The 279,483-nt window shown below is 34.8% G+C and overlaps 9 protein-coding genes, 7 long non-coding RNA genes and 1 other non-coding gene across 24 annotated transcripts; 7 read left to right on the top strand and 10 right to left on the bottom strand.

The window, feature by feature from the left end:
• Window positions 1-30,683: 30,683 nt before the first annotated feature.
• Window positions 30,684-62,072, bottom strand: CoRest (REST corepressor). Of its 6 annotated transcripts, XM_073971968.1 has the most exons (12): window positions 61,899-62,020; window positions 61,572-61,835; window positions 60,706-61,021; window positions 60,594-60,641; window positions 59,841-59,975; window positions 54,991-55,205; window positions 54,330-54,500; window positions 47,576-47,907; window positions 47,300-47,501; window positions 35,794-35,958; window positions 35,203-35,700; window positions 30,684-31,532 (listed from the first exon to the last, which is right to left on the bottom strand). In XM_073971968.1, exons 3-12 carry the CDS (start codon window positions 60,860-60,862, stop codon window positions 31,425-31,427), a joined length of 2,031 nt encoding a protein of 676 aa, XP_073828069.1. In that variant the 5' UTR covers window positions 60,863-61,021; window positions 61,572-61,835; window positions 61,899-62,020; the 3' UTR covers window positions 30,684-31,424. The 6 variants fall into 6 exon arrangements, with proteins under 6 accessions (XP_073828069.1, XP_073828068.1, XP_073828072.1 ...); XM_073971967.1 differs by lacking the exon at window positions 61,572-61,835 and having other exon boundaries at window positions 61,899-62,072; XM_073971971.1 differs by lacking the exons at window positions 47,300-47,501; window positions 47,576-47,907.
• Window positions 62,073-75,108: 13,036 nt separating this feature from the next.
• Window positions 75,109-75,945, top strand: LOC141399118 (uncharacterized). Its single transcript, XR_012411774.1, has 3 exons — window positions 75,109-75,232; window positions 75,553-75,644; window positions 75,704-75,945. It is a non-coding gene; the product is annotated as an uncharacterized lncRNA (long non-coding RNA).
• A 19,701-nt stretch (window positions 75,946-95,646) lies between these two features.
• LOC141396482 (uncharacterized) lies at window positions 95,647-99,563 on the bottom strand. The gene is made up of 3 exons (XM_073971965.1): window positions 99,362-99,563; window positions 99,091-99,302; window positions 95,647-95,762 (listed from the first exon to the last, which is right to left on the bottom strand). Exons 1-3 carry the CDS (start codon window positions 99,400-99,402, stop codon window positions 95,656-95,658), a joined length of 360 nt encoding a protein of 119 aa, XP_073828066.1. The 5' UTR covers window positions 99,403-99,563; the 3' UTR covers window positions 95,647-95,655.
• Window positions 99,564-102,424: 2,861 nt separating this feature from the next.
• LOC141396496 (mitotic checkpoint serine/threonine-protein kinase BUB1 beta-like) lies at window positions 102,425-105,151 on the top strand. Its single transcript, XM_073971993.1, has 5 exons — window positions 102,425-102,653; window positions 102,757-103,106; window positions 103,181-104,153; window positions 104,801-104,950; window positions 105,011-105,151. Exons 2-3 carry the CDS (start codon window positions 103,083-103,085, stop codon window positions 103,664-103,666), a joined length of 510 nt encoding a protein of 169 aa, XP_073828094.1. The 5' UTR covers window positions 102,425-102,653; window positions 102,757-103,082; the 3' UTR covers window positions 103,667-104,153; window positions 104,801-104,950; window positions 105,011-105,151.
• A 106-nt stretch (window positions 105,152-105,257) lies between these two features.
• On the bottom strand, window positions 105,258-107,339 carry LOC141396498 (uncharacterized). 2 transcript variants are annotated; one of them, XR_012411175.1, is made up of 3 exons: window positions 106,138-107,324; window positions 105,743-105,822; window positions 105,258-105,672 (listed from the first exon to the last, which is right to left on the bottom strand). It is a non-coding gene; the product is annotated as an uncharacterized lncRNA (long non-coding RNA). The 2 variants fall into 2 exon arrangements; XR_012411174.1 differs by having other exon boundaries at window positions 105,743-107,339.
• A 1,300-nt stretch (window positions 107,340-108,639) lies between these two features.
• Window positions 108,640-126,472, top strand: BubR1 (Bub1-related kinase). The gene is made up of 6 exons (XM_073971994.1): window positions 108,640-109,077; window positions 109,149-109,535; window positions 109,596-114,391; window positions 124,295-124,409; window positions 124,481-124,728; window positions 124,796-126,472. Exons 1-6 carry the CDS (start codon window positions 108,757-108,759, stop codon window positions 125,238-125,240), a joined length of 6,312 nt encoding a protein of 2,103 aa, XP_073828095.1. The 5' UTR covers window positions 108,640-108,756; the 3' UTR covers window positions 125,241-126,472.
• On the top strand, window positions 116,900-117,651 carry LOC141396499 (uncharacterized). Its single transcript, XR_012411176.1, has 3 exons — window positions 116,900-117,020; window positions 117,072-117,324; window positions 117,380-117,651. It is a non-coding gene; the product is annotated as an uncharacterized lncRNA (long non-coding RNA).
• Window positions 117,496-120,015, bottom strand: LOC141396500 (uncharacterized). Its single transcript, XR_012411177.1, has 3 exons — window positions 119,398-120,015; window positions 117,653-118,750; window positions 117,496-117,585 (listed from the first exon to the last, which is right to left on the bottom strand). It is a non-coding gene; the product is annotated as an uncharacterized lncRNA (long non-coding RNA).
• Window positions 126,473-128,081: 1,609 nt separating the features above from the next.
• LOC141396495 (uncharacterized) lies at window positions 128,082-129,056 on the bottom strand. The gene is made up of 2 exons (XM_073971991.1): window positions 128,752-129,056; window positions 128,082-128,692 (listed from the first exon to the last, which is right to left on the bottom strand). Exons 1-2 carry the CDS (start codon window positions 129,054-129,056, stop codon window positions 128,104-128,106), a joined length of 894 nt encoding a protein of 297 aa, XP_073828092.1. The 3' UTR covers window positions 128,082-128,103.
• Window positions 129,057-129,116: 60 nt separating this feature from the next.
• On the bottom strand, window positions 129,117-131,397 carry mldr (mitochondrial ribonuclease P catalytic subunit). Its single transcript, XM_073971990.1, has 3 exons — window positions 130,156-131,397; window positions 129,704-129,840; window positions 129,117-129,510 (listed from the first exon to the last, which is right to left on the bottom strand). Exons 1-3 carry the CDS (start codon window positions 131,278-131,280, stop codon window positions 129,180-129,182), a joined length of 1,593 nt encoding a protein of 530 aa, XP_073828091.1. The 5' UTR covers window positions 131,281-131,397; the 3' UTR covers window positions 129,117-129,179.
• Window positions 131,398-142,466: 11,069 nt separating this feature from the next.
• LOC141396493 (uncharacterized) lies at window positions 142,467-226,689 on the top strand. Its single transcript, XR_012411173.1, has 4 exons — window positions 142,467-142,552; window positions 143,799-143,845; window positions 143,909-144,231; window positions 226,525-226,689. It is a non-coding gene; the product is annotated as an uncharacterized lncRNA (long non-coding RNA).
• LOC141396491 (uncharacterized) lies at window positions 152,347-153,304 on the top strand. The gene has a single exon (XM_073971989.1). It carries the CDS (start codon window positions 152,545-152,547, stop codon window positions 153,073-153,075), a length of 531 nt encoding a protein of 176 aa, XP_073828090.1. The 5' UTR covers window positions 152,347-152,544; the 3' UTR covers window positions 153,076-153,304.
• LOC141396485 (uncharacterized) lies at window positions 156,349-228,661 on the bottom strand. 2 transcript variants are annotated; one of them, XM_073971974.1, is made up of 7 exons: window positions 226,824-228,640; window positions 188,163-188,754; window positions 187,856-188,103; window positions 185,760-187,692; window positions 158,540-158,687; window positions 156,675-158,357; window positions 156,349-156,594 (listed from the first exon to the last, which is right to left on the bottom strand). In XM_073971974.1, the coding sequence occupies exons 1-6, from the start codon at window positions 228,360-228,362 to the stop codon at window positions 156,755-156,757; spliced, it is 6,063 nt and encodes a 2,020-aa protein (XP_073828075.1). In that variant the 5' UTR covers window positions 228,363-228,640; the 3' UTR covers window positions 156,349-156,594; window positions 156,675-156,754. The 2 variants fall into 2 exon arrangements, with proteins under 2 accessions (XP_073828075.1, XP_073828076.1); XM_073971975.1 differs by lacking the exon at window positions 156,349-156,594 and having other exon boundaries at window positions 157,869-158,193; window positions 158,255-158,357; window positions 226,824-228,661.
• Window positions 189,761-189,977, bottom strand: LOC141400221 (U11 spliceosomal RNA). Its single transcript, XR_012412112.1, has one exon. It is a non-coding gene; the product is annotated as a U11 spliceosomal RNA (small nuclear RNA).
• An 11,646-nt stretch (window positions 228,662-240,307) lies between the features above and the next one.
• Window positions 240,308-263,294, bottom strand: LOC141396473 (CD109 antigen-like). Its single transcript, XM_073971956.1, has 8 exons — window positions 263,134-263,294; window positions 245,579-246,952; window positions 245,249-245,516; window positions 244,915-245,191; window positions 242,846-243,059; window positions 241,635-242,691; window positions 241,058-241,576; window positions 240,308-240,982 (listed from the first exon to the last, which is right to left on the bottom strand). Exons 1-8 carry the CDS (start codon window positions 263,148-263,150, stop codon window positions 240,479-240,481), a joined length of 4,230 nt encoding a protein of 1,409 aa, XP_073828057.1. The 5' UTR covers window positions 263,151-263,294; the 3' UTR covers window positions 240,308-240,478.
• A 95-nt stretch (window positions 263,295-263,389) lies between these two features.
• Window positions 263,390-264,591, top strand: LOC141396474 (uncharacterized). The gene is made up of 2 exons (XR_012411170.1): window positions 263,390-264,179; window positions 264,238-264,591. It is a non-coding gene; the product is annotated as an uncharacterized lncRNA (long non-coding RNA).
• A 5,374-nt stretch (window positions 264,592-269,965) lies between these two features.
• Window positions 269,966-278,406, bottom strand: LOC141399100 (uncharacterized). Its single transcript, XR_012411766.1, has 3 exons — window positions 278,257-278,406; window positions 270,414-271,334; window positions 269,966-270,339 (listed from the first exon to the last, which is right to left on the bottom strand). It is a non-coding gene; the product is annotated as an uncharacterized lncRNA (long non-coding RNA).
• Between the last annotated feature and the right edge of the window lie 1,077 nt (window positions 278,407-279,483).

Genomic DNA, 279,483 nt, shown 5'->3' with positions numbered 1-279,483 from the left:
ATAATTAATTAATAATAATTTTTTCTTTAAAGAACACATAGGTTTTCATAGTTCGATATTTTCATTCATTGGCAAATACTCGATCGAATCGAATGCCGTAATTAGGTCCCAGCACTTCATTTTCTTCACATAAAATGTAATTAAGAGTTTTATTAAATGCTGGTTGTTGTGAAGCTAGCAGAAGTTTAAAAATGTATAATTCAATAAAGTTGATAATACCCGAGTAAAATATTTAAGAGATTTAGTAACACTGTAATTAGTTTAAAATTTGGTTAAGTTGTATCAAATAAATATGTATGATATGAAAACGTTTGTAATAACATGTTTACATTAAAGCTTTTTACCAGGTTGACCTCCTTTATGAGGATCTATTTGCAATGGAATTAATAGCATGTTTATATTTAAATGTGAATTTAAAGTGAATTTAGGTATTTCAATATGGCAATACCGTAAAAGAGAACGCATATTCATGTAGGAGAAATAACATATTCATGCTCTGAGACACAAGGAAAACAACAAATTGCAGGACAAACAACAACAAAACAGTTGTCACTATATAGTTCAGTGGACACCGGTCGTTTGTACGAACGAACTGCGTATGAGTAATATTATTTATTTGGTTTTTATAAAAATAACTCATACGCAAATGAACTATGGTACTGAACAAGGTCACTAGATTTAACAACTCTACTAGCAATCAGCAGTTTCGTAAATGCAGAAACTGTCGTCTGTCAGGCAAAAATTAAATGCAGATCCCAGCAAAAAGTTTGCATCCGCGGATGCAGTTGAATCACTACAAGTGTACAGTACAAGTGCCGTTGGAGTACATCTTTTTCTATGAATTTTACAAGAGAGCGCGCAGCTAGGATGCACTCCATTTTGCTTATACAGGACACAGCTAGGATGTAGTGTTTTGGATTGAATTTAAAGGCACTCTTCGGTTTGTGTTTTTAATCAATCTAAAGATGCACTAAAAATGCAAGCTATTACGATATATCCCAGAATAAATAATACATACTACGATTTCATTTACGAAATCCACTCGATTTCAACTGTCGATTCCATTGCTCAAACGTCAACTGAAACCCAGCAAAAAGTTTGCATCCGCGGATGCAGTTAAATCACTAGAACAATTGCCGCTGGAGTACATCTTTTCCTATGAATTCACCTATGAATTTTACAAGAGAGCGCGCAGCTAGGATGCACTCCATTTTGCTTCCACGGCACACAGCTAGGATGCACTCCATTTTCGATCCAAATCACAGCCTTTGATGTAGTGTTTTGGATTGAATTTAAATGCAGTCTAAAGATGCTATAAAATGCAAGCCATTGCAAACATCCCAAAATAAATAAAATACATTGCTTATTCGTGTAAAACAAGAATATTAACTTTATTACATTAACACAAATTATAAAAAAAAATCTCCATTAAATTTGATCGTAACTAAGTTTACTTCCTCTACTCTGCTTTTTAATACATCGAAATTGATATTGCTTCATCATCCAAATGGTTTTTCATTTTTCCTCCTACTTCAGTTCAGATTTCCAAAAAACTCCAACTCCACTTCAAAAATAATTTGAGTCTCGTGAATTACAGCAATGTTCATAAATTTAGTTTGTATTTCTTTATTTTTTATAAACCAAATTCTTAAGGCCTGCGTACATAAGCCGCTCGGCTTTCTTGCTTAATTCATTTCTGGTAAAAGACCAAAGACAAAGTTCGACCTAATTGAAATGTGGTTCTGACATTTCTTTATTGCTTTACCGGAAATGAATTAAGTAAGAAAGCCGAGCGGCTTATGTACGCAGGCCTTTAGAATTTTAACACTCTTTCTTGTGTTCAGAAAAAAAATACTGCGACTGTAGGGATCAAAAAATTGGCTTGCTTGGCTAGGGATCTTTAAGCGAGTGCTTCCAAAATGTATCGAGCGCAGTGCATTTTCATAACTCCGTGTGGACTGCATCGAAAGATGTATTGAAATCATAACTCTGCATTGCACTACTTCCAACCTTTATTCTGGGAATCCAATCGATTTCAGATGAGTTTTCATTTGACGTATACACAATGGAATTGACAGATGAAATCGAGTGGATTTCATAAATGTAAACATAGTATAAAATTCATTTTTTATTTGTTTAAAACGAGAATATTAAGAACTTTATTACATTAGCACAAATTAAAAAAATCGTCATAAGATTTAATCACAACTGTAGATTCAGTTCCTCCTACTCTGCATTTTATACAACCCCAACTGAATTTGCTTCATCATCCAAAAGGTTTTTTATGTTGCCTTCCCATCACTAGTAGAGCTTTCCAACTCCACTCCATTAAGAATTTCCGTCTCGTGAATTACCGCAAAAATGTTCGTTGTTAGCTTGTATTTCTTTATTTTATAACACATTCTTAAGGTAAGGTTACATTAGGCAAATATTTGCTCCAGCGACTGGCAGTGTGCGCTTACTGAGAGCAAGTGAGCATAATTTTCAATGCATTGTTTAAGCTCACTTCCTCTTAGTAAGCGCACACTGCCGGTGATTAGGCCCTAATCATTAGTGCTCAAAATAGAAAAGAGAGTAAAGTAGTGAGAGAAGCACAAGAAAGTTTGTATCAGCATCAGGGATGCCAGATAAGTTTGGTCGAAAATCGGCACTTTTCGGGTGCCAAAATCGGCAAAATCGGCAAAAAATTTTCAAAATCGGCAAAAAATCGGCAAATTAAAAAACATTTATTTCAGTTCAAATTATCGCTTTTTTAATAAGCATAAGTTCAAAAAATAACATTTTAAGTACAACAAAACAATTAACAATTCATAAACCAAGGCAATAATTAAAAATATGTATACATATAAATTGTTTTACGTGTATATATGAGATCAATATATTTTCAATTCAGTCAAGCTAAAAAACGTATACAAATATTGTCTTGAGGGTTTAATTAATAAGGTGATTGTTTTTATACCATCAGCATTTATGCTAACGAGGGTATATACACTTTCATACGAGCAAAATGTGCCTCATCGAAATAATGGTTTTAGACCCCAAGTATGTTTGGACGAAATGTGTTTCAGACAATTTGGAGTCGATTTACCAATGTCCGCTCGTCTGTCTGTCTGGCTGACTGGTGCGCACGATAACTCTCGAATGGATGAGCCGATTTTTTCCAAAGTTTGGCTTCCGTAATATTTTGTCCAAACTTAGTTTATCTCGAAGATGGGCAATATCGGTCCACTCCTTATGTTTACCAGACTTAGATGAGGTTCCAATACGTACTCAATCGGTCCACTCCTTCGGGAACCTCCCAAACAAAATTTTGGATAAGTTCAGTTTAGGGCCTGCTCCCGAACCACTTCGATTTTGGTTGAAACAATTTGTATACTCTGCCTCCATTACGATGGTAAAAGCTTTTTCAGGCTGTAGAGCACGATAATTCTCGAACTGATCAACCGATTCCAAAAGTTATACGATGACCCACTGAAATGACTAGTGGGCGCGATATCTATCGAAAAGATATTACTCTCAATATAAAATCCACTTCCTAATGTCTGTCCATTCCTTTAATTTCCACCTCCACAACACTTTTGAATTTAAATTTTAATCCACTTTTTTCTGAAAACACCTTAAAAACATTCGATCTGTCCATAGAAGAAAGTTTCAATTTATATAGGCTGAGGGTATACCTCTGTCAGCAAAGCCGACTGACACTGTCTTACTTGTTGTATTGAAATTTTGAAATGTTTGAATTAAAGTTTTGTAACAACTCATTTTAATGACAACATTATAACAGTTACCCCCATTATTATAAGTCTTCTTTTGTTATAGTTTGGATTTACCGAACAGATTTATAGCGTTCCGGTTAACTTAAAGTTAAAAGTGATGATGGAATTTCAAGGAGGAGCTTATTTTCATTAACTTTCAATATGAAAATGATATTTTTAATGTCTCCAAATTAGTTTATTTTACATTTTCAGATCCATCAGATAGTAAAAGAATACATGTAATAATGGCCCTTAGACTTATTTAATTTTAAGTAGTCTTTAGTAAAGAGAATACTTCCATCGAGTCCCTAACTAATCGATTTCGGCACTTGTTTTTATTTAAATTTACTTGGCTAGAAACTCCTTCCACATTTGCTGAAGAATGTGGCAAGACTAAAATATGTTGAATAAATTTGGACAAAATAGGAAATAATGGTTCAGAATTTGCACATATTAATTCACACACTGTTTTCCAAAATTCTAGCAACTCTACGTTTTTTACTTTAACAAATTTCTGAAATTTAAACGTGAAAGTTCGCGTGATTCTTGCTTTTCGTTTATGTTTATAAAGCATTCGTATTCTTTTATAATGTCGAAAAATGAATCTTCTGCGCCACTTATTATAAAACTTTGATTTATTGACTTAAATTTATTTTCACTTAAATTTATTTTCAAAATTAAACCGCTTCAAAATCTGATCAGAAAGTTCAATGTAAAAGTTTGTGCAGTTTTTAATTATTTCCACTAACCCACTTTTCGACTATTTCGTTTTTTGAACAATTTCCTTGACGTATATACTGAAGTACACGTTTCGTTAATCAAGAAAATTCATACTGTTTTTTTAACATGTTAAAAAAATGTTATTATTATTAATCAAACTACTCTTGACGATATAGTTGTCTTTGCTATTGTATCAAATTATTGCTAGCAACCACAATTTTCATACAACACGGAAATTTTATGTGAACAAGTTGCCTTAACTAAAAATCGGCATTTTAGGGGTAAAAATCGGCAAATCGGCATTTCTATTTTTTTGGACTAAAAATCGGCAAAATGCCGATAAATCGGCAAATCTGGCATCACTGAAGAGCATTCAGTGGTTGTTAGAACTGCGACCAGTAAACATGTGGCGGGTGTGTGCGGTTTTGTTCAGTGTCTCCATTAAAATTATTCGTACATCCATGAACATGTTACTTGTCGGCTGCTCAACGACGACTGATTGTTATTCTCATTGTGAGTACACGTATCATGTAGTCACGTTAACGTATATGGATGATTTTGGCTGGCCTAATGTGACCTTACCTTTAGAAATTTAAACGCTGAATAGGGATCAGCCAACTGTTTTTCTTTTTTTTTTTTTGTAGGGATCTCGAAAGCTACTGCTTATAAAATGTATCGAATGGAGTGCATTTTTCATAACTCTGTTGGACTACATCGAAAGATGTTGTGAAATCATAACTCCAATTGCACAACTTCCAATTTTTTTGCTGGGATCTTAATGCAAATTAACGCTGCATCCTGTCTAGGGTATAACCTTCTTCATGAGGATTTATTTGAAGATGTAGAAGGTGTTACATCAAATCATACCAAACGTCAAAATTGTTCACAATAGGTTAGGTTAGGTTTGAATTGACATTTGAAATCCAGCAAAAAGTTTGTATACAGTTTAATCAGTAAAAGAACTTTATTACATTAACTCTCCATTAAAATTAATCGTGACTGAGTTTACTTCTCTGCTCTGCATTTTATGCCACCGCAATTGATTTTGCTTCACCATCCAAAGAGTTTTTTATATTGTCTTTCCACACCTGTTCAGATTTCGAAATGAACTCAAGCTCCACTCCAAAAATAATTTCCCCCCCGTGAATTTCCGCAATGTTCCCAACTTTAGTTTGTATTTCTTTATTTTTTAACTAATTCTTAGAATTTTATACACTCTTTTTTGTATTTGAAAAAAAAAATACTGCGACATCTTTTGTAGGGATCAACAAATTGGCTTGTTTGTAGTGAACTTACATCTAGTGCTTCTAAAATGTATGGAACGGAGTGCATTTTTCATAGCTCCGTGTGGACTGCATCGATGGATGTATTGAAATCATAACTCTTCATTGCACTACTTCCAAACTTTTTGTTGGAAACCCATTGGGTTTATTAAATCCGATTATATGTAAACGTACTATAACAACTTAAATTCACTGGATTTACTGTCTTTTTTATGTACAGTGAAAGGGGACATAGAAAAATTGTTCTCGAACAATTTCAAGAAGTTCTGTAGTCAACTTGTTGATTGTTATGCTATGTTTACATTTACGAAATCCACTCGATTTCAAGTGTCAATTCCATTGCTTAAACGTCAAATGGATTTTAGATGAGATTTCATTTGACGTATACACAAAGGAATTGACAGTTGAAATACACTCGATTTCGTAAATGTAAACGTACTGTTACCTTCGTAGAATTCATTTGGAAGTTGCAACAGACCAGGGTGGATGATCTTGTGGGATAGCAAATCCACACTGCTTTAAAATTCCGATGTCATCCTAAACCATACCATTAAATTTATGATGGTGTTAGCTTCTGTAATGCTGCAGTAGACTTGTCGAAAAGACTCGATTTAAATAGATTGACAACTTTACCAAAATTCACTTTTAACAGTTTGAAGGTCAAGTTTTTAGTTGGAAATTCAATTTGGAGCGGGAGGTTCAGATATTAATGGGAAGCAAGTCTTTGGGATGAGCTGAGCATAAGAAAAAATTCACTGTGTCGTGTGGTCTTTGCCTGCATAATGAGTGTTTTCAGCGATGCAATCATTGGCAATCGATCAGACGGAATGCCAGCATTGTAACGCCTTCCGGGTGCAATGATGGAATGGATGCATAATTTTTGGTCTGTTCCAAAACCTGCAAGAAGCTACTATTTTTTACTACGATAACATTTTTCCCTTTATGTTATCGGAATTAGTAGATTCTTGCAGTTCTGGAACAGACCAATTGTGTTTGGAATCCGTTGGTCGATGGTCAGACTAGCACGATTTCAACATGGCGACTTCAAGTTTATAGGCGAGGGGTATGAAGTAGTGAAACCCGTGTACATGGTTTTCTGTGTTTGTGGTGTTGCCTCTTCTTGTTATTCGTTGCAAGTTTTTTCCTTCCATTTTCTTTCATTTTTATTTTCTCAAGCAAACGTTAACAACAAACAAACATAAAAAGATTTAATAAAAACATTTGATTAATGAAAGAGTCAACATTTAACTATTAATATTAATTTAATTACACTGTGCAACACTGAAAATGCAAACAACTTCTAGTGGGCATTTTCTGAAAGTACATATTAAGACTACAAACCCCCTAGTTTGGTATTTTATGGCCACATCTATACCGGGCTAAAATGACCCTTTTTTCAATTGATCCGTGTTTTATCTCAGAAACTAATAAGAATTTTGCTTTGCAGTCTTCAGTATTGTAGTCCTAAAGTAGTAGTCGAACAGACGAACTACGAAAAACCACATATAGCGCATCAAAATTGATAAAATATAGGAAAGATTACATAATTTCTGGAATTATGGTCAGTAACAGCCAAACTATTTTGAAAGCTGATCCAAGTAACCTTTCGCAAAAAATTTCCAAATAATGTGATCAACAATTCTTCAGAACATTCTGAAACTGAAAAACACTTATTTCATGTTGTTTAGGCAGTATTTTATATCATACTTTCTACAAAACATATTTCAAACAACGTTCACGCAGGCTGAATATTCTCATATTTGAAATTTCAATGTATTGTTGATATATTTATCAAATTGTCGTCGAAAAATATGATAGAAACAACGCGATAGAGGAATTTTACAATGATATGATCTGAAGAGTTGTGTATTACATTCCAGCGAATATTTTTCCCAAAGATAACATTAAGAAAAATTTTACGGTTGTGGAGATACGCTGCTAAATTTATACATATCACGAAAATTTTAGATATATTATAAAAATTGAGGCAATAAATGAGGTTATTCGTGTTCATTATGTTTCCAAATACATTATTCTTGTTCTTATCTACAAGTTTGCTGCGGATGTCATGGAAAGATTCGTAGTGGTTTCGAAGTTATAGCCCCGATTTTCTTTAAAAAGTCAATATTTAGCCATGTTTAGATAGGGCCATAAAATCCGAACCCGATCTAACAAAACTAAACCCAAAGAGGGTTTTTGTCTATTGCGTCTGTACTTTCATAAAAACCGCATTTGAAATTGTTTGCACAAAATTACCTTGAAAATGTTGCACAGTGTTATTGATGTTAATTATTTTGTGTTGTTTTTTAGTTCATTTATGTTTGTTTGCTTTTTATTGGTATGAGAAACATAACAAACGCGAAGGGTAAAATAAAGAGGAGACGCAAAAATCTGAAATTTCACGTTAACGTGTGGACACTAACGAAACTTGAAAAGAAACTTTAACGAAATTGGTTTCAAGAAACCTTGCTAGTCTGACCATCGACTTGGCTGATGATATACCAGTAGGAACTGTTGCTTGCTTCTGATAAAAGAATAAAAAAGAAAAGTGCAACCTAGTTCCAACTTTGCTCGGCCTTCTTTGTTCTTTTATTTTTGTTATTTCGAACTAGGTTGCCCTTTTCTTCTTTATTCCAAAGATTTAAGCTGTGTTCCTTTACTTACCTACGGTTACCATTTTTACCATTTTTAACCTGCAAAGCGTTCCTTAACCCCGAAAAGTGGCAAAACTGGAAGCAATTTTTAAGAGAGTGGAGACAGAGCGAAAATTGCCTTCTCTTCTACCACAGGCTACCAGCAAAATTTTTGCAGGTAAAAATGGCAGAACTGATTTGTCGACTTTTGTTTGACGATTATTATTTCGCAATGAAAAAGAAAATGGACGAAAAACAGAAGGAAAAGTCGAACGCCGACAAAACTAAATTAAAAACTGTGAAATAAAAGACGAAAATTGATTTTTTTTTTTGTGTTTCTTTTTGACATTGCTGCCAGATCTACCATTTTTCCGTTCCTTTACTTTTCTGGTAAAAATGTTCATGAGAGAGCAATTTTGGCACTTTTCTCTTTTACCAACCTTACCATTAAAAAAGTAAAGGATCAAAGCTTTAAATACATAAAGATTGGAAAACTCAATTGTTAACTTTCTTCAATAGATGGACTTATGTTTGGTTTACATTCGGCGTCTTTTCGTGATTTCGAAGGCGTTTCGTGATTTCGCGCGGAATCAAGCAAAAATTATCATGATTTCGCATACAAAAATGAAATCATCTCATTTCGTGATTTCAGCGAACAACCCTACTTTTGCCTGAAAAAGTACCAAAAGTTGCAACACTTTTCACGTATCACAATAAACAAGGTAGATGGTCAGTTGCTGCAACAAAAAATTTTATTATCAACATTTGTAAGCAATGTGAAAAAATATGAAATTACTTTGTTAAAATGCTGTTTTTCATTGTGTTCCCGTACTTTTTAGTGGTTATGTTAGAAAAAAGAGCGAATTTTCATAAATTGCTTCCCCATACAAATTTCTTAAAAAAGACGGGAACGGAAAAATGACGGAAATTGCAAAAACTCCAGCAGAAATGTCAAAATCAACGTATCAGCTATCGTAGTTAGATGCCAACGAACATGCTGCTAGTTTCTAATAGGCCAAAATTGTATGGCAGAAAATAGGAGAAGAGAGTGTTATTCGGCGCTGTTATTGTTTAAAGAGAAGTGCAAGTCTTGCTAGATTTCGGAGTACGGGAAATCATTTTTAGCACTGAACGGGCAAACTACTTCAAGTAATAATATTTTGCAGGTTCTGAGCACAAATTTTATCTATCAAAATTTATTATTATGATGTCTCAACGATAAAATATTTCTTTTATTTTTTATTTGTTAGTACTATACACAATTAATACAATATATAAATCATTTTACGGTAATTTTCGAAATAAAGTTGTAAAGTTCTATATTGTCGTATATTTTTGATGACTAATTAAATATACAACAACTTGTTTTGAAAATTCATGTTCGATCAGCTGCGCATATGCATCTACCTTGATAATTGTGATATGTTTGAAATCAACAAAAAAATAAGTATAAACACCGGGGTGTATTTCAGGATTTCGTAAAATCCAGTGGATTTTGGAGCGCAAGTTTAAACATGGCATTAAGCTCTGTTGTTACGATATCATGACAACATTCTGTTAAGTAGTTAACAATTTCAGGCGTTTTTACAGTACGTTTAGACTATGGTGGATTTAGCAAATCCAGTCGATTTAACTTATCATTTTCATACAATATCTGTCTAATAAATCGAGATAATGCACTTAAACATGTTATAGGTGTATAGTCTAACAGGCGTTTAAGTCGCTTATACCCCGGTTACACTATTGAAGGTTAACCCACTGGGTTTAATAGATCCAGTGGGTTAATCTTTGCTGGTTACACTTAGCTTTTCGAGGGTATAAACTGTCAGCTGATGTTTTGTTTACGTATACATACAAAATAACTAATAAAGTCGTGTGTTACACTTTTACAATTTCTCGTAAGAGATATCGTCCCCTCTTTGCTCATATTGGTATATTTTACACACAGGGATACATTTTTGTATCATGGTATAAATCGTACTTTTTGTTAAAAAAGTGTCTAATGAAAAAAAAAAATAAATAATTTTATGATTTCCAAATAACTTTAGATTTATTAACTCCATAAAATCTCGTGCGACCAATCGTAAACATGTAAAACACGACAAACTCTGTTGCAAAAACAGTTGCAACTTTTGGTACTTTTTGAGTAGAGTTGGATTTTTTTGCACAAATACCGAATACAACACTGTATTTTTTGGTGGATTTGTGCCGGATTTAAAATAAACCCAGCCATGAGATGATTTAATTTTTGTGTGGCAAATCTGGTCAGATTTGAGCAGATTAAGCAAATAAATCCTCATGAAGTGGGTTAACCCGGCAAAAAGATGTAGTGTAACCGTGCTATTATTTTTGTATGGTAAATCTTTTAGATTTGGCCGGATTTAGCAAATAAAACCTGATAATGAGCTAAATCCAGCTAATGATGTCATATCTAAATGGCCTATAAATCTGGTAGATTTTGGCCGGATTTAGGACATAAAACCTGATAATGCGCTAAATCCGGCTAATGATGTCATATCTAAATGGCCTATAAGCACATTATTTGTATATGCGTTGCCGTTGTTCTGTCGTTATGCTGTTTCTGTTCTGTCGTTCTGTCTGCTGAATCGCAGCTTGTGTGTGAACAGGTAGAGTTAGATGTTATGTTTTAAGCGCCTGTTAAGACCTGCGTACATAAGCTGCTCTGCCTGATTGCCTTGCTTTCCTGCTTCATTTTTGACATAATAAAAATAAAAGAATAAAGAAGGCCGAGGAAATTTCAAACTGGGTTGCCCTTTTCTTTTTTATTCTTTTATCAGAAGTAAGCAAGGTAAGCAGACAAGGCAGCTTATGTACGCAGGCCTTTAGACTGTACACTTATAACATGTTTAAGTACATTATCTCGATTTATTTGACATATATTGTATGAAAATGACAACTTAAATCGACTGGATGTGCTAAATCCAGCATAGTCTACGTTCACAATTATGCTTGCACAGCAGCTCGCGTAGTGTTTGGTTGCATATTTGCAACCAAACTGTGGGAATATAACATATTTCGTGTTTCTCACGATATCTTACTAAGTCGATGGTCAGACTAGCACGATTTCAACATGGCGACGTCAAGTTTATAGGCGAGGGGTATGAAGTAGTGAAACCCATGTACATGGTTTTCTGTGTTTGTTATGTTGCCTCTTCTTGTTTTTCGTTGCAAGATTTTTTTGTTCCATTTTCTTTCATTTTTATTTTCTCAAGCAAACGTTAACATCAAAACAAACATAAAAAGATTTAATAAAAACATTTAATTAATGAAATAGTGAAAATTTAACTATTAATATTAATTTAATTATTAATGTTAATTATTTTATGTTGTTTTTTTGGTTTATTTATGTCTTTTTTTTTTTTTTGTTTTTATTGGTATGAGAAACACAACAAACGCGAATGGTAAAATAAAGAGGACACGCAAAAATCTTAAATTTCACGTTAACGTGTGTGGACACTAACGAAACTTGAAAATAAACTTTACCGAAATTGGTTTCCAGAAACCTTGCTAGTCTGACCATCGACATATACATAATTGTATTACTTAGCAGTTCGAGCTATTGCTCAGTTCCAGAACCTGCAAAGGTCTACTATGTTTAAAATTTGGACAATTTGTTCCTTTATAAATCTCATATGTGTCTCGACCGTTCTTTATTCTTTTACAAGAAATGAAAAGCCAAGAAAGCGAAGCAAGCAAGAAAAATCTATTAAGATTTTGGGCGGGTGATAAAGCTAAAGTGTACAACAAGCTAATGTTGAAAACAGAATAAACATTTTATTTGTGTTTAAAATTTGGACAATTTGTTCCTTTATAAATCTCAAATTTGTCTCGGCCGTTCTTTATTCTTTTACAAGAAATGAAAAGCCATGAAAGCGAAGCAAGCAAGAAAAATCCATTAAATGTTTGGATGGGTGATACAGATCCAGTGTACAACAAGCTAATGTTGAAAACAGAATAAACATTTTTGGTCTGTTCCAGTACTGCAAGAATCTACTAATTTTTACTATTTTTTCCGATAACATAAAGGAAAAAATGTTATCGTAGTAAAAAATAGTAGCTTCTTGCAGGTTCTGGAACAGAGCATTTATTTAAGTTAACTTTAAAATAATCAGAAATAACTTAAGCTGCTTATGTAACGAGGCCTTTAAGGGCGAAGCTCAATCAGATCGTCACTTGCTTTGCTTGGGTCCATTCTAGTAAAGGAATGAATGACAAAGGACAGCCTAGTTCGAATTTGTATATTTACATATTGTTTTACTAGAAATGAAGCGGAGCAGGCAAAAAAATCCATTGAGTTTTGGACATTAGAGCGTCAACGCAAATCTTGAAACAATATCCAAACCAAATTATTATTTTTTTAGCTCAACCATGGCACATCGTTGACATAATTTCTGGATGCATAACGCCTATACTAATTCCAATTTTATCTAAATGTGAATATTTTGAACTTTGTCATATAAAAAACAACCATTACTACTGCTAACAACTTCTAGAAATACATATGTAAATATCTTAGAAATATAAGTGACAACTTGTGTAAATAGTATTAAAAGTATAGTTTAAATAAGTATGAACAGTCGAACTTTTCTATAATGTGACAACTGGGGAAGATGAATTAAGCCGAAAACACATCTAAAGTTTCAGTAAAGTTGGGCGCCATTTCTGATAAAAGAATAATGACAAATTTCATCTACATATGTTACCCTCGCTCTATTGTTCTTTTATCAAAAGTAACGCCCAACTTTACTGAAACGTTGGACGTGTTTTCGGCTTTACTACGTTATAAGGAAAATTTGTTATAGCGAACGTATTTTTTGTGAGAACTCGTATTTGTACTTCGTTGTTTAGAAAGAATTATTCGTTATAGAGTTGTTCTTTATAGGTACATTATAGAGAAGTTCGACTAAATTTGTACTAAATTCCTACATGTTTCCAAATTATGTTTTTATTTCATGGCTGTAGATAAGAAATTCAAAGTTGTTATAGCTCACCTTTGCCAATAAACTGAACATTTCTATTTGGACAAATAAATAACCAATCAATCAGTCTGTCAATAAATCCATTAACGAATCTTGTATCCTTCTACTTTTATAGCAAATCAAACGTTTTTAACTTCACTAAACCACTAAATAAATGAAATTACACACCAACCGAACTCAAAACACAATCAAAACCTCCAACATATTCAAAAGTTCTCGCATCCCTCTGCCACTAAATCTGTTCACCGAATGAAATATGTATAGAAAAGAAAATTACATTTACACAACTGTGCCATAATGAAAAAATTAGTCTAATTTAATTCTTGTTTACTTTAAAGTGGAGATAAATGGGTCCTCAGTCCATAAGCAGCTTGGCATTCTTGTTTAAAACCTAAGCTGAAAGCACATCCAACGTTTCAGTAAATTTGGACGTGATTTCTGATAAAAGAATAAAGAAAAACTCGACCTAAGTTACTCTTGTTCTTTTTTTTTTTTTTTTTGAAAACTTGGAAACTTTACTTGATTATTGCAGGCTCAATTTATGTAAAAGAGTAAATAAATGCAAGATTGCATTTGCATTAGGTGGGACAGGCCCTTTATTCTTTTACGTGAAATTGAGCGTGAAATAAGCAACAATTTTGTGTTATTTACCTTTAAGAAAAAAAACAGCCGCTTATGTATCTCCCGCCTTTAAACTGTAAACACATCAACGTTTGGGTAAACGTTTGATTGGTTTCTGATAGAAGAATAAAAGAAAAAGGGCAACTAATGCTATGTTTACATTTACGAAATCCACTCGATTTTAACTGTCAATTCCATAGCTCAAACGTCAAATGAAATCTCATCTGAAATCCATTGGATTTCATTTGACGTTTAACCTATGGATTTGACAGTTGAAATCGAGTGTATTTCTTTTAAAGAAATGACCAAAACTTTACTGAAACGTTGGATGTGTTTTCGGCTTTACTTGTCGTTTTAATCTAAATATAAAAATTTATTATTATAATTTTTCAAACAACACTACTTTGATAATGTAAACAATAAAAGAAAAAGTATACACATCATATTCCTTATATTTTAAAATTAAGATTTTGAATATAATATATAAGCACAAAAGCTAGAAAATAAGTTTAAAAAGATAAAGAAAAACCACAAGTTATTCTTAAATAAGTATGTGTTGTAATATAGGATAATAATTAAAAACAAATTATAAAGATTATTAAATCAAAAAAATAAAAACAGAAAATCATTTAATTATTAACAAAACTACATTTTGTTTTATTTGCGGGTTTAACTAAATATTAGCTCTGTTCCAGAACTAAAAAGTTTTTACAATTTTTACCTCTTTTGCACACAATTTGTATGAAAGTCGTTCACTACTCTTACAACTTTTTAACTTTTGCCAGATAATAAAGTACGGGAACAGGCCAATTGTGTAAAGCCATGTTTATATTAGAACTTTTGTCGGCTTAACGTCCTTTATGAGAATGTATTAGACGTATATGCCACAGCGTGGTAAAATTATAAGGTGGTGAAATTATATTATAGACTTTTACAAAATTGTCCAACTTTGTCTGAAATTCTGATACCGGGAATATCTTCAGAAAAGGGCTCTGAATCAAATACATAATATGCCACGGTGCGATTTTTTGAGTTATATGAAGGTGCCCTCCTTGCAGAAAAAATATTAAACACTAAAAAGCATCCGATTTGAACTAAAAAGACATGTTCTTTAAAGTAATACTCGCCATGTGTACCAAAAATGTAAAGATGTGTCGTGTAGAGTTGGGTAATCTAGTTCCTTGTACTAGTTCCAAAACGTATGAGTAACATCATGAAATATAACGTGTGATAGTAAGTATACGCAGTTTGTTCAAAGAAAAAATGTGGGCCATTGGAACTGCGAAGTGAACTAGATAGTTCCATATAGTTCCTTTGGCACAACTCTAGTGTCGTGGTCAACATTTTTGTTAATTATATCTGCAATACGGTCTAACTAGGGATTATGGTTGCGCGGTTTATTTGGTCTTTTTTAAAAAATAATATTTATAATATCGCGAATCAATATTTTAAACATATCAATGTTTATACAAATCTTTTGGCGGATCAATATTTTAGGTCATTATAACCATTTTTGGGTTGGATTGAATAAAATAGGTAAAATAAGAATAGAGGGTAGGAACAACAACATTTGTTCGTTATATCCGCCGTTCGTTAAAACCGTGTTCGTCTGTAATATTGTTATTAACGCTTACTTTTAAATATTATATATTAAAATATTTAAAATTGTTCTTAAATTCGTCGCTATCCGCTTGTGCGTAAAATCGGACCTGTAAATCCTAACAAATTGTCGGTGAAAATTTTTATTCATTACACTGTGCGACAACAAAAAAAAAATGACAAGGCAAATCGAGTAGATTATGAAAGTAGAGCTAAAAATATGAGACACGCGTATCGGCGTTTTTAAAGTTTACGTCGGAAAGTAACCAAAATAGGCGGGGCAAGTTCCGCCCATTTTTAAATTTTTCGAAATATTTGAGTTTAGATATCTTGGAACCCTTGCATTTTAGGTATATAGTGTCTTTGGCAACTTTACTAAGGAGGGTTTGGGAAATATTTTTGTTAAAAACTTGTCCTTTTTTCGAAAATCTTTCAAAAACTCATTAAAAATGTGATCGTATCAAAATCCGAATATTCTACAAAATTGTTCGCCATAAAATTTTACTATAGGTCTCAGAATACACCAAATCTGTAACTCTTGTCTAATCGCCAGGAATCTCTAAAAATGAAAAACACGTTTTAGGGTTAAAGTCGGACGTTATCTGAGTTTATTCAAAATTGTCCCACAAAACATAATTTTAAAGAGATGATGTCAGAGACAAGAATATTCTTCGTCAAATTTTACTATAGGTCACTAAAGAAATGAAATGTCCATTTACATTCTATAGCATGAAAATATCAGTATCAATTTTGCTAAAAAAACATGAAAGTATTTCCCAATTTTTTTGATGAAAATTTCTTCCTTCTTTTTTCTAGTTGATACATGGAAGTAATATAAAACTTGGTTATAGGTGAAAAGTGTCAAAGGATGAAAAATTCTACACAAAATTTCACTATAAGTTTCAAAATAAACCATAAATCTATGTACACTATTTCCTTAAAAAAATAGATTACAAATTTATATATATTAGGATGAAATTATATGTTTTAATTTTGGACTGTTAATTTTACATAATTCCATACTGCATCAAAATCTAGGAAAATCCTTTACTTTTTGGGAATATTGTTAAAGAAAGAAATGTTCCAAATGAAATTTCATAATGAGTCTCTGAATAAAAGAAATCTGTAACCATAACATATAACATTCTTAGCAGCACTTGTTTGTGATATATAGGTTTTAGGGCCATATTTTCCAATTTTCATACAGATTGTCGTTGTGATTGAAAAATATAAATATCTTATTGATGGTTTTTCGTTATAAATTCATACAGAATATGTTGTGCGTTCAATTTAAACAGCTTTAAAAACATTTGTGGTGAATATATATTTGAAAAATATAAAAAACCTAGATCGGACCTGCCAAAATTGCGTATTTTTAATAATTTCAACTTAAATTCCGTAGTTAGGATAAGCCACTGGTTACTTATATTGCATGCGAAAATACAGTATAGGTCTACGGCTATGGTCCAGTGAAAATATAGGTGTCATATGGGCTCTCACATACACAATTTGGTGTGGTCCAAAAAAACTACAATGATGGGACTCACTCCTACTTTGGTGGCATTTACGGAATTAACACTAGCAATTGACATAAATAAGCTCTGTTCCTTTACGTGCAAGAATCTTCAAGTTTTACAACTTTTTACTCGAAAAGCGTTCCTTTACTTCAGACACCATACAATTCATATGGAAGCAGATTACAACTTTTGCTACTTTTGCCGGTTTTACCACTTTCAAAAGTAAAGGAACAGATCAATAGCTGTATCATGAATGACCATAACGAACCCAGTTATGATATAGTCATTTATGTCAATGTCTAAGGTTTATTCCGTAAATGCCACCAAAGTAGGTGGAGTCCCTAAAACGTGTTTTTCATTTTTAGAGATTCCTGGCGATTAGACAAGAGTTACAGATTTGGTGTATTCTGAGACCTATAGTAAAATTTTATGGCGAACAATTTTGTAGAATATTCGGATTTGATACGATCACATTTTTAATGAGTTTTTGAAAGATTTTCGAAAAAAGGACAAAAAAGACCCATTTGATGAACCGCAAGGAGGTTGAAGTTTTTAACAAACATATTTCCCAAACCCTCCTAAGTAAAGTTGCCAAAGACACTATATACCTGAAATGCAAGGGTTCCAAGATATCTAAACTCGAATATTTCGAAAAATTTAAAAATGGGCGGAACTTGCCCCGCCTATTTTGGTTACTTTCCGACGTAAACTTTAAAAACGCCGATACACGTGTCTCATATTTTTAGCTCTACTTTCATAATCTACTCGGTTTTTTCCATCATTTTGAAAAAAATTGAATTTTGTTGCACAGTGTTATAATAGTGGTAATTTTAAGAAGTTGAATGTGTATACAAATATTAAGAAAAATTCTTTGGGAACACAAAATTTTGTTCGTTATAAACGTAGTTTCTTATAACCGATAATTCTTTGTTTTAGGTTACTTTTGCTTAAAAAGCATTAAAAATTTATAAAAAGCCCATAAGTCCAACGCTATTAATTTTTGCCTCAAATTACCTATAGTGCACTGCAACTTAAAGTCCTGGGTGCATAAGCTCCCTCGCCTGCTTGCCTTGCTTCCCTGCTTCATTTCTGACATAATAAAAATAAAAGAATAAAGAAGGCCGAGCCAATTTCGAAGGTTTCCAAACAGATACATATAAATTTGCTATTGGGGAATTGAAGATTTCCACCAATTTGGTCAATGGGAGAAAAAAAGAAAGGTAACCTGTATATTCCAACAACTAAATGTATCAAGGCGGTTATCTGTAAAAATAATGTTACGAATGTAACTGATAGGTTTAAGTTAATTTAGTTTAATTTCCGTTAATTTAAAAATTTGAATTGTAACGTAAAGTTTTTATTACGCAGTTACTTTATTTAAGCAACAACAACTACCATGTAGAACTCTCTTCATCATTCTAGTTGTCACTTTACCTTTTATTAATGTGCTTTTATTTGTCTTGCCATAATCATGTAATTATCGTTTAGTTTCTACTTCTTGTATTTCGTGTATTTGTTTGTTGTTGTAATTATGTACGTCATTACTGTGCTTGTACTTGTACTTGTATGTATGTGAGTATGGTTGTTCGCTTAGTGCGAATGTGCGTCTGTGTGTTCGCTGCACAGATTCGAGATGTTGCCAGATTACTGGATAATTCTAGACCAATGAGATTTTGGGTATAAATAGCGTCAGGAACGGCAACATTGAGTAGTTGTGTTTTAAGCGTTGAACTGAACAGATCGGTTAAAGAATAGCTGCGTGCTAACTAGAGACTTGCTGTGTGCTTAGTAATTAAAGTCGGTTCTGAATAAGTGTAATAAAGTAAATAAAGCATTGTAGAAACGTAATCTAAAACGAACCCTGTTTTATTTGGTACAAATCGTACTGGGGAATAAAACAACGTCTACACGGAGATTAGTTAAATCTAATTCCGTAACAATAAAATAAAGGAATAAAGGCATAAGTAAAATTTACCAAATTTATGAAAATCTAAGAAAAAATCAACAATTCCTCTCTATTTGTTGCTTCACACTCTGGAATACCGCGCCTTTTCATCTCATCATCTAATTGTTTGCGCCATCTATTCCTTGGCCTGCCAATTCTGCGTGCACCGCCCGTATTTATACGCCTTTTTAGCGGGTTCATCATCGCTCATTCTTATGATATGGCCTAGCCAACGCAATCGCTGCATCTCGATACGTTTAACAATATTGATGTCGTTGTATAGCAGATACAGCTTATGGTTCATGCGACGTCGATATTCACCGTCAACGCAGATTGGTCCGCAGATCTTTCAAAGAATTTTTCTCTCAAACACACCAAGCACTGCCATGTTTGCTTGCGCAAGTACCTAGGCTTCGGAGCCATACAGCACGGGTAGTATCAGTGTTTTGTAGAGCGTTATTTTTGTTTAACGAGATGTGGCTTTGTTTTTAAACTGCTTACTTAAACGAAAGTAGCATCTGTTGGCCAATAAAATTCTTCTTTTTATTTCACAACTCATGTCGTTTGTTGTGTTTACGGAGGTGCCGAGGTAGACGAAGTCTTTTACTACCTCACCTCTCGTATAAACTTTTCTAGCAGTATGTTGACGAGGTCACACGAAAGGCTGTCTCCTTGTCTGAAACCTCTTTTGGTACCAAACTCTTCGGAGAGGTTCTTTCCTATTTTAACTGAGGACCTCGTGTCAGTTAAAGTCATTTTACAAAGCCGGATAAGCTTTGCGGGAATACCAAATTCAGATATGGCTTGGAATACCTTTGAACGCAGCGGGCTGTCGAAGGCTGCTTTATAATCGACAAAAAGGTGGTAGGTGTCGATCCGCATCTCTTGGGCCTTCTTCAGGATTTGCCGCAGGGTAAATATCTGGTCAATGGTGGACTTGTCAGGTCTAAAGCCGCATTGGTATGGTCCAATTATCTCGTTGACCATAGGCTTTAGTCGTTCGCACAATATCCCTGACACGATCTTGTAGGCAATAGGGAGGACTTATGCCCCTATAGTTAGAGCATACAGTCTTATCTCCCTTCTTGTGGACGGGGCACAGGATACTCAGGTTCCAATCGTCGGGTACTCGTTCTTCCTGCCAGATGGTGCTAACTAGCTGATGAATACACCTTATTAGCGTGTCGCCTCCGGTTTTGAACAGCTCGGCTGGTAAGCCATCGGCCCCTGCTGCCTTATTATTCTTCAGCCGATTTATTGCTGTCTTTACCTCATCTTGGCTGGGCGGTATACATTCTATACCATCTTCTGGGATTGGGACTGTGGTATCTTCGTCGTCTTCGCTGCTATTGGATACCAACAGATTTGAAAAATGTTCTTTCCATATCCTGAGTACACTATCTGTATCAGTTACCAAATTACCTTGCTGGTCTCTACAGGAGGATGTGCCTGTACCAAAGCCATCAGTTTGATGCTTGACTCTTTGGTAGAATTTTCGGACTTCATTCTGGCTCCTGTACATCTCGATTTTTTCACACTCCCGCTTTTCCATCTCTCTCTTTTTCCTGCGGAAAAGACGTTTCTCCTCTCTCCTTTTCTCCCTGAATCTCTCTCGTGCGCTACACGTTGCTACGGATTGTAAAGTAGTCCTATATGCCGCATTTTTTCTTCGGTGGCAGCACGACACTCCTGATCATACCATGGATTCCTTGGTGGAGGTCTCTGGTATCCAAGTATGGATTTTGCGGCTGTTTGCATGGAGTGGGCAATGCTTTGCCATTGCGCTGATATGTTATCGGGATGAGGAGTGCTTTGATTAAGCAATTGGGCTAGTTGAGTGGAATATGCTGTGGCTATCTGTTGTGATTGCAGCTTACCGATGTCTAACTTTTGTGTTGTGTCTGTTCGTACTTTGTTTGCTACGTTTAAGCGGGTGCGTACCTTTGCTGCAACAAGGTAGTGGTCGGAATCAATGTTAGCGCCTCGGAACGATCGTACATCCAACACGCTCGATGAATGTCTTCCATCTATCACAGCATGATCAATTTGGTTTCTTGTTTTCTGATCTGGAGACAGCCAGGTGCCCTTATGAATATCGAGATGATTAAATCTGGTACTGCTAACTACCATGTTTTTTGCAGCTGCAAAGTCAATCAGCCTCATACCATTGTCAGATGTTTCACTGTGGAGACTCAATTTCCCGACTGTTGGGCCAAAGATATTCTCCTTTCCAATTTTGGCATTAAAATCGCCTAGAATGATTTTAATGTCATGGGCAGGGCAACGGTCATATGTTTCTTCTAAGCGCTCGTAAAATATATCTTTGGTCTGTTCGTCCTTTTCTTCAGTGGGAGAATGAGCGCAAATAAAGCTGATGTTGAAGAATTTAGCTTTTATTCGAATTGCAGCAAGTCTTTCATTCACTGGGGTGAAGCTGGATACCAGATGTTTTAGTCTCTGACTTACTCCGACCACAACCAAACTCATGCTTTACGTCATGGCAGCTATAATAAGTGCGTCACCTTTAGGTGTTGTTTCCCAATCCATCGTATTTCCTGTATGGCAGTAATATCGGTCTTGTACTTTTCAAGTACGTCTGCCAATGCGAAGACTGCACCTTCTCTATAAAGAGTGCGAACATTCCAGGTGCAGATTCGCAGATCATGGTCCTTAAAACGTTTGCGGGGTTCGTCAACTTTAGAGGGGTTTGTTTTTCTTTTCTTTCGTTTTTTCATAGCAGGCTGTTTTTCTAGGGGAGGGTTGCTAACCCGACGCCCAAACCCAAGATTTTAACGTTCTTATGGGTGAACGCGCGGCACATGTTAGCTCACTACCTTTAACGGGTGTTAAAGGCAGTTCCCTAGGTGACACCACGGGGAGGTCAGTGTCCACTTGGGATGAAAGAGGGACCAAGATAAATTCTGGGCTTTGCCATTTTAAAACCGGTCAGGACCGTTGCTTGGTACCTTCCATCCCCTACGTCACCGTCAACAAACAATACATATTAAAATTGACATAAGTTTTTAAGCCAGAGCATTTAAGCCTTGGAGCGTGTTGCATTTCTTATAACTATGAAATAACTACAAAAACATAAATTCAACTAGCCTATGTTGTGTTGTCTATGTGTGCGTTTTATGTTTTGAATCAATAATCTTGTTGTTGTTGTTGTAGCAACGCATTTATGTTTGTTCGTGTATTATTTCAGTTATCAAGTTCCTCTGTATCCAGACTCAAGAATTTTGCAACCTGGACTGGTTGCGTCCATAAAGAATGAGGAGACAGGTGAGTGGGGTTAGCTGGGCAGTTGAATAAATGCAGAGTATCGTGTGGTCCCAATCCACATGCTGGGCATATGTTGGGTATCGTGGCGTCAATTCTGGCCCAATACGAATTGAGGCGGCTGCATCGTCCGGAACTTAACTGAGCTAAAACCACTCGTGTTTGCCTTGGCAGCTGTCGTTCTTCTGCTGCGATGGATGGGGGATGGTTTCCAAGTACGGCATTCACACTGTATCTTCGTACTGCTTGCGCCACCATGTTGGTGTGAATGCGATTCAAGCCTGCCTGATAGGCTCGTTGATCTAGCGGTTCTCTTTTATACCTTTGGACCTCTCTCTCTAGATCATGAAGGTCTCTCCTGACGTGCCTGGGTGGGGGGCGCCTGTCCATTAAATCGTGACAGGGATGCTCACTGCGGTAACACCCAAGCAGGTACTGCATCGACAAAATCTTATTGTGCTGACGCACCGGTAAAACCTTCGCCTCCTCATGAAGATGGTCCACTGGTGTCATGAGGAGGCACCCTGTTGCAGTCCTCAGGGCGGCATTCTGGCAGGTTTGAATCTTCTTCCACTGCGATGCGCTAACCTTTGCGGACCACGCTGGCGCCGCATAGCTTACCACAGACCGGCCTATTGCATTGTAGGTGGTCAACAAGGTTTCTTTATCAGCACCCCAAGTGCTGCCGGCCAGCGACTTGAGAACCTTGTTCCTACTTCTGATCTTATTGCAAATAGCTGTGGCATGCGCGGACGACTTGAACATGCTATCGAACGTTACACCCAAGATCGTACAATCATCCGCATACATCACGATCTCTATGCCGTCTGGAGGGTGTGGAATTTCAGAAAGGTAGAGGTTAAACAGTTCCGGAGATATCACCCCTCCTTGGGGAACTCCCTGTTTCACTCTACGGGTTTTGGACTTCTTGTTTCTGAATTCTACAAACGACTGGCGTCCACACATATAGTTGATTACCCAACGTTTCAAACATGGCTGGAGATGGAGATTACTACAACAGCATTAGACGCCAATAATCTTGTGAGAGTTTTTAATGCCAAGCATAATTTAAATAAGCCTTTTTATAGTGTCCAAGAGAATACTAGAGACTTTTTCTGTGGAGTTTGTTGCAGCGGCTTGATGTTAGCCTAATAAACCATTATAAGTGAGCTCATTTATATTAGGTTATTAAATATAATAGGAAAAGGCTAGAAAAGCGTAAACTAATATCTCTAGGTTTCTTAGCGGCACACAAAGATAACCATTTTCTAATTTCATAAATTTATTTTGTTTGCTGGTATTATAAATTCATTAAAATCAAGTAGGACTCATAAAATATCAAACTCATTTAAATTTAATTATTTTTCATATAAAAATAAATTTAATGTGTATTGAATGCGATTGTATATTTAATGTTTTAATTGTGTTTGAACAGGGGTAGTGTGTGTGTTCGTGGGGTTTCCAATAAAATGTATTTGTTGTGGACAGTTGGAAACCATGGAAGGGAGGGCAGAATGTGTGTGTAATTGTAGTATTTTGTGAAAAATTAGAGTTCAAATTCGTGTTCGCCCTGCGGGCTAGAGATGTGGACGGGTTGAGGACCATAGACCCGAGACCGCTAGCAGCCGGAAGGTCCCCTCTAGCGCCGCCTAACAGGGAGTCGTAACAAATTAGAGGAGTTGTGCGTTTGCTTAGCTAATTCAAAAACCGTGAATTCAATGCAAATATGCATTTTGTATTATAAAACAAAATTACAGCCCCAAAAGTATGCTATAATAATTTGGTGTAACTAATTTCGAAATGTTTTCTCCCATGTTTTGCTGCTCCCACGTCGTTGAGAATATGAAAACTGTGGGAATGGGAAATTTTGATCCCATGGGAAAGTTCAGAATAGGACAGTTTATTAAGAGGTAGTTTACACTATCTATCAATGACATATGACAAGAAAAAAACATTCTATATCTACCCACGGAGGCAATGTGGAGACGTAGTGTTTTTACATTTTTGCTGGTGTGGGCCCACAGAGTAAATGGCGTAAGGAAAATCTCCAATATTGCAAATATTAGCGAATATATAACGATGGAAAATTTCATGTTGTTGTATCTTAAAAGATGTCTATTTAATGCTGAGTTCGTTAAGAGACTGTTTATTTAATACAATAATAGAGATTACAATTTATGGCACTCAATATTACATTTCTTATCGATAACATAACATCACTCGATTACAATAACATAATATTATACCATGTTTAGATTATGACATTTCTCCCCCCCTTAATTTAATCAAATTCAAGGTAGGAATCTTGGAACCGTTTCGGTAATTTCTTCTCTCTCGTCGACCGTCGCAATCCGCTTGGCATCGTCGTAGCTTCACTCACTTCCACCGTGTCGGCTAGTTCCTCTTCATGTACTTCCTCATGTTGATCAGAACTAGTTGCAGCTGTTGATTCTTGAATGAACGGCAGAGGTATGGTTGCAGGTTGTAGGTTGCACTCGTGCGTTTTGTGGTATGTCAATTTGTGTAGGGTGACTAACAGCTTCTACTGCCGATGTTCTCATCTGATCTACATGTCTACGCCACACTCGACCATCATCTAATTTTATTTCATAGTGCAGATCTCCAACTTTATTTTGAACTACTCCATATCGCCATTTTTCCTGCTTTGACAAATAATCTCGCACTGCGACTCTCTCCCCACGGCCAAAATGTTTCACCTGTGCCGGTCGCATCTGATCTGCCACGTTTTCTTTACTAATTAATAATTCTAAACGTGATTGAATTTGCCTACCCATCATCAAGATAGCTGGTGACTTCTTTGTTTCTGGATGTATGGCTCTCCTATACGCTATCAGTATCTTTGACAATTCCGCATGTATTGTGTTAGCATTGCACTTGGATGCCATCAACTTGTTTTTGATTGTTTGAACATATCGTTCCGCCTGCCCATTTGTTGCAGGATGATATGGGGCTCCTTGCTTATGAACGATACCATTGCCTTTTAAAAACTCTTGAAATTCTTTGGAGTCAAATTGCCTCCCGTGATCACTCACTAAAATGTTTGGAATTCCAAATTGAGCAAAAATTTCACGACACATCTGGATCGTAATATTTGAATCCATACTGGAACAAATACGCACCTCCGGCCACTTCGTGTATGCATCAACCAATACGAATAAATATTTCCCAAATACTGGACCAGCATAATCAACATGTATTCTTTCGAAAGGTTTGCTGGGTTTCATCCATACGTGTGTAACTACCTTTTTAGGATCTGGCCTTGTGTTTTGACATGCCGCACAACGATTGACTATGTTTTCTATGTCTTTATCCATTGAACTCCACCATACATATCCTCTGGCCAAACTTTTCATTCGTGACATGCCAAAATGCCCCATGTGTAGTTCTTTCAAAACACGTTCTCTAAGTTTTTCGGGTATGTAGACTCTTATTCCACGAAAAATACAACCATTTTGCACACTAAACTCAGATTGCTCCACTCCAAAACGGTCTTTTGGATCACATTCACGACCATACTGCAAACACTTCAACAATTTTAATATTTCCTTCTCTTTCGAAGTTTCCTCTCTGAGCTCTGATGCCGTCACTGGCAAATTTTCTATAAATTGTTCTTGTATTACAAAAACTTCTTCCACCTTAGAAGACATCGTATTACTCGGCAATCTCGACAGTGCATCAGCATTCGCGTTATCTTTAGACTTTTTGCATCTTATTTCATACTCGAATTGCTGTAGAAAAACTGCATAATGTTGCATTCTCGTAGCTGAATACACCGGAATACCTTTTTGCGGTGCGAAAATTTGTGATACCGCTCGATTATCCGTAATCAAATAAAATTTCCTTCCATATAGATAATCGTAAAACTTGCGTACTCCATAAATTATTGCATATGCCTCCTTATCTACTTGTGAATATTTTTGTTGTGTTTCCGTCAAAGTTTGCGATGCGAATTGAACAGGCCTTTCAATATTATCATCACCAATTTGACTTAATACTGCACCCACCCCTGTGGGACTTGCGTCGACTGCCAACACCAATTTCATCTTAGGGTCGTAATGAGCCAATACCGTATCTGACTGCATTTGATTTTTAATTTCCTCAAAAGCGCGCTTGCAACGTTCATCAAACACAAATTTCTCGTCCTTGCATAACAACTTGTTCAAAGGGTAAACGACGCTGCTCAAATTTTTAATAAATCTTCCATAATAGTTCACCATACCTAGGAATACACGTAATTCTTCCACACTGCTAGGCTCCTTCATATTCATTATTGCTTCCACTTTGTTTTTCATTCGTTGAATTCCTCTTTTATTTAGCACATAACCGCAATATTCAATATGATCCTTCATAAACTCGGATTTCTCAATATTTACCCTCATGTTGTACTTGTCAAGCCGCCGTAACACCGTATGTAATCTTTCCATATGTATTTTATCATTCGGAGCTGTAATCTTTATATCATCAATAAAAACTGTGACTCCATCAATGTCACCTAATATTTGCTCCATCAACCGTTGAAATTTGGCAGGTGCACTAGCAACTCCATACATTAACCTCGTTGGTTGGTAAAGCCCCTTATGCGTGCTGAGCGTTAACAAATGTCGATCACTAGGATGCACCTCCAGTTGCAAATAAGCCTTTGTTAAATCAATTTTTGAAAATTTCTCTCCCCCTGCCATCTTACAAAACAATTCGTCGATAGTGGGAAGAGGATGCTCATCTACAATGAGCGATGTATTTAATGTAATTTTGTAGTCACCACATATACGTACCGCTCCATCCTTTTTCGGCACGACCACAATAGGTGTCGCCCACTCGCTTTTATCTACTTTCTCCAACAACCCCTGTTCCACATGTTCCTTCAGCTGTTTCTCCACTGCTTCCATCAAAGAAAAAGGAACCCTCCTCGCCTTTACAAATTTCGGTGTAACTTCCGATTTTAAATACAGCCGGGCTTGTAGATTTTCTATTTTCCCCAAAGATTTAGAAAATAGCTTTGGATACATTTCCAATAATTTTTCTTTATTACATATGGTTTTAGCATCAATTTCATTTACACGGTCGTTCACTAATTCATCCCAATTTAATTTTATCTTCCGCAGCCAATCTCTTCCCATAATCGGATTTTGGTCGGAACGTACAATGTATAATTTTGCCTCCGTACTTTCGCCACCATTTGACACTGCTACAAATATGTATCCAAGACACTCTAATTTTGTACCGCAGTAACTCACCAATTCCACATCAGCTGCTTGCACCTTTATTTTTGGGAAATACTTCTTGGCATCGGCCAGATTTATAATTGTTACTGGTGAACCCGTATCCAACTCAAATTTAATCTGTTGGCCATTCACATAAATTTCTTGCATTATTTTGTTGTTTATTTTGTTTACATTGCCTTTAAAATTCACAGAAAACAACTCTTCAACATTTCTTTCCTCTCCTTCAATTTTCTTCATTCGCTTCTCGCTGTTCTTTTCTTTAAAACACATCTTCCTTAGATGCCCTTTCGTTTGGCAGAAATAACAAGTGGCGCTCTTATATTTGCATTGGTTTGCTAAATGTTGTGCACTACCACATCTAAAACACTTTTTATTAGTGGATGTTCTCCTCTCTCTGCCTTTCTGATCTCCATTCTCCTTGATTTTATTCACACGCGTCTTCTCTCCGCCATTTTGCAATTCCATTCCTTCTTTTTCTGCTATCTCACTTGCCGTAACCACACTTATTGCCTCATCCAATGTCAACGTCTTCTTCTCCAGCAACCGACTTTGCAGCTTTTTGTTCCATAATCCAACCACAAATTGATTCCGCACAGCCATATACTCACCAAACTGACAACCAACCGCCAACTTTTTTAATGCAACCACAAACTCACTTGCCGACTCGCCGTCCATTTGCTTGCGCATGTTAAATCTATAACATTCCACCAACTCACTAGGCTTCGGTTCAAAATGTTCTTCCAGAACATTTACAATCTCCTTGAAACTTTTGTCTTCAGGTTGCTGTGGAGTCAATAAATCACATAAAATGTTGTAAGCGCTTGCTCCAATAAAATGCAACAACAACGCCTGCTTTTTCTCCTCTTTGCATTCGTACAAATTTAATGCCGTCTCAAATCGCTTTACCCAACGCGACCAAGAACCTTTTTCCGCATCAAATGCTTCAAAACTCCAATTACTTGCCATTGTAATTTTTCCTTTGCATTTGTACTGTATAAAATGCTTGTTTTTGATTCGGTCTCCAATTTACTCGAATCCTCGTCGCCAAAATCTGTTGTATCTTAAAAGATGTCTATTTAATGCTGAGTTCGTTAAGAGACTGTTTATTTAATACAATAATAGAGATTACAATTTATGGCACTCAATATTACATTTCTTATCGATAACATAACATCACTCGATTACAATAACATAATCACCCTTATTACGGTTGGCGTAGTCGTAGACGTTCAAGTGGCGTAGACGTTGTCGTAGGCGTAGTCGTAAGATACATTTTTAAATGATGAAAAATTATATACAACGAAATTATCTGTCTTTTACAGCATTTTTATATCCTTAAAAAACCGAAAGAAATACATTTGCAATTCCCAGAACGCATTTCTTGGTTTAAATACAACATTTATTTTTTTTTGATACGACAAATCGGTATTACGTATGACGTAATACGACAAATTGGTATTACGTATGACGTTGAAATACGAGGAAAGAGTCGTGACCGATTTTGTAAACGACAGTATATAAAAGTAAAAACAAATTAATTTTAAAAGATTTTTTTGGCAATGATTATTAAAATATATTGGAAAATAACTATAATAAATACAAATTTTACTACTTTGATTCATTTGCATGAGATAAATTTCGTGTCTTTATCAAATGACAAACTTTCTATTGAAAATCTGTTAGAGTCCTCATATAACGATTGATGCAATGTAAATTTCTTAGTTCTTGCTCAAAAGATGATTTCAAACGAATTGTTTTACAATTAAAAAAAATATATTTTTTAAATTTAGTATGAGAAAAAATTGTCGTTGTCGTAAATGTTACGTGGTACCAAAAAATATCCCTACGACAACGACTACGCCAACGACCACAAAAACGTCTACGCCAAACACTTATTTTAATTGTAAAAACTGTAGGGTTAGTTTTTCTTCTGAATTAAAAGTTTAAAAATGATCTACTAATAATTCTAATAATGTTTGTTGCCAAAAGAATTATTTAAAAGTTGAAATTTTTGCTTTTTTGTACAAAAACATACATAATACCAATTAGACGTTACGACACGTCAGCTTGCAATTTTGGATACGACAACGCCAACCGTAATAAGGGTGAATATTATACCATGTTTAGATTCTGACACATGTCATATGACATTTACATATAGTGTAAACTACTCCTAAGCAAACACATGTCGTTTATAAATGTTTGCATTAATTTTGTCTTGTAGATGTCTCAAAATATGAAATTTCATAAAAATATGAAATTTCTACATCTTTGTGTTTATTTCAGCTCGAGTCCATATTTTGTTGTATTCAAATATTTGAATAACAACAAAATGTTTTACAGTGGATATGAAATTGATTAGTTGCGGGCGGAATTTTTACATCTTTGTGTTTATTTCAGCTTAAGTCCATATTTTGTTGTACTCAAGTATTTGAATAACAACAAAATGTTTTACAGTGGATATGAAATTGATTAGTTGCGGGCGGAGGGTAGGAAATGCTATAGTTTCAGTTGTCACCAAACAACTTCATCAGTTCACTTTTCCGCCGACTCTGTATCGATAAACAGGTCAATAATAAAAAACGCCAACAATAATATGTGGGAATGGGAAAAAATTCCCAACTCCCATGCGTTCAGAATAGGGCTGATTGGCTGACTTCCGTATCGTCAGTTGCTTGGCAAATGGCTGCAAATGTGCATTATGTTTCATAACGCCGAAGTACCTAACAACTGCGAAGCTACGTGATTCAAAACGTCAAAAATACGCATTTTTAACGCGGGTAAAAATCAGACATATATAATTTTTTATTTCTGATGCATTTTCGAGGAACAATGCACGAAATATTTTGACGAAGTTTAAACAACACAAAGCAACTGCCATTGGTTGTTGGGATGTTTTGGAATGTGTTGTAATTGAGCAGGTGATGGGTTATTGCTAGGAAGTGATGTCTCAATGCTTAGACGTTTAAAATATTTCATTTGGGATACAAACTTTCTTTTAGGTCTGTCCCTCTCTAGGGGACAGCAGCAATATACTCACCTGTTGTAGTCTCAAAACTAACCCTTAAAAATAAAAACTGTCAGTTACTTATAATTATCATTTGGTGCTATTAATGTTCCACCGTTATTTTTATTTTTTAATATAATGAACTCAATGCATAAGTATTTTTTGTATTGAATATCTTTCTATTTTTGGAGAGTATAATTAATATTATTATTTCATATTAAATAAATGATAGAGTACGAATAATTGTTTATAAAATAACAGAATAAAATTCATATTTCTGATCTTGGACAGAGTGTGAAAGAGGAAATAATAATAATAATAATTGTTGCTCCCTTTTAAAGTATTCGTACGTTATTAAAATATTTCGTATTTAAGACAAACAAAAAATTAAATTAAAAAAATTTATATAAAAGAGTATATATTTAAATATTAATTTTTAATAAAAAACCATTCAAAATCAAATTAAGTTTTTCAATTAACACCCAATTTAAATGAAGATCTACTTACAATGATCTGAATTTGAATTCTTGTATATTTTCAAACAAAATACCATATTGTTTTAGTTCTGCTTCAAGATTTAGAGACATGAATCTATACCAACCAATATCCAATGAACAGATCAATATTTTGAGTCATTGTTGCCAAAAATTTAGTTTTTGTTTTATGTTGAGTTTAAAGGTTATGGTTTTTATTTTGATCCAGCAATTTATATTTCTTTAAGTATTAATTTATATATTTATGTAGACCGAGTAATTAATTATTTTTGTATATTTAATGAAAGTTAATTTTGAAGGAAAAATTAAATAATTTTATTTAGCAAGTTTATACAGGACTTGATTTGGGAAATTCCTGATTTGAAACACTCAAAGCCATCTTCTTGGATGGTGGTGGTTGTGGCACTACCTCTGGTTGATCAGCGTCTAAATCAATCTAAAAATTTAAAGAAAAAAACAAAACATTGTTTTAAAAATCATTTTATAACAGGATGACGTAGGGAATAACGTGGGAATAACGGGAAAACGTTTTGGAAATATGTATATTGATCCATCCTTCATATCATAGATATCGATCTCAACTTTGTCACTTGGGAATTTGACTCTAATACCCTTTAAACGGAATGAACTAAGATAAGCCGGGTAAACTTTCACCCACAACATAGGCTGACTTCCGTATCGTCAGATGCTTTGCAAATGTCCGAAAATGTCTTAAGTATTGTATTTCATAGCGCAACAGTACTTAAAAAATGCTAATCTACATATGTACTTCAAAACGTCACATTTTAAACGCAGATAAAAAGCAAACTTGTATAAGTGTGCAACTTATGCGGGGGCTTAGATCTACAATGTCCTTTACTCAATATTCTGGAAATGTTGAGCGGGGCAAATTGTGACCGACCAAAGTTTATCCACGTTGTAATATCTACGAATTAGAGACCGTCCAATGTCATGGATTCAGGCGAACGTGTGTTTATCGAGGTTGCAAGGTTTTGAGTTAGGGACCAAATGTATTAGAACGGAGTCTCGTTGATATCTAGGAGCCTCAACGTAGTATAGACTTAGGTGTCAAGTCCACCCCATGGTACTCAAGGGTAGACGACGTCCATTCCCCGCATGGATCTTGCTAATGAAAACTTAAATACAACGAAAATCCCAAAACCCAGTGATGACATTTATGCAACGTCAAAGAATAACCAACTTAGAAGTTGTGAAAAACAGTCTAGCTGAACAAAGCAGACGGCCTCTAGCCCTTCTGGAGTAAACGGTGGACCTGAGTCTCAGGGTAGTGATTCTGCTGGGACCGAGGCCAGTTTATCCGTCCGATAAACTGACCTTGGCCTCACTGGAAACAACTAATCCCCTGAAACCAGGACCGTCGAATACACAAAAAAGCCGTCACTTCCGAGGCAAAACGCGACCAAAGTTTTTGCCGATCCAGTTTCCAGCTCTGTATATCGCTTTGCCCAGGGGAAGAGAGCGTATCGTAGGTCGATGCACTACCTCTGGAAGTACATCGGCAGGGAATCCTCATCTTGATGGAGTCACCCTAGAGCTCTTTTTAGAAGCCAAGTACCCCGGCATTGTCCTGGACCACCACTTAACGTGGATAAGGAATGTCGAAGTACGTGCCAAAAGAGGTCAAATAGCTCTTTATTATGTAAGAACTCAATTGGTAAGAGTTGGGGTCTGAAATCGCAGGATCTTCACGATAGTACGGCCAATTCTTACTGATGGTTCTCTGGTATGGTGGAAAGCTTTGAGTAAGAAATCGTTGCCATGAAAAGCACTCCACAGTCTGCCCTCAATGTACTGCATGACCTTCACCCGTTGAATCTTGTAGTGTAAGATCTGGACGCCAAGAGTGCTCTCCGATCAAAGGAGATAAACTCAGGGCGCAAATACGAGTATGGTCACCGCGCAATTTTACAACCATCAGGAACACCACTGGGATCGGAGGTAATCAGCGATTACATATCACCACAACTACACTTCGGCGACTTTAACATACAAACACCCCACAGAGAGGCGGTATAAAGGTATATACCGATGTCACCAAGATGGAAACGGGAATAGGAGCAGGCAGCGATACTTTCAACTTTCGGCTCTCATGCAGGTTGAACGAAAATTGTAGCGTCTACCAAGTTGAGATTTTTGCAGTGCGACAAGCAGCAGAACTGATAAGTAACATGAAAAGGGACATAGTTGGACCGGCGACTATCTATGTATGATGATAGTCAAGCGGCCCTCAATTCACTTAGATCCCACTCTATCAGGTCTGCGGAGGTTTTGGACTGTAGGAACATTTTGGAGGAGCTAAAATCAATCATTACCTTGTGTTTGGTCCCGGGTCATCGCAACATTGAAGGAAATAAGAAAGCGGATGAAATGGCGCGTTGCGAATCGGAGTCAACCGATATAGAAGTCGACAACTCGATCAAGCCACCTTCATGCGGCAGTTGGAACAAAGATATCGGGACAATGCTAGCCAAATTTGGCACAACGAACCTAGCTGTAAGGTATCCAAGGCAATCTGACCCAGCCATGCGAAGAACTACATCCCTACTCTTCATCAAAAAAATCCGACCTGAAATTAAGGGCAGGAATAAGATCAATGCCCTGGAAATCAGAAAGAGACGATATTGCAGGTTGTGGAAGATGCTCACGACGCTAAGACTGTGAATCATGGGTGAACACACGATCCAATCTCTGACTACCTTCTTCCAAACCGAGCCAACAAGTCTGCTTCGTTTTGTCAAGGGTCTAAAATGGCTGCAGCGACAACAAAATATTGTGCCATAAAATTACAAACTCTCTCTCTCTCTTCTCTACACATATATTATACATTTTTTCCTTCTTGCCACAACACTTATTTATCTCTATAACTTTATTTTTCAAAACGTTATCAGGATGAACACAATGGACCACAACGTCTCCGAGTAAAGTAGCTGTCAACCATGAAAACATCACGTCCTTTAACCTAACCCTCATCCATCTCGATTAGAGAAAGTGTAAGTTAATCAGGATCAGCATTTAATCAGCTTGTATGCTAGTTCGAAAGAATATACCCTCACTAGCCCAAGAGAAATCCTGACCTTAATAAACATCTTCTCATCCCTATGACCGAAGAGGGAAGAGTTGACTTCAATGCCAACATCGACCCCTATAGCCCCCTAAAGGCCAAACCAGGTACGATGTTGACTTGACTCAACGCCCCCTTAGAGTCGAACTATGGTATATGGATCAAAAAGCCGATGCTATAGATTAATCAAACATATTAAAGTATGAGTATTAGGGTTATGACTTTTTTACAACCTCATATCCCTGTATCATAGCGTGATGAGTTTTGCCATATAAAGTTTTGCCACATAAAATCATAATTATAAGGTGATTCGGTGAAAAAAACCTCACGCACAAAATGATTTTAAAATTTGAATTTATCAAAATTATGGACTTTTTTGAAGTCACTGTAAGCAGATATACAATTGAAATTAAACTTTAGAGTCACATGAGATAATTAAACTGGCATAACATTTATTTCTCACTAATTTTCTTCAATTCTGAGAATCTTAAAAATGTCGTAAACGCTTTTATTTAAAGATATAATTTTTTAACAAATAAGAAAAAATTTTAAATTTTTTCAAAGTGGTTTGTGCATGACCTTTTTCAATATTTGAATGAAATAAACATCATCATAGTTATTAGAAGGCTTATATTTATTCATTTGTGCAACAAAAAATAATTTTTTAAAAAAAATTTTTTCATTTCATACATCTTTTCAAAAAATTATATTTTTAAAATCAATTTGTGCGTGAACTGTTTTTATATTTCAATGGAATAAACGATAGCGTAGTGATTATTAGGCAAAAGTTCATACATCCCTGCTACAAGAAATCATTTTTGAGAAAAAATGTCAAAAAGTCATAACCCTAATGAGTATAGATAAAAGTGATCCAACTGAAGTCATTTCAAGTCATTAACTGATACCAAGTTTCGACATGTTCTTCCTCAAATATGTCGAAATTTGTTGTCATTTGGAAAGAGTAGTCCAAATAACTGAAATCTGTTCTAAGTTCGGCTACATAGCCAAAAAAAAGCATGCTTACCTCCATTATAACATTATCCTTTGGCATATTGCTGCCACTAATGCTTAGACTGCTGTCACATTTACGCTCATCCGATGTGGTAATTGTGGAAATAGTCGATTTCGATATGGCCGTCTCACTTGAGGTAGTATTATCCGATTCCTCATTAACACTTTGTGGTAAATTAGTGGATTTATTTGCTGAGGTTATTTGAGACACTTCATCTTTTATGGTTGTTGTAGACAAACCAACAATATCTGCCCCAGCAGCACTTCCGGTAAGATTAGAAGAACCAGAAGATGTAGTAATTGTAGAACTAGCAGATGAAGAAACGGCATTAGCTGGTGTTGTTGTTGTGCCGACACTGCTACCGCCGCCTACACTTCCTGTTGCAGCATTAAGTTCTTTTTCAGCATCATGTTTCTTAATCAGCTGATCCAAATTGTAACGACGACGATTATTTGTATAAAATATACGAACATGAGCTTCGGTTTTGGTGCCCAATGTTTCAGCAATAGCCTAGAATGGCATAATGACAATATTTACATACATACATAGGTGGTATTGCAACTGTTCTTGTTCATGTTAAAGTCTTCGGCCAATAACACTTACCTGAAAATCTTTACCATATTTACGTATACCGCTTATCGCCAATAGAATTTCATCATTTGTCCAACGTGCATTAATACGATTGGCATTTTCTGTTGGACGTATATCATCCAAATTATCTGAATTTTTACGTTTTAAAGCTGAGATATTCTGCTTATTCAATTGAACCTAAAAACAATAGTTTTCATATTTGTTTGCATTATATATGTATGTGATTTTCTTTTTGGCGTAGGAAGACCCCAAACTAACTTATTATTGTATACTCTTGTGGGGGGTTATGATTAGATGCTTGATGAATGATGATGAACATGAATGAAAATGGATTTTGTGTACGTTCCCTAATGAAATACGAATCGAGCATATTTCTTAAAGCAAATTAATATTAAATATCTCCCACTTACAAAAAAACTTGTTTTAGAGAGTTGAATTATGACGTTTACCTGTGTCGTTGAACCTTCTTGCCCAATAGAGTTATAGGTCTATTTCGGACAACATCTTTGGGTACCTCCCTCACAAAAGTTGACAAATTTCCCTTAAGTGCGCCAAAAAGGGCTGTTCGGAATCGTTCGGAAGTTTTTACCGAATGTACTCCTTGACATAATGGTCCAAAAGCTCTAAAAATATCCTAAGGTGATCCAAACTTGGCAGATCGCAGTATTTCTCTCAAACTTTAATCAAGTTCGAATATGGAGAAAACCGGTCCACTCCAATGGGTACCTCGCAAACAAAATGTATTTTTTCGAAAGTGCAGTTTGAGGACATTTCTCTGAGTTTTTACAGCAGGTAACTATCGTGGCTTATATTATTACCACAATATAACTTTTTCGGTAGGAGAAGTCAATAATAATAATTACTCCAAACCTGTAAAAACCTAACGCCACCAACAAGAATATCTAATGGGCAAGATATCTCTTGAAAGGAGTCCTTACTTTCCGAGATTATAACACGATTGTTCCAACATAATGGCAACTTCTGATTTCAGAATTTGTTTTATATCATTAAATATCATTAATAAATTAGCTACATATATATCCAATTAGCAATACAGAATAAATAAAACTGTTCGAGTATTTTACAGATTCGAACCAAATTTTTCACTTCGTAATAGTTTGCCCAAACTTAAAGTTCGAAGATGGGCCATATGGGTCCACTCCTTCGGGTACCTCCCCCACAAAAGTTTAGAATCTATAAAATGGTGTGAAGCATAGCTCTCGAAGGGAGCAATCAATTTGCACAAATAAATCAATTTGCGCATCGTAAAATTTCTACCATATATAGATTAGGTTCCAATATGGACTCTATCGGTCGAATCCTTCGGGCACCTCCCACACAAAATCTTGGAAAGTGCAGTTTAAGACCTTCTCTCGCTGCCCCCATTACGACGGTACAAATTTTTTCGAAGCAAGTCCATACTTCCATATTGGAAATGGCCCGGAAGGCGCAAAAACCCCATATGGGATAACTTTCCAATGGATCAGCCGATTCGGTCCATCGTAATATTTGTCCAAATTTAGTTTAACTTCAAAAATGGTCCATATCGGTCTTTTCCTTAGAGTACCTCCCCCACAAAAGTTCTAAATTTTTGTTAAAGTGCAGTTTAGGATATGATGGAAGATCCTATGGAAATATAGACCAAATCCACTCCTTGTGGTCATGTTTATGTTTTTCGTACCCTAGGCCATGCACCTTAACGTAGTGGTCCAAAAGCTCTAAATTATAAGGTGACCAACTGACACGACTGGTGGGCGCGATATCTATCGAAAAGAAATGACTCCAAAAAATAAGATCCACTTTATAAATGATACCTCCTCCGCAACAATTTTGAGTTTTAATTCAAATCCATATTCTTGTCGGCAAGTTCATACGTCCACACAGTTTTGGCCTTGTGAAAATATTGATAAATTACCAAAATTTGCGCTTTTACAAGGTTAAACTGTCTGAAAGAGCCTTCCAATGCTTTTGCGATGTACTAGAGAGTCCCCTTAACTGTTGTCTTGACTACAATTTTTGTCTTAGTATTTGATCGAAAATCTCAATGGTTTGGCGGTTATAGGCCAAATAGTCAGCGATTGATTTCATCTCTTTCATTTTCATTTGCAAGACATTGGTCTTATTCTAGGTTCAAGTCGGATTTCTTCATGCAATGTAGAGATGCGGTTTTCACTTGGAGAGGATTGGTCAGATTACCTTGGATACCTACTTCTTCGTTCTAGCTGCCGCATGAAGTGGAGCAGGGGTGACTTGATCGAGATATTGATATTAATATCTGTTGAATCCGCGCGACAAATACAAATACAATGTGAATGAGTTACAGATTGTTGCTGATATCAGCATGTATACTTTTCCGACTGAGTAAATGCTCTATACTACGTCAATTGTTGTTGTAGCGCAAATATGCTCGTGTATTATCTGTTATCTGGTTCCGGTTCCTCTGTATCCAGATTCAAAAACTCTGCCACCAGGACTGGCTGCGTCCGTACAGAATCGTGAGACAGGTGAGTGGGCAGCTAAAAAAATGCAGCAATGCAATGGTCTTAATCCACATAGAGGGCATGTGTGGGGCAGCCTCGTCCGGATCTTAACTAGGATAAAACCACTAGTGTTTGTCATGGCAGCTGGCGCTCTTTTGCTGTGCTGGGGGTGGTCTCTAAGTACGGGATTTACTCTATATCTCCATACTGTCAAGGCATACCTGATAGGCTCGTTGGTCTAGAGGCTCTCGTTCGTACCTTTGGAACTCTCACTCTCTCTAGATCATGAAGATCTCTTCTGACGTGCCTGGCTGGGGGAAGTTTGCCTTCTAGATCGTGGCAGAGTTGTTCGCGGTAACACCCAAGTACCGCATCTACAATATTTTCTTGTGTTAATGTACCGGTAAAATCTTCGTCTCCTTATGAAGATAGTCCACTGGTGTCATGACGAGGCGCCCTGTTGCAGTGCTCAGGGCGGCATTCCGGCAGGTTTTAATATTTTTTCACTGCGTATCCTCGGCATAATGGCTCCGTTGAGTGTGGTTTTGTGTTAAAACAAAAACCACATAAAAATTTAAAAGAAAACTTTGCATCCGTTACACGTTGTTTATTGCTGACTTCAACTGACGATTGCTTTGTGCTGTTTAAACTTCGTCGAAATATTTCTGTTGCACACTCATACATTGTTCCTCGAAAATGCAACTAAATGTATCAGAAAAAATTATACATGTTTGCTTTATACCTGCGTTAAAAATGTGTATTTTTGGCACGTCGATTCGCATTTGTTAAGAACAACGGCGATAAGAAACATACACAGTTATTTGTAAAGCAACTGACGATACGGAAGTCAGCCTATATGATTGTTGTAACGCGTCACTCGAAGCCATTGTGCCGAGGCCGTGACATTTGCATACCACGCTGGAGTCGCATAGCTTACCACAGACCGGCCCATTGCTTTGTAAGAGGTCAGCAAGATTTTTTTTATGCACCCTAAGTGTTTCCGGCCAGCCACTTGAGAACCCTCTTTCTAATTCTGATCTTGTTTCTGTTCGTGTATACTACGTTCATCGGATATTTTGTTTACCTTCGAAGGTCTCGTGTCGTTTCGGTCCATTCCTGGAGATTTTTGAAAGCCATGCCCGTTATCGGATAACTTATGAATTAAGTATCTTATTTGGCTGAAGCTTTGTACACCGTGAAATTTCTAACAAAGTGCCGGTCTAAACTAGAGTAATTTCAAGGGAATTTTGACATTAAATTTTGCATTTTTTGGGGAAAAGCACATAATTTCAAGAAAACTAGTGTACACGCTTTCATTTGTTCTGCAATTTTGCTTTGTTGCAATATTCGTATGAAACAAACATACCATTTTATTATACATTTTCTTTTACTTTCAATTCAACATTTCACTGAAATTACTCTTAGTGTGGACCTGGACATCGGTCCCCTACGTAAATAATGCATTGAAATTTATGCTCACTTGCTCTCAGTAACCGCACAGTCGCTGGAGCAAATATTTGCCTAATGTGACTTTACGTTGAGGATCGTGTGGGTAAGGATATGTATATCCGTAGTGGAATTCTGTAACTCATTTTTTGAGTTACCAACAAAAATCGGTAAAATTAAAATGCTTATAACAGTGTTGTCAACTTTTATTGATATTTTTCATTCATAATTTTGCGTTTTAATTATACCGATTTTTGTCAGTAACTCAAAAAATGAGTTACAGAATTCCACTACTGTTCTGTTGTTCTATTTTAGTGTTATTTTCTTCGCGTTAATATTCATATGCTGTGCCCTTTCTTCGCATTTATGTTTGTAACTGTTTGTTGTATTTCGAAATTGAGATATGTACATACAGTTAGGCAAGAAATGTATTGCAAAAACTAAAATTTTAGAAAATTTCATATTAATTGTTCGTTTATGGCAACAAATTGGGTAAAAACTATACGGTTTTTTTGTGCAAATCTCTTGCTATAGGTCCTTACAACAATATTCCGTCAAAATATGCAAAGGTTGTTTGCGATTTATAACAAATACGGTCAAAAATAAAAATTAACTACTATTTGGGGGTGACAATAAAAGTATTGCAAAAATTACCAAATCGATGGTTTCTTCGAGAATTACCAAAGGTGTGTTCCTTAATGAGTTGTGTATCCACTTTGGACATTCATTGGAGCATTAATGAGTTTAGTTAAACCAAAAATAAATGCTCGGTATGTTCCACTCTAAGGATACTGGTTCCCCAATTTTTAGTAAATCTTGATCCTACGTTGGAGGATGTTTTTGGAGTTTTTTGTTAAATTGAACCCAAACATTTTATGAGGGTTGATATCAGGATGTAGGCCCGATGTATTTAAGAGTTTTGTGTTGTTATATTACATCGGCAATTTACACAAATAAGATTAACATGTCATTATCTGGTCTTTGGAATGGTGGTAGTTGACTTTGTTTGAGCTTTCGGGATCGATTTTTCTGACTTTCAGACTAATGACTATTAAATATTTCTTAATGATGTCAGTGGGTATGTCTTCCCAATCATTATTATATCCGTGAACCCAATTTTGCATACTATTTTCCATGGTAAAGAATATAGTACCCAAATATTCGGTATTCCAGCTTCTCCAGTAGCGGTTTAATTTCCATATTTGATGGGTTTTATTGGATTTGGCGCAATTTTTGGATTTATTATGATAGCAGAGGATAATATCTATCCAGTTGGTAAAAAAATCATATCAATACCATTGAGAGACGAAATAGTGCTCCGTCGTAGGTCGTTCCAAAATACTACGCTGGTGTAAATTTTTTCCATATACTTTCCAGAGGTATTTCGATGTTCTCAAAGCCAAAATCGGACTGTTTTGCATTGTTGCATTACCCTACAACACATATTGTGTCAAATATTCATTATTTGCCTACTTGCCTTTGGCCTATTCGTCATTGTTTATTGTTAATATGGTCCCATGCGTTTTTTACCTGTCTGAAGACCCTCCATGACGGCATTTTTTATCACTGAACTTTGTTACATTCAATACTGTTAGTGTTTTATTAGCCGCAAAAGTCATAAAAATGCATAATGACCACAAAAACTTGCTAAAATTTTATAGTTTTATAGTACTGATTTTCCCGTTGCAATACTTTTATTGTCACCCCCAAGTAGTAGTTAATTCATATTTTTGACCGTATTTCTTATAAATCGCAAATAACCTTTGCATATTTTGACGGAATATTGTTGTAAGGACCTATAGCAAGAGATTTGCAGAAAAAACCGTATAGTTTTTACATAATTTGTTGCCATAAACGAACAATTAATATGACATTTTCTACAATTTTGGTTTTTGCAATACATTTCTTGCCTAACTGTATATCATCTGGAGATAATGTACCAAAAGAAATATCCGAACCCCTGAATATTAACCAAATTTGTCTCACAGTGTTAACTTTCAAACTTAGTCCAGGTTTACATTCGGCAATTTTCCTTGCGGCGTATTCTTCGTTCGCGTTTAAAATCGCCTCCCTCTTCTATAAAAGTCCATATTTATATTAGGCAATTTTCCTTACGGCAATTGTCATTTTAAAGGAGAGAGAGGTGAGGCATATGGTAACCCTTTGCCCCTCAACACCCTCTCTTACCCACAAACTGACAATTGCCACAAGGAAAATTGCCTAATGTAACTATGGGCCAAGCAATTATGTTCAAGCAAGTCTTGTTTTCAAAACATTGAAAATAATGTCAATTACAATAAATAACAAGTAAGAAAAGCGTTAAGTTCGGTCGGGCCGAACTTTTTATACCCTCCACCACAAATTTCAGCCATTTCGGTGGATTAATGTGGCCACTACCTTCAAAATACCTACGCCTAAAGAAGACTAAATACCAAATTTCAGCCATATCGGTGTGATAATGAGGCTAAAACGTTCTAAATATCGAAAATCGGGAGATATTGTATTATGGGGGCTATATCAACACGTGGACCTATATAAACATTTTATGGTAGAAATGTTTCTTAGCCTCTGGAAACACAAAATACAAAGTTACAACCGATTCTTTGGTCAAATGGGTCTAATACATTCAAAATATATTAAAATGACGCGTCCTTTATAAGGGGTCTTATGTAGGGACTATACCAAAACGTGGACCTATATAACCCAACTTTAGTAGGAATGTTTTCTGGCCTCTGAAGACACAAAATACCAAATTACTACCAATTCTGTGGTCAAATGGGTCTAATACATTCAAAATATAATAAAATGACGCGTACTTTATATGGGGCCTTATATGGGGGCTATACCAAAACATGGACCTATATAACCCAACTTTGGTAGGAATATTTTTTGGCCTCTGGAGACACAAAGTACCAAATTACAACCAATTCGGTGGTAAAATGGGCCAAATATCTTAAAAATTCCTTAAAACGACGACGCGCCACGCGTCATTTTGTATGGGGGCTATACGAAAGCGTGGACCTACATAGCCCGCTTTCAATACCAAAAGTCCTACGTAAATATAACATATTTTCCCAAAATTTCATCAACCTACGTCAATCCGTTCAGACGCTAGAGTGATTTCCACAGACGGACAGACAGACAGACGGACGGATATGGCTATATCGATGTACAATTGCACGCTGATCAAGAATATATGAAGAAAAGACAAAATTTTTTAGTTTTCCATAAAAAAAAAATTAAAAAAAAAAATTTTAAGCTACATGAAAGATTTTTGGTACATAGATTGGGAAAAAAATCCCATTCTTAAATCTGTTCGAGATACTAATTTTGGTTGTTGCGCGCAAAAGTTATGGCGGTTTCAATTCTGATAAAAAGAAAAAAATCTTTAAAAGACTCTAATCATTATATTGAGAAACTCTCTTAATTAGGGGCTCCCTACATACTATATGTTTACTGAGGTCCCATAACTTTAGTGAAAAAGTTGTAAATTTTCGCGGAAATTAGGAAAGCATTCAAAACAATTGCTAGTTTACAACTTGTTCTAATAAAATTCAAGCTGTTTATGCATCTGAAAAATATATAAAAAATATGTACGTAATCTAAACATCGCGAAGATTCAAATAAAACCAAAACTATACAAATCCGTTTAGCGGTTTGCATATTATAGCAAAAAACAGAAAATATATTGAGGAAATTAATAACATTTTTGTAAGAGAAAATATTTATTAAAATTTATTTTGTGAGTTAGTTGAACAAAATGTAAGAAAAATAGGTCGGAGTTTTTCTTCTATTTTAGATAAATTTCACGCAATAAATCACATGTTTTATTCTAATCACTTCTCGAAAACACGCCAACATCTAGCAGAAGATATGGATATCTTTCAAATAAATGTTAGGTTCCTTTAAATGGGGTATAATCTTGAAATAAAATTGTATCGGGTAATGTTCATTTTGAAATGCGTATAAATTGCGAAATCCTCAAAATCACTTGATGCGCATGCGGTTTACCAATACAGCGAATTCTTCTCTTTTAATTTGTACACATTTGCCAGGATTTACTTTGGCCGCTAAGATGTAGCATCGTCTGCAGTTTAGTGTGCAACAAACTGTATAACGCTTATATTATGCACAAAGTGCATACACTTTTTATGCGCATCCGATTTCACTATCAACCGTGAAAAAATACATCGATCTAAACATATTTCAATAAAATCCATCAAGAACCTACGTAAATATAACATATTTTCCCAAAATTTCATCAACCTACGTCAATCCGTTCGGACGCTAGAGTGATTTCCACAGACGGACAGACAGACAGACGGACGGATATGGCTATATCGATGTACAATTGCACGCTGATCAAGAATATATGAAGAAAAGACAAAATTTTTTAGTTTTCCATAAAAAAAAATTAAAAAAAAAAATTTTAAGCTACATGAAAGATTTTTGGTACATAGATTGGGAAAAAAATCCCATTCTTAAATCTGTTCGAGATACTAATTTTGGTTGTTGCGCGCAAAAGTTATGGCGGTTTCAATTCTGATAAAAAGAAAAAAATCTTTAAAAGACTCTAATCATTATATTGAGAAACTCTCTTAATTAGGGGCTCCCTACATACTATATGTTTACTGAGGTCCCATAACTTTAGTGAAAAAGTTGTAAATTTTCGCGGAAATTAGGAAAGCATTCAAAACAATTGCTAGTTTACAACTTGTTCTAATAAAATTCAAGCTGTTTATGCATCTGAAAAATATATAAAAAATATGTACGTAATCTAAACATCGCGAAGATTCAAATAAAACCAAAACTATACAAATCCGTTTAGCGGTTTGCATATTATAGCAAAAAACAGAAAATATATTGAGGAAATTAATAACATTTTTGTAAGAGAAAATATTTATTAAAATTTATTTTGTGAGTTAGTTGAACAAAATGTAAGAAAAATAGGTCGGAGTTTTTCTTCTATTTTAGATAAATTTCACGCAATAAATCACATGTTTTATTCTAATCACTTCTCGAAAACACGCCAACATCTAGCAGAAGATATGGATATCTTTCAAATAAATGTTAGGTTCCTTTAAATGGGGTATAATCTTGAAATAAAATTGTATCGGGTAATGTTCATTTTGAAATGCGTATAAATTGCGAAATCCTCAAAATCACTTGATGCGCATGCGGTTTACCAATACAGCGAATTCTTCTCTTTTAATTTGTACACATTTGCCAGGATTTACTTTGGCCGCTAAGATGTAGCATCGTCTGCAGTTTAGTGTGCAACAAACTGTATAACGCTTATATTATGCACAAAGTGCATACACTTTTTATGCGCATCCGATTTCACTATCAACCGTGAAAAAATACATCGATCTAAACATATTTCAATAAAATCCATCAAGAACCGTGGATGTAGCATCACACAGTATTTTTTGGATAAATCGGATACAGCTCCCATGCCACTAAATTTTTCAAAACGCTGTTTTCGCACAAACGCGAGTGATGATTCACTTTCTTCATTGAAATGGAAACGATCCACATAAAACGCGAATTAGTCAGCGATATTTTGAAAAGCATTTTTCGCAAATTTTTCATTTTTTGCAGTAGCCATTTCCGCCGTTCTAGTAGATGGATTTTTACGATCTATGATTCATATGATCCGGATCGTCGAAAAACTAAAATATCGCGGGGTACCAGCACACTCAAAACGATATTGTAAATACTGTACCCAAAAAATAGGTTTTTAAGAAAAAATATCACACTAAATTTTGGCCTTTGGCAGTAGATTACTCTGCTGCTGTGTGGGCTACATACTCAATATACATATCAGATTATGCGAAATCGCGAGTTCTTTAATCTTATAATTGGTTTTTCGAAATATCCGAATGCGCGTCCCAGTTACATAAAAAATACAAAAAACACCTGAAATCCGGCTTCAAAATGTCAGCATCCATAAAAGGTGGATGCAGTGGAAATTTTGGAAAGTGATACATTAGAAGTGTAATCTTCATTTTGTATTCTCCTACTTTTACCTTGGACAGATGTCCGTCATTTGAATGGTTTGATCAGAAATCGAATAGCAATGTAAAAAACCTGTTTAGCTTCAACGTGTTTTTACCTATGTTTTTTCCTTTACGCGGTCGTAACTACCACGTAAATTAATTTTTTTTGCTAAATTTTTGAGCTTTGTACAAAAACATCTAAATTAATCGACCAATATTCATAGTTACTGGTAAACTACAATAGTTCGCGTATTATAATAGTGCAAACCTTGGCTTCATGGAAACTAAAAAATTTTGACTTTTCCTCATATATACTTTGTGGGGTCTACAATGATTATTTCGAGTAGTTACAAACGTAGTGACAAACTTAATATACCCCCATCCATCCTATGGTGGAGGGTATAAAAAAGGAATTCCCTTGCATCCCTCTCCTACAAACAAAAACTTCCCTAATGTAGATTGGGACCATGGTGTAATAATCAAAGACATAAAATATGTATATATTCTATGTCTTTGTAATAATATAAAGCGGCCCATACACTATCAAATTGGCTTGTCCATCCGATGAACTCCTTCTGTACGTGTGTGCTTGATAAGTGTGTAGCAAAGTATTCAATCAGCCTTCAATCTGCAACCGAAATCGTCAAATTTTCCTCTAAAAAACGAATGAACTTAAAATTTTTTTATTTCCTTCCAAACACAATCTTTTCTTTTTTCAAAATTTCTTTTTGACAATTTTGAAAATAAACCATATTCTGACAATTCATTTATAAAATTCAGTTTATAAAAAAAGTTCAAAACCGTATGATTGTCACTTACGCCTTATATTATTACACCATGATTGGGACTTATAGTACGTTTATATATAACCGGATTTAACCAAACCACTGGGCTTCAAATGCCAATTCCTTTGCGTATACGTCAAATAAATCTTCATTAAGAAGGTTAACCCTGCAAAAGGCTATAATATAAACATGGCCTTAGATTGGAAAGTTTGGCCGACTTCCGTATTGTCAGTTGCTTTGTATTCGTGCATGAAAACTAGGGGTTCTTAAATCGAGTTCCTTACTAGAGTAATTTTATGCAATTGTAGTAGTGGGGCAATCGATTTAAGAAACCCTAGTGTCATGCACGAATACAAAGCAACTGACAATACGGAAGTCGGCCTTTGATGTAAACGTTTATAATATACCAGCAGTAGTGGAATTCTGTAACTTTTTTTTTTTTTTGTTACCGACCAAAATCAGTCAAATAACAACGCGAAACTGTGTATGAGTAGACCAATTAAAGTTGACAACACGTTTGTTACTAGTAGAACTTAGCGACTCTATTTTCTTCGCCAACTTACCGGCAAATTTCGTTAGTCTCCGAAATTATAAGCATTTTAATTCTACAGATTTTAGTTGGTAATCAAAAAATGAGTTGGAACCCGTTAAACAAAGAGTTCGACATTCTTTGATATGAAAATTTATAGGCAAATGTTTGTTAGTAGTAGATATGTTGTATGTATGTATAGGATAGCTTTTAGTTCTAGAAAATAAATTGATACTGAACCCAAAAAAATAGAAATATTGCAAAATAACAAATTCTTACTTGACTTAGAAGGGAAACAATTTCACGATCTATATTTGCCAATAGCTCGTCTTGGTTATCATTTGCACTGGCCAATGCAACAATATCATCATGATTTATATACATGCCTCGAGGGGGTTTGCGTTTGTGACGATCTGCATTGCGATCACGAGATCTTTTGCCAAAAAATGGTCCAGATGTGGGACGTTTGTTACCAGTGCGTCTATAAAAACGTTAAGGGGATATTGGTTGGATGTAGTTGGGTCATATAAAGGATAAAATTGCATTTGGTTATACCTCCAATGATGATGACAACTAAAACACATTTTGCCATGTGGTGAATTGTGCAAAACATTACAGGCTACACCACAGTTGGAACAATAACCACCGCCGCCTATTGCCGAAGAAGTGGCATTTGTTGTTGAAATACCATTTGAATAAATTGAATCGGAATTTAGGATGGACGGAGTATTTGATTGATGTTTATTGTTGTTGCTGCTATTGTTGTTGTTGGCGTTATTTGAAAAATGATTTTCTATATCAATCCCACCACCAACACCATCATGTAATAAACTCGAATCATTTGTTTGATCATATAAAATTCCTGCATGGCTTGATAATGTTTGATCCTACAGAGTAGAGTTCAGCCAGTTACAGCGCAAAACACAGATTGAGAGAGTAGGTGAGTAGTGGTACACATACAAAGCGGAAAAGAGACAAGAGAATAAGAAAGAAAAAAACATAAGATGTTGCTTTTTTTGTATAACAACCAAAAAAACTTTACAATTATTTTGTTCTACTACAACATTTTGGAAAGAAGTTTTAACAAATCTTATGAATAACAACAACATTTATGAACAGGTTTTGAATTTAAAAAAAGAAACAATTTTCACAAAACTAGTCTAGGTAGGGAGTGGTGTGGTGGTGATCAAACAAAATTTATGTAATTTCTTTTTTATATTACACACAACAACAACATATTTGTAAAAATAATGTTATTCAATTTTCATTGAAAAAATAGGGCGCTAACAACTTTCAACGGACTTTTTTCTGTCCCTAAAAACAAAATGACCCTAAACTATTTTTTGCATTCGAGGGGCCTTGAATTTTCATTTCAAATTTTAGGAAGACGTGTTTTATTCAAGTAAAATTGTATTTTGCAATATATGGATGAATAGAAAGTAGATGTAAACAAAGTTAGGTGATTCCAAACAAAATATAAAAAAGCGATGAACACAATGAGAAGTGAGAGACGATGAAAGAACGTAAGTAACAATTTTATTTTTTAAGAATAATTAAAAACGATGTTTATTGTATGAGTCTGTGTATGTAAAATGCAAGTTTTTAGGTTGTATCCTCCCCCAATGACGCCACCATGGATAATAACAACTTTAACAAATGGTAGTTTACAGCTTTTTTTCTTTTTCACTGGGGGTAAAATTCCGTTTTTGTAGAAAAATTATTCGTTTTTAGCGAATTGTCAAATTTTGAAGTTCAACTTTCTCGCCTATTATAAAATAAAGATCGCTGATATTTAAACAAGTTATTCTTAGCAATATATGGAACGTGTCTGCGAAGAAATAGGTCTCTACGTTATGTACAGGTTGAGCCATCGATACCGAAATTATTACGGATATAAACGAACGAACAAAATTTGCTTGCAAAAATAAGGGTAAGGGACTTGGAAATTAAAAATATTTTATTTTAAAACTATTTTTATATTTTTCACAAGAAAATTTTCTATCAAGATTTATAACAATACGAGTTGTCTTCACAAATTCCAGTAGGAATGTTTGCTACCCACAAAGAAAGCAGTCTTGCACATATAAAAATACGCGATTTGTCTAAATAACGCTTGGGCATATGTACTTAATTTTTTGTAAGGATTTTTGTGGCTAAAACACATTCTAAATACCTAATACAGGAAGTTACCAAGTTGACAAATTGTTGAAGGAAAGTTTCCGACCAAGTCGAAATACAAAATTCCTACATTCCTGAAGCCACTTCAACAAATTTAAACTTGGATTTTTAAAGCATTTTCCAAGATTCCTTCAGCCACTTACAACACGGATTTTTTAACTCTCCACTAAATCCTTCTTTCTTATACTTTTTGGCTGACCACAATGCTTTAATTTTCCAAGCCTGCTTCAACGACAAAAATCGAATTTTTAAAGAACTTTTCAAGCCTCCTTTAACAACCAAAAACGTGAATTTTTCAAAGAATTATCCAAACCTCCTTTAACAATTAAAGCGTGGATTTTTTAAGGAATTTTCCAAGCCTCCTTTTTTTATAGAATTTTCTAAGACTCCTTTCACAACAAAAGAATTTGAAAGAATTTTTCAAGCCTCCTTTCGCAACCGAAAACGTGGCTTTTTTTAAGAATTTTCTAAGCCTCCTTTCACAACCAAAAATTTCGATTTTTTAAAGAATTGTCTAAGAAAAAATTCACAACAAAAAACGTGGATTTTTTAAAGAATTTTCTATGAGACTCTCACAAAAAACGTGGACTTCTCAAGGAATTTTCCAATCCTACTTTCAGAATCAAAATGTGGATTTTAAGGGTATTTTCATAACCAAAAACATGGATTTTTTAAAGAATTTTCCAAGCCTCCTTTCACAACCAAAAACGTTGATCTTTTAAAGAATTTTCCAAGCTTCCTTTAACAACCAAAAACTTGTAGTTTTTAAAGAATTTTTCAAGCCTCTTTAGCGAGGATTTTTAAAGAATTTTCCAAGCCTCCCTTCACAACCAAAAAACGTGGATTCTTTTAAAGAATTTCCAAGCCTCCAAACGTGGTTTTTTTAAAGAATTTTCCAAGTCTCCTTCAACAGCGCTCCTTCGTGCAATTTTTTGACCATGAAAACGAAATTTCTTCTTAGTAATATGTTCAGAGAAATTAATGAGCTCAAGAAAAGCTGCAAATTTTCTAAAAAATCATGGATAAGTTCTTTGAAAGGTCCTTTAAAGTAAAAATTCATACATTCTCATCAAAATCTTCTCTACACAACAATCTTCCCCTATGCACGAAAAATGTATACAGAAATCTAAAGTTTCATATATGTATGTATGTATGTTTTTCTATTAAATACATTTACCCCATGGTTTTTCTCAAAAACTTCAAGACGTAAACAAGAGAAGTATTCTACCGTTTGTTTAAAAGTATCGAAATTAAACATGGCGGTTTCATGTTTCACAATTAAATACATTGCATTAATATACATATACGACTCATTCAAAACCTATGATACAACAAAAACAATTGTTTTTTTTTTTTAATTTAATAAATGTTTCTTTTTTCGAGGACTCCATCCTTTTTGCTGCTGTTGTTCTTCCAATATTTTTTCTTACCCAAAGATTTTGTGATTTCTCTTAATTTTATCGTGGAAGAATAAATGCGGTGGTGTATTTTTTGAAAAGAAACACATGAATTTTGTTTAATCTTCACGCAGACAAAACATATTTTTTGTTGTTTTATTATTTTTTTCTTCTTCTTATGGTTTTGGTTGATATGAATTTAAATAAATTTAAATATGTAAAATTACTTTTTGTTCTTCTTTTCTTTAATATTTTTGAGACTTTTTTGTTTTGCAAATATTGTTAGTTAAAAAAAAAAAAAAACATTTATATAAACAGTCTTGTACTAAAAACTAGTTGAATTTAAAATATAACTTATAATTAATTTCAAAAAATGGTTCGTATTTAAGCTTAGTCAAAAGTAAAAAAATAAGAAGGTGAGTGTATATAGAACAATATTTTAGCTATAAATAAATGAATGGTGACTTTTGTTTAAACAAAATAAAAAAATTACGTCATTTATTTGTTATTCTCCAACCACACATTGTGGTGAAGTTAAAAATTTTAATTAAAATAATATACAGAAAATTAAATAAAATATTAGATGAATAGTAATATTAGGAACACTCAGCAAAAAGTTGGATTTAACGTACATTTGTATGTATGTCGAATTTAGCCAAATTATCTAATAAAATATTGAATTTTCTCTTAATATAAGCAAAATTGTTTTTTGTTTTTTAAGAAAATAGCCAAGTCAGGTATTTTGAACATAAAAATATTTCTGAAACCATTTCAGACTATAATAAAAAATAGAAAAATAAAAGCTGGCTATGCTTAAAAGTTTTGTACTAGACATTTTATAGAATGAAGTCGTAATAGGGGTTGTTCTTCATTATTTAATTTTAAATAAAGGCTGGCTTCATAACTGCATCATTGCATTGTCTACACAATATTTAACATTTCTCTAATAGATCGTTAAAGCATTGGAACGCTCTTTCAGGCAGTTTTGGCCTTGTGAAAGTGCAAATTTTTCGTGAACATTTTTCTAAATTACCAAAAATTGCACTTTCACAACGCCAAACTGTCTGAAAAAGCGTTCCAATGCTTTTGCGATGTACTAGAGTGTCCTTAACTATTGTCTTGGCTACAATATTTGTCTTAGTATTGGGTCGAAAATCTCATTGGTTTGGCTGTTATAGGCCAAAATATCTCAAATAAACTTTACAAAAAATGACGAATTTTCTACATTTTCGACTTTTTTGCAAAATTTGCAGATTTTCCAAAAAAAAAACAAAAGAAAAAAAACTGCAAGTGAAAATGTGGAAGCTCGATTTTTACCATAGACGTATGGCCTAGTGGACTTTTTTGCTCACTACCAAGAATCAGAAACTCGAAGCGCCACTTAAGATATTCAAATCGCCCCACCCTATTGTATATGCATATGGTCGTTCAAAATAACCACCAGTATCGCAAACGCATCGCTAACTAAAATGTTAAGTCACATTTTCCGAGTATGTAAAACTCCCTAAGGTGTTGTCCTATTATAATCGAAGAGCAGCTCGGTCTCGGCGATATGGAGACACCACCATTTGATATGATAGACATATCCACTTATCCCATGTGGTGTGTCCGAAAGAAATAGTTTTTAGTTAATCATGTGTCATTGGAAGTTGTCATTGTCTCGACATTTTGCGTCATTTATTTATTGTATAAAAAATCATTCAAATTGGTTTATTTTGCGATTTCAAATCCATCCAACAGTAAAAGGAAACATATAATAATGACCCTTAATAAGTTCAACTAATCCCTTATTTTAATCTTCCTGTATGTTTTGTCCACTCTCCTACTCCTTTTTCCTGCCCCTTTTTTCTGAACAAATTTTCTTTAACGGCAACTGACGGAAAAATACCTTAAAGTGAAGTCTACAGTAAGAAATATTTATAATATAATTTCAGCTAATCCCTCCTGTCCTTCGGCTCTGTTTTATCCACTCTCCTCCTCAATCTTCCTGTCGCCCCTCCTATTGGCTTAAGCAATACCTGACGGAAAAAATCCTTAAACAACGAAATCATCGATGCAAATGAATCGATATGTTGCCGAGTATGTGATGCAATAACTTTGTGATGTACTAATGAAGATTACACTGAAAACAATTACAACTTTTTTCACATCAATTTAATATTTATTATATTAAAATGCCTTAAGATGACTATTTCGGTTAAAAGTTATTTGGGTTATATATGTACAATACAATCTAGTTTTAAAAGAAATCAAATTTAGGTTCAAAATTGATTAGCTATTTTCTAGAAAACAAAAATTACATTAAAATTAAGCATATCATTTTGTAAATAATAAAATAAATAAATAAAAATGTATCTAACAAAGAAACTGTATTTTCTTCTTTGCTATAAAAATAAAATAAAAAAACTAAAAAACATGTTTGGACTTGTTAATATAATTAATTATAGAGAATTTTTATATGTATAAGGGTATTTTTTTACAACTTTTTTCATGTTAAACATTTTCTTCTGATTTAAGACGTATTTCTTGTTTGTAAATGTATTTATATTTTGTATATTGTACATTAAAATGGTAAAGCGCAGAAACACAATTTTACAATTCAATAAAACATTTTTTTGAAATAAAAAAAACTAACTTAATTTCATGAACCATTTCAATGTACGGTATTGTTATTGTTATTGAAGAAATATAATCTAATTGCGCAGTAAAATTCTAATTTTCATACTCAATTAGTTTAATTTTTTTTTTTGGATTAGGTTTTACTATATAATAGCCACAAAATATATAATACAAATAGAACACATTGTTATATATAATTTATTAAATGTTTTTGTTTCATATATTTTTTGTTATTATAATTTGTTTCAAAATGAATGAAAAAATGTGAAATAATTTGTCTAAATAAAAAGAATAAAATGAATAAGAAATATATCGTATGGGTTTGTGATGGTTTGTTTTATGTTACTTAGCTTTCTCTCTTTCACTCAAAACACTACACCTAAATTTAAGCCACAACGTAACTATTTTTCGAAAAAAGCCAGTAAATGGAGTTTGTATTTTTTGTTTGTTTTGTAGTTGTTAATTTGTGTAAAATAAAAGAAATAAAATTAAAGTTTATTTAATAATTAAATTCTGCAATGTGCTTTTTCTGTATAATCATTAGAAGAAAAACAAACAGAAAAAGGAAAGGACGTGTTTGTTCAAATGTAAACGAAATCGAAATTGGGAAAATAAGCATGTGAATGAAATTACGTACTTACTTACTTACTACTACAATTATGTTTTATTAAATACATATCGTCACCGTAAATGCCCGAAGACGTAACCTACACGCAAATCGAAATTCTTTTTTTGATGGAATCTGATACATAAAGCTAAAATACATGCTCTGGCAAAATTTCATGCTTCTACGTTACAAAATAACGATCCTATTCAAGAAATGGCATTTCGGAAAATGTGATAATATTGCAGATTTTGTTGTAATGACGGATCCCAAAACCAAGTGTTTCCGTGTTTTTGGTTTCATTAATTACTCCCATTCGTATAGTATTGATAATATCCCAAATACTCGATCTCATAAGATAATTATTCCATAAAACAGTTTTTCATTTCATAACGTTTTTTGCTTCTCCTGTAAAGTTTTGATTTTGTGGGTTACGTCTTCGGGCATTTATGGTGACGATATACATATATACTATATTATAATATAATACCTAATTCTAACTAATAATTACCTTGTCATCATTGTCGGATTCTTCATTACTGCCATTGTCACTACCATTCTCTGAAGAACCTTCTTTGCTAGCCTTTACTTTTTCCTGGCGATCCATGACACTTTGACGATGTCGTGTCTTTTTCCAGGAATAATAATATTTCACCAGGCTAGCAATTGATTTGTCTGGTAACTATTTGAGAATATATTAAAGAAAACACATTAAATAAATTTATTATAAACCAAAAATGTATAGACTAATGAAATATAGACATCGGAATGTTCTCAACTATTATGTTTTTTTCCAAGAGAGGTCGTATGATGTGTTTTTGCGGTTTGAGTAACAATATTAAAGTCATTCAAATCTGAATGGCCTAAAAACTAAGAAATTATTCAGAATTTGTTGAGTTTTCTTGTAAAAAGTACGACGATGCAAAAAATATACAAAATATCAATTAATTTGTTAGAAAACTGGATATATTATTTTCGATGTCGAGTATGATTTTTCCGTGATTTTTCTCGCTTTCTCCTTTATGTTGAAACGGCAGAAAGACAAAACCGACGGGGAGTTTTCATTGAGAGTAACCCATGCTAGCTTCCTTTATCTACATTATTTCATTAGTCTTTGCAAAATGCCATGTAGAGAATACAACTGTGGTATATAGAGAATTTATTCGACTTACCATTTGACGTATACGATGAAAACTTTTGCCATGAAATTGAAAAGCTTGTTCAAATAACACTTTATCTTCGACCGTCCATTCATCGGGAAATGGTGTGAAATTTGCCAAATCCATAACTGCTCTTTCAAGATCATGTTTATGCCAGAAGAGCATACCCAATGCCTGTTCTCCATTATAACCATATTTTTCTTTGGCAACTGATATATATTCTTCAACTATAAACAACAACAAAAATGCAGTGTGTAAATGCTATATGAATTTTATGAATGAATGTTCAGTTCGATAACACTAATTTCAAAGACTAATAATACGTTTATATATGTATAACCAGATTTAACAAACCCACTGGGTTTCAAATGTCAATTCAAATAAATCCTCATAAAGAAGGTTATCCCTGCAAAATGCTATAATATAAACATGGCCTTATGAATTAATTTGTATTTTTACAGTGTTTTATTTAACTTGCTTTGGTGTGTGTTTAGTTCAAATCTGGTAACTCATTTTTAACACGGTTGCAGTTGACCAATCGAACTAAAACTTTGCACACTTTTCAGATTTGGATGACAATACACGAATATGAAATCAAAACCAATATTGGTCCATTTTTACACTGTTTTACAGTGTTTTATCTAATTTGCTTTTCAAATCTGGTAACTAATTTTTGCAGTTGACCAATCGAACTTAAAATTTGCACACATTTCAGATTTGGATGACAATACATGAATATGAAATCAAAACCATTCTTACAGTGTTTTTACGGTGTCTAACTTAACCCCCTTTTCAAATCTGGTAACTGATTTTTAAAACGGTTGCAGTTGACCAATCGATGTAAAACTTTGCACACATTTCAGATTTAGATGACAATACGTGAATATGAAACCAAAATCAATATGGGTCCATTTTTTCCTATAGCCCCCATATAACCGTACCACCCGATTTCTGGTATTTTGCTTTTCAAATCTGGTAACTCATTTTTCACACAGTTGCAGTTGACCAATCGAACTAAAACTTTACAAACTTTTCAGATTTGGATGACAATACATGAATATGAAATCAAAACCAATATTGGTCCATTTTTACAGTGTTGTACAGTGTTCAATTTTACATGCTTTTCAAATCTGGTAACTCATTTTTAACACAGTTGTAATTGACCAAGCGAACTAAAACTTTGCACACTTTTCAGATATGGATGACAATACATGAATATGAAATCAAAACCAATATTGGTCCATTTTTACACTGTTTTACTCGTACAGTTTTTTATCTAATTTGCTTTTCAAATCTGGTAACTCATTTTTCGCACAGTTGTTGTTGACCAATCGAACTAAAACTTTGTACACTTTTCAGATTTGGATGACAATACATGAATATGAAACCAAAACCAATATGGGTCCATTTTTTCCTGTAACTCCCATCCAGCGGTACCACTCGATTTAAGGTATTTTATCGTCATTTTAAGCCCGTATTGGCTGCTTTTTGACAGCTAGGGTTTCCAATGGTACAGGAACGTACCCATTAAAAATTATGGACATAGGTCCAGGTTTTGGTATGGCCCCTCATATAGCGGTACCGCCCGATTTGAAGTGTTTTAAGGATTTTTATTTTTTTATTTGGAGAACCCAGTGGTACAGAAATTTCTCCACCAAAAATTGTGACATAGGTCCAGGTGTTGGTATAGCCCCCATATTACGGCTCCACCCGATTTCAAGTGTTTTTTGTCTTAATTTCTGGGCCGAAATGGCTGTAACTTTGATTTCGAGTTCTCAACTTCTCCACCAAAAATTGTGGACATAGGTCCAGGTTTTGATATAGCCCCTATAAATGGTACCACCCAATTTCAGGCATTTTAAAGTTTGTATCTACATTTTCGGCCTAAATTGGTTATGGGGTTCCGTTGAAAATGGAAAGAGCATATTGAGAGGGGAAAGTTCGGAGGAGGTTGTTCGGCGATGGTTTTTCGGAGGTTCGGTGGAAGTTGTTCGGAGTTAAAGTGAATGTTGTTCGGAAGTTCCGAGGAGTTTGTTTGAAAGTTCGGATGAGGTTGTCCGGAGGAGATTTTTCGGAAGTTTGGAAGATCGGTGGAGGTTGTTCGAAGGGATGGTGTTATGAAGGTGGAAGTTAGGAACTTCCACCCCCTCTGAACTTCCAAACAACCTTCTCCGAACATCCCCTTCTCAACTTGCCTTTTCCACATTCAGTCTAACCTGTTCACTACTACACACATCCACAATCACAAATAAAATTGAAAATCTTAAAAATGTATTTACAAAAAAATTAAAAGTATTTATAAAATTAATAAGTTTCAGTGTTCTATTTTTAAATGCACTAAAAACTAGAAAATAAGTATATAATTAAAAAAATTAAGTAACAGTGTTTTATTTATAAATGCACTTAAAAGTAGAAAATAATTTTTCATGATGGAATCTCTCAAATAAAACGCTTGCCGTTCAATATTGTCACAATTTTTTATTCAAATGCAAGCGTTTTATTTGAGAGATTCCATCATGAAAAATTATTTTCTACTTTTAAGTGCATTTATAAATAAAACACTGTTTCTTAATTTTTTTAATTATATACTTATTTATTATTTTTTTTTAATTTATTAATAGATGATATTACGGTTTACATATTCTTTCAAAATACTAAAACATACATGCTTAATCGTAATTTGCATCTATATTTGGCATAGCTAAATAGCTGTTAGCCATACAAAGCTTTAATATATTGTCTTGTACACAATTTGATATATAAATTACATAAGTTCACAGATTAATTAAATACATTAAGTATTAGGTTTCCGCATTCAACACATGTGCTGACTTCCGTATCGTTAATTGCTTTGTGTTGTTTAAACTTCGTCAAAATATTTCAATTGCACACTCGAAAATGTATCAGAAATAAAAATGATACATGTTTGCTTTCAACCTGTGTTAAAAATTCGTATTTTTGACGTTTTGAAACACGTAGCATCGCAGTTGCTAAACAACGGCGTTAAGAAGCATAATACTTCGCAGATTTTAAGTCGTTTGTAAAGCATCTGACGATACGGAAATCAGCCATGTTGTAATGTACTTATATAACAAATGAAAATTCGCAATGCCTCATTTTCTTCGAGAATAATTGAGCCAAAAAATTGTCTTCTATATACAGAATATATAGGGCATACACCAATAAAGTGATATGTGCTTTCGGATACATTCATATTACAAATTGTACAAAGATCTTTTGTGTTATTATTTCTTGTAAATAGTTTGCAGTTTAAGTCGAGCAATCCACCTATGGCTTATATATTTCAACTTGTTATATGTGCAGATAAGTCTTTGGTAAGGGTTGGTATTTCTTTATATTGTAAGTGAGAATAGAGATCGCGGGATTGTGAGTCTCTCACACTATTAGAAAAATCATAATCGTTGACAGATAATACTTCAACAATCACCTTCAATAAATATTGAAATTTTTCACATATATTTGACCATTCATTTGTCCAATATATATTAACTTCAATAACTTGCTCTGCAAGTATCCGTGGGAGTCTTTGTGGGTTCAATCATAATAAATACCCTGTTCATATATAGCAAAAAATGCGTTTTTAAAGTATGCGTAGATATAGTTTGGGGTATTGTTTGGAAGGTATAACATTCTTTTAACAAAAGATTTCAATAACTTTTCAACGTTTTTGTTTCTTTCAAAGCCCCGCATTTGCCGCATTTGTGCACCATAAAACATAATTGAACAAGCATTAACAAGCATTTTCAATTTATTGATTTAGGTTATTTTAGGATGACATATATTTAGACCATGTTGAATTGATGGCCATCTTTGATGATGTGATCTTTGCTTGCAAATGTGAATTAAAGGATATGTTATGCGTTAATTCAATACCAACATATTTATATCTGTTAACAATTTCTATATTTTGTTCTGCGTAGTGCCACTTTACATTTGAAGACCTTCCGTTTCCTTTACGAAAAGCTAGTATCTTTTATTTTAACAAATTAACCTTTAACCTCCACTTAAAACAATATTTTTCTAGGTCATCTATCATTTTTTGTAAGCCGTTGGGTGAGTCAGACAGAATGACAATGTCGTCTGCATAGAGTAAAACTTTAATAATACAATCTGCGACTTCAATCCCACCAGGTAATGCATCAGGCAAATTGTTGTTATATAGTGAAAAGAGTGTTGGTCTGAGTATGCAGCCCTGGATTAATTTGTATTCTAGGGATCAAAAATTGCCCTGGTGTTAGAAGAATCTTGGTACAATCAAAAGAATGCCAGTTTACGCAAGAGTTATTAGGCATATTAGAATTTACAGGATGTAGTTATTGAGCCTGAGGCTACGTTTTTGGGCATTTCAGGGGACGATATGTATGTTCACACTCCTCCCAAAGAAGAGGCCTACTACATCTTGTTATCAAAATCCGTTGATACAGTCAGGCGCTCCACGCTGTTTGAGGACATTGAGCAGACAATCCTCCAGGCAAGTTTGAAACGTTGGATAATAAATTACAATTGCGTGGACTTCAGGAATAAGAAGTGAAACATGCAGTTTCCCAAGGTGGGTGTTACCTCCGGAACTGTTTAATCTCTACCTCTCATGTATTTGGCTCTTCAAGAGGGCCTTGAAATCGCAACGTATGCAGATGATTGTACGATCTTATCGTCAGGTACCTTCTCTAATGTCATTTGTGAAAAGCTGAAATCCTACGTGACCGATCTTACCACCGGATGTTCATGTCGTCCGCGCATGCCACAGCTATCTGTGACAAACTGTTCTTCTTTCTCTATATATATATATATATATATATATATATATATATATATTAGAGTTATCAAATTAAGTTACTCACGCTTTGTGTCTGGAATCTCTTTTGTAGGTGACCACACTAACAAAGCACGATCATTAAGGCATTCGGGTTTACGCTCTTGTTCAGGTATTAAAGGTGGACATACCGCTTGATAATCACGGCCAACTCGAATTTTTTCTACAAAAATATAAAGATATATTTACTCAGGAACATCATTAACAAAATAAAGAACAAATTTACTATTGTCCCAGCTGGCGGAAAAATGTGAAATTTTCTTAAAGCTGTAAATTTTTTCTAAATTGCCGGCCTTTGGTCCGGGATTTAAGACTTTGGCGTAAGATAAATGTAGTGGCTGGACTCTGAAATTTTGCCCATAGGTAGATCTTGCTGATTACGATAATATACATATAACATGTTTGGGATGTCCGTATTTCCCGAGATATAGGCTTCGAAAGTTCCGAAACCCCGTATGAATTTGTACAAAAAAAATAATTTTGAAAAAATTATGATCGCGTTAGCCTTGTTTAGCATCTGTACTTAGGAGAAATTCTTAAATCCCGTCCGAAAGCGTATTTTCGACAAAAATTTAATTTTTGAAAATTTTCTATGGAAAAAGTTTCAAATTCAGCCACTACATTCAACTTGCTCCAAGACTTTGTCCCATACCTCGGTAAGTATGGACTTCCTCCCAACGAACTTTATATTTTTATAATCAGAACGAAAACTTCAGATTTTTCCGCAAGTTGGGAGAATAGTAAATGTATGCCCAAAATAATAGTAATCTCCACCACCTACCTTCATATTCACTTTGTTTGGTTTTGGACTTTCCATTACGTTTGATAGCTAAAATAGGCATTCGTAAATTATTAAAAATCTACTAAAACTCACATAATTGCCAATTACTTACAATTGTCATCATCGGATGATGTCTCGGGAGTGCCAGTTCCACCAGGAGCTGCTGTACCGCTTGCACTACCCGAACTGGCACCATGACCATTTGGGCTTGGACCACGCGATCTTCTGCCGTTGCGTACTAACTCTGAATTTCGTTCGGCCAGTACCATTTTTGTTTTGTTAATTTTGTTGCCACTTTCTCCTCCTCCCGTCGTAGAATAAAGTGAATTATAACTTAGCAATTGTTTGTTTTACCACAAAGAATCCAAAGGATGTGTGAGATGCAATCAATGAGTTCCCACACACAATACTCCCTTGGAATTATTTAACTGAAAATAATACACACATAAACGTATTTATTGCAATGACATTTTAAAATGCACATGTATTATTTTAATTTAGCTTTATTTTCATAAAACTATGTCCTATTCCCAGTCCCACAAATGATAACCGAAAATCAAACAAATAACAGTCATCTGAACTCGGCGCTACTCTACCAGACGACTTGAATGAAAATGAAGAAATTCAGCATTTGCAACGCAGCAAGCCAAAGTCTCCTGAACAAACTGGCACAGAACACTTTTGTGCAAACGACCATAGACCTTAAAAACGTTGCCGTGTGTTGGTCAGATCAAACAAAAAATTAAAAGAAAAAAATGTCCTCTTGCTTGAACTATAAACAAAAGGTTTGCACATTTGTAGCTAATATGCTTTTCTACAATAATTATTTTAGTAATCACATAATTCACAACAAATTTTATGAAATGTTTTTTTTTTATTTCTGTTTTAACTTTGACGGAGGACCATTGAGTAATTTTCATTCACTTGTGCATTTCTCTTACATTTCAATTGGCCATCATATTTCTTTCAATTATTCACCTTAAATGCTTTTATTAATATTCCTCAAGTTTTAATTGTAAATGCGCTATTCCTGATTTTTACTCCTCAATTGGCAACTAGCCTTTCGAGAGTTACACTTCAACAAGAGCAGAATAATGCTGGGCAATGAATGGGCAGGTAACAACTAAATGAAACACAATAAATCCCCAGAGTTGATTTCGAATTTTTCTCTGCTGAATAGCTTGTACAGCACACTTTTTGTGCTAACGACCATACTTTTCTGCAACCTACATCTTCAGTCGCCTTAAAACGATAATATTCCAAATAAATATAAATTATCTAAATAAAATAAGCACAATAACTTACTCAATATGAGTATTTTATACTTTTTCCGAAAATGTTATTGCAAATTATTTAATAAATTCACGACTTTCCCCCCAAACACATTCGTACTGATTCAATTCTATTGCGTTCAATTCACAGTGATTTGTTGACACATTTATTTTCAAACTACGATACATGAATGACGGTGATGTGTTCACTAAGCATTCGAATGTCACGTATTCAGCTGTTTCAGTGTTCAGTAGTCCAAGTAATCGAGTAATCGCTTTGTAAATACGGTTACTTGGTGGTGTGGCGTACGTTATTTTGTTTTATTTTCCCAGCAAAAAGTTTGTATCCGCGGATGCAGTTAAATCACTAGAACCCAGCAAAAAGTTTGCATCCGCGGATGCAGTTGAATCACTACATCTGTACAGTACATTTGCCGTTGGAGTACATCTTTTTCTATGAATTCACCTATGAATATTACAAGAGAGCGCGCAGCTAGGATGTACTCCATTTTCGATCCAAATCACAGCTTTTGATGTAGTGTTTTGGATTGAATGTAAAGGCACTCTTCAGATTGCATTTGTAGTCAGTCTAAAAATGCAAGCCATTGCGAAATATCCCAGAATAAATAAAATGCATTTATTATTTGTGTAAAATAATAATACAGATAACTTTATTATATAAACACAAATTAAAAAAAGTGTCCATTAAATTCAATCACATTTAAGTTTACTTTCTCCGTTCTCCATTTAATCCAAGCGCATCTGATTTTGCTTCATCATCCTAAAGGGTTTTTATGTTGCCTTCCCATTACTAGTTCAGCTTTCGACATGGACTCCAACTGGACTCCACTCCATTAAAAATTTCCGTCTCGTGAATTACCGCAAAAAAGTTCGCAACTTAAGTTTTTATTTCTTTATTTTATAAAAAATTCTTTGAAATATGTGTATACACTCTCTCTTATTTTTATAAATAATGATTTCGCTAGCGGTGGGTAGGGATCAACCAACTGTTTTTGTTGTTTGTTTTTTAGGGATCTCTAAAGCAACTGCTTATAAATTGTATCCAACGGAGTGCATTTTTCATAACTCCGTGTGGACTGCATCGGAGGATTTTGTCAAATCATAACTCCACATGCACAACTTCCAAAATTTTTTGCTGGGAACAATTGCTGCTGGAGTCCATCTTTTCCTATTCACCAACAATTCATATGGGAGCAGAATTTTACAAGAGAGCGCGCAGCTAGGATGCACTCCATTTCGCTTCCACGGCACACAGCTAGGATGCACTACAAATCACAGGGTTACCATATGCCTCACCTCTCTCTCCTACAAAATGACAATTGCCGCAAGTAAACTCGCCCAATGTAAATTGGGACATATTTTCTAAACTCTTATCCTATGAAAATTCTATTATTACTGGTAAGTCTCGTCTCCCCTAACACAGGAATACAAATATATGGGGGAAGTCCACACTTCCGAAAAATAGGTCACTGAATTTTTTTAAAGACTCCCTCCTATGGACAGGTGCAAATCTCGGGAACAAAATTTTCTCCTAAATTTTCAATTTTTTCTCTAAATAGCAGGACTTCGGCCGGCGATTTAAGACTTCCTCCTATGGACAGATGCAAATTTTGGAAACAAAATTTCTTTTAAATTTACCTCGGGTAGTATGGACTTCCACTGTAATAACAAAATATTAACACAAATTGAGTTTAATAAATGTGTTTAACTTTAAAAATTTCCATCTCGTGAATCACCGCAAAATTTTTCGCAACTTACAGCTGGTTTACATTACGAAATCGAGTCGATTTCAAACTGTCAATTCCTTTGCTCAAACGTCAAATGAAGTCGAATTCATTTCATTTGAGTTTTCATTTGACGTATACGCAAAGGAATTGACAGTTTGAAATCGACTCGATTTCGTAATGTAAACCAGCTATTAAGTTGTTATTTCTTTATTTTATAACAAATTCTTCGAAATGTATACACTTTTGTTTATCTTTTGAAGAAATGTGTAGGGATCAACCAACTGTTTTTTTTTTCTGTAGGGATCTCTGCAGCAACTGCTTATAAAATGTATCGAACGGTGTTGGACTACATCGAAAGATGTTGTTAAATCATAACTCCAATTGCACAACTTCCAAAAATTTTTGCTGGGTTTAGTCTGGGATATTTCGCAATGGCTTGCATTTTTATTGCATCTTTAGACTGACTAAAAATGCAATCCGAAGAGTGCCTTTAAATTCAATCCAAAACACTACAGCAAAAGCTGTGATTTGGATCAAAATGGAGTGCATCCTGTGTGCTGTGGAAGCAAAATGGAGTACATCCTAGCTGCGCGCTCCCTTGTAAAATTCAACTGTCAATCCAGATGAGATTTCATTTGACGTTTGAGCTATGGAATTGACAGTTGAAATCGAGTGGATTTCGTAAATGTAAACTTATGCTTGGTTTACATTTACGAAATCCACTTGATTTCAACTGTCAAATCCATAGGTTTAACGTCAAATGAATTCCAGATGAGATTTCATTTGACGTTTGAGCTATGGAATTGACAGTTGAAATCGGGTGGATTTCGTAAATGTAAACCTAGCATTAGCATAAGTGAATTCATAGAAAAAGATGTACTCCAACGGCACTTGTACTGTACACTAATGATTCAACTGCATCCGCGGACACGGCTGCCAGATTTGACGATTTATCGTCATTTTGACCATTTATCGTCATTTTGACGATTTTTGGTCAAAAATTGATAAATGACGATTTGAAGATTTTTACCCAAAAAATGAAGATTTTTGGATATTTTGCTAATAAAGTAATTTTTATGACTTGTAAAATATGAATTTGTAAGAACTGATCAAATATTTGTAGTTAATTTTATAAATTAATTGTATAACAATAATCACATACATATGTTTGGGTGTATATGCAAAGGAACCAAACTGAATTCTATGGAAACAAGCAATATACATCTCCTCTTTTTTGCCAAATTTATAAAGGAACAAAAAGCCAAAATTTCAACATTAGTAGATTCTGTTCTGTGTCAACTTTTATATTGAGCTTAGTGCAGAAATTTTAAAAGTTTAATAGATTTGATTTTTAGAACAGTTTTATTGATTTTATTTTTATTTATTTATTTATTTAAATATTTATTACAATTAAAAATTATAATAAACTTATAGCTAAAAGTGAGTTTTATTGATTTGTTGACATCCTTAACGAATTTTCACATTTTGTCAACAAGAAGGAAAAGTAAAAATTGAATTCAGAATTTCGTGAACTAAAGCTATTGGATACTGAGGATTTGTAATATTTGATTTGAAACGTATTGATGGTTCATATATTTTTCCAATAAAACCAAAAGTTTAAAGAAGATAAAGTTAGGTATTACCACATTCGTCAGCAAATGTTAAACGTGTTTTCAGCCAAGTAAATCTTCACAAAAGGAAATATGTATCGAAATTCTCTTCATAAGGATTCAATGTTGGGTATACTTAACAAAACAAATTGACACATTGTAAACACGACATGTTAAGAATGTTAACTCAAATATTTATTTACAAAATCGTTTAATTAATCATTTAATTTAATATTGATTTGAAGTAAAAACATGTTTACTAACATGAATAACCAATTTATGTTAATTTTAATTAAAAATACATATATTTAAATATAACTAAAAGTTCCCATTTTAATTTTTGACGATTTTATAAAATAGATTTGACGATTTTCCAGCCCTGTCCGCGGATGCAAACTTTTTGCTGGGTGATTGCATATACGTAAAATAAATCCTCATAAAGAAAGTAAACCCGGAAAAAAAGGCCTAGGTACATAAGCTGCCTCGCCTGCTTGCCTTGCTTCATTTCTGACATAACAAAAATAAAAGAATAAAGAGAGCGGAGCCAATTTCTAACTAAGTTGCCCTTTTCTTTTTTTATTCTTTTATCAGAAGCAAGCAAGGGAAGCATGCGAGGCAGCGTATGTGCTCAGACCTTAATGCGGGCCATACACTGTGGGCATGCAGGACAGCATTTGTAATAGTATTAGTAAATTTTTAAGTTTTTGTCATTGTATGTGTGAGTATTTTATGCAGTATAGAAATCAAAACTGTTTTGGTTTTGGAAATGAAAATCTTTTAATCCGATGAAATTTGTTTATTTTCGAAGTAATCAAGAAACAGTTTTTGAAAATAACAAATATTTGCTCTGTTCCAGAACCTGCAAGAAGGTACTATATTTTACTACGATAACATTTTTTCCTTTAAGCGGGGTACACACGATCAGTTTTGACCCCCCGCTTTATGTTATCGAAAAAATAGTATAAATTAGTATATTCTTTCAGTACTGGAACAGACGAATTGTTTGTGACGAAATTAACAGCCTGTTCATGTATGCCGATCGAAAGGTTTTTTGCGCTTCGGAAGTGGAAAAAAAATCATTTTCTGTTCATGTAAACGCCTTCGGAACGAAAATCTATGCGACCGACAAGCGAAATAACACGTAAACGTACACTTTTACACTGAGACTCTTGATCTCCTTGCGGAGACCCACTTCCCAGGCTGCAAGGATGAGGATACTGTCAACAATGAGCGTGACGACTTCCGAGTTCAGGAGCCTTTGGATTTGGTACTCATTGACAGGGTGGTCAACAGAAGTAAAATTAAGTGGGCGGTCAGCACTTTCAAGCCTTACAAGTCTCCTGGGCCGGATGGCATAACGCCGGCGATGCTACAATTTGCATCACCGATCTTATACCAAATCCTGGAGGAGATTTTTAGGGCGTGTTTGACTTTCTCATTTATACCGGGGCTGTGGAAGGAGGTAAAGGTAACTTACATTCCCAAAGCGGGAAAACCTAGTCACTCTGCACCTAAAGACTACAGACCCATAAGTTTATCATCCTTTCTCCTTAAGACACTCGAAAGACTGATCGACCTGGAGATAAGGAGTCATGTAGACACCTTCTCTATAAGCAACTCACAGCACGCCTATGTTAAAGGTAAATCTGTTGAGTCTGCCTTGCATGAGGTGGTCGGCTTCATTGAGAAAAACATGGAAGACTCAAACTTTACCTTGGCTGCCTTTCTAGACATAGAAGGAGCTTTTAACAATGTAAAACTTGAGTCCATCAATCTCTCACTGAAGAAAGTTAATGCACCTGAACCCCTAACGTGCTGGATTAATAATATGCTTCAAAGCAGAATTATAAATTCTAGCATTGGGGAGGTAAAAATAAGGAAAACAGTGACTAGAGGCACCCCTCAAGGAGGTGTGCTCTCGCCATTACTGTGGCTCCTTGTTATAAACAATATTTTGATGGAGCTGGACAATCAAGGTATCAAAGTTGTTGCTTATGCTGATGACGTGGTACTGCTGATTTCCGGTAAATTTCCGTCAACCATTTCGGAGCTTATGCAGGGAGCATTATCGACTCTATCACGCTGGGCCAAGGCTAATGGTCTTGGGGTTAACCCAACGAAGACGGAACTGGTAATGTTCACAAGAAAGCGTAAGCTCGGCGCCTTTGTTCCACCAACACTGGATGGGGTGCAGCTCCAACTCTCCCCCGAAGCAAAGTACCTTGGCACAATCCTTGACTGTCAATTGCGATGGAATAGGAATGCTGAGGAGCGGGCGACGAAGGGAATGATTGCACTTTATTCATGTAAGAATTCCATTGAGAAAAGCTGGGGACTAACTCCTTCGATTATACGCTGGCTGTATAATACAGTGGTTAGACCCATCCTATCCTATGGTTCTCTCGTTTGGTGGCACTCATTGCGTCAAAAGTCAACATCCACTAAGCTCGATAAGGTACAAAGAGCCGCCGCAACTCTTATTACTGGAACTACCAGGAGCACGCCACAGGCTGCACTGAACGCAATGCTGAACATAAGACCACTGAGTATCAGCATTAAGTGTCAGGCAACCAGGAGTGCCCTGCGGCTTCATGAACAGGGTCTTTGGCGGGGTCGTACCTATGGGCATGGGTGTATCCTGAATGAATCAGGTATTTTTGTGAACTATTGTGGCAAAATAAGTGGCTATATATCACCAGTCTTGAGATTTGACGATATAGAAGTCATTATACCTAGTAGAGACGACTGGAACCGCAGTAACCCCCCTCTGGGCGGTCTGGCTATATATACAGACGGCTCCAAGATGGAGGAAGGTACCGGTGCCGGTGTCTACTGTGAAAGTTTATCAATTGAACGCACATACAGGCTAGACAGCAACTGTAGTGTGTTCCAGGCTGAAATCTTCGCGATTTGGAAGGCGGCGGAATTGATTAAAAATCTGGATGCAGAAATCTTTGAACCGGTGACTATCTATGTGGATAGTCAAGCGGCTCTTAAAGCCATCAAATCCTGCAACATCAAATCCGACGTCGTCCTCAAGTGTAGAACAGCTCTGGATGCGCTAACTAACGGCTTTCGGCTATGTTGGGTACCTGGACATCGTGACTACCAGGGTAATGAAAAACCAGATGAATTAGCTAGACGAGGATCACAGTCCGCTGATCTAGCTATCACTGACTCTATCAAACCACCCATCTGTCACTTTTTCCAAAAAGTCGAAGCGTTCTCTGACGAAAGAGCCAGTGAATTGTGGCACAATGAACCTAGGTGCATTGTGGCAAGATCCATATGGCCGTCTCTGTCAGCCAAAAGAACGAATTCGCTGTTGAACCTGAGCAAAGCGGAAGTGAAGGTAACGACGGGAGTCATCACTGGACACTGCTATGTCAGGGCCTTTACCATTAAATGGGATAGGGATGTTAATGACTACTGCAGACTCTGTGAGGATGAGGAGGAGTCGGAGTCGATCGAACACCTCCTGTGTCGCTGTCCAGCCCTGGCTCGTAGACGACACAGACTAGTGGGTGTTCGTTTTCAGCCGTCTCTAACCTTCTACTCAACTGTGGAACCTGCTGTAATCTGCAACATCGTTAAAAATCTAAAGTGGCTGGGACAGCGCAACCTAAACGCGTAACGCTTTGTTTTTTCGATTATTCTGCCTACCTTGTTTCTTATTTGTCTCTTAATTCTTTTAATTCTTTTTTATTCCTATTTATCTATTTATTCTACTATTTCTATTTATCTCTCTTATCTATCTTTATCTCTCTCTCCACTAGAAAAATTTTTTCACTTTTTCACTTTTCTAAGGGATGATCACAATGGACCGTAAGGTCTCCGAGTGGCGCAGTCACAATTAGTGGCTGCACATCCTCTAACCTAACCTAACCTACACTTTTCCATTAAATTTGGGTTTATGTATTTCGAAAGGACTGTCTCTTATAGCATGATGAAATTATAAGGTGGCGTAAAATGAGCAGCTGATTGGTTTCAATCTGTCAATTTTTATGTTATTGTGAATCATTTGTATGAAAACGTAAACAACCATTTTGACATATTGAAGAATTTTCGGGCAAAATAGAGTTGTTGTTGTGCTACTTACGTGACCTTATAAATAGATCTTGTCTTATAGAAAGAGAATGTCAAAATCACTCACTTTCTTTGTAGCTGCCGAGTAGAACGTAAACTCGCGAATACCACCGAAAATCTTAAAACAAATTTATGCAACACATTCTTGAAACAAAATAAAAATTTTATAGACACGTTATAAAGGTGGTTTCATTCATTATTTTGAAGAAATCAATAAAATAAAATAATTCAAAATACCGACACATTTTATTTTTAAACAAAACAAATCACACATATTCCAATGCTTGTATGTACATGTGGATTTTATTTTCATTTCTCATTTGGCACTCATTTATAAACATATGGTCTGTTCCTTTACTTTTGAAAGTGGTAAAACCGGCAAAAGTTGTAAACTGCACCCATATGAATTGTATGGTGTCTGAAGGAAAGGAACGCTTTTCGAGTAAAAAGTGGTAAAACTTGAAGATTCTTGCACGTAAAGGAACAGAGCTATAATTGTACAAATGTACATTCAAATTAGTAGTATTTCGCATAGGATACGTAACGGCAGTCGCACGATAGTTTGCGAAATACATGAACGCCTTTTTAGACGGAAGTGAGTGACGGCTTTCCTTTCGTGCAGGTTTCCGTGCGACATACATGAACAGGCGGTAAAAAATTCTCGCATATCAATTGGTATGTTCCAGAACTGCAAGAACCTACTAATTTTGACTATTTTTTGATAACATAAAGGAAAAAATGTTATCGTAGTAAAAAATAGTAACTTCTTGCAGGTTCGGGAACAGACCAAATGAGTGCACCCCGATTCATATTAGCTCAATGATATGGGACCTACTGTTTATAGCCGAGTCCGAAAGGCGTGTCTTACGACACCACTCTATAGAGAAGTTTTATATGGCTGAAATACTCGGGAAATGTCGTCTACATTACTGAGGGGTATTTTTCCACCGTTGAAAATTTAGATGTTGCCTGGCCGGGGAATCGGACCCACGACCATCTGCGTGCAAGGCGGGTGTACATACCATTGCACCACGGTGGCACCCAAGAGGATATGGAACAGGCATTAAGTTGCACATTTTTGCTCGTCCAAAAACTGTTTAGTTGTGGAACACAACTTTAATGTAAAACCTACATATAACGATTGTTTTTCTAGTTCATTTATACCCTAGACAGACGGCAGAGTTAATTTGCATTAAAAATTCCTTAATATGAGCTCTGTTCCTTTACGTGCAAGAATCTTCAACTTTTACAACTTTTTACTCGAAAAGCGTTCCTTTACTTCAGACACCATACAATTCATATGGAACCATATTACAACTTTTGCTACTTTTGCCGGTTTTACCACTTTCAAAAGTAAAGGAACAGACCAATGAATAAACTTTTTACCCTGACAGACGATATTTTCTGCTTTTATGAAACAGCTTATTGTTGGTCTGTTCCAGTACTGCAAGAATCTACTAATTTTGACTATTTTTTCCGATAACATAAAGGAAAAAATGTTATCGTAGTAAAAAATAGTAGCTTCTTGCAGGTTCTGGAACACAGCATGTGTTGTTTGTTTGTACCCAGCATACCATTTCATAAAGTTTTACAAAAGTTCGCCAATATATGCGAAACAAATATACTTTCTACCATTGGATTTTTCACCACGATAATGCAAAAATAAATTTAATTTATTCGCGATATTTTTGAGACTTTTTAATATTATAAAAATATTGCAAAACTTTAAAAAACATTTGTTGAAGATATAATTTTCGATAGAATTGGTATGGTGGGTAATGAAAATTGTTGTGAAAATAAAAATTTTAAAAAAAGATTTGTTAGAAGGCGTGAAAAACGATTAGCTGCTATTCTATTCGAGAAACACGACTACTTATTTGAAAGAAACGCGAAAATTTCTGATATGTTTTCCTTTTTTATTTTCTTAAACATGGAAATTTGACAAAAGACAATTGATTTTCAATGCAAATTGTGCCTCAGAGCCAGGGATGGAAAATTCAGTACAATAGTACTTTTTTCAGTACCATTTCACTATAAAAAGTACCGAAGTACCCCCGCGGCCAATTCAGTACCATTTCCATGCTCTAGTCTAGAAAAATTTTATTTGGAACTAAAAATGCAAAATTAAAGATTAAAGTTACTAGAAATTATTGGTCTGTTCCAGTACTGCAAGAATCTACTAATTTTTACTATTTTGTCCGATAACATAAAGGAAAAATGTTACCGTAGTATAAAATAGTAACTTCTTGCAGGTTCTGGAACAGAGCATTTATAAATCTGCATATATGGGTATATACCAAAATATGAGCCTATGTTGATCATTTTCTTCGTGGAGCTCTTCCACCCTTTGAGAATCCGAAATATAAAGTTACAGTCACTACGGTAGACTAATCATTTGTTCTAATATGTCCCAATTTACATTGGGCGAGTTTACTTGCGGCAATTGTCATTTTGTTGGAGAGAGAGGTGAGGCATATGGCAACCCTTTGCCTCTCAGCACCCTCTCTCACCTACAAACTGACAATTGCCGCAAGTAAACTCGCCTAATGTAAATTGGGACTATGAGAATCTGCAATACATCTTTTATGGGGGCTATATTAGTGCTGGAAAACTATCGACAGTCTAACTATCGTTTTGATTACTGACGAAAAACAAAGTTTACATTGGCCACCAAAACATTTTTTTGGACTCTATGTCACGAATTATTTAAAAAGAACATCATTTGTCCAGAGTTCAATATAAATAAGGCCTTACGACAGCGATCAAAACGATAGTCGGACTATCGATAGTTTGCCAGCTCCAGGCTATTTAAAACGAAAACAAAGTATCTAATTTCAGTAATTTCGATGGGAACTGAGGCTAAATCTTTTAAAATACCGTTCTATTAGGGCTATATCAGAACGTTTAAACGCACTGACAAATTTCTGGGGGATAGTTTTGTGGCCCCAACGAAGCATGGTAGAATAAGAAAAGGTAGCAGCAATACACAGCTGACCGAACTGGGTTGTAACGTTAGTGCCAAATTTCATATGACATTTTATACATTTATTTCTATTTCGATGTACATTAGGGACACATATTTTTTGAGAAAAAAAATATATCATTCGGAAAAAAACATTTCCCAGAAAGACTTCTTCATATCAATGATATGTAACCTCCTCCAAGTTTGAACGATAATCCGCGCAGTAAATCCCCGCTGGTAGAGGCGATACAACGCTTGTTAATATGTGAGGTATTTTGTTAAAATTTAAAAAAATAAAGCCCTAACCCTGCGTTTACAAATGACAGGACAGTTGACTTCATGTATTGATTGTCAAAATCGCACAACTTGCCTGGGTGACGTGGGCGTCCCGACAACTGCAAAAACAGTTGTAAAATTTTGAATGAAAATCATCGACATCGTTTTGTTTTCCATTCACATATTTTGTTCTTGTTCATGTTCTTTTGTTTTCAACACATTTCAATTATTATCTCACTTATTTTTACAAAAATGCCAAAAATTTGTCTTCCTTACTGTCTTTGAAAAAATGATGGACAGCTGGGAGACAAACGACAAATGTATGTATGTGTTAGTAAATCAGGGTTGTATTTGAAGACAAACTGTCTGGTGTAAACGCCTAGTAATAAACATGTGCTTCTTTGATTTCTAAAACAAAACATTGAAACAGCTTCTTCTTTTTCTATGAATTTCCAGCGACCCCAAACTTTTCTGCAAGAATTCTACTTTCTGCAAGAATTTATGCATTTAGTGGAATGATGTGGAAACATAAAAATTGAAAATGTAACGAATTTTCATTCATGTTTTCCAAAATATTCAACCAAATGTGAAAAATTATTAATTTTTTAAATTCCAATAATTTATAGACATTTCCTTGTTTTGTTTACAAATACAACTAGCAGTAACGTTACGAACAAAAACAAATTCCTTTGTGGTTGTTGTTCGAGTTGTATTTGTTGTAGTATTAACTTTACCTTATATTTGTTCTACCATGCCAACGAAGACTAAATACCAAATTTCAACAATTTTTGTATGATAATGTGGCTCAAACCTTCAAAATACCGAAAATCGGGAGGTTGTATGGGAGCTATATCAAAACGTGAACCTATAGAGCCAATTTGCAATACCAAACTTCCTAGGAGAAATTAAAACTTCTGTACCAAATAAAAAAGCTCCATATTAAATATTGAGAGCTGTATATAGAATTCAACAGACGGATGGATCTGGTTGTATACTTTATAGGGTCTCCCACGAATGTTTCGATGTGTTACAAACAGAATGACAAAGTTAATTATACCTCCAGTATGGTATAAAAATATACCATTTAGGAACATTCTTCAGATTTCATAGATTTAAGCCTTTGTTGTTGTTTTTTACTAAATAACATTTTTTTATTTTTGTTTTCTTAAAAAATAATAAAAAGTACATTTTCATTGAAAAAGTACCATTTTAGTACTTTTTGAAATTTTCAATTTTCCATCCCTGCTCAGAGCATGAATATGCTCTTTTCCTACATGAATATGGGCTCTCTTTTACAGCATTGCCATATTGAAATACCTAAATACAGTTTAAATTTCCTTTGATTTTGTGCATTAAGAATGTGGATAATGCACGAATTAATTTGAACTAAGGCAGTTAATGCAAATTAACGCTGCCGTCTGTCTAGGGTATTAGGTGTTCAAATTTCCATGAAACGAGGAAAGTCTATGTTTAGACACACAAATTTCTCGGGAAAGTGAATTGAGTTTTTTTTTTTTTTTTTGGGAGAGAGCGGAGAAGAAACTGCTCCTCAATACTCTTTCCTAATGCACGAATTAATTTGAATTAAGGCAGTTAATGCAAATTAACGCTGCCGTCTGTCTAGGGTATTAGGTGTTCAAATTTCCATGAAACGAGGAAAGTCTATGTTTAGACACACAAATTTCTCGGGAAAGTGAATTGAGTTTTTTTTTTTTTGGGAGAGAGCGGAGAAGAAACTGCTCCTCAATACTCTTTCCTACCCCCTATGGCCTAAAAACTGAATTTACTTTCCCGAGAAATTTGTGTGTCTAAACACGGACAAACAAAAAGAATGAAAATTAAAACTTATCTTACTGGTAATTACGAATAGTGTTGTGGGAACGGCTTAATGAGTGTACGTAATCCGATCTGGGTACATAAGCAGCTTTGTTGTCTGGCTTCAAAGCATTTCCTTATTTCTGACATAATAAAAAATAAAGAAGATCGAGCCAATTTCGAACTAGGTTGCCTTTTCTTCTTTATACCATGTTCAAACCAGCATTTGAATCTCGTCGTTCGTTCTCATAATTACGTACACGAATTAACCCGTTCATACGACATGGTACACAATTCATAGCAACATGATTCATATTTTCATAGTTTTTGTTTAGTCCCGGTCCACACTAGCGTGAATTTTTTTTTTTTTTTTTTTGTACTTCATACATCTATCGTCAAGTCTGTTGGTGTTAACACAGTGTTATGCCACCAGGACTGGGTAATGGTTACTTTAACCATATGAAGTACTCATTTATTTAATTCTTTCTTAGTCCCGGTCCACATTAGCGTGAATTTCATTAAAAAATTTCATGAAACTAGGTGTTCTTAAATCGAATTCCCCACTACAGCAATATTATGATTTTACTCTACCATGGACGTCCATCTAGAGACGCATAATTTCATATCAAAATTTCAGTGAAATTACTGTAGTGTGGCCCGGGACTTATGTTACAATGAAGCATTTGTATGTATGTGTATGTATGTGTAAGTGTTTACAAAGTTAATACAAAGAAAGATGAGAAATAAAAAATAATCAAAACAAAAGAGAATTAACTATGGGAAATGTAAATGACTTATGATAAGTTATAAATCAATTTTATATTTTAATATAAATTTGATGAGTTCGCCCCAATGTTGTGGATTCTTCGAGGCAAGGACATCAGTAGTGGGATTCTGTAACTCATTTTCGCTGTTATCGATAATTGTCGGTAAAATTAAAATGCTTATAATTTCGATAATTAACGAAATTTTTCGGTAAGTTAACGATGAATAAAAAGTAGTCGCTAGCCTCTACCGACACAAACAGTGATGCAAACTTTTCTTTATGTTTTTAGTCATAATTTTGCGATTTAATTTTACCGATTTTTGTCGGTAACAGCAAAAATGAGTTACAGAATCCCACTACAGGTAAGTTGCTGAAGTTATTGAAGATGTTGTAGTTTTTGCGTTCATTTTGTATATTTTTTGCAGTGAAATATGATGTGTTTTTCATCTTCCACTACGTTGCAGCAATCACACAGATTTGTATCCGACATACCAATTAGATGGAAGTACTTTTTTGTGTATGTATGACCTGTTAGCAGTCTATTCATAATTTTTATAGCTTCTGGTTTCATTTTAGAGGATTTGTGCCACGGCAAAATATCTTCCTTTGGTTTGACACGTTTCTTTGTAGAAAGTAACGAATTCATCCCATAGCGTTGCTTCTATACGTTTGTAAGCATCCGTAACAGATAGTTGGAGTGGAATAGTGCATCCAGCCTCAGCAGCATGCTTTGCAAAGAAATCAGCTTTTTCATTCGGTGCAAAACCAATATGTGATGCAGTCCAAATAAATGACACCTTATTAATGTTTGAATTAATGACTTTGTGTATGATGTTGTATGCCGTGAAGTTGCTGCTTGTGTTATTTTGTAGCAATAGGATTGCATTTTTGCTATCAGTAAAAATCGCTGCACTGCTTACTCCATCTTCAATTATGATAACGATCGCTTTATCAATGGCATGAAGTTCACCTGTGAGTGAAGACACCTTGTTTTGAATTTTAAAAAGAAAATTTTGGTTGGATGAAATGTTGCAGACCGCACAGCCGGCACTGTTATCACTTATGGAAGCATCTGTAGCCCAAATCGAAACACCTTCAGATTTGAGTTCATTTAGAATTTGAGAATAGTGTGCCTTAAAACATTCTGCCGATATATTTCTTTTGGAGAAGTTGAATGTATTTAGTTGGAATTCAATCTTTTCAGCGCAATTTAGATTATATCCAATTTGTAGATGTTCAAAAATAGTTTTGAATTGTGTGTACACAAAGCCAATGCTGGTTTTTTTTGATGGGTGAGATATGAATTGTTGATACAAGTCAGGATTATATATTTTTAGTCTGATAAGCTCCTTCGAAGCCAGTTGTTGGGCTCTTAGGTCCGTTGGGAGAATACCAGCTAGAGCACAAACAACGTGATTGGGGGTGGATGGCACCAGGCCAAGGTTCCTTCGTAGTATTTGGCTTTGAAAGCTTGTTATTTTTTTATTTATATAGGAAGGTCTGTGCGCCATGGACGATATGGCATATTCAGTTTTGGAAAACACAAGAGATTTGTTTTGGGCCGGAGATTAATTTTAAAGCATTTAGAGTATTTTTGCAAGAAGAGATGACATCTTCGTAATGTTCTTTAAGAGAAAAGCTGTTTTTGATACGCCTTCCTAAGAACTTTATTGAGTTCACCGGATTCACTCGGCTTCCATTCAGAAGAATATGTGGTATTTTACGGCCACCTTTAGCAACATACATGACTGAGGTTTTTTCTACATTCACATCCAGGTTTAATTTACTTAGTAAAGATACAAAGATTGATGCTTTTTGTTGCAAGATATGGTTCGCACTTTCAAAATCTTAACTTTTAACAAGAAGAATAAAGTCATCAGCATATTGAAACAAATGGGTGTTATTATCTGAGATTCCATGTAAGCCCAAGGTATATAGGTTGAACAACGTTGGACTTAGGCAACTGCCTTGAGGAATGCCATTATATATTTCCAGAGAGGAAGTTCCCATAATTAGAGATCTTTTACATAAGAAGTTAGTGATCCACAGCCTAATTTGTGTTGGGGTCTCGAGCTCTTCTAAAATTTTGCAAACATGCCTTTGAAACATCCATTGATAGTAAAATAACCTTTTCATTGTTTTCTTTATGTATTAGAGTTGTACAATCTAGTTCATTTGAAAGATCTAGTTCAATAGTTCAGCTCTTTTAACTAAACTAGTTCAGTAATCTAGTTCATAGTTCACTATCCAGTTCAATCATTCGGATCATAATCGTTCTATCAAACGCATACATACACCAAAGAGAAACAAACAATAGCAAAAATCTTATGTTGTGTGTGTGTAGAAACTGTCAACTCGAAAAAGCTTTGTGCGTGTGTGTTTATTTTTTTTCTATCCAGAACAAGGCACATTCAATATGGGAATATGTGGAATTTGTTGTGTTTTTGAAGAAATCTTCACTTTCCAACATCTATTCATTGTACCTTGATCCAAAACGTAAACAAACTTATCACATTACGAAGGCATCACTTAACACTGACGACGGCGTAACTTTATGCATATGTGAACGACATGTTGAACTAGATTGTGAATCGTTCGTTCGTTGATCGTACGGTCGCCGACTGATTATAGTTCAGTGAACTATTGAACTATATCAACAGATCTAGTTCATACGCTCTATTCAATGAATCGTTCAATTGAACTAGTTCGTTCATGAACTATACAACTCTATTATGAATGCTTACTGTGTTTAAGATATCATTGATGCATGTTGATGTGGAAACATGTTTCCTATAGGCGTATGATTTTGGAGGAAGTATATTGTTGTCCTCAATAAATTGGTTGAGTCTTTGTTTGACCATTAAGTTAATTATTATTGCAAAAACTGAAATCAGTGCTATCGGTCTAAAGTTTGTAGGTCGATGCTTAAAGAGTTCAGGTTTTCACTAAAAAAAAAATCATCATTTCAAAAACTGAAAAGCCAATTGATAATTCCCTTCGCCGGGATGAAATCATGATATTGGTAGCGATCAGTAAATTTTGCAAGCTGTCAGTGCGTTTTGTAAACATTTTTCTCTGCAAAGAGGAAAGTGATGAAGTTAAGCCAATGGGGGAAACTCCAGACTTAGCAATCATATGATTGAATCTTCAACTAAAACAAAACAAACAAAAAACAGCGAAGGCACGCGCAAAACGGAATTTTGTAAATAAAATTCCAACGACATACTCACAGGTAACTGTGTTGATGTTATTTCAACTTAACAGAAATCGATGATTTCTTAGTTGAATCGTGCTGTCAGCTTGCAAATATTTTGTTCTGGTGTTTTTTTGGGAAAGCCGAAAAGTGAGCATCATTCTCATTAACATGAGAATACTCGATGCTTAAAGAGTTCAGGTTTTCACTAAAAAAAAAATCATCATTTCAAAAACTGAAAAGCCAATTGATAATTCCCTTCGCCGGGATGAAATCATGATATTGGTAGCGATCAGTAAATTTTGCAAGCTGTCAGTGCGTTTTGTAAACATTTTTCTCTGCAAAGAGGAAAGTGATGAAGTTAAGCCAATGGGGGAAACTCCAGACTTAGCAATCATTAATTTGTTTCCATAAATACTCTCATTTGTTAGAGATGGGACATATTTTATCGTTGTTCTGAGAGTAGTTTAAATTAAACAATGTACAAAAATCCCCAGCAAAAAGTTTGCATCCGCGGATGCAGTTAAATCACTAGAACAATTGCCGCTGGAGTACATCTTTTCCTATGAATTCACCTATGAATTTTACAAGAGAGCGCGCAGCTAGGATGCACTCCATTTTGCTTTCACGGCACGCTGCTAGGATGCACTCCAATTTCGATCCAAATCACAGCCTTTTATGTAGTGTTTTGGATTGAATTTAAATGCAGTCTAAAGATGTTATAAAATGCAAGCAATTGCAAATATCCCAAAATAAATAATATACATTGCTTATGTGTACCTCGCTTTACTTAGAACTCAAAAATCGATTTTTCGATTCTTACGTAGGAGTCAAAAATCGATCTTTCGATCCTTTGATTCTTACTTAGAACTCACTTGGATAAAAGAATCGTTCGATCGAGATGACTCCTTAGTTGAAAATCTGAACGTTTTAGTGTACAATGCTTCGCGTTTAACACTGCCGTACCGTTAGATTAACTTTGTTCATCAGTACAACAAATAATATAATATTGTTGTCTTGCTCTTACCAATGTTATCTGTATATTTCATTTTCGTGGTACATCAGATTTACTGATTTTTCGGTAAAATAAAATGTATTTTGTTACATTTTTATAAAATAAAAGCAGCTGTTTATTCTCCTTTACACTTCTGTGCACTACTTTTGCATAATTTCAAGAAAATCATTGACATTTCCGCTATTTTCATCTCCAAATTAATGGCGAATACAACTTAACGATAATATCGTAGCAATCGATATTTTAAAACATTATATCGAAAATATCTAATGTTGAGAATATCGATGGTTTGCCACATGGTACAATCATTAAAAGGTAGGGCACAGCAAACATCTGATTACAATTTTTTCCTGAGGTCCTCCTATTGTGTCAAAACAGTTTTGACAAAGTTGACAAACGCAAAATAAATTTATTCAAAATCAAATTTGACACATACAAAAACAAATATAGAAGATGTACAATTTTGAAATCAGAAATGACTTCAACATTGTCGACGTGTTCTTGATTAAACAATGGGTTCAGATGAGTGGAATATGCTGTGGATATGTGTTGTGATTGCAGCTTACCGATGTCCAACTTCCGTGTTGTGTCTGTTCGTAACAATAAATCTAATATTGCTAACTGCCATGCTTTTGTCGGTGCGAAGTCTATCAACCTGATTCCTTTGGCAGAAGTTTCACTGGGAAGACTGAATTTTCGGACTGTTGGACCAAAGTCATTCTCCTTTCCAATTTCGGCATTAAAATCGCATAAAATGAATGTAATGTCATGGGCAGGACAACAATCATGCGTTTCTTCTAAGCGCTCGTAAAATATATCTTTGGTCTGTTCGGACCGTATGAGCCGGGGCCATTAGGTGTTGTTGTGGCGCCTTTCCCAATGCATCGTATTTCCTGTATGGCAATAATATCGGTCTCGTATTTTTCAAGTACATATTCCAAAGCATAAACTGCATCCTCTGTGAAGATTCCGAACATTCCAGGTGCAGATTCGCTGTTTGTAATCCATAAAACTTGTGCGAGATCGTCAACTTAAGATGGGGGTTGTTTTCTGTTTCTTTGTTTTTCATAATACGATCTTTTGGAGCGATGGGTTACTAGCCCAATGCCCAACTCAAGTTTTTAACGTTCTTATGAGTAAACATGTTAGCTCCCTAACCTTAACAGATGGTAAAAGTAGCTTGGAAGATGGCACCACGGTGAGCTTAGTGTCCACTGGGCCGGGCGAACGTTTTATATCCTCCACCGTTAAGTTTTCTGAACTAACATCTGCAGGTTCCCTTATATGGGGGCTATACCATAACGTGGACTTTATAAAAATGTTTTTGTGGAAATGTGTTTTAACCTCTGCAGATACAAAATCTTAAATTACATGGGCAAATTGGGCTAATACATTTAAAATTCCTGAAAGCGACAATTCGCGTTATATGGGTCTATACCAAAACGTGGGCATACATATATAAAATGTTTCAATTTAAATATTTGAAAATATTTCAAATAAACAAAACCTGTTGCATTTGTTATTAGTCATTTGAAGTTATAAGCAAACCGGCATCAGAGTTGTTTTTTTATAATTTCATGAACCTGCCCAACCTTCTAATAATTGAACCATGGTTTGCCAGCTCTAAAGGCCTGCGTACATAAGCTGCCTCGCCTGCTTACCTTGCTTGCTTCTGATAAAAGAATAAAAAAGAAAAGGGCAACCCAGTTCGAAATTAGCTCGGCCTTCTTTATTCTTTTATTTTTATTATGTCAGAAATGAAGCAGAAAAGCAAGGCAACCAGGCAAGGCAGCTTATGTACGCAGGCCTTAATCCCTACCCCAGAACTGCAAGAAACTACCATGGTACAATAATACAGGTAGCATTATCAAGCCAGCTGATGGTAACATAATGTGTCAATTGCATTGAATTGATGTCAAATTTTGACATCTTATGTTACCAACAATTGCCGATGCGGCTACCTGTGTATTTGTACCATGGAAACTACTAATTGTTAAGTGGGGTACACACGATCAGTTTTGACTGTCAGTTTTGTCAAATACTCGGTTGCTTGCCAGTGTGGCCGTTTATTTTTGTCAGTCATCAGGCAACCACAAAATATTTTGTGGTTGCTGGACAGTTTGACATTTATCGATATTACCGAAACATCGACAGTCAACTGATCGTGTGTACCACTAGAGCTGGCAATCCATCGATATTCCCAACATTAGATATTTTCGATATAATGTTTTAAAATATCGATTGCTATCGATATTATCGTTAAGTTGTCATCGCCATTAATTTGGAGATGAAAATTGCGGAAATGTCAATGATTTTCTTGAAATTATGCAAAAGTAGTTCAGAGAAATGTAAAGGAGAATAAACAACTGCTTTTATTTTATAAAAATGTAAACTACATGTTATTTTACCGAAAAATGTGTACGTGTGACTACGGACTTACTTTCTTATACACACATAACCGAAAAGCAGCGAAATTTCTATTTATTTCAATGGATTTCAGGTTAGGGGTTTTTATTCCGATAATATCGATAGGCAAAACTATCTATCGATATTGAATTTATAAATAATAATCGATATTATCGATAGTGCCAGCTCTATGTACCACGCTTTACTACTTTTCCGATAACGTAAAGGAAAAATTGTTATCGTAGTAAAAATTTGTAGATTCTTGCAAGTTCTGGAACAAAAATGAAAACAAGGCAATGAAGCCAGGCAACGAGGCTGCTTATGTGCCCAGGAGCTCAATTCTATTTCTATAAATATGTGAAATGAAAACTTTTATAGAGGAAATAAATGTCAAATAAAAACAATTATAAAGAAATTATTTTTCATTTAAAATTTCCATAAAATATGAATCCAGCCCTAAAGCTGGCAAAAAATCGATGGCGCTATCTATAATATCGATTATTATTTAAAAATTCAGTATCGATAGATAGTTTTGCCTATCGATATTATCGGAATAAAAACCCCTAACCTAAAATCCATTGAAATAAATAGAAATTTCGCTTATTTTCGGTTGTGTGTTTGTAAAGCTGAGTACACATTGCCAGTTTTGAATGACAGCTTTGTTGTTGCTTGCTAGTGTGGCCGTTCAGTTTTGTCATTCATCATGCAACCACCAAATATTTTGTGGTTGCTGGACGATTGGACAGTTATCGATAATTTCGAAATATCGACATTCAAAACTGACAATGTGTACGGCACTTAAAGTGGGGTTCAGACGATCAGTTTTGACTGACAGCTTTTGGTCAAATATCGATTGCTTCAGTTTTGTTGTGCTGTTCGTAGCGGCCAAACAGTCATTCAAGTTGGATGACAAACCAACAGTCAAGTTGAAAAATTACTGTGTTCACATAGCTATAAAATCATATAAATAACAACTTTTATTAATAAATATGGATGACAAAAAGATTGGATGTGCATTTTTGATCATTTCGCTTTTAGAGGAAGAAAATAAAGTGACAAGAAGAGCGAAATGGGTAAAAGAATGGATAGCCTCCCGAAAACAATATTCACATGTGAACATTTTAAAGAAATTCGAGATTCTGAGCCAAACGCTGTTCACTCCAGCTCCAGAAGATTCAGATTGCTTTATTTTTTCAATTGCCTTCTGTACGATGAGCGGATTACGTTTATTTTCTTCTTGACGTCGTCAATAGAACAATCCTTCTTGTATTTCTTCATAACATTTAGTAGTTCTCCATATGTTTTTGTTTTAATGTCGCGCATCATCTATTCTGGACTGGTTATGTCCCAGAGGCATCTTTGCATTTCGTAGCAACATAAAAATTCCTTTAAAAATTCATTTTCGTTGTCCATGTTTGTCGTTTTGTTTGCAAGTTTTTGCTTGGCCGATATTAAAATGAAGGAAACGATTTTTGTCTGCTATTTTCATCTCTTATTTGCAATAATAATCAATCAAATTAATAAAAACACACGACTTTTTTAACTTTTATTTGATATTTACTCTGCTAATTTATTCCTTGACTGACGTTGTTTCGTTCACACGGTCAAGCAAACAAACAACCAACAGCTGACTGTCCAACATCCACAAAAAATTTTGTGGTTGCCTGATGACTGACAAAAATGAACGACCACACTGGCAAGCAACCGATTATTTGAGCAAAGCTGTCAGTCAAAACTGATCGTCTGAACCCCACTTAAGAAAGTAAAGTTGTGAACAGAATGAAATACACCGCCTTTTTCACGCTCAGTTTCATGTAAAAGATTAAAGGCCAAGTACTACCTAATTCAAATGCTGCCTCATTCATTTGAATTAGGTAGTAAGTTAAGTTAAGTTTTCTTTATTGAGACTTCATCTTATAGCGATAACATATTGGTATGTACAGTAAAGTGTTAACATGAGAACTATTATTGTCTTGTTCTAAAAACATTATGGCAACAATGAATGAAAATTTGAGTATGTATGTTAATACGATGTAAATGGGATTGCAAGGCTTGCTCTCGGCCTTATCCAGTAGCTAACAGAGCTTATTTGTCTGTTTATAATAAATAACAAATAAATAACTAAGAACTAAATAACAATAAAACGAACAACAGGGTACTGTTAGTATATGGTCTGTTCCTTTACTTTTAAAAATGGTAAAAGTGGTGAACTGGTCTCATATAAATTGTATGCTTTTTAAAGTAAAGGAACACTTTGCAGGTTAAAAATGGTAACCTCAGGCACGTAAAGGAACAGAGCTATAAATGTCAAACAGTGCGTATGTATAAAAACAGATGATTTGTACTAAACAATGTAAATATCACAGAAGGAGTGTTAAAAAGAATGTTTAGAATATACGTGTATAAATAACATATAAGCTCTGTTCCAGAACTAAAAAGTTTTTACAATTTTTACCACTTTTACACATTTTGCGTTCCCGTACACAACATTTATATGAAAATCGTTATGACTTTTACAACTTTTACGACTTTTACCACTTTATAAAGTACGGGAACAGGCCAATAATTAAGTCGAATGAGCGAAGCTCGTGAAATAAATTATGTTTGTAATTATTATCTTAATTAAGTTATTAATATTAGTCCCGGTCCACACTAGCGTGAATTTCATTAAAAAATTTCATGAAATTAGGTGTTCTTAAATCGAATTCCCCACTACAGCAATTTTATGATTTTACTCTACTATGGAGGTCGATCTAGAGACGCATAATTTCTTGAAATTTTTGCAATGAAATCACTCTAGTGTGGACCGGGACTTATTGGTGCTTTTCAGCCCCTATGAGAACCCGGTGTCGATTTTAGGTAAAATGCAGGTGTATTTGTAGTGTCAGAATCAATGTCGGTGACCTCGTTAATAATTCCAATTGGAGAAAGGTGGACTGAAGCAGACCAAAGTACATTATTTTCCCTGCGCAAACTACGTGCATCCAGTTTCGTCTGTGACCGCATATTTAAGATAAAAAAAAACTATATAAAACAGCATATTGTTATATTTATCTACCGGATTGTAAATTAATACTTCCAAAAAACCTATCTCAAAATGTCGGATATCGAGAATCAATCAAATAATATTTGTGGGCAATGTTCATTAGAAATTAAATCATTTCTTTATGTTCGTTGTCATCATTGCAATCGTCAATTCCATTTCTCCCCGTGCTGCTCACTCTCCGAGAGCTCATATAAAGGCATGGGCCAACCAAAGAGAGCTTTATGGAAATGCAAATACTGTTCGCAAAAATCTCCCAATATTGGATACTTAGTTTTACCTCCGGAGAACGAAAAGCAACAACAACAAGGCAAGCAACAACGATGTGAGAGTGATGAGGCTAGCAGTAGCAGCAAAAGGTTTAGAAACGCGTTCACACCAACATCATCACTAAACAACAACAATGAAAACAACGATATCGAAGAATTGAAGTCTGGTTTGTCTAGCCTAGAGATATGCATAAAGCAATTAACGACGAGTATCACTGCTATGAGTGCGAAACTCGAACAAAACAGTGAAAAAATCGAACAACACACAACGGAGATGAATAAAAACATAGCAACACTCACAACACAAATTAGAGACCTACAAACAAGAGATAATGAAAAAAGGGAACAGATAGAAAAGCTAAATCAAAAAATTGAGAGACTTGAGCAAAAGGTAATAGATAGAAATATCGAAATAAGCAACATACCCAACATGAATATCGATGCGAACGATGTTGTGAGCAAGATAAGTGCGAAAATAGGAGTACCAATAAACAACAATGACATTGAAAGAGTGTATAAGGTACACAAAAAGAAAAAAATTATTATTGAATTCTCAACACTCAATAAAAAACGTGAAGTAATGGGCAAAATAAAGAGACACTCATTGCAAATTGGTATTGGAAATGGAGAAATTAATGAGAACGGAGAATCTGAGAGCAATACAATATATTTGAACGATGAACTCACTCCGCACAATCGTCGTTTGCTTTGGTTAACCAAAACAAAAGCCAGGGAATGCGGTTGGAAATTTGTTTGGGTCAAAAATGGGTCTATTTATGCCCGCAAAATCGAAAATTCCCCTTTCATACTAATAAACAACTCTACTGATATTGAAAATATTACTTCAGCAAATTAAAACAAGCATCTTATTTTGCACTCCATTCCACATTGAACACAAATTATAAAAAACAACAATTAAAAGATACTGTCATTCAATTTGAACCGAGCTCAATAAAAATAAATAAACAAAATAATATATCGTTAACAATTTTTCCGTTTTTATTATAAAAGAAATCGTGAAAAATGAATTATACTGAAGAAGTAGTTAGTAATTTCAATGAAATTAATGAAAATTATATGAATTACTATTTAAATATTATACCCTTAAATATCAGATCAATGAGAAAGAACTTTTTAACATTCATTGCGAATACCTCAAAGATAATAGAAAAAGTACATTTATTAGTTCTTTGCGAAACGAACATAACTGATGAGGAGAATTCTTTTTACTCGATTAATGGATTTAACTCTATTTTTGTAAACAGAGAAGGAAAAGGAGGTGGAATCGCTATATTCGTCAAAGAAACAATGCAATTCAAAAACATAAATATAATAATGAACTCAGCAGAAACCATAGGACTTGAATTATCAATTTCAGGAGATACAAGTGCAATAGTTTTTGCAATATATCGCCCGCCAAACCAAAGTATATCACATTTCTTGAATGAATTAGATCACAACTTGGGTACCATTAACAAAAAGAGCAAACTAATCCTCATAGGTGATATAAACATTGATATCATAAAGGAAAACCCCAAAACATCAAACTACTTGAACATCCTTTCTTCAAATGGATTAAAATGTATGATATCCAAACCAACTAGAGAAGATGGTAACAGGTTGACAAAAACTTGTATTGACCATTTATGTATCAGATGGGATAAACACTTGAAAGAAGTCTACTCTGCAATAGTAACCACGCCAATATCGGATCACCATGCGTTATTTGGATCCATAGAACAATCAAGATGTAAAACAAAGCAAAATATTCAATCCACAAAACACGCAATCAATATCAATAAAGTGAATAACCAAATAAAAAACATAAATTGGGATGATATTGTTAACAGATCCCATAACACAACCGATCTTTTTAACAATATACATAGTGCGTTCGACAAAATATACGAGAGCTCTAAAAAAGAAAACACAAAATTTAAAAAACGCAATCCTCACCCATGGTTAACTGAATCATTATTGAAATCGTGCAACATAAGAGACAGGCTATATAAAAAATATTGCCAAAACAAAAATAACAAAACAAACGAATTTATATATAAAAACTTTAATAATAAACTAAATAAAGAAATTTTCAATGCTAAAAATAACCACCTACACAATCAGTTCGTCAAGAATAAGAATAATCCCCGTGAAACGTGGAAAATAATAAACGAAGTTATCGGAAAAAGGTCAAATAATATTGATGATCATATTAAACTCAACTTCGCCGGTGAAAGCTTAAAGGAAATTGCCGACAATTTCGCTACAAAATTCAACCAAAATGTCTTAAAAATAGTTCATTCCTGCAATATTGTTACGTTGAGGTCCAGAGTTGACAGAAGCTTGTCAAACTCAATGTTTATGGAATATGCAACTGAATCTGAAATATATACGATACTAAGTACATTAAACACGAGTAAAAGCGCAGGGATGGACAATATAAGAGCTATTGATCTCAAAAATAACGATACTGCGCTTACACCAATAATCACAACCCTTATAAATGGTAGTATACGAGAACCGGTGATACCACACATATTAAAAGAATCTATAATCAGACCCATATATAAAGGAGGTAATAAATCAAGCTATGATAACTATAGACCTATATCTATACTACCAATACTGGAAAAGGTTTTAGAAGAGATAATTGTACGAAGACTAAACGGTTTTCTAACAAAATATAAAATAATAAACAAAAATCAATATGGTTTCCAGAAGGGTAAAAATATTAACCAACTTCTTGGGCACTTCAGCAATCATATCAATAAAAAACTCAGCCAACAAAACAATTGCATTGTGCTCTTTATTGATTTCAGCAAAGCCTTTGATACACTCTCGCACGAAAAAATAATGTATGTATTAGAGAACATCGGAATAAGAGGTCATTGCTTAAGATGGTTCCAAGAGTATCTCTCATCGAGAACATTTAACGTCAAAATTGGAAATACTAACAGCATCAAATTAGCTACATCTTACGGAGTCCCACAAGGATCAAAACTAGGTCCAATTTTGTACTTAATATACACCAATGAAATGACGCAATACCTACAACAAAGCACGTCCTTTACATACGCCGATGATACAGCCATAATAGTTTCACACAAAGAAATCGACGAAGCAACACACATAATGCAAAATGAATTCAATATCATCACGAAATGGTGTCACGACAATGGTCTTGTAATCAATCCAAATAAAACGAAAGTAATGCACATCCGGCCTAGAAGTGTACCAAAAACCAACATTCACATTGTTTTCCATAATAATGACTGCCTACACGCACAAATCCGAGAAACTGAAGATGAACGAGAGGAAAAGTGCACTACCCAATTAGAACTGGTCGAAAATTACAAATATTTAGGAGTTCATCTCGATCAAAACTTCAAGTGGAAAACACACATTCAAAATATACAGAAAAAATTAAGAAAAACGTCTTTTGCCCTCTACCATCTTAGTAACTGTGCTCCATACTACGTCCTAAAACAGGTTTACTATTCACTAGTGGAATCACAGTTAAGACACGGCATTTCAGCGTGGGGAAACGCACGATGCTGTAGATATCTACAGGACACGCAAGACCGTATTGTGAAGTCATTGTTCACAAAATATAATCATGCATCCAACAACTTATCTCACGAACGAGGGACACAAGATAGTAAAAAAGCGATGTACAAAAACCAACATCTACTAAAAATAAAGGAACTATATGCCATAACAATAGCATGTGAATTCTCAGGAGATCCAAATCTTGCCAAAAAAATAAATCACCAACAAAACACTAGAAGAAGAACAGAAGGTCGTTACAACATACCAAGCTTTAAGAATGAATATGGAAAGTTTTCTCTAGATGTCGCCCTGCCAACTATTCTCAACGAATTTCCAAAAGAGATCTTAGATATAAGAAACAAACTCACTAAAATTAAACATATGAAAAATTATTTTTTAAATATGTAAGTGAATATAAAATGTAAAAAATTTAAGAAAGAGGCTATATCTGAAGTCTGCAGCCTAGTTTTTGTAATATAATAATTGTTGAATATTTAAACTTTATATCCTACAGACAAGCCAATTTGGCTTCGTAGGACAATATAATGTCAAATATTTTTATCAATAAAGAAGTCCCAAGGGACAGAGAGAAATAAAAAAAAAAATATTCATTAATGAGTTGTCGTGTGATGGCAGCCTATCCACAAACTTTCTCAGATATTTAAGGGCGTAATTGCAGAAGGGCAGAACTCCAGCAGTATTATAGACGTAAGTGTTTGAGAATCTTTTTGTTATATTTTGATAATTTTTGTTGATGCATTTTCTTAAGATCTTCCTCTCAAATATCTCCAACTCTTTGGCTACTATCGGTGATATAGTAAACCAGATTGGGAAACCATATGTTAAGATCGATCTTATGGCCACTTTGTAAAGGAGTAGTTTTGTGCTCTGTGGCAAGTATTTGCTGTTGAAAAGAAGTGAAAACCGCCCAGCAATACGTTTCGCTTTTTGAAGATTCAATCGGGCATGTGTATTGAACTCCATCAAGTTGTTAAAGTTAATACCCAAATATTTTAATGATGAAGCAAATGGGATTTCAACTCCATCCAAAGACAAATGTAGAAGTTTACTTAGCGGAACCACTGTTTTGGGACATTTTCCTGATGCGTTGCGGATACAGATAGCAGTACTTTTGTCGATATTGATTTTTATGCCCCACGTTTTGTAATAGCTATCAATACGTGCTAGATGTGTTGCGGCTTTCGCTAAGGCAGTGGCGGGTGATAAGTCATGTGCATAGATTAAGCAGTCGTCTGCGTAAAGAATGGCTAGCAAATCATCATTTATATGCGGAAAATCATTGAGGAAAAGATTGAATAAAAATGGAGCCAGCACACTTCCCTGAGGGACTCCACTGCAAATTTCACCTGGGAACGAAATAGCATCTTGCACTTGGACGCAAAATCTGCGATTACGGAAAAAGCTTTGCAGCTTATGCAGTGCGGTAAACATATTGTTAAAAGAATAAATGCATCGTGGGACCGATTCCATGCAGTTTGAGATCTTAGATTCGAGATCTGCCACTGGGCGTTCAGGAGATCTGTGTATGAAAACTGAGGAATAGTAGTCTTGGAAATGTTGTGCTATCTCAGATGTATTTGTGATAGAATTGTTGCTGTGGACTATACGTTGGCAAAACGGAACTTTGTTTTTACCAACAATATTGAAGACTTCTTTAAAGGCAGCGGGACCAGGTTTAATATTTTGTAGTTTACTATTAAACTTATGTGCTTCTTCTATATTTACAGATTCCTTAATGATTACTTTTAAGAATTGGATTTGCTTAGATATCAGTCTATACTCACTGCTTAGTCTGTTTCCGGTACGATGAAAGATGCGCTTTAATTCCTTTTGCCATCGATGTTTGATTGAGTACAATTTTTTTGTTCTTTCAGATAATGGAAATTTCTCGTCCTTGATGGTGAGTTTTTGTGAGTGGGAATCGTGAATAGATTTGAATGTGCTATTGAAGTTTCTTACGACTTCATCGATTTCTTCGTTTTCCAGATTCCTGTTCAACGGGGGCATCAGGCATCTAGAAGCAAAATCCATATCATCCTGAAATCTGGACCATTCAGTATTTCTGTATGAAATAATAGTTCTAGGAGATTTCGTGACTATTTCGGAACTATTTATATCCAGGCGAAGTTTTAATGGATAATGATCAGAGAAAGATGGCAAAGTATCAATGAAGAAGTTTTGGTTGATGCTATTGAGAGCATCCGGACTGGCAAGAAAATGGACGAGAAAGGATGGACCATTAGGAAAGATAGGCGATGAAGCACAATGTCGAGTTACGTCTAAGGAGTTGTCATCTAGCCAACTTGAGAGAACTCTCCCTGAACAATTGCGGAAATTGTCTTCGAGTGGACTGTAGAAGTTTGAGCGGATTCTGCGGTGGCAATTTCCCAATTGATAAGCGGTTATTTTTATGAAGAATAAAAAGGCAGCAATGTCTTCGGATTTCAAACAAATTGATGTTGCGGTTTATTAACAAAAGGTACTGATTCTATTGGCTTTCGTACAAGTAAAGTTTCTTCTGTTGGACATTTTGTCTTAACATTAGAAAAGGAGGAACGGTTGTAAATTAGAAAAGAAATGGCAGCCTTTATTCCAATGAGTTAAAGCTCATTTGGATGTAAAGTTGACATGTTATTAAATGTTTATGTTAAATTTCAGTTAAATTTTAAATTCAAACTTATAAAGTAATAATTCATTTTCTTATGTTTAGTTTGTTGAACAGAGTTCAACATGGCGCCCCCTTTGCATGAATGCAACTCAATATAGACATCCGCCTGATATTATCCAACCAAAAGTGGAGCTTTGGGCGATGGGCATGTTGGATGCTGTTTGTATGAGGCCAGCCTTATAATTTTCGGTATCTGATCATTCGCTATAATGATTTCTACGTTGATAGGATTAAAAAAATGCGGATCGGCTAGGTCGTTCAAATGATTATAGATAGATTGAAGATGTTTCTCTTTGGTCGGTTCTGGTGATGTAAAGTACTGATGGTTTTTGACTTCTCCAAGTATTTGTATTTTGACGGAATGGTCGTAGAAAGACTGCAAGTTGACAGTTGTGTAGGTTTTTCCAGCCCTCTGGGTAATTTTAAGTTGCAAACGGTCCACGAGTTTAACCGAGATGATCGTATGGGCTTTTCCAGAGTTTAATAGAAGCCGAACCTTGTCGCATCCATCGGTGGTGATGACTTTGGCTAAAGCGGTTGGCAGAAATATATGGGTTTTGGTGCGACAACTCAATCTCTCGCTGACCTTTGATCGATGTCGTTGTGTTGTTGTTGAGGATGATTGCTTGGGCTTAGGATCGCCGTTGATTGGCCGATTGTTTCTGCTGTTGTTTGGCCTGCGCTCAGGGCTACAACTGGTTGATGGTGATCGTTGGTTTCGGGTGGACTTGGTCGTGGGCTTCGCGTCGACATGCAACATCGTGAGATGTCCTTTGTGACATACCATGCATGTTTTTCTACTGGGACACCATTCGCGCTTGTGAGCGGTGCACAGGCAGTTAAAACAGAAGCCCTTCTCCCGGGCCACGTTTCGTCGCTTATTTACATCCATGTCATGGAAAGTAGGGCAAGATTTCAAAAAGTGTCGCTCATGACAAATACGACATTTTGGCAATGAAGAAGTGCTGAAATGTAAGAGGTTACTAAAGTGTGAGCATAAGTGGAAAATCTAACAATTCGGGAGAATGCATAGTTTGACTAGCGGGCGAACAATGATTCCGTGTTGCGTGCGAATTTCGGCTACGCGAACCTTGGAATCTTTACCCATAAACACATTAGATACTCTCCCTAGTCGCCATTCAGTTGGAGGAAGGTTGTCCTCTTTTATTACAACGAAATCATTAGGCTTTAAATCTCTTTGGGTGGTTTTCCATTTATATCTCCGCTGTAGTCCTGTTATATACTCATTTTTCCAGCGTTTGGCAAAGTGTAATTGAAGGGTTTTTAGTTTTTGCCAGCGATTCATTAATGCCAAGTTATCCGAGAAGTTTTCAGTTGCTGCAATTAAGGGAGTTCCTCTCAATAAATGACCAGGAGTAAGTGGTGTTAGCTCATTAGGTTCTTCGCTCAACGGTGAGAGCGGTCTCGAATTTAGAATGCTTTCGATTCTAACTAGTAGAGTCGAAAACTCTTCATATGTATACTTTAGCTTTCCGGCAATCTTTTTCAGATGGGTCTTCATGCTTTTTACGGCTGCTTCCCATGGTAGAACAAATATAAGGTAAAGTTAATACTACAACAAATACAACTCGAACAACAACCACAAAGGAATTTGTTTTTGTTTGTAACGTTACTGCCAGTTGTATTTGTAAACAAAACAAGGAAATGTCTATAAATTATTGGAATTTAAAAAACTAATAATTTTTCACATTTGGTTGAATATTTTGGAAAACATGAATGAAAATTCGTTACATTTTCAATTTTTATGTTTCCACATCATTCCACTAAATGCATAAATTCTCGCAGAAAGTAGAATTCTTGCAGAAAAGTTTGGGGTCGGTGGAAATTCATAGAAAAAGGAGAAGCTGTTTCAATGTTTTGTTTTATGTTTGTTTTTTGTCATGTTTATTAGGGCTTTATTTTTTTAAATTTTAACAAAATACCTCACATATTAACAAACGTTGTATCGCCTCTACAAGCGGGGATTTACTGCGCGGCTTATCGTTCGAACTTGGAGGAGGTTACATATCATTGATATGAAGAAGTCTTTCTGGGAAATGGTTTTTTCCGAATGATATATTTTTTTCTCAAAAAATATATGTCCCTCATGTACATCGAAATAGTTAAAATGTATAAAATGTCATATGAAATTTGACACTAACGTTACAACCCAGTTTAGTCAGCTGTGTATTGCTGCTACCTTTTCTTATTCTACGATGGCTGCTTCCCAAATCCCCCCCATGTGGGGAGCATGAGGTGGAATAAAATGCCATGTGAAGTTATGCAAATTGTATTTGGAAACTATGTGCTGTTCTGCGGTTCGAATAAATATTTTGTATTGTTGGTTTAGGGATCGACTGGCTCCAACAAAGTTGGATCCATTATCAGAAAATACTTTGTTTGGTAAGCCTCATGGTACAATCATTAAAAGGTAGGGCACAGCAAACATCTGATTACAATTTTTTCCTGAGGTCCTCCTATTGTGTCAAAACAGTTTTGACAAAGTTGACAAACGCAAAATAAATTTATTCAAAATCAAATTTGACACATACAAAAACAAATATAGAAGATGTACAATTTTGAAATCAGAAATGACTTCAACATTGTCGACGTGTTCTTGATTAAACAATGGGTTCAGATGAGTGGAATATGCTGTGGATATGTGTTGTGATTGCAGCTTACCGATGTCCAACTTCCGTGTTGTGTCTGTTCGTAACAATAAATCTAATATTGCTAACTGCCATGCTTTTGTCGGTGCGAAGTCTATCAACCTGATTCCTTTGGCAGAAGTTTCACTGGGAAGACTGAATTTTCGGACTGTTGGACCAAAGTCATTCTCCTTTCCAATTTCGGCATTAAAATCGCATAAAATGAATGTAATGTCATGGGCAGGACAACAATCATGCGTTTCTTCTAAGCGCTCGTAAAATATATCTTTGGTCTGTTCGGACCGTATGAGCCGGGGCTATTAGGTGTTGTTGTGGCGCCTTTCCCAATGCATCGTATTTCCTGTATGGCAATAATATCGGTCTTGTATTTTTCAAGTACATATTCCAAAGCATAAACTGCATCCTCTGTGAAGATTCCGAACATTCCAGGTGCAGATTCGCTGTTTGTAATCCATAAAACTTTTGCGAGATCGTCAACTTAAGATGGGGGTTGTTTTCTGTTTCTTTGTTTTTCATAATACGATCTTTTGGAGCGATGGGTTACTAGCCCAATGCCCAACTCAAGTTCTTAACGTTCTTATGAGTAAACATGTTAGCTCCCTAACCTTAACAGATGGTAAAAGTAGCTTGGAAGATGGCACCACGGTGAGCTTAGTGTCCACTGGGCCGGGCGAACGTTTTATATCCTCCACCGTTAAGTTTTCTGAACTAACATCTGCAGGTTCCCTTATATGGGGGCTATACCATAACGTGGACTTTATAAAAATGTTTTTGTGGAAATGTGTTTTAACCTCTGCAGATACAAAATCTTAAATTACATGGGCAAATTGGGCTAATACATTTAAAATTCCTGAAAGCGACAATTCGCGTTATATGGGTCTATACCAAAACGTGGGCATACATATATAAAATGTTTCAATTTAAATATTTGACAATATTTCAAATAAACAAAACCTGTTGCATTTGTTATTAGTCATTTGAAGTTATAAGCAAAGCGGCATCAGAGTTGTTTTTTTATAATTTCATGAACCTGCCCAACCTTCTAATAATTGAACCATGGGTAAGCCTCTTCTTCCAATAAAACGGCTGAAGGTGGCAAGAAAAGAATCGGAGGTTAATTCAGAACAAACTTCTAAGTGGACAGCTCGAGTGGAGAGGCAAACGAAAATGGCGGCATAGCCCTTTTCCAATTTTGCATTTCTGAGTCGAGAGGTTTTAATATCAAAAGGACTCGCAAAATCAAGTCCGGTATTGGTGAATGGTAGTGAGAATGTGCATCTTTCAGGTGGTAAAGCAGCCATAATTTGATTTTGTATGCGATGTTTGTAAATAGTGCATGTTCGACAATTGCGCATACAAAAACGAACAGCACTTTTTAAACGGATAACAAAGAACTCTTGTCGAATTGCTCGCAGCATGGCTTGATGTTCAGCGTGTAGTAGAAATTGATGAGTAAACTCAATAAGTAGTTTACAGAATCGAGACTTTTCAGGCAAAATGATGGGATATTTTTCATTATTATTCATCTCAGCGTTGATTAGACGACCGTTAACACGAAGTAATTTGTTGTCGTCAAGAAACGGATTTAGCGTCAGCAGTTTGCTTTTGGTAGAGATAGGCTGGTCTGCTTCAAGGGCTTGATATTCCCATGGATAATGCGACTTTTGCGCCATTCGTATCAAGTGATAGGTTAGGTTAGGTTTGGGGATGTGTAGTCAATATATATGTATATTGACTACGCCACTCGGAGACCTTTCGGTCCATTGTGATCATCCATAAAGAAAAAGGAGGTTCAGAATTACCTGAAAAGAGAAGAGAAAAGAGAGAAGAATAAAGAAAAAATGGGGGTGTGGTTTGGAGAATAATAATAAAAGAATTAATTATAAGAAATAATGAAGATGCAATAAAGACAGAGAGGGTGGTTTTTTGGCGATGGTGGAAAAAACTGTCAGAGAAGTAGTTACGCTTATGGGTCGCGCCGTCCCAGCCACTTCAGATTTTTAATGATGTTGTTTATGATTGTTGGTTCCATGTTTGAGTAGAAGGTTAGGCTTGGAGGAAAGCGTACTCCTGTTAGTCTATACCGCTTTCGAGTTAACATCGGGCAACGACATAGAATATGCTCGATCGTCTCCGTTTCCTCCTCATCTTCACAGAGCCTGCAATAGTCCACTCCATCATCCTGCCATTTGCCGATAAAAGCTCGGATGTAGCAATGGCCGGTAATGACTCCCGTCAATACCCTGATTTCTGATTTACTCAGACTTAAAAGCGAAGTTGTTCTCTTTGTTGAAAGATTCGGCCAAATGGCCCTTGACACGTTGCACCTTGGTTCATTATGCCATAGTTCCTTGGCCTGTTCTTCAAAGAACGTCTCCACCTTCCGAAAAACGTGACATATGGGTGGTTTAATAGAAACAGTGATAGCTTGACTTGTTGATTGAGATCCGTGTCTTGCCAATTCATCTGCCTTCTCGTTTCCCACAATGTCACAGTGACCCGGTACCCAGCAGAGTCGGACCGCGTTAGTTAGGTTCGCCAAAGCAGTTCTACACTCAAGAACGGCCTCAGACTTGATATTGGGGGATTTGATGGCTTTAAGAGCCGGCTGACTATCAACGAAGATAGTCACCGGTTCAAAGATTTCAGCATCCAGACTTTTTATCAACTCTGCGGCCATTTTGATCGCGAAGATTTCTGCTTGGAAAACGCTACAGTCGCTGTTCAACCTATAGGAGTACTCGAGGCAAAGCTTTTCGCAGTAGACGCCAGCTCCGGTACCTTCTTCCATCTTGGAACCGTCTGTATAGAAAGCCAGACCGTCCAGAGGAGGGTTACCACGGATCCAGTCATCTCTACTAGGGATAACGACCTCAAAATCATCAAATCTATGGATTGGTGATAAGTAGTCGCTGAACTTCCCCTGCTGATTTAAGCCAAGGTTTGGCCCTAGCTCTCGAAGAATGCATGCATGACCATAGGTGCTGTCACGCCAACGATTCAATTCATGTAGCCTTAGAGCACTACGTGCTGCTTGACCTTTGATGCTAATTCTCGTGGGCAAGAGGTTTAGCATCGCGTTCAGAGCTGCTTGTGGTGTACTTCTAAAAGCTCCAGTTATCAGGATCGAGGCTGCCCTTTGCACCTTGTCTATGCTGCCCGAGTTCGACTTGTGTCGAAGCGCATGCCACCAGACAAGACATCCGTAGGATAGGATGGGTCTCACCACAGTATTATACAACCAGTGTATAATAGCTGGATTTAGACCCCAACTTTTCCCAATCGAATTCTTACATGAATAGAGTGCGATCATACCTCTCTTCGTCCGTTCCTCGACGTTCCTTTTCCATCTCAGTTGAGAATCCAGGATTGTACCTAGGTATTTGGCCTCAGGAGATAGATGCAACTGCACTCCATCCAATGTTGGTGGTATGAAGTCGCCAAGCTTACGCTTTCTGGTGAACAATACCAGTTCTGTTTTCGTTGGATTTACACCAAGGCCATTTGTGGTGGCCCAACGAGACAGCTTTGATAAGGCTCCTTGCATAAGCTCCGAAATAGTGGACAAGAATTTGCCAGTTATTAGTAAAACTACATCATCCGCGTATGCGACAACCTTGATGCCCTGATTGTCGAATTCCGCCAAAATATTGTTTATCACAAGTAGCCACAGCAGCGGTGAGAGTACACCTCCCTGGGGAGTACCTCGTGTTACTGTCTTCCTTGTTGTCAACTCCCCGATACTGGAATTTATGATCCTGCTCTCCAGCATTCTCTTTATCCAGCAGATCAGGGTTTCCGGGGTGTTGACCGATCTAAGCGAGAGATGAATGGATTCAAGTTTTACGTTGTTAAAGGCTCCTTCTATATCCAGGAAAGCCGCCAAGGTAAAGTTTGAGTTCTCCATATTTCTCTCAATGAAACCCACGACCTCATGAAGAGCAGTTTCGACAGATTTACCTTTCATGTAGGCATGCTGCGAGTCGCTCAGCGAGGCAGTGTCTACAAAGCTCCTAATCTCCAGATCGATCAGTCGTTCGAGTGTCTTGAGGAGAAAGGAGGATAGACTAATAGGTCTGTAGTCTTTCGGTGCAGAGTGACTGACTTTCCCCGCTTTGGGGATGTAAGTTACCTTTACCTCTTTCCACAGATCTGGTACGCAGGAAAGAAACAAACAGGCCCTAAAGATCTCCTCCAGAATTTGGTATATCTGCGGTGCAGCAAATTGAAGCATCGCAGGAATTACTCCATCTGGACCAGGTGACTTATAGGGTTTGAATGTACTTACTGCCCACTTTATTTTGTTTCTGCTTACAACCTTATCGATGAGGCTCTCGTCCACTGACTCTTGGACTTGGAAGTTGTCACATTCAATGTGAAGGTTACTGGCATCCGTGCAGTCAGGGAAGTGGGTCTCAGCTAGAAGGTTTAGAGTCTCAAGACCTGAGTCTGTCCACGTGCCGTCCGGTTTTCTGACACTACCGATGGATTTGGGGTCCTTCGAGAGTATCTTACGGAATCTGGCAGCGTCGTTTACCCCTTCTACAGACTCACAGAAACAAACCCATGACTTCTTTTTGGCGCGCTTGATTTCACTCTTGTATTTGGTGAAACTCGCTTTATACGATTCCCAGTCACTGTCAAGTTTCGTCGAGTGCGCCTTGTTGTACAACTTTTTGGTGTTTTTCCGTAGTTCGCCAAGATCCTTGTTCCACCACACCGGTTGGGATTTCTTCCCAGGATAAGTTAATGGACAGGCATCCTTATGGCAGCGAAGAAGGATTTCTGTTAGGTTGGACACCTTACTGTTAAGCTCAGCAACTGTTTCTATCCTTCCGGGAAGTGTCAGTTGATGGTTCGTCAGATCAGTGAACCTTCCCCAGTCCGTCCTTCTCGGGTTCCTATAAGGATTTTGGCGGACTCCGTCGAAAGAGATTTCAAAGTATATCCTCATATGATCCGAAAAGGAGCATTTGTTGGATACCCTCCAGTTCCTGACGACAGAATCATCTAAATTAGACAGGGTTAGATCAATGACCTCCTCCCTGCCTCTAATTTTAAAGGTGGGATCGTTTCCTATATTACATATTCTTAGATTGTAAGATAATATAAAATTGAAAATCGACTCACCTCTAGTGTTTGTGTCTTTGCTGCCCCAGTGAAAATGGTGGGCGTTGGCGTCACATCCAAGGATAACGTTACAAACGCCCAGGTTCTCCTTCAGCAGCCTGTGTACCCCCTGATTTGGTGGATCAGGGTCCTCATACGGCATGTAGATTGAGGACAGGAGAGTGGCCTTCTCCCTGCCGTTCTCCAGTCGCACCGTGCACATGTCTCCATTACTGTAATTAGATAGAAAGATTAGATTGAGGTTCTTCCTACCTACCACACAGGTCCTCACCTTGTCCCCTTCGGACGATGCAAAGACCTCGAAGTTGGCATTGTTCAGTCCAGAGACCTTATTTTTATATATATAAGGTTCCTGGACTAGAACAATGTCTACCTCTGAGTTCGTGAGGGACAGGAGTAGTTCGGCGGCAGCTGCTTTACAATGATGCAGATTAATCTGCAAAATGCGTAGCACCTGCCGCCTGCCTACTCCTACTGACTTCCGCGAGGTGGACTCAGTCGGAACCGAACCCATCCTGAACCGAAGTTCAGTTTTCCCTCACGAATCTTAAGGTACTCCTCTCCTGAGGAGTCTACCGCCATCTTAATGTCCATCCCTCCATTCTCCTTACAAGGGGTGAGACTCATTACAGTCCAGTCCTTAGTAAGGAGACCGGGGTTCTGGAGCTCCAGCATCCTCAGCAGAAGTTCCTTATCCACGGTAGGTGGGGGAACCCATGCTGGGAATACCTTCCTGGACGGAATCTCCGTTATAGACACCGCAGCAATTTTTGCCCCCTCCCAAAGTTCATCAAAGCCATTAACTGTCTTCTTAAGGTACTCTTGCGAGCTCCTGTTGAGACATTTAATGACTTTAACTCCCTTGTGAAGGAAGGCGCCACCAAACTGACGGTCACCCTGGTTCGCCTCAGTGGACACAATGGCTAAACGAAGCCGAGTCTCGAAGAGCAACCAGTGACTTTCGCTGATTTTCCCGAAGGGGTCAGCTCGGTCGATGATTGCTACTAGGAGCTCATCATCGTTTGCCACCGTGGCCGTTTTGGCGTAGGGTTTCCTACGTCCTCGCTCACGTGCCTTGGTAACAGCTTTTCCTGAGGAGGTGGACGCCTTCTCAGTACTGGTGCTGCTTCCCTTGGCATTGTGAGCAAGGACACCAGCATAGGAGTTCGCCGTGTTGACCGTCTGAGAGATCATCGTCTTCTTTGGCGAAGGCTGAGGGCCTTCTGAAGAGCGAACTCGCTTCACAGTCTTTGACTGCGAGGACTTGTTCGTCTTCTCCGAAGTCGATGGTGTCCCAGTCGATCCACCCGTCGTTACTCCCGAGTGGCTTGCGCAGGTCTTAGGCACCTTCTGTTCGTCCGCTTTACCCTCATTAGTTGGGGTAGGAGCCGGATTTGGGACAGTCACCTTCTCCAGTTGACTACTCTTACGAGAATCATTTGGAGTCGGATTATGCCCCTTATCCTTTTCCAGTCCCTTCTGGCTCGGGTTCGGCTTCGGAACAGCTTTAGGTTCCACCTTGCTGTCAGAAGCAGCAGGCTTCACCTCCACCTTTTTGCTTGTCGCCGCAGTCTCTACTGAGTCTTTGGCTGAAGCTGAAGCAGGGTTCGGGAGAAAGATTTTGTCCACCAGGAGCTCGCATCTGGGTGCATTTGGATAAATTCTTTCGAATTTCCGCATGTACTTCAGCTTGCTCTTGATGAACATGATCTCTCTCCTAGTATGCGAGCTCGCGTCCCTTCCCACGAACTTGCGCAGATACGAAGCTGCACGCTTGTAGTGCCTCGTATCTGAAGCCTCTTTGGCGGAAATTGCGTCGGTGTCCGTCGATGAGGTTTCCTTGGATTCCCCAACGCAGGCCGGAGACTCAGAGTCAGTGGCAATTGTTGGAGCTTCCGTTGATTCCCCCTCGATGGTCATCGACTTAGAGTCAGTGGCTGTTGATGGATCATCTCTAGGTTCTCCATCAACATCCATTGACTCCGTGGCAATCTGCCTTCGAAGCTTAGTATCGGCTGGTGCCGATACAGGACCAGACTGGTTGCGACTTGTCTGTGGTTGCGAACCAAGGTTCACAACCTCTTCGACCACATCACCGTCAGTGGACATGTCGTCATCAGACCTTCTTGTTGACTCAGCTGGGATCACCGTAATGTCCAGTTCGTCGTCAGTGAGGGTGAGATTGTTGAGCATGTCCTCTGGTGGTACGGTCGGAACAAGTCTCTCCAGTTGGTCAAGGAGTTCCCTACTCTGTCTCTCCAGACTGTCCCCAATCACTTTGAGATGTAGGTCGTCCCCGCCCAAAACTTCGGTCCTGTCAGCCGTGGACTGATTAACACCAGTTTTGGCTAAAGCATTATCCTTTTGAAAAACCGGTCCGTCAACAATAATTCGGGTTGTATATACTGCACTTGTAGCAGTTACGGCTGTAGGTGCCAAGGCATCCACACCTGAGACAGCCGGATCACAATCGCTTGATCTCGACGGTACGTGGCTTGTGATCTCACCAACGCTTACCGCCGGTACTGGGTTATTAACTCCCTGCACCGTAACTTTACTCCTTTTACGTTTTTTACCCATCTTAGTTGATTTATTTAAGGGAACTACCCCGATCCAATTTTGGTCCACGGGGGGTTTGAAAGAGAAACAAACCCCCAGGGTTTCTGAGATATGTGGAGACAGTAAACACCTTCAGTTTCCCTTGGGCGCTGCCGACCCCGCATATCTCAGAAACCCCCTTCCCATCCGCCACCCGGGAAGACGCGCCCAGTAGAAGATTGGCAACTCCCGTGGGGATACTTTACAAAGGAAATTTCGCTAGCTTCATAGGTCGCTGGTTCATATTTGGCTCGAAGGACCATGAACAATTGCGGAAATTGTCTTCGGTTATTTTTATGAAAAATAAAAAGGCAGCAATGTCTTCGGATTTCAAACAAATTGATGTTGCGGTTTATTAACAAAAGGTTCTGATTCTATTGGCTTTCGTACAAAAAGTAAAGTTTCTTCTGTTGGACATTTTGTCTTAACATTAGAAAAGGAGGAACGGTTGTAAATTAGAAAAGAAATGGCAGCCTTTATTCCAATGAGTTAAAGCTCATTTGGATGTAAAGTTGGCATGTTATTAAATGTTTATGTTAAATTTCAGTTAAGTGTTATGCATGATACAATGATACAAGGTAGTCTTACGCTCACTGCTCACAGGGTTGTATTAGCTTTGACGTCCCTTCATAGTCAAAACGATTTTGACAAACTTTGTATGTATATGTTAAAACATACATACCTATGTCAGTTTTATTCACATGTCAAATTCAAAACTAAATTTAATTTAAAACTTTTTAAATTTTCATACAAATTGATATTTTAAATTTTCGAAGACATGTCATTTCCACAGCCCATATTCGGAGATTTGCGTGTTTCTTGTTTCTTTGATGCTGGTGAGACCTGTTCCACACAAACGTTCAAAAATCCAAAATAAAACCAGTTCAAAATGAAGAAGCGAAGAGGAGGCGCTTTCCGTAGGGGAAAGTCTTAAAACTCCGACCGAAGGCCGGGGAGTGTCGTAGGTAAAGGAAAGAAATTCCTTGTTCTTTTCATATATTGTCACTGTAGAAGGAACCTGATTTACTTTCCATGACTTAACTATTTTTAACTTGTTACTCCTTTCAGTGAAACAACTATCCAATATTCCAAGCTCAAACTGCAAATTTCACATAGCCCATATTGAAGCACTACAACAATTTGTCCCGTTCTAAGGTGTTAAACTCATTCCCAGACTTTGTGAATAGGAATTAAAATGGACTTCGATGAGGAAAAAGATTTTCAGGCTTCCCTTAAAGTGGAATCAGTCCAAGAACTGATGGCCCAAAGAAAAGAACTAGAAAGGGAGATACACAATTACGAAGGTGATGATCCGCTTAGTGCATGGTACAATTATATTGAATGGATTATATGTCTCGTTTTGAAAGTGATGAAAAAACTATCAAGATCGTCGTATGATAAAACTGTGCATTAAATATGTAAGTACATTTTAACATTGAGCAAGACTTAATATATATGTGTATGTAATAATGTTTTTGTAAAACATTTTCAGATTGATAATCACAAAGATCCAGCTGAATGTTATCAACAATTATTTAATGCTGGTATTGGTACAATGGTATCGGACTTTTATATCGCATGGGCATATTGTTATGATTTGGTTAATAATACCCGTAAGGCGGATGAAATATTTCGTCGTGGTATTGCTTGTCGTGCTCAGCCACTGGAGGAACTTCAGGAGGCTCACCAACATTTTGATTTTAATGTCGCCCAACGTTTAATGTACAAGGATTACGATAATGTTCAAGAGGAGACAAATCGTCAAATACAGAAACGTCGTCAGGCGCTGTCATCCCTGATAGGTCATCGTCGTAGGCAAATAGTTGGTAGTATACGCACTGGAGCGGCTGTTAAGAGTCATGCACCAGGAACTATTAGGGGTCGATCATCGATAACAATTATCGTTGAGTGGCGTTGCCAGTTGTCAAAATTGATCCACGTATGGCAACTCTCAACTGAAGTTGCGAATCTCAGTTGACGAAGCGGCTGTTTTCAGCAACCACAAATTTTCAGTTGCAGTGAACATTTTCGAAGAAACAAGAAGTAAAATAGAAGGAAAAAATAAACATTTTGTTAACAATTATTGATTCTTTGCATCATTAATTAATTTTTTGTATCAATACGGTGAAAATAAGGACAAATCAACAGTTCGAAATATTAATTGATAAACTGAGTGAAAATCCAAACTTAGCCCGAGGAGTTCGGGAGTTTTGGTGAAACCAAAGCCACAGCGGATGAAACGTGGAGGTCCATTTCGGACAGTTTAAACAGCCATGAACCTCCAACACGAACACCTGAAGAGTGGCAGAGTCTGGATTCACTTTAAAGCAAAGTTGAAAAAGAAAATGCCTCAAAATAAAATAAACTTCAACGAAACTGGTGGTGGTCCATCACAATAAGTGAATTTATCGCCTTTGGAGCGGACAGCAGCAAATCTTTTGCAAATGAATTTGGTGACAAATACAGTAAGTTCAGTTTAAGTACAAATGACGAACATCCTCTTACACCAGGGAATTTCATTTTTGAATAAAAACCGTTTTTATTTTGCCTTTTTTCCTGCTCTCTCAACTTCGAAACACACAATTTGTCCTTTATGAAGGGGACAACTTCCTTCAATACTCTCGACAATGTAGATTGAGCCATGCAATTGTTGAAATCATTGCCATGGGACTTTTGGAAACTTCCGTCCTCAAAGAATCGCAACGCTGCGCACACTTTTAAAAGTGGGGGTATTGCTGTTGATCTGTAACTTACTTTGAAATCATCCTCTAACGTTTCCACAACGTAAACTACGGCATCCTTTGGCAATCCAAAATACGCCTTAAACCTGAAATAGTTTACTGACTATACAGATCTTTCCACATGATCATCAGCTTACAGTGCAGATGGCAATTCCAATGGATTCGACTTGTCCCTTCTAATAGATGCAATGTCCTGTACATTTTCATCATCAAAAAATAATTCCACCGAATTTATAATTTTTTGGGACAGCAAATAAAACTTGACGATGGGCAGTTTATATTCCAAAATATTAAAATATTGTCCAGAATACACAAAAGAGTTATCCAAAGCGCAATTATTTTTAAAATATTTTTTTTTTTTTGGCGAATAGAGGTCACAAGTTTGAAAAAACACTGATCGATAACATGTTTATCGACAACCCAGTTGAGTTGACATTAATGGTACAACATTTCGTCTCAGTCGCGCAGACAACTGACAACGCAACTCAAGTTTAGTGGCAATACAAGATAGACCCATTAGAGTAAGTATTTTTTTATAAAGGTCGTGCTATGGATTATTTATAACATTTCTACATTTGTAGACCGAGACCACAAAATCCCATGATCGCAGTAATGTACGTGTACAAGTTTTCAAGGATGAAAATGCAGCCAAAACCAGCAACCGAAGCGGCCGCAAATACAGCTAAAGATGATGGGAAATCTGTTGTGCAATCAATAATAGACGCCAAACGTGAACAAGAAAATCTCAAAGAACCTGGACCCTGGAATAAACCACATGTGAAGGGCAAACACGTATAAAATGTTATTTATTTAAACTAAGGGATCCGCTCATAGGACATTTATCTTTACTGCACCTTTTATTGTTTTTTATAGTGCCAGAAAAGCTTCTAATAAAAAACAAAGAAATACATTCTTTGTTACTTTTTAATAATAGCATTCTACAAGAATAAAATCAGTAATGTCATCTTTTTAATATTTTTCCACTTCTTCAGTATACTTCTTCAGGGTAGAAAGAGGTTTCCAACTATCCAGTTATCAGGTTCTGATTCCTCCTGTCTAAAACTACTTTTTGTATTTGCATTGTCAGCTGGCGTCTTTCTGCTGTTCAAAATCCAACCAACAAGTTCACCCGTCAACATTCATGATTTGAATGCCGGGGATGTTACGGAAAGAAAGACACAAACCTGCATCCATGGGGAATACAAACAACAGCACGACCAATATTCAGCAGAGGTTTAGTTATCTATAATAATCAGATACATTCAATACATTATTATATACCAATTTATCTTCGTTCCAACAAAAAAACTTACAGGCTTGCTCGCTGACACCATGATTGTTACGGAGCATTAATTGGCAGATATTGTTAACGACTTCAGGATGGTACACACTGCTGGAAATAAAATGTTATTTTTATTATCAGGTTATTCATTACTTTTGTAGTTATTTCAGCGTATTTCCACAGAATTTCAACATACCCAAATGGACCCCGATGTCCATTTCTTATTTTTTCACATTGCTTACGCTTTTGACTAGAATTTTTCCCAAAATTAAGAAAATCTTTAATATGCACAAAATTTCAATATAATGTAAACAAACAATATTTTGTTATTGTTGTCATTGACATACAATAACAACAACTTTCATATTGTTTCGAATACATGGTTTTATTTGGCAGCTCAAGGACGGTTTTTTCAAATGAGATTACCTTGTATCATGGTCACTCTGTTTTCTCCTGGGGTTTTCCCAGTATATCGTCTGACTTTGTAGCTCGTCAATGTGACTCACATCACTGAGTTTTTTCCCAGGGAGAAGAGAAACTGCAAAAAGACCTGTGTCTTTTTTATCTTTGATATATTTCGGTGTCGAGAATTTGGTAACATTGGCCACTGTTTCCGGGACGAGTTTGTCAAGTTCAAGTTTAATTTTATCAGCATCGCCATATGATTATAGCCCACGGATAATCAATGACACTTGTTTTTGATCTTTGGGTGTGAATGAGTACGAATGGATTTTCTTCTCTTTAAGTATTGCCATCATTGAGGCATGTATGGCAGGGTCAGCAAAGTATAACTTACTCTTGCTTTTGTTGACGTTTTTTTATTCTGAATGAGCCTTCCGGAAGAGTAGCTCTCAGGGACTCTGCTAATGAATTATATTCTTGTTGTATACAAAAATTGGTGGGCACCATGATTTTCCTTTTGTTGCTGTTGTAGATGTTGTTGCCTTTTCGTTGGATGAACGAGGCTTTGTGGCCGGTTTTTCGCCGTTGAGATTAACGTCCGTAAGGACTTCCAAAATGCCAAATTTATTTTGGTTGTTGGTGTTGTAACTCACCAGCTTTTTTTTAAGTTCGGAAATGTTAACATTCACTGGAGATAATGCGCTTTCCATTCTTTGCCTTTTGCGGTCGTTAGAGTTGTTGACATTTTTGCTATTTGATTTTCCATCATTGAGTTGAGGGGTTGACGTCACTTCTTCCTCGGCGACATCAAAATCAATGTCAGGAGGAAATGGACCAGACATCTTAATTGCTAAATCGCAAGTAGGGATACGTAAAATCGATTTCGGTTAATCGATTATTAACCGTAAAATTTCCAAAAGTCGTAGTCGACTATTGACTGTGCGAAAACCGGATAATCGATTATTTTTAGTCGACTTTCGAAAGACAGAGTCAACTATTATTCGTAGTCAACCATTAGTCGTAGTCTATTATTATTCGTAGTCGGCTATTAATCGTGGTCGACTATTAGTCGTAGTTGACTATTGGGTGTGCTAAAACCGCATAATCGACGATACTTTTTTATACATATAACCATCACGGATCGCATCAACGAAAATGGTCGATTATAATCGGTTTTTGGCAGTTAACGATTAATCGAAAGTCGAGTTTTAAGTTTTTCACGAAAACCGAATAATCGAAAAATCGATTATTGCAATTCACTGCGTATCCCTAATCGCAAGCGTGATGCTGGTAAATGTATTATTTTGTAAAAAAATTAAAAAATGTTTACAAAAATTATTCGAGGTAAATTTTTCTACGTCTGAACGTTCAGGGTTCTAGAGGTCGAGCCCAATTAGGTAGTACTTGGCCTTTAGTTTTTTACATGAAACTGAGCGGGAAAAAGCGGCGTATTTCATTGTGGTTCTACCTTAAGTCCGTAGTCACACGTACACATTTTTCGGTAAAATAAAATGTATCTTTTTATATTTTTATAAAATAAAAGCAGTTGTTTATTCTCCTTTACATTTCTGTGAACTACTTTTGCATAATTTCAAGAAAACCATTGACATTTCCGACATTTTCATCTTCAAATTAATGGCGATGACAACTTAACGATAATATCGATAGCAATTGATATTTTAAAACATATCGAAAATATTTAATGTTGGGAATAACGATGGTTTGCTAGCTTTATCCAGCCCCATTTCTAAACGCTCGTGTGAACACACTATAAATTAAACAGATTTCTGCCAAGTGCTATCACATCGCTGTGAATGACTACATATCATTCACAATATATTCGACTTGACATTTCAAGACAAAAATCGTCTAATCGATTAATCGAACATAACAATTTTGAATTTAGCGCATTATTTTTGCATTGTTTTCTTATTTTTTGGCTTTGGATAATTCTTTTTTTTTTGTTATTAAAGGAATAAGTTGTAAGTAGAATAAATTAAGTCAAATTTGTAATTACTATCATTTGGGTCATTTAAGTTAAGTATGTGACGATAGGTTAGATTCCAACGAGATATAATTTTATTTGGCTTTATGGCGGAGGAGTTAAAGGCCAAAAAAAAAAAAAAAAAAGATACGAAGTGAAGTGTATAATTGTGGAACGGAGGCCCATATCTTGGGAAGTATACATTTCCGCAACAAAAGCAATACATGGTTGGAAACGGGATAAAAAGCACTATCTGTGGTATTTTTTCATAATTTTCTGCGGTGGTTTGCCAAAGTTATAAGTTAGGGCCTTTGTGGAACTTTGGAGGCCCATATTTCGGGAAGTATACATTTCCGCAACAAAAGCAATCCATGGTTGGAATCCGGATAAAAAGCACTATCTGTGGTAATTTTTTCATAATTTTCTGAGATGGGTCGGTAAAGGAAAGATAAGCCCCACTATTATATTTGCACATATATTGTCATTGTAGGAGGAACCAGCATTTATTTGCCTAACAATGTTGAACTTCTTACTCCTTCCAGGTGAAACAACTGTCCAATATTCAAAGCTGAGATATTTCATATAGCCCACATTGAAGTCCTACAACTTGTCCCGTTTTAAGGTCTCAAACTCATCCGACTTTGTGAATAGCAATTAAAATGGACTTTGATCAGGCAAAAGAAAATATTCAACCTTTGGCACAGGGTCGAAATGCAAGCATATTACAGGCTTCCCTTAAAGTGGAATCAGTCCAAGAACTGATGGCCCAACGAAAAGAACTGGAAAGAGAAATACACAATTACAAAGGTGATGATCCGCTTAGTGCGTGGTACAGTTATATAGAATGGATTGAACAAAGTTTTCCATCTGGTGGTAAAGAATCCGGACTGCAAGAGGTATTGGCAAAATGTCTGTCTCGTTTTGAAAATTATGAAAAATACTACCAAGATCGTCGTATGATTAAATTGTACATTAAATATGTAAGTAGATTTTAACATTGAGTTAGACTTAATATTTATGTATTTAATAATGTTTTTGTAAAACATTTCAGATTGATAATCACAAAGATCCAGCCGAATGTTATCAACAATTATTTAATGCTGGTATTGGTACAATGGTATCGGACTTTTATATCGCATGGGCATATTGTTATGATATGGTTAATAATACCCGTAAGGCGGATGAAATATTTCGTCGTGGTATAGCTTGTCGTGCTCAGCCACTGGAGGAACTTCAAGAGGCTCATCAACATTTTGGTTTTACTGTCGCCCAACGTTTAATGTACAAGGATGACGATAATGTTCAAGAGGAGACAAATCGTCAAATACAGGAACGTCGTCAGGCACTGTCATCACTGAGAGGTCATCGTCGTAGGCAAATAGTTGGTAGTATTCGTACTGGAGCGGCTGTTAAGAGTCATGCACCAGGAACTATTAAGGCAAGTAATGTTTCAGATAAGCTATGCTATTAATTAATTATAACTTTTCTACATTTGTAGACCGAGGCCACAAAATCCCATGAACGCAGTAATGTACGTGTACAAGTTTTCAAGGATGAAAATGCAGCCCCCAATTTGGCAATCACAGAACCAGCAAACGAAGCAGCCGCAAATACAACAGCTAAAGATGACAATAAATCTGTTGTGCAATCAATAATAGATGCCAAACGTGAACAAGAAAATCTCAAAGAACCTGGACCCTGGAATAAACCACATGTGAAGGGCAATGTTTTTTCAAAAAAAGACACAACAAATGAACTTGGATTTGAGATACATCAAGATGAAGGAATTAAAGAAGAGGGAGATAAAGGTAATAGTGGAGACGAGGACGCCTCACTATTGCCAATTAAAATATCTTATGAAGAATCTAAATATGATAAACCCTTGAAATTACCACACAACTTTCCCTCACGAAACAGACCTCATTCCGATTGGATTGTTCCAATAACAACCGAGGAACGTCCAGACAAAAATGTTTTGCCAGAATACAATAAGTGCAAGTTATATCCACGTCCCAATGTCGAATTTCAGCCAGAAGAACTCAAGGCTTATAGCTTCTATAGAAAAAGGGAAATTGAAAATGAATTTATGGCCAGACGTCATAAATATTGGGGTTGCGGCCCTCTTTATAACATACGTACTTTTCCACACTTTGCCAAGCAATCGAAACCTCAAGAACTCGATAAATTGGATGAATTTTTTGAACCCGTTTTTATCCCGGGTATAGTGGTGCCTTACAAAGACATTTATAATGTAGAAGAGAAAGTTGAACGATCATTTGAGGAGCTATTGGCTCAAAGAATAAAACGTAATGAAACCATAATACAAACAGCAGATATGGAAGAAACTATCTGTGCCACAAGTGAGAAAATACAAAGGCGTAAAAGCTTCTTCCCTATGCGAAAATCTATTGCTCCATGCTCCAGCAACAACAGAGCTGGAAAAAAATATTCTATTATGCCGCCAGCAAGTTTTGCCGAGGAAGATGAGGCAAAAGCTGAGCAAGCTGAGGAGAGTCTTCAGAGTTCATCCAAATGTTTGCCAATTTTTGAGAACCGTGGAGAAATGCAAATGCCGAAAATTCTTTCTAAGTTGCAAACTCAACAGGAATCTGCTCCGAAAGAGCCACAAGCAAAACATGAATTACCTAAAATTTTCTCAAAAATGCAGGGTTTCCAGGAAGCTTTCAAAGAATCGGCAACAGAATCTGAATCTCTTAAAAACCTACAAAAGCTTGCTACAGAGCCAGTGCCATCTTCCAAAGAGATGGATACATTAAAATCATCAATAGCAGAAACAAAACCTATACCAAAAATATCTGTATTTGAAGATTCCCATAAACGACCAGAAGCTCCTAAAGTCTCGTTTGATGTTGCTACTGATGTCAATTCCGAGCCAAAACCACAAAAAATGATATCAAAACCCATGGATCGTTTTGAGATTTATCAGGAAGAATCCAGTTTCATTAGTTCGGCTCCAAAAGTTATGGCCTTGGAAGTTGAGGGATCAGAGGTGGGCTTTCAATTTAAAACTCCATTACCACCCACCACAGCATCTAGCAGCAGTCAAGCCAAATCGAATAAATTGCCATTTGAAATTTTCGAAGACAACGGCATTGCCACAGCCCGAAAATCTCCCGACATGGGCTGTGGCAGTGGCGGTTTCTTTGATGCTGATGAGACCTGTTCCACACAAACCTTCAATATATTTCTTAAGGCTCAAAGTGTAAGCACACCCAAAATGAAACCAGAACCTCTACGAATTTTCGGAAATGTATTAAAGGAAGCGGCACCGATGCCGGCGTTGGTGCCGCCAGTGCCAAATGAAGAGGGGGCGAAGTCTCCCAATACTCCGGCTACACCTGCTGTAGCTGAGGTTATTAATGATGAAAACTCACCAGCTCCTGCTACTTTATTCTCGCCACAACGTAAACAATTGTCAACAATTTTGGAAACATCGGAGCATGGAACTACTCAAAGCACCCATACCACAGGTGCAACAACAAAATCAACGATTAGTTCCCCAGAATTGGATCAGGAATCACATCCACAAGGGGCGACCAATGCTCAACATCATCAACCTACACTTGACACTGTCAAAGAACGTACAATAGAGGATTCAATAACACCAACTCCTCCACTTCAGGAATCTAGTTCTTCAGAAACAGTGAAAAAAATTGAGACCCAAAAATCTGAAGTCGGAGGCGGCGGTGGTGCTCGTGGTGGATTGGAATTCTCTATTTTTGAAGACTCCGCCACAGAACAAAGAAAACAATCGGGCCAGCAACGAATATCAGCGGCAACTTTAGCCACACCCGGAGTTGCAAGACACGAGCCATCGACGGCTAAAACAGGTCGCGGAATGGGTCCATTAAACTTTTCTATATTTGAAGACAGCATACATAGAAATAGTAAAAAACAGAATGTTGGAGATTTTTCTCGCTTGGAGGAACGGGAAGACACCGAAGCTGGTTATGTTGTAAAACCAATTCGTTTTCAAGAGGATAAAACTGAAACCATATCTAAAATGTTACTGGCTCCACAGCATCCAGTCAAATTCCAGGAGGATAAAACCGAAACCATTTCTAAAATGCTGATGGCACCACAGCCAATTAAATTTCAAGAAGACAAGACTGAAACAATTTCCAAAATGTTAGTGGCTCCTCCACAACCTGTTAGATTTGAGGAAGATAAAACTGAGACAATAACAAAATTCATGCTTGCTCCACCCCAACCAACGAAAATGGCAGAAGATGAATTGTTGCCCAAATTGTCTATGAAGGAAAACAGCTTGGCGGATGCGGCATCCAAAAGTCAGGATAATTTCTTTGAATTCTTTACCCAATCACCACCCAAGGCCTCAAAGGGTCCACTTGTTAAGAAACTAGACAAGCCTGTGGCAGGTCAACTACGAATGGCAGCAGAAAGCATGACACCCATAACTCAAAATCCTAAACGTCTGTGCGATATCGAAACTCCTGACCAACAAAAGCCTAAATCAAAACCAATGGCCTTATTCAAGGAAACCAAACCAAGTAAAAGTGTTTTAAGAGATTCATTTATTCCTGATTTCTCCATGGATGATGGGGAGTCATCCAAGCCCAAGCAACAACAAACGAAAATTGTTAAACCTAAATCTGTGCTGAGGGATACATTTATTCCGGACTTTTCGTTCATTGAAGATAGCCAGCCTCAAAAATCGACTTCAATTTCTGGCAATAAACAAAAGCCCACAAATGATTCTTTTTTGCCAGACTTCACACATATTCCGGAGGCACAACAGCAGCAGCATCCAGGTCATCATGATTCCATAATTCCAGATTCCCAACCACTTCAAACATCCAGCGGCAGTCGTATGAAACAAAATTCAAACATCAAACCATCAATGCAACAATCATTTCTACCCAATTTCGGAGATGAATCAATGGTACCCGATTCTCAACCCAATGAAAATTCTTCTATTCGAAAGAAACAACAAAATTCCATGAAATCCTCATATATGGCTGATTATCACATGATGACCAGCGAGACACCACAACCCATGACAAATTCTGGAGAAGGTCAACCGGCATCAATGAGAAACATATTGACAGACACCTTTATGAAAGATTTCTCAGAAATCAAAGAACCACCACCCATACCCATGGATGTAAAGGAAATGACGCTTATTCATCCAAGCAAAAACAATTCAACATTAAAATTATTGGAGGAAACCATCCCACATAAGTCTAATGAAACAATAAATCGATCCTCCATGAAACCTCAATCATCTGCCGCTTCTGGTGGAAGATTAAGTTTCTTGCCATCTTCAAATCCTCCTCCCATACCGCAAACATCTTCTATGGAAAACAAAAGATGCTCTGGAAATGAGAAATTTTTTGAATTAAATGCCGAGACGGAAATGTTTGGCACTAATATCAGCATGATTAAGAACTCTACATGGTTGCCAAATCATGGTCCAATGTCTTCAAGAAATCTACAACAAATTCAAGAGGATTCTCTACACATAAAGGCCGAGGAAATATCAGCAGATAGCTCGTCGTCTAAAGGTGGAAATTCACAAACAACACTTGTCAAGGAAATGTCTCAAACAAAAATTGAACAAAATTCTATGGTAGAATCTCAGTCAATGATGACTAAACGTAATATCCAAGCAGTGGCCGAGATTCCTCCTCCTCCCCAAACGACAGCAAAATCCACAGTGGTAAATTTGCCTAAACCGAAATTAAGTTTTCTGGATAATTCATCTTCGAATAATATGATGATGGGTACATCACGTTTTAGCATCGATGTTAGCCAATCGGAATGGGCTGCTATACAGCAAGCACAGAAACAAAAGCAACAGCAAAAACTGCAAAGTTCAAGTTCAATTGCTACTCAATCACAACACGAGCCCAATGAGAATGAAGATGATGATTATGGTGAAATGAGCATCTACTATAAACAAACACCCAAAACGCCCAAAGCTCAAGTTCACATTTGGGATGTACCAGAAGATGATGATGCATTTAAAACGCCTGCCAACAATCGTTATATGCATGCCGAAGTTGATCTAAATCAAACTCAACAAGTTATTGAAAATATTTGCGTAGATCCAAATGTCAATCCATTTAAAGTGGATCTAATCACTGCCTTCTTGGAGCAAATACACTTTTCCACGTATATTCAGGAATTGCCGCATTGTATGATGGTACGAAGTATACATCGTTTAAAACCCTCAATGAAAATCAAAATTAACAGTATCGAATTTGAAGTTATGAAATTGATTGGAGAAGGTGCATATGGTGCGGTATTTTGGTAAGTCAATAGAAATGGTAATTTTTTTTATTAATTAAATTTAACAACTGTTGTAGTAAAGGAAGTGATTAGGAAACTACCAGATGCAACAATAGAAATTGTGGTATATTATCCAAAATTTGTTGTTGTAACGGTATTTGATATGTTTGTATGTTCGTTTTTCTGTCTAATATGGTTCTGAGTGTATCAGAGCTGATCTACTGTAGTTTATAGAGTGCGGGCTTGTGTCCTAAAGGAATTTAGATGGTTGCAGCATTCCGATCGTAGTTGAGCCAAAATTACTCTGTTTTGTCGTAGTAGCTTACGCTCATTCGCTGCGAGAAACGATACTTGCTTATGACATCTTCAACTGCATCCGTGTGAATGCTATTAAAAACTATTTTATAGGCTTGTTGTTGTTGTTGTAACAGTGTTTTTGTTATGTTTATTTGTTCGTTCCTCTGGCTCTGGGTCTATCTCCAGTTCCAGAAAAGTGGCTGCTTCGATGGGATGTACATGTTCGTATAGGCTTGTTGATCTAGGCCGGTGGTGCTCAAAATATGTTCTGCATTAGTCTCTCTGAGCGAGACTTTCCTTTGCCAAACTACGACATATGAGAATAAAGAGAACATATCGCTCATTTAGAGGTAGTTTACACTATCTATCAATGTCATATGACACGAAAAAAAAAAAACCATTCCATATCTACCCATATCGAATAATATGATGATGGGTACATCACGTTTTAGCATCGATGTTAGCCAATCGGAATGGGCTGCTATACAGCAAGCACAGAAACAAAAGCAACAGCAAAAACTGCAAAGTTCAAGTTCAATTGCTACTCAATCACAACACGAGCCCAATGAGAATGACGATGATGATTATGGTGAAATGAGCATCTACTATAAACAAACACCCAAAACGCCCAAAGCTCAAGTTCACATTTGGGATGTACCAGAAGATGATGATGCATTTAAAACGCCTGCCAACAATCGTTATATGCATGCCGAAGTTGATCTAAATCAAACTCAACAAGTTATTGAAAATATTTGCGTAGATCCAAATGTCAATCCATTTAAAGTGGATCTAATCACTGCCTTCTTGGAGCAAATACACTTTTCCACGTATATTCAGGAATTGCCGCATTGTATGATGGTACGAAGTATACATCGTTTAAAACCCTCAATGAAAATCAAAATTAACAGTATCGAATTTGAAGTTATGAAATTGATTGGAGAAGGTGCATATGGTGCGGTATTTTGGTAAGTCAATAGAAATGGTAATTTTTTTTATTAATTAAATTTAACAACTGTTGTAGTAAAGGAAGTGATTAGGAAACTACCAGATGCAACAATAGAAATTGTGGTATATTATCCAAAATTTGTTGTTGTAACGGTATTTGATATGTTTGTATGTTCGTTTTTCTGTCTAATATGGTTCTGAGTGTATCAGAGCTGATCTACTGTAGTTTATAGAGTGCGGGCTTGTGTCCTAAAGGAATTTAGATGGTTGGAGCATTCCGATCGTAGTTGAGCCAAAATTACTCTGTTTTGTCGTAGTAGCTTACGCTCATTCGCTGCGAGAAACGATACTTGCTTATGACATCTTCAACTGCATCCGTGTGAATGCTATTAAAAACTATTTTATAGGCTTGTTGTTGTTGTTGTAACAGTGTTTTTGTTATGTTTATTTGTTCGTTCCTCTGGCTCTGGGTCTATCTCCAGTTCCAGAAAAGTGGCTGCTTCGATGGGATGTACATGTTCGTATAGGCTTGTTGATCTAGGCCGGTGGTGCTCAAAATATGTTCTGCATTAGTCTCTCTGAGCGAGTCTTTCCTTTGCCAAACTACGACATATGAGAATAAAGAGAACATATCGCTCATTTAGAGGTAGTTTACACTATCTATCAATGTCATATGACACGAAAAAAAAAACCATTCCATATCTACCCACGGATGCAATGTGGAGACGTAGTTTTATTACATTTTTGCTGCTATGGACCCACAGGGTAAATGGCGTAAAGAAAAATTCCAATATTGCACATATTAGCGAAAATATAACGATTTCATGTCATATGACATTTACTTATAGTGTAAACTACCCCTTTCTCAAATAGTGACACATTTCCAAAACTCAAGTTTCGAGAAAAGTTGGCGATTGATATTTGACTTCCCAACTTAAAAAGATTATAACACAAAAAATAAAATAACTACTTGGACCATATTTTGCAAACAGCTAAACAGATATTTGTGCTAAATTTCTGTGCAAGATCATGCATGATTTGAAGTGTTTTAGTGCTTCATAAACTCAAAAAACTTTTATGTTGATGGGTCGATTCCGTATTGCGAGGCGAGTCATGTCGCGTCGTCTATCGTCTCTGTGACAAAATTTAAAAAATGTACTACGCAAAGCGATAGAAAATAATCGTCGATAACAAGTTATCGGTGATGTAGAGGAGCGTTTTTTGTTTTGATTTCAATAAATTAGAAAAAAAATATCAGAACAAGTTGTACACAAAAGTTATAGTTTTCTAAAATGATAAGCTCAGTGGAACTATTTTTTGATGATAGTGAAGAATATATAGTTAACGTAGCATCTATCAGACGTCACTTAAGAGATAAATGTAATCCTTTAGAATTGTCATCAGTATTGTGAGTTTGTTTGGTTTCTAACATTCATCAAAATAATTGTTCATTTTTTAGGTTTAAAGCCTATTAAGGTATTAAGTGAAGTTCTGGAGTTAATAGAGAAAAAACTGTGTAAAATTTAGATTGTTTCCAAATTAACAGAAGAGGAAAAGCGTCAAAATAAAAACTATTTTTATTCAAGAACAAATTTCCCGGGCGTTGTCGGTTGCATTGACGGAACACACGTGCATATAATGGGGGACCAAAGGAAGATGTTCGCCATTTATATCTGAATAGAAAAGGATATTTTAGTATAAACATTTTGTTGGCAAGTAATATTTTAACAATTCTGAAAAAATTCTAAAGTGTTAATTGTTTGTTAGGTTTGCGAGTGTACAATGCGAATCAGGTTTGTGGACGGTAGACATCCTGGTTCAACTCACGATGCCTTCATATAGAACAATAGTTCATTAAAGCAAATGATCGCTGCAGATTTCGGGCCCAATACGTGGTTACTAGGTCGGGCTTCCATTTTTTTCAACCAGCATTTCAAATTGCTGCCTTGTTGTAATTTTCACCATTATAAGTACTGAAACACAAAAAAACGTATATAATATTAAATAAATTCACTTAAAATAAGTGAAAATGTTACTTACGTTTCAATTTTTCGTTTTTATTCGTTAGCAAAAAAGTACGGCGACAGCTAATTTGTTGGCGCCGGAAAATGAACATTACAGCGACAAAATTTGACGACGTCAGGCGAATATTGCCGTACGGAATCGAAAAATTGCATTTGGCAACGCGACACGACTCGCCTCGCAATACGGAATCGACCCATGAATTACGACAAACTTGTAGTGAATCAGCTGTAACTCGATGAGTTTTAGAGATATAGGCCTGAGAATTTGACACAAGATGAAGTAGAAGCCATAGAAAAAATAGAAAACGCTAGCTCAGAAAACGCATTTTTTGAGTTATGCCACTCATTGAGTAAATGAGCGATATGTTGTTGTAGTCAGGTTAACGTATATGGGTGATCTTGGCTGATCTTGGTGTTCTCCCTTGTAACGCGAGCTACACCATCATTGTTCTATCACACGGTTTGCTTTGGTAGAGTCCTCGATAAATATGTGAGGAGATGGCGTGCAGCTCTGTTGTCGTGCTGTGCTCCTTACGGAACCCATGCTGATGATCGGCAACTGAATAGCTATTTCTAACGCTATGGAAGACTAAAGCCTCAAGGGTCTTTGCTACATGCGACAAAAGCGAAATCGGCCTGTATGATTTGTTCCGCTTATGCTCACCGACCAACCTGATATCTCATTAACCCTGGGTCACTGGGGTTGGCACGACGAAGCTCATCACGCTCATTTGTTAGTCCCGCCACCTCTGCTGAGAAGTTTGGTTTCTCTTCGGATATTCGACCAGCATGTATATAGCGAGCGGCTGCAACAGTGATGATGTGCCTCGGAAAGTCCTTTCTGCTACTCGAACATCAGATTAGTGAACTAGCTGAAACTAGGCCAATTAGCTTTTCCATGATTAACGAAAGTGCGGCGTTCAGAGGTGATTAAATCGGGCGGTCCAAGAGAAATGACGGGTTGCCAGGTGACGTCATTTGGTCGGACCAGGTGAGACGATGGTTATGTCTGGATAACTGTGTAAAACATAGAACTATCAATCTGCTTAGCCAGCACTATACCCAGCAAAATGTTTGCCTCCAAAGATGAAGTTAAATCATATGTACAAGTGATCTGGAAGTGCATCAAATTATGCATTTTATTTATTTTTTATTTATTAATCAACTTTACAATAATTCTAAGCCATCGGGCCAATTAAAATGAATTACATTATATTGCATATATGTATGTTATCACTACTCTGTGTGCATATGAAACTTTATATATATGAAATAATCCTATAGTTACGAAAATACTTAAAGCCATAAGGCAAAAAAATTCATACACTCACTCATGATTTTTACAAGAGCGTGACTACTGAAAGATGCACTCCATTAGCACTGCATTTTAACTAATCCTTCGGCACTGCATTTTAACTATACCTTTGGAATCGCATTTTAACTAACCCTTTAGGATGCATTCCAATTTGCATCCAAAGCACGTGTTTTTATGCAGTTCAAAGTTGCAAGCCATTGCAAACTATCCCAAAATGAATAAAAAATGTATTGTTTGTGTTACTGCTATGCCTAAATACGACCGTATTCCCAGGGCGTGAGTGGTGAAAAAGTAGAACACATGTATTCTTATGAGAACTACCGAAATACGTCGAGCGTATACTTTTTGTAAGTTGAACATTTTCAACTTCGACAGAACGTACGATATGTTATTGTATGTATGTGTGTGTTTTGTATTTTGAAAAGAAAAGCCCAACAAAATATTACCTGTGTCTGGTTACCCTAAAATTTGTAACAATTTGTACCAATTGTTGTTGGAAGTCGTCTGTTAACACAAAAAACCAGCAAAAGAGAGCGATTCGAGAGAGACATTTTGACAGTTCTTTCACTGAGAGCTTGCAAATTCTTGCTGGACAAATTTCTTCTAGCAAGCACTTGCAAGCTCTTCTTCTTCCTGAAAACAATCAATCAGCCGCTTTTAGTTTTTTGTTGATTTATGTTTGTGAACATTAAAAACAATTTTATTGTGGAAATAACATAGTCTAATTGTATTGTTTTATGGAGAACAAATTTGTAAAGTGGAAAAATACTTTTTTGTTTCATTTTCTTTTTTATTTTTAATAAAATACAACGTGTTTGCTTCCTTTGTTGGCGGACAAATTGTTCTGTTTTGGCAAGTCAGCTGATTGCTTGCTGGTTTTTGCTGGGAAGGTGTCTGTTTACTTCAGGCCTGCTCAAGGTGCGCACCTGAGCTGTCGGTGTGTGTCAATTTTCTCACACACACAATTTAAAAAGAGAGCTTTTGTTTTTGTTTTGAATATTTTCAAAATTAAAAATCCGTCTCTATTGAACATTCAATGAGGAAGGTTCTGTTTTCGAATTTGTCTATGAGCGTTTTCAGACGATAGGGTTTGACTGCTCAAAAACGCGTTGTCCGTTTTGGTTCTCATTCGCAAACTGTGCCAGAGTTGAAACAAAATGTGGAAGTAAGTGAACGAAAACGTACATCAAGTACTTTTTTGCTAAATTCGTTCGTGAAATATTTTTTATTTATTTCGTATTATACAAACATTACTTCAAGAACATGTTATGATTTTTTAATTAATTTCTTCTATAGTTTTCGTAATTGAGATTATTTTAAATGTTTTGAAATAAAAAAATGTTCGAACAGAATTGTTTGTATAAAAGGGGACGAAAAAATCCGTCAAAGAAAATTGCCTAATGTAAATCTGATCATGGTATAAGTAATAAATGTGTAAGAATAAAAATGTAAACTAATAATCATTTTTGTGTTAAATGCTGTAAGAAGTGACAATACACACATAAACCTTTATGGTACATTTATGTAAAACCGTACTTCTTTTTGTTCAAAAAGTACACTTGTATAAAATGACTTCAAAAACGCAACACTAGATGTGAAAATTACGAATGAGAGTCAAAACGGAAACCACGTTTTTGAGCAGTCAAACCCTATCGTCTGAAAACGCTCTATGAATTTATATGCGTACACTGAAAAAAATGAATGAAGATACTGAATACGAATTTTTATTTGCCTAAAATTTTTACGGCAAATTAGAGTGTTTGGTTTGTCAACGCACTTTGGTTTGTCACGAACTTGATTTGCAACAAATTATAACATCAACAGTCACATTTGGTCAAAATAAAATAATTATTCTACTCTATATTTTGAAATATAAAATAAAAAAAAAACTGTTACGATATTTCTCACAGTATACAGAGAGACAAAGGAAAATTGAAATTTGTGTATTTCAAAACCAACACAATTACAAAATGTGTTTATATGTGTCTGAGCAGGCCTGGTTTACTTTTTACAATTTTCTAGCAAAAGAGAATAAAAACCCCTTACTCTCTGAGAAAGTTCTTGCTGGACAATTCTTGCTGGGAAAGTAACCAGACAGACTTATTATTATTGCAAAGGAAAAATGTTTGTTTTACGAATGAAAACATTTAATAAAGTTTCAGTCGCGGTTTTTGAGTTTTAAATGGGATTTCGGATTCAACGTATTTGGGTAATACGGACGCTCAGAGAGCGTTGTTGTGGTAGGCAGGTAAATATTTTTTGTACGTCACGACTTAAATTAGGTATAGCTGTAAAACAATAATAATATGAACTTTATTACATTAACACCATGATACAATTAAATAGGTAGATGCCTCAGCCCAGCTGATCGAATCTAAAACGTCAAAAAACTAGTAATTCGCCATGCAAAATCAAAACAAAAAACCATATGATTCGGTAAGTAAGAGATATCATGTGTTCACTTTATAGACAAACACAAGCGATAAAAAGAGACAACAAGAGATCCTTTGGGGAAAATTTTGACATTTTACATTACAAAAAAAGTTGATTTGTTGTAGCAATTCGCCGTTTTTTTTTACCTATTTAATTGTACCATGATTAACACAGATTATGAAATTTCTTCATTAAATTCAATCGCAACTGAGTTTGTCTCGCCCGCCCTCGCTTTAATCCAAGCTGGAATGTTTTTGCTTCATCTGCTTAAGGGGTTCTTGTATTGTCTTCCCATCACCAGTTGAGATTTCGACTAGTACTCCAACAACACTTCATTAGGAAATTTTCTTCTCGTGAGTTACCGTTAAAATTTTCCCAACTTTTGGTTGTACATATTTTGTTTATTTTATATAAAAATTTTAGAAATGTATGCATACTTTTTCTATCTTTGAAAAAATTCTGTAGTTGAAGGTACAGTTAGTCAACTAAATAATTGCAAACGATGAATTTTTAAACATTTAGATGTTTAATTAGGAGTTACTACAAGATATTCTTTCAATAATGTTGGGATTTTTGTAAATATCTGTTAATTTACCTGATATGACTGTAGAATGATTAAAGAAATTAACACGACTCGCCTCGCTGTACGGAATCGGCCCATAAGTTGACTAACTGTATGTATGTATCTACAAATTGGCTTGCTTGCTAGGGATCACTAAGCAACTGCTTGTAAAATGTATCGAACGGAGTGCCTTTTTCACGACTCCATTGAACTGCATCCGGATGCAATTTAAATGTGAGAAATGAATGTCAATCGCTGGATCGCATCCATCTGCTACCCCCATTCATTAGATGTACGGCTCAATAAGGTCAGGCTTATGCGAGATAGATCTGTATTGAACAGACTACTTCAATAGGAAAGCTAATCCCCCACTTTCACTACTGGTGCGATCCTTTCTCAGTGGGAGCTGTGTTCACGCAGCAACATAGTCCCTGTCGTAACCCATCGCATTTCACCGAAGATTGGATTTGGGTGAAGATGCGGATGTGACAAACTGAGCACAAATATGTTGGTCCTTGGTTTTCCTCCGTCCCGGAATGGACCAAAAGAATCCGGAGCAGGTATTCCGAGATATGCTGCTCCCAACACAGAAAAACTATACAACTATACAGCCGCTGACCGGAACATGTTTGTTGTTTGGTTCCCGGACAATCCGGTATCGAAGAAGCAGCCACCATTGGATTGGGACGCTTGATCTTGCCTAGTGGGTAAGGGTCCTCGTATGGCAAGTAAATCGAGGACAGTATCAGGGGTCTGCTCCGCCCTTCTTCCATCCGTATCGTTATGATGAAATATCTAATGTAATTACTTATTTACTTAGCTGACCATATACAGAACATTTGTTCCATAAGCCGAACTAGGAAAAAATATCCATTCCTCTATATTTATTTATATATTTAACAACAAGACATTCAGCCCAATCATGAATGAAAATTCCGTGCGGAATTTCTCTCTTTTCTCTTCCCTCCTATCACAAACAAACAATCCGCACGGAAAAACATTCCGATGGAGAAAAAGTAGGTATCATGAACGCTCTCAAACATGTGTTTTCCTCCAAAAAAATCTCCCTTGCAAAACTGAAGGGAGATTACAAAAAAAGTTGGTATTTCCCAAAAATGTTGTAAAAAACATGCAAAATAAACAGATTTGTTGAGTTTTTATACTAAAATCTTCAATTCGCGGTTGGAAATTTATTAAAAAATTAACATATTTCACAAAATAACATTAGTTTGCAAACTCGGTCATTCTCAACTTTTTGTACCGATCAACGAAGGATAGCAGAATTTTGCACATACAATACACCGCTTCGTTATCGTTGAAAAACTGGATAAATCCATATTTTCAATTATTTTTATTTCAAAATTCATATTTTTTCAATTTTTGCCATCTTTTTTTATTAAAAACACTGGTTTTTGATACATTCATGATAGTGGCAGTTTGATAGCACAATGCAATGTTTCCTTGGAATTTTACAATCTTTTTTGATGATTTTCATAACAAGTAACATCTTCTCAATTTCTTTGATGTGTAAAAGTGTAATTTATTTGATTAAATTTCTTTATTTTGTCTAAAAATACAAACACTTAACATTTTCTCTTTGTTTTCACAACAATTAGGGCACACAAGGTATGAAAACGACCCTTCAGTGCTGCCAAATTCTATGATTATTTTTCCCCAATTATTCATGATAGGAGGAATGTTCTCTCGAGAAAAAACTATTCCGCGAGAACTGCATTCCGCAAGTTATTCATGATTGGGCTGATTAATTCAAAGCCAAAATAGATGAATTAAAAAATAACAATTCGTTGTTTTTTAGTTTCGGCATTTCGGGATATAGTTTTTTTTATTTCGTCTTCCAGTTGTTTACTCCATCGAATCCTTGGCCTTCCAGTTCTGGGTATGCCAGTATGCGGTCGTATTTAAACGCCTTCTACTGTAATTAGACAGAAGAATTAAACACAGAATAGGTCTTTCCGCTTAGTCCGCTCACCTTATTTCCATACAAGTAATGGCCCCGGCACATACGGTACGTTGTGCGTTGCGTCACGCGTTAAAAACAACAACCACATGAAAAAAAAGAAAGTGATGCCAAGTTTGTTCTTGAAGTTTTCATGTGGTTGTTGTAACGCGACGCACAACGTACCGTATGTGCCGGGGCCATAAGGCTCCTGGATTAGGGTGATTTGTATGCAAAAAGCTAAGCTTTTGCTGCTTTCTTCCTATTATTGTTTCGGAAAGCAGACCTTATCAAAGATTGAGATTTTTATTAAACTTGATTTTAAGAATATTTTTAGGATTTCCTTGATGGAATATTTCGTTTAACTTCTGAAAATTTCTTTTAATTTCAGTGGCAAAGAAACAATTGGTGGTAAACGTGTTGCAATGAAACAGGAAAATCCCGCGAACTTATGGGAGTTTTACATATGCCTAGAACTACACGATCGTGTACGGGTCGATGAAATGGTAACCGCACATGATCTATTAGTATTGGTTTATAATAATTAAAATATTCTTATTTATAATTCCCACAACAGCTTCCCGCTTATATGAATATAGATTATGCTCTAATTGGTAACAATTCCAGTATATTGGTTTCACAATTTTCACCCTATGGTTCGCTAATAACGGTTTGCAATAAAATCAAAAAACACACAATGAAAAATGTTGATGAATATGTGGTAATGTTAATGGCCAATGAGCTATTGGAAATAATTGATCATTTGCATGCAGCCTATATTATACATGCCGACATAAAGGCGGATAATTTTCTGCTCATGAATAAGTAAGTTAAGATATTTAGTTTTTTTTTAATCACATCATTTTGTAATATTGTTTTTCCTTTTTCGTAGAATCCAATATCCATCCAAGCAACGATCTCTGCAATTAATAGATTTCGGTGTGTCCATAGATATGAAACGTTTCAAAAAAGGTCAAACATTTTCATTTATACACAACGATAATAGTTTTAAATGTATCGAAATGCGGGAGCAGCGCCCATGGACCTATCAATTGGATTTGTTCGGTTTGGCGGGTGTTTTACATGTTCTACTGTTTGGCAAATATATGGATGTTGAGAAGAAGACGAATGGCATTTGGATGCACAAGACCCATGTACCACGTTATTTCAATAGAAATCTATGGGATGCCATATTTAAAGCGTTGCTCAATATCCGAGATTGTAACTCAATGCCAAATTTACAGAATCTACGAGCAATGTTAAAGGAAGAAATAGAAGAAAAAGAAAAATATGTCGTAAAAATGGTAAATGATTTTAATCGTGCATTGGACCAGTAGAGTGCGTTTCACTATTAAAAGAATATATTTTAAGAGTGTATTAAAAAATTGGATATCTTTTTGAAGTAGTATATGTCAAGGCATAAATTTGTTATGTAATAATTTTTAATTTTGGCCTAATAAGGCTTTATTATTACATTATGGAATAAATAAATAAATAAAAAAAAATAAAATAAGATCATTTTTATCAATTTTACGTAATTTAGTTTCGATATAATCTTAGATTTACAATTATTTAATTAAGGGTCTTCGTATAAATTAAAAGTATTTAATTTAAATTATTTTTACAAAAATACATTGATTGATGCCTTAAAATAAATGTGTAAATCCATACTTCCAAATTTTCCAAACTATCACATATTTCATTCGGCGGAATTCTCTGATTATTATAGGGTAAGTGCACCTAATGTCGGCATGTACCAGTAGTCTGCACCTTTTGAATTTGAACTCATATAACTGAAAATTAAGAAAACAAAATAGGAAAATAATCTTAAAAATGCTTTAACAATATTGTCAGCTAACTTTATATAAAATTTCATTGAGCTAGGACCAATTTTTATATCGAAATTTAAGTTTTTGTGAGTGAAGGGTTTTCACCACAACCGAAAATGCATGTTTCTAAAGAAAAAAAAAATGTGGAGATGTTAACCTTATAAGCTATGTAATTATATTAAAATGAAGAAATTTTCCACACCATTTTTGTTATATAGTTAGAGAACAATTAAAAGAACTCTTTAGAAAAAGAAATTTTTAAAAAATATGTATAATTATGCAATTTTTGCTGATGCCGACTTTAGGGACAAAAAATATAAATTTTGCCTGAAGTCGGCATGGGGTTATAAACATTGGTTTTTATCGATTACTTTTAGCTAAAAGTTATAAAAAACAATAAACAAATACTTTAAAAGCTAATTAATAAAAAATTGTTTCAATTTGAAAGGAACTTTAGCGATTTTAAGGAATATTAGACATGATTTGAAGTACGTACGTTGTGGGGTGCCGACAACTAGGTAATAGATACCGACTATTGGTACGAACTAATTTATTTAAACAATATGTTTAAATTTCCGTACTTTTCTTTTTTTGAAGTACAATCAATAGAAATGTATATATGTAATAATCTAGAAATGTATAAATAACTAATACATCTTTGTGTTTATTTCAGCTTGAGTCCATATTTTGTTGTAATTCAATTGTTTGAATAACAACAAAATATTTTAAAGTGGATATGAAATTGATTAGTTTCGGGCGAAGGGTAGGGAATACTATAGTTTCAGTTGTCACCAAACAACTTCATCAGTTCCCTTTTTCGCCGACTCTGTATCGATAAACAGGTCAATAAAGCCATCTAGCAAATTAAATAAAATGAGAAATTTGCTGTATGGCCCTAAAGCTGTTTACCCTACAATTTGAGTCGAACTAAAGAATTTCATATCCACCACTGTTTTTATGTCGTCTTTGCTTCGCAAAGAATACGAACATAGGAATGTTGCTTCAATAAGCGGGGGTAAAAACAAGAAAGTTGTTTTTGCATTACGCATTGGTCAACAAGGCCGTGCTGATGCCTATTATTGTTGTTGGCGTTTTTTTATTGTTGGACTGCAGAATTTTACATCTTTGTGTTTATTTCAGCTTGAGTCCATATTTTGTTGTAATTCAATTGTTTGAATAACAACAAAATATTTTAAAGTGGATATGAAATTGATTAGTTGCAGGCGAAGGGTAGGGAAAACTATAGTTTCAGTTGTCACCAAACAACTTCATCAGTTCCCTTTTTCGCCGACTCTGTATCGATAAACAGGTCAATAAAGCCATCTAGCAAATTAAATAAAATGAGAAATTTGCTGTATGACCCTAAAGCTGTTTACCCTACAATTTGAGTCGAACTAAAGAATTTCATATCCACCACTGTTTTTATGTCGTCTTTGCTTCGCAAAGAATACGAACATAGGAATGTTGCTTCAATAAGCGGGGGTAAAAACAACAAGAAAGTTGTTTTTGCATTACGCATTGGTCAACAAGGCCGTGCTGATGCCTATTATTGTTGTTGGCGTTTTTTTTACTACTTCAAGAATCTTCAAGTTCTACCACTTTTTACTTGAAAAGCGTTCCTTTACTTCAGACACAATACAATTCATATGGGAGCAGTTTACAACTTTTACTACTTTTGCCAAGTATTTCACTAAAATTGTAATTTTTGTATGTTGAACAGAAATAATCAAAAAAAATAGTTTATATAATCTAAAACTACACAAAATAACGAATCATAACAACTTAAATTCAATTTGATTGGACATTTAGACTCGGAATTACATACGGCTAAAGATACGAGAATCCTTAAAGTGCCGACTACTGGTGCACTTACTCTATTAATCATTTTTTATGAAGAGTGAGTAATAGTGATAGAGACTAATTTGATTCCCGCTACACCTTCTCCAGGGGCTGGATTCTTGTTCTATGAAAATTCGAAATGAAAAATATTTCCTTTGTAATTTTTTTATTTTATAAAAGTTTTCATTTCACATTTTCATAGAAACAGAATTGAGCCCCAAGACAGGCATGAGCGAGAAACAGAGACAAGCATTAAAAATCTCCGCCAGCATCGTTAACACCGGCTCCGCTACATTCCTAGGCATACCTGGTCCGGGCGACTTGTAAGGCTGAAAGCTGTTAATCGCCCATTGAAGACTTGGGAGAATAGTTGATCTATCTGTTATTTATTTTCTCAAGTGCGCATTGATCCCTCCCTCATAATTCTAATTCCCTAGACTCATAATTTTAACAATTGTACACACTCCTTCCTTCTTTCAAATTACAATGACTTCTTCCAACAACATTGGATTTAGTTATACAAAGCAGTAATTTATTTACATGGTTTATAGTTGACATTGTCACATTTGCCGTATACACCTTTTAAATGTGATAACTTTTCATCTCCCGCCACCGCCGCTGCTGCTTTAGTTATTTCTGTTTGTATCTTCTTTTCGGCTGCACACATTAACCGATCTTTGATATAATTGTCCATTTCAATATCTACTCTTATGGGTTGCTCATTGTCCATACGAGTGGAAGCTGAATCTAAAGCCTTAATTATTAAACTAAGTATGGCATGTGATAGCCTATGATAGACTTCATATTCATTGCCTTCCTTAGTGTTGTAGTAAATTGCCGCCTGACTACTAGGCTGGACGCCAATAGCTAATAAAATATTACAAAATATGCCACGTTGCATGCGAGCATAGGGGTCAACAAGGGTGGGTGGTATACGCATTGTTGTTGCGAGCTTTGCAATAAAATCACCAAATTTATTGACCACAACTTGCAGATATTGTAGACGACATTGACGTTCCAATTTACTAAGCATTTCATAGTAAATTTCCTGTTTGCGTTTTTGTACGTCTTCCTTTTGCATGTCCTTGGCCTTATTAAGACGTATGTGCTTTTCAAGTTCACTTAAAAGGGAAAATGTTAATCATTAATTGTTTTCTGCCGTCCTGTGTAGATATCTTACACTGTTGTAATTGTATGGAACTTGCTTGCTAAATACTTTAAACGCCGTCCTCTTTCATGGGGTTCAACGATATCTGCAAACTCTTTAGCTGTGGTGGTAACATGTGTTCTCTTTGGTTTTGCCAAATTCTCTGTATAGGGACTTGCATTGGCTGGTTTTACGGGTATATAGGACATTTCATCAACATAACATTTTAATTTGTTCATATTCTCCTGGAAACGATGTTCTTCAAATGTTCGATCGTCATCAGTAGGTTCATCTTCTGTGGATGATGGTAAAGGTTGATCCCAATCACTGGTCGTCATTGCTTACAATCAAATTTGGAATATTTTCCTTAAAAGGTCGGGTGCACGCACAATTGTCGATTTTGAATAAAATTGTTTAATTAAAAGTTTTTTTTTTTAATTTTCATGGCATTATTGTCTCTACTATTTATTTATTTTTATACACATCCAGTGTTCTGGTATATCAAAACTATCAGGTACATTTGGTTGGTATTCCTTCTTATAGGGTACATGCCATTGGTTTTGAACCTTATGTGCGCATATCAAATGTCGCACTGGCTCTTTGACAAGTATTTTCCCACTTTCAGTTTGAGTTATGAGAGAATACTGATGTTCCTGCTGCCAACGTCGGAATATTACCTTTAGGTCTGGACCCAGCAAATGGGCATGCTGTCTCATGAAATCACGCGAAAAGAAGTCCGTGGTTTGACCACTTTTTAATGTTGCATATAGCATGAATGGATCGTCTTGGGATCTGGAAGAGAAGGTGGGTGTAAAACAAATCACATTCTCCCAAATAGCATTGGAGAAAATACAGTCAAAATTGCTTATAACGATAGGTATAACCGATATGTCGCTATAGGGCCTCAGAAATTTGGGAACGTTATAAGCGATTTCGACTGCAGCCAATCCTTTATGAAGACAGTAAAATGATATTAAACACTTACATATCATTTGCCAAAAACACCGCTGCATTATCCTTCACATATTGCATGGTCCTGTAAGGCCATTTATTCATATGATTTCTTCCCAAAACCAATACATGTTTGTTTTTGCTCTTAAAGTACTTTACTACTGAGAATAGCTGGAAAGCAACAAATGACCATATTTTAATATGTTTGAAAGGAATTCACTTGATAAAGAATATGTTGCACTTAAATTATAACCACTTAGAGGTAATTTACACTATCTATCAATGTCATATGACACGAAATAAAAACATTCCATATTTACCCACGGGGGCAATGTGGAGACGTAGTTTTTTTACATTTTTGCTGGTGTGGACGCACAGAGTAAATGGCGTAAGGAAAATCTCCAATATTACACATATTATCGAATATATAACGATGGAAAATTTCATGTCATATGACATTTACATGTAGTGTAAACTACCCCTTACCAGATTTGCCAATGCTTGGGGTGGCTTTTTACTGCCCATAGAGTAGGCAACATTTAGTCCATCTATAACACAATCATAGGGTCCAGTTCTTTCAATATATTCACTAAAACGTTTTAGTTCCTCTGGGGTTGATTTCTGAAAGACATCCTTGCGTATTAGTACCTTTTCCAAAAATGAATCTTGTAGTTTATGGAAATCTTCACTGGATAAAGATACATTTTCTAAATGAACACCACACGAAGCACATTTGCCATGACGTTTTAGTTTTGTGAAAGAAACCGAAACCAATTTTCTATGCTTCCTGGCCACCTCATTTATTGCATTTGCCGTTTTCTCTGTTATAACCACATCGTATGTTTTCAAAAACGTAAACAGTTTTTCCAATTCCTCTGGCAATGTCTTCAAATCTTTTGAAATTAACTGGAGGTACGCCAGAAATACTTCACACTTAGGTTGTTTGCGTTCATCCAACATTTGATGCAGCAACTTCCAGCCTAGTTCTATATCCTGCACACTAAACGCTTTTATTATCATTTCATTGAATACCGGTAGACTAGGTGCTGCTGTCAACTTCATCATATCCATAAGTTCAAGTCCTTCACGCCATTGTTTGGTGGCAACTAAGCCATGTATTAGATTTTCACATGATAAAGAATCTAATATGTCATGCTTTCTACGAATATTCTTATAAATATCCAATATTTCTTCCTGTTCTTGCAAACTTAGGGAGCCACCATTTGCATGATAGGCACTGTTATAAATACGTAACAGTTTTAGCAATGTAGCATCGTTGGGTTCCACGCCACTGTCCCTTAAATGATTGATGTAACTCTTTGCCAGCGTCAACTGTTGCGAGTCGTTGCATATGCCAACAATAATTGCATCCACATTATTCCGATTAATATGTTTATAGTTTTTAATTAATAAATCTTTTAAATTCTGCCATTCCGTGTCTGTTAGTTGAGAACGATTGTGGAAAAAGGAATTTTTCACTTCAGCCAATTGATCTACTTTGGTAATTAAACTTGGTCTTCTAAAATTGCTCGAATAATGTGTTACTTGTGTTCTTTGGAGGATAGAATTATTAAGTCGCAAGCCATATCGTAACAACTTGTTTGAATTCATAACTAGCTAATGGTTGGTTAGAAGTCACTTTAAAAATGCAATATTAAAGACATGGTCCATGGTACAATGCATGGTACAATAAAGTAGAGGTAGGCCAGGTATGAAAATCACTGAGAAATGCCAACCTGCAGTCATGGCCATGGTACAATTACTTAGGTAGATGCCTCAGCCCAGCTGATCGAATCTAAAACGTCAAAAAACTAGGAATTCGCTATGAAAAATCAAAACAAACAACCATATGATTCGGTAACATGGCACAATTAGGAAGGTAGATGCATCAGCCCAGCTGATCGAATCTAAAACGTCAAAAAACTAGGAATTCGCCATGAAAAATCAAAACAAATAACCATATGATTGGGTAAGTAAGAGATAGCATGTCATCACTTTAAAGACAAACACAAGCGATAAAAAGAGACAACAAGAGACCATTCGGCGAAAATTTCGACAGTTTACATTACAAAAAAAGTTGCTTTGTTGTAGCAATTCGCCGATGCATCTACCTTCCTAATTGTATCATGTTCGGTAAAGGGCTGTTTACACCATCTATCAATGTCATATGAGCTGTCATTTCTTTCACCCATTCGACATTCTCTATGTTTGTCAAAATTGACGTCATCCATACAACTTTCAATTTGTGCGTTCATACCTACAAGTGTTATTTTCGTATGACATAACCTATAAATATAAAAACATCTGTTTTTGTCCTTGTTTACATTTATTGTTGAGTTGCAAATTTGCGCAAATTTTAATTTTGGTTAAAGGAAAATGAATATCTAGCATGTTTGTTGTGGTAGAGTAGGTTTTTGGTGTTATAGAGGCATTTATGTTTTTGCCACAAAGCAATCATTTCCAAGACTGCTTCTTTCGACCAATCGATCTGAAAAGTACATTATAAACACTCTTTGTTTACTTTTCTAAATATTTAAATAAATAGTCTGTTCCAGTACTGCAAGAATCTACTAATTTTTACTATTTTTCCCGATAACATAAAGGAAAAAATGTTATCGTAGTAAAAAATAGTAGCTTCTTGCAGGTTCTGGAACAGAGCAATACATAACTTTCCATTTTCTTTTTTAAAAGATTTTGTTTTTCTTTTTTTTTTTGAGAATGCCAGAAAACAGCTGATAAATTTATGTTTACATACAAGAATGCCGTATCAAATAGAGCGCTCCCTAAATGAAAAATTTACATATGAGTTGCCAAATCATTTTGATAGATGAAAATTTTCATAGTGGTCACACTATGTGTACAACATTCGCAGGTAGAAAATTTGACATCTCATACGACATTGATAGATGGTGTAAACAACCCTTAAGTAAGAGATAGCATGTGTTCGCTTCACCATGGTACAATTACTTAGGTAGAAACATCGGCGAATTGCTACAACAAAGCAACTTTTTTTGTAATGTAAACTGTCAAAATTTTCGCCAAATGGTTTCTTGTTGTCACAAAAAATTGCTTTGTTGTAGCAATTCGCCGATGTTTCTACCTAAGTAATTGTACCATGAGTCATGGCTTAAAACGTCAAATGGCATGGTACAATAATAATGGTAGATGTACCTGCCATGGTACAAATACACAGGTAGCCGCATCGGCAATGGTTGGCAACATAAGATGTCAAAATTTGACATCAATTCAATGCAATTGACACATTGTTTTACCATCAGCTGGCGTGATAATGCTACCTGTATTATTGTACCATGGTACCTGCATAGCTATCCCGTATAGCCCTGTTCCAGAACTAAAAAGTTTTTACAATTTTTACCACTTTTACACATTTTGCGTTCCCGTACACAAAATTTATATGAAAATCGTTTACGACTTTTACAACTTTTACCACTTTTTAAAGTACGGGAACAGGCCAATTACAAAAACATATGGAACTTATGCTAAGTTTACATTTACGAAATCCATTCGATTTCAACTGTGAATTCCATAGCTCAAACGTAAAATGAAATCTCATCTGGATTTAATTTGACGTTTAACCTATGGATTTGACAGTTGAAATCGAGTGGATTTCGTAAATGTAAACCAAGCATTAGAGCTTCACTTTTTATATGTTAAAACATTTCTTTGGCTAGGCTCCAGAATATTCTTGTTGGAAAAGTGTTCCAAAAATAGCAAAAGTTCTTCCCAAACTTATGACAATGAAAAAATGTCATTCACTTATTTTCTACTTGACAAGTTTGGCTAATCTGACCTCGTGATTGCTGGCATCCGATTTGCAGATAAATGTCAGCAATTTTTACAAAAATTGTAATTTTTACATTCCCGTACTTTTGGAACAAATTTAAATTAATATCAATATTTGATAAATTGTTCATTCGTATGTTTTTTTTTCTAAAAAAATCAACAATTTTATTTTGCCACGCGAATACACATAATTTGTCATTGTTTTCAATTTTAAGATATAGTGTTACAGCAGAAGTTTTTTGCTGGAACAATTCAGCGATACATCTACCTTTATGATTGCATAATGTCAAAAACAGTACAAAATGTCAACCCTGCTTTTGACAGATTAGGCCATAAAAAGAAAAAAATTGTAGTCAGCTGTTAGCTGTGGCCTACATTTACTTTATTCTACCATGGTACAATGGTAGATGCCTCAGCCCAGCTGATCGAATCTAAAACGTCAAAAAAGAAGAATCAAAACAAAAAACAATTTATTTTGTAAGTAATTCCATATTTACATTATGTCATGTTCACACGAGCGTTTCAATTACGTTGTTCCCCTGTCGAACGACGTACACGAATTAACCCGTTTCCACGACCCCATTCGTAATTAACAGAAACATAAACAAAAATTTTTTTCCTTAATTTTAGTTTCCTTGTTTTCACGAAAATTCGAACCGAAAACATATAAAATATACATTAAATGAATAGGAAAAGCAATAGACGTTCCTTCAAATGTATCTTCTATATTTATCTACATACAGTCAACCAAAAAAGTCTACATACACCCTATAAATCTCGAGTTTTAAGGGTAAGGAAGCATTTTTATGAAAATCCAAGTACATAGATATATTTCATATCCCTAATAAACAATATTACATACAACAAAAATATATTCCATAATACGAATAACGGTAAATTCTATAAAAATTAAAATATTAATAGGGAAAAAGTGTACATACACCCAATGAAATATTAAGATTACCGTAAAATTTATGGAATAAGCAATACAAATTTTAAATTTTATTGCTTTATCGAATGTCTCTGGTTGTCTATGATATATTTTAGTCAAAATAGGAACACATTTGTGGATTAATTGCCGTTATTTAATGTCAGATTTCGCGTATAGCTCGTTAAGGCGGACCCTTGCAGATTTCTTTGAGTTTTTCAGTCTGGTAGTTTATGAAACCCCAGGAAATACAGTGGGACTAATTAATTTGAGATCCTAGAGCGCTTTGAAGTTGTTCTTATAGATAATGTATGCTCCTAAATATGTGAATTCCTGAGTTTTTCATAAATTTTACAGTTTTCACAACATTCCAAGGGGCAAATTACATGCAGAAGCCTTCGAATTACCTTGTAATAAGGTCTAGTACAATCCTCGAGCATCCCTTGAATCAGCAATGTAAAAGTATCCGACATTTATAGCGCTTCAAGTGACCCTAACGATCATAATACGAGGGCATACTAGTTAACAGTGTAAATTTCATACAAATTTCATGCATTCTTTGGTGGTGCTTTTATTTTGATGCTTTGGAAACTTTAGGAGCGGATTTGTAGAATAATTCTGTACATTTCTGATTGAGTTAAGGTCCAAAAATTTATTATAAGGTAATTCCACGGTTCTTGCTTGTAATTTGACCCTTGTAATGCTGTGAAAACTATAAAATTTATGAAAAAACTCAGGAATTCGCATATTTAGTTAAGCTCAGGAGCATACATTATCCATATGAACAACTTCAAAGCGCTCTAGGATCTCAAAATAATTAGTCCCACTGTATTTCCTGGGGTTTCATAAACTACCAGACTGAAAAACTCAAAGAAATCTGCAAGGGTCCGCCTTAACCAGCTATACGCGAAGTCTGACATTAAATATCGGTAATTAATCCACAAATATGTTCCTATTTTGACTAAAATATATCATAGACAACCAGAGACATTCGATAAAGCAATAAAATTTAAAATTTGTATTGCTTATTCCATAAATTTTACGGTAATCTTAATATTTCATTGGGTGTATGTACACTTTTTCCCTATTAATATTTTAATTTTTATAGAATTTACCGTTATTCGTATTATGGAATATATTTTTGTTGTATGTAATATTGTTTATTAGGGATATGAAATATATCTATGTACTTGGATTTTCATAAAAATGCTTCCTTACCCTTAAAACTCGAGATTTATAGGGTGTATGTAGACTTTTTTGGTTGACTGTACATTTCATTCATTTTTTCCGTAAATTCTGAAAAATTTTGTATTTTCAATATATTTTTATATGTTTCTATTTTCAAAATTAAAGAGAGAGAGAGAGAGACATGTCAAAACCAGAGTTCGAAAATAAACAGTACACTAACAAAGTGTACCGCTCCGAGTACAGTATCACTAAAATATTTTTAGCGTTAGTGTTCCGGAACACAAACACTAAAAAATATTTTAGTGATACTGTTCCGGAGCACAACGATAAATGTAGTGTACCACATTTTGGTACACTAAAAACGTTGGGTACCGCAGTCGGAACACTAAAAATCGTAGTGTTCCGCAGTCGGAGCACTAAAAAATCGTTGTGTACCACATGTAGGAACACTAAAAAATAACGTAATGATAATGTACCACACACGAGTTTATTATGATTTGCGAGGAAAATTAAATATTTATAATTTTTGAGATAAGTGCAAATAAAGACATAAAAACTCAGATAAACCTCTTAAATCCATGTATGTATACATATTAATTAATAACGTTGGGAACTTAAGTAGAAAATATGAAAAACATTGATTCGGTTGTTGTACAATGGCGCACTACAAATTGTAGTGCTCTGACTGTGGATACATGAGTTTATTATGATTTGTGAGGAAACTTAAATATTTTATAATTTTTTTTAATAAATACAAATTAAAAAATAAAATTTAATAGAACACGTGAAAAACGCCTGATTTGATTTTTGGACAATGGATCAATAAAAATCGTAGTGTTCAGCTGCGGAGCACTAAAAATCGTAGTGTTCCGACTGCCGGATCACTAAAAATCGTAGTGTTCCGACTGCCGGATCACTAAAAATTTTAGAGTTCCGACTGCCGGATCACTAAAAATTTTAGTGTTGCGCAGACGAACACTACGATTTTTAGTGCTCCATTGTCCAAAAACCAAATCAGATATTTTTCACATTTTCTTTTAATTTTTATTTATTAAAAAAATATATATAAATATTTAATTTCCTCAGAAATCATAATAAATTCATGTATGGTTCATTACCTTATAGTTTCAAAACGTGGTACAAAACGATTTTTAGTGCTCCGGCACGACGATCTTTGTGCTTCATTCCACAAAAAACTAAATATTGTTTTTTCATAATTTTCACCAAATTTTGCAATGTGTTTAACTAATTTAAACATACATGGATGTAACAGTTTATCTTAATTTCTATCTGATCAAATTTAACCAAATATTTAATTTTCCTAAGAAAACATAATACCTTTATTATTTTTTAGTGTTCCAACACGTGTTGCAGTATGATTTTTAGTGCTCCAGCAGTCGGAACACTAAAATTTTTAGTGCTCCGGCAGTCGGAACACTAAAATTTTTAGTGCTCCGCAGTCGGAACACTACGATTTTTAGTCCTCCGCAGTCGGAGCACTACGACTTTTAGTGCTCCGGCATGCGGTACACTACGATTATCGTTGTGTTCCGGTACAGTATCACTAAAATATTTTTTAGTGTTTGTGTTCCGGAGCGGTACACTATCGTAGTGTACCTATCCACCTTGGTACGGTACAGAACGGTACGGTACGATACAATAGTGTTTATTTTCGAACACTGGTCAAAACAATGTTTGTGTATACAGACTTTCAGTTATTTGTTTCCTTTTTGTTTCTGATTTTTTACGCGATTTTGAACTAATGGACAAGGAATGTGTATGGAATTAAGAAGGAAACACAACCATCTTCCTTCTGCATCATTACAAAATGTTTATTTATTTATTATTTCATTATTATTTTCATTCATCTTTTTCCTTTTTTCTAAAAAATTTTTGTTTTCAACAAATTTGAATTTAGACATGTCATAATTAATTTTTCGATAAATTCTCTCATTTGTTAGGGATGGGACATACTTATTCGTCGTTCAGAGAGTGTTTATAATCGAACAACGTAGAAAAATCGTCGTTCGTCCATAGAATTTTGTGTGGGGAAATAAGTAATTTATTCGTAGTTATGGGTCGAACAACGAATAGAGAACGAACGACGTACCGTGGAAACGGGCTATTAGGCAATTTTCATTGCGGCAATTGTCAGTTTGAAGGAGAGAAGGGTGCGGCACATGGCAACCCTTTGCCTCTCAACACCCTCTCTCACCAACAAACTGACCATTGCCGCAATGAAAATTGCCTAATGTAAATATGGAATTACTTACAAAATCATATGGTTTTTGGGAACAAATTTCCTTTACCGACCCTTCGCAGAAAAAAATACAAAAATTTCCTTTAAATCGTAAAGTATAGTACACATTGACAAGCAAAACTGACAGTCATCGATGTCTATTTCGTGAATATCAAAGCCTAATTGAAAAATTTCTTTTATAATCTCTAAATAATATCGTAAATATTGTATTTCAAACGTTTTTTGCTAAATAAAAGTTGTTATTTGCCGGAAAATTGTCCTTAAAGTACGTTGACTGTCAGTTTTGACTGTTAGTGTGTACTCCCCTTAAGTTTTCTTTTTCACATTGTCAGTTTTGAATGACAGCTTTGTTGTTGCATGCTAGTGTGGCCGTTCATTTTTGTCATTCATCATGCAACAAAAAAATGTTTTGTGGTTGCTGGACGGTTTGACAGTTATCGATAATTGCGAAATATCGACATTCAAAACTGACAATGTGTACCCAGCTTAAGACTTTCTCCTATGGACAGGAGAGAATTTCGGCTACGCGAACAAACATTTTTTGAAATCGTAAATTTTTTCCCAAGGAAACAAGGGAATTTTCGGAACTTCGGAGGCCTCAATCTCGGCAAGTATACATTTGCCCAACAAAAGAAATACATCGTTGGAATCGGCATGAAAAGCACTATCTGTGGTATTTTTTTCATAATTTTCTGCGGTGGGTCGGTAAAGGAAAGATATGCCGGTTTTTGTTTTGATTCTTCATGGCGAATTTCAAGTTTTTTGACGTTTAAGATTCGATCAGTTGGGCTGAGGCATCTACCTATGTAATTGTACCATGATACTAGGGATAGGTAGTAGAGTTGTACAATCTAGTTCAATAGCTCAGCTCTTTAAACTGAACTAGGTCAGTAATCTAGTTCATAGTTCACTGTCCAGTTCAATCATTCGGATCAAAATCGTTCACCGGCTCTTAATCGGTCGTTTGATGAAAACGCATACATACACCAAATACAAACAAAAGACTAATATAATTTAACTACTCCATAACAAAAATATTACATTTACATAGTTTTATTGCATTCTTAAATAAAGATTAATTAATTTTAGAAAAAAACATCCTTCATATAGGTGGCAGGCAAAAAAATCTTATGTTGTGTGTGTGTAGAAATTGTTATTGCGAAAAAGCTCTGTGCGTGTGTGTTTCTTTTTATTTTTTCCTTCAACTATCCATAAAGTAAGCTCTTATGTCTCGTATGTTTTTGTAGAAATCTTCATTTTCGGACAGCTATTCCATGTACCTTGATCCAAAACATAAACAAACTGATCACATTACGAAGGCATCCCTTAACATAGACGACGCCGTCACTTTATGTTTTTTTGAACGACATGTTGAACTAGATTGTGAATCGTTCGTTGATCGTACGGTCACCGACTGATTATAGTTCAGTGAACTATTGAACTATATCGACTGATCTAGTTCATACGCTCTTTTCAATGAATCGTTCAATTGAACTAGTTCGTTCATGAACTATACAACTCTAATAGGTAGTGGAAAGCAATAATCGATTTTTCGACTTTGGTCTAAAACTAAAAATGCGATTTTTCGGTCTTGCGATTATTTCAGTTGTCTTATGCCTTGTTCAGACTGACGGTAATTCGGTCTCTATTCGTTGTTCGACACCAAATTACGATATAATTACTTCATTTCCCATACAAAATTTTGAGAACGAACAACGATTGTTCAATTTAAACTACTCTCAGAACGACGATAAAATATGTCCCATCTCTAACAAATGAGAGAATTTATCGAAATAAATTAATTATGACAGAAAAAATATAAAATTTTCAATTTTATTAAAAACCCAAATAATTTTAGAAAAACTGCAAAACGTGAATGAAAAGTAAACGGTTTAAGAACTAGTATACATTCAAATCATAGCAAATTTTCTCTTCTCTTTTACTACGGCGGCATTTCTTGTCCATCGTTTTAAATTCGCGTACAAATTTAGAAACAAAAAGCAAATGCCTGCCAGAAAGTCTGTATACCAAAAAGTTACTTTGGCAGGTCTCTCTCTCGATAATTTTGAAAATAGAAAAATTAAAAATGTGCTGAAAACACCACACCAAATTGTGAGAAAAAAAATAGAAATGATGAATGAAAATAATATTATTTAATATTAAATAGATATCTGAAAGAAGGACAAATATTTTGTCAGTTTATATCAATTAATTTTACTCGTCTTTTGGCTGAAACTTTCTTTAAATTCTGTAAATAAAAAGTATGAAAATATGAATCATGTTGCTATGAATTGTGTACCATGTGGTATGAACGGGTTAATTCGTGTACATAATTATGAGAGCGAACAACGTGATTCAAATGCTGGTATGAACATGGCATTAGAACTCGACTATCGACTTTTTCATAACCGCAGAAAATCGATTAAAATCGACTATTCGTCGATTTTCGAGTTTTCTTTTGAAACTGTAAAACCGCCAAGTCAAAAATCGACGGACAAACTCGATAATCGACAACAAGATAATCGACTATGCGATTTTCCCTCCAGACAAAAGTCGACTACGATTTTTAGATGTTTGACTGCAAAGAGTCGATTAATCGATTAACCGAAAGTCGACTTACCTATCCCTACATGATACATACCCCAGCAAAAAAAAATGGAAGTGGTGCAAGTTGGAGTGAGGATTTCATTACATGCATGGATGCGCTTCCAGTGGACTAATGAAAAAGGCAATCCTTTTCCTAACATTTGGATTACATCCAACAAGCACTTTTATGTATAAACGATAAAAAATTCAATTTTCATTCAACAAATGAAATTAAAGTAATACGGCGTTTATATTATAGTTTTTTGCAGGGTTAACCTTCTTTATGAGGATTTGTTTGAAGTATATACAATGGAAATGACATTTGAAACCCAGACCCACTGGGTTAACCTTGTTATATATAAACGGCCTATAAGAATAAAATTAAAATGTCTTATTAATGGCCTGTTCCCGTACTTTACAAAGTGGTAAAAGTCGTAAACGATTTTCATACAAATTTTGTGTACGGGAACGCAAAACTCGTAAAAGTGGTAAAAATGGAGTGCTTCCTAGCTGCGTGCTGCGGAAGCAAAATGGAGTGCTTCCTAACTGCGTGCTGCGGAAGCAAAATGGAGTGCTTCCTTTCTGCGCGCTCCCTTGTAAAATTCACTGAGGAATTCATAGAAAAAGAAGCACTTCGTGACACTTGCACCAGTGATTTAACTGCTTCCGTGGATGCAAACTTTTTGCTGGGACCCAGCAAAAAGTTTGCATCCGCGGATGCAGTTAAATCACTAGAACAATTGCCGCTGGAGTACATATTTTCCTATGAATTTTACAAGAGAGCGCGCAGCTAGGATGCACTCCATTTTGCTTCCACGGCACAGCCATTGATGTAGTGTTTTGGTTGGATTTAAATGCGGTCTAAAGATGCTATTAAATACAAGCAATTGCAAATATGCCAAAATAAATAAAATACATTGATTATTCGTGCAAAACAAGAATATTAACTTTATTGCATTAACACAAATTATAAAAAACTCTCCATGGTTTAATAAGAAAGGTTAGCCAAAGCTTTATGTCAATTTAAATTTTTTTCATTCGAGTATGCCTAAAACTTCAAAACAATATAAACAAACTGTGTATGTGTGTGTGGTGTTTGAATAATATGCCAAACAATTTTAAAAACAATCGAATTCAATTATTTTTAAAATTGTTTTTAGACCATTTGTATGGAAGAAATTGCTGAGATTTGCATTGAAACAATCAGTTTATCATATTCACAACTCGACTATGTGGAGAAAACTTAACTCTTCATTCAGTTTTCGCGTTTTTTATAAAATGTTCAAAAAATGCATTGTAAACAAACCCACCTGTTGCTTTTATTTTGAAGTTTTAGGAATTCAAGAAAAACAAGGGTTCTATATATTTTTTTTCATTTAAATCTACCTCTTTACTTATACCATGAAACTCTCCACTAAATTTGATCGTAACTGAGTTTACCTCCTCTGCTCTGCTTTTTACGACACAGCAAATGATATTGCTACATCATCCAAATGGTTTTTCATTTTTCCTCCTACTCTACTCCAGTTCAGATTTCCAAAAAACTCCAGATTCACTTCAAAAATAATTTGCGCCTCGTGAATTACAGCAATGTTCGTAAATTTAGTTTGCATTTCTTTATTTTTTTAACAAATTCTTATAACTTTAGACACTCTTGTGTTCAGAAAAAAAGACTAGGGATCAACAAATTGACTTGCTTGGCTAGGGATCTTTATGCGAGTGCTTCTAAAATCTATCGAGCGGAGTGCATTTTTCATAACTCCGTGTGGACTGCATCGAAAGATGTATTGAAATCATAACTCTGCATTGCACTACTTCCAAATTTTTTTGCTGGGTACATACAATTTTCCGGGAAAAAGTTGTAAACATAGTTAAGGCCTGGGTACATAAGCTGCCTCGCAGGTTGCCTTGCTTGCTTCTGATAAAGAATAAAAAAGAAAAGGTGAACACAGTCGAAATTTGCTCGGCATCCTTCATTCTTTTATATTTATTATGTCAACAATGCAGCAGGAAAGCAAGGCAACCAAGCAAAGCAGCTTATGTACTCAGCCCTTTATTTTTGATTGGCCTAACAGAAAATGCAAACAGACCGACCTTGAACTGCCAAATATGTTGCTGTAAGTAGAATTATCATACAAAAACACAACAAATGTTGAAATTTTAAGTGTACAACAAGAAAGTTTTTTGTTTATTTCTTCGCGATGCATCTACCTGCTTCTCTACAGTTTGACATTTCTCCATCTGTTACATTGTTTTTTTTTTGGATTTTCTTCCTTCTTCACGTCATAGTGGTTGGCCTGATACCCAAAGTATGCATAGGCCATTACTGATTATTTAATTCATTGATGGTTGGTTACTGAGTAATCACTGGTTGAACAGTGACAGTTGTACATACATATGTATGCATGTAGTTGTTGATTAAAGTTGAAAGCTCTGTTCCAGAACTAAAAAGTTTTTACAATTTTTACCACTTTTACACATTTTGCGTTCCCATACACAAAATTTATATGAAAATCGTTTACGACTTTTACAAGTTTTACGACTTTTACCACTTTATAAAGTACGGGAACAGGCCAGAAGCTTCGTGACATGCATGGTAGAACAAATACAAGGTATAGTTAATACTACAACAAATACAACTCGAACAACAACCACAAAGGAATTTGTTTTTGTTTGTAACGTTACTACCAGTTGTATTTGGTTGAATATTTTGGAAAACATGAATGAAAATTCGTTACATTTTCAATTTTTATGTTTCCACATCATTCCACTAAATGCATAAATTCTCGCAGAAAGTAGAATTCTTGCAGAAAAGTTTGGGTTCGCTGGAAATTCATAGAAAAAGGAGAGGCTGTTTCAATGTTTTGTTTTAGAAGTCAAAGAAGCACATGCTTATTAGGGCTTTATTTTTTAAATTTTAAGAAAATACCTCACATATTAACAAACGTTGTATCGCCTCTACAAGCGGGGATTTACTGCGCGGCTTATCGTTCGAACTTGGAGGAGGTTACATATCATTGATATGAAGAAGTCTTTCTGGGAAATGGTTTTTTCCGAATGATATATTTTTTTTTCTCAAAAAATTTATGTCCCTAATGTACATCGAAATAGAAATAAATGTATAAAATGTCATATGAAATTTGACACTAACGTTACAACCAGGTTCAGTCAGCTGTGTATTGCTGCTACCTTTTCTTATTCTACCATGCGTGACATGTATAAATTTACAAAGTTCTATGAAATTTTCCGTTGAGAAACTTTTTAATAATGATGGTAAGTCTTTGTAGTTTTTAAAGAAATTGACGTTTTTTCTCTCGATTTGAAATTTTGGACAAATAAAAATGAGATGGTTTTCGTTTTCAGGCGTTTGCACAGCTCACATAAATTTGATGATTCTACGTTTATCCGATGTAAGTATGTTTTTCCATAAGTATGGCCAGTAAGTAAACGATTTATTAGCTTTATATCTCCAGGTGACATTATGGAGCCAGCAAACCAATATGAATTCGGAGAAGTATTGAAAAATTGTGTGAAGTATGTTCCTTTTGTTGCTGAAGCGAATTTGTAATTATATTCCCATTCCATCCACAGATGGTTATAAATTGATGAGTATGCATCAATTATTGATAGCTTTGTGCTTATAATCGAGCCAGCCTGTGCTGCATGTTTGGCAAAGAAATCTGCACGTTCATTTGATGGTATCCCAATGTGAGAGGGGGTCCAAATTATAATAATTGATTCCAAGTTTGAGTTAGAGTTGTTGCGCTTTAGTGTAAGACAAGCGTTTTTACTATCCGTAAGTATAACCACTTTGTGACTTTCATCCTCCAGCATTATGTCAATTGCTTTATTAATCGCATGTAGTTCACCCATTAGAGAAGAGGTTTTTGAAGTTATCCTGAAAACAAAATTTTGGTCCCTGAAAATGTTGCAAACTGCAACATACTGAATGTCCTCTAGTTTTGTAGAATTCCAGTTTTTCCTGAAGAATTGATCGGAAGAATTCGTTGGATTTAGAGTGTTTTGCCGCCTTGAAGAGATCAATGATGAAAATTATTTTGCTAGTTGGTGTTGCCATCTGATTGATCATAATTTGGTCGAAAAGGTCTTTGAATTTAATATAGATGTATCCCAGACTCGTTTTCTTGGACGGATTTATTGTGATGCTGTTGTATAGATTTTTATTGTACATTTTAAATTTGACGAGTTCTTTAGCAGCTAGATATTGACAACGCTGTTCGGGTGGTAGCATGACAGCCAGAGCATAAATGTTGTGAACTGGAGTAGACAGTGTGAGTCCAAGATTCCTTCTCAGAATTTGATTTTGAAAACTCGTCAGTTTCTTGTTGAGATAACGCGGCATGTGAGCCATAGAGGAAATTGAATATTCAGTTTTAGAGAATATCAAGGATTTGGCGAATTAAAGCATAGCCGACCAAGAAGAGCGAGCGCTTAAATTGTTTATGTGTGGGTAAAATTACACTGACAGAACAGGGTGATGATTTTCATATTGAGTATGAAATGAAAAACACAGGAAAAAAGTTGTCACGGCGTGTTAGCGTTCAGAGCCAAACATAGTGGCTCGATTAATAAATTAAAAAAAAAAAAAAAATAATACTAAAAATGATCTTCGCCTAAAAAGGCAAAATTTTCAAATAGAAAAAATATATTGTTGGCGCGTTCGCTTTGTATGACTAAAATTAAAAATAATATACAGTGAATCACAGTCAAAAGTATCCACTTCAGTATCTTTTATTAAAACTGCGATTGCTAAGAGTTAATTAATGAAAGCGATTTCAACTTTAAAATTTCTTCAAATGCATTGAACAAATTGTCTACGGTTCTAATATAAATTAGCATTTGACTTGTGTCCCTTATATCAGTGCTTTCATCAAAGCAAACAGATACATATACCGCATTTCGAATCCTCTCCTTTGTTTATATACATTTTTTATTGTTGCATTGCAGACGAGGCATTCTACGTCATTAAAAATATTAATACAAAACAAAAAATCATTTTCAAATTCTTCCCTCCACATATTTGCTGTACAACTGCAAAATCTTTTCAGTGTACCCAAAAAAAAAAAAAAAAAAACAAATAAAGCGGCATCAACCTGCTTGCATGACATTCAGTACAAGACTGAAGTAAAAAAATCAAAACATTTGTTCTCTTAGGGGTAGTTTACACTATATGTAAATGTCATATGACATGAACTTTTCCATCGTTATATATTCGCTAATATGTGCAATATTGGAGATTTTCCTTACGCAATTTACTCTGTGCGTCCACACCAGCAATAATGTAATAAAACTACGTATCCACATTGCCTCCGTGGGAAGATATGGAATGATTTTATTTTGTGTCATATGACATTTACATATAGTGTAAACTACCCCTTACTTTGCGTTCGGGTCGCGTGTGTGTGATTTGCCGAAAAACTTCGTAACCATATCAATACCTACGAACGGGTTTGAATTAAAGTGATAAATATGAATTTTGACAGCTCAAATCGAAATCAGCTGTTTTTGAGAGAGGACCTTTATAATTGGGTCATGATTAAAGGTTATGATTCAGTCACCTGTGTTTTGTTTACCGGTGTCTATGTACAGGGTGAAGAGGCCAAAACCCCAAGCTATTCAAAAAAATCGACTTTTTTGTAATTTTCGACTTTTGATGAAAAATTTAAATATGCGATAAAAATTTAATCGTAAATGTTAGAATCATATAAAGTCACGGATTTGTTAGGAATATATTCAGAGTATTTTCTCAATCAAAAACCAAGGGACATGGTAGAATGATAAAAGGTAGTCGCATCTGTCAAATTTAGAAAAATACAACCCTGTATGTGTGTACGGGAGCGTGTAAAATACAGAACAACAGTATGACAATTCATAACAAAAACAAAATATATTTAATTTATCTTCTGGAGTATATAAACAAATTTATATGTTTTTGTGAAAATAGAAAAGATAACTGAAACTTTAAAAATGAAAAAATTGGCGGACATCGATTCACACGTTTGTGCATCGAGATATGTACATATGTAAGTATTTGTTTGGAAAAGTCTTCATCCCTTGCTGCAGATTTGCCTTTACCAGAATTCTTTCTTATTATTTACAGGAAAATGTGTGTCTTTCACATTATCAATATTACATGTAGCAATTTTTCGGCCAGTTCTTCTCTCGGTTGCAACGTGTTGCGGGATTGGTGAGTAGTGGACCGGGACTATCAAGAACAGAACAGCAGCTAATGAAGACTCAAGAATTCTTAATTGCCAATACAATTAACGAACAATTTAACACCTTAACAGTAACAACTGCTGTAGTGGCAACAATCGACTTTGTGTACAAACATGCAACCGATCTTACCTCCTTTTTCCATACGACGAATATGCAAATATCCGCCAGAAAATTTAAGGCCATGGAAGAAAGAGTTAAATGTCATGGTAGATGGTAGCAGAATTCTAACCCATCACATTCGACAGCATGTTGATGTCCTCCGCGCCTGCCACAGCTATCTGCGACAAGCTTAGATGTAAGAACAGGGTCATCAAGTCCCTGTACCGTCACTGTGGTCCGCGAATATAAGTGCAACACGATGGTAAAATATTGAAATATGTCAGAATGCTGCCCTGAGAACTGCGACAGGTCTTCAGTGGACCATCTACATGAGGACACAAAAATTCTTCCGGAACAGCAACACAATGGCATGCTTTCTTTGCAGTACTTGCTCGGGTGTTACCGTTAGATCCATATGGTGGATAGGACACCCCACCCAGGCATGTCAGGAGGGATTTTCATGATCAAAAAGATAGATCCAGCGTTACAATACAGAATCCCTATATCAACAAGCCTGTTAAGTAGGTTTAAATAGCACTCACACAGATGCAGTCGCTCTTGCCATAAACAACTATAGTGTGCATTTTCTCCTAGGGAGAACATCTATCGCAACTAAGAACCATCAGCAGCTACGACAAACCAGAATTGTTTTGGCTCACCTATGCTAGGGATAGTGCAGCTGCCTGAATTCCTATGTAGCAATGACTAACTAACACCAGTACCTTTGGGGCTACAACACATCGAAGCAGCCGCATTCCAAAGCAGAATAAACATATGTATGTACTGTTACAATAACCAATAGAAACAAAAACATCCATATAAATTTCTTTAAGTGCCTGTCCCAAGATCGCTGATTCAGTGTTGAATCTACGGGGACAACGAATGGTTGCAGACATCCTTTTAAAACAACAACATTCTTCATAACAAGCATTTAATCTAATTTTTTTAATAAAAACCCCTTCTTAACGTTTTAAATCTATTTTATTAATGGTTTAGTCACTTTTATTGGTGGTGGTTTTTATAGGTGTCTTTTTAATAAGAACAAAAATAGCACCAACATTACCCTTAACTAAACGCCATTGCAGTTTTGTTTAAAGTGATCCTTGACGACATCCAAAGGTGGGGGTTTCTTGAAGTCCTTGATGACAATAGTGGGACAGTCGTAAACCTCAGGGAGCTTGCTCATTTGTACAATGCACACGCCGGAATTTCACGTAATCGACACGGATTAAGACGATTTCATTTCGATCGATTATCTTGTGAGTTGGAGGTTTTACACCTTTGGAGGTTTAATCTCATTTTACATTTAACATGTTTTATAAAACATGCACCCGAAACACCTGTTTTAAGTGCAAGTGTAAAACAACTACAAAATTTAAAAGTCATACACGAGTTTAGTGGTTTTTCTTTCGTTTTCATTTTTGTTCGCCAGACCATGTCACAATTACCCAGGTAGTGGTATCGCACCAGCTGTTCGAATATGAAAAGTCAAATCCCTTTATAAAAAAAATATTTTTGTTGTAATTTCCCCAACAACATAAGGAAAGTTTTGACATAACATTTCCATTACCTATCCCTACTTCCGAAACGTCAGTTGCTTTTGGTCTGTTCCTTTACTTTTAAAAGTGGTAAAAGTAGCAAAAGTTCCTTATTTTTAATATACAAAGAAATATTGTTAGATATAAGCAAACTGCGAGTAGTTAATGTTTAGATGTTTTTTGGAACCGCTCATGGCCCTATGGGCTAGGTTACTGTAATAAATAAATTAAATTAAAAAGTTGTGAACTGCTCTCATATGAATTGTACGGTATCTGAAGAGAATGTTTTTCGAGTAAAAAGTGGTAAAACTTGAAGATTCCTACACGTAAAGGAACTGAACATTTGTATTCGTGCTAGGGATACGTATTAACAAGCAAAAATCGATCTTTCGATCTTTTGATTCTTAAGTACAGTACACATTGTCAGTTTTGAATAACGATTTTTTGCAATTATCGATAACTGTCCAACCGTCCAGCAACCATCCCAGCAAAATTTGACGGAAGGGGTTCTTTGCGATGACGTGATTTCATGTCATCTTTTGCATTGGTTCAAAGGAAGTCGTGAAAGATCCGATCTTTTCATTAGGATTTGAACCAATGCAAAGGAAGTCGTGAAAGATCCGATCTTTTCATCAGCATTTGTACCCATTCCATCGATCCAATAGATATGATGTTTGTGTTTTTATTTACACACCTGTTTATTTTCATTTTGGTATGTTCCAGTACTGCAAAAATCTACTAATTTTTACTATTTTTGCCGATAACATAAAGGAAAAATTGTTATCGTAGTAAAAATAAGTAGATTCTTGCAGTTTCTGGAACAGACCAAAGTTGTTAGAACTGTCGTCGTGATGTTGTCTTACATTTCCTGCATATCAAACAACTAAAATTTCTAAACAATTGGTATTATATGAAGTCCCAACCATCGAGCTAAAAATAGAATCGGACAGCACACATTGCTATTTTAAAAGTTCCCTTGTCTGTTCTAAATCTGACATAGAATGAAATCAATCAAATCTCGCTTCTTGGAATTTGAAAAAAAGTCCGAAACGAAAAAGAACAAGAATCTGAAAATAAAGAAGAAACTACTTTTGGAAAGAAACAATTAAAAATAAATTAATTAAGCATAAATGGTATTTTCCATAAAAATTCTCTCCTCCCCGTTCGTTACATTTTGTTCTTAGAGATCCCTAAAGCAAGCCGGGTTGTAGATCCCTACATATTTCCGTCACTAAACAAAAGAGTATAAATTACCAAAATGTTTAGGCCGGGAGCAAGCCTAGTTCTCTTTGATACACTTCCATTACTTATTGTTTTTATCAGCTGTTATTTAATGTGCAAGTAGCAACATCCATATCACTGTGTATTAGAATAAGACAACAATAATTCTAAGTGTTTTTTATACCGATCGCTAACATTTTTTACCTTGTACAACAGAAAAGAAGAAGAGTCTCAAATAAAGTACTACTACTACTACTACTACTACTACCAAAATGTTGTTATAAAATAACAAAATTATAAAATAAAAGTAATTTACGAAATAAAAATACTTAAAGGAGTGCATTTGGAGTCCATGTTGAAATCTGAACTGGTGATGGGAAGATAATTGAAAAAACCTTTTGTAAGATGAAAGAATATCAGTTGCGGAGAACGGAGGAAGTAATCTTTTGCGTTGCAGCGGTGGTGATTACATTGCAATTTTGGATGTAAACTTTTGAAAAACTAAACTGATAAATTAATTGTAGCTATTTCATGAATTCGTTTGAATTAATAAAGAGTTTTGTTTTTCATGAAAACCATATTTCAATACAGCATTTCCATTTTCCAAACAAGACATGAAAATTTCATGCCAAGGGGTTGGTGAAAATGACATGCCAAAGCATTGGTTAAAATGACATGTCAAAGCATGGGTGAAAATAACGTGTCAAAGCATTGGTGAAAATGACATGTCAAATCATTGGTGGAAATGACATGCCAAAGCATTGGTGGAAATGACATGTCAACGCATTGGTTAAAATGACATGCTTAGGATCCAGAAAAGAACGTCATCTTTTGGGGTCCACGCTCATATAAAATTCATCGATGAAGATGCTAAAAAGATGACATGCTAGATCACTTGCACCCATGATTGAATGTCATCTTTGGCATCGAACATTTTGCTGGGATGAACTATTTACACACTAGCAAGCACCAACAAAGCTGTCATTCAAAACTAACAATGTGTACCCAGCTTTACTTAGAACTCAAAAATCGATTTTCGATTCTTACGTAGGAATCAAAAATCGATCTTTCGATCCTTTGATTCTTATGCTATGTTTACATTTACGAAATCCACTCGATTTCAACTGTCAATTCCATAGCTCAAACGTCAAATGAAATCACATCTGGATTTCATTTGACGTTTAACCTATGGAATTGACAGTTGAAATCGAGTGGATTTCGTAAATGTAAACCAAGCATTACTTAGAACTCACTTGGATAAAAGAATCGTTCGATCGAGATGACTCCTTAAGCATAGTACACACGGTCCAACAAAACTGACAGTCAACGTACTTTTACGGCAATTTTCTGGCAAATAAAAACTTTTTGTTAGCTAAAAATGATTGAAATACAATATTTAAGGTATAATTTAGTGATTAGGAAAGTAATTATGCAGCTAGACTTTGATATTAACGAAATAGACCTCGATGACTTTCAGTTTTGTTGGACGGTGTGTACTATGTTTTAGTTGAAAATGTGAACGTTTTAGTGTACAACGCTTCGCGTTTAACACTGCCGTACCGTTAGATTAACTTTGTTCATCAGTACAACAAATAATATAATATTGTTGTCTTGCTCTTACCAATGTAATCTGTAAAGAGAATGACTTCGATCCATGGTACAATTAGAAAGGTAGATGCCTCAGCCCAGCTGATCGAATCTAAAACGTCAAAAACTAGGAATTCGCCATGAAAAATCAAAACAAAAAACCATATGATTCGGTAAGTAAGAGATAGCATGTCTACACTTTATAGACAAACACAAGCGATAAAAAGAGACAACAAGAGACCATTTGGCGAAAATTTTGGCAGTTTACATTACAAAAAAGTTGCTTTGTTGTAGCAATTCGCCGATGCATCTACCTTTCTAATTGTACCATGCTTCGATCACAAAAAATTTCATCACACTCATTCATTTACTCGATTTTTGTTCATAACGTTGTTGTGTTTGATCTGCATAGAATGATTGTTTTTAAATAGGCTCGAACCATGGCACAATCATACAGGTACCCGTGTCAGCCCAGCTGATGTACTGTGAGCTGTCAAAAAAGTTGTTGTAATTGAAATACACAAAATTAAAAAACAAAAATTTAAAAGAAAAACTGTGAATTTTTGACGGATTTTTGTTATAATGTGTTTATTAATAACTGCCCAACAAAATTTTGTTGAAAAAATGTGTGAATCGCTTTATTTTTGGAAAACATTTTTGACATTTCACAGTACTGAACTCGTTTTTGTTGTAGTTGTTTGCTGATGCATCTACCTGGTAATTGTGCCATGGCTCGAACAAAACGATCAGGTTTGATGAGTTTTATCCGCACACACAAATGAGCGTTTGTGGTTGTGTGTTTTGTTCAGTAACAAGACATGAACTCAACTGTCCTGTCATTTGTAAACGCAGGGTAACAGCCAGTTTCTGTATGTCGAAAGAAGAATGTGTGCGAAAGAAACACGTCCAAACTCTTGTGTGTTTTTCAAATTTGTTTTTTGTTTTGAAGAAAAAGCAAAGGTAAAATTATTTCGAAAACTAAAGTTCGGGCGTGTTTCATTCGCACACATTCTTCTTTTGACATACAGAAACTGGCTGTAAATGAAACACGCCCGAACTTTAGTTTCCGAAATAATTTTACCTTTGAGTTTACGATGTTGTAAAATATAAAAAGTTGATGTATCGCTGGGTTACCTAACTCACGTGTACAGGGTGTTACAACGATGATTCAAAAATAATTTTCCATATGTTTATCTCCCGCTTCTCAGCTGTTAACTGTCAATCCCGTTCTTAGATTTTAATTTGCATACAGTCTCAGCAACCCCCTATACAAGTAGCTACATTTTTTGCGAAAGAGGTACTTAGAAATAAACAACGCGATAGATATCCATAAAACAAGAATTATCACAACGAGAAGAATAACCATCATTTTATAGAATAGTATCCAAAGAGCCGTAATGTGTTAATTGTAAACAAACAAGGCCATGAACTCGTTGCGTAACCTGTTTAGTTCGCGTACACTAAACTACCTCCGGCAAAATGGACAAAATGCTCTCATTAACATCACACAACCAGTGGATAATGCCGCCCAAACAAGCCCACCAACTGCAGCAGCTGAGGTGAACAAAATCGAACAAAACAGACCAAAAGAACCTCTGCTAATACCAAAAACCATATTAGATGCTACCGTCTTCACAGGCAAGAAACTTCCAGCAAGTTCGTCGGGATCCATCTCTCCGACAACCCTTAAGAATTACCGTCGTATGACACGCAAAATTGATATCGTTTATCGTTGTAAAATTTGCAATACCCGCAATAGTAAAAAAGTCTCCGAACAAGCGTATACAAGTGGTGTTGTGATCCTTCAATGTGATGGCTGTTCCGTCAACCATTTGATCATCGATAATGTTGGATGGTTTACAAATACAAAGGGTAAATCATTTGATGAAGTTCTTGCCGAGAACAGCAACAGTGTAAAAGTCATTAGAGTTAATGAAAAGGGTGAATTAATTTAGAATTTAATGTTTAGTTTTAATAAAATATTAAGTTTTTGTCTTTGTTAAAACAAAAGAAAATGTTTGGTTCGCTTATTTGAACTTTTGTTTTGTATTTTTTATCGAATATTATTTTTGGTGTTCATTACTCATTGGTGAAAAGATCGTTCTTATTTTTTATTTAAAAATGCAAACTGTTTTTTAATTATATGTTTGCAAATAAAAAAAAAATTATCAATTGATCGTAAAATTTATGTGTTTTATTCTTGTTTTCTTGGAAATATTACTCCCCTCACTCCTAAATTTAGACGCGTGGCACTAATTGCCCTGTTTTTTTTTTTTTGTTTTGGTGCGTAAAGCGACCATGACAAACAGATTTGTTTATCAAACGGGTTATATATTTTTGTTGGTATATTTATATAGTGGAAATAATCAGTTGTTGGAGACGACGTTGAATAGCATTGTGAAATATTATTCATAATTGCCTAAATTAATAGCTTCTGGATGTAAACAAAACACAAGAATTGCGTTGTAGAAATTTAAAGAAAAATTTCCATAGTATTTTAGGTTATATTGAAAAGGTCTGTGTTGTTAACGGACATTTAGGGGTTGATAATACATATTGGGACATTTACATTTGTTTAACTCACGACGGCAACTTAATCACAATTTTAAAGTTAAAATGCTTTTAAATGCCAATAATAATGTATTGCTTAGAAGTTTTAGGTGGTTAGATACATATACAGTATTGGCATCCGGCAACCTGTGACAGAATACGTAATTTTCTTGGCTGCAGTTTTCGTAATTTTCTGTGTGTACGAAATATGATTCATTTCTACAAGATTGTTAGACTGCAGTATCCGCGTTCCCTAGCCCAATTTTTCAAATTTTCTAATTCGTTAAGAAATCCCCAACGAATCTTTCCGAAGCTAACACCGATCTTGGAGCATTCTTTTCATGTAAGGGTGATTCGAACATATAATCCCTTGCCGCTTCCTTTGCGAGCTTTCAATTTAGCTCAACGTACGTATCGTAACAAACTTTTGCAACATCTTCAATCGCCTGAGTAATATATATATATATATATATATATATATATATATATATATATATATATATGTATGTAGTAGTTTAAAATCCCCTTCATTTCCTGGAGCATAATAATTCAATCAATTAAAATGTTTTATATTCAATAGCTTTTTTTGCAATCTTGTGTTTTAATTTTTTTTTTTATGGTCCACTAAATACTCAACATTTTTCTTTATGAGACAATGTAAAATTTATATGCTGCGTATACATATGAATGTGGGTGTACCCGTACTTCGTGATTTGCTTGAAATTTTTTTTTTAGTATGAACGATTTGGTGGTTTAGTTCATATTCATGTGTGAACGCAGTTGTTATTGGAGTAGTTCAAATTCTTCGATTGCTTGCATTAAATGCTTCATTTTTGAAATTTCACTAAAATCAAAATATTTCAAAAAATTGTAATTTTATTATTTATTTATATTTATTTTATACTAAAGCTCTGTATATTTGTTATGGAGTAGTTTAACATCCCTTTCATTTCCTGGAGTATAATAATTCAATCAATCAAAATGTTTTATATTCAATATAGATTAATTATAATTACTACATATATTTTTATACATAGTAATTGAGTTTTGGAGTAGTATTGTTATCCCTCCCTTAAATTACTTAATTTTAAATTATAATGGCATTATATTGTAGTGTACAGCCTTAAGGTCGAAAGACTGGGCATAAGAGAATTGAAATAAATTAAAAAAAATTAAATGCTTGATCAATCAGTCTAAGTTTTTACCATTATTTGTGTCAAAAATTAATAACAGTAGGGTAAGTGCTTCTAATATCGGCATGTCCCAGTAGTCGCCACTTTTTGAATTTGAACTCAAATAACTAAAAATTAAGAAAACAAAATACGAAAATTATCTTAAAAATGCTTAAACAATATTGTCAGCTAACTTTGTGTAAAATTTCATTGAGCTAGGACCAATTATTATATCGACATTTAAGTTTTTATCGGTGAGGGTTTTCAACATAACCGAAAATGCAAGTTTCTTAAGAAAAAAATTGTAGAGATGTTTATCTTTTAAGCTATGTAATTATATTAAAAACGAAGAAATTTTCGACATAATTTTTGTTGTATAGGTAGAGAATAATTAAATTAAAGCTTTAGGAAAAGAAATTTTTAAAAATATCTGTAATTGTGCAATTTTTGCTCATGCCATTGTAAAGTTTGCCTGATGTTGGCATGGGGTTAAAAACATTAATTTTTATCCATTACTTTTTGCTGAAAATTATTAGAAATGTTAAACAAATACGTTAAAGGTTAATCAATAAAATATAGTTTTAATAAGAAATGAGTTTGAAGTGATTTTAAGCTAAATTGGCCATGATTTGAAGTACATACGTTGTGGAGTGCCGACAACTGCGTAATAGTTGCCGACTATTGGCACGAACTATTTTGTTTAAACAATATTTTTAAATGTTCTTACTTTTTGAAGGAAAATCAATAGAAATGTATATAATAAACAAGACATTTATAAATAAGGAATGCATAATCTATTGTCCTTTCACATATTTAAGAAAACATGTAAAGAATACATTTTTTTTATTTAAATATAACATGCCGACTATTGGAATATCTCATGCCGACAATTGGGAAATGGTGCCGACTACTGGTGAAAATGCAGTATTTCACTAATATTGCAATTTTTGCACATTGAACAGAAATAATTAAAAAAGTTGTTTATATAATCTAGAACTACACAAAACTAACTACGAATCATAACAACTTAAATTCAATTTGATTGGACATTTAGACTCGGAAGGACATAAGACTGAAGTTAACAAAATCCTTAAAGTGCCGACTATTGGTGCACTTACCCTACCTACAGTGTCCATGCCAAAGCGTGTGAATGAAAGGATACCTCCAATAAAAACATTTTAACAGAACAAAAAAACTCAAAACCAAAGTGATGACAAAGAAACCGTGAAATTAGAAAATAGGTTTATTGAAATTAGTAGAACATACAGTCGAACTTCCCTATAACTATTTTTTTCTATAACAAATAAAAATTCCACTTTCATCAACTACACCGCATTTATTTATAACAAATAAAAACACCTAACTGTAGATTGTTTAAAAACAAATAAACCCACCCAACCAATCTACCTGCCCACATCACATAGACAGAGTTCCCATTTTAATTACAATCACGTATTTCTATAAATGATTGTGTTTAACAAAATAAATCTCTGTTACCAAGTAGTGTTTTTTGAAACGGTAAAATTAAAATTTTATTGTCGCATGGGATACAAAACTTGGTACATTTCAACATAAAAAAGAATTCATTGTTTTTGTTTTTTGAGTTTAATCAGTGGTTTCATGAATAAATCAATTGTTAAAAATAAATCATTAAAAATACATAAAAATAATACATGTATGTGTGATATAATATACCAAGGAATTATTGAATTGAATACTTATTTTAATTAAATACCTTTTTAAAAGGTAAACCTGTAATAAAAGTAATTAAAAAATAAAACAAAAATAAAAGGAAAATCAAAAAATATAAAATTCATTTTAAAAAAGCATACCGTCAATGTTATAGTAGTTAGGTGCGCGTAAAGATGATTTTTTGACTGACCCGCAGGAGTGTGATTTTTTTTTTTTTGCTCTAATTACTTGTTGCCATTAAAGCGAGGCACTTCAACATATTGGGTGAACAAAGCAATGGTATTTCATCACGATGTACTGTTTGAACACATTTGAAAAAAGCTTGCTTCAAATTTGCCTGATTACAATTGGCCAATAGTCCTGCAGCCATTTGTTCAAGTACTGGTATTCGATAGTGATATTGGGCATTCTCCACTGAAAAACCTTCAATATAGTCAGAAAACATGGTCCAATCGGATTTCATTATTATTGCGACCAGCGCATCAATTACACGTATTGATCTATCTCGGCTACGTTTCAACATAAGTCGACAGGCATTGGTTGGGCTAAGACCACATTTAACCAAGCAATCGAATAGTAAGACAAGATTTTCTGTTTGCTCCGGATAACGTTCACAATCGTTTACCATCTTCAAGAGCACCATACGACTGTTGCGCATCGTTAATATGTTGCAAAAAACAGCAAAATATTGTCGATATAATTTGTAATGTTTATACATGAATGAATAGGCCCTGTTCAAGTTATTTGTATCCATGGCACCTAGAGCTTGGAATACCATATCATTGTCATTCATTTCATGCGACATGGGACAGAGTAAGGATGGTGTTTGACATAAATTCTGAAGATGTGGTAGACATGTTATGCCAAAAATTTCCGCTATTTCCTTAATACCATACGAAGATGATGCAGAGACAGAAACCTGTCGGCTATTGTCGTTCATGGTAAGAAAAGTTGGGCCAACACCAGCAGCAATACCTACTATGGAATTAACTTGTTGACTTGTGTCATTAGTGGTGGTAGTGAAAGTTTGGCCGCCATTTCCTTCTTTAGAATTTAAAAGCGCTGATTCTTTTTCCTTGATGGCTGCCGGAACATTGTTAAACGTACATCTAAACATTGTCTGTTTTGGTGGTATCGATGTTATGGCAGCAGCAGCGATGTTAACCTGTTTCGGCTGTTGGCCAGGAATAGCAGTTTCCTTTGCCACAACTATTGGTGGTATCGATATTTTGGCAGCAGCTATGATAACCTGTTTCGGCTGTTGGACTGGTATGGCACTTTCCTTTGCCACTACTATTGATGAAGCAGATTGATTCTTTATTGTTTTAGTAATGTTGGCATATTTTCTATTGTCATTTCTTTTTTTCATCAAAGCATAAAAATCTGCAACTTTTATGCTATTTCCCGTCATTTTGGGTAGTACATTTAAGATTACTATAGGATGTCTATGTTTTTCCGGTATTATGTTTTTACTCTGACTTTTGGTGGTTATAATGCCGGCTGAGGTATTTGTTTTCTTGGGAATTTTAAATTTCTTAAATATTTCTGCTGAGGCTGGATTATGGCTTTCGGTCGTCGCATTCAAGATATTATCTAGACTAGGAAATTTAGGCACCTCTGTTGAACAACATTTCATGGGGAAATCGCTTGTGACATTCGCTGTTGTAGAAGGTTTATTAGGTATATCTGGTGGTGTACATTTTACAGACAAGTTTGTCACCTTTGTTGTTGCTGTTTTAGCTTTATTGACTGCTGAAATTTCATTATTTTCATCATCTATCGCCACCAGTGTTGAATTTTGAAAACGATCCTCATTTGGTGAGCTAGTAGAATTAAAATATAGATTGAGCTTTTTTTTTGAACTAACACGAATTTACACTTGTGGTTAGTAGTAAATTAATTTATTTGAACGAATTACAAAACATGCGTAGGCTTAATTGGTTAGCTAGTATTTCTATTTATTTGATTACTACTGTTTCGAAATATTTTTTAAAGGAATTCTTACTCAAAACCACACGACGATGTATCAAGGACAATGGCATCTAAGTCTTCATCGTCATCCTCAAAAATTAATTCATCCTCTCCGTCCAATTTACATTCAAGTTCCAATAGAGACATTTGTAATTCAGGCATTTTGTTTTTTGTAGGAGGTTCTAGAAGGAATTTATATAATAACTTTAGTATTGGGTAACATAAATGTGTAATCAATTGAACATTGTTGCATCATTACACCTAAACGTCTACACTATTTTTTTAAGGGTCGACTTTACTGGCAATTTTTCGAAGTGATCGGCGACAATCGCTTGTTGAGAACTGGAGCTTGTAAGCAAATACATTCTTTACGGCATTACACTTTCGAGAAGAAACGGCACCAATAACATAGGAGCAACATAACCTAAAAATCTACTACATTGTAACCAATTCAGGGAAATTGATAAATTTTTCCGGTATGAAATAAATGACCGGATTTTTATAATTCAATGTTAAATTGTTTTTATCCTCTTGGATTGATGTTGGCATAGTTGGTATCGACCATAGCATAGCCTGAGTTGAATGAATTCTACCATAGCGCTACAGAAAGCTATGTCAAAAATCCGCAGATTGACCACGACCATAAAAATCCTGAAATATGTGGGTCATTGCACGATTATGTTTCATTTATTTATTTCTACATTGTAATATATATAAGCCAATACGGCCAGCCAATATCTTATATTAACTACATATATACATAACCCGATAAAAACTAAATTATTTACATAAAAAAAGCAAAACTGAGCAAAAATACCATAAAACTTATGTTCAATAATTCATTTTGTTGGATCCCACAAACAAAACCCATCTCAACGCCAATAACTATTACTCCGAATAGCAAGAAGGAGTGGGAAGAGGTAGTAGGAACCATATCCACACACTATTCCTAAAATTCATTCTTAACAAGCAGAATGAATTTAGTACCTACAACATCAAAAGTCCTATAAGGCAGAAAAAAAAAAAAATTTGAGCAATACCTTTAAAGCTAAAAAAAAAAACAAAAATAATTAAACAAAACATATAAATAAGGCTCCCCAGCCATTAAACAATTTAATACAATATCTCAATGGATCCAATAACAGAATATGTATACACTTAACTACGGATCAGCTCAATGCATCGCACCTTGTAACAATAGGAAGAGAATGAAAATTTACGTAAGCGCAAAGGCAGAACATTCCACAACCTAGCAACTCTCATCACAAACGCTTGTAGATGACGAAACCCGTGTATACAACAATTGAGAATTCCGAAATGACCTACAGAACCTAAATTTACAATGGAGGGGGAGGAAGAGTTCTTCATAATCCGGTAATGGCACTGGAGAAGCCGAAAATCAACATACTTATCAAATGGCAACCCAAGTAAATAAACCACAAACTGCGAAACAGGCTCCCTTAGACCCAACCCATACACATAACGGACAATAGAATGTACAATTTTATGGATACGCTGAATTTGATAAGAAAAAGTACCAGATACAACTTCCAAACAATAATTAACATACGACATCAACAACGATAATGCCACCCTCTTCCTGACATGCAAGGGTAAATACACCTGTAGACAGTATAGCCGCCGAAGCTGGAATCTTACGCGCGACGCTACCGCTTACCAAAATCTAGTTTACTATCAACAATCACACCCAAACACTTCATCTCACTTACAATGTTAACAACCATAGAATTCACAAGGACACGAGGCGACGAAACATCACCAGATCTGTTAAAAATCAACGCATTGGTTTTATTCCAATTAATCGAAAGACCGTTAGTGGATATCCATGCCGAAACAGACTGCAAAGTAGTACTGGCTAACCACTCCAATTCAGGAATACTCGCACCTCGAAAGAAGATGTGGACATCATCAGCATATAAAAACAAACTACATCTATTGTCCGAGACAGAGCTCACAAGGTCATTAACGAACATTATAAACAATAAAGGACCTAAAACGGAGCCCTGAGGGACACCACAGCATACACTACAAACTTCAGATCTGACTCCCTTGTGCTCAACAAATTGAGATCTCCCCAACAAATACGACGACATCAACTTACATAAATCAAGACCAACAAGTAACCCAACATCAGTTGTATTAAAAACGTGCCTGATAAGTTCAATGTGACACAGCAAATGCGTAGCAGTGTTAAGTCCACGGCGAAAACCAAACTGAGAACTATTCAACAACTTGGAGTCATCCAAGTGTTCAACAATATCATCCTTAATGATATGTTCCACAACTTTAGATATTGCAGGCAAGATGCTTATAGGGCGCAAGTTCGATACATCATACACCTCCCCCTTTTTCGGAAGCGGAACCACTCGAGCTACTTTCCATGACTGCGGGAAAGTAGACGTCATAAATATCGTATTTAAAAAGTGCAAAAATTGCGATGAAATACAGTATAGTCTCGATAATCCGGATACTCGTTGATCCGGACACTTAAAATATTTACACTGTAGACTCTGTCACTCTGACACTCATTATTTTTCTTCTACTTTCAGTTACATTTCTTATTGTTTGCAGTGCTAATTTGTTTTTTTATTGATATAAAGATATTCAATGCAAAACAATTGGCTGTGAGCACAAGTGATTGCTATTTCTTTAATCTGCGCTTTTGACATACCTAACATACGACATCAACAACGATTATGATTTGTTTGCAATTTGCTTAAAAAGACAAGAACGCAATAACTTTGTACATATTTTAGGGTTCTAATTAACGATAGGTTGGTTGGTTTAGTTTGCAAAGAAAAACATCCGAATAATTCTTCTGTCTAACCATTTATCCTAAAATTGCATGAAAATATGACAGAGGAGAATAATATATTCCCATGTTTGTGTTGCAGATCAATCTGCCCACACTTGCAAAGAACGTAATCAGTTCATAAGTTTGGTAAGGAACGAGTTAGTCTCTAAACATACAACACGGTGCTCTTGAAACAATTTTAAATGGAAGGTGCGTACACCTCGAAAGTTTTTGCTGATTCTGAAACTACGATGTTTATAGATGAGAAAAATCAAAAAACAAAAAAAAATCGCCGGAGCGCTTTTTAAATAAATCGCGATTTAAGTTGACATTTTTAGGGGTTGTTTAGGTTTTCACGATTTTGCCTAGAAACCGCATGTCCTATCAAAATCGGACTAAAAAAGATGTTGTAGCTATGAAAATTCTCTACAAGATCGATTTTTATGGTATTTTCATAATTTTTACCATTTTTGAGATATAGAAGTTCAAATTTGGACAATGCACTGACTGTATCGCCCCCTTATAAAACAATGTCATGAAGGGTGCCCTTGACTAACTTTTGATGAAAACCGCTTACACAGGGGAAGTTTTTGTGAATCCTGAAACAGCAATGTTCATAGATGAGAAAAATCCAAAAACAAGAAAAAATCGCTGTAGGGGATTTTTAAAAAAATAGCGGTCAAAATTCACATTTTTAGGTGTTTTTTAGGTTTTCACGATTTTGCTTGGAAACCGCACGTCCAATCGAAATGGAGCTAAAGAAAATGTTGTAGCTGTGAAAATTCTCTAGAGGATTGGCGTTTATCATTTGTTTCCTGTACCATTTTTGAGATAAAAAAGCGCAGTTTACATTTTTAGGTTTTTTTGTTAGGGTTTCGCGATTTTGCTTGGACACGGTAAGTCTTATCGATATTGGACCTGAGAAAATCTTAAAGCTGTGAAAATTCTCTACAAGACTTGCTTAAGTAACTTATCCTTAGTTGTACCATTTTTTAGATATATAAGTTTAAGTTGTGAATTTGCAGTCATGACATTGTTTTATAATGGGGCTATACAGAATTGAATTGAAATTGAATTGTCCAAATTTTAACATCTATATCTCAAAAACGGTAAAACCGACGAGAATACAATAAAGGTGAATCATATAGAGAATTTTCATGGCTACAACATTTTCTTTAGTCCCATTTTCATAGGATTTGCGGTTTCTAAGCAAAATCGTGAAAACCAAAACAACCTCTAAAAATTTCAACTTAAATCGCGATTTATTTAAAAAGCGCTCCGGCGATTTTTTTTTGTTTTTTAATTTTTCTCATCTATAAACATTGTAGTTTCAGAATCCGCAAAAACTTCCATGGTGTAAGCACCTTCCATTTAAAATTGTTTCAAGAGCACCGTGGCAACTCTGCAAAAGGAGAAAAACAAAAGGTCACAAAACGTTTAATATACGAAATAGTTGACTCAATCCTAAAAAGTGGTTCCAAATTTCATTTGGTAAATATTTCATGATTATTCTAAACAAATAACACTGTGCAACAAAATGGAGCTCGAGGTCTGGGGGTGCAAAATTCCTTTTGGGGGTGAAAGCCCTTGATGACTATATTCAGAATCCCAAAGGGCAGATCCGCCGTGAGTCGAACTTTTGAGTTATGGCGTGATGAATTTTTCACTGGATACCCTATAAGCCATCAGAAACTAGCGGTATATCTTTGTTCGCAGTTATTTTAGCTTATTTTTAAGATGAAATGTCTTCAGTCAAATCTAATGAGGATCTTTTTCGTAGAACATTTCGACCTTCTAACTCGCTTCCATCCATGTCCTTTTCGTCCTTTATTTTAAAAGCCGCTATAAAAGTACCACAAGATGACGTTTTTCAGCTTCGAGAACAAACTGTCGCTCAGACAATTTTAGGTACAGTTCTCATTGACAACTAATCGATTTTGTCGCGTTTTCATAGTCATTTTTTACATTTACCCCTGTTTTCTCAGAAAAAAACTGTGTTTTGTGTTTCTGCAACGAATATACAAAAAACAAAATATAGCCTTTTTCTGAAGAAAAACAGGGTAAATGCACAAAACGACCACGAAAACGCGACAAAATCGATTTGTTGTCAATGAGAGCCGTACCTAAAATTTTCTGTCCGACATTTTTGCAGAACATTTCGAAGCTGAAAAACGTCATATTGTGGTACTTTTATAGCGGCTCTTAAAATAAAGGACGAAAAGGACATGGAAGGAAGCGAGTTAGAAGGTCAAAATGTTCTACGAAAAAGATCCTCATTAGATTTGACTGAAGACATGTCATCTTAAAAATGAGCTTAAATAACTGCGAACAAAAATATACCGCTAGTTTCTGATGGCTTATAGGGTATCCAGTGAGAAATTCATCACGCCATAACTCAAAAGTTCGACTCACGGCGGATCTGCCCTTTGGGATTCTGAATATAGTCATCAAGGGCTTTCACCCCCACAAGGAATTTTCCACCCCCCAAAATTTTGGTTCACAGTGTAATAGAAGATAGGAACATTTTCAGTAATCCTATTTTCTTTCTGTGTAAGAAAACTTGTCGTTTAAAACCCTTCGAAAACATATTAGCTCAATGACATAGGACCTACTATTTATAGAAGAGTCCGAACAACGAGTTTTGCGATACCATTTGTACTTATGTTGCTGAATTACTCGGTATTTTGAGGATTTAAACCACCCTTGCCCTTTTTAGGTACCTCCGGATTTTCAGTATTTTGGGAGATTAAAGCTATGTTTTTCGACAAAATTAGATCTATTTGGTATTTGGGGTTATCAGTGAACACAAACATTCTCCACCAACAATTGTAACAATTGTGGACATTGGGCTGCGGTTTTATATTGCCCCCATATAACAGTACCTTCCTATATTCGGTATTTTGAGGATTTTGTCCACATTTTCAGACAAATAAGCTGAATTTTGGCATTGATTATACATATTCTCCACCAAAAATTGGGAACACAGGTCTACGTTTTGATATAGCCCTCATATAATTGTATCACCCGATTTTGGGTATGTTGAGGATTTAAGATATGTTTTTAAAACATTTATCAGCAAGATTTGCGGCTAGTTGCAGCCAAAATATGGTTATTCGGAATCTAGGAAGTCCAATTTAATTTGTCAAAAAAGAATTGGACTGGACATTACAGAAAATTAGTAGTTACGCTCTATTTAACAAAAGTAGTATACAAAAGTATATTACACTAAAAACACAAGAAAAATAATACATTAAAATCTGGCCCAAACATTTTTTTTCATTAAATTTACATCCTCCACTATTAAATAAAAATTAACTTTGTTTATTTTTTGAAATTTTGCCTTTTTAGGGCGAAGATCATTTTTGAAGATCTTCGCCCTGAAAAGGCAAAATTTCAAAAAATAAAAACAGGCTGAGCCCGGCTGGGATTTGAACCCACGTCCTTGAAAAACATATCAAAAAATGTGGTCATGGCGTGTTAGCGTTCAAAGCCAACTCATAACTTCAAAGTCAGCGCAAAAAGCGTTTGTCATGAAGAAAATACATTTCTGTGGCCAAGTATCCGCGTTAATGTACAAAAACACATTTGCATTTGAAAAACGATAAGTTCTAGGACAGAGAAGCCATTACATAGTCGATACGTCCGAAGATTTGCTTTACCACCAATGAAACCAGGTAACGTAATTTGGTGACTATGTGGGTTCGAGTCCTTGGCTTTCCTTTTTCACTTGCAAATAATTTCAGATCATCAAGCTTAACTCTAAACGAGAAAATTAACAAAAATCATTCAAAAATGATCTTCGCCCTAAAAAGGCAAAATTTCAAAAAATAAAAACAGGCTGAGCCCGGCTGGGATTTGAACCCACGTCCTTGAAAAACATATCAAAAAATGTTGTCATGGCGTGTTAGCGTTCAAAGCCAACTCATAACTTCAAAGTCAGCGCAAAAAGCGTTTGTCATGAAGAAAATACATTTCTGTGGCCAAGTATCCGCGTTAATGTACAAAAACACATTTGCATTTCAAAAACGATAAGTTCTAGGACAGAGAACCCATTACATAGTCGATACGTCCGAAGATTTGCTTTACCACCAATGAAACCAGGTAACGTAATTTGGTGACTATGTTGGTTCGAGTCCTTGGCTTTCCTTTTTCACTTGCAAATAATTTCAGATCATCAAGCTTAACTCTAAACGAGAAAATTAACTTTGTTTAGTTTTATTAAGAATATGTTTAACAATTAAACAAATATTAATTTAGATATTTTGCAACAATTTTCTTAAAATCTGATGAAGCAAAGTTTCTTGCATTGGATAGTGAATAGCTGAGAGAATATTTACAACAACAACAAAATAAAAACAAAATGTTAGTCAGCAGAGTGTCTGTAATCGAGACAATTGAAAACGCAATTTTATAGTTTGATTTTTTTGACTTTCTCGCCGCTAGATCAGTGATTTCGACCAGTGTGCCACGGTAGGAATCACGGTGTCTTACACCTTATTGACAATATACCCAGCAAAATTTATTTGAAGTTATTCTATGTGAAGTAGTGATTGAATATCTTTTTTAGAAGCAGTCCACGCAGAGTCATGAAAAATGCATTCCGTTCTTCACATTTTGACAATGTCCGATTTGAATCCATTTCATAAAATTTTCACATTTTAGTAATGTTTACATTTATAATAACTTTTTGCAAATAAAATTCTTCGGAACACAAGAAACAATTTATTTTATGGTATTTTAATTACTTGTATTTTTAATTACTTGTATATTTTAATGTTTGTATCCAAAAAGATGATCATATGTGCAAGAAATGTCAGACTGTATATTTGTTTGTAGCCAAAAAAGTAGTTGAATCATGAGTGCAAGTGACTATTTCTTTTTACGTGAAAGAAGTCATGATTTTTACAAGGGCATGGTGCAGCTAAGATGCAAACAATTTTAGATGTTTATTACCTATTTTGCATGACTCTATGTAAGAAGCGTTTTAAGATGTTTTTGGGTATTTTTGAGTAATAAAAGCTAACTTTCTAGAATAAAGGTATTTGATTTTTATTTGCACTCAGTCGCTTTTTAAAATGATTTATTTGAGATATTCCATTGTTTTATATTCATTATTGCTCTGTTCCAGAACCTGCAAGAAGCTACTATTTTTTACTACGATAACATTTTTTCCTTTATGTTATCGGAAAAATAGTAAAAATTATTAGATTCTTGCAGTTCAGGAACAGACCATATATTTCAATTTCATTAACCCCCATTATTATAAGTCTTCTTTTGTTATAGTTTGGATTTAGCGAACATATTTATAGCGTTACGGTTAACTTAAAGTTAAATGTGATGATAACATTTTAAAGCTGAAAACACATACAACGTTTGGGTAAAGTTTTGTGTCGTTTTGGCCGTTTTACACTGTTGGACATGATGCCGAAAAATTCAAATTCATTTGAAATATTTGCCGACAAACATATAAACGCTGCACACTGGTCCCAACCTGCGACAAAAATCGAAAAATCGATATCAGCAAATCTCTGCGACAATTAAGCAAATTTTCTCTAAACATATCATATTTTAATATTCCAGCACTGTTTTTGTAATTTATAACAGTATTTAACAAAACAAAATAGAAGAAATTGACATTTACGTATGATCTCTTAAAAACTTTAAAAACATCAGTAAGGTTGTGACTTCTTGCAGGGCAAATAACTCAAAATTGAAAGGATAAAATTATTTTTTTTTTCCAAATGGAAGTTTTAGTATAATGTTTCCTAATTACTTTTACATAAACATGTGTACACATTATTCGCATAAAATGTGCTGGAAATCACATTTTTTATAATACTTTTTTGCGGATTTTGTTTCCAAGTCCTAAAAATTGAAGTTGAGTTTTACTAACTTCGCCATCCTTCGCCACTCTCCAAATTTTTTGATGAATGTTCAAAATAGTGTGAAGTTTACAAAAAATTTGGTTCTAGCTGCATATACATATTTGCATTTCCGTGTGTGACATTAAAAATACTGACGATGCCTCTGGTCGTTTCAGTGAATATGCCGTATTGCTGTATTCTCAGTTTCTTCTTTGTTTAGTGTTTTGATTTTTTTCTTTAAAGATTTAGACATTTTTGTTTTGGGATCTACTTACGAGTGTATTTTTTATATTTGTATATTTTTGATATATGTATGATGCTATATAAAATATGAAAAACAAGTAAAAATGTAAAGTTCTGTGGCACCGAACTTTTTTTATATTCCCTACCATGAAATATTCTGACCTCAAATGGAATAATTTGTTTCCCTTCCTGTCCACGATACCAATCGGAGACGTTTTTTGACCACTAAGAACTCCAAATATCACATTACAACCAAGTCGAACCGAAAATGTAGATAAAAACCTCAGAATAACTGAAATAGGGAGGTACCATAATATGAGTGCTATACCGAAACCTGAAGCTTAGACGACAATTTTTGGCGCAGGAGGTTTATGATCATTGAGAACTCCAAATGTCAAATTACAACCAATTCGGGCCGAAAATGTTGATAAAATCTTCAAAATACCTGAAATCGGGAGGTATCGTAATATGAGAGCTATACCGAAACCTGGGCCTAAGGCCAGAATTTTTGGCGCAGAAGGTTTTTGATCATTGAGGACTCTAAGTGGCAAATTACAACCCAGCAAAATGTTTGTAGCCAAAGAAGTAGTTAAATCATGAGTGCAAGTGATTTCGGACTACATCTTTTTACGTGAAAGAAGTCATGATTTTTACAAGGGCATGGTGCAGTGAGGATACTGTCTAATTTACTTCTTAAGCACACATTTTGCATTAGTTCTTTGTAGTGAATAAATCACAACAACATATGATTCAACTACTTCTTTGGCTACAAACAAAGATGTAGTTCGAAATCACTTTTATTATTTTTTGTATACAAATTACTTTTTATGGATGCAAACATATTGCTGTTATTATAATTAGCAAGAAACGAATTATGTTCTTTGTCTTTTTAAGTTTTTTTTTTTTTTTTTTTTGCAAAATTTTGAAATTTCTAAAATGTGAAAAATTTATGAAATGGATTCAAATCGGACATTGTCAAAATGTGAAGAACGGACTGCATTTTTCATGACTCTGCGTGGACTGCTTCAAAAAAAGCTATTCAATCACTACTTCACAAGGAACAACTTCAAATAAATTTTGCTGGGAACCGATTCGGGCTGAAAATGTTGATAAAATCGTCAAAATACCTGAAATCGGGAGGTATCGTAATATGAGAGCTATACCAAAACCTGGACCTAAGACCAGAATTTTTGGCGCAGAAGGTTTGTGACCATTGGAAACCCCAAATACCAAAGTACAGCCCATTAGGGCCGGAAATTTAGATAAAAGCTTCAAAATACCTGAAATCGGGTGGTACCGGCACATGGGGGCTATAGGAAAAACTGGACCTACATATATTGATGATTTTTTGGCTAAAGTATTTTTTACTTATTTTTAGCATAGGTATGTTGAAAAAATCAGATTGATCCGACGATTATAAATATTTTTGTCGCACCTTCCCATACAAGTGGGACCACTGTGCGCTGGACTTTGGTATCGGCGTCGCCCTGTTGTTGTTTTTTCTCGACGCCCAACACAAAACTTTACTCAAACGTTGTATGTGTTTTCAGCTTAAGGAGGAGCTTCTTGGCATTATTAACTTTTAATGTATATTATATATTTTTATATTTTTAATGCCTCCAAATTGGTTTATTTTTCATTTTAAAATCATCCGATAGTAAAAGAAAACATATAATAATGGCCACAAGACTATCGAACTATTATCAAACTACTGTTTTTTTTTTCAAACAAAAATGTTCTACAAAAACATGAGTTTGGTAGTAATTTGAACGAAACTAGAGGAAGAGGCCATAAATATCAGTTAGAAGTTACCACAACTCTTTCAAAGACTTTTTTCCAAATGGCCCTGAGGTCTCAAATCAGTGAAAATCCTCGTTTAATAGATGTTAACTTGTCCAATATCCTCAAAATGCATGCTTGCGAATCAATTTTTAAATGAATCGAAGAATCAATTCAAAATACATTCCGTGGAATGTATATTTATTCACTACAAGGAACTAATGCAAAATGTGTGCTTAAGAAGCAAATTAGACAGTATCCTCACTGCACCATGCCCTTGTAAAAATCATGACTTCTTTCACGTAAAAAGATGTAGTCCGAAATCACTTGCACTCATGATTCAACTACTTCTAACTAAGCAACTGGAAAACGTGGTCTGTTCCGGGGCGCAACACAAAAAAGATCTCAAATGAAAGCCCTGAGATGAACCCTTGTCGTATATCGGCACTACAAATTGTTGTCGATATAATACCAGCATGGGTGGGTTAGTTTGACAACGTCCTTCGTGCAGAGAATATAGACAAGTTTAACAACTAGGATTGAGAAAGTCCACGTCTACGGGTTCTATGTACCAGATTGACCCGAAATCACGCATTATGTTTGTTCATGTTTGTTTAGTTTTTCTGATTTGGGAGCGGCTTATCATGGATTGCCTGCTATAGACTCTTTTGGACCGCGTGCGAGAACATATTTTTTTTTTTTTCGAACGTTCCCAACGCCACACTTTCCCACCCCTTCCGAACCGTGGGGGCGACCTCCCCATTACGTAGGGATCGCGTACACGTCATGATCCGGAGCATGACGGGATAAAAAGTTGGCATTGAATACCAGCTACAGAAAATTCTTTAACAGCTAGTATATTTTATAATGTTAGGTATATTCTAAGTATTAAGGGCCTGTTTATGTATGTCGATAAGAAAACGAATGCGGAAGAAAAACTACCAAATTTGAGTGTGTATTTCAAATTTGTTTTTTGTTTTGAAGGAAAAGCAAATGAAATAATATTTCAAAAACTAAAGTTTGGGTGTCTTTCATGCGCACACATTTTCGTTTCGAAATACATAAACTGGGGGTAAGATATGAAATTATTCTAGACTTGATAATATTGATATCTACACCAAAATCTACAATAAAATATAAAGAATTAAATTCATCACACATTCTGCAGACAGGTTCGCTTAGTGCATAATTAGTGCGATGAGAATCAGTGTTACAGAAACGATAATATCTACTGAATCTGATAGGAACATTTATTTTGATTGAAGAAATAAGGAAATCTGAAAGTATATTGCCATTCAAAATTTTTTGTACCATAATTGTATTGAACATTACACGTCTACTTTTTAATGTTGGTAATCTGATTAACTTAAGCCTGCTCGTATATGAGGGCAAGATGAAATCACTATTCCAATGAAAGCCTCTTAAAGCAAAAAGTAAGAATTGTTTTTGCACAGATTCAATTTTATCAGAATATTTCGGGATCCCATACAACAGAACCATATTCAAGTATAGGTCTGACAAGTGAGACAAATAATTGCTTGGTGACATAGGGATCAGAAAATTCCTTTGCCCAACGCTTAATGAATCCTAAAACTCCATTTGCTTTATTAACCATTGTTATAATATGATTATTGAAATTTAGTTTGGGGTCCAATAGGACACCTAGATCAACAAAGGAATCCACAGACATTAGAGTAGATTCATTTATCCGGAAATCATATGTTAGAGGTGAGGTTCTAGAGAAACACATATGTTTACATTTCTTTAAATTTAAATCCATGTTATTAATAGCGCACCACCGGGAGAATCTATTTAAATCCTCCTGCAGTAATTGTAAATATTCTACAGACTTGTGTGTTATAAAAATTTTAACATCATCTGCATACATAAGTAGTTCAGAATTTTTTATTGACAACGGTAAATCATTAACAAATAATAAAAACAAGACAGGGCCCAGATGACTCCCTTGAGGAACACCTGATGGTACATTTATTGATTTGGAATGACAATCCTCAAATAAAACAACTTGTGACCTGCCTTGCAAGTAAGACGAGATCCAAGATAATAGGATTTTACTGAAACCGATTCGGTTTAATTTGTATATTAATAATTTATGATTGACTCTATCGAACGCTTTACTGAAATCAGTATAGATTGTGTCAGTTTGCTTCTGCTGAGTAAATCCTTTAATGACCTTTGAGGTATATTGAACTAGGTTCGTAACGGTGGATAAGCCACTGCGGAAACCATGCTGATAAGGGCTTAAAATATGATGTACTTTGTAAGAGATTACATCCGTGATGAGTTTTTCAAATAACTTCGGAATTGCACTCAGTTTTGCAATTCCTCTATAATTGGATACGTCGGATAAGCTGCCAGATTTATGAAGAGGTACCAAGTAAGATTTTTTCCAAAATGTTGGGAAATAACCAAATTTCAGGGAATAATTAAAAAGAAAAGTTAATGGTGTAGATAAGGAATTATGGCAATTTTTAAGTATTATACTAGGTATGCCATCAGGACCTGGACTTTTTATAGGTTTAAGGCAGCATAATCCCTTTGAAATGTCTTCAGTTCTGAGAAACGGCATACTGAGTATCCAAGGATATTGAGTATCCAAGAAACTATTGCTATACGAATATGTTGAAGCAAAGAAATTAGCAAAACATTCAGCGATATCACGATCGCCTACGAATTCATTATTATTATATTTTATTAAATGAGGTCTACGGGTACTTTTTCTTTTTAAATTAACAAAATCATAAAACGATTTTGGATCGGATTTAATATTTATCTTAATTTTATCAATGTACATTTTATATGACCTGTGAGATTCAATGTTGTACTTTGATCTGGCAATGGAATAATTTGAATAATCTATAGTAGATCCCGACTTTTTAAATTTTTTGAAAAGTCTATTTTTAGAGTTTTTTAGAGCGGACAATTCGGAAGTAATCCACGGCAATTTATTAGAAGAATTTATTCTAACTTTTGGTACACATTCATTAAGAAAATTATTCAGTACGTCATAAAATTTATTAACAGCCTGTTCAAGGTCAAATTGATTATTACAGTGAAACAAAGAGGCCCATTCTGTGGAAGTAATGAGAAGATTCAGTTTTTGAAAGTTAGTTTTCTTAAAGTTGAAAACAGATTTGAATGTTCTAGAGGTTAGTGGTGTTGAAATTGGGGAGTTATAAATCAACTGTATACAAAGTGAGGGATGATGGTAATCTTCAGGAATAGATACAGGATGAATTCTCGAAATTTCAAAATTTAGAGTATTATTCACAAATACTAAATCCAGTATCTTACCATACTTATTTATTACATTATTTATTTGATACATATTTATTTCCGAGAAGCGAGTTACAACATCAAAAGAGAGCTGGTTCGTATTCTCACTTGGGGTCAATGGTGTCATACCATCAGAGTCCTCAAGCGAAAGCCACTTAATTGACGGCAAGTTAAAGTCTCCTAGTATTAGAATTTTATCAGTATCACACATTCTCGAGGCTATTGAGTTTATTGCAGACAAATGTTGAAAATACAGATTGTGGTCAGATGCAGGAGGTATATATGAACAGGTAACAAATAATTTAAACTTGACAAATTCAATACAGACTCCTATGAACTCGATGTCATATAGGTCATTTAATGTAATAATATTAGATGGGTATTTGGAATCGACTGCAATTTGAACACCGCCACCTTTTTTAATGATTCGATCTTTTCTAAAAATTTGATATCTTGAGCATAATATTTCGCTATTTAAAACAGAAGGTTTCAGCCAAGTTTCTGAGAGTACTATAATTTGAAACTCGAAATCGAAACTATCAGTGAACAGTCGAGACAATTTTGTATTTAGTCCCCTAACGTTCTGATAGCAAATTGAAATAGAATTATTTAGTTTTTTGGAGTCGACTCTGGTCTATGAGGTAAGTGAGCTAAGTTGTCTGATTTTTCAACAAATTCTTTTATAAATGCTTGAGGAGGCCAAAAATCTATCGATAATATCTGATCAAATATGTTCTGAGGTACAATAATTTTGAATGACGATCTATTCTCTGAGTAGCGCTGTTTTAATTTATAAGTTTTCAGGAAATAATCTCCATTTATTTTAGATTTGATATAGTAATTTATGTCATCAGCCGTTACAACTGGTGCGAACCTTGCAGCAAAAACAGCTTTCATGGGCTGAGCCATTAACAACGGTCTTTGGGAGATTCGCGGGGTTTGTGACGGAGCAGATGCGAGAGTTGGTGCGTTTGTAGAAGTCTCACCAAATTCTACATTTCTAACAGTGGGAGTCGATGAACTCGCTACATTGGTAGATGATGTAGGATTTTTTAGGGCTTTTTTATTCCTTAAAGTTGGAGTGCGTACACTCGCTACACTAAAAGGATTAGCAGAGCCCTCGGGAACTTCAGCTGCAGCAACCGATGTTGGCTGAGCTAACTCAGGATGTCTGGACTCAACATCCCTGTTAGAGGAAGCAGAAGTGCTCCCATGATTTGGTTGAGATGTGGAATCTTTTTGGGCTTTCTTACTCCTTAGAGTTGGAGTAGAATTACTCGCTGCACTCAAAGGGTTAACAGAGCCCATGACAATATCTGTGTTAGTAGCCGGGGTTCGCAGAGCTGGGTCCGGCACAATGGTAGCATCAGTTTTCGACCCCCATATTCTGTAACAGGATTAGCAGATATAAGCGGTGAGAAAACAGTGCCACCTGAAACGCTAGGTGTATTAGGAAGCTTCGCTTTATTTGAAGTTTTCTTATTTGACCTTTTACGTTTCGGTGCAGATGTGGCTGGTGATGAAGAAAAATCATCTAAGTTTGGATATTTTTCAAAAATCCCATTAAAGCGGGTCATCCGTAAATACGCGTTCCAGATTTCCCTATTTATTTCAGTTATTTCAGTCGATAAGTCTTTAGCAAAATTGTAAAATTCAAAATCTATATTACGACACTTTACACAACACCATCTAAGCCCGTTAAAATCATGGTTGAGTGAGTCAGCAGTTTTTTCATCAATCCCAGCACATGTAGCATGCGAGTGATTGAGACATACTTTTTTGCGGATTTTGTTTCCAAGTCCTAAAAATTGAAGTTGAGTTTTACTAACTTCGCCATCCTTCGCCACTCTCCAAATTTTTTGATGAATGTTCAAAATAGTGTGAAGTTTACAAAAAATTTGGTTCTAGCTGCATATACATATTTGCATTTCCGTGTGTGACATTAAAAATACTGACGATGCCTCTGGTCGTTTCAGTGAATATGCCGTATTGCTGTATTCTCAGTTTCTTCTTTGTTTAGTGTTTTGATTTTTTTCTTTAAAGATTTAGACATTTTTGTTTTGGGATCTACTTACGAGTGTATTTTTTATATTTGTATATTTTTGATATATGTATGATGCTATATAAAATATGAAAAACAAGTAAAAATGTAAAGTTCTGTGGCACCGAACTTTTTTTATATTCCCTACCATGAAATATTCTGACCTCAAATGGAATAATTTGTTTCCCTTCCTGTCCACGATACCAATCGGAGACGTTTTTTGACCACTAAGAACTCCAAATATCACATTACAACCAAGTCGAACCGAAAATGTAGATAAAAACCTCAGAATAACTGAAATAGGGAGGTACCATAATATGAGTGCTATACCGAAACCTGAAGCTTAGACGACAATTTTTGGCGCAGGAGGTTTATGATCATTGAGAACTCCAAATGTCAAATTACAACCAATTCGGGCCGAAAATGTTGATAAAATCTTCAAAATACCTGAAATCGGGAGGTATCGTAATATGAGAGCTATACCGAAACCTGGGCCTAAGGCCAGAATTTTTGGCGCAGAAGGTTTTTGATCATTGAGGACTCTAAGTGGCAAATTACAACCCAGCAAAATGTTTGTAGCCAAAGAAGTAGTTAAATCATGAGTGCAAGTGATTTCGGACTACATCTTTTTACGTGAAAGAAGTCATGATTTTTACAAGGGCATGGTGCAGTGAGGATACTGTCTAATTTACTTCTTAAGCACACATTTTGCATTAGTTCTTTGTAGTGAATAAATCACAACAACATATGATTCAACTACATCTTTGGCTACAAACAAAGATGTAGTTCGAAATCACTTTTATTATTTTTTGTATACAAATTACTTTTTATGGATGCAAACATATTGCTGTTATTATAATTATCAAGAAACGAATTATGTTCTTTGTCTTTTTAAGTTTTTTTTTTTTTTTTTGCAAAATTTTGAAATTTCTAAAATGTGAAAAATTTATGAAATGGATTCAAATCGGACATTGTCAAAATGTGAAGAACGGACTGCATTTTTCATGACTCTGCGTGGACTGCTTCAAAAAAAGCTATTCAATCACTACTTCACAAGGAACAACTTCAAATAAATTTTGCTGGGAACCGATTCGGGCTGAAAATGTTGATAAAATCGTCAAAATACCTGAAATCGGGAGGTATCGTAATATGAGAGCTATACCAAAACCTGGACCTAAGACCAGAATTTTTGGCGCAGAAGGTTTGTGACCATTGGAAACCCCAAATACCAAAGTACAGCCCATTAGGGCCGGAAATTTAGATAAAAGCTTCAAAATACCTGAAATCGGGTGGTACCGGCACATGGGGGCTATAGGAAAAACTGGACCTACATATATTGATGATTTTTTGGCTAAAGTATTTTTTACTTATTTTTAGCATAGGTATGTTGAAAAAATCAGATTGATCCGACGATTATAAATATTTTTGTCGCACCTTCCCATACAAGTGGGACCACTGTGCGCTGGACTTTGGTATCGGCGTCGCCCTGTTGTTGTTTTTTCTCGACGCCCAACACAAAACTTTACTCAAACGTTGTATGTGTTTTCAGCTTAAGGAGGAGCTTCTTGGCATTATTAACTTTTAATGTATATTATATATTTTTATATTTTTAATGCCTCCAAATTGGTTTATTTTTCATTTTAAAATCATCCGATAGTAAAAGAAAACATATAATAATGGCCACAAGACTATCGAACTATTATCAAACTACTGTTTTTTTTTTCAAACAAAAATGTTCTACAAAAACATGAGTTTGGTAGTAATTTGAACGAAACTAGAGGAAGAGGCCATAAATATCAGTTAGAAGTTACCACAACTCTTTCAAAGACTTTTTTCCAAATGGCCCTGAGGTCTCAAATCAGTGAAAATCCTCGTTTAATAGATGTTAACTTGTCCAATATCCTCAAAATGCATGCTTGCGAATCAATTTTTAAATGAATCGAAGAATCAATTCAAAATACATTCCGTGGAATGTATATTTATTCACTACAAGGAACTAATGCAAAATGTGTGCTTAAGAAGCAAATTAGACAGTATCCTCACTGCACCATGCCCTTGTAAAAATCATGACTTCTTTCACGTAAAAAGATGTAGTCCGAAATCACTTGCACTCATGATTCAACTACTTCTAACTAAGCAACTGGAAAACGTGGTCTGTTCCGGGGCGCAACACAAAAAAGATCTCAAATGAAAGCCCTGAGATGAACCCTTGTCGTATATCGGCACTACAAATTGTTGTCGATATAATACCAGCATGGGTGGGTTAGTTTGACAACGTCCTTCGTGCAGAGAATATAGACAAGTTTAACAACTAGGATTGAGAAAGTCCACGTCTACGGGTTCTATGTACCAGATTGACCCGAAATCACGCATTATGTTTGTTCATGTTTGTTTAGTTTTTCTGATTTGGGAGCGGCTTATCATGGATTGCCTGCTATAGACTCTTTTGGACCGCGTGCGAGAACATATTTTTTTTTTTTTTCGAACGTTCCCAACGCCACACTTTCCCACCCCTTCCGAACCGTGGGGGCGACCTCCCCATTACGTAGGGATCGCGTACACGTCATGATCCGGAGCATGACGGGATAAAAAGTTGGCATTGAATACCAGCTACAGAAAATTCTTTAACAGCTAGTATATTTTATAATGTTAGGTATATTCTAAGTATTAAGGGCCTGTTTATGTATGTCGATAAGAAAACGAATGCGGAAGAAAAACTACCAAATTTGAGTGTGTATTTCAAATTTGTTTTTTGTTTTGAAGGAAAAGCAAATGAAATAATATTTCAAAAACTAAAGTTTGGGTGTCTTTCATGCGCACACATTTTCGTTTCGAAATACATAAACTGGGGGTAAGATATGAAATTATTCTAGACTTGATAATATTGATATCTACACCAAAATCTACAATAAAATATAAAGAATTAAATTCATCACACATTCTGCAGACAGGTTCGCTTAGTGCATAATTAGTGCGATGAGAATCAGTGTTACAGAAACGATAATATCTACTGAATCTGATAGGAACATTTATTTTGATTGAAGAAATAAGGAAATCTGAAAGTATATTGCCATTCAAAATTTTTTGTACCATAATTGTATTGAACATTACACGTCTACTTTTTAATGTTGGTAATCTGATTAACTTAAGCCTGCTCGTATATGAGGGCAAGATGAAATCACTATTCCAATGAAAGCCTCTTAAAGCAAAAAGTAAGAATTGTTTTTGCACAGATTCAATTTTATCAGAATATTTCGGGATCCCATACAACAGAACCATATTCAAGTATAGGTCTGACAAGTGAGACAAATAATTGCTTGGTGACATAGGGATCAGAAAATTCCTTTGCCCAACGCTTAATGAATCCTAAAACTCCATTTGCTTTATTAACCATTGTTATAATATGATTATTGAAATTTAGTTTGGGGTCCAATAGGACACCTAGATCAACAAAGGAATCCACAGACATTAGAGTAGATTCATTTATCCGGAAATCATATGTTAGAGGTGAGGTTCTAGAGAAACACATATGTTTACATTTCTTTAAATTTAAATCCATGTTATTAATAGCGCACCACCGGGAGAATCTATTTAAATCCTCCTGCAGTAATTGTAAATATTCTACAGACTTGTGTGTTATAAAAATTTTAACATCATCTGCATACATAAGTAGTTCAGAATTTTTTATTGACAACGGTAAATCATTAACAAATAATAAAAACAAGACAGGGCCCAGATGACTCCCTTGAGGAACACCTGATGGTACATTTATTGATTTGGAATGACAATCCTCAAATAAAACAACTTGTGACCTGCCTTGCAAGTAAGACGAGATCCAAGATAATAGGATTTTACTGAAACCGATTCGGTTTAATTTGTATATTAATAATTTATGATTGACTCTATCGAACGCTTTACTGAAATCAGTATAGATTGTGTCAGTTTGCTTCTGCTGAGTAAATCCTTTAATGACCTTTGAGGTATATTGAACTAGGTTCGTAACGGTGGATAAGCCACTGCGGAAACCATGCTGATAAGGGCTTAAAATATGATGTACTTTGTAAGAGATTACATCCGTGATGAGTTTTTCAAATAACTTCGGAATTGCACTCAGTTTTGCAATTCCTCTATAATTGGATACGTCGGATAAGCTGCCAGATTTATGAAGAGGTACCAAGTAAGATTTTTTCCAAAATGTTGGGAAATAACCAAATTTCAGGGAATAATTAAAAAGAAAAGTTAATGGTGTAGATAAGGAATTATGGCAATTTTTAAGTATTATACTAGGTATGCCATCAGGACCTGGACTTTTTATAGGTTTAAGGCAGCATAATCCCTTTGAAATGTCTTCAGTTCTGAGAAACGGCATACTGAGTATCCAAGGATATTGAGTATCCAAGAAACTATTGCTATACGAATATGTTGAAGCAAAGAAATTAGCAAAACATTCAGCGATATCACGATCGCCTACGAATTCATTATTATTATATTTTATTAAATGAGGTCTACGGGTACTTTTTCTTTTTAAATTAACAAAATCATAAAACGATTTTGGATCGGATTTAATATTTATCTTAATTTTATCAATGTACATTTTATATGACCTGTGAGATTCAATGTTGTACTTTGATCTGGCAATGGAATAATTTGAATAATCTATAGTAGATCCCGACTTTTTAAATTTTTTGAAAAGTCTATTTTTAGAGTTTTTTAGAGCGGACAATTCGGAAGTAATCCACGGCAATTTATTAGAAGAATTTATTCTAACTTTTGGTACACATTCATTAAGAAAATTATTCAGTACGTCATAAAATTTATTAACAGCCTGTTCAAGGTCAAATTGATTATTACAGTGAAACAAAGAGGCCCATTCTGTGGAAGTAATGAGAAGATTCAGTTTTTGAAAGTTAGTTTTCTTAAAGTTGAAAACAGATTTGAATGTTCTAGAGGTTAGTGGTGTTGAAATTGGGGAGTTATAAATCAACTGTATACAAAGTGAGGGATGATGGTAATCTTCAGGAATAGATACAGGATGAATTCTCGAAATTTCAAAATTTAGAGTATTATTCACAAATACTAAATCCAGTATCTTACCATACTTATTTATTACATTATTTATTTGATACATATTTATTTCCGAGAAGCGAGTTACAACATCAAAAGAGAGCTGGTTCGTATTCTCACTTGGGGTCAATGGTGTCATACCATCAGAGTCCTCAAGCGAAAGCCACTTAATTGACGGCAAGTTAAAGTCTCCTAGTATTAGAATTTTATCAGTATCACACATTCTCGAGGCTATTGAGTTTATTGCAGACAAATGTTGAAAATACAGATTGTGGTCAGATGCAGGAGGTATATATGAACAGGTAACAAATAATTTAAACTTGACAAATTCAATACAGACTCCTATGAACTCGATGTCATATAGGTCATTTAATGTAATAATATTAGATGGGTATTTGGAATCGACTGCAATTTGAACACCGCCACCTTTTTTAATGATTCGATCTTTTCTAAAAATTTGATATCTTGAGCATAATATTTCGCTATTTAAAACAGAAGGTTTCAGCCAAGTTTCTGAGAGTACTATAATTTGAAACTCGAAATCGAAACTATCAGTGAACAGTCGAGACAATTTTGTATTTAGTCCCCTAACGTTCTGATAGCAAATTGAAATAGAATTATTTAGTTTTTTGGAGTCGACTCTGGTCTATGAGGTAAGTGAGCTAAGTTGTCTGATTTTTCAACAAATTCTTTTATAAATGCTTGAGGAGGCCAAAAATCTATCGATAATATCTGATCAAATATGTTCTGAGGTACAATAATTTTGAATGACGATCTATTCTCTGAGTAGCGCTGTTTTAATTTATAAGTTTTCAGGAAATAATCTCCATTTATTTTAGATTTGATATAGTAATTTATGTCATCAGCCGTTACAACTGGTGCGAACCTTGCAGCAAAAACAGCTTTCATGGGCTGAGCCATTAACAACGGTCTTTGGGAGATTCGCGGGGTTTGTGACGGAGCAGATGCGAGAGTTGGTGCGTTTGTAGAAGTCTCACCAAATTCTACATTTCTAACAGTGGGAGTCGATGAACTCGCTACATTGGTAGATGATGTAGGATTTTTTAGGGCTTTTTTATTCCTTAAAGTTGGAGTGCGTACACTCGCTACACTAAAAGGATTAGCAGAGCCCTCGGGAACTTCAGCTGCAGCAACCGATGTTGGCTGAGCTAACTCAGGATGTCTGGACTCAACATCCCTGTTAGAGGAAGCAGAAGTGCTCCCATGATTTGGTTGAGATGTGGAATCTTTTTGGGCTTTCTTACTCCTTAGAGTTGGAGTAGAATTACTCGCTGCACTCAAAGGGTTAACAGAGCCCATGACAATATCTGTGTTAGTAGCCGGGGTTCGCAGAGCTGGGTCCGGCACAATGGTAGCATCAGTTTTCGACCCCCCATATTCTGTAACAGGATTAGCAGATATAAGCGGTGAGAAAACAGTGCCACCTGAAACGCTAGGTGTATTAGGAAGCTTCGCTTTATTTGAAGTTTTCTTATTTGACCTTTTACGTTTCGGTGCAGATGTGGCTGGTGATGAAGAAAAATCATCTAAGTTTGGATATTTTTCAAAAATCCCATTAAAGCGGGTCATCCGTAAATACGCGTTCCAGATTTCCCTATTTATTTCAGTTATTTCAGTCGATAAGTCTTTAGCAAAATTGTAAAATTCAAAATCTATATTACGACACTTTACACAACACCATCTAAGCCCGTTAAAATCATGGTTGAGTGAGTCAGCAGTTTTTTCATCAATCCCAGCACATGTAGCATGCGAGTGATTGAGACATACTTTTTTGCGGATTTTGTTTCCAAGTCCTAAAAATTGAAGTTGAGTTTTACTAACTTCGCCATCCTTCGCCACTCTCCAAATTTTTTGATGAATGTTCAAAATAGTGTGAAGTTTACAAAAAATTTGGTTCTAGCTGCATATACATATTTGCATTTCCGTGTGTGACATTAAAAATACTGACGATGCCTCTGGTCGTTTCAGTGAATATGCCGTATTGCTGTATTCTCAGTTTCTTCTTTGTTTAGTGTTTTGATTTTTTTCTTTAAAGATTTAGACATTTTTGTTTTGGGATCTACTTACGAGTGTATTTTTTATATTTGTATATTTTTGATATATGTATGATGCTATATAAAATATGAAAAACAAGTAAAAATGTAAAGTTCTGTGGCACCGAACTTTTTTTATATTCCCTACCATGAAATATTCTGACCTCAAATGGAATAATTTGTTTCCCTTCCTGTCCACGATACCAATCGGAGACGTTTTTTGACCACTAAGAACTCCAAATATCACATTACAACCAAGTCGAACCGAAAATGTAGATAAAAACCTCAGAATAACTGAAATAGGGAGGTACCATAATATGAGTGCTATACCGAAACCTGAAGCTTAGACGACAATTTTTGGCGCAGGAGGTTTATGATCATTGAGAACTCCAAATGTCAAATTACAACCAATTCGGGCCGAAAATGTTGATAAAATCTTCAAAATACCTGAAATCGGGAGGTATCGTAATATGAGAGCTATACCGAAACCTGGGCCTAAGGCCAGAATTTTTGGCGCAGAAGGTTTTTGATCATTGAGGACTCTAAGTGGCAAATTACAACCCAGCAAAATGTTTGTAGCCAAAGAAGTAGTTAAATCATGAGTGCAAGTGATTTCGGACTACATCTTTTTACGTGAAAGAAGTCATGATTTTTACAAGGGCATGGTGCAGTGAGGATACTGTCTAATTTACTTCTTAAGCACACATTTTGCATTAGTTCTTTGTAGTGAATAAATCACAACAACATATGATTCAACTACATCTTTGGCTACAAACAAAGATGTAGTTCGAAATCACTTTTATTATTTTTTGTATACAAATTACTTTTTATGGATGCAAACATATTGCTGTTATTATAATTATCAAGAAACGAATTATGTTCTTTGTCTTTTTAAGTTTTTTTTTTTTTTTTTGCAAAATTTTGAAATTTCTAAAATGTGAAAAATTTATGAAATGGATTCAAATCGGACATTGTCAAAATGTGAAGAACGGACTGCATTTTTCATGACTCTGCGTGGACTGCTTCAAAAAAAGCTATTCAATCACTACTTCACAAGGAACAACTTCAAATAAATTTTGCTGGGAACCGATTCGGGCTGAAAATGTTGATAAAATCGTCAAAATACCTGAAATCGGGAGGTATCGTAATATGAGAGCTATACCAAAACCTGGACCTAAGACCAGAATTTTTGGCGCAGAAGGTTTGTGACCATTGGAAACCCCAAATACCAAAGTACAGCCCATTAGGGCCGGAAATTTAGATAAAAGCTTCAAAATACCTGAAATCGGGTGGTACCGGCACATGGGGGCTATAGGAAAAACTGGACCTACATATATTGATGATTTTTTGGCTAAAGTATTTTTTACTTATTTTTAGCATAGGTATGTTGAAAAAATCAGATTGATCCGACGATTATAAATATTTTTGTCGCACCTTCCCATACAAGTGGGACCACTGTGCGCTGGACTTGGGTATCGGCGTCGCCCTGTTGTTGTTTTTTCTCGACGCCCAACACAAAACTTTACTCAAACGTTGTATGTGTTTTCAGCTTAAGGAGGAGCTTCTTGGCATTATTAACTTTTAATGTATATTATTGGTCTGTTCCAGTACTGCAAGAATCTACTAATTTTTACTATTTTTTTCGATAACATAAAGGAAAAAATGTTATCGTAGTAAAAAATAGTAGCTTCTTGCAGGTTCTGGAACAAAGCATATATATTTTTATATTTTTAATGCCTCCAAATTGGTTTATTTTTCGTTTTAAAATCATCCGATAGTAAAAGAAAACATATAATAATGGCAACAAGACTATCGAACTATTATCAAACTACTGTTTTTTTTTTTTTCAAACAAAAATGTTCTACAAAAACATGAGTTTGGTAGTAATTTGAACGAAACTAGAGGAAGAGGCCATAAATATCAGTTAGAAGTTACCACAACTCTTTCAAAGACTTTTTTCCAAATGGCCCTGAGGTCTCAAATCAGTGAAAATCCTCGTTTAATAGATGTTAACTTGTCCAATATCCTCAAAATGCATGCTTGCGAATCAATTTTTAAATGAATCGAAGAATCAATTCAAAATACATTCCGTGGAATGTATATTTATTCACTACAAGGAACTAATGCAAAATGTGTGCTTAAGAAGCAAATTAGACAGTATCCTCACTGCACCATGCCCTTGTAAAAATCATGACTTCTTTCACGTAAAAAGATGTAGTCCGAAATCACTTGCACTCATGATTCAACTACTTCTTTGGCTACAAACATTTTGCTGGGTAAGCAACTGGAAAACGTGGTCTGTTCCGGGGCGCAACACAAAAAAGATCTCAAATGAAAGCCCTGAGATGAACCCTTGTCGTATATCGGCACTACAAATTGTTGTCGATATAATACCAGCATGGGTGGGTTAGTTTGACAACGTCCTTCGTGCAGAGAATATAGACAAGTTTAACAACTAGGATTGAGAAAGTCCACGTCTACGGGTTCTATGTACCAGATTGACCCGAAATCACGCATTATGTTTGTTCATGTTTGTTTAGTTTTTCTGATTTGGGAGCGGCTTATCATGGATTGCCTGCTATAGACTCTTTTGGACCGCGTGCGAGAACATATCCCCCCGGAAGTTGTCGTCATCAGAATACGATACTCCCCGCTGTTCGCCCAACAGCAACCACAGACACAGCAGTTAACAACACATCATCAAACCGTAATCATCAATTCCACCTTTTCAAATGATGTCACGCGCTGGCTTCGCGGGAGTGCCGCACAAATCTCCGACTATCTATCCGCCGTAGATAATTTCTTGTATTATCCCCTACAAAGTCATCCGAGTAACTGTTCCCTTCCTGGATGCGAGAAGTAAACCTAGAACTCGATATATTCATAGGCGTATACCCACGCCAGGGTAGTCTTTGATAATCTCCTCCACTTTTCGTCACACGCCACCTGTATAAACCAGTAAGTGGAAGCCAGGAATAAAGTCCTTAAAGCACAAGCTGACACCCCTGGGGCTGTGACAAGGAAACATTGGTAGCGACGAATAAAGCCATTGGTCACAACGTCCTTAATTTATATCTAAAATCTGGACTTACTTCCATTAATTGTCTATGGAATGGATGAATTGACAATCCATGGCGAATATCCTATTCTAATAGTTCAGATAGTTGAACCGATTATCATGGACACAAACCTTATATGCCTTTGACCTAAAGTTCCATGCAAGTGAAATATACGGCTATTTTCTGAGACACACTTCACCTCTCACTTCACGCCTCAAGCATAATTTCATCAAAATACCAAGAAGACTAGTCAGGGTGAAGTTATTTAAGCTATGGGAAAGCGGAGACTTCATATTGAAAAAAGATTCCTTGTTATCAATTTTTTTTGCATGGAAGAATTGCCTGCAGCATTACAAAATATCCATAAGTCATATAGATCAACCTTGGCGCCCACAGGCTTCCAAGAAGTTTACGCTCATGATTAGACATTGTTGAGTGCCAGGCTGTCTAAGCTCTTCCTTGTGCTCACAAGCAAAGAAGAAATCCTGACGAATTTTGTCACAAAAACATGAAAGAAAGAACCGAAAGAATTTTAATTTTTCCATGCCTGTGAACATGTGCTAAATCCTCCCGCAACTGCGGTAAGCTCCACGTGTCTGGGAGGGAGCACTTCATGTACAGACAGTGTTTCTGAGTTAAGCGGAAAAGAAGAAGACACAGACCCTATTACCTTACATACTATTTAAGAGACGCGAGACGATTCAAGCCCCGCTTTGAGCCACAGACAACGGTTCTAACTATTTCTCCAGGCCCTACTGTAGTATTTAAAAAGCTTGATATGACTTTAAGTTAACCACCAGAACATACTGTTGTAGAAACCCTACTACTGTTAAAGTGTGGGTTGAGGTAGCAACATTTTAAACTTTTGTATAAAAGAAATCCAAGAAGTTGATCAAAAGAGTAAATCTTATAGTCTATATAACTTTAGTCTGAAACTATAATTTTGATGAAATAAATTTTGCCACTATCAAATTGAATATGCCATGAGGTTAAAGTTAAAAAGAAACAACGTTATATAAATTATAAAAAAATACTTACTATCTTCATTTTTTATACACTCGTCATGTTCTGGTAACTTTGAGCTGTGGAGGGAAGAATTCTCATCTTCTGGCAATACATTTTCCTTTGTGTCTTTGTCATTTTCGATGATGACATCAGCATTACCATCAATAACAATTTCATCAAATGAATCCATATGTTCAACAGTACTTTTGTAATCATGGCGAATATCATCATCACTCTCTGATATCTCTAAAGGTGGAAATGTGTCACTGTCCTTATCATCTGAGCTAAGAGGATCATCGGTTTCATTCTTACAACTGAGATCGTTAGGTATTAGCATTTGGTATTCAAATTCATCATCAATGACTTTAGTGGAGAAGTCAATTATTTGTTGTTCATTAGAAGTACTTTGAAATTCAGACTCGTTGTTGTTGTGTGGCGATGGTTTCTCTTTGAGGTTCAATGGTTTACAAAGATCAATGATAATATTTTCATCTGTAATATCTAAACAATCAACAATTTCAATTTCCAGCAAACGATTTTCATCATGGTTGTATTCGAGAATGTTAACGTCTAAGTTGTTGCTTAAATTTGGAGGTTCATTTGTCACGGGAGGCGGCGGTAATGTTTGGTTTTCGTTACATTTTGGAGAAACGTTTTCAGGCACGTTACTTAAATTTAGTGGCTCAATTGTCAAAGGAAATGTTTGATTGCTATTTAACGTAACATTATCGTTATTTTTGTTTATTTTATTTGTACGGCAATTATTTCCATCTGTTATTTTTGTAGAATTCAATTGTGTCAAAGTTAAATCTTTCGTTTCCTCTGCCTTATTTATATCATTTCCAATTGGATTTTCATTATTTTCTGGGAGATTTTCCAATAAAGTTACAGCTCTATTGCAATCATTGGCGTCCAAGCATTCAGTAGACTTATTAACCTCCTCTAATTTGCCATATTCAATTTTGTCGACGACTAAGGCTTCGCTAATGGTATCCATTTCTAAATGAATGCTGCCCGGCGTTACGATGATATCTTTATTCTCGTTCGCTTTATTAGATTCTTCACTTTTCTTGTTTGTTTCATTAGATTCAGTTATAATAGCTTCTTCATTTTCTTTAATGTCTGGATCATTAGTTTTGTTGAAATTTTCTGGTTGTTCGGGTATTGTAATAACAATAATATTATTTGTTTCATTGTGTTTAATCTCTTCGCATATTATTCGGCTGCATAACGGTTTGTTGGTGTCTTCATTAGATTCCTTTGTGGAAATGTGTTTAATATTTTTTGTGACACAATCCGTTTTCTCATTTTTCTGGTTATCTTTAAGCTCAAAGTTATTATTGATTCCTTCAACACAATCCATTACCTCGTTTTTCTGGTTATCTTTAAGCACAAAGTTATTTTTGATTTCTTCAACATTTGCTCTTTCATCATTTACTGACAAAAATTTGGCACATTTCTCCAAGGAATTATCTTCAATTTTCTCCGATGTATCTAAAGAATTTAATGTTGTATCTTTTGTTACATAATCGATTTTCTTATTTTCATCATTGTCCAGTTCTGCTACATCTATGTCCTCTGTGACAGCATTGTTTTTGCTAACGTCATTACATGGCTCATCCACAGAATTTTCTTCGCGCATTTTACTCATCGAGGAATCGCCATCAATATTCTTCTCAGACACATCCATTGAAACTAAGTTGGTTACACTCAGTTCTTTGGGATGTTTTTCATTACCCACATCAGGCATAATAGTTACGATAATTTGTTCTCTTTGCGGTTTTAAACTTTTGCCCAATGGTTCGGTACTACTGGTTACAGTAATACGGCGCTTTCGTATTTTTCCGGCACAATTTATAACTCTTGGACTGTTTAATTTTAATTCAGGGTTTTTTGGGGATGCGAATTGACACTTGTCCGAAACTGGACTGCTTTCATCTCCCACTTCATCCAAATGTTTGTTGTCCTAAATAAAAATATTTACATATTTGGTTATTACATTATAAATCACAATTATTTTTTATGAGTAGCTGTGAATATATGATTTTTTTTTTGCATAATGTTTTGACAAATTTTATAATCGTCTTTATTATAAACCTTTAAATAATGTAATGTTTTATATATTTTACCTCATTATCCACTTTCTTGTCTTCATGACTCTTTTCCTCTTCCACCTCCTTGATAGTCGTATCGATCTTAATTGTTGCGGTGGTTGTTGTCGTATCTAAAGGTTCTACATTTAGCAACTGTTGAAATATTTCTCTCGTTGATTCATCACTGAAATTATAATCTTCACCCAGAGTAACATTAAGGAAATTGGATGAATCTTCAGGCATGGATGCATATGTGGAATCATTGGCCAAAACCGATGAAGATTCTAAAAAAATAGAATTAAATTATAGCAAACAAATTTGAGAATATCATTACAAAAAATACCTGTTGTTATATTATTTTGATGATCATCATCTATAGTGTCCAGTAGTGGCATATCCAGTGCTGCTTTAAATGAACTATTATTATTATCATTGCCATCAGGCAATTGATCTAGACCCAAATCAAAGTCACTTGTTTCGATAAGGCGTCGTATAAAATCATCATCCTGGCCATTATCGACCACCACCGGACAACATTGTTGAGGTTCCGTTAAGGTGCCAATATCCGGATCACATGAACTTCTGGTGGAACTGTTGTTATTTGTATTTATGGATAAATCTAAAGGCATATCATCATCATAGTTATTTTCGCCAACAATTGCCATTGGACAACCTAATGAAACATCGGTATGTACAATGACATTGTTCATGGCTCCTGTTGCCGCAATGGGATTAGAGGAGAATGCTGAATTTGTTTTTACCGATAAATCTAAGACATCTGCAGTTTTGTGGGCTGGTGGTGGTATTGTTTCATTTCTTGTTACAATAGGTAGTGTAGTCGTAATAACCGGCAATACAATGGAATTGTCCACAGTTGCATTTTGTCCAAATTGTGTTGTAATAATTGGCAAACTTATGGCTTCACTACCACATGCCTAAAAGAAAGTAAATAATTTATTATTGTGAAAATTAGTTTTTAATAAAAAAGAAGAAAAATAAATCAATTAAGCAAGTATTTCTTACAAAACGTGAGACTGTTCACAATTAGGGTAAGTGCACCAATAGTCGGCACTCTAAGAATTTGCCTAACTTCAATCATTCACAATTCCTAGTAAATTTTTCCAATTGCTATGAACTAAAGCTTATTTGCTTCGAAATGTTGTTCACTTTTCAATGAAATAAATTTTGAATTATTTCTTATAAAGTTGAGAAAAATGCGAATTTAGTGAAATAGCGCATTTTTGCTAGTAGTCGGCACCATTTCCCAAATGTCGGCACGACATGTTCCGGTAGTCGGCATCAAAAAGTAAGAAAAATTAAATATGTTGCTTAAATAAATTAGTTATTGTCTATAGTCGGTAACTACAACCTAATTGTCGGCATGTCACAAACGCATGCACTTCAAACTAGGCCTAATATAGCCTAAAATCGCATAAAAACCCATTTTTTATCGAAGTTATTTTTATTAATTAGGCTTTAATGTTTTTATTTAACATATTTTTACAATTTCGAGCTAAAAAATAATTGACAAAACGCAATTTTCTCAATCCATGCCGACTTCTGGCAAACTTTACATAAAAATAATCTTTAATAATAATAATCGTTAAAATATGAAAAACACTCACTAACAAGAAGTTAAATTTCGATATAATAAATGGTCTAAGCTCAACGAAATTTTACACAGAGTTAGAGTTAGCAGAGTTGTTGAATCAATTTTAAGATCATTTTCATATTTTGTTATATTAATTTTTAGTTATTTGCGTTCAAATATAAAAAATGCCGACTGATGCATGCTGGACTTAGGAGCATTTACCCTATCCTACTATCCGACAAATTCACCTGTTTAAATTTATTTTCCACCATGAGAATTTGAAGCGCTCCCAAAATGGCACGCTAATCAATGAACATCTATCTGCGCATTGATTGCAATCCACCTTGATACGGCAGCTTCAAACCTCATCTTTACAAAAATTATGCACTGGATATGCAAAGCCATACCCCACTGGAGCATTGAACAATCCACATGAACTACAAAAGCAAAGCAAAAAAGCCAAGCCTAGTTCAATCAGTTGAATAGCAATGCTGCAATGCGTCCGCACACAGAACAATGTTCTGTGATCTTTTGCATATTTCAAGTGCAAAGACGAGCGCCCTTTTTAAATCAAACCACCTAAAACCGAAATATTTGAATATCGGCAAGTAAAAAGCGATTGAGAATTAAATGTGAACTCAAGAAAACACGAAGTATGAAAATACTCACTAAAATCAACAGATTGCATGTCACCATATCAACATATAAGAATAGAAGTGGTATAATAAAAAAAAAAACAAAACAACAACACCAATACAAATGCAATTTGGTGGTGAAGAGAATGGATGTGGTGTGTTGTTGTATTTGCTAAAGATGGCAATGACTGCATGACCACATGCATACCTGCTGCTTGCTTGTTATTTAAAAGGAAATGTTTTGCGATTGAAAGGGGAAAATGTCAATGATATTTGTTGTTCATTATTTATTACAGTATATTAATGAGACTTTTTATTTATTTTTTAATTTTTGTATTTTTTTCACCAGTACACAGTGGATCCACTTGTATGGAGAAAGTGGCTGCTGCGAAGAGTGTTTTAAGAAACCACGAGCGTGACATTCTCCCCCTTTCCCCTCTGGAGGGGGTATACGGTAAGAATTGTTTTATGCTGTTAATACAAAATGACATGAACAAATGTCCCGATTATCTTATTATGCAAAAATAGGATTGGGGAAACAAAACAATCTCCAAAACAACATATAATCCAACCAATTTAGCGGATTAAAAAAATCAATATTTTTGTCTGAAAAATTGTAAATTAATATACAGTTTGTCAAGTAATTGTTTTCGAACCAAGAAAACCAACATTTTTCTATGTCCCAATTTACATTAGGCGAGTTTACTTGCGGCAATTGTCAGTTTGTAGGTGAGAGAGGGTGCTGTGAGGCAAAGGGTTACCATATGCCTCACCTCTCTCTCCTACAAAATGACAATTGCCGCAAGTAAACTCGCCCAATGTAAATTGGGACTATATTAATTTATGAAAAATGACTGATAATTGGGACAAAAATGTCGGGTTTTTTTTTGCAGAAAATAGTTGGTAGACTTATTAAAGACAAGATAGGATGTATAAATAAAAAATTAACCCACGTAGTCCAACAAAAAATAACGAAAACCCATAACTACATATAATTCAAGCTGTCAAATAAATGTTTTCGAAATTTAATGTAGGTTCCAAAATAACCCATATTTTTGGTAAATTCTTGAAAATGATGACATTTTATGAATGTTATTCTTAAAAAGGATTAACTACTAACAAGTATCAACAATATTAGGCATATAATATCCCTACTAGGAGGGCTACCATATGGACCAAGATAGTACCAGGTCATATTACATGTAAACAGGGTCCTATAGGTCTTATACCGGGAATATCTGTAAACTAAGGCGATTTAGGAGTTTTTTTAGTTTACCAGGATGGACTGCCGTTAATTACAATAAATATTACCGACAGAATAATTAGATCAGGGGTGTTGCCAGATCAACTAAAAGGTGCCAGGTTATATAAACAGTAAACGAGCCCACTTGGATCCAAAACCAGGGCTTAAAATTTGTTTATTTAACTCAAATTGAATAAAGCTATAAGGGAGTTCTCCAACATAAACCAAAATATGACATAAAAGTACAAAAATCGCTTAGAAATGCATATATAAGATATTGTCAGCCTATGCTTATTTTTAATAGGCTTCCGATTTCAACTGTTTATAGCCAGTTCAGAGAAATTCTCTAAGTTTTGTTGCTTCCATGCTAAGACTGAAGCATTATTTACCCATCAACATAATTTCCCCTTAAAAATGTACTACAGTAGTACTGCAGAGTACGCGAAATGTGTCTAATAGGCCGGAGTATGCATTTCTGAAAATTGTCGATACTTTTACTGGTCTCCTACTGCGATATTTCCGATTGTTTAGTGAAATGCCATTATCTCTTAATTAATTTTAATTAAAAAACAAACTTCTGGGCCCAGATGGCCTCGTTCACTGTTTATATAACCTGGTACCTTTTTAGTCGATCTGGCAACCCTTCTTACTAATTATGCTGTAGATAATATTTATTGTATTTGATGGCAGTCCATCATCGTGAACTAAAAAACTCATAAAACGCCTTAGTTTTCAGACCTATAGGACCCTGTTTACATGTAATATGACCTGGTACTGCCTTGGTCCATATGGTAACCCTCCTAGTAGGGACATGCTATGCCTAATATTGTTGATACTTGTTAGTAGTTAACCCTTTTTAAGAATAACATTCATAAAATGTCCTGATTTTCAAGAATTTACCAAAAATATGGGATATTTAGGAACTTCACTACATTTCGAAAACATTTATTTGACAACTTGCATTACATGTAGTTATTGGTTTTCGTTACTTTTTGGACTACGTGCGTTAATTTTTTATTTATTCATCCTATCTTGTCTTAAATAAGTCGACCAACTATTTTTTGCAAAAAAACCCGACATTTTTATCACAATTATCAGTCATTTTTTCATAAATTAATACAGAAAAATGTTAGTTTTCTTGGTTCGAAAACAATTACTTGACAAACTGTAGATCTTATAGCGTACTTCCTGGAAGGCACGTACCGCCAACGTAAGACTAATTTGGAAGAAGATTTCTTCATCTTGTCACTGAAGCCAATTATGTTAATGTACGTATCAGATAACAGAGATATAGTCAGCGACCCAACATTTATAGTCTGGCACTAGATGGTAGCTGATTTTAATACTGAATAATCTTAAACCCATGACCTACTTTGGAAAATTATTCCCGAGGTGGGCACTGGTGGGCATCATGACTAAAACCTTAGGTCAAATTTAAGAATGTGATCGAATTGACATTACAAAATACACTAAGAAAATATGCAGCTAACTAGAATTCGACAACACTCTAAAACAATATTTTTTAATGAAAATGAACCTCCTCCTTTAAAATCCACTATAATATTTTGCTATACGTATTAGTTCCGCGATATTTTGAATATATTTACTTGCTCTAAAATATAGGTTGTACTCACAACACAAAATATTAGTCAAATGTTCCGACTTTTGAAGCTATTCTTAAGAAGATCGCGTTCGAATGAAACTAAAACTAATATATTCTTAAAAAGGTCCATGTCATAGCTGTCAGTGTTGCCAGATGTTGTACAAAAAGTTTGACATTCATTTTTTATTTTTGGCCAATGGGTGGATCCACTGTGCAGTAGTTCGATTCCCTAACTAATTTTTTGAGCTACAGACTTCTTCTTTCTTCTTTATTTACTCATCCGTTATCCGGATATAAGTGATCGTACAATTCATCTTTTTTTAATATTTATCGCATTTTAATTATTATCTTATTGTATAATGGTTGTCAGCTCTCTGTGTTTTGCAGCATTCAGCAGATCGGTTTCGTTGGTATAACCTTCCAGTCCATGATATTTTTGAGCCAGGATGTTTCTTTCCTTCCTCTAGCTGGCCTTCCTTCAATTTTTCCCTTCAGAATTGCTTGTAAAATTATGTATTTGTTGTTCCTTAATACATGTCCCAGATACGCTATTTTGCGCCTTTTTATAGTTGTTATTAATTGCCGGCTTATATTCATCCTTCTTAGTACTTCGTCATTAGAAATTTTCGCATTCCATGGTATTTTCACTACTCGCCGGTAAATCCATATTTCAAAGGATTCCAATTTTCTTTCATCAGAGGATTTGAGCGTCCAAACTTCTATTCCATATAACAGCACCGACCAAACATAACATTTTATAAAACGTATTTTTGTTGTTATATTTATGTCATGACTTTTCAGGGTTTTACTATATTTACAGAAAGCATCTCGCGCCATCTCTATTCGACTTTTTATTTCTTTCGAGGGATCCCATTTGTCGTTTATTAACATCCCAAGATATTTAAAGGTTCTCACTCTTTCTATTTGTGTACCTTGTACTTTTTAGTTCACCTCAGCATGGGGATTTTTTCTGCTAATGATCATGTACTTCGTCTTCTTCATGTTGATTTTAAGACCATATTTCTCACTTACACGTGCCAGTTTCTCTACTAGTTTTTGTAGACCGGATATGCTCCCTGCCAGTAACGTAGCATCGTCCGCATACCTTATATTGTTGATTAATTTCCCATGAATTCTGATTCCGATGTTTTCTCCTTCGAGTGTTTCTTGGAATATTTTCTCTGAATACACAATTGTCGGTAAACTTAAAATGCTTATAATTTCGGTAATTACCGATGTTTTTCGGTAAGAGGTAGTTTACACTATGTATCAATGTCATATGACACGAAATAAAAACATTCATATCTTCCCACGCAGGCAATGTGGATACGTAATTTTATTACATTTTTGCTGGTGTGGACGTACAAAGTAAATAGCGCAAGGAAAATCCCCAATATTACACATATTAGCGACTATATAATGATGGAAAATTTCATGTCATATGACATTTACATATAGTGTAAACTACCCCTAAGTTAGCGCGACGAATAAAAAACAGTCGTAAAGTTCTACCGATAGCAAGAGCGTTGTCAACTTTTATATGAACTTTTCATTCATAATTTTGCATTTTAATTTTACCGATTTTTGTCGGTAACTCAAAAAATGTGTCGCACTACAGGTCTAAGGGGGTTCATCGAAAACTTCATATGATAATATAAAACATAATAAATAATAATAATAATAATAAAAATAAATAAAACACATAAAAATTAGAAAATCCCAAAAACATTAACAAGTTAGGAAAAGAATTGGATCTTTTATACAAATAGCCGATAGATACAGTTTGTCAACTAAATTATTGCAAACGATGAATTTTTAACAATTTAGGTTTTCAATTAGGAATTACAACAAGAAATTTGGTTTTTTGGTACATATGAGTTGATTTACTTGTTTATGACAACATCAAATCAAGGCAATATATGCAAAAATCGGTAGGAAATAACTAAAACAACAACAGGCAAAAAGGATTGGTACTTGAACTCTACGGTGTCATCTAAATAAATGCAAAATAAATGACCTCGAAATAAATTCGGGTAATATCTCGCAATTTGCAATTAATGATTTTTATGACTTTTAGGGTTTATGGAGGAGATGTAATATTTTGACGCGTCATAACTTGTCATTAATTGATAGTCGTGAGTGAAACAAAAATGGAACATTCGGAAAAAGACAATGGCAGCAAACATGTTTCGGAAGGTGTGATACATTTGGTATGAATGAAAATGGTAATCCGGCCCCGAAATAGCTGAAATCACCTCTTTTAAGATGAAAGTGGTGTACAACACAATGTACCTCGCCGAGAAGGAATGCACAAGACAGACCAAAAACAGTGGCCTCACGAAATGAAAGAAGAATTAAAGAAATCAACGATAAACCCCAAAATAGCCTCAGAAAATTTGCTCTTCTAATTGAAAACGATAACAGCTCAACTCGAAAGAGAATTAAACGAAGATTTTTTAATTGATCCATTGAAAGAACTGTTTGACATCACCAAGATAAAAATTGAATGAATGTACAAAGAGAACAAGAACCTCCACAAACTGGAAACTGAGATCGAAGAAACCTGTTGGCGCCGATACCATCCACTAATCCTAGTGAAAGAGGACAATGGATGCGACTGTGTTGTCCATGCTTACTTATTTAGCGATACATGATTGTTCCGAAAGTAACGTGGACTCATCCGACAGCAGGACAGATAGTCCTAGAATGGAGGCATTTCAAGACACTTTGTTATAAACTCGAAGCTCTCGTCCCCAGCTTTTCGCTGATGAGACTTGGTAAACACGTTTTTCTGGGGAAGAGGAGCATACAATGTGACGGCAAACACCTCGAGAGCTTTAAATATTAGTCCGTGGTCCTCAAGATTTAGTTGGATGCGCTCAAATTGCAGTTCGACTGCAGCAAATTTTCGAAGAGAAAGATCATCCCAGGTTCACCACCATGTGCTGGATGATCACATTTTTCGCGTTGTCATGGAAGATAAGCTCATGCATCGACTAATTCACCGAACACCGAGTACTTCTTTGTGATGGAAAGCCCCCCTTCACGAATCGTAAAACTGAATTAAGGAAACAGGTGTCTGCAGTGACGAGATAAAGTTTATCTTCCGTCACTTCAGTGAGAGGAATGAGATCGTGTCATTCTAAGGCTCTTCTTGTGTTTATGCTGGTGACTTAAACCCGGAACAGTTTGTGTAAAATCTGTTCATTAATTTCTTACTCATAAATATACATCGGATTTTGCATATTTGCATATTTTTTAATAGCTTCGTTCCCGTACTTTTTAATAGTAAAGCTCGTAAAAGAGAGAACTGCAAAAAATTTGTTCTCACACACAAGTTTTTTAAAATAGTTCGGGAACGGAAAAATGGAAAATACGTCAAAAAACTGGAACAAATGTCAAAGTCGGCGTATCAGCCAATCAGACGCCGGCAACCATGTTACTATTTTTTACTCGCCCAAATTTGTCGTGTAAAAAGTTTTTAAAGAGAGCGTCATTCAGCGCCATTTTCGTTTAAAGAGAAGTGAACGTTTTACAACTTTTTTGTGTACGGGAACGGTTTTTCGAGTAAAATGTGTAAAAGTCGTAAAAATTGTAAAAACTTTTTAGTTCTGGAACACAGCTAATATTAAAGATACGAAGATTCTGATTGGACCAAAATTCGTTTCAAGGAAATCTAAATTCAGTGGCAGGGTCATATTTCGTATTTATTTTGCATATTTGCATATTTTGCATATGCACAAAATATGCAAAAAATGCAAAAAATATGCAAAAAATATGCAAAATATGCAAAAAATATGCAAAATATGCAAACAGATTTTGGCCGAAAATCGTCATAAAAGACGTAAAATTGTCATTTAAAGTTGGAAAAACCATCAAAAAATACATAACAGTGTCAAAACTAAGACTGTTGACCGTATAACGTCGATTTTTTCAGCAGTTTATTATGTTATTGAGACCGTTTACGACAGTGTGGTGTAGGGTATAAAAATTTGGTATCGTAATACCATTTTTTATTATTAAACTCTGTAGAAATATAAAATTTGATAAAATATCAAACGTTTTATGTAAAATTCAATATTTTCTTTTTTGTAGCATCTTAATTTAATTTGTAGCATAGTGCTGGTTTTAACTCAAAGGACCAAATCGATCTCGGATTTTTTAGCCGGGAGCCGCCTATACCTTTTAGTATTGTTAGATTTTAAAATTGCCAAGGTTTGAGCACATTTCGAATATGTTAAAACGTGGTACTGGGGCCTCGAAGTTATGAAAATCAATTTTTTTTTTTTGCTATTTGGCGACTTCGACGTACCATATATGTGGAACGGTTAAAGCTACTTGCCCGTATTATGCATTTAATTAAAAGCTATTCTGTTCTTAACATTTCTTGCTGAACAACAAAGTACGTAAGTGTTACTGAATTCGAGATAATAAACCCAATGTCCCCAAAAAGGCCTTAGGGCAAAAATGGTGTCTATTAAAAAAAACAACTTTTTTCTTCCTATATTATCAAATTTTTGCGAATGAAAACGAATATATTTTACTTTATTTGAAAATGCTGCCTATAGGGCGAAGATCTATTTTAATTCATTTCTCGTTGGAGTCGAGCTTATTGACCGATGATGTTTGCAAGTGAAAAAGGAAAGCCGAAGATTCGAACCCCCACAATCAACATTATGTGACATGTTTCGCCTTTTGTAGAGACTCATCAGACATATCGGGCGTGGAATGGCATCGCTACCCATCAAACATTTCCTTTTTCAAATGAACATTCATTGTATGGCTTCAATGACAAATGCTTACATTTTGTTCATACATATTTTAATTTACTTATGCCCGTAATTTCAACGCCTGGGTAAACGGGTAGGTAGCTACCTATTAGTTATCTTTACCTACGCGTGTGGTAATTTGTACATGCCATTTACCGAGGTGTCTAAATTTTGAAATCATGTGGTAATATTGGTGATTTTCATTAATGATTTTGCAAAATCATTGCCACATAGAAGTGTTTTACAACTTTTAACACATTGGCAACGATTAATCAGGTAAAATCCTTGGTGTAAGTAACAAGGCCGTTTTTGACTCGGTAACGTTACCTATGCGTTGAAATTATAAAATGTTGCTTTCACGGGAGATATCTGTGAACTTATAGATAGCTACGTGTTGAAATTACGGGCATTATGGGACTGACATAATGTGGTTTTGGAGCCATCTATGTACAGATGACAACTTGGTGATGAACTCGACTCCTTGCTATGTCGCTTACAATTGTCAAGTTATTTACCATCCTTTACCCCTCCTGGTTGTTGATGTTCTGTGGTCAAGTTGCATTATCAGTTGATTTTTGTAAGTTTAGATCGATTATTTCTGGAGAATTTTCTATCTTTGCTTTGTTAAGATTTTTGTCGTCTTTTCGATCTTTACGGTGTTTTGCACTATGAGATCAAGCAATGCCAGAGCAATAAGTTCAGGACTAAGGTACCATATATGATTTATCATTTTGTTATTTTCTTTATTTGATATTTGTTTGTGAATGCCTTTCGTATTAAGTAAATCTTCAATGCGGTTTAGGTCTTATTTTGGACCTAAAAATATTTCTGAATATCGCTTTCACTATTTTTTGTATTAAACTCAATCTATTGTCTCTATTTCTTTTTAACCTATTGATAATGTTTACCCAATATATCCTATATTATATCTATATAAACATTATCTTGTTCATTATACGTTTGGTAAAATCAATTACCCAAACTCTCACTTATAACACTCAGTTGTTGTCGTGTGGGATACCAAATAAATAAATAAAATAGAAAAAACATTCTGGGGGCGTCCAGTCTCGAACGATTTAAACGCAAGGTGCTTCTACGGCCTCTTGTTCTTGGGAAGTGGGTTGGGCAGTAGTTTTAAAACACTCTCGCCTACTTCGTACTTGGATTTGTCAATCGCAGACTATTCTTATAGAAATCGCTTAAATATGTTTGGTTGATGTCCGGATGTGCTTCCAAACTTGCAGTCAAAAATCCCTCTCAACAATTTTCTAACGAGTTTGTACGGTGGTACAGAAGCTCTCGACCTAATATCTGCTCGAGCTGTTGAGACCCCATTTTTCTAGACATTTGTACCAGAGATCAGATTGAGATGATTCGTGTTTTGTATGCATTCATTCGTTCGTTGCTATTGACATGCATTCATTCGCAAATATCAACTGATGTTATTGCTTAACGTGCATTCATTATTTTTGATGATTGCCTTCTTTCAACACTATTTTTCTAGTGCCGTTACATGTCAAGCAACAAAATTGCAGTAAACATAACAAAGCATTCACTGTATTTGCTATGCTTTCGTTGCCTTTTTAGTGCATTACAGTGCAGTGTGCGTAAATAATTAATAGACTGGTCATGATACAATAAGAAGGTAGCATTATCAGCCCAGCTGAAGCTCAGCTGATGGTAACATAATGCGTCAATTGCATTGAATTTATGTCAAATTTTGACATCTTATGTTACCAAAAACGGCAGTTGCTGCTACCTTCTTATTGTATCATGAGACTGGTCAACACAAATTGTCTTTCATGTGATTTTATTGTGTTTCTAACACATATTGGCGAGTTATTTTATACCCTCATCTATACTATGTCCTATATCCGTTTGTAACTCCTCTAAATAATCATTTTGGATCCCACAAAGTATATATATTTTTGATCAGCGTACAATTCTACGTCCGCCCGTCTTTGGAAATCACTCTAGATAGATACAATTTTTATTAAAATCTATTGTAGGTATGTCTTTTGCATTGTAACAGGGCTATAAAGGTCAACGTTTTCGTATAGTCCCCTTACAAAGTGACGCGTCGACGCTTTAAGGAAATTTGAAGGTAATAGCCCCATTTGCCCCCAAATTGGTTGAAATTTGTGTGTTTTTAAGAGGTAAGAAAACATTTTCATAAAAAATCGGTGTATATGGGTCCACATTTGTGTATAGCCCCTATATAACAGTACCACCAGATTTCATGTATTTTAAAGTTTTATCTACATTTTCAGTCTAAATTTACTGTAATTGGGTTATGGGGTTCCGTTGAAGGTGGAAGGGGCATGATTATAGGGGGAAGTTCGGAAGAGGATGTTAGGAAATTCGGAAGATGTTGTTCGGAGGTTCGGTGAAGGTTGTTCGGAAATTGGGTGGAGGTTGTTCTGAAGTTCGGGGGAGGTTGTTCGGAAGTTCGGAGGAGTTTGTTCGGAATAATAAACTCTATTTACTAAACAATTATAAATAAAAAAATAATTAAAATAATTAAGTTATTAATAAACGCACTAAATAACAATATTTTCGGCGGAAATCTGTTTTCAACATAATTTATGGTGGAGGGTATACAAAATTCGGTCCGGCCAAACTTGACGCCATTTTCACTTGTTAAATCTGACAATAGTTTTTATCCATCAGTTTTTGGTTTTGAATACAAGCATATTTCTAGTGGCCTGTTTCACTGAGGCGATTCGAATTTAAATTTGTTAGAAATACTACCAAATTTCTGTTTCATAAAAAGGAAAAAAATTGAAATCTCCTTGCTCACAACTGTATTTAAGAGAAATCTATATTTTCGTTTTTCATGAGTTTTCGTTAGATATTTTAATTTTTTTAAATAATTGTAATTCTAAACATTTTCTTAGATAAACTAATTCAAAGATTACAACAAACTTCGATGTGTAGCTGTATTAACAACACATAAAAAAATAATCTTGCATTTACGGTAGCGTAAATGCGCGAGCAACAACGTCTTAGATAATCTGGCCATTAAATCGTAAATTTTTGTCTTATACTATATCTAAAGAAGGTCTATTCTGGTTATTTTTATTTTTTGTAAAATGTTAAGTAAATACTTTCTATTTATATCGCTCATTTACTCAAAGAGTGACACATCTCAAAAAATGGAGTTTCGAGAAAAACCCGTTTTAAGTTAGCGATTGAAATTTGGCTTCCCAACTTAAAAATACTATTACACAAAAAATAAAATAACCACTTATCAATATATAAATAACTACGTATCAGAGCTAAATATCAGTGCAAGATCGAGCATGATTTGAAGTCTATTAGTGCTTCATAAACTCAAAAAACTATGTTGTTGAATTACGCTAAACTCGTAGTAAATGAGCGGTATTTCGTTGAGTTTTAGAGATATAGGCATGAAATTTGACACAAGATAAAGTAAAAGTCTTAGTAAAAATAGAAATTGCTAACTCAGAAAACGCATTTTTTTAGTTATGTCACTCATGATTTAAAGTTTTTATTATATGTATTAATACTATTTTTTCTTAAATAATCTTGAATTACATATCATTCCCCATATTATGAAATACAAGAAAAACATGTAATAAAATAATCGATAATAAAGTCTCCTACGTTTCTTTCCAATCAAAAATGTTGACCATTCACACCATTCGCTGCCTTTTAGGTGTGTTAGGTGTGATTGAGAGAAGGCAAGCAATGCTATGCACTGTTTTCGTCTTACACTCTTGTGATGAATGGTGTGATGTGCTGTTGTTTTGAAGTGATGTGAACTGTCGACAATAGGCAATGGTTTCTGTGAATGCATTCAAAGGCAATGAAATCGCCATTCAAACCGAACTCTGATTTGTACACTGCTAGTTCTTGTTTCTCCCATGAGCTACTGTCAGTTTCAGGAACACCTAGGAGTTGTTCTTTACCCCCATGTGATACCAGAACAGAAACCCGTTTTTTCTTCTCTGTTTTGAGAACATCTGGTAATAGTTTTCCATGCCAGTGCACGCAAATAGCCTTGTTCCTTGAAGCTGTTGCGTGTATTTTTCACGGTTTATTCTCCGCTGTTCACGGATAAAGCTTCTAGAGATCTTATATTTGTAGGGATCCTCTCCGATAGCTTCTACTGTAGCCAAAATGATACTAGTAACGTTCCTATACACCTTACAGGGGTCCAGCACCAATGACAATTGCATAGTTACGTTTTTCTTGAAGCCAGATTCTACGATACGTTTAGCATCAAAACAAGACCTAGACCTCATTGAAAATGTATTGAAATATGAAAACATTGACACACAAATTTTCGAAAAAGGAAGTAATGTTGTTACTTAATAATCTGTGGTATCTTAGTCCTGAACTTGCTGACCTGGCATTGTACAAAAAGCTTTAACCATTCCAGAAAAATGGGTTGCCGAAATCGCTAAATAGCTAAAAAATCGAGATTTGCATAATGTCGAGGCCCCAGTGGCAGATGTTAATATATTCCAATTGTGCTCAAACTTTGACAGTCTTAAAATCTGACCGAACTAAAACTTTTGCCGCCTTAAAAAATCCGACATCGATTTGTTCCCTTTGCACAATAACCAGCCTAAACCCTACAAATTATAACAAAGAAAATATTGAATTTTCATAGAACGTTTGATATTTTATCAAATGTTATATTTTTGCATAGTTTAATAATAAAAAATTGTATTACAATACAATTCTTTTAAACCCTACACCACACTGTCGGTCTCAATAACATAAAAAAATCGACGTTATACGGTCAACAGTCTTAGTTTTGACAGATTGGAACAAATACCGGCGGTATATTAACAAGAATCTACCTACAATCTACGTAAACAACCTTGTCCTCGAGGAAAATCAAATTGATGCCAAAATAAATAGTTTTTCGCGTATCATAAAATCTGCTGTTGAATACAGTGTTCCAAAGAAAAGATCTAATTATTCCATAAATACAATACCTCATGATATTAAAATATTAATACAACACAGGAATGTATATTCCCGAAACTTTAAACGGTTTCGTGATCCTGATGATCGCCGTCAAATGAATAGGCTTAATAAACGTATAAAGGAAGAATTAGAAAAGCATAGAAATAAGTCCTGGGATGAAATGTTATCGACATTAGACAAGGGGTCGAAACCGTTTTGGAATATTTCTAAAGTCTTGAAGAGAAAAAACAAACAAATTCCTACCATCATATATAATAATACGTCTTATTTTTCATCTAAAGACAAATGTAATGTTTTGGCTGAACATTTTCACAGAAACTTTTCTCTGACAACACACATGAGTGATCCCAGTACTATCGATGAAGTGAATAATGCAATTTCACAAATTGAACAAACAAACTGTATGGTTCCCGATACATTTTTAACAAGTACAAATGAAATTCACAACATAATGAAACAACTAAAAAACAAAAAATCTCCTGGAATGGACGAAATAAACAATTTATGTTTAAAAAATCTGCCACTTAACGGAGTTAAAGCCTTGGCATCAATCATAAATTCCTGTTTAAAGCTATGCTATTTTCCCCAAATATGGAAGTGTTCAAAAACTATTCCAATCAAAAAAGCAAACAAACCTGGCGATTCTGTTTCGGAATACAGACCAATTAGTCTACTTTCCTCTTTAAGTAAAGTTTTGGAAAAAGTTGTAAAAGAAAGAATCCTAAATTTTATTGAGCAGCACAACATTATTCCTCCTCAACAATTTGGATTTCGAAAGGAGCATAACACCATACAACCTTTGCTTAAAATAAGAGATATTGTACACGAAAACTTTTCCTCTGGTAATTCCACAGGTATGGTATTACTTGATATTAAATCGGCGTTTGATTCTGTTTGGCATAATGGGATAATCTACAAGATGTTCAAAATAAACTTTCCCATAGAAATAATAAAAATTGTAAAAAGCTTTTTACACAAAAGATCATTTTTTGTGGCAATAGGATCTTCATACTCTGAAAGTAAAAATGTCATTGCTGGTTGCCCTCAAGGATCTTGCCTATCACCCATTTTGTACAACATCTATACGTCAGATATTCCAAGTCTTCATGGCTGTACAACTTCAATTTTTGCCGATGATACCTCGATTCTTAGTTCAGGTACTTTATCAAATGATATAATTGCATGTCTTGAAGCTGCGTTACAGGAGCTAAGAAATTATTTCTTTAAGTGGAAAATTCTTTTAAACACTGAAAAAACTGAAGCGATATATTTCACAAGAAAGCGATGTTCGCGTTTCACTCCTCAAAGGGTTTTTTTGTTTTTGCGCATTTTCCCTATTTAACCTAATATTAACTGTCTAAACTCATATGTTATATAAGCTCTGTTCCTTTACGTGCAAGAATCTTCAAGTTTTACAACTTTTTACTCGAAAAGCGTTCCTTTACTTCAGACACCTTACAATTCATATGGAAGCAGATTACAACTTTTGCTACTTTTGCCGGTTTTACCACTTTCAAAAGTAAAGGAACAGACCAATAATTTATAAAACAATGAAGTAGAAAAGGGATTACAAATTCCTAACCTCTTGTATATATCATATTTGTTACTTACATTTATATTATATTACTCGCAATAAAGAAAGAACGAAAAAAAAAATGATGATTTTCAGCTAAAATCTGTTTGCATATTTTTTGCATATTCTGCATATTTTTTTTGCATATTTTGCATATTCTTTGCATATTTTGCATATTTTTTGCATATTTTGCATATTTTTTGCATATATTTTGCATATTTTTTGCATGTTTTTGATATGACCCCAAATATCAAAAAATTGACCCTTAAAACGCCTAGATCCAAAATTTGAGTCCAATCGGATGAGAAATAAAAAACATGCAAAAATCCGATGTCTACTCATAAATTAGTTCAGTGGTCCATTGTTCCACGCTGAAGATTTCATAGAACTATCTGTGGCTCTAACTGACTATCCACGTGGAATCGATTAATGTGGTTCTGAACAGGGTTTCGGAGTCGAGGTATTTCGACTCCAACTCTAGACGACTTTTTTTCACGACTCCGACTCCGGGTCGACTCCGAGAGTGAATTCCTATACCACTAAAAATGAATAAAATGTGCACAAATTTTTAACTTTTTCCTATATTTTGGCATATATTGACAAATGTGTTATTTTTTCCTTACATATTCATTCGAATACATTCCAACATATCAATATTGTTTCTGCCGAATCTTACATTGAAAAATAGCAAAATTAGAAATTTTTTGTCGCTTTTCCTTTTTTGCATGAATATGTTCTGGACGGAATTCTTCCGCGCTAGAAAATCTTTAAGTTTTCTAAATATGTGAAAATGAAGAGGCAATACAAATCATAAGGACTACATGCAATAAAAACCAATAAGGAAAGGATTAAAGCCGGTCGGGCCTACTATATGATACTCTACACCACTGTAAACATGTTAAATATATGGGAGCTATATCGAAATCTAAACCGATTCCGAATATGGAACACTTATTTCTAGACCAAGTTCCGTCACACATTCCAAATTTTATCGAAATCGAACATATATAGCGTGATTGGTGCAGCAAATACCTCAAAACGCCTGAAAATATATAATTGGGAGCTATAATTGGGAGCTATATACAAATATGAACCGATTTCGATATAATTTGAACCGATTTTCACCAAAAACAATAGCGTTCTTCCTATGGCTAAAAAATTATATTCCCCAATTTTCATCTGAATATATTCTGCACAAAGACATAATACCCCCCATACCACAGTGTAGGGTATAATTAGAGTTTGGGAATTCCCGACTTTTTTTCATTCCCGCGAAATCGGGAATGAAAATTTCTCATTCCCGGGAATCCGGGAATTCCCGGGACTATGGTAATTCGAATGCGTGGGGCATAGACGTGACAGAGATTATTCCTGACTAATTAGCGGAGGTTATATAAAATATCTTTTTCCAACTACTATCCTAGCAAAGCTGTCTGATTATATTTTTAAAGTCAACTATATTGTATGTTCTTCTGATGATTCGAAATGCGTGTTGATCATATAACAAATCCGTTTATAACGAATTTTTACACGGTTGACCTTTTGGGTACACGGCTTCACAGTGATATAGAGTCGTACTTATGCTATATTTGCCACTTATGCTAATATGCTATATTTGCCACTTACACACTATACAGTGTTTTATATTGCAAACAAAAATTCGAATGGATCACAGCTTTTATATCTTAGCCAATTAATATCCTTCAAGAATGGCACTAATAAAAATTTAGGCTAGAACAACCATGATAAACTAATTATCGAGAAGACCAATACATACATATTTTATACGAATTATGGTGATTTTTCTAATGGGCCCGCAATTACGAATAATCGGGGCACGAATTATCGCCATTCTACTATATTTCCAATATTAAATAACTATAAGGCAAATAATATATGACTTATACATGAAAATACAAATAACCGTATTCCCGGGAATTTCAAAAAATTTTCCCGGGAAATCCCGTTCAAAAAAATTTCGGGAATTCCCGGGAAATCCCGGGCCGGGAATTCCCGACCAGAAACTCTAGGTATAATTATAAGCAATTCATGTCCAAGTTTCAAGGATGTAAGCCAACATGTTAGTGTGCTTAGCCTTAAAAGGAGTGGATAATAATAATTAATTAATTTTAAAGCGGAGTGGATAATTTTATTGAAATATTTGAGATATATTGTGTACACAACTCAGCACGTGGGCAGATGGATGTTTTCTGGAACTGACAAATTAGAATGAGATTTTGTGCATGAAAATATTCTACAAACGGGTATGTGATGGATTCGACTCGTTTTGCCATAAATCGAAATCGTAGATCTCTAATTTCGGTGAATATTTTAATGAAATTGAAAATGGATTTTAAATATATTATTCAAATAAGCGGCTTTTGCGAAGCAAAACTATATATATCATCAACCGCACTCCGATTATATACCATTTCGATTCTGCAAATCAAGTCGATTCTGTTTTCATCGCATACCCGAAAAATGTTGCTAGGAAAATTGTATGTAGGCTCGGTCCACTAGGACAAGAAATCGATATTGTCATGTTTTATTTATTTATTCATTCCTTAGTACTAAAGCCTCCAAGGCCAATAAATAATACAGTATTTTTTGCTTACCTGCAGCAATCCCCAAAATGCAGGATGCTTAAATGGTTGCACATCAACGGCATTGTTCGATCGATATATGCAACCAATAAGAATTTTGTTAGAATCACCCGCAGCAGATTTGAGCTTGAATTTAGCTTTTAAAGAATTCTTAGCAAATATGGCAACTCCACCTCCTCGACTTTTCCTATCCGATCTAAAAACTGTATATCCGTCTAAATTTACGAATGCATCAGAAATAGAGATGTAAAGTCAAGTTTCCGAAATACAAATGATATCCATGTCGGAATCCTCAAATATATATTTGAATTCATCAATTTTATTTACCATACTTTGTGAATTAATATGGCATATTTTTAAACCATTTTCTTGTTTAGTCAATATTGTGACCATGTTCATAGTTACGTCTTTGAAATCTACACCAATAATACCCATTATCATTGAAGAAATATAAATTATATGGCATTGAAGCATCAGCAGCGCTTGTAAATGTTATAGTCCAATGTCGATTGATATAAAAAGAAAATAAGTAAAAGTTTACGCAGACAAAAGATGTTTTGTAATAAACAGATGTAAAATATAATATGGTACGAATAATATTGAATAACGAATGGGGGATAAGGTAATGGTTGCTAACTCTGCAATACTGCACCGGATCGATCTCCCTGAGTTTCGTACTCATTCATCCATGACTTTTGGATGCCAAACGCATATCGGTTCATTGCAATCGTTGCGTTTGACATAAACCAGGCCACACGAAAGGTATAACCAGCTTTTATAAGGCCTTTTTCTTTAGAAGGATAGCATCTTGAAGATACTGATAATTCGTGTTAGACAGGTTTTCGTTAATATAAAATTTGGAATTTGATCTAAATCCAATAGAATTTAATAGTAGGCCACAGTTGTTTTGTTTTTTGTAAGCCGATACTGACTTCAGAAAGAAATTTTTGTCGTTCGGCGACATAAATTTCACTAGGATTACGCCATCTGGAGAGTTTTGCTTTTTTGTATTATTTCTATTTTGTAACCGATAAATGGTACTGCATATGATGTGCAGCTATAAGCAATGTTGAAATAATAAAGTGAGAGACATTTCAAGTTCGAGAGAGAAAACGTTACAATTTTTTACAATTCATAATCTTTACTTGTGTTGTATTTGTTGTGCACACTTGTTATCAATACAACTTTATCCTTGTTCTGAGTTCGCAAAAATTTTATAATTTTTTCTTGTGCAGTTATATGTAAATTTTACAACCAAATTTTGATGTTGCTATTCCGAAAATGCAGGTATTGAATGTGCACTAATTCCTAATAGCTAGAACGGAATCTAGAGAATAATTGCCTATAAACAGATTTTTGGTCAGGTAACGCCAAAATGCAGCTATGAATGATGCAGGTAACCAGAAATTACTGTATTAACAATATACACTCTGTTCAATGTCAATAGCACATTTCAAATTGTTATTTTAGTTTAGTCGATATCCGTGGAATAACCTCGGGAAAGTTTATATATCTTGTGGTTTGTAATTTTATGAAGTATCTTTCAACAGAAAGTTTGGCTTCGATAACGTACCGTTATTTTTTTTTTTAATTTTCTTTCAAAAATCCCAAAAGTTGTACGGTTTAAATTGTTTCATCGTTTACTCATGGTAGAACAAACCAGCTAAAGTATGTCCCACTTTACATTAGGCGAGTTTACTTGCGGCAATTGTCAGTTTGTGGGTGAGAGAGGGTGCTGAGAGACAAAGGGTTACCATATGCCTCACCTCTCTCTCCTACAAAATGACAATTGCCGCAAGTAAACTCGCCCAATGTAACCCTGCGTTTACAAATGCCAGTATTAGCAAGGCAATAGCCAAAACCTAGTAAATTGGGACTAAGTCCCAGATAGCATTTGGAAGACTGTTTTTTCAAAAATCACATTGAGGAGTCTTTTTAGAGTCCTTTTGGTGATCAAAAATTGATTAAGTCGCTTGTATGAACAGAAAGGGACTCGAAAGTGGCTCCCTATAATGATTAAAAAGAGTTCAATTTAAAATACGACAACAAATATGTTGCAATCACAAATAAGTCGTTCAGGTGTTTAAAATGTGACCATTTTTTTATTTTTTGTCACATTTTGATCATCTGGAAGATTGAAAAATGCTTAATCAAAAAAGGGTCGTGCAGGTGTTTGAAAAGTGATTATAATTATGTATCTTCTTATCATATTTTGAACAGTTAGGTGATTAAAATTGATTGTTTTGTTTTATTTTTGTTTGTTTGTAAATAATTCTCATATACACTTTCTACAAAACTTTGATATAAATGTAACGTATAATATCCCAGTCAGCATTCTTTGAAAATTTTAATCAAATTCCAGTCTTTTTTGATCCGACTGCACGATTAAAAAGCTAGAATATGAGCTCATTTTCTGATCATAAATGACTCCTTTGTCCGTAGGAAAACATAACCTCAGGCGACTCGTCTAAGCAAATCACAAATAAGTCTTCCTCTGCATTAGTTTCGAGTCATTTTTGCCCATTTTCTGATAGTATATAAAGTCTTTTTCGATTCGCATTTCAATCATTTATTGGTAATTTGGGACTCTTTTTCGAGTCTTTTTTGGGTCATGTTTATAATCGTTTATGAATCTTTAAGGAGTCATTTATGAGTATTTTTATTACACGAAATAAATTAAAAGAATCTTCCCTTTATTCTCTTTTTCTTTCCTTTCCTTTGTTTTCTTTTCTGCTTTGTTATGACTTTTAATTATCCTTTATGTTGGGCGGTGATTCTTCATTTCACTTGGCAAAACCTGAACATGTGTTGTGTTTGTATATGGGGAATTCCAAGTGAAATCGGACAGTTCGGAGAAAAGTAATTTTTGATTTCAATTGTTTTTGGTCCAATTTATGCTCCTAGCCAACAGAACATTTTAGTATATCTTAAAATTATTTTTTGACCAACGGTACAGAGATATCGCCTATTGAAATTACCGAATTTTAAAAAACTATGTTCAAATAAATACTCATAACTTCTTTAATATTGGTCCAAATGGTATAAAGGAAAAATTGTATTGACAAATTTTAAAAAATTCAGAAAAAATAGTAATCGTCCGAATCCCATTACCACATAGGGCTTAAAATTTTTGTAATTGAACGTTGTTTAACATACAATTTTTTTGAAAAAATCGAAGGGTGCAATCATGTTTAAAAATTTATTTTAAATATTTAATCCCGAAAATTGCATTGAAGCCCACTGTGCATTTTTCTTTTAAATATTTCTTTCGATAGCTGATAAAAAAACAAACAAATCAAAAAAAGATGGTCCCATTTGGACCAATATTAAAGAAGTTATGAGTATTTCTTTGCATGTAGTTTTTACAGAATTTGACTTTTTCAAGGCGCGATATCTCTGGAACCGTTAGTCAAAAAAATTTGAAAATATACTAAAATGTTTTGTTAATCAGCAGCATCGCCACAGCAAAAAATAAAGGAAATCAAAAACCTCATCTTGAAAAAGTGTCCGATTTCACTCAGAAATCCCCATATACACTTAATATTATACGTTACATTTATATCAAAGTTTTGTAAAAGTGTATATGACAATTTTATTTTTTTATTTACAACCAAATAAAAATAAAACAAAGCAATCAGTTTTTAATCACCTAACTGTTCAAAATATGATCATAATTATAATCACTTTTCAAACACCTGCATGACCCTTTTTTGATTAAGCACTTTTCAATCTTCCAGATGATCAAAATGTGACAATAAATAACAAAAAATGGTCACATTTTAAACACTTCAATGACTAATTTGTGATTTCTACACATTTATTGTTGTATTTTAAATTGAACTCTTTTTAATCACTACAGGGAGTCACTTTCGAGTTCCTTTCTGATCATACAAGCGACTTAATCAGTTTTTGATCACCAAAAGGACTCTAAAAAGACTCCTCAATGTGATTTTTGAAAAAAAAACAGTCTTCCAAATGCTATATGGGATTAAGTGTATAGACAAACACAAAAAGACTCTCTAAAGACTCATAAACAATTATAAACATGACCAAAAAAGACTCGAAAAAGAGTCCCAAAGTAATCAATAAATCACCAATAAATTATTGAAATACGACTCGAAAAAGACTTTATATACCATCAGAAAATGGGCAAAAATGACTCGAAAATAATGCAGAGGAAGATTCATTTGTGATTTCCTTAGACGAGTCGCCTGAGGTTATGTTTTCCTACCGACAAAGGAGTCATTTATGATCAGAAAATTAGCTCATATTCCAGCTTTTTAATCGTGCAGTCGGATCAAAAAAGACTCGAATTTGATTAAAATTTTCAAAAAATGCTGGCTGGGGTACTGCAACAAATACAACTCAACAACAACCACATAGGAATTTGTTTTTGTATGTAAACGTTAGTGTCAACGTACATGTAAACAAAATAAGGAAATGTCTATAAATTATTGGAATTTAAAAAACTAATAATTTTTCACATTTGATTGAATATTTTGAAAAACATGAATGAAAACTAGTTAGATTTTCAATTTGAACGTTTCCATAACATTCGACTAAATGCATACTTTCTCGCAGAAAGTAGAATTCTTGCAAAAATGTTCGGGGTCGCTGGTAATTCATTGAAAAATGAGAAGCTGCTTCAATCGTTTGCTTTTGAAAACAAAAAAGCACATGTTTATTAGGGGTTTATTCTTTTCAAATTTAACAAAATACCACATACATATATTAACAAATATAGTACCGCCTCTATAAGCGGTGTTTTAGTGTGCGGCATGTCGTTCGGACCTGGAGGAGGTTACATGTCAATGATATGAAGGAGTCTTTATGGAAAATTGTTTTTTTTTTCTGATGAATAAATTTGTTCTTCAAAAAATATATATCCCTAATATACATCGAACATAGAAAAACATATATAAAATGTCGTGTGGAATTTGACACTAACATTACAGCCCAGTTCAGTCAGCTGGGTATTGCTGCTACCTTTTCTTGTTCTACCATGAATGCTACCCAGCAAAATTTGACGGAAAGGGTTCTTTGCGATGACGTGATTTCATGTCATCTTTTGCATTGGTTCAAAGGAAGTCGTGGAAGATCCGATCTTTTCATTAGGATTTGAACCAATGCAAAGGAAGTCGTGAAAGATCCGATCTTTTCATCATCATTTGTACCCATTCCATCGATCCAATGGAGATGATGTTTGTGTTTTTATTTACACACCTGTTTATTTTCATTTTGGTATGTTCCAGTACTGCAAAAATCTACTAATTTTTACTATTTTTTCCGATAACATAAAGTAAAAATTGTTATCGTAGTAAAAATAAGTAGATTCTTGCAGTTTCTGGAACAGACCAAAGTTGTTAGAACTGTCGTCGTGATGTTGTCTTACATTTCCTGCATATCAAACAACTAAAACTTCTAAACAATTGGTATTATATGAAGTCCCAACCATCGAGCTAAAAATAGAATCGGACTGCACACATTGCTGTTTTAAAAGTTCCCTTGTCTGTTCTAAATCTGACATAGAATGAAATCAATCAAATCTCGCTTCTTGGAATTTGAAAAAAAAGTCCGAAACGAAAAGGAACAAGAATCTGAAAATAAAGAAGCAACTACTTTTGGAAAGAAGCAATTAAAAATAAATTAATTAAGATTAAATGGTATTTTCCATAAAAAGTCTCTCCTCCCCGTTCGTTACATTTTGTTCTTAGAGATCCCTAAAGCAAGCCGGGATGTAGATCCCTACATATTTCCGTCACTAAACAAAAGAGTATAAATTACCAAAATGTTGTTATAACAAAATTATAAAATAAAAGTAATTTACGAAATAAAAATACTTGAAGGAGTGCATTTGGAGTCCATGTTGAAATCTGAACTGGTGATGGGAAGATAATTGAAAAAACCTTTTGTAAGATGAAAGAATATCAGTTGCGGAGAACGGACGAAGTAATCTTTTGCGTTGCAGCGGTGGTGATTACATTGCAATTTTGGATGTAAACTTTTGAAAAACTAAACTGATAAATTAATTGTAGCTATTTCATGAATTCGTTTGAATTAATAAAGAGTTTTGTTTTTCATGAAAACCATATTTCAATACAGCATTTCCATTTTCCAAACAAGACATGAAAATTTCATGCCAAGGGGTTGGTGAAAATGATATGCCAAAGCATTGGTTAAAATGACATGTCAAAGCATGGGTGAAAATGACGTGTCAAAGCATTGGTGAAAATGACATGTCAAATCATTGGTGGAAATGACATGCCAAAGCATTGGTGGAAATGACATGTCAACGCATTGGTTAAAATGACATGCTTAGGATCCAGAAAAGAACGTCATCTTTTGGGGTCCACGCTCATATAAAATTCATCGATGAAGATGCTAAAAAGATGACATGCTAGATCACTTGCACCCATGATTGAATGTCATCTTTGGCATCGAACATTTTGCTGGGTACTGTTACGATTCTTTAACAATGGAATAAATAAAAGCTATCTCAAGTTTAAAACGTTAAAATTGGTCGAACTATGACTTTAATACCGGGGAAATAAGACCTTATGAAAGTTGTGGACTTTAATTGTCATTAATACGTTGACAATTTGGTATAAATTGACAGTTTCTTCTTAGTTTTACAAAAAAAACTATAGAAAAACGAAGGAATGAAGATAGATGGTGCAAAATAAACTTGAAACTCTACTGAAAATTGGGTATTTTTGATCGAGAAATATCAAATTCCTACGACTTATATTCCATAATACGGGTCAATGATGGCATTAAGATAAATTAATCATTAAAATATCAGGTGATTGTTATTGCTCTGAGTCTGAGCCAACATACTATAAAGAAAAAACGAGATCCTTCCCATACACATAAAGAAGATAGGTTAGATTTCTTACACAGACATAAACTGGAGATAACCTTACATTTTGTACCGCAATATTTTGTACTTTCCGATTTCATGAGGCGGCCACCTCGGCAATGCAGATGGTCTATTAAGTTCTTCTCTTCCAGGAGAACCAAGAAGTGAAAGTTTCTGCCATTGAAAACCTGCAAATAATGATTATTTTGCCTCGGGAAATGTCTACTGGTTTTTTCTTATAATATTCATTATACCTGCCACAGAAATTCCACCTAGTTTCTTTCTGTGTATAGGAAGGACTTCGTTTTTGGTTCAGACTCAGAGCAATAACAATCGCCTGATATTTTAATGATTAACTTAAAGTTTGACCAATTTTAACGTTTTAAACTTGAAATAGCATTTATTTATTCCAATTTTAAAGAATCGTAACAGTAGTATTCAAAATTTACATACATTACACACATTTTACTCAAGTTATTAAAAAATGTGCTATTCCGATGAAACAATTTAAACCGTACAAATTTTGGGATTTTTGAAAGAAAATTAAAAAAAAGTTATAACGGTACGTTATCGAAGCCAAAATTTCTGTTGAAAGATACTTCATAAAATTACAAACCAAGATATATAAACTTTCCCGAGGTTATTCCACGGATATCGACTAAACTGAAGTAACAAAAAGCAATTTGAAATGTGCTATTGACATGAAACAAAGTGTATATAATATTCCCAGTAGACTATAACAAAAATAATATACATAATCAAATTCATATTATTGGCTCCCCAGTCAATGTGCTCTTATTTAATATGACACCTACAACAGCATCGTGCTATGAGTACAAGTATTTAACAAATTTTCTGAAAAATGTTGTCCTTTGAAATTTGAATTTCCTTTAAAATGTCAACAGGTTTCATTGAATTTCGTATATGCTATTGATTGTGTAGAAAACTCGGATACACATGAACTATATCTGTTCCTGGCGGACAGATCAGGTTATTTGAATGTCTACATCTATAGCCCTCATTGAGTATATAATGAATCCTAGAAGAAAGATTCGCCGTTTGTCAGACTTCTGAGTTATGGCGATATGAATCTGTCGTTGACCAACAACGAATTTATGATGCCCTAATTCAGAAGCGTGGAAACAATTTCGCCCGGAGTCGAGTTATTTTTTTCGACTCAGACTCCTCCGACTCCGACTCAAGCAAAATTGCGCGACTCCGACTCGGAAACCCTCTTTCTGAAAAGTAGAATCATCAACTCATGCATAGGGAATCCCGTGTGGAAAACTGTTGACAGACACACCTTTGCTCTGGCTTGTGGCGATCATGTGGTTGCGCTGATAAGTGGCAAATCTTTACCATCCCTAACTGACCTTATGCAACTGACAAGCTGGCCCCACGACAATGGACTTGATCCCAGAGTGGACGGAACTAGCACTATTCAGAAGGGAATGCAAAATTCCCGATTACCAGCTTAAATTTTTAAACCAATTAATGTTGTTTTGTGTAACTAAATGGCCGAATTGGCTTTGTTACAATAATGCTAAATAAATAAATTAAAATAAATAAATAAAATATCTCAGTACAATCCTGGAACCGTTTGGCATGGAAAAGGTATGTCGAGCAGCGCGCGAAGACACATTGCACTCTACCGTTGTTCTACAATTTTAACCTACGCACAGTGCGAAATATGGGAAGTTTAGTGGAACTTTAAGGAATTTTGAAAGTACATAAAATTAATTAAATTTTTATTGAATTCGTTAGCTAAGTACTCCACTGCAAATGATCCATACTCAGTTTGGCGATTTACTCCGCGAAACGACCTCTGGACCTCTGTTATTTGTAATGTACGTTAATAATTTGTTGAGTTGTGTTAATAGTAGGAGTTGTATGTCATTTGCTTTTGCTGATGATGTCCAAATTTTGTTTAAAGGAGAATATATGTTTTTGGATGTTCTGCAGTCGTCAATTGATTTCAATATCAATATGTTCGGAAGAATAAAGTGATGTTTTTCGGAAACTTGCAAGAGGATTCAAGTAGTGTTTCCATCTATACTACTACTATAAATGTTGTAAGCTCGATGAAATGTCTTGGTTTGTTTCTTGATAGTGGTTTAGTGTTTGATGTGCATGTGAATTCTGCGTTGTCCAAGGTAAACTTTGTTTTAAGAAAGTTGTACTGTTTGAACTTAGTTCTATCTAGAGACATTAGAATTCAATTGGTCCATGCGTTGATTATGCCTCACTTTTTGTATTGTGCTGTTCGGGGGTAGTTATGGTTATGTTTTGCGTAAGTTAGAACTGTTGTTCCATAGTGTTATGAGATATTTTTTCTGTGTTAAACGTCGTGATCATATTTCTTCTTATGTGAAAGAGTTTCTTGGTTGCACGTTTACAAATTTTTTGAGTTTGCGGTCTATGTTATTTTTCTATAAGGTTTTTATGTTGAAGACCCCTTTATGTGTGTTGAGTCTATTCACGTTTTCTCGTTCTGAGAGGAACAAACAGATAATTGTTTCGCTGTTGACTCCTTTTTTGGAAAAATCGTTTTATGTTAGAATTTCGCGTGTTTATAACAATCTGCCACCATGTCTCAAGACATTTAATTCCTCCTTAAAATGTTACAAGAATAAATTATGTGCTCAATTTAATCGTAATGAAATACAGCGTTCATAAATTTTGTCTTAGTTTGTAATGATATATTGTTACATGGCTGATTCTATTAATGTTTATTTTGTTATATATTTTCGTTTCTTAATTTATAGGCCTTTGCTTTTATTTATGTATAATTCTATTTATCATAAGCTAAGAAATATTGTTAGATATAAGTAGCTGAGAGTAGTTATTGTATAGCTGTTTTTGGAACCGCTCATGGCCCTATGGGCTAGGTTACTGTGTTTGTCAAATAAATTAAATTAAATTAAAAAAAATAAAAAAAAAATAAAAAAATGCACTTAAAGTTGCACTTTTGTTTCATATTTTTTTTTTTTGGATTCATTAAAAAAATAGCGTGGCGCGGACAAATGGTAAGTCAGTATGCCATGATTTATTTTTCTTAATATTTTACAAAACGATTATGATATTAATAGGAAAGAAGTGCTTTTTTGAAGTTAAAATTATTTTTTTTTATTTTTTCGTGGATATTTCAAAAGTGAATTCCATGTTAAGATATATATAATCTGAAAGTTTGGGGTCCCCTCTGTTCGCAAAGCTATAAAACAGCTGCGGAAACGTGCGGTCTTCGGAGAAATTTATGTTTTTTTAATGACTTCGGAAATTTCATTTAATTGCATTTCCAAAAGGAAAACTAAATATACCAACCAAGCAAAATCGATTGAAAAATGAATGTAAAACGTAAAAACGTTACATGAACGCTACAAGAAACCGCGGCCCTATGTGGCCCAATTTGAGCCTCACACTAGCCACTAATATAAGAGACATTTTTGCAAAGTTTTAGGAATCTACGCCCTTTCCTTTAAAAGTTATTAGTAAAGTTCCGCTAAAGTGCTCATATTTCGCACTGTGCTACGGTGGACTTGTTTGGTAGCAATTACTTGGGAATAATTCGTATCAAGTGAGCAAAGGACTGTGACAATACAGATTACCGACTCAATCAAAAACAGTCCTCAGACCGCACTGAATGTTCGGCTGCCTGGACTTTTAGGCTCCGAGAGTCAGAATCGTGGCATGCAAAAGTCTTAAACCTAATTGGTAGTCAGCTTGAACTAAACAAGAGGTAAGGGATTATATGCCCCCCTCCTTCAGGTTCGACTCATTATACGTAATATTTCATAGTAGAGGACACTTAGGCTGAAGGTGCTTATTGAATATGTTGGGCAGCTTGAATGCCTCGGTGTTATACTAGAAAATAAGCTTTCCTTTACGCAACATATAACTCGTGTGGCGTCGAGAGTAAATTGGGCCCTAAGATCTCTTTACAGCACTTATTTGTCTTTGCCACATTTTTTCAAAGAGCGTTTAGTTAAGGCTCTTGTTCTTTCATCTATACTGTATTGTTTTTAAATTTATTCGGGTACGACACAATGTTATTTGCACTTGGTACAGTTGTCTTTGAACAGAGCGGTGCGGTACATTTATGGTTTAAATAGCCGTTCACATATATCGCCGTATGTGCACAAATTTCTGGGCTGTTCGCTTTCCTCCTTTTTGAACAGTCGGTTGTTGTTCATGTTTTTCAAGCTAATTGTTTCCCAATGTCCGAAATTTCTGGTAAGGCCTTTATGTTTTTTCAGTCATCAACCCCTAGTTGTTCATTTAATGGATACGTCATTCCTAATTAGAGTGGCTCGTCTATACAGTGTTTTGCCCCCTGCGTTAAAAAATTTTGGTGTTCCGTATACTACGTACTCCAACAAACTTCTTCAGCATTTCCAATAGTGTTATTGAAACAGATTTTTCTAGTATATATACATTAATTTTTGTTAATGTCTTTGAGTAGTCATAAAAAAGTTGTTTTTTGTGGTTATGCCTAATGTGGTGTAGTAGTAGCTATCTTGCTTGTGCGCATTTTTCCTTGAGGGAGGATAATTATTGTTTTCTATAGTTTAATTATATTTTTATTTAATACAATAATATTTTAAGAATTTTTAATTTTTACTTATGTATAAAAAATGGAGTAGTTCTTCCTGTTTAAGGTTTAGCTTAATGCATAGATACATACAATGTTGGTCACATAATTAGCACACCCCACTACCAATGTTTATTTTGCCTAAAAATACCTTCAAAAGTAGTTGTATTTAATTAAGTATTTATACTAATATATTCTCAGTAGTATACTTAAGGAATGCAACGCAATACAGAAACTGAAACATAACTGTCAATTTGAATAACCTCCAAAAATGTAAAAAATGTCCTAAATTCACTGGACACGTAATTAGCACATCTTAAAAGAATCACTAATATTGTGAATAGTTTCAGTATTTTCGTCCATATTCAGTTTTAAATCCCTTTCGTTTGAAAATAAGTTCCAGTTTGCTAGTTATACTCTCCACCAGTCTCCGAAATTTCAGTGTCAGAAGGGAGTTATATGGGGTACACCTTGGGTCCCAAGATCTGATGGAAATTTCAGTTTTTTTAGTGTTTTATATCGATTTTTTCACATGTAACCAAATTCATTGAGGCAAGTAGGTCATAGAAACATCAAATAAAACATCATATTCTTGTTCATCTTTGTAAATTTACGAATAGTGGGATGTACTCACCTGCAGTGTGCATCTGCAAAGGCCGTTTGACACAAAAATTTTCATTAAAAACTGTAATATGATGCTTTGAGCTATTGATTTTATAAATATTTATCCACCTGGACTGAATTTTACCGATATGTCGTGATGTATGCCATGTTAAACCTATGTTCATCTCTATGGGACATACGCAAATTTCAATAATTTTCTAAACATAAGGCAAATGGGAGATAGTCTAGTGAAACCGCAAGATAATATGTTTCCCGGAGCTTAAAACGATTAAATTTAAAATCAATAATCCAGAAAACATTAATCTTGAATAGTATATGCTTAGTTTCATGGATTTTAACCAATTTCAGCAAACCTCAAAATCCTTTATTGTTAGAAAGAGGTTATACCTTTATACATACTCATGTTCTACGTGTTCACCTAGTGCGCTGTTGGCAGTTTTGTAGTGATAGGTCTTTGGTGTTATTCAGACGTGTAATTTTGAATAAAAAATGGTATTATAAGTTGATCCCTCTTCACATGATGGTGCATTTTATTGATCTTCTTTCTATAGACCCCTTCCCAGTCGAAAATTTTCTTGAATGAAACATCAACCTTAAACTCTTTTTGAAAAGTTTTTGCACTTTATATTTAAATTTCGGTAATCGGTTAACAATTCTAATAATTTCAGATCCAATTGCACATTTGTTTTTAAAGTTTTGGTGACTTTCTGAGGTTTAAGTGTACATTACGAAAAATGGTCCGCTATTGGGATATATTTTGAGATTCCGGGGTGATAAATTATTTTTTCTTTCAAAAAATGATTTGTTCAATACTTTTTGAATATGAATTAACTTCAATATAAATTAATTTTTGTATATTGACTTAAATTAAAAAATCTTAGGGTGTGCTAATTATATGTCCCCTTGATAATTTGGTAGTCTTCACAAAACTTTTATTTTCAAAAAACTACTGATAATACTATTCAAGGATTTTGTTTACGAAAATATTTCAATTTGCCCTATCAAAACTCTTAGCTGACTGAAATCATTTTGCCCCAAAGGGGTGTGCTAATTCTGTGACCAACACTGTATATTGTAATTTTTTATTTATGGATCCCATCGCATCACATTACATGTGAAATAAATGAAATGAAAATGAGATATTCAAAAAATGTTCACTCTAGTGATTGAGTGAAACATAGCATTTATTGTGTAGGGACGTCCCTTGCTCATCTCCCCTCCACTTTTCTTAACATTTGTTAAGTGAAGTGCAGTGGTTAGTGGCTATGAATAGGGAGTCTATTTATATTTGTATTTCAATGAATTCCTTTGATAGTCATTAATCATAGTATGCATAGTATTTATGTATATATTTTATTTATGTATTTATATATATATTTAATTTTAACTATTTACTTCTAAGTTCTTGGTGTTTGGATATTGTAGTAAGATAATATAAGTTATTGGCCATGTTGGCTTTTTTATATTACAATTGATGAATAAATGAAATGAAATGAAATGAAATGAAAAAATCGAATTTTTTGTAATTTTTGACTTTTGATGAAAAATTTAAATATGCGATAAAAATTTAATTGGAAGTTGCTTACACCTGGGAAGTTTTTGTAGATTCTGAAACTACAATGCTCATAGATGAGAAATATCATGAAACAAAAAAATCGCCGGAGGGATTTTCTAAAAAATCGCGATTTAAGTTCACATTTTTAGGGGTTTTTTAGGTTTTCACGATTTTGCTTGGAAACCGCGAGCCCTATGTAAATGGGCACAAAGGAAATGTTGTAGCTGTGGAAATTCTCCATAAGATTGACACTTATGGTATTTTTGTAGGTTTTACCGTTTTTTGGGATATAGAAGTTCAAATTGAGACAATGCACTGACTGTATCGCCTCCTTATGAAACAATATCATGCTCAGTGCGCCTTAACTAACTTTTGATGAAAACCGCTTACACATGGGAAGATTTCTCGGATTCTAAAACAGCAATGTTCATACATAAGAAAAATAAAAAAATTATAAAAGTGCCGTACGGCTTTTTAAATAAATCGCAATCAAAATTCACAATTTTAGGGGTTTTTTAGGTTTTCACGATTTTGCTTGTAAATGAAAATGTTGTAGCTGTGAAAATTCTCTACAATACTAACCTTTAGGTCGTAGGTTTTACCATTTTTGAGATATAGAGGTTCAGTTCAAATTTTTAGGTTATTATCTTATGTCTTCAAGATTTTGCTTGGAAACCGTAGGTCATATAAAAATGGACTAAAGAAAATGTTGAAGCTGTGGAAATTCTCTACAAGATATGATGATTTATTTTTTCCTAGGTTGTTCCATTTTCAAGATATATATAAGTTTAATTTGGGAAATTGCAGCAATGCCATTATTTTATAAGGATGCGATACAGTCAGTGCATTGTCTCAATTTGAACTTCTATATCTCAAAAACGGTAAAACCTACGAAAATACCATAAGTGTCAGTCTTGTGGACAATTTTCACAGCTACAGCATTTTCTTTAGGCCCATTTACATAGGCCTCGAGGTTTCCAAGGAAAATCGTGAAAACCTAAAGAACCCCTAAAACTTAAATCGCGATTTTTTTTGAAAATCCCTCCGGCGATATTTTTATAGGTGTTTCTTGATATTTCTCATCTATGAGCATTATAGTTTCAGAATCTGCAAAAACTTCCCAGGTGTAAGCACCTTCCATTAAAAATTAGTTAAGGCGCACCGGGAAATGTTAGAATCATATAAAGTCAGGGATTTGCTAGGAATATAGTAAGAGTATTTTCTCAATCAAAAACCAAGGGATTGGCATATAGGGATACACCTATTACCCTCCAAAGTTTTTAGCACTTTTAAATGAAGGCCCGATTGCAGCAAAACTACAAGTTTTAGAAAAACGTTATTTTTTACAAAATGCTTAAAAAGTCCCAGAAATATAAATTTCATAAACAATTTTAAGTTTTCTCCCAAAAAAAATTCTCAGCGCTAAGTGGGTTAAGCGGCCCTCAAGGCTCACCCGGACCATAAGATATCGAGCTATTATATAACGGATTATTATTATGGAAAAAAATCGGTAAATATAAAATTATTTTAAATTCAGGTGCATTACGATAACTTTTAAATTTAAGTCCCAAGACACAAACCACGCAGTTGGCAGAGCGTTAGCAGCGCACAACATTAAAGGTATTGGAAAATTGATTTTGCTACAAAATCGAATTTATTTACTCAATTCAGCCTAAAAAGGATCAAAAAGGACACTTTTTACTAATTTCTATTGTTTACCAAGTAATCCCGGCTCTATGGTCATTTACAACCTGTATGTAATAACAGAAGTATAGCGATCGGTTATTTGCGTACTACGTCCACAAGGACAATCCTGCAAGGACAAAATAGATACCAATGGAAAACTCTTGAAGAGTAGCTTCTAATGAAATAATAAAACAGTCGAAAAGTTCAGCTAGTTTTCAAGATATTTGACCATTTTGGGAGGTTACCCTTAGTCAGGACGATTATTCAGACTCCTGCGTCCGCAAGGACAATTCTGCATGGTCAAAGAGGGTACCAATGGAAAGCTATTGATGAGTAGCATCTACTGAAATAATAAAAAAGTCGAAAAGTTCAGCTAGTTTCCGAGTTATTTGACCATTTTGGCGGTAACCCTTAGTCCTGACGATTATTCTGACTCCTGCGTCCGCAAGGACAATTCTGCATGGTCAAAGAGGGTACCAATGGAAAGCTATTGATGAGTAGCATCTACTGAAATAGTTCAGCTAGATGCTACTCATCAATAGCTTTCCATTGGTACCCTCTTTGACCATGCAGAATTGTCTTTGCGGACGCAGGAGTCAGAATAATCGTCAGGACTAAGGGTTACCGCCAAAATGGTCAAATAACTCGGAAACTAGCTGAACTTTTCGACTTTTTTATTATTTCAGTAGATGCTACTCATCAATAGCTTTCCATTGGTACCCTCTTTGACCATGCAGAATTGTCTTTGCGGACGCAGGAGTCAGAATAATCGTCAGTACTAAGGGTTACCGCCAAAATGGTCAAATAACTCGGAAACTAGCTGAACTTTTCGACTTTTTTATTATTTCAGTAGATGCTACTCATCAATAGCTTTCCATTGGTACCCTCTTTGACCATGCAGAATTGTCTTTGCGGACGCAGGAGTCAGAATAATCGTCAGGACTAAGGGTTACCGCCAAAATGGTCAAATAACTCGGAAACTAGCTGAACTTTTCGACTTTTTTATTATTTCAGTAGATGCTACTCATCAATAGCTTTCCATTGGTACCCTCTTTGACCATGCAGAATTGTCTTTGCGGACGCAGGAGTCAGAATAATCGTCAGTACTAAGGGTTACCGCCAAAATGGTCAAATAACTCGGAAACTAGCTGAACTTTTCGACTTTTTTATTATTTCAGTAGATGCTACTCATCAATAGCTTTCCATTGGTACCCTCTTTGACCATGCAGAATTGTCCTTGCGGACGCAGGAGTCTGAATAATCGTCAGGACTAAGGGTTACCGCCAAAATGGTCAAATAACTCGGAAACTAGCTGAACTTTTCGACTTTTTTATTATTTCAGTAGATGCTACTCATCAATAGCTTTCCATTGGTACCCTCTTTGACCATGCAGAATTGTCCTTGCGGACGCAGGAGTCAGAATAATCGTCAGGACTAAGGGTTACCGCCAAAATGGTCAAATAACTCGGAAACTAGCTGAACTTTTCGACTTTTTTATTATTTCAGTAGATGCTACTCTTCAAGAGCTTTCCATTGGTACCCTCTTTGACCATGCAGAATTGTCCTTGCCGACGCAGGAGTCAGAATAATCGTCCTGACTAAGGGTAACCTCCCAAAATGGTCAAATATCTTGAAAACTAGCTGAACTTTTCGACTGTTTTATTATTTCATTAGAAGCTACTCTTCAAGAGTTTTCCATTGGTATCTATTTTGTCCTTGCAGGATTGTCCTTGTGGACGTAGTACGCAAATAACCGATCGCTATACTTCTGTTATTACATACAGGTTGTAAATGACCATAGAGCCGGGATTGCTGGGCTGAATTGAGTAAATAAATTCGATTTTGTAGCAAAATCAATTTTCCAATACCTTTAATGTTGTGCGCTGCTAACGCTCTGCCAACTGCGTGGTTTGTGTCTTGGGAATTAAATTTAAAAGTTATCGTAATGCACCTTTATGATTTAATCTTTGAATATGACGTACATTGAATGTTTGGCAAGTGAATAACTACTCTGGTATGGTTTTTATAATTCAGAATAACCCCCCATACCAAGTGCGGATATTATTCGAATGTCCGGCACAACTTTCGAAAACGATATCACTGTCGAAGGATTGGCAAATGTTTTTCGGGTGTACACAAGCACGTTGTTCTTTTGTTCGTCAAAAGTTTAAAAACTATATCATTTCGAACATTTTGCGAATGTTTTTTCTTCACAAGAAATATTAGCGGTATTCACTCATGTTGGTAAAGTTGCATTGTAGATTTTGTACATCTTGTTAATATTGTAGATCTAAAAGTGTTTACAATACCACAACAACAAAATACACGAACGTTTAATTTACCACAGGGTTGTTAATTTACTCGACCTAAAAGTATTGTAAACATTACCTTGTACTTTTACAAGGGTGTAGAACAGCTGATTGTTGTGCCATCACTTTGTTGTGAGTTTTATTTTATGTCGGAGTTTTGTTTTTTGGTAGAAAAAATTTAAAAATAAAAAGAATAAAAGAATAATAAAAGAATGGAGGCCAAGAAAAAACATTTGGGGAAATTATAATTATAATTGAATCTTAGAGTATGGGGTAGTGTTTAATGTTTTTCAAGTAAATATCTACTCAGGTAAAATTATTATCATGAGATAAAAAACAATCAATTTTAATAAAAATTCCTCAAAATATGCAAAAAAAATTAACATAGTTTAAAATGTTGTGAAGTTATTGTTGACCTTTGGACTTTATTTTCCTTGATTTTAATTTGGCTTGAGGTCATTTCAAAAATTAAAAACAAATTGGTTTTTTTGTTTTTATTTTATTATTTTTATTTTTCCAATATTTCGATCATCTTTGATGATCATTCTCAGGGATTGACTTTAAAAAACAAGAACATTTGTTTTATAAAAATATAAACAAAAAATAGAAAATTTATAATTACATTGATATTTTTCTTTTTCTGTTTAACACAACGAAAAAATAGTGTACCAAAATCGATGTATGTTGTGTTGTTGTATTACCTTATATAATGAGAAAAATAGTACAACACTGGATTTTCAGTTGCAAAGTTGAGAGCTACTCTTAATAAGATTTGTTATAAATATGGATCTTCACATTTAAGAGTGTATGTTATATGAAATTAATAAGTATGGTACACCTTGATTTTCAGTTATTAATTTGAGTTGAGAACTACTATGACAACGGTACATGAATTAAAAAAACATGTAAAGATGAAATTATTTTACATTGAGATTCATTGAAATTTGTCCAAATAACAACCAATTATGCCAGATATTCATGAGTTATACAATATGCATTTGATAAACGGATTGTTACTTTTAATACAAAAAACCACATCGTCAAACCTATAAGCTCGAAATGGTTTGTAGGGAACCAAAATGTTTTATTATTTTAGATTTGTACGTCTTACTAGACAAGTTGAAGTTTATTGAGACTTGTATAACAATTAAAGAATTCGAAACGTTACAATGAAGAACTTAAAACTATTTTGTATTATTTTAATAACAATAAATGGTTATCAACTCGTGTTTTTCACATAAAATGTATACGAAAGTATGTATGTGTTAGGTTAAAGAAGTCTTACTGGACAATGAAAACCGTTTCAGTGAATGCGGGAGACCATTAAAAGATCTGGCAACGCGAACCTGAAATGAATTGTTCATATATCCAATTGCTGTTGGAATTAACAATTGGTTGGATCTAGTTGAACGGCCAAAATGGAAAGAATCTAGTAGGAAAGAAGGATTTTGTTCCCTTACAATATTGTAAAATAGCATCACGAACCTGAAGAATTCGATAAACTTCCAAATGGGGGAACCCAAAAACAGCTTCACTTTTGGACTGACATGATCCCATTATCGTTTGGCTTATCTCTGATTTAGCTACCGTTGTTAGAATAATTTAAAAAAAATATCACAGGTAGTTTTTAGCTGATTTGTAAATTATAGTTTTTTTTTTTCAGGGAAATGTGTAGTTCCCGAAATATGGCCATCTGATGTTCGAAAATTCCCTTATATATAGGACGGATAATTGAAAAAATTTACAATTTAAAAGAATATTTTGTTCCCTTGCCCGAGATTTGCACCTGTCAGGGAAATGTATAGTTTCCGAAATAGGGTCATCTGATGTTCGAAAATTCCCTTATATATAGGACGGATAATTGAAAAAATTTACAATTTAAAAGAATATTTTGTTCCCGTGCCCGATATTTGCACCTGTCCATAGGAGAGAGGCTTAAATCCCAGGCCGAAGCCCCCAGTCACTTTGAAAAAAAAAACATTTACAATTAAATAAATCAATAGGGTTAGATAAAGCAGAAAAGTTCCTATCCTTTTTAAGTTTGCCAAACACCAATTATGGCATGGTAAATGTACGTAACTACTACATTTCTTTTTTTTTTTCAGAAAAACAATCGATCAGCAACACGACAATATTTTGGAGATGTCATATTCTTCATCATTAACCCAAAGAGCTGTGCAGTATCCACAAACTCATCATTACTACCTTATCTCCATCTTCAATTCATCAAGCAATGACTCCTTAAAACCCTATCATCATCTTCAACCTACCCAGAAAGAACACAATGTACCATTGGTCTCTGAGTGAATCAATTACCTAACCTGATTGTAAAATTGTGTATTATTTCAATCACTTGAATAACATAACGTAAGAACGCAACAAAAGGAAGCAAATTAGTACTCACCGATTCGTTATAGGTTATATTCAAATTATTTGTTGCCACCTGAGATCCAACAGTTGACAAATTCACATCCGTGGTTAACAACTGACATGGATCACCACTTTCCCAATTACCATGTAAGTAATACATAACAGGACTCGTTCCCTGCTGCTGGTCGATAAATTCAAAATTTTGTGTTGTTGATGAAACCAAAGGCTGTGATCTAGTTGATGAACCAGCCGGTGTCTGTGATCCAATACCACGCATGTCACATTCGGCATTTCCAAAACTTTCAACATATTGCGCCAGATTGCTCTTTGTCGGTGGTTGTGATGACAACAATTTTTCAGCTTTTGATTTACGACCACGTTTTTTGGGTGGCTGTTTTTCCTGTTTTTGATACATTCCTGTTTTGTTATATCGACGTTTTGGAGGTTGTTTTTCATTTTCAAATCCCAAAAACTCCATTTGCGAAAAGTTGTCAACAGGTAGCACACCATAATTATCAATAATGTCATTATTAATGTTTTCCAAAGCATTTGTTGCTTTCCAAGTTTCTTCTTCACTGCCAGTTGTGCCAATAACATCATCTATCATTTGTGACAATTCGGCATCTTCCCTCTCACGTTGTTGATGTTCATTCTGCCAGTCTGGTATGAGTGCGCTTTCGACCATGCAAATTGATGGCTTTCTCTTGTGTGATCTTTTCTTTATCTGTGGAGGATTCAAGGATTTTTGCAAACATTTTTCTTTGGCAGCTTGGGCACGTTCATCTAATAATCCACGAGTTATTTTAAGTTCACTGAAATTTATTTCCTGGAAATCCGAACTAAAGAGCGAAGGTATTTTCAAATTAAATGTGCGAGATGTTGTGCCTCGTTCAAAAACAACACTCTCCTGTTCACAACGATGAATAATGCCACTTGAAGAAACGGTTGATTCTTGCTTATTGTGGTGGTGATGATGTTCTCTATGGTGACCACCACTACACTTTTTGTGATGGTGACTCACACTATTATGCGAATGGTAACTTCTTTTTGATTTAGCCGGCGATATGTACTTGGAGGAGCGTTTTCGTTTGCGAGGTGTTCTGCGTAACGAAAGTGGAACATTTTCATAAGATTCAGACAAGCTGCTACGTTCTCTAGAGTGTTCTTTTGAACGATTTGCTTTATGCTTGTGATCTCGACTCTTTCCTCTGCGTATTATCAATGCTTCATCATCAGATGAATCTCTTTGAAACTCCGTCTTGATTTCATCGTCTTCGGCTCCAGTTCTGCTACTTGATGGCGTTTTGTAGCCAACGATTTGCATTTCGTCCTCATACTGTCTATTCAATCTACGTTTCATACCATATATTTGTTGTTTTAGCTTTTCTTCCCATTGATCGTAAAGCGGCTCCATTTCGATGTGCACTACGGCCTCACCCAGTAGTTGGTTCTTCATATGTTTGCCCAGAGCGGATAATTTTTCTGGTTGATATTTTAAATTGGGATTCAATAAAACGATTTGTTCCAGCAAACGCTCTAAATTAATACCAGAATCAGCATTTTTATCGCCCATCTCTTTGGGATTTGAATAAATGATGAACTTGGAATAAATGTTGAATGCACAAAATTATAGTTATACTGAATAATCGTTCGATTATTTTATGTTAATAACAACACATTATAATTGAAAGTTGTTCAGAACTTGTTAAATTAATATTAAAAATGAGACGCTAACAATTTCACCGAATTAAAATAATTGCTGCCAATACAATGTCAATGCGGATTCGAAATCCCGTTAAGTTTTTACACGTATAGCCAACAATTTGCAATTCTGTGTTTGGCAACTCACATCGCATTATAGGCTTACCTCAACCGAAACGTATATCGCTTGCTCGCGTTATAGCGTATTGCATTTAAATAATGGTATGTTTACACCGAAACATAAGGAAGTGAATTCGCCATTCATTTACTAGGCGTTTACACCAGACATTTTGTCTTCAAATACAACTCTGATTTACTAACACATACATTACATAACCAGCAACAAAAATTGGAAGTTGTGCAATTGGAGTTATGATTTCACAACATCTTTCGATTTAGTCCAACAGAGTTATGAAAAATGTACTCCTTTCGATACATTTTAAAAGCAGTTGTTTTAGAGATCTCTACTAAACCAAAAACAGTTGGTTGATCCCTACCCGTCGCTGCCGACATAATTTCTTCAAAAGAGAAACAAGTGTGAATATATTTCGAAGAATTTAGCTTCGTTCCCGTACTTTTTAATAGTAAAACTCATATGGCCTGTTCCCGTACTTTATAAAGTGGTAAAAGTCGTAAAAGTTGTAAAAGTCGTAAACGATTTTCATATAAATTTTGTGTTCGGGAACGCAAAATGTGTAAAAGTGGTAAGAATTGTAAAAACTTTTTAGTTCTGGAACAGAGCTATGGTAGAACAAGAAAAGGTAGCAGCAATACCCAGCTGACTGAACTGGGTTGTAGTGTTAGTGTCAAATTCCATTCGACATTTTATGTATTTATTTCTATGTTCGATGTATATTAGGGATATATATTTTTGAAGAACAAATTTATTCATCAGAAAAAAAAACTATTTCCCATAAAGACGGCTTCATATCATTGACATGTAACCTCCTCCAGGTCCGAACGACATGCCGCACACTAAAACACCGCTTATAGAGGCGGTACAATATTTGTTAATATGTGTGGTATTTTGTTAAACTTGAAAAGAATAAAGCCCTAATAAACATGTGCTTTTTTGTTTTCAAAAGCAAATGATTGAAACATCTTCTCTTTTTTCAATGAATTACCAGCAACCCGAAACATTTTTGCAAGTATTCTACTTTCTGCGAGAAATTATGCATTTAGTGGAATGATATGGAAACATTCAAATTGAAAATCTAACGAGTTTTCATTCATGTTTTCCAAAATATTCAATCAAATGTGAAAAATTATTAGTTTTTTAAATTCCAATAATTTATAGACATTTCCTTGTTTTGTTTACATTTACGTTGACACTAAGGTTTACAAACAAAAACAAATTCCTTTGTGGTTGTTGTTCGAGTTGTATTCGTTGTAGTATTAACTTTACCTTGTATTTGTTCTACCATGAGTAAAACTCGTAAAAGAGAGAAAGAGAGAAAAATTGTTGTCACAAAAAGTTTTTTCAAAAAGTTCGGGAACGGAAAAATGGAAAATACGTCAAAAAAACTGGAACAAATGTCAAAGTCGGCGTATCAGCCAATCAGACGCCAGCAACCATGATACTATTTTTTTACTCGCCCAAATTTGTCGTGTAAAAAGTTTTTAAAGAGAGCGTCATTCAGCGCCATTTTTGTTTAAAGAGAAGTGAACATTTTACAACTTTTTGTGTACGGGAACGCTTTTTCGAGTAAAATGTGTAAAAGTCGTAAAAATTGTAAAAACTTTTTAGTTCTGGAACACAGCTTTTGTTATAAAATAAAATATACAAACCTTGATAAAATTATAAAGGTGGCGTAAAACGGCCAGCTGACTGGTTTCAATCCGTCAATTTTTTGTTATTGTGAATAAATTGTATGAAAACGTAAACAAACATTTCGACATATTGAAGAATTTTTGGCCAAAATAGAGTTGTTGTTGTGCTACTTACGTGACCTGGTAAATAGATCTTGATACAAACTAATAGCCCGTTTAGACTATACCCTTATACGATGACTAAGGGCATTATCTCGATTTAAGTGCTTTATCCACCCAAATCCACCCTGATTTACCATACAAAATTAAATAAACTCAAACCTTGGATTTGTTTTAAATCAAATGTTAAATTGAAATATTTTGATATACAACACTGCTTTTTGCTCCTAAAAATGCAACTATTGCAGTCTGTACCAATATTGAGCTTTGTTCCAGAACTAAAAAGTTTTTGCAATTTTTACGACTTTTACACATTTTACCCGTACACAAAAAAGTTGTAAAATGTTCACTCCTCTTTAAACAAAAATGGCGCCGAATGACGCTCCCTTTAAAAACTTTTACTCGACAAATTTGAGCGTGTAAAAATAGTAACATGGATGCCGGCGTCTGATTGGCTGGTACGCCGACTTTGACATTTGTTCCAGCTTTTTTGAAGTCCTTTCCATTTTGCGTTCCCGAACTTTTAGAAAAAAATTTCTCTCATTCTCTCTTTTACGAGTTTTACTATTAAAAATACGGGAACAAAGCTACGTTCATGTCATGGTACAATAACACAGGTAGCATTATCAAGCCAGCTGATGGTAACATAATTTGTCAATTGCATTGAATTGATGTCAAATTTTGACATCTTTGGTCTGTTCCAGAACTGGAAGAATCTACTAATTTTTATTATTTTTTCCGATAACATAAAGGAAAAAATGCTACCATAGTAAAAAATAGTAGCTTCTTGCAGGTTCTGGAACAAAGCACTTATGTTACCAACAATTGCCGATGCGGCTTTCTGTGTATTTGTACCATGGTTCATGTGTCGTTTATTTACTAGGGATATGACTTTTTGACCTTTTTTCTCACAAATGATTGATGATTACCCCCTATTTTTGTAAGTATTTTTTGTTCGTTCGTCTATATTCGTAATAATTTGGGCATCCATAGCTCAGCCCCTAGATGACATACAGTTCTAATTCTTCGTAGACACGTTCTATATATAGTTAAGAATTCCTCCTTCAAAAATCAGCGTTCCACATTTGCGCTAAGGCGAGTAAATCGATCTACAAAATTTGACAATTCGTGTGAGAACATAAATTTTTTTTTTATAAAAACAGGGGGTTAATTATTAAAAAAGATCACGCACAAACCACTTTGAAAAAGAATTTTTGAAAATCCTATGAAATGAAAAAAAAAATGTTGCTCCAATTTTTTTTCCTGTTGCACGAATAAATGACATTTTACCTACCCAGCAAAAAGTTGCATCCGCGGATGCAGTTGAATCACTACAAGTGTACAGTACATTTGCCGTTGGAGTACATCTTTTCCTATGAATTCACTTATGAATTTTACAAGAGAGCGCGCAGCTAGGATGCACTCGATTTTGCTTCCACAGCACACAGCTGGGATGCACTCCATTTTCGATCCAAATCACAGCTTTTGATGTAGTGTTTTGGATTGAATTTATATGCAATCTTCGGATTGCATTTTTAATCAGTCTAAAGATGCAATTAAAATGCAAGCCATTGCGAAATATTCCAAAATAAATAAAATCCATTTATTATTTGCGTAAAACAAGAACACAAAGAACTTTATTATATAAACACAAATTAAAAAAATTTTCCATTAAATTCAATCACATTTGACCATAAGCTGCCTTGCCTGCTTACCTTGCTTGCTTCTGATAAAAGAATAAAAAAGAAAAGGGCAGCTCGAAATATGCTCGGCCCTCTTTATTCTTTTATTTTTATTATGTCAGAAATGAAGCAGGAAAGCAAGGCAATCAGGCAAGGCAGCTTATGTACGCAGGCCTTTACTTCCTCCGTTCTCGATTTAATCCAAGCGCATCTGATTTTCTTTGATCTTCCTAAAGTTGTTTTATGTTGCCTTCCCATCACTAGTTCAGCTTTCGACATGGACTCCAACACCACTACATTAAAAATTTCCATCTCGTGATTTACCGAAAAAACATGTGCAAATAAAGTTGTTATTTCTTTATTTTATAACAAATTCTTCGAAATGTATACACTCTTGCTTATCTTTTGAAGAAATGTGTAGGGATCAACAATTTTTTTCTGTAGGGATATCTACGGCAACTGCTTTTAAAATGTATCGAACGGAGTGCATTTTTCATAACTCTGTTGGACTACATCGTAAGATGTTGTGATATCATAACTCCAATTGCACAACTTCCACAATTTTTTGCTGGGTATGTAACAACCGGGGTTCTAAAATGAGCGAAAATTCACAATGTTTTGTCATTGAGTGGCATTGCCGGTATGCTGGCGTTTAGCGCGGCTATGGTTCGTCGGCTGAGTGGTGGTTCTTGCCACTCGTTGACTGTTCGGTTGACAAAAATAAAAAAATCAAACCGGTCTTCATAAAGCAAAAAGGAGGAAATTAAAATGAAGCCTGAAATACGCCTGCAACAAAAAAAATTTAACCTAAGCCAAAACTTAATATCTGAACTCACCCTGACCTAATATATCCTACTGAAACAGATCTCCTGGCGGCTGACCAACCAGGAGATTTAGCCCTCCCACCGAGAACACCTCTCGCCATGACGTCTATGCTATTCCGACGTCCCAAGTTTGACCCTTTAGTTACCTTGTTTATTCCATCCCCACCACCTTTTTAATAGGGCTTTAAGTCGAACACATTGTCACCATTTTCAATTCAAAGGAGTACATGTTTATTAATTTCTATATTTTGATGTACATGAAATCATTCAAAAAAATCATCGACACACGAGTAAGTGGCAAAAGTTCAAACTTCATACATATCCATTCTCATTATTAAAATATCTATATCATATATATATATATATATATATATATATATATATATATATATATATAAAGAATGATGTTAGTTACTACGCTTATAACTCAAGAACGGCTGAACAGATTTTGACAATTCGAACCAAATCGGAATGGTCCCATGGCAGAAAAGGATAAAACCGAAAAAAATCGCTAAAATCTGCGAAAAATTTGCAAAAGTATTTCTTGAAGAATGTCAATTTTTCCACACATTTCTCTCGAGCTTTTGCGTTCGGAGTATATCGTGTCACTTTTTTTGGCGAAAATGGTGTATGCAACACATGCTATTGACTTTTTAAAATATCTCTTTTGATGTAGTGTTTTGGATTGAATTTATATGCATTCTTCGGATTGCATTTTTAATCAGTCTAAAGATGCAATTAAAATGCAAGCCATTGCGAAATATTCCAAAATAAATAAAATCCATTTATTATTTGCGTAAAACAAGAACACAAAGAACTTTATTATATAAACACAAATTAAAAAAAGTTTCCATTAAATTCAATCACATTTAACCTTAAGGGGTGAGTACATAAGCTGCCATGCCTGCTTACCTTGCTTGCTTCTGATAAAAGAATAAAAAAGAAAAGGGCAGCTCGAAATTTGCTCGGCCCTCTTTATTCTTTTATTTTTATTATGTCAGAAATGAAGCAGGAAAGCAAGGCAGCTTATGTACGCAGGCCTTTACTTCCTCCGTTCTCGATTTAATCCAAGCGCATCTGATTTTCTTTCATCTTCCTAAAGTTGTTTTATGTTGCCTTCCCATCACTAGTTCAGCTTTCGACATGGACTCCAACACCACTACATTAAAAATTTCCATCTCGTGATTTACCGCAAAAACATGTGCAAATAAAGTTGTTATTTCTTTATTTTATAACAAATTCTTCGAAATGTATACACTCTTGCTTATCTTTTGAAGAAATGTGTAGGGATCAACAATTTTTTTCTGTAGGGATATCTACGGCAAAATGTATCGAACGGAGTGCATTTTTCATAACTCTGTTGGACTACATCGTAAGATGTTGTGATATCATAACTCCAATTGCACAACTTCCACAATTTTTTGCTGGGTATGTAACAACCGGGGTTCTAAAATGAGCGAAAATTCACAATGTTTTGTCATTGAGTGGCATTGCCGGTATGCTGGCGTTTAGCGCGGCTATGGTTCGTCGGCTGAGTGGTGGTTCTTGCCACTCGTTGACTGTTCGGTTGACAAAAATAAAAAAATCAAACCGGTCTTCATAAAGCAAAAAGGAGGAAATTAAAATGAAGCCTGAAATACGCCTGCAACAAAAAAAATTTAACCTAAGCCAAAACTTAATATCTGAACTCGCCCTGACCTAATATATCCTACTGAAACAGCTCTCCTGGCGGCTGACCAACCAGGAGATTTAGCCCTCCCACCGAGAACACCTCTCGCCATGACGTCTATGCTATTCCGACGTCCCAAGTTTGACCCTTTAGTTACCTTGTTTATTCCATCCCCACCACCTTTTTAATAGGGCTTAAAGTCGAACACATTGTCACCATTTTCAATTCAAAGGAGTACATGTTTATTAATTTCTATATTTTGATGTACATGAAATCATTCAAAAAAATCATCGACACACGAGTAAGTGGCAAAAGTTCAAACTTCATACATATCCATTCTCATTATTAAAATATCTATATCATATATATATATATATATATATATATATATATATATATATATATATATATATATAAATAATGATTTTAGTTACTACGCTTATAACTCAAGAACGGCTGAACAGATTTTGACAATTCGAACCAAATCGGAATGGTCCCATGGCAGAAAAGGATAAAACCGAAAAAATCGCTAAAATCTGCGAAAAATTTGCCAAAGTATTTCTTGAAGAATGTCAATTTTTCCACACATTTCTCTCGAGCTTTTGCGTTCGGAGTATATCGTGTCACTTTTTTTTGGCGAAAATGGTGTATGCAACACATGCTATTGACTTTTTAAAATATCTCTATGTCAATTTTTAAAAGTTCTATAAAATTGTTCTATTTCATTTAATAAATGTCAGTTTTCATTTTATTCAAACAATTCTTTGTGCAAATTAATTGCGAAAAATAATTTAAAAGACGTGAGTTTGGTCTTAATTTTAAGAGGTTATTAGCAGATTCAATTGATGTTACCATTCTCTGGATTGTTATTTTGAAAAATCTAATAGGAAGTACGCCAGCGTTCCAGGAAGAATATAACGGATGACATTAACTGGCCGTTCTATTGATGTGGTTATTATTATTTATGTAACACAAAATTGACATACCCACGGCCAAATTCACCATCGATTTGGATCTTTGTTAACACATTCTTATTTTCATCAACCCAACAACTTGCATTATTCACATCATTGCATATGAAGGAATCCATATTTAATATGAATAATGAGATGCGAAACCGAGGTGGTTATGAAGACAGATAATAAATGCAAAATGTTGGTTGAAGGTATGTCGATTCTGTGATCGGATGTTTTTGAGAAAACCATCCAATGTACATCAGTTTCCAAAGCTCTTGATTAGATCAATGCTTGCCTCAAATTCTCTTCATTGTGGTACTTTAAACCGAAAGAAGGAAGTTCGGCTGGGCCGAATTTTTTATACCCACCACCACGAGTTGTACCTTAGTAAAACGGAACCATTAGCTTCTGTTCGATTTTGAAAGTACTAAACTCTTCGATTTATTCCCAGGAGCCGTGGAATATGCTAACTGCTAAATTTCTTTTAAACCACGTTTAATACGAATGAGACATCAATATTTTCTAGTCATTCTGAATCCGAAATACCATGTTACGTTCATTCCATTTGGACGATGCGCGTACAACCTTCAAAGGTCATAAAAACTGGAGGTTCCTTCAATTGGGATATAGGGATAAGTAATGGAAAGCAATAATCGATTTTTCGACTTTTCGATTTTGGTCTAAAACTAAAAATGCGATTTTTCGGTCTTGCGATTATTTCAGTTGTTTTTAAACTCGACTTTCGACTTTTTCATAACCGCAGAAAATCGATTATAATCGACTATTCGTCGATTTTCGAGTTTTCTTTTGAAACTGTAAAACCGCCAAGTCCACAATCTATGGGCAAACTCGAAAATCGATCACAAGATAATCGATTATGCGATTTTCCCTCCAGACAAAAGTCGACTACGATTTTTAGATTTTTGACTGCAAAAAGTCGATTAATCGATTAACCGAAAGTCGACTTACCTATCCCGAAATACCAAACATTAACGTCGTGTTTTGTGGCTGAAATTTATTTCTTCACTATTTCTTATTTTTTATTTAATAAAAAAAAAACAAAAGTCAACGCCGTAAAATTTGAGTTTTAATGTTTTTCTTGTCAATATTCCAATGAATAACAGTTTTCGTTTAACAGAATGTTGCTATGATGTCGTAGCAACAGAGGTTAACCCCCTCTACAGTTAATTTTTCACAATTGACTTTTCCTATCTTAAGGGTTGTTTACACCATCTATCAATGTCGTATGAGATGCCAAATTTTCTACCTGCGAATGTTGTACACATAGTGTAACCACTATGAAAATTTTCATCTATCAAAATGATTTGGCAACTCATATGTAATTTGTTCATTTAGGGAGCGCTCTATTTGATACGGCATTCTCGTATGTAAACATAAATTTATCAGCTGTTTTCTGACATTCTCAAACAAAAAATGAAAAACAAAATCTTTTAAAAAAGAAAATGGAAATGTATGTATATTTAAATATTCAGTAAAGTAAATAAATGGCGTTTATAATGTTATTTTCAGATCGATTGGTCGAAAGAAGCAGTCTTTGAAATGATTGTTTGGTGGCAAAAACATGAATGCCTCTATAACTCCAAACACCAATTCTACCAATTCAGTTTCCTTTAACCAAAATTAAAATTTGCGCAAAATTGCAACTCAACAATAAATGTAAATAATGACAAAAACAGCTGTTTTTATATTTTTAGGTTATGTCATACGAAAATAACACTTGCAGGTATGAACGCACAAATTGAAAATTGTATGGATGACGTCAATTTTGATAAACATAGAGAATGTCGAATGGGTGAAAGAAATGGCAGCTCATATGACATTGATAGATGGTGTAAACAGCCCTTTATAATATTGACATCTTTGACATTCAATGAGGAAGGTTCTGTTTTCGATTTTGTCTATGAATTTATATCCGTACACTGAAAAAATGAATGAAGATACTGAATACGAATTTTTATTTGCCGAAAACTATTACGGCAAATTAGAGTGTTTGGTTTGTCAGCGTACTTTGGCGCAACAAATTATAACATCAACAGTCATATTTGGTCAAAATAAAATAATTCTTCTACTTTAAATTTTGAAACATAAAATAAAAAAAGCTTGTGCAATATTTCGAGAGGATTTATTTGACGTTTACGCTATGGAATTGACATTTGAAACCCCCAATTTTACGAGTCAAAAGAAAGCTAGCACCCTAGCAAAACGTAAGATTTTTATACCCTCCACCATATGGAGGGTATAATTAAATTTGTCATTCCGTTTGTAACACATCGAAATATTCGTCGGAGACCCTATAAAGTATATATATTATTGATCAGCATAAAATTCTATGTCGATTTGACCATGTCCGTCTGTCCGTCCGTCCGTCTGTCTGTCTGTTGAAATCAAGATACAGCTCGCAATTTTAAAGATAGAGAGTCAAAATTTGGTACAGAAGTTTTTATTACTTGCAGGATGGTTGGTATTGAAAATGGGATATATCGGTCCACGTTTTGATATAGCCCCCATAGAACGGTACCTCCCGATTTTCGGTATTTTTAAGGTTTTAGCTTCATTATCCTACCAAAAGGGCTGAAATTTGGTACGTAGTCTTCTTTAGGGGTATAAAACTTTCCGCCCGAATTTTGTCGGTACCGGTCCACACCTTCATATAGCCCCCATAGAACGGTACCTCCAGATTTTCGGTATTTTTAAGGTTTTAGCTTCATTATCCTACCAAAATGGCTGAAATTTGGTACGTAGTCTTCTTTAGGGGTATACAATTTTCCACCAGAAATTTGTTGGTATCGGTCCACACCTTCAAATAGCCCCCATAGAACGGTACCTCCCGATTTTCGGTATTTTTAAGGTTTTAGCTTCATTATCCTACCAAGATGGCTGAAATTTGGTACGTAGTCTTCTTTAGGGGTATAAAACTTTCCCTTAGAATTTTGTTGGTATCGGTCCACACCTTCATATAGCCCCCCTAGAACGATACCTCCCGATTTTCGGTATTTTTAAGGTTGTAGCTTCATTATCCTACCAAAATGGCTGAAATTTGGTACGTAGTCTTCTTTAGGGGTATACAACTTTCCCTCAGAATTTTGTTGGTATGGGTCCACACCTTCATATAGCCCCCATAGAACGGTACCTCCCGATTTTCCGTATTTTGAAGGTTTTAGCTTCATTATCCTACCAAAATGGCTGAAATTTGGTACGTAGTCTTCTTTAGGGGTATAAAACTTTCCCCCAGAATTTTGTCGGTATCGGTCTACACGTTCATATAGTCCCCATAGAACGGTACCTCCCGATTTTCGGTATTTTGAAGGTTTTAGCTTCATTATCACACCGAAATGGCTGAAATTTGGTATTTAGACTTCGTTGGGGGTACTCAAACTCCCCTTTAAATTTGTCGGTATAGGTTCACGCCATCATATAGCCCCCATGGAAAGGTACCTCCCGATTTTTCATATTTTGAAGGTTGTGTCTTCAATATTCCACCAAAATGGCTGAAATTTGGTATTTAGTCTTCAATGTGATATAAAACTGTTCGTCAGAAATATGTCTGTACAGGTCCATGCATTCATATTGCCCCATTTCTGACTAACATTCGTCGGTATAGGTCCACGTTTCGATATAGCCCCAATAGAACAGTACCTCCCGATTTTCGTAATACTGAAGATTGTGACGTCAATATCCAACCGAAATGGCTGAAATTCGTTATTTCGTCTTCCAAGAATTATAAAATATTCCAGAAGAGTATTAGAAGCGTACTTCTTGATTTTCGGTATTTTTTAAGTTTTATACCCCGTTTATATATAACCGGATTTAACAAACCGACTGGGTTTTAAATGTCAATTCCATTGCTTATATTTCAAACAAATCCTCTCAATGAAGGTTAACCCTGCAAAAAGCTGTAATATAAACAGCATATTAGTCACATTCTCTTACCGAAATATAGGAAATTTGGTATTAAGTCTTCTTTGAGCCTAAAAACTTTCCGTCAGAAATATGTCGGTATAGATCGACGTTTTGAAATAGCCCATATAGAATGGTGCCTCACATTGTTTTACCGAAATTGCTGAAATTTAGTATTAAGTCTTCTTCATACACGAAAGGAAACTAATTATTCCATTTTACTTCAATACAACTTGTGGTGGAGGGTATAACAAGTTCGGCCCGGCCGAACTTAACACCGTTTTTACTTGTTTTATTTCTTTAACTTGGTATGGCTTTCAAATGGCATTTGAACATCTTTTCATCACTTTCGAGTGTCCAAACAATAAATACATACATATGTAAGTACTTTGTTGAATTCCGGTGATAATTCCCCATAGGACCTACCGCTTTCGGGTAATCTTGCTATAAAATTTACTTCTATTTAACTTTCTGTAAATTTTTTCTGTAAGTAGGTATCTAATGGATTTGAGGTCTAGAAAGCTTTTCGAGTAAAAAGTGTTAAAACTTGAAGATTATTGCACGTAAAGGAACCGAGCTTTTATTGGAAAGTCATTAAAATGTGATTTTGATTAGTTTTATTGCAAAATGTTCCATTAAACTTCGTTTTATGTCACAAAAATAATCATTTCGGAAGCAAATGTGTGGCGGGAAAAACTCGTAAGATTCCACTCGAAAATGTATTCGATAACGGATGCCGTAATCCAAATACTGAAAATATCGATTGAAATAACTCGGTCAGGTATGCGAGAATTAGGCCCCAGGTTTTTACCATTTTAAAAAATAAACGGACAGACAGATCACATGTCATATCCCTCTACATAAATACAGTGGGATATAAAAAACAATTTTTTATTTTTATTTTTACATTATAACAAAAGTTTTTAATTAATAATAAAGCTCTAAATATTTATAAAATTTATAAGTATAATAGGTACCTTCCATTTAAAATGGAATACAAGAAGACTATTTTAAACAATTTCCGTATTAATATCATAGTATACTGTGGTCCGTTCATTGGTGTTATAATAATCATAAATTGTTATAGGAGCAGGTTTCAATTTATCCACAGCATGAGATTTATCTGCTGAAATCTCAACGGAGATAGGTTCTCCGGCCACAAGTTGTTCAAAGTAAATAACTATAACTGTATCATCATTCTTCGTTTCAACTCTTTGGACTTGGGCAACTCTACGAATGGGTTCTATGTTGTCATTGTGTGTGGTATATCCCGATGGCAAAGCTATTTCCATGACAACCATATTGGAATGTGTAATATCATCAGATTGAGGTTTATATTCGGCAACAACAGACATTGATAATTGATTTGATATTTGAGATGACTTAAGGGTGTGTTCAATAACAAAGCTAGGCTTGGATTTTTGAGTATTGATGTTATAATGATAGGACAATTGTACTAAAGCAGAACCTTCGCCCTCACCAGTAAGGCAAACTTGACGCGTGGATTTGGGTAACTGTGGGGAAGTAAAGAGATGTTATAATTATTTTAGTAAATCCCTGACATGTATTAGAGGGGACGTTTAACTTACTAGATGGCTTTGTAGAATTAAGGAATTTTCTTTATCTACACTGATATTACCAGAGGTGGTTTCCACACCTGTTTCATCTTGAGCTTTAAATTTAATCATCACCTCACCGTTGCCAGTTGCAGCATATTTTTCTGCAAATGCAACCAAGGCCTTCAGGCCCACCACTGTATCCTGTGTAGAATCAAACCCACCCAAATTATTGCGCTGTCCAATTAACCATTTGATAATGGGTAAAAGCTCTCCTGGCTCTTCAGTTTCCAGTAGAGATTGCAAAATGTAGGCAGTCACTTCTATGTCATTGTTGTTATACTTCAATGCGTTAGACCACCATTTCAAACTGCTTCCTTGTTGTGCTTTACTTTGTAGTTTTTCTTTAACACTTGCCGCTAATGGATGCTCAGCTTTCTGGAACACCAATAACACAAGAGCCAGGGAATATATGTTATCTTCATTTTCCACATTACTAGCAAGATATTCCACGCATTTATCCACTTGTTGTTTATATTTTTTGATGTAATCCTAAAAGAGGCAAGAAATTGTAATGGATAAGCAAAACATAACACACCTTTATACTTACCTTATCTTCCAAGAAAGCCAACAATATAAATGCCGAAACTCCCAACTCATTTTGATTTGATGAATGGAATAATCTCCCGGTTTGGGGAAATTGACCATTGTCCTTTTGTGTTTGTATTAGATATTCTAAAGCATCTTCAATAATCTTGTTGTCGATTGTAATAAATTTGCGGGCCTGAATAAATGATCGGGCCACATAGGCAGTTAACCAGCTGTTTGACTCACTGGAACCCTCACCAAAGGCACTGTAGGAACCATTTTTGTGTTTATAGGTTAATTCTCTTTGGAAGCCAGTTTCCATATAGTTTTTGGCTTTTTCCGCCAGTGATGGCATTTCTCTTCCAATGGCAATCAAATATTCCAATACCAAAATATTTGGTACAAAATTGATCATATTTTGTTCACCACAACCGTAAGGCATGCGTACTAATTTATCAATATTTTTTATGGTTGGACCCAAAATATCTCCTACAACCATAAACTCTAAATATTCCGAATCCAATACAACATCCTTGGGAATATTCGCCTTTAAATTGTGTTCTACGCTGAGACCATTTGGTATAGTGATGAAATGACACATATTTTCATACTGGGTCACACCTTCTGGTTCCACTTTTAATTTCTGATGCATAGCATCTCCAGCCACAGGTGTTATTGCTTTAATTTTTAACATTAGATCTCCCACTATTTTGGGTTTAATTGTAAATGATACCGTTTCAGCACTATTAGAGGAAACCGTTATTTTCTTCTTAAGCTCGGTGCCGTAGGAAGTTTCCATAAATTCATATTCATCTTCAACATTTTCCATTGTTACCTCCGTTTCTAAATCATATTCCATATAATTGAATACAACGACGGGAATTGTTATGACTTCGCCGCGCTTAATCGAATACGGCAGGTTTGTGCTTAAAAAGAATGGTTGAAAAACTCGAATTTTAGTTGCATCATCGGTCATACAAAAGCCGGTTTGATCGTTTATAGAGAAACCTGTAATAACCCAAGATGTTATGGTATCAGGGATCTTTTTGCTAAAGGTTGCCATGCCATTGGAATCGGTACTGAAATATGAATAAGTAACAAGAAAAGACATATAAAATGAACATATATACTTATCTTCACCTGAAATTCCGAGAGACGTTACCCTCAAAGATATATGTTGGGAGTTACGTCTTTGGGCATTCCAGTTAACGGTATGCGCATATTCATAAATACCTTTTTATATTATCAAAAATCCAATTTTCAACAAAGTCTTTTCTTATTTTTGGTGGCTCAACAATAGCACAAGCAGAATTCAATGCAATTGTATCTGACATTGGCATTGATTGACATTGCATCATCGCGGGGGCAGCAAAAGCCACAGCAGGCGGTCCTCCAAATAACATAGCCTGTTCAGGCATTATACTGCCACAAGCGTACATTGGAGGAGCTGTGTTAAAAAAAAATAACAAATTAAATTCAATTTTAGTGTAGATTAAAGCTATTAATTGAATATTTCTGCAATCAAATCTTCTTATTATCATGTACATTGTACAAAGCTATAATACATTTTGTGATTCGCTCTAACAAGGCAATATTCATAAGGAAGCATTGAGCCGTTCTTTAGGTAATGTGTTGCAGATGGACTCTGAGGATATAATTCAGGATTATCCCACATCGCACGATGGGGCCGATGACAGTTTTTCCAGGCAACAAATCACTGGGGCAAGCTAGACCTTCCAAATTTTGTACAGATGTTTATAATGGGCTTAGAAACTAATATACCAAGTTTGGTTCATATCGGTTCATATATACATATAGCTGCCGTATATATGTTCGCCCGATTTCAAGCAATTGATGGACCAAACACGCAAGTTCTGTCCAATTTTTATGCGATTTAGAAAATACCGCGGAATTAGGACTACAAATAAGTTTGCCAAGTTATATTGAAATCGGTTCAGATTTTGATATTGCTCCAATATATATTTTCGCCCGATTTTAGGTATTTGGCGCACCAATCCCGCTATGTATGTCCAATCTTGATGAAATTTGAAATGTGTGACGGATTTTGGTCTAGAAACATTTTTGGCAAATCATATTGAAATCGGTTCAGAATTGGATATAGCTCCAATATATATGTTCGCCCGATTTCAGGAAAATGATTGACCAAGCATGCAAATTCCATCAAATTACAATAAAATTTGGAAAATGTTACGGAATTCGGACTACAAATAAGTTTGTCAAGTTATATTGAAATCGGTTCAGATATAGAAATAGCTCCCCTATATACATATGTTCAAATTTCATGGTTTTGTCTGTGCTTTGTTATAAGTTAATAAAAAAAGGTTCCAAATTTAGTAAAAATCGGCTAAGATTCCGCCACAAAAGCCAAAGTTTGCGATATCTTTGAAATTATATATTATTATTATATACGTCTATTAAATTTTTCCGAAATCCAATTGGTAACATTAATGGGTTTCCGATTATTCACCAACCAAAACATAAAAATGTCCATATTTTTAAGTATTACGACATCTGAAATCAGATTTTTATGAAAAGGCGCAGATAGGCGCAGCTAATTTTTTCACAAAATGATAGTACACATTAATACCTTTCACCACATATATATAATATCCTAGATCTACCTAGATCTCAAAAGTTATACTCCAGAGAACACATGGATAACAAAGCAAATTACTCCAAAAAAGACATAACATCTTAACTCAAAAATACATTTACCACACATAACATTTTTATTATTTGTTAACACTATCTTATTTTACACACCCATTGAAGAGCTTTCCATGTTTAAAAAATATAAAAATCTTGAAATGTTCTTTTTGGCGCCTAAAATGCTTTCACTACTTATTTATAATGAATGTCGGAAAATGATGCATAAGAAAATATGTCACCATTGCCAGATCAGTATGTCGCTATGTGATGTTTCCAGATTGATTTATTTTTTTATTTTTAGTGATTCAGAGTGTTGGCAATCGAAATCCGTTACTATTTTTTTTTCAAATTGTTCACTTCAAAAATTGACTTTTTGCCTCGAAAACCTGCTATTGGCCCCATCGTGCATCGTAAGGATTGCCGGGAGTGGGTTCATTTCAACCCATTCTATATCCATTAGTACTTATGCCCAAGGTAAAAACGACTTGTCCTTTTCTGACATACATAAATATTCCCCTTAACTTGTTCCACATATAATTTCATATTTCCTAGGTTTATTGCAAATCAAAGATCCATGTGTTCCAAATTGCTAACAAAAACCAGTACATTTATAAAGCTTTAACATTACTTACGAGGCTGTGGAACTGAAGCATTTGTCAAAGTAACTAAACCAGAACTAACTCCTGGCGAGTGCCATGGACGATATACAAAGTAGTCGCCAGATCTTGATGATGTCTCATAACAATTCAAATCATCTATAATATGATTTTTATCAAGGTCATTGCCGGATTGGAGGATCAAAACACTCTGGTCAACACCCAAAAGACCAACAAAAGAGTCGGGATCACTTTTGATATTTAAGGTGACGATATCACTTGCTTTAGCCTGTTCAGGTGCTGCAATTTCAAGCTACAATATGAATTTAAGATTAGAATTAAATTTTTTCAACAGGTCGTGAATACATGCCTTATTTTCAAATGTATTACAAATATCGATTGTTGTCTCGTCAAATAGCAATTCACCATCCGTATCAATGCTGTAGACAAATATCTTTGCCTTTGGCATCATATCAAATGTTGCTTTCAGATGAAGTTGATATTGACATTTGTTGTCAGAATCGACATGAATATATTTATGCTGAATAATTCTCCCACGGGCCTTAATTGTATAGACCAAATAGGACAACGGCTTTTGAGATTGCACATTCAGAGTAAATTCTTCGCCAAGATTGAACCTGTATAAAAGTTATTCTCTTAGATTAGTTTGTATTATATTTCAGTTTATTGATGCACTTACATTTTAGACAAGGAACGTATTTGCAGAGGTTTACTAGAAGATGGTGAAAATAATCCATCTGAAGGTTTGTCTTTTCCCAGTTCTTTTACCATTCTAAAACTAGTACAATGCTGAACTTCTTCTTCGTACATTACTCTTACATTGGAATAATCGCCTTCTTTGGTTAATTTTAATTTAAATACCGCAATGCCATGTTCATTGATATCGGCTTCATAAATCAAATCATTATTCATGCCACCATATACCGAAATGCCAAAGCCTATGCCTCCTCCGAAACATGGACGAGCTCCTCCACGATTATTCTGGCTAATCATAAGTTTTGCAGTCGATTTGGCATTGCTGACCGGTAAACCATTAAGCCTTTTTATTACTGCCTTTATTTCAAATGGTTTATTAACCTCATATTCCCTTTCTACATTGGGCACAGTAATGTTAAAGCGTGAACGCTTCACTTTAATGGTTGTCGAAGTTGTCTGTATTAGATCTGTAATTGCTTCGGTCATAGTTGCTTCCACATTGAATTCAGGCATATATTGATCAAGATAATTTTCAAAATTTAAATCATCCATTAGATCAAACTCCACTTGACCTTTGCCATTAATATCCAATGTTTTTTCCACAGCTTCCACCGGTTTATTTGAAAAATGAGATTTATTGGTTAGAGTCACCGTTGCTTTACCCTTTACCGGTTTGCCATAGGTGTATTTGGACCTCAACAAAATTTTCACAACTTTATCCAAAATTGCAACTTCTTTATCCGTTTCAATTTCCACTGTAAACTTGGGTAGAACATATTTGGCAACTTCAAATTGTTTTTTGGTTTTATCTTTATTTTCGGCACCCTCTGTCACGTCAATATACCAATTTCCCAAAACGGGTTGTTCTGACAATTGGAACTTCCCGCTATGAACGCCTTTCGTGAATTCTATTCCTTTCACATATTTAATTTGATTACCGGCACCATCAAGTATGCCAAAGTTAAGTGGCTCACTGAGTTTTGCCGGCTTGAGATTCTCATCTAAGGCCAAAATTCGATATTGTACCAAGTCTCCAGGTTTATACATGGCTTTGTCGGTTTGTATATAAACTTGAGGTTTGTTGAATGCCACATCCAATGACTCTGACTTCCTGAAAATAAGTCCCGCAATACCTTCAGTTTGAAGTTCATATTTGCCTTCTTCTAAGATATCGGGTATTTTGAAATTTACAATTTCTGATGAAAATGGCTGAATTTCGATGGTTCTGGAATCCGTGTACGATGGTCCGGTTATCCCAATGTTAATGGTGACAGGTTCTTTAATTTTATGAATTGTAAGAGTAACGGTATAATCCATGCCCGCTTGCATAGTAGCTGGTGCAACAATTGTATAAAAGCTACAAAATAGGAGATGTGAAAAGAAATGTTAGAAAAATATGCAGAGGCTGTGACCGATATTACATTTCTTTATAAGGAGGATTTCAGTTTAAACATTCGTTTCATAACAGTGGGTTTTTAAATCCGGTTAAGTGCAAACGGGGTATATGCCGGCAAAAAGCTCTAATGCAAACGCCGTTTCAAAAATGTCGTTATAAAACAAATGGTCCTTTCCACAATCTGTAAGAATCTACTATTTTCGAAATGATTACCATTTTTTCCTTTCAAAATTTCAAAAATATTAGATCCTTGCACATTATGGAATAGAACAAATGTTGCAAACAACCCAGCAAAAAATTCACTAAAATTTTCCACTCTTGTAAACGAACTATGTTCACATAATACCGCATTAGCTTTGTGGCGGGTTAATTTCCTTCATGAGGATTTAAAAAAATAAATCTTCTAACGACCAGAGATGATGATTTTTTTTTGGTTTTTTTGTTTTCGACGGTCATATTTTTTCATCTAAGGCCAATATTAATTCTACAAGCCTTTTTTAGTCCCAATTTACATTAGGCGAGTTTAGTTTTTGAAAAATATTTCCTTTGCTTTAGCTTCAAAACAAAAAATCAAATTTGAAAAACACACTCAAATTTAGTAGTTTTTCTTTCGCATTCATTTTCTTATCGACATACATAAACAGGCCGTAAATTGACAGATTGCTTTAGCTAAGTCCCAATTTACATTAGGCGAGTTTACTTGCGGCAATTGTCAGTTTGTAGGTGAAAGAGGGTGCTGAGAGGCAAAGGGTTACCATATGCCTCACCTCTCTCTCCTACAAAATGACAATTGCCGCAAGTAAACTCGCCTAATGTAAATTGGGACTTTTTGAAGAGCCTCCGTACCTTTTTTGAAAATAAAAACATGTTTTTTTATTTTAATTTTTAAAAACTGAAATAATTGAATAATCAATTGCAGATAAATGTCAGCAGAATTTTTACAAAAATTGTAATTTTTACATTCCCGTACTTTTGGAACAAATTTAAATTAATATCAATATTTGATAAATTGTTCATTCGTAAGTTTTGCTAAAAAAACAATTTTATTTTGCCACGCGAATACACATTTTTTGTCCTTGTTTTCAGTTTTAAGATATAGTGTTACATCAGAAGTTTTTTGTTGGAACAATTCAGCGATAAATCTACCTTTATGATTGCATAATGTCAAGAAGAGTACAAAATGTCAATCCTGCTTTTGACAGATTAGGCCACAAAAAGAAAAAAAATGTAATCAGCTGTTAGCTGTGGCCTACCTTTACTTTATTCTACCATGGCAACATGGTTCATATTTTTATAGTTTTTGTTTACAGATTTAAAAGAAAGTTTCAGTCAAAAGACGAGTAAAGTTAATTGATATGAACTGAAAAAATATTTGTCCTTCTTTCAGATATCTATTTAATATTAAATTGTAATAGTTTCATTCATGTTTTCTATTTTTTCTCTCTTTTTTGCTGTTTTCAGTACATTTTCAAATTTAAAAATTAACGAGAGAGAGAGACCTGCCAAAATAACTTTTTGGTATACAGACTTTCCGGCAGGCATTTGATTTTTGTTTCTACATTTTTACGCGAATTTGAAACGATTGACAAGAAATGCAAGTGCAATGAAAGAGAAGACACAATTTGCTATGATTTGAATATATGTATACTAGTCGTTAAACCGTTTACTTTTTATTCACATTTTCCAGTTTTTCTAAAAATGTTTGGGTTTTTAATAAATTTTTAAATTTTGTATTTTTCCTGTCATAATTAATTTATTTCGATAAATTCTCTCATTTGTTAGAGATGGAACATATTTTATCGTCGTTCTGAGAGTAATTTACATTGAACAATGTACACAAATCGTTGTTCGTTCTCAATATTTTGTATGGGAAATGAAGTAATTACCAGTGTTCGAAAATAAACACTATGGTACCGTACCGTTCTGTACCGTACCAAGGTGGATAGGTACACTACGATAGTGTACCGCTCCGGAACACAAACACTAAAAAATATTTTAGTGATACTGTACCGGAACACAACGATAATCGTAGTGTACCGCATGCCGGAGCACTAAAAATCGTAGTGCTCCGACTGCGGAGGACTAAAAATCGTAGTGTTCCGACTGCGGAGCACTAACAATTTTAGTGTTCCGACTGCCGGAGCACTAAAAATCGTAGTGCTCCGACTGCGGATCAATAAAAATTTTAGTGCTCCGACTGCGGAGGACTAAAAATTTTAGTGTTCCGACTGCTGGATCACTAAAAATCATAATGCACCACGTGTTTTCTTAGGAAAATTAAATATTTGGTTAAATTTGATCAAATAAAAATTAAGATAAACTGTAACATCCATGTATGTTTAAATTAGTTAAACACATTGCGAAATTTGGTCAAAATTATGAAAAACAATATTTAGTTTTTGTGGAACGAAGCACAAAGATCGTCGTGCCGGAGCACTAAAATCGTCCTGTACCACGTTTTGAAACTACAAGGTAATGAACCATACATTAATTTATTATGATTTCTGAGGAAATTAAATATTATATATATTTTTTTTTAATAAATAAAAATTAAAAGAAAATGTGAAAAACATCTGATTTGGTTTTTGGACAATGAAGCACTAAAAATCGTAGTGTTCCGACCGTCGGAGCACTAAAAATCGTAGCGTACCACGAGCCTAAACGCTAAAAAGTAACGTTAAGGTAATCGTCTGTTTATTATGATTTATGAGGGAAATTAAATATTTCATGTTTTTAGGATAAATAAATACATATTAATAAATAAAAATTAGAAGTAAATGTGTAAAATATCTGATTTGGTTTTTGGACAATGGAGCACTAAATCGTAGTATTCGACTGTGGAGCACTAAAAATCGTAGTGTTCCGACTGCTGGATCACTAAAAATTGTAGTGTTCCGACTGCCGGATATCTAAAAATCGAAACAATGGAACAATAAAAATCGTCGTGTTCGGTTGTGGAACACTAAAAATCGTAGTGTTCTTACTGCCGGATCACTAAAAATCGTAGTGTACCACGTGCAACACAATAAGGTAATGTACCACACATGAGTTTACTGTGATTCGTGAGGAAAATTTAATATTTTATGTTTTTTTTTTATAAATACTTAAGAAATAAAAATTAGTAGGAAATGTGAAAAACGGTGGAGCAGTAAAAATGTGGAGCAGTCCGCAGCCGAACACTATGATTTTTATTGATCCATTGTCCAAAAATCAAATCAGGCGTTTTTCACGTGCTCTATTAAATTTTATTTTTTAATTCGTATTTATTAAAAAAAATTATAAAATATTTAATTTTCCTCACAAATCATAATAAACTCATGTATCCACAGTCGGAACACTACAATTTGTAGTGCGCCATTGTACAACAACCGAATCAATGTTTTTCGTATTTTCTACTTAAGTTCCCAACGTTATACATACATGGATTTAAGAGGTGTATCTGAGTTTTTATGTCTTAATTTGTACTTATCTCAAAAATTATAAATATTTAACTTTCCTCGCAAATCATTAAAAACTCGTGTGTGGTACATTATCATTACGTTATTTTTTAGTGTTCCGACATGTGGTACACAACGATTTTTTAGTGCTCCAACTGCGGAACACTACGATTTTTAGTGTTCCGACATCTGGTACACAACGATTTTTTAGTGCTCCAACTGCGGAACACTACGATTTTTAGTGCTCCGACTGTGAAGCACTACGATTTTTAGTGTTCCGACTGCGGTACCCAACGTTTTTAGTGTACCAAAATGTGGTACACTACGTTTATCGTTGTGCTCCGGAACAGTATCACTAAAATATTTTTTAGTGTTTGTGTTCCGGAACACTAACGCTAAAAATATTTTAGTGATACTGTTCTCGGAGCGGTACACTACGATAGTGTACTGTTTATTTTCGAACTCTGGTAATTACATCGTAATTTGGGGTCAAACAACGAATAGAGAGCGAAACACCGTCAGTCTGACGGTGAAGCTCTAAATTCCATATATTTTTGTAATACGGGATAGCTATGCAGATACATCTACGATTATTATTGTACCATGCCATTTGACGTTTTAAGCCATGGCTGCAGGGTGGCATTTCTCAGTGATTTTCATACCTGGCCTACCTCTATTTTATTGTACCATGCATGGTACAATAACTCATAGGTAGGCCATGTATGAGAATCGCCAAAAAAATACAACCCTGTCGCTATGGCTTAAAACGTCAAAATTGTTTTGATGAATGATAACGGATGAGTAAACAAAGAAGAAGAAGAACGAAATGTTGAAATGAAAACAAAACAGAGTTGAATTTTTTGATCAATAATAAATATCAAGTCTGCATGTCAACACGGTTTTGACAGATTAAACCATAAAAAAAAAATTGTAATCAGCTGTTAGCTGTGGCCTACCTAAGAATTATTGTACCATGGTACCATGCATGTTGCTATGAATTGTGTACCATGTCGTATGAACGGGTTAATTTGTGTACGTAATTATGAGAACGAACGACGTTATTCAAATGCTGGTATGAACATGGCATTACCATTGGTGCTCAAAGTTTTTGTGCATTATGCCTGATTTAGACTATGCTGGATTTAGCATATCCAGTGGATTTAAGTTGTCATTTAAAATGAATGTAAACAAACAAAACGATTCCCGTACCAATCACACAACGCCACAAACTTTTCAGCTTCTGTGAATCGTTTCATTCTCACAACCAAAACAAAACCACAAACTTTTAAATGTAAAAAGATGAAAACCGTACGATTGCTCAAATGTAACTTCGGCTATGCTTTGCCGAGTTGTTTCATTCACCACCGAAAGAAAAAGATTTTTTGGCAAACGTTTGCCGTGCGTTATGGTCAATGACACATACAGGCACACACATGTGAGTGCATAACAACCCTATAAACCAGCGTCGCCCAACAGAATACCATCAAACTGAAGCAAGTGTTTATGTATATGTGAAAAAACAACAACCACATGATGTTTACCAGTCGTGTATTGCTCACGTACACTGTGAATGAGGGAGAATGGCAAAAGCAAAACAACTCAGTGGGCGCCCGCAGTATACAGATGGGCGACCCTGCTATAAACCAGCGTCAACATGCCACAGTGAATATTTTATCAACCACCAAACGTTTTTGATTTATTCACATGTGTTTAGACTATTTAGTTTTTTATCTGCTCTTGTGGAGTTGAGTACTTTTCGCTAATCGTTTTGTTCGCACTCGCGAATGTAAACAAAACGAAACTAAACAGCGAACTCTGCCAGCGTGGGTTATGTTTCGTTTTGTACTGTTCCTATGGAAAATACGAAACGATTGGAAATGTTATTTAAAGTATTTTTACGTACGCTGGTCATTTTCATACAAAATATGTCAAATAAAACCAGATAATTGCTAAATCCAGCGTAGTCTAAATGAACTTTAAGTCTCTCTGAGAAAATCTTTCCTTTGCTAAACCACGGCAGATAAGAATAAAGAGAACTTATGTTGTTGTTGCGGTCACGTTAACGTATATGGGTGATCTTGGCTGGCAATACACACATGGCACAATTACCCAGGTAGTGGTATCACACCAGCTGATCGAATATGAAAAGTCAAATACCTTTATAAAAAAAACTAGCAAAATGCCCGCTACTTCGTAAGCGGAAAAGAAATAATATATAAATAAACAATATTTAATATGGAGAACACTGAAAATTTTGATGTACTAATACCTATTTGAATTGATATTCAATTTCTTTCAAGTACTGCTCGTATAAGTTTTGTTCGAATTTCAAAAAAAACCTCTACACTTCAACAGCGGCCAACATTTTAAATTCCAGTCCATGTTTTATTTGAACGGTATGGGTATTTTGAAAATGTTATCCACACTTTCTAACCGAATTTTGGAATTTGTGATATCAAAATGTAGAAAACCATTATTCAGAAGATGTTACCCTATATAACAGTTAATTTTTGACACATTTTATTTTAGGCCTTTTTTCTCAGGTTGTAAAAACCTTCTTGTAAAACATTAGCCGCATAGATCTACCTTTTCAAATGAACTTACTACAACGTTTAGAATAGACAACAAAGATAAAAACAATTTTGTTGAAAAGGTACGTTTGACTTTTTGATTTCAGTACATTATTTAGAATTCGTTTTAACCTAGAAACAATAGTACATTATTCAGTACAATTTTTAAAATCCAGGACCTTAGCTCAATTGTTACAGTTTTAGCTCTACTTGTTCACCCAATGTCAATGGTATTACATGTAGAAACCTTTCATACATTTAAAGGCGGATTTAAATAAACATTCTGATCCAATCTCAACAGTTATCCTTATAACAAATTTCATTTATCGATTCACCCAGTGCTTCAATATTTAGTACTATTTAATACTTCTAGTACACTTATTGTACGACCACCTCTAACAATGAACCTGACAAATCAATAATATATCAGAATTTCACTTATATACCAAATTTATTGCAATTTTGTACTTTTCACGCACTAATGATATAATTCCATCTTCATTGCTACACCCAACGTCAAATTTAATAGCATTTAGTACATTTCGTATTTCTCAATAAATCATCCAGACCTCAGCCTAATTTTAGAATTTGTATGCATTTCAAAAAATCTGTATCTAAACACCAACACAATCCCTCATGCAACAATTCGAAATTCCACCTATATCCCATCATGCAACACCAAACTGGTACCAATTTTAGTACTTATAGTATGTATAAGTTTCAAAAATTACTTCCTTTTATCCAAAACTATATCCAAACCGCGATTTAGTATTTTTCGTATACATTAGTACGAATTTCCAAAACTCTCTATCTCCACTCTAAACGTCAACTGCTATACTAATACCGAATTTTACAATTTTAGCTCTACACTTTTACACAATAACAATTTGGACCAAATTCTGTGCCTTTTAGTAATTTTCGTACCACATCCATATCTCAACCCTACACACCAACAGCGGCTATAATACCAAATTTCCGAATTCCACTTCTATTTATAATACCATTAATACTTTTCGTATGAAAGTACGAATTTTAATAACTATCTCTAACAGTAATTGCGAATTTCAGGATTCCACCTCTATCCGTTCACCCAAATCTAAATTTTACCAAATTTAGTACCATTTATTAATTTTCCGTACACATAAGTACGAATTTCCAAGACTAAGGCAATCCTACAGTCCAACAGTAATCTTAATTCCAAATTTCAGGATCCCAGCTCTATTCGTTCCCCCAAATCCAAATTGTACCAAACTTAGTACTTTTCGTACCCATAAGTACGAATTTCAAAAAACTTCCTCAATCCTACACTCCAACAGTAACCTTAATTCGAAATTTCAGGATTCCAACTCTATCCGTTCACCCAAATATAAATTGTACCAAATTTAGTACGTTTACTTTCCGTACCCATAAGTATGAATTTCCAAAACTACCTCAATCATACACTCCATCAGTAATCTTAATTCCCAATTTCAGGATTCCAGCTCTATCCGTTCACCCACATCCAAATTGTACCAAATTTAGTACATTTAGTACTTTCCGTACCCATAAGTACGAATTTCCAAAACTTCCTCAATCCTACACTCCAACAGTAACCTTAATTCGAAATTTCAGGACTCCAACTCTATCCGTTCACCCAAATATAAATTGTACGAAATTCAGTATATTTTGTACTTTCCGTACCCATAAGTATGAATTTCCAAAACTACCTCAATCCTGCACTCCATCAGTAACCTTAATTCGAAATTTCAGGATTCCAACTCTATCCGTTCAACTAAATTTAATTTGTAGCAAATTTAGTACCGTTTAGTACTTTCCGTACCCATAAGTACGAATTTCCAAATTTCAGGATTCCAGCTCTATCCGTTCACCCAAATCCAATTTGTACCAAATTTAGTACCGTTTACTACTCTTCGTACCCATAAGTAAGAATTTCCAAAACTACCTCAATCCTTCACTCCATCAGTAATATTGATTCCAAATTTCAGGTTTCATCTAAATCCAAATTGTACCAAATTTGGTACCATTTAGTACTTTTCGTACACAAGTATGAATTTCCAAAACTACCCCCATATCTCAATCGGACACTTTAACGGCAATTTAAATTCCAAACTTCAGGTTTTCAGCTCTATCCGTTCACCCAAATCCAAATTGTACCAAATATAGTACCATTTAGTACTACTCGTACACTTAAGTACGAACTTCCAAAATTATTTCCTTATATCAACAGCACTTTCCAACCTTGATTCCCATACCAAATATGAAGATTGTAGCTATATCCGCTCAAAATATAAAATTGGTACCAAATTTAGTAACTTTTTTACACTTATAGGTCGAATTTCCAAAAACCCTTTGGTACATCTTCCTAACTCTCTATCAGTTACCCTCATTCCAAATTTCAGAATTCTAGCTCTTCCCGTTTGTCTAATACAGAGGGTACCATATTTAGTACCTTTTAGTACTTTTCGTACCCTTCTAGGTCGAATTTCCAAAAACCCAGCCTTATCTCACCCCTACACACCGACAGCAACCCACAGTCAAAATTTCAGCTTTCTAGCTTCAGCGGTTTCGTCTGGGCGATGATATGTCAGTCACTCACTCACTCACTCACTGAGCTCTTTTATATATATAGATTACTTTTGTTGTAATTTCCCCAACAACATAAGTCTGTGTTTAGACACACAAATTTCTCGGGAAAGTAAATTGATTTTTTTTGGAAGAGAGCGGAGAGAAAAAATCTCCTCAATACTCTTTCCTACCCCCTATTGCCTAAAAACTGAATTTACTTTCCCGAGAAATTTGTGTGTCTAAACACGGACTAAAGAAAGTTTTGACATAAAATATTCAAAATTTTACGATGCCACTACCTGGGTAATTGTGCCATGGTTACACACCATGGTACAATAATACAGGTAGCATTATCATGCCAGCTGATGGTAACATAATGTGTCAACTGCATTGAATTGATGTCAAATTTTGACACCTTATGTTACCAACAATTGCCGATGCGGCTACCTGTGTATTTGTACCATGTTACACACTTAGCACGCCATCTACTATATATTCCGAACACTACCACTACTTTACGTATAACGGAGTTGCATTAAGGCCTCGACACATAAAAAGCATGGCATTCTTGATGAAGTCATATCTGATAAAAGACTAAATACCAAGTTCGACCAAATAAAAAGATATCAGAATCACATTTGAATTAGGTCGAACTTGGTCTTTAGTCATTTACTAGATATGACTTATAGCCCGTTTAGACTATACCCTTATACGATGATTAAGGGCATTATCTCGATTTAAGTGCTTAATCCACCCTGATTTACCATACAAAATTCAATCAACTCAAAACTTTGATTTATTTGTCCATATTTACATTAGGCAATTTTCCTTGCGGCAATTGTCAGTTTGTCGACGAGTGAGGGTGTTGAGAGGCAAAAGGTTACCACATGCCTCACCTTTCTCTCCCTCAAACTGACAATTGCCGCAAGAAAAGTTGCCTAATATAAATATGGACTTTTAAATCAAATGTTAAATCCAAATATTTTGATAAATATATTTTGCTCCTAAAACTGCAACTATTGCAGTCTGTACCAATATTGGCAACTATGTTCATGTGTCGTTTATTTACTAGGGCTATGACTTTTTGACCTTTTTTTTAAAAATGATTTCCTGTAGCTACAGTGAATGAACTTTTGCCTATTAATGCCAAAAATAACAACGTTCATTCCATTTAATTATTAAAAAAGGTCACGCACAAACCACTTTGAAAATAAAAAATTTTGGAAAATCCTATGAAATGAAAAAAAAATGTTGCACCCAATTTTTTTCTTGTTGCACGAATAAATGACATTTTGCTTATAATGACTAAAATAATTTTTATTCCATTTTAATATTGAAAAAGGTCCCGCACAAACCACATTCAATTTTTGTGATACATGGAATAAAGCTATATATTAGCACGGTTACACTACAGCTTTTTGCCGGGTTAACCCACTTTATGAGGATTTATTGCTTAATCTGGTCAAATGTGACCAGATTTGCCATACAAAAATTAAATCCTCTCACGACTGGGTTTATTTTAAATCCGGCACAAATCCACCAAAAATACAGTATTGTATTCGGTATTTGTGCAAAAAAATCCAACTCTACTCAAAAAGTACCAAAAGTTGCAACTGTTTCTGCAACAGAGTTAGTCGTGTTTTACACGTTTACGATTGGTCGCATGAGATTTTATGGAGTTAATAAATATAAAGTTATTTGAAAATCATAAAATTATTTATTTTTTACTTTAGACACTTTTTTAAACAAAAAGTGCGCTTGATACCATGATACAAAAGTGTATCCCTGTGTGTAAAATATACCAATATGAGCAAAGAGGGGACGATATCTCATACGAGAAATTGTAAAAGTGTAAAACACGACTTTATTAGTTATTTTGTATGTATACGTAAACAAACGTCAGCTGACAGTTTATATCCTCGAAAAACTAAGTGTAACCAGCAAAGATTAACCCACTGGATCTATTAAACCCAGTGGGTTAACCTTCAATAGTGTAACCGGGGTATATGATATAAAATTAAATGTATGTAATAATATGGCGATAAAATTTGTGAGAAAAAAGCTTATGTCATTCTGAATATGTCGTGTGGCTTTAACGATTGTTTTGAGTTATTTATGTGCTTAAAATGATTTCAAAGTTTATTCCAAAAAGTTCATATATAAAAACTTTAAAAGCTTTTTGTGCATGAGCTTTTTTCTATCGATTCACCTTGTAATTAAGATTTTATCTAATCTTATAAAAAAGCTCATCAAAATATGACACAGGGATATGAAGTTGTAAAAAAGTCATAACCCTATTATTTACATTTTTCAAATAACTGTAAACACAAACACACAAAAACAAACAGAAGCGGAAAAATAGAAAAAATATTAAATAAAAATAAAATGGATGTAGGTAGCTTTAATATAATATAAATTGTAAACAGCATATTTAATATCAATTTGTCAGATTATTTTGTGCAGTATTCCATTTTTAATTTGCATGCAATTCTTTATGCAAATTCGCGTATGTATACGTAAACAAAGATCAGCTGACTGGCATCTTATATCATTTTAGGCTAGTCTAAACAACTAGGATTCGAAAGTTGGATTTAGAAATCGAGTCGATTTAAAATGACTAGTCTAAACGGGCTATTAAGCAATAATGCCATGCTTCTTATGTGTCGAGGCCTTTAAGGTAGAAACACAATGACTTTTGTCAATCGATTTTTATGTCGGTAATTATCGAAAATCATCGGTCAGTTACCGACGAAAAAAAAGGAGTCGTTAAGTCTACCGACATAAAAGAATTTTCATATTTTAAACAAAAAAATCAATAAAAATCTAAATTTTAAGAAATGATTTTTGCCAAATAAAAATGTTTGCTGAGATATGTATATTTTTCTTTACGCATAAAAAAGAAAATTCTGCGACATATGGTGGATCCTTTCAGTCTAATTAATAGGAAGCTTATGACACTTTACGAATTGGAAATGGATACATTTTATAAAATAATGGATGAAATTGGGGATCATTTGGTAACCTCCAGAATATCGCGAAAAACTTTCTGAGAAAATAATAGTTGTGCCTTTTTACTTTTTCAGTAATAATTATTCAGTAACTTCTTTTCAGAGAGTAAGAGAGATTTTACTCTTTGATACGAAAATAGAGAAAAAAGTAAAAAGACCTCATTTAGTAAACTTTAGCAAAACAAAAACATTGGCGCCAATGCATGAAAGAAAACTAACTCCAAAGCAATGAAAAAGTTTTTCAATTTTAAGCAAAATAAATAAAAAATTATTAATATATTAATTAAATAACCAATAAATATAGCTGCATCGTAATATTTATTGTATTTTTTCCACAAAAATAAGGTAAACATTGAGTAGCTGACCATTAGCAGATGATTAAAAATCAGCTGATCGAACTTGCTAAATGTTGCTGGGAAAAATTCTTTCAGCAACTTTTAGCAATTTCTCAGCAAACAACTGTCAAAATTGTTCTCTCACTTCGCTCTCTTTTACTGAACTTTTGTGTAAAAAGACAGCATTTAGTAACATTTCGTAATAATTATTACAAATTATCACGTAAAAAGACACACCTAATAACTATTTTCAGTACGAACAAAATATGTTTAACCCTGCGTTTACAAATGACAGGACAGTTGACTTCATGTATTGATTGTCAAAATCCCACAACTTGCTTGTGTGATGTAGGCGTCCCGACAACTACAAAAACAGTTGTAAAATTTTGAATGAAAATCATCGATTTATTTTTGTTTTCCGTTCTCATATTTTGTTTTTGTTAATGTTCTTTTGTTTTCAACACATTTCAATTATTATCTCACTTATTTTTACAAAAATGCCAAAAATTTGTCTTCCTTACTGTCTGTGAAAAAATGATGGACAGCTGAGAGACAAACGACAAATGTATGTATGTGTTAGTAAATCAGAGTTGTATTTGAAGACAAACTGTCTGGTGTAAACGCCTAGTAAGGATATATTCCGTAACAGTTTCTACCCATATAAAAATTTATTGGTGGCTTCGATTAGCATCAAAAATAAAAGAAAGAATATCACCATGATCGTCATATTCCCTGATAATACGTAATTCTGAAATAACAGATCAATAAAAAAATTAAAAAATCCTGTTCAAAATACACATATTAAATGTTAGAATTATACATCTTCTTTTTCACTCTATATTCGATATTATTAAAAATTCCCCTCCACATCATAAAAATTCTGAAAACAAAAAACAATTCAACCAATTTGTCGAATATTACACCACGTTTACATTAGAACTTGTCGGGTTATGAGAATTTATATGTACGTACATATACCCAATGGATTTGACAATAATGCTAAGTTTACATTTACGAAATCCACTCGATTTCAACTGTCAATTCCATAGCTCAAACGTCAAATGAAATCTCATCTGGATTTCATTTGACGTTTAACCTATGGATTTGACAGTTGAAATCGAGTGGATTTCGTAAATGTAAACCAAGCATAAGAATCCACTGAAATAAATAAAAAATAAAATAAATATAATAAATAGTTATATGTAAACGTACATTTATAGTTTTAACTACGATTTTTAATTTTTAGTTTGAATTTTTCTACATGTAATTTGAAAAAAAAAAAATCATTTTATATACAATTGTGATTTAAATAATTTCATTAGAAATTTGAATTATGTTAATTTTGAATAAGCATTATGTAGTTTAAAGTGTGATTTTTTTTCATTCCATTTTGAAATGAATTGCATCTTCTTAAAATTCCGTCATTCTACCGATATTCGTCGGTAAAATTTTTGTATCGATAACATTGAAATACAGAATAGCACTTTCGGTAATTCATCGAAAATTTTCGTTAATTATCAATATCGGTTCGGTAGAACAGAAAGTTACAGAATCCCACTACAGGGGCTGGATTCTTGTTCTATGAAAATTTGAAATGAAAAATATTTCCTTTATAATTTTTTTCATTTGACAGTTTTTTCCTTTATAAAAGTTTTGATTTCACATTTCCATAGAAACAGAATTGAGCCCCTGAACTGGAGTAGGAGGAAAAATGAAAAACCATTTGAATGATGAAGCAATATCAATTGCGTTGTCATAAAAGCAGAGCAGAGGAAGTAAACTCAGTTACGATCAAATTTAATGGAGAGTTTTTATAATTTGTGTTAATGTAATAAAGTTAATAATCTTGTTTTACACGAATAAGCAATGTATTTTATTTATTTTGGGATATTTGAAATGGCTTGCATTTTACAGCATCTTTAGACTGCATTTAAATTCAATCCAAATCACTACATCAAAGTCTGTGATTTGGATCGAAAATGGAGTGCATCCTAGCTGTGTGCCGTGGAAGCAAAATGGAGTGCATCCTAGCTGCGCGCTCTCTTGTAAAATTCATAGGTGAATTCATAAGAAAAGATGTACTCCAGCGGCAATTGTTCTAGTGATTAAACTGCATCCGCGGATGCAAACTTTTTGCTGGGAGTCAGCTGGGTATTGATGTTACCTTATATTGTCCTACCATGGTTTTTTGGCAAGGTTTACGACGTTTCTGACGTATGTAATATACTTAATTAATTCTCTTTCGAGATGAGCTTATTAGACCTATTATATACGGGTGGTTAAGCCGATCTTCAGGCGTATTGAATGTTGTTTTTGTGGCAGACGAAGGCAAAACTTGGGAACTAGTATATATATCGCACTTCATTAGATAAATGCATATGCGAAATTATGTCAGTTAATTGAAACTCCAAACTTTTCCTATAGTCTGCTTGGTAATCCCATTTTTCAATGTTCACGTCACGTAATATACGTCAGAAATGTATGTCAGATACGTCATAATTTCCGACAGACTATTTATGCTCACGACTGGGTTTATTTTACATCCGTCACAAATCCACCAATAAAAAGAAAACCTGTGTTGCCACCTCTACTGAAAAAGTACATTAAGTGGCAGTTTACACTATATGTAAATGTCATATGACATGAAATTTTCCATCGTTATATATTCGCTAATATGTGTAATATTGGAGATTTTCCTTTCGCCATTTATTCTGTGCGTCCACACCAGCAAAAATGTAAAAAAACTACGTCTCTGCATTGCCTCCGTGGGTAAATATGGAATGTTTTTATTTCGTGTCATATGACATTGATAGATAGTGTAAACTACCTATAAAAGCTGCAACAGTTTCTACGATTTGTCCGTTACATTTTGCGTTTTAAATATACATCAAAAAGTAAATCATTGTTTTGTCCGTGTTTAGACACGCAAATTTCTCGGGAAAGTAAATTCAGTTTTTAGGCAATAGGGGGTAGGAAAGAGTATTGAGGAGCTTTTTCCTCTCCGCTCTCTCCCAAAAAACTCAATTTACTTTCCCGAGAAATTTGTGTGTCTAAACACAGACTTTGCAGAGAACAAATGGCATAAAAGGAAGAAACAAAAATATAAATAAATCGCATTTTACATCTAACATGTTTAATAAAACATGCATCATTTAAGTTGTCAATTCAATACAATATCTGTCAAATAAATGACGTAAACGCCTGTTTTATGTGCAAGTGTAAAATGCGTTAAAAAGGAAGTTTTTTAACATTGAGTGCTCCCAAATATTTCATGTTTTTCTGATTTTTATAGAGAATGAGCGAAAGTCTGACTCACATGCAGACTACATACATTCATATATATAAATACAAACACATCTCAACCAATCTAAAATGGTTGAAGAATGCAGTCACTTGTGGGTAGATTTTAAATTTCAAAAGAAACATTTTTTCATTGTTTTGCGCTGTTTCGGAACATGCAAGTGTCTATTTTTTCCTCTAAAAACTTGAAAAGTTTTAAATTTTTTTTATGTACGGGAACACTCACTTTATTTTTCGATATAATAAGTATCGAGTATATTTCAATATAATTGGCCTGTTCCCGTACTTCATAAAGTGGTAAAAGTTGTAAAAGTCGATTTTCACATAAATGTTGTGTACGGGAACGCAAAATGTGTAAAAGTGGTAAAAATCATCGTATCGGTTCGTTGATATATCTATGTACATCTATGATTACGATATTTCAGAAAACCATCGGAACCAACCTACACTTAACTCTGGATAATTTCAATTTCTCAATATGCAATAATATGGTTTTAAAAGGAATAATAAGAATTAAAAATTCGATATCGATAAAAAATAACAAAAAAAAAAAAAAAACACACACACACAATAGGCCTGTTCGATAACTTCGCAAGTAAAAAGTATTTGCAAGTTCTTGCAGCAACCTCTCATTTCTTTTACTGAACAAATGTTTTATCGAACAGCAATTTATAAAAGTTTGTAAAAACTTTTGGGTTATCGAACAGACCTTATTATTCATTAACCATTATGATGAAATACCACCGATGAGAGCATCCAAATAACAAATATAGATGTTCTTTTTTTAATGATAATATTAATTAGATTGAAACATGACAAAATTTGAAAAATGTGGGACTAAATTTTTCAAGGGTCTTTTGTAGAGATTTTTACTTTAGAATATATCTACTAACAAGAAGTTTTATTGTATTGTATTTTGCGAATTACCCATTTTTGTTGTCCATTTTGTTGTAGCTTTTTGCAAATTATATTTTGCACTGTTAACACGTCTAATTTCAATGATTGTCGAACACCAACTAGTGAGTCATTTTAACAGAACAAGAAACCGAAACGATAGAAACAAGCCGGTCGGGCGACGACGAAATCAAAACATAACACCCAAAACGTAAACATAAACAAAATTATAAGAGAAATATTTGTGGAGACTTATCAGCTGTTTTTAGTTATTCGTTGTCGTGTCGTATTTATTTGGCCGTTATATATGTAATATATGTATGTATTTTCAATTTATGAAATACATCTACCCAAGTTTTAAAAAACAACATCCCAGCAGGCCCGGGTTATCAATGGTAAACGAGTATGGTCTATCGATTACAGAACACATAATTGTTAGCACGCGGGATTTCCTAGAAATGTAATATATTCTTTTGTCGTTTACTTCTGGTCCACACTAGAGTGATTTCCATGAAATAATTTCATGAAATTAGGCGTTCTTAGATCGAGTTCCCCACTACAGCAATTTCATAAAATTACTTTAGTATGGAACTCGATCTAGAGAAGGTGAGAACAGAGTCAGCTCTTCGCTTAATTTTTCTGCTTAGCTTATTTTTGAAAGAAGCGGCTTACTTTTGGGTATCACACATAAACACACATTATAAAGCCGACGATCTATGTTTTAGGTAAACAAAAAATATATGCTACATTTCTATTGTTTTGTTTGGCAAATTTAATGCAAACAAAAATTAATTCTTCTCAAGTAACTTTTTACATAAAAATGCTCAACGAGTTAGTGGATGTATTGGGAACCCTACACTCCAAAACCAATAGATTTTGGGTGAAACAAGGAATACGGATGGAGTGTTTGCACTCTCATTTGAGCATCTATATTGTTTCGACTGGGAGCAATTTGAAGTCATGGTCAGGATGACACCCCAAGTTTTTGATATACTATTCAACATAATGGAAGATAGTTTGACGAAAAATTCTAACAGAGCTCCTATATCTGCAAAATGTAGATTGTTTCTGACTTTGGTGTAAGATATTACAACAACATAAAAATACACATAAATATTAATAAATATTTATTTTCAGATACCTTGCTCATGGGGACAGGGTTTGGTACCTATCGCTTACCTTCAGGATGGGAGCCTCGACCGTAAGAATGATTATAAGGGAGACGTGCGAAAAATTGTGGTAAAAGCATGAACCGCTCTACTTAGCAGTGCCATCAGCTTCCAATTGGGCAAAAATTGCCGACGACTTCAAAAGAGTATGGAACTTCCCTCATTGCGTCGGAATGATTGATGGAAAGCACGTGAACATAAAATGTCCACCAGAATCGGGCTCTATGTATTGTTACGGAATTAGATTTAACTAATCTCCGTGTAGACGTTGTTTTATTCCCCATTACGATTTGTACCAAATAAAACAGGGTTCGTTTCAGATTATGTTTCTACAATGCTTTATTTACTTTATTCGGAACCGATTTTAATTACTAAGCACACAGCTTGTCTCTAGTTAACACGCAGCTATTCTTTAACCGATCTGCTCAGTTCAACGCTTAAAACACAACTAACTCGCCGTTGCTGATTCCACCTGTATTTATCCCAAAATGTCCCTGTTCGAGAGTTATCCAGAACATCCGTAACACCTCAAATCTGTTCAACGAACACACAGACGCACATTCGCACTAAGGGGTACTTTACACGGTATGTTTTTTACATATGAGTTGTCACTTCTGCAATACAAAATGTATATGCAAAGTGACAACTCATATGTAAAAAACATATCGTGTAAAGTGCCCATAAGCTAACAACCATACTCACATACATGGGCGAAGATCAATACAAGTGGGCAAGCACACTAATGACGTAATTACAACAACAAACAAATGCAAGAATTACAACAGTAGCAAACCTAACGATAATTACATGATTATGGCAAAACAAACAAAAGCACATTAATAAAAGGTAAAGTAAGAACTAGAATGATGAAGAGAATTCTACATGGTAGTTATTGTTGCTTAAATAAAGTAACTGCGTAATAAAAACTTTACGTTACAATTCAAATTTTTAAATTAACGGAAATTAAACGAACAGTATTATAATTATAAAGGTATTTCTCTATTTTTTCCATAAAACATTAATAAGCGAATCTTTTTCCTTAGGAGCATTCTCTATTGTTCTAATGGTTCCCAAAGTGATGGAGGTGTTCTGCGCAACTCACAGTTTGGGAAACGTCTCCTTTGCAATGACTTAGATTTGCCCCAGAGCGAACCAATCGAAGATGCCAGAAATGCCATATTTCTTTGTGGGTGATGCAGCGTTTCCACTGAAGGACAACCTCATGAGACCTTATACCCCGGTTACACTATTGAAGGTTAACTCACTGGGTTAATCTTTGCTGGTTACACTTAGCTTTTCGAGGATATAAACTGTCAGCTGATGTTTGTTTAAGTATACATACGAAATAACTAATAAAGTCGTGTGTTACACTTTTACAATTTCTCGAATGAGATATGGTCCCCTCTTTGCTCATATTGGTATATTTTACACACAGGGATACATTTTTGTATCATGGTATCAATCATACTTTTTGTTAAAAAAGTGTCTAATGAAAAAAAATAATTTTATTATTTCCAAATAACTTTGGATTTATTAATTCCATAAAATCTCATGCGACCAAACGTAAACGTGTAGAACACGACAAACTCTGTCGCAACAGTAGTTGCAACTTTTGGTACTTTTTGAGTAGAGTTGGATTTTTTTGCACAAATACCGAATACAACACTGTATTTTTGGTGGATTTGTGCCAGATTTAAAATAAACCCAGCCATGAGAGGATTTAATTTTTGTATGGCAAATCTGGTCAGATTTGAGCAGATTAAGCAAATAAATCCTCATGAAGTGGGTTAACCTGGCAAAAAGCTGTAGTGTAACCGTGCTATTATCCCGGGTTGCTTCTTCCAGAAGACAAAGATCATATTAATATGAGGTTGTCCAGAGCGAGAAGGACAATCGAGAACACGTTTGATATATTAACTGCAAGATGGAGAGTTCTTCTGTCTCCTCTATATATGAACCCTCCTGCTGCAGAAGCTGTGGTAAAAGCCACTGTCGTGCTGCACAATTTTCTACAGCTTACGGATAAAAAGTACTGTCCTGCAAACTTCGCCGGTGATACGGACGGTAATAAAAGGTTCATAAAAGTCAAAAGAATTAATTCAAATAACGCCACTCGAGAGCATTTGAAATAAGAGATGAATTGGAAAGCATAATCTCAAGAACGACTTTCTCTGAATCTTAAATCCTCTTTGAATATCCTCAATTGCATTGTGGAACACTAACAATGCAAACAACAATTTCTGAAAGTACATATTAAGACTACAAAAGCCCTAGTTGGTTTTGTGTTCTTTGATCGGGTTTGAATTTTATGGCCTTAAACGACCCGTTCTGCACAGCTCATGGAATTCTGTAACTTTTTAACACAAGAAACAGAAACGATAAAAACAAGCCGGTCGGTCCATGGCCCAATTACAGGTCCTCCAGCAAGCGAATTCAAAGAAAAACATAGATTTGAAATGTTATGTGGAGTGCTCTTGCATTGGGCCTATGGGGAGCTGAATACATTATGCATTTTACACAATTCTTCCTGTGGTCCTCTATTTTCTGTCTCATATTTGGGAACCAATAGTGATCCTTCATTTTTAAATACACTTTATCCACCCCTAAATGACCCAACTTTTCGTGTACGCTTCTGATTACTTCTGTTTCCATTCCTGTTGGTACATAAAATCTCAACCCATCATTGATCTTCCTATACACCACTCCATTTACCATGTCATATCCACCCACGGTTCCCTCCTCCAATTTCAATTTTAAATCCCTTATTTCTTGGTACCGTGCTTGGGATGCGCATTACTGGAAGTCTATATCCTCCAACTCTATAGTAGCTACCACCTTACTATTATCCTGGTCAATTCTCGACAATGCATTCACGTGTCCCATCTTTGCTCCCGCTCTATGCACAATAGTATAATTATAATTTTCTAACTCGAGAGGTGGGCTGTGCAATCCAACTATTGATATTTCTTTTCGCTAGTATTAGTGTGAGTGAATTGCAATCCGTCAAAATTTTAAATTTTATCCCCTCCAAATATAGCCTAAATCTCCTCAACGCATATATGATAGCTAATGTTTCCAACTTAAAGATATGGTATCTACTTTCCGGCTCCGTAGGCCGTTTTGAAAAATATTCTACTGGATGAAAAACATTGTCATCTTGTTTCTGCAAAAGTATTGCCCCAAAACCTGCTGTGCTTGCGTCACAATGTAATTCCGTCTCTCTTTGGGGGTTATATACAGGCATGTCACAGAAACCAATTCCGATCGAAAGTGGAATTGATTCCGTATTTAGCTTCTTCAGAAACCGAAAAACGAAATTTTTTTTCGGAATGAAACCACTTTTTATTTTGCAAACGGAATTGTATTTTAATTTTTTTTTTAATTTGCCACTTTAAAACACTCTAAAAATAAAAATTTTGTTTTGTGAACAAATTTACATTTAATTTCATATTTAAACTAAATAATGAAGTTTTCCCATTTTACAAAATCGATCGGAATCAGAAGAAGCTAAAACAAAAACGATCGAAATGAAATTACGGAATTGAAACCATTCCGATCGCAATCTGTGACATGCCTGATATTGCTAAAACTGGACTAGATGTTAAATGCCTCTTCAATGTTTCTATAGCCTTCCTGCATTCATCCGACATTTCATATTTGACCCCCTCTTTTGTTAGTGCATACAAAGGTTTCGCTATTAAACAGGCATGCCACATATTCCTATCGGAATGGTTTCAATTCCGTAATTTCATTTCGATCGTTTTTGTTTTAGCTTCTTCAGATTTCGATCGATTTGGTGAATTTCGAAAATAGTATTATTTAGTATAAATGTGGCAACATTAGAGGAATCAAAAGAAACAAAGCAAACACATATGTGGTCTGTTCCTTTACTTTTGAAAGTGGTAAAACCGGCAAAAGTAGCAAAAGTTGTAATCTGCTTCCATATGAATTGTATGGTGTCTGAAGTAAAGGAACGCTTTTCGAGTAAAAAGTTGTAAAACTTGAAGATTCTTGCACGTAAAGGAACAGCGCTATGATTAGAAAACACTGTGGAAGCGGAAATTGGGAAAATATTCTGTGTTTAGTCCGCACTACAGGGACTTTGGGGGAACAAGTGTATCAAAGGCTCCCCCAATAGAGCCAGTACACCCAATGTCAATTTGAATGATACGATCAATTCTAACTTAAACATTCTGTTTAAGGTTTGTGTTCACGAAAAGAAAGTTAAGTTTTATTGAAAATTCAAATTTTCTATTGTTTCGGTAATGGAGGCTCAAAATAATCAACATGACACTGAACTGTTTGAGTTTTTTTTTGCTTTGTTTTTTATGTTTGCATTATTTAATATGCCTGAGGATGTTAGCCCAACCAGCTAACGAAACGATAGTCGCATAGCGGTTGATGTGTGTGTAGGACTTCGCTAGATATCAATTTTTCAATGTAATCTCCTTATTTTTAAGTCTTTTTAATGAGTTTTAAAGTGACATGTTTCCAAAAAATTACAATTCCACTTGAGAAAACAAAAGTGCTTTCATTCCATAAAAAATATTTCGTTTTTCGGTTTCTGAAGAAGCTAAATACGGAATCAATTCCACTTTCGATCGGAATTGGTTACTGTGACTACAGAATGCCTGCATTTCTTTGACATTTTTTGGTATTGGATACCGCTTTATTGAATTCACATGACTTTCTGATGGTTCTATGCCCTTTTTAGATATCTTATATCCCAGGTATTCTATTTCTGTATACGCGAATTTACATTTCTGGGATATGTTCCCCAATGTTTTTGAGACTATCACAATATCATCCATGTAAATCACTATTTCATTTCTTTCCAAAAAGTCTTTAAAAATTCCCGCAATGAACCGTTGGAAGATGGCCGGTCCATTTTTTAGCCCAAATGGTAACCTCACAAACTCATACTGTCCGTTAGGAACAACAAAGGACGTATAATTAATCGAGCTCTCTTCCATCCTAACCTGGTAAAACCCCGACTTCAGATCCATTATGGTAAACCATGTTTTCGCCTCCAAATATTCGAAACAATCCTCAATCAAAGGAAGGGGGGGTAATTATCTCTGACTATTATTTTATTATAGTCCACGCACATTCTAGTTTCCCCACTTTTCTTCTTTGCTAACACAATGGGAGATGCTTCCGGAGAATCACTCGGTCTTATAATCCCTTTTTTCTGCGAACGACAGTCGCCTTGGGGAGCAATACGTTGCATTTCCAGACGTTGCCATTATTGGTGCCCTAAAGTCTGATATTTCCGGATCATAATTAAGTTCCTTCACGTAATTCTCCTCTATAATCGTCTTTTATTTCTATACTATCCGTCACAATTTTATTATTTATTTGCACTTCCTCATATTCAATCTCCTTACCATGTTTTTCCGTTTGTTTTAAATTATTCTTAATATTATTACCAATTTCATTTTGACCCGCTTTAGTTTTCGTTAATTTTTGTTTTTCCTTTTCTTTTAATTCATTCTTGTCATTATTACAGATTTTATTTCGACCCACCTCACTTTTCTCTAATTTTTGTTTTTTCTTTTCTTTCTTTTCACCAACTCCTATTTTTTCTTTTTTGCCTTTTCCACTAAGTGCTTTCTTTCCCATTCCACTTCCTCCAATTACCTGTTTGTTACTATCCTCCCTTTCCTCTTTTGGTCCAATACAAACACAACGCAATATTTCTTTTTCCGCTGATTTTATTTTTGGTGGCTTCAAACTTTCTTCATTTTTTGAATCCACGCATAAGTACATCTTAAAATTATGGTTTACATTAAATTTACTGCTCTTCGGTGATTTGTTTTTACGACTTAAAACTATGTCAAATAAATTAAGGAAGTCCCTTCCAAACACCAATGAACAAGGGGCACCACTCTTCAGAATATTCAAATTCAATTTCTTCTCTTCACCCCGCAATTCCACCTTAACTCCTACTCTTCCACATAACCTCAGTTTTTCCCCATTAAGACCTCTAAATCTTGAAACCTTCTCTTCCTTCATATCAGCACCGGGGCATATTGATTGAACTACCTCCTCACTGATGAAGCTGCACGGGCTACCGGTATCGATTAAAGAATAGACAACATTGAAATTAGACCCAGGCCCAGAAGATCTCAAAACTACTCTTACCTTCATTCTCCATCCGATTTCCTCCACTTCCTCCCCTTTCACTGCTGCCACTGCTCGCTGGGGGCAATTTATCTTGAAGTGGCCCACTTTTCTTAATTCGTACAAGTCGTTGCGAAATGCCCGAAACCTTGACACTTGTAACATCTTACATCAGCTAGCTTGGGCCCTTTTGTGTTGGCTACTCGTTGCTGGCTCCGTTCTCGTAACACTTTCTCATATCTTGGTATGCTTCCTTTGAAACTTTTTAGTGTTGTGTGGCTGAGTATCCTTGTGGCAGCTAATGTCTTGTATGCCCTCCACAATGTACTCAACTAATTCCGCCTCGCTAATCGGGGTACCTTCCGCCAGCTCCTGCATGATGAGAATGTATGTATCTATGCAAGCTTTCACTGTGGTGATTCCATTTTCGGCATTCCAATGTTTTAAGCGCCTCTTTTACGCATATCGCCCTCTTGAATTCACCTTCCAGAGGCTCAATTCTGTCTCTATGAAAACTTTTATAAAGGAGAAAACTGTAAAATGAAAAAAATTATAAAGGAAATACATATTTTTCATTTCAAATTTTCATAGAACAAGAATCCAGCCCCAGTTCTTGTTTTAGTTCTCGCCTTTGGTGAGCGCATGAATAAACTCGCACTTCCTGCCATCAATCTTCGTGCGTATAAACACTTTTCTGCCTCACTGCAGCCCAGCACTGCTGTTATTCTTTCGTATTCTTTCGTCCACTTGGAAACATTTTGGCCGTTATCACCAGTGAACTTTATAATAGCCGCTTCCACGTCTATGAAATGCACACTCTTAGTGCCTACCGTTTTCTCTGCCTCATTTCTTTCATACTGCAACTTCAACAGTTCTAATTTCCGCAGCTGCCATGGCACAATCATACAGGTACCCGCATCAGCCCAGCTGATGTACTGTGAGCTGTCAAAAAAGTTGTTGTAATTGAAAACATAAAATTAAAAAAACAAAAATTTAAAAGAAAAATTGTGAATTTTTATCGGATTTTTGTAATAATGTGTTTATTAATAATTGCCTAACAAAATTTTGTTGAAAAAATTGTGTGAATCGCTTTATTTTTGGAAAACATTTTTGACATTTCACAGTACTGAACTCGTTTTTGTTGTAGTTGTTAGCTGATGCATCTACCTGGTAATTGTACCATGGCAGCTGCCTTTCTAATTCTGCCCGCATGTTGTTTGCTTGCTTGTACGTGTTCATGGCGGCGGCCTGTTTGTCTGTGTATACACATGAATGCATGAATTCATGCACATCTGTTGCCACCCCTTGTTTGCTTGTTGCAGCGATTACCTCTGTGTGTGCTTTTGTTAATTTCATCATCAGTAGACATCGGATTTTGCATATTTTTTATTAATAAAGATACGAAAATTCTGATTGGACCAAAATTCGTTTTGAAGAAAACTGAATGAAACGACAGGCTCATATTTTTTATTTTTTGCATATTTTGCATATGCACAAAATATGCAACATATGCAAGTAATTTTTTTGACAAAAATCATCAAATTAAATTTCGAAAGTCATCAAAAAGTGTTCTAAATTAAGTTTATTGCCGTTAAACGTCGATTTCTTAGCAGATTATCATGTTATTAATTAGTATTCCGCCACAGCAATAAATCTGGACTAAAAGACTTAGAAATTTTCCTATAACCCAGCCTTCTTATTACAACATACATAAGTTGCTTTTTAATACAAATTTGTTCAAAAACTCAATCAGAAATGTCAAAATGTACGTATCCAAATATGTTAATAGTTTCTGCTAGGCCAAAATTGTCTGACAGAATAACAAATGAGCTAGAAATTAAGACTAAAAATTGGAGTTTTTTGGCCCTAGGGAAATCCCTATTTTGGTAAGAATCGATTCAGATTTGGATATTGCTCCCATATATACAGTACATTCGCGATAATCCCTACACCACAGGTTTCGGCGTTGTCCGAATTATAAAATTGTTCGGATTATCGAATTGTAAAAAAATAAATTATTTTATATGATTAAATCACTCGTGGAAGTTATATAATAATACTTTTTTAAATTGTAATTGCTAATACCGAACACTTAAATGAAAGTGACCTACGTGAAAAATAGTGCGATTTTTCTACTCGACAATCCGGACATTTTTATTGGCATTGTACGTATTTGTTCCAGAAAAAGCCAATCAGATTGTGAAAGTAGAGCTAGAAATATGACGTTTTTAAAGTTTACATCATGATGTAAGCAAAAAACGGGACAGATGTGAAATTTCATCTTTTTGGAAATTAAGATTCCTTGAAATCTTTGGCTTTTAGGTGTATAGTGCCTTTGGCAACTTTAATGACAATATTGCGGCGAATATTTAATATATTTATTTATATCCTATACAACAAGACTAATGTGTCATAAAAAGTTTGTTCTTGTACTCGATAATTTTTAATAAATGTAGCTAAAACGATTTTTTCACCAAAATTCGAAGCATTGCGTCACCAAAAATGCCCGAAGACGAAACCCACACGCAAATCGAAATTCGTTTTTTGTTGGGATCTGTAGTGGGATTCTGTAACTCATTTTTGATGTTACCGACAAAAATCGGTAAAATTAAATCTCAAAATTATGACTAAAAACATAAAGAAAAGTTGGCATCACTGTTTGTGTCGGTAGAGGCTAGCGACTACTTTTTATTCATCGTTAACATACCGAAAAATTTCGTTAATTATCGAAATTATAAGCATTTTAATTTTACCGACAATTATCGATAACAGCAAAAATGAGTTACAGAATCCCACTACTGATACATAAAGTTAAAATGCATGCTCTGCAAGCTTCTACGTTTAAACACAACGATGCTATTCAAGAAATGGCATTTGGAAAATGGGGTAATATTGCAGATTTTGTTGTAATGACGGATCCCAAAACCAAGCGTTTCCGCTGTTTTGGTTTCATTTATTGCTCCCATTCGTATGGGATTGATAATATCCCGAACACTCGCCCTCATAAAAATTATCCATAAAACAGTTTTCATTTTATAACGTTTTTTGCTTCTCCTGTAAAGTTTTGATTTTGTGGGTTCCGTCTTCGGGCATTTATGGTGACGATTGGTAATAATTAGTACAAATTATCGAGTACACGCACAGGTATAAATTAAACAATTGTGTATACAAAAGGGTTATGACTTTTCGACAGTGTTATCAAAATTGTTTTCCGATAGCAGGAATGAATGAACTATATTTTTTAACATTCCAAATGATTTTCTTGTCATGTTAAAGATAATTCCAAGGTTTTTGACTTATTTTACCACTACCTCGCTATTGTGTGGTTTTTCTAAGTGATGTCATTTTGCACTAATCATTGGGTGTTCTTTATTTTGCTTATTATTCATCGTGGATGGGTATAATAATAATGCATTACTTTTCGCCGAGGACTGAACATTTCCCAATTCTGCATTAAGCGTTTGTATGCGTACAATATAGATCGATATTATAAAATTATGTATTTTTAGTGCATTAAACTAAAACCATGGCATCAATATTAAAGCGGCAATTAGAGCATTTTTCCAAAGAAGCTTTTTGACCAAAAAGAACACAAATTGCCAATGTATGTCTGTATATACTGAATAAAGGACTAAACACTATTCAATTCAATTCAATTTACTTTATTTTTTGTATAAATTACCATTTTACATTAGTGCTTAAAAGTATAATGTATACGAATAAAGTTATACGACATGGTTTTTATTAACCGTCTGTCGGGATTTGAGTTTAATTTTAATCGATTTAATAATTGAATTCATTAATTAAAAATTTTCTATATTTTAGTGCTTCTAATAAATAATTATATAGCTGTGACCAACAGTAATCACCATTTAACACATTGATTACTTCATTATCTGATAATATTGATTAGTAAAAGTGTCGTTTCCTAAAATATTTGAATATTGGACATCTTCCAATAAAGTGTTGGGTACATTCTGCTTCTCCCATGTTGCAGATTGAACACAAATTGTTTCCATCCGATCTATAGAAGTTGTTGTTTAGCCCCAGCATGCCACCTCTCGCTCTCATTATGTAAGATATTTGAAATTGTGTGTACTGATTCATACAATATGTTGCGCCTGCATCAGGATCTAGAAATTTATAAATACGTTGTTCACTTTCTTGTGATTTAAAACGATTTATGTTGTAGTTTTCGCTTAATATTTCCGATATTAACATTTGGCTTGCATTGTACCAGTTTTCCTTGTTAATATCAATATTGTGGCTATCAATATTGTACGAAGTTAAACGATCCTTAAAGTTTTTGTACCAGGATATGTTTTTTAGTTTTGTTTTTGTTGCGAGGGTGTGCGGAAGTCTATGACTGTCGAGTTCAAACAGTAATTTTGCCATGTATTTTAGATGAAGTGAGTACGTATATATAAACCCTGGTTCATATCCTGTTTCTAGAGCTAAGACGTAGTTAGGGGTATTTTCTGGGAGCCTTAGAATGCGTTTAATGAAAAATCTGTAAAGTTTGTCTATGTCTTCAAAGTACATATTTCCCTATATCTGTGCTCCATAGCTCTGTATAGAACGACACACTGCAAGGAACATTTTCCACTTGGCTGACATCGAAATGTTTGGTTTCTTTATAAAATTTTTCCAGGTTGCATTAAGACAAGATTTAACGGCTTCGTTTTTGATTGTTATATGCTTGGTGAATGACAGTTTTGGAGTTAGTAATATTCCCAGGTATCTATATTCATTCACAACTTTTAGTTCCTCTCCATTGTAGTACCATTTATCTTTTGACGTTAATCTTCCTCCTTTACGGAAAATCATTACTTCTGATTTTGTTTGATTTACTTGCATTCCCCATTTTTCGCAATATTGGGCAAGTTTATTTATCATTTGTTGTAATATTACTGGATCATCTGACATAATTACAATGTCGTCCGCATACATCAATAGTCTTACATCTACCTCGTCTATGTGGAGACCACCTTCAAGAGCATCATGAAGATCATTCAAATATAAGGCAAATAGTATTGGCGATAATAAACATCCTTGTTTTACCCCAGATTTTGTTTCGAAGTAGGTAGAAAGATTTTCTCCTGACCACACTGTAGACTTCGTATTCGTATATACTTTTTGAATGAAATGTAACATTTTGTTAAGGCCTGCGTACATAAGCTGCTTTGCCTGATTGCCTTGCTTTGCTGCTTCAATAAAAAAATAAAAGAACAAAGAACGCCGACCCAATTTCCAACTGATGGCAACCCAGTTCGAAATTTCGTCTTTATTCTATTATTTTTATTACGTCAGAAATGAAGCAGGTAAGCAAGGCAATCAGGCAAAGTAGCTTATGTACGCAGGCCTTTAGAAAGTCCCGCTTCATATAACTTATATATTAGAAGACTTCTTGGAACTCTATCAAAGGCTGCCTTGAAGTCGACGAAAAATGCATAAACTCTTTTATTTTCATTCTTCATCTTTAAGTTAATTATGGTCATCAAATTAAAAACATTATCTACAGTCGAGTATCCTTTTCGAAAGCCTGATTGGTACTCATTGAGGATTTGGTTTGCGTTTACCCATTCAGTTATACGATTATTGATCATTCCCATCTAGAGTTTCTGGTCGGGAATTCCCGGCCCGGGATTTCCCGGGAATTCCCGAAATTTTTTGAACGGAATTTCCCGGGAAAATTTTTTGAAATTCCCGGGAATACGGGTATATTCATGTATAAGTCATATTAATATTTGCCTTATAGTTGTTTAATATTGGAAATATAGTACCGTGCACCGATTATTCGTAATTGCGGGCCCACTGGAAAAATCGCCATAATTCGTATAAAATATGTATGTATTGGTCCTCTCGATAATTGGTGTTTTTGTCTGGAATTCGAAGTCTGTATAACCTCACATAGTTCTTAATTTTTAGGTTATCACGGTTGTTCTAGTCTTAATTTTTATTGGTGGCATTCTTGAAGGATATTTATTTGGTAAGATATAAAAGCTGTGATCCATTCGAATTGTTGTTTTCTCCAAAATTATTATTTGAAATATAAAACACTGTATAATGTGTAAGTGGCAAATAGATCATATTAGGATTGCAAACCAGTAATAACAATGGTATGTATGTTCACATAAGTACGACTCTATATCATTGGTGCCACCGTGTACTCAAAAGGTCAGCCGTGTAAAAATTCGTTATAAACGGATTTGTTATGTGATCAACACGCATTTCGAACCATAAGAAGAACATACGATATCGTTGATTTTAAAAATATTATCGGACAGCACTCTTAGATATCAAGGAAGCTTTACTAGGATGGTAGTTAGAAAAATATATTTTATATAACCTCCGCTAATTAGTCACGAATAATTGGATTTTGACCGCATACATACATACATACAGACGTCGTTTAAGATGTTTGCTATTGCTTTTTGACCCTATTGCTATTTTACCCTTAATATTGTTCCAAAGAGAAAACTAATGACACAACTACACATAATATTTGCTTACTCTCTGTCAGGTCTATGCCCCACGATTTACCACAGTCCCGGGAATTCCCGGGTTCACGGGAATGAGAAATTTTCATTCCCGATTTTCCGGGAATGAAAAAAAGTCGGGAATTCCCAAACTCTATTCCCATCATAATTTTAGCTATACAATTCATAAAAGATATACCTCTGTAGTTGCTAGGATCATTAGGATCGCCTTTCTTATGAATTGGGAATATAATGCTTGTGCGAAACATATCAAAATCTTCGCAGCCATTATAAATGTTTGAGAATGTTTTACACATTTCACTCAGAAAATCATTTGTTGCATGTATAAAGAATTAGTAAGGAATTCTATCTTCACCAGGAGCTTTATTTTCTTTTGCTGACTTAAGTATTTGTCTCATTTCTGTCAGTGTGAAATTAGGATCTAGGATATCATTTTGTATCAAGTTTTGTACATAAAATATTTCTGAGGCTTGTACAGAAGGATTCAAAAGGGTATTAAACTGTGGATTCCACAGCCGATATGTTTGATGACCTGTGTACATGGCACAATCACCAGGTAGATGCATCAGCCGACAACTACAACAAAAACCAGTTCAGTACTGCGAAATGTCAAAATTTTTTTCCAAAAATAAAGCGATTCACACAATTTTTTCAACAAAATTTTGTTAGGCTGGTATTAATAATCGCATTATTACAAAATTCCACCAAAAATTCACAATTTTTCTTTTAAATTTTTGTTTTTTTATTTTTGTGTTTTCAATTACAACAACGTTTTTGACAGCTCGCAGTACATCAGCTGGGCTGATGCGGGTACCTGTATGATTGTGCCATGCCTGTGTAACTAACAGCGAAACCGTGGGTTCGAATCTTCGGCTTCCTTTTTACTTGCAAAAAATCTTCGATTACACTGTGCAACAAGGTTTTTGTGCGATGGAAAATTCCTTTTGGGGATGAAATCCCTTGTTGAGTATATTAAGAACCCAAAAGGAAAATTTCCCCAAAGGTGAAGCTTCTGAGATATCGCGTGATAAATTCTTTGAATTGTCCCCTATAACGCGTGAGAAAATAGCTTTATATCTTTGTTTGGCGTTGTTGTAGCTTCGTTTTGAAATTACTTGTCTTTAGTCAAATCGATCAAACAATTTATCCTTGTAACCCAATTCCTTCCATTTCCTTTCGCCCTTGCTATCTTGAACCATAATAAAAGTATCCAAATATCCTACAAAAATGTTGCTCAGAAAATTTTAGGTACGATTCTCATGACAGCTAATCGATATTGTCCCGTTTTCTTTGTCCTTTTTTACTTTTACCCTGTTTTTGTGCAGAAAAAGCTATGTTTTGTGTTTGGTTCTTAATATACTAACCAAGGGCGTTCATCTCCAAAAGGTATTTTCGACCGCACAGACCTTGAGTACCAATTTGTGCCACAGTATTATTCAGCCCAACTCCAACGAAAAAAATTAATAAACATTTTATTTTTCCATGCAACGATTGTCGTTATATTATCGTATCGGTTCGTAAATGATTATTGTGAATAATTGTTTCAGAACCAACCACAACTATTTTTAATATAAAATCAACGATTAGATCTGTAGCAATATAAAAACTAAAAAACACACAGTAATTTCTTAACCATTGTGGTGAAATTGCGATAAAAGCATTCAAACAACAAATCGCACCTTTTCAACAAAAGGGTAGTAACTCAAAATTTCTTACTTTTCAGTAGAGACAAAAAACTGTTGATACATTACTAGTAACTCTAAAGATATGAAGAATGGTATAACGGTATTTTTTTGTCGAAAGAGTAGCTAAAATATGGGGAGATTTTTAGAATGGGTGGAGTTGAGCATTATGTATCGTTTTTTAATAAAAATTCAAAATTTCAAAATTTTGAGTTACTACCCTTTCGTTGAACAGGTGCGAAATATAGAACAATGTTTGTTTTCTAATATGAGCATTAGATAAACACGAACAAAAACCGAAACATCACATAAACTTTGTTCCTTTACTTTTTTATAGTAAAAGTAGAAAAAGAGAGATGTTCTCTTTTCTCTCAGAAAACTGTGAAAATTGCTCTCACGTAACAAGTTTTGCAGCAATGTCAAAAAACAGACATGACTGCTTAAAAAAAATAAACAAAATTAATTTAACAGTTTTTTTATTTCACTGGTTTAAGTTTTTATTATTTTATTTCTTTTTATTTTGTCAAATAAATGTCAAATCAGCAGTTTGGCAGATTTTCCACTTTTTACACAATGAAATTTTTCGAGCAGAAAATAGTAAAAGAGAAAGCCATTTTGGATACCTCTCCTCTCTCACTCTCTTAAAAATTGCTTCCAGTTTTACTACATTTTGGGGTTAAGGAACTCTTTCCGAGTTAAAAATGGTAAAACTTGAAGAAACTTTAACGTAAAGGAAGAAAGCTATAGTAAGTTTAAAGGATTTTTGTAACAAAAAGTTACATTGTATATTTTGTGATTTACCCATTTTTGTTTTCCATTTTGTTATTGTTTATTACAAAAAATATTTTGCACTTTTAAAATACATCCGATTGCAATGATTGTCAAACACCAACTAGCGTAATAATTACT

Source organism: Musca autumnalis, unplaced genomic scaffold (genome assembly GCF_047663935.1).
Source record: "Musca autumnalis isolate F117 unplaced genomic scaffold, ASM4766393v1 scaffold_3, whole genome shotgun sequence".
Lineage (NCBI taxonomy): Eukaryota > Metazoa > Arthropoda > Insecta > Diptera > Muscidae > Musca > Musca autumnalis.
This window is presented reverse-complemented; position numbering and strand designations above follow the sequence as displayed.

Excerpts from the sequence above, each read along its gene's own strand:
- mldr (XM_073971990.1), bottom strand. The coding sequence starts at position 131,280 with ATGAATTCAAACAAGTTGTTACGATATGGCTTGCGACTTAATAATTCT. Across the intron at positions 129,841-130,155 it reads CCCAAGCATTGGCAAATCTG|CTATTCTCAGTAGTAAAGTA; the intron begins GTAAGGGGTAGT and ends GTTGCTTTCCAG. Across the intron at positions 129,511-129,703 it reads GTGTTTTTGGCAAATGATAT|ATCCCAAGACGATCCATTCA; the intron begins GTAAGTGTTTAA and ends CTTCTCTTCCAG.
- LOC141396491 (XM_073971989.1), top strand. The coding sequence starts at position 152,545 with ATGAACTCGTTGCGTAACCTGTTTAGTTCGCGTACACTAAACTACCTC.
- LOC141396473 (XM_073971956.1), bottom strand. Across the intron at positions 245,517-245,578 it reads ATACGTTCCTTGTCTAAAAT|GTTCAATCTTGGCGAAGAAT; the intron begins GTAAGTGCATCA and ends ACTTTTATACAG. Across the intron at positions 242,692-242,845 it reads ATTTTTGATAATATAAAAAG|TACCGATTCCAATGGCATGG; the intron begins GTATTTATGAAT and ends TTCATATTTCAG.
- LOC141396496 (XM_073971993.1), top strand. The coding sequence starts at position 103,083 with ATGATAAAACTGTGCATTAAATAT. Across the intron at positions 103,107-103,180 it reads TAAAACTGTGCATTAAATAT|ATTGATAATCACAAAGATCC; the intron begins GTAAGTACATTT and ends AAACATTTTCAG.
- LOC141396485 (XM_073971974.1), bottom strand. The coding sequence starts at position 228,362 with ATGGGCGATAAAAATGCTGATTCTGGTATTAATTTAGAGCGTTTGCTG. Across the intron at positions 188,755-226,823 it reads ATATAACCTATAACGAATCG|GCATGTGGTAGTGAAGCCAT; the intron begins GTGAGTACTAAT and ends ACTTTCTTTTAG. Across the intron at positions 158,688-185,759 it reads GTGTATAAAAAATGAAGATA|AACCTCCTACAAAAAACAAA; the intron begins GTAAGTATTTTT and ends AATTCCTTCTAG.
- LOC141396495 (XM_073971991.1), bottom strand. The coding sequence starts at position 129,056 with ATGACGACCAGTGATTGGGATCAACCTTTACCATCATCCACAGAAGAT. Across the intron at positions 128,693-128,751 it reads TTCCATACAATTACAACAGT|TGAACTTGAAAAGCACATAC; the intron begins GTAAGATATCTA and ends TTCCCTTTTAAG.
- CoRest (XM_073971967.1), bottom strand. The coding sequence starts at position 60,862 with ATGGTACTGGCCGAACGAAATTCAGAGTTAGTACGCAACGGCAGAAGA. Across the intron at positions 55,206-59,840 it reads AGAGATTCCAGACACAAAGC|TTGAAGAATATATATCAGTT; the intron begins GTGAGTAACTTA and ends TGTTGTTTATAG. Across the intron at positions 35,701-35,793 it reads AATATGGTAAAGATTTTCAG|GCTATTGCTGAAACATTGGG; the intron begins GTAAGTGTTATT and ends ATGCCATTCTAG.
- LOC141396482 (XM_073971965.1), bottom strand. The coding sequence starts at position 99,402 with ATGCCAACTTCGAGGTCTTTGCATCGTCCGAAGGGGACAAG. Across the intron at positions 99,303-99,361 it reads CATCGTCCGAAGGGGACAAG|TAATGGAGACATGTGCACGG; the intron begins GTGAGGACCTGT and ends ATCTAATTACAG. Across the intron at positions 95,763-99,090 it reads CAAAGACACAAACACTAGAG|GTAATTCTGAACCTCCTTTT; the intron begins GTGAGTCGATTT and ends TTCTCTTTTCAG.
- BubR1 (XM_073971994.1), top strand. The coding sequence starts at position 108,757 with ATGGACTTTGATCAGGCAAAAGAAAATATTCAACCTTTGGCACAGGGT. Across the intron at positions 109,536-109,595 it reads ATGCACCAGGAACTATTAAG|ACCGAGGCCACAAAATCCCA; the intron begins GCAAGTAATGTT and ends CTACATTTGTAG. Across the intron at positions 124,410-124,480 it reads GTGTACGGGTCGATGAAATG|CTTCCCGCTTATATGAATAT; the intron begins GTAACCGCACAT and ends TTCCCACAACAG.